Below are 288,358 nucleotides of genomic sequence, written 5' to 3'. Positions count from 1 at the left end.
CCCTCCTCCCCTGTCCCAGTAGTGCCTAGAGTTATGCATGAACATGAATCTTTGCAGTATTGAGTCCATGGGGGCTTACTCCTATTCCATTTGTAGTCCATGGTAGAACTTCCTTTAACTTCACGGACATAGGATTGGGCCTTTGATTTACTCCCATCACTGACAATTCACCTCATGAGACTTCAGAGAAAATGATAATCAGTTTAAATTTGCTCATCCTTCAAAGAAAACAAAACAAAAACAACTAGTTTATAATGTGCCTGGCTCTTAAAGAAGCATGGGGCTTTAGCCACATGGGAGTTTTTTAATCTAATACAGTCTAAATGTTTTGTACTCTGCAGCTAACAGCTGCTCATGTAATTTTAAACACTCTGCAACTATGGGAAACTAGCAAAAACCTCAAAAGCATCATGCACATGGGAGCAGATGGAGGGTGAAGGGGGAGACAGTTTAGAACAGGAAAGAACCCACACAGTAGGTTCCAAGTAAACAAGCTGTGTACTATCTATCTGTTACAATAACATTCATTTAAATAGCTGCTTACTCGGAATCACTAGTACACTGGTATTCAATTACTTTCCCTCTGAGCCACCACAGACATTTCACTGCAAGGTGATGGTGCCACAGGATTATTTATAGAACTAAACACGTGCAGTTTATTTCACTGATGGCTTAGGTGGTGTGGTGCCTCCTGAGGAATGTAAGTCTCACTACTTAGACTGCAAGTTTGTTAGAGCAGAAATTGCAGCTTTGCCTATGTTTTTACAGAACCTCACATTATGCAGCCCCGATCCTGATCAAAGCCTCTAAGCACCACAGCAATATAAATATTAAATAATGATGACTGCATACTTGAATCACATGGGCCTGGCACTTTCTGCTCTCATGAGAGGAAATGATACAGCACTTCTAGTTGACTGAGCTGTGGAATGGTGTGGCAATATAGACAAAAGGGTGCTGGTGATAGACGAGCTAACCTTCTCCTCCCCCCAGCCAGCTATGCTCACAGCTAGGGGTATTCTAGAACTTTCATCTCTTTTTTTTATAGTTTCTCTCCTATTTCTTGGGAAACCAATACCATGACATGATCATAACTTCTGCAGCTGCAGAACCATGACTGAGGTCTACATTGTGCTGCCAAAGGGAGTGCTATGAAGGAGGAATGATAAGAAAAGAGGAGGTAGGAGACTGGGAACAAAAACAAATTAAAAGCTGTGTGTATACCAGCCCAATAAGACAGTCTGTAAACCAAATAGCCGAACCCCGGCACCATGGGTACCAGATATTCAGCTGGATTAAATTGTGCACCTCTGTGAACACCAATGCAAAGCTGCACTGATTTACATAATCTGATATCCATCTTTTCATAGATCCTAAAACCAGAAAAGACCCCTCTAATCATTTAGTCTGACCTCCTGTGTAACACTTGCCACAGAACTTCCTCAAATTCATTCCTGCTGGGACATGTCTTTTAAAAAACATCCAATTTTGATTTCAAGATTGACAAAAGATGGTGGCTCCATCCTCACTTTTAAAACATGCTTACATTTGACAGATTACGCCAGAACAATCTCTTTTTAAAACTAAATACAGTGAGCTCCTTAGCTTCCTAATTTTTTGAGGAAAAGTGACTTTTGTGCAAGAGGGAGTTTTTGCACAAAAAGTAGCCATCTACACAGCTCCTTTTTGCACAAAAGCCTCTTGTGCAAAAGCAGCTGCTCATTAATTATGCAAATGAAGCGTGGCGATATTCCACGCTGAGCTTCATTTGCATACACTTTTCCGCAAGAAGGCTACAGTGTAGCCGTATCCCTTAAGTCTACCATTAAAACATGTTTTTTCATCCTTTAATCATTCTCATGGCTCTTCTCTGAAACCTCCCCAATTTATGAACATCTTTCTTGAATTGTAGACATGATATTCTATGGTCATGCTAGTGCCAAAGACAGAAGTCAAATAACCTCCTACTGCAGCTCAACATTTGTCTGTTTATGCATTCAAGGACCTTTTTGGCAACGGCTATGTCCCGGGAGTTCATGTTCAACTGATTAGCCACCATAACCCCCACAATTTTTTCCTCAGTCACTGCTTCCCAGGATGTTTCTCCATCCATAAGTATGGCCTGCATTCTTTGTTCCTAGAAAAGCACACTTCCATTTCACTGTATTAAAACTCATTGTTTGTTGGAGCCCAGCTTACCAAGTTATCCAAATTCTTGCTCTTTGTAGCCTCTCAATTCCTTTTCTTCACCCCAATTATTTCAGGGCCCTTATTAGGAACATGGGACGAATGTTTTGACATTTCTGAGTCAAATTCTTCTTATAGTTAAACCAGGTTAAATATGGACTATATCTGTTTATATGTATTCTTTATTTTATTTCAATGTAAATTGGAGCAGAAATTGCCTCTGTCTCTTCATGGTCAGGAACAAAATTATCTTTTGTTGAAAGCAGTTTATTCTCCACAGCTTTTTTTGGAGAAGTGGAGTTTGATACACCATCTGTCTTTTAACTTCTAAAACAGTTAAAACAGCATGAGGTTGTCATTTAAAAAATTCTTATATGCAATCTGCTATTTGTCTTGAATGTACAGAATATAAAACATACAATGTTGAGAAAGAGTAATAACATCTTACAGAAATGTCTCCATAGTATCAAGGGGCCTGTTTCCTCAAAAACAAAGTAAACAAGAGCTCCAAAACTCCAAGTGGGAAGGAAATTGATTGCAATAGCACTGTTTGAATACAGCTACCACTGTAGTTGGTCTTTGCCCACGAAAGCTTATGCTCCAACACTTCAGTCAGTCTATAAGGTGCCACAGGACTCCTCGCCGCAGCTACCACAAGATAGTTACTGAAGTCTGTGTTTTGGAAGTCAAACACACTTATGCTGCATTAGGTATTCTATCAAAGGGCAATTGAGAAAACCAGGAAAGGTGTATAGAAAACGAGCAGTGGGTGGGCTGTTTAGAAAAGGTTACATTCAGAAGTCTGGTACCATTAAATTACTGTTTCTTAACTGAAATCCTCCAGACCAAACCCTAGAGGTTTGCAAATCTGCTGCATGTAGGCATTGTTTCCAAGGTGATTTCAAGGTTATCATTTTGAGACCTTTTTTCTCCTTGAACAACCACCTTTACGGATTTCTTGGCACCTTGCTTCTGTGTTGCTTGGAGGTTACTCTCCAGAGACACACTTTCCTGAGTGCATTCCATAGTGCTTACCCTCTCCTGGCAGCATTTTGGATAGTTCTTAAAGCATTCAAAAGCATCATTGCACTTTTCACATGGGAAGTAAGAACATCCTTCCACAGTCTGCACTGAGTTACAGCTGGACTCATTTCTCCCTTTCAATGATTTCAGGCTGATTTCCAGAACTGACCTGTAACTGCAGCTCTGCAGGATCCTGAGGCAAAAACAAGTCCTGATGCACAATTGCTGGAGAACTCCAAAATCTTTGGCAAGGGTGTTCCGGAAATTGGGCTTCAGAAGAAGACAGGTTATAGGGTTGTAGAGTGTGGAGGACTTTGCAAAGACAGCTGGCACTGCAAAAGCTAGTGGAGGAATCTCTTCTATGGATCCAAAGGTTGCCCACATGGCTATGATGGCATATGGGCTCCAGGCAGCAAAAAATCCAATGCAGACAGCAATGCTCATCTTGCAATGAAAGAGGAAAGAAGTGGTATTAGTTGAGAGAGCATATGTTACATACTTCCAAACTAGGAGGGCCATAAGACATTATCATGATTGATGCATCTGCTGAAATGTCTCTCGGTGCCTTCCTCATTTCTCATCTTGTCTGCTCTGTACACTGCTATTCTGCACTTAAACAATTGTCTCAGATAAGCAGCATGCCGGGCTCCATTGTTTCTGGAGCTTTCTGAGGACAGCTATAGCATCTTAATCCTATCTGTTTCTCATGCCAGAGAAGGGCAAACATTGCTCTTGTAAACACCTGAAGGCAACCTAAGAAAAAATGCAAAATCAGAGGAAATTCTCTTTTGACAATCAACAATAGACTTTTCTATTTCCTAGTCTAATGACTTTACTGTGTGTAGCCTTCCTTTACAGGTAGAGTTAAAGGGAGAGACCTTAGACTAAAGCCCAATGCATCCATAAAACCTTATCTGTGGTGGCTTATCTCATCACCTGTATCTGGAATAAAGAAATCTATGGGAGTTGCACTCTGACAACTCATTGATTAGTCGGGCCACTGACTTGTAAACAGAGTTTTTAAAAATACATTTAATATTTTTAAAAGCGGACTTCATAAGAACTGTCGATTGATGAAGCTGCTTTTAAAACAATGAAAAACATAATTTTAAAATGAGTATACGTATAACGCAAAAATATGAAAATAAATACCAGGGTTGAAATACAAACCCTAGAAACCCCCACTATATCGTAAACTTTGATTCACACAGAGAGACGTAGTCTCCAATGAACCATTTTAAGCATCATTCAGAAAGAAGTGGTACCAGATATGTAAAAGATATAAACAGACAAAAATAGTGAGAGAAGTGTCCGACTTCTGAAGGAGCTGCATGAGCTTTGGATTTGCCAAGAGTTGCAATTTCACAATGAGAATGATGAAGACAATCCATTTCACCTAAGGCATTGTCAGGTCTAAGCAAGTCAAGGAGTAGCTTGGAAATGAAGGCAGCCATGTTTCCAAAAGCTTAATGCACCCTGTGCCGGTATTCCAGAACTAGAGAGAGCTGGTAACTCGCTCATCTGGCTTGAAAATTCAACCATTTCCCCAGGCAAGCTAAGGCTACAAACTCACATCTGCCAAAAGCATATTTACATTCACAAACACCATTGGTTTATATAAGGGTGACATTGAGAAAAGCCTTCTGCGCCCAGAATAAAACTGACTCAAAGACAAGCAGTGCCGTAATCTATTTTAAGACTTAATGGCTCTTTCCCATTATTTCAATTGATCTTGCCCTAAATTTGCAATTTTCAGGAACCTTTTATTTTACAAGAACTGTCTCATGCTTGCCAAGGAAGGATTTCACAGCTAGAGTCATTATGCCTGATGCTGTATCAGATAAACAATGAATTTTTCATGAGATGCAAGAGCACTTTAACAGTTTTGTCATTGTTTGTTAGTCTTGTGTCTGTCTGATGAGCATTTGTGTGCCTCTGGAGTGCAAAGCCAGATAATACTGCAGTAATGTTATTACAGCAATGTCCCAATCCCTCAACAGATCCGGTAACCAGTACTGATTTACTGTTGATAGTGTCCCACTACAATATATAGTTTAATTAAAGTTGAAGCTGATTTAGCAGAATAATGACACAACATTTTTTGGCACACTGAGGCTAGTTAAGATAAAATGAATGATATGGCTCTATTTGTTTAGCTGATGATCTGACCCTAAATTGGGAAAGTCTGGCTTTATGTAAATGACCTCTGAAATCTTGCAGTGTCCCCTGCAGATGTCCAAAACAAGGGAGGCTCAAAAATATGTCCCAGACATTTAGAACCACACTCAAAGTGCACAGGTAGAATTGGTGCATGAGATTATCACAACTACACTTGCAATCGCCATATAAACGTGGGCAGAAATTCTGAATATTTGGGCTTTTCAATTATTTCTGCAAAGAGATATTTAAAAGCTTAATTTTCATGGTGCCCTCAACTAGCTTCCAGACCTGATCCTACATGTTTTTCACATACAGTGTTTGAGCACACAAACCCTGTACAGACATAGATAGACATTTGTTAGTGTTTGTATTGTGGCTACCACTAGGAGTCCTAACTCTGTGGTGTTAGGCTCCACACAAGCTCCCAATAAGAGTTCACAAAACAAAAGAGGATACAACAAATAGATATGATAGTACTAGGTATCAATGAGGATCTGGCCCACGAAAGTTCATCATCTAATAAACCATCTTGTTAGTCTTTAAAGTGCTACATAGTCCTGTATTTTGTTTCAGCTACACCAGACTAACACGGCTACATTTCTATCACTATTCTACAATGGGACAAGGTTTTGAGAAACAATTTTATCTTCATCTGTATCCATAAGATGGTAATTTAGCATAAGAGATGAGTACACTTGTTTGTGTGTTCCTTCTACTCAAGAGATTCATATTTCTGGCTTAGTCATACTAGGCTTCAGAGGGTGCTATGGTTTATCACATTCCATTTAAGGTAAGGCTTACAATGCTAAAATGTAATTAGGACTAAGAGAAATTTTGAAGAGCAAACAGCCAAAGACCAAAAAAAAAAAAAAAAAAAAAAAGCAAGACATTATTTTAAGTATATCAGGGCCAGGGTTTATTGGGCACAATGAAGGAGAATAAGGACATTTCTTAGAAGCTAAATTATTTGATTGCATCAGTTCTTACAGCAGAGAATGCTGGAGACATTCCTGCCTCAGGACTATTCTTCTTGAGCAATAAACAGGATGTGCTGTCAAAAACTGAGGAGTCAAAAGAAGTGATCCTGCAGCAATTCATAAAATGTAGAGATTCATAAATCATATAGACAGAAGGAACAATTGTGATCTTCTAGTCTGACCTCCTGTATAATATAGACCATACAGCTTCTCCAAATAGCTAATCACAGAATTATAAAAGATGTAGATGAATATGGTTCATAGACAGATAGACTTCAAAGCCAAAGAGAGTATTAATAACCAAGTCTGACCTCCTGCATACTGTAGGCCAAATAACCTTGCCCTCCCACTCCTCTTATAGACCTGAGTTGCTGAAGTCCTCAAATGTAAAGACTTCAAGTTACAAAGAATCCACAAAATTATACTAGTTTAAACCCACAAGGGACCCATACTGCAATGGAAGGTGAAAATCCTCCAAAGTCTCTGCCAATCTGACCTACAGGAAAATTCCTTCTTGATCCCAAATACATCATTCAGTTAGACTCTGTTGTGGGCAAGACCCACTAGCCAGACACTTGCAAAGGAGTTCTCTCTTGTGACCCGGAGTCCTTCCCATCTTGTGTCCCAGAACTAGCAGTTGACAGTGATTGTTTGTAATGGAAAATCATACATCTACTAAAATTCTTTGGTCAAACAAATTGGGAAAGCAGGGTGTCAGGGATCTGTCCTTATCAAAGCACCCGCATTGGACACTACATGAAAAGTGCACACACACCAGTCCGATCCTTCCATCAAAACCATTCAATGTCAGCCTCACGATGACAGGCTCTCAGCTTGCCAGCCAAGGCTTTCTGACTATTTCTCCCCATTTCAGACTGCAATATGAAACAGACAAATCCAAAAATCAACCAAAGAGATTAAACAAAAGGTTGAAAGCTGAAGCCCATTCTATGCAAGATATAGACTCCTAGAACTGAAAGGGACCTCGAGAGGTCATCAAGTTCAATCCCCTGCCCTCATGGCAGGACCCAGCACAATTTAGATAATTTATTTCAGTGCTTAACCACCTTGACAGTTAGGAAGTTTTTCCTAATGTCCAAACTACACCTCGCTGCAGTTTAAGCCCATTGCTTCTTGTCATACCATTAGAGGTCTAGAAGAACAATTTTCTTCCTACTCCTTGTAACACCCTTTTAGATACTTAAACTGCTATTATGTCCCCTCAGTCTTCTCTTTTCCAAACTAAACAACCTCAATTCTTTTAGTCTTCCCTCACAAGTCATTTCTTCTAAACCCTTAATAATTTTTATGCTCCTCTCTGGACCCTCTCCAATTTTGCCACATCTTTATTGAAATGTGATGCCTAAAACCAGACACAATACTCCAAATGAAGCCTAATCAGCGGAGATATTTGGTCACTCGTTCTTCAGAGGGGCCCTGGATGGGTCACAGTCTACTCTGGTAGTATCTAACCAGTTCTGGAGCAGTAGCCACCATAGTGGTTACTGCTGTAGTAAACTAGCCACACTTAACTGGCCAAATAGCCACATGTAGCTAGTGGCTAGCATGCTGGACACCACGGCTATGCCTACACTACAAGGTTTTTGCAGCAGAGAGTATGCTAATGACGAATTCATGAGCATGAGTCGCGATGTCATTAGCAAATTTTCTGCCGCAAAAACCTTGTAGTGTAGACAAAGCCCACGGGTCTACTCCAAAGTTCTTAGAATCTCCCGCACAAGTTATAAGATACAGTCACTTCCCCCTTTTTAGAGGATCCATCTTCACTTCCGTGAGGGCAGAGTCTCTGCTAGTTTCCAGGCCTCTTCCTGCTGCTTTCCCAGGGCTCCCTTCAACAACCTGCTCTCTTTCCTGGACTGCCCAGTATTGAATGGAGTTTCCTCCTTTTAAACTCCTTTTCCATTCTTAACGTGGCATGCAGGTGTAGTAGAGTGGGGCTACTCCAGCCCAAAGTAGATGCTTCTCCCAGGGGTGGTGAACCTTTTTTGGGGTCAGGGGCCACTCAACCACAGAAAAATCAGTTGGGGGCTGCATACAAGTGATGTGGTCCCCAACTGAGAAGGAGAAAGACAATCTTCACATTCTCCTCCCACACCACAGCCTAAGGGGGCTCAGTCTTGTAGATTTTGTGTGCTTCAGCCTTCCGGTGGAGTAGTGTGGGGGCTGGAGCACCAGCGCAGGTTCGCCAATGCTGGGTCGGACCTGAGCCTTGAGGGCCACATCCAGCTCCTGGGCCTGAGGCTCTCCATCCCTGGTCTAGTCCATTCCATGTCGATGCAGGTTTTATACACTCCATCACAAAGGGGAATTGGATGCCATATGGACTTTTCAAAAAGACTTTGATAAAGACTATTGAAAAAAGGTCCTTGTGGTGGTAAGACTGGATTGTAATGGATTAGAAACTGGCAGAGACAACACAAAGAGCTGGAATAAATGATCAGTTTTTAACATGATAAAGGGTTAATAGTGAACTGACCGTATTTCCATACTAGAGCTGGTGATATTTAGAACATTCAGGAGTTATCCGGGAAAAAATGGATTAAACAATGAAGAGGCATGTACGTGGTACAAAATTAACTATGTTAATCAAGACTCAGCAGGATCCAAGTGAACTAGATGAATTGGCATCAAGGTAGCAGATATGAATTATTTTGCATGTGTAAAAATGACTTCTATTTGGAGAAATAATCTGATCTTTTCATACTTAAAAACCTAAACATTGCAGTGCTTATAATCAGCTGTAACCACTCAGAGGAAAGATCTAAATATCATGGAGTGACAGCTTCAATGTAACACACTGTTTGCACTGGTGCAAAATAGGTCTAGCATCCATGTGACCTGAGTAAATTGCAACAATGCAAGCTCCATCTAGCAGCTGCAGGTTTACCTGGTGTAGTTCCATTAGTGAAAATACACTCCCTTCACCTCAACTCACCCCTCACCATCACACTCAAGTAAGAGAGGGCAAAAAAGTTGATAGAAAAGGTTACAAAACCGTGGTGAAAAACAGTCATAAGATCAAATTGGGCAAGTGTTTCTTGAGTAGCAGCAGTTGATTTCACCACACTATAATGTATAAAGTAAGCCCCTTGATTATATCTGTTTTGTGCAGTAAATATATATATAGTCTCCCTAAAAGAATGAGTAGAGATGTTAAACTAAATGAAGCCATAATTAATCAAGTCTTCACGCATTTAATTTTTATTTAGAAGACTTTTGGATTCCAGGTGTTTAAGACACATTGACCACACGTAGAATTGTAGCAACAATTGGGACTAGTCTTCAAATTAATCCGTACAGTAGGGATGGCTACTTTCAGCTTTAAAGGCTTATTTTTTAAAGCCAGCTGTGCTCAACTGGTGAGTTTGTTAGTATTCACAATTGTATCAGATTCCCAATATTATATTCAGTGTATATATGTTTCTCAACCAAAACATTTTAAATGGGATACACAATTCTGGTCTTCTGCATCTGTGTTCCAAAGTAAAATGTTAGGTAGTGAAAGGACTGAGCATTTGTCCTTGTCTAGAAAGATAGCATTTGACCAGAACATGCTGGTTATTTAGAAGTCTATGTTTCTCTTTATCCAGAAATCATCATTCAAATTAAGTGATTTGTTAATATTTGTGCATATTTCATCTATTCCCGAGAAGTGACTGTAAGTGGGTGCAATTTTCACATCAATAGGAGGCGATCTGATGGACCAGCTAACTCATCCCCCGTCCCCTTATGTGATTGATATAATTATACTTCAACTATTTTTGAATATCGTCTAGTGAAGGTGATACCACCTCACTTGGCACACATTTATCCAATGAAAGCCAAGGCAGAACATAAAAATCAAGTAGGAACAGACTTTGTGACCTTCTGATCATCTAACTGTGGGCTTCAGGCCAACTGTTCCAAATGCTAAAATGAGGAAAGTAATGATTTCTCTAACTTTAGACTCGGGCTGTAATTCAGCATTGCTAAAACTGCAGGAGCAGCAACTTATGAGGACACTAATGGAGGTCACAAGAGAAATACAAGTCTGTATGAGGGACACTTTGAAGAGGTGATGCTGAAGAACATTAATAAGCCTAACATAAAAGATATAAATAATTTTAGATTGTTAATGTGTCCTTCCTAAGTAATGAAATCATTCCATAAGGCAACAAATAACTCCCTGTATATCAAGCACGTAAGGCCTTGATCCCATTCCCATCATGACTTCAAATCCATTGGAAAGATGACTTCTACTGACTCCAGTAGCCTATGGTTCAAACCTATGTTTGCTATGGGCCCACTACTGAAGAAAAAAAAGATTCAAATAAAACAACATTAGTAATGGTTCTCGTCCGATGACTGTGAGGATCTGTGAGAAAATGTTATTTTTATTAAATTAACACCTACCAAGTCAGTGTCCCATTCTGACAGTGTTGTACAGACATTGGAAAGAAAACCCCTGTCGTCAAAAGCTGAAAAGTAGTTGAAAACAAGACATGATAAACGGATGAAAGAAGCAAAATGTATATAGTGCAGAATTATTTTATTTTATGTATTTGTACTGAGGCAGTGACTGGAAGCCCTCACATGAATTGAGGCCTCAGTGTGCTAGGTACCATACACAGACACAATGTCAGTCCCTGCACCAAAGGCTTAACACTCTAAATAGTACAGTAGCTACCCACATATTTTTCTAAATGGGGGCATTTCCAAATACCTGGTGCTTGCCCAGATATGGCTAGTTATTCCTCAGTTTGTAAAATATATAATCACATGGCAGGTCATTAGGACTCAAAAGAATACAGATTTAAAGTAATAATGATTTGCTATGTATTGCTGGCAGAGTCAATGCACTGGGGAGGGCATACAAAGCCATGTGCCACCCTAGATTAACGCCTTGGCTTGTACTGAGAATGCTCAGATGGATGAGCATACTCAGTAACATCTGTTGAAGCTGTTGCCCTCATTCTGCCCTTACTTGTACCCTTTCTTCTGATAGGTCCTCTCTGAGTGCTGGAAAATATTCATCCTTGCCCTTCCTGTGAGTCTGGCCACCACTGTACAATAGGATCCGAACAATACAGCTTGGAGTGGAGGCTGATTTAAATTGACCTCTGTGCATAAACAAAATCAGGGGTACTTTGATACATGATCCCTTTTCTATCTCATCCCACAAATTATCTGCATTTGGATGTGTAAAAACAAGTAAGAACATATGAACATAAGAACGGCCGTACTGGGTCAGACCAACAGTCCATCTAGCCCAGTATCCTGTCTTGCTGACAATGGCCAATATCAGATGCCCCAGAAGAAGGGAACACAATAGGTAATCCTCACGTGATCCCTCCCCTGGCACCTACCTCCAGAGAAACAGAGGCTAGGGACACCATTTCTACCCATCCTGGCTAATAGATTCATGGAGGTTAGGTGTATCAATGGCTATCTAGCTCTTTTTTGAATCCTATTAAAGTCATAGCCTTCACCATATCCTCTGGCAAGGTGTTCTAGAGGTTGACTGTGCGCTGAGTGAAGAAAAACTTCCTTTTGTTTGTTTTAAACCTGATGCCTACTAATTTCATTTGGTGACCCCTCGTTCTATTATTGGGGGAATAAGTAAATAACTTTTCCTTATTCACTTTTTCTACACCAGCACTTTTTATAGACCTTTACCTTATCCCCCCCTTAGTCTCCTCTTTTCTAAGCTGAAAAGGCCAAGTCTTTTTAATCTCTCTTCATATGGGACCCATTCCAAACCCCTAATTATTATTGTTGACCTTTTCTGAACCTTTTCCAAAGCTAATATATCCTTTTTGGGATGAGGCAACCACATCTGGATGCAGTATTCAAGATGTGGGCGTACTATGGTTTTATACAGAGACATTAAGATATTTTCTGTCTTATTCTCTATCCCTTTTTTAATGATTGCTAACATTCTATTTGCTTTTTTGAATGTATAATTGGGATTATTTTTTCCAATGTGCATTACTTTACATTTGTCAACCTTAAATTTCATTTGCCATTTTGTTGCCCAATCACATAGTTTGATAAGATCTTTTTGAAGCTCTTCATAGTCTGCTTCAGTCTTATCTTGAGTATCATCTGCAAAGTTTGCCACCTCACTGTTTACCCCTTTTTTCTAGATCATTTATAAATAAGTTGAATAGGCTTGGTCCCAGGATAGACCCTAGCAAAGTTATATGAATGCAAATAGAGGCCATGTTGAGGTCCTGTACTTATGTTTTAGATAAATAATATCTACATACCATGCTGGTTAAACAAGTATGGAGGAGAGAACAGAGAACAGTAAGGGGAAGAAACAGATCATATAATATTTTTTGCACCCTATTCTTTGTTAGTTACTATTTTATTGTAGTAAGGCTTTTTTAAGGTCAGGCATCACAGTGGGAGTAATTAGTATTAGACCAGAGTTTACTGTCAGAAATCTAGCTAGAACAATGAATGAGTAAAAGAGAGGATCCAGGGACTAGCCTGATATCAATCAATTCTCAAATCAACAAAGAATTAGAACTAAAAATATAATTTATGTCTGTCAATATGGTTTCAGGGAAGGGAGCTCTTGTCAAACAAACCTGTTTTTTTTAAAAAAAAAATGAGAGGATAGGCCTGGTCAATGAAGCCAGTTATGTAGATATAATATCTATGGATTTCTCCAAGGCATTTGACTTAAAACCTATGATATCTTGATGGAAACATTTATGTTAGGTACACATTGGATGCATTAAAACTAGTCTCATCATTGACATATCTCAAAACGCAATTGTTAATGGGAAAAGCTCAACAAGTGGGGTTGTTTCTAGTGGGTTCTTTTGGGGATTGTTTCTTGGTCCAGTTCAAATTTTTTATCAGCCAGGTATGAAACTATGAATTGTTTGTTGTTTAGCATAGTTTGCAGATGAAACAAATATTGGTGGCTAATAAGCAGGAGAAGAGATTGTTGTTCCAGAGTGATCTGAATTGTCTTGTTAAATAGTTACTATGCAGTCCAACAAAATCCATCTGAAGACACCCAAAATACAAAGTAACGCATCTGGGAAGAGAAAACAAAGGCTATCCCTGCAGGATGGGAGATTGTCTTGGAAAGCAATGGCTCAGAAAATGACTTAAGGAGTCTCTGCCAGGGCCTTCCTCCATAGAGCCCCCCTTCTGGCTCAAAGGGCACTACTTACACAGTTGCATGATTTCCATTGATCGGTTGCTGCCTCTACTGTGTTTGCTGCAGTGCTTCAGCTCAGACACACTTGAGCAGGACTGCCAATGGTCAGTAAAATCCATAAAAGCATTTAGATAGCAGTAAAAGCCACCATGCTATGCAGCAGAGATGAGGAGTCCCTCCCCGTTGGCCCCAGGGTGAATTCCGTAGCATGGGGCAACTCCAGGGAGTATACAGTTCCCAGGGCAGGGGCGGAGAGTGGGATTCTCCTGGGAGTATACAGTTCCCAGGGCAGGGGCGGAGAGTGGGATTCTCCTGGTGGGGACTCCCTCCAACCTGCTGTTGGCTGGCGGAGGCTGTTCTTCTCTGTTTCTGGCTTTGAACTCTTCATAGGCATCACTAGCATCAGCACTGCAGCTCCTTTTGGTGGGTGGGCATGCAGCATGCACCCCTACTGTGCTCCCTGTGGCTGGGGGAGGGCAGGAGATAGAACACAGTGGCCTGAGCATAGCTGCCTCCCACAGCTCCCCACTGACAAGCCACAGAGGGGCAATCACTGGTGGCAGCCCCCACTCTCAGCCAGATGAGCGGCTTCCAGGGTGGAAGGAGGACCCAGAGAGGGATGTTTGGGATGGAGGTGGTCTCTAACAGGAATAGGATTGTGTCCGCATGCCTGGCCAACATACTGTGGGACCAGCTTACTGTGTTGTGGGCTCCTCCTTTCCTCCAGCTATCTGCCTGCTGCCCAGTTTGGTTTGTCAGCTGTCCTGGGGTTTCACAGGTGCCGCGATCCTCTGCTCAGTTAACAGGCAGGAGTGCTATGCTGTATGGCTTTTGATTCATCTTTACACTACAAAGAATGCATTCATATAAAAGTTTGGTTGTCTGTAATTTTTGCTATGCTGTCCATAAAGTCATTTTCAGTCGTTGGCAATCTCGCACATGAGTCCTACCCCTTCCAGGGTGCTGAAGTGCACAGATAAACGAATCGTAAAATTCGAAATAAGGTCAACCCAAGGACAGTTCTGCAGAGCCCTCATCCCCTCACATAGCCAGCCCTTCGATCAGTCTCCATGGGCTTAGTTCATCCATCCACCAGGCGGTTGGTTGAGGCAGCAAGCTGTCCCAAACTCTTGGCTGTAGCCAAGCTTCTCTCACCACAGAAGAAGTGGAATTCTGTCCTCTATCTTCATCAGCCCCAAACTGAGCTGGGCCTTCTCCGTAACCTCCCTCTCCACACCCAACATCAGTTGTCAGATGTCAAAATCAAGCGGTGGTAAACATTGCCACAACTAGGTCCCAAGGCCCTCACTAACCTCCTCCTCAGCAGAGTCATTGCAAATAACTGCCCAGACATGAGCTCAGTGAAATGCTGCAGCAAAAACTGACCAGCATGACCCTTGGTTAATTAAAAAAAGGGAATATTAAGCAAGTAAGCGGCCTTGCCTCTGTACAGAGCATTGGCAAGGCCACTCCTAGAATATTCATGTCCACTTCTGGTGTCCCCACTTTAAGATGAATGTGGAAATACTGGAGAGAACGCAAAGGAGGGGCTGGAAAAGAGCCTTATGATGTGAGGTTTAAGAAGTTCAGTCTATTCGGCTTATTTAAGGTGACACCCACACTATAGTCTCGATCAACCCTCTGAGATCAATCCATTGACCTTCGATTTAGAAAGTCTAGTTAAAACCTATCCAATTGACCGCAGATCACTCTCAAGTCAACTTTGTTATTCTACCCCAGACAAGAAGAGTAAGGGAAGCTGACAGGAGAATTTCTCCTATCGACTTCTCCCTCCCACCCCCCTGCAATGTAGACCCTGCAGTAACTCGATTTAAGATCTATTTACTCCAGCTGCATTATTCACATAGCTGAAGTTACATAGTTTAAGTCAACTTTCTGTAGTCTAAAATCAGGTCAAGAAGTGACTTGATCACTGTGTGTAGGAACTTACACATGGAAAAGATGGCTGAGGCTTTTCGGTCTTGCAGGCACAGGTGTAACAAAACCCAATGGCTGGAAGCTGAGGTTAGATAAATTCAGTCTTGACAAAATAATTTCCTAGCAGCGAGTGTTATTAAACACTGGAACAGCACATCGGGGGAAGTGATTGATTCACTATCACTTAGAATCTTTAAAAGAAGATTAGGCACCTATCTAAAGAATGTGACTTTAATTCAGCTTCTGGGGAAAATTCTACAACTTGCACAGACAGGAGATCAGACTAGATGGGGGTAGTGATCCCTTCCGGCCTTAGAGTCTACATGTCTGTGAATAAAAATTAAGTTTTGAAGAGGGAATTGAAGGAAAACTTTAACAGAATGCACTGAAAACTTGGAAGGAAAGAGTATGGACTGTAGGATTAAGCTGTTATATCTTTGGGAAGTGCAGAGTAAAGAAAATAAGAGACTTTTTCCAGTGGCACAATTACAGTTACCTGCACAGTGAAGCACAGACCCTCAGGTGTTATAAATCAATATAGTTCCACAGACCTCAAGAGAACTATATTTATTTACAACACATGAGGATCTGGTCCAGAATGGTTCAAACAATGAGCATATTCTGAGTATTTAGTGAACTTAATATGTTTGGTTTAGAGACACTTTTAAAAATTTAATGATGGCCCATTTATTTAATGTGAACACATCAGCATTTTAATTTGCCCATTCAATCAAGATATTCTGGGCTAGTGCATTTACAACAAAGGAAAGGAAATGTTACTGCACAGAGGGCCAAGTCAAGCTGTAGTAATCATTGCCACATGAGACCATAAAATCAGGTGGGGCATCTGGATAATTTTATGACTAATAACATTTGTACACTTTTAGGCTACATCTAGACTGCAGGCTTCTTGCACAAGAAGCTTTTATCAGAAGAGATCTTCCACAAAAACTTCTTGTGCAAGAGCGCGTCCATACTGCAAAGGTGCGTCAAAAAAGTCCAGACTGCATGGACACTCTCTTGAAAGTAAGCAGTGATTGGTATGCACAGAATGGCCAACAGGGCATCTGTGCTTTTTCCTCTTTCCTCTTTTTGTGAAAAACCCCCTGCCTTCCCTGTCCACACATGCCTTTTTGCGAAAGAATTCTTTTGCAAAAAGGCTTCTTCCTGGGATGAGGTTTACCTGGGTGGTCGACAAATACCTTTGATGTCGACACCCGCGTGTCCAGACTATCGCGCTGAGCCGACAAACAGCTGATCAGCTGTTTGTCGGCTCAGCGCGGCAGCCATGTAAATTTAAATGAAGCGGCGATTATTTAAATCGCCGCTTCATTTTACTATGTCGGGTAGCCTAATCTACATGCCTCTGGCGACAGAGGCATGAAGTCTAGATGTACCCTTAGGGTATGTCTACACTTGCACCCTAGTTCGAACTAGAGTTAGGAGGTGTGGGAGACCTCAGGAGGTACGGGGGGCTCCCTGGGGCAGGTCAGAGTGGTGGAGCAGTACAACTATACAGTCGGCAATATAGTTGTCCCCCACTTTTGCTGCTCCCTGAGGTGACTGTGCATTATCACATTCCTCCAATCAAGCTCTTACCTTTCCATGTTATGAAAAACAAACCATGAAATTCCAGGCACATCCCATTTTCCTTGCACAACCAAACCCTGACCTTGCATTAAAGTCAGGATAAAGTTAGTGGAAATGGGGTAAGTTTAGAAGTCAACATTTAAAAAGAACAAGTTAAAAATCACTTAGAAAAGTTAGATGTTTTCATGTCACCAGAGCCTGATGAAATACATCCTAGAATGCTCAAGGAGCTAATAGAGGAGCTATCTGAGCCCTTAGCTATCATCTTTGAAAAGTCATGGAAGTCAGGAGAGATTTCAGAGCACTTGAAAAGGGGAAATATAGTGCCCATCTATAAAAAAGGGAAATAAGAACAACCCAGAAAACTACAGACCAGTCAGTTTAACTTCTGTGCCAGGGAAGATAATGGAGCAAGTTAATTAAGGAATCAATCTGCAAACAATTGGAAGATAATAAGGTGATAGGTAACAGCCAGCACAAATTTGTAAAGAACAAATTACATCAAACCAATCTGATAGCTTTCTTTGATAAGATAACAAACTTGTGGATAAGGGAAAAGTGGTGGACATGGTATACCTAGACTTTAGTAAAGCATTTGATACAGTATGGTGTGACGGCGCGTTGGGGGTTCCCCGTCTCCTGCACCCCGAAATGGCACAAACAGACTGCACCAGCCAGTGGAATTGAGGGTGGTTTATTGCTCCTCCAGCACAGCGCAGCACAGATGTAATCTGGTTACAGGAACTGGGGCTAAGAGGCCTCAGTGCCCCCCCTTGAGATAGGGGAGTCCCAGCCCCCTCCCCAGCTCCTTATTCCCTGCCTTCCAGAAAGGAACTCACTAACCCTCTCCAAGCCCTGCCCCCCAGCCAGGGCAGCATCCACCTTCCTTTGTTCCTCTCCATGGGGGGTGTCTGGCCACTGGTTCAACAAGTTTGGCATTACCTCTGCCTAGTGAGGTTTTCCCTGCTGGGTCTTGCTCCAGACAGCAGGGGTCACCACAGCCCAGCAAGTACCCCCACTACGTCACATATGGCATGACCTATCAATAAACTAGGGAAATACAACCTAGATGGGGCTACTATAAAATGGGTGCATCACTGGCTGGATAACCATTCTCAGAGTATGTCTACACTACAAAGTTAATTCGAACTAACAGACGTTAGTTCGAATTAACTTTGATAGGTACTACACATGCAAACCGCTAGTTCGAACTTAATTCGAACTAGCGGTGCGCTTAATTCGAACTAGGTAAACCTCATTCCACGAGGACTAACGCCTAGTTCAAATTAACTAGTTCGAATTAAGGGCTGTGTAGCCACTTAATTCGAACTAGTGGGAGGCTAGCCCTCCCCAGCTTTCCCTGGTGGCCACTCTGGGCACCACCAGGGAAACTCTTCTGCCCCCTCCCAGCCCCGGAGCCCTTAAAGGGGCACGGTCTGGCTACGGTGCCTGTGCCAGGTGCAAGCCTGCCAGCACCCAGCCGGCAGACCCTGCACCTGGCACGGCTCGAGCCGGCCACCCGCTGCCACCCAGCCCTCTGCCTCTTCCCGGGACCTGGCTGGGGGCTCCCGGGAGCCTGCCCAGGTCTGCAAGAGGCGGGCGCCCGCCTGGTCTAATGCAGACATCGTGGACCTCATCCACAACCTCTGCACTAAGCACAGGAAAGTGGCCGTCTAGGGCAGGATAGCTGCCAGTCTGGCCACCCAGGAGCAGGTTGGCATGAAAATCAAGGTGGTCCACTGAGACCCCCGACCCTGAGCCCTGAGCTTAGAATGGCCGTACTGGGTCAGACCAAAGGTCCATCTAGCCCAGTAGCCTGTCTGCCGACAGCGACCAACACTAGGTACCCTGCAGGGGATGGACCAAAGACAATGACCAAGCCATTTGTCTCGTGCCATCCATCTCCAGCCTTCCACAAACAGAGGCCAGGGACACCATTCCTACCCCCTGGCTAATACCACTCCATGGACCCAACCTCCATGACTTTATCTCACTTCTCTTTACACTCTGTTCTAGTTCTAGCCTTCACAGCCTCCCGCAGCAAGGAGTTCCACAGGTTGACTCTTTGCTTTGTGAAGAACAACTTTCTGTTGTTAGTTTGAAGCCTGCTACCCATTCATTTCATTTGGTGTCCTTTAGTCCTTCTATTATGGGAACTAATGAAGAACTTTTCTTTATGAACCCTCTCCACCCCACTCATGCTTTTATAGACCTCTATCATATCCCCCCTCAGTCTCCTCTTTTCTAAGCTGAGAAGTCCCAGTCTCTTTAGCCTCTCTTCATATGGGACCTGTTCCAAACCCCTGATCATTTTAGTTGCCCTCCCCTCTCTCACCCTCTCTCTTCCCCTCTCCCACCTCCTTTTCCCAGTCTCCCCGAGTTTTGTTCAATAAAGAGAGTTTCTATTTTTGAACTCACGTGTCCTTTATTTTGTACATCAGGAAGGGGGGCTAGGGAGGGGTAAGTGGAAGGAGGTGAGGGAGGAATGGGGTATGAGCCCCCGATGGGGAAGACTGGGGTGGCTCTGCGGGCTCCTCGGGGTGGAAGCTCTCCTGCAGCCCCCCGATTGACAACCCCCCCCCCGGATGGCAGCCTGCGGCAAGTGCAGCCGGGCTGATGACCAACTGTTGTGATGTGCCGAGTGTGGGCACTCAGGGCACTCCAAGCCAGGACTGCTTTGCAAGTGGGGAACCCCTGAGAACTGTCTGCCTGGGGTGGGGGGGTCGGGTCTCTTTAAGCAGAGCCCTTGGCTAGCCTGAGACAGCAGCTCCACGCTCTAAGTCCTAATCTGATGCCCTGCCGGCACTGCTTCTGGCCATCCTTAACCCCGGTTCAGGATCCACTCAATGTGGACATGATAGTTCGAATTAGTAAAACGCTAATTCGAACTAGTTTTTAAGTCTAGATGTGCTAATTCGAATTAGCTTTGTTCGAATTAGTGCTGTAGTGTAGACATACCCTCAGAGACAGGTTATTAACGGTTCAAAGTCATGCTGGAAAGGAATAACAAGTGGGATTCCACAGGAGTCTGTTTTGGGACTGGTTCTGTTCAATATCTTCATCAATGATTTAGATGATGGCAGGCAGAAGTACAATTATTAAATTTCCACATGATACCAAGCTGGGAAGGGTGCAAATGCTTTGGAAGATAGGGTCACAATTCAAAATGGTCTAGACAAACTGGAGAAATAGTCTGAGGTAAATATGGGGAAGTTTAATAAGGACAAATACAAAATACTCCACTTAGGAAGGAATAATCAGTTTCACACATACAGAATGGGAAGTGATTGTCTAGGAAGGTGTACTGCAGAAAAAGATCTAAGGGTCATAGTAGACAAACTAACTATGAGTCAACAGTGTGACACTTGCAAAAAAACAAAAAAAGGTAACATGATCCTGGAATGAATTAACAGGAGTGTTGTGACGAAGGAGTCATTCTTCCATAATACTCTGTGCTGATTAGGCCTCAACTGGAGTATTGTGTCCAGTTCTGGGCACCACATTTCAAGAAAGATGTGGAGAAATTAGAGAAGTTTCAGAGACGATTGAAAACCTAGAAAACATGAGCTACGAGTGAAGACTGAAAGAATTGGCCATGTTTAGTTTAGAAAAGAGAAGACTGAGAGGGGACACGATAGCAATTTTCAAGTATCTAAAAGGATGTTACAAGGAGAGGGAGAAAAGTTGTTCTCCTTGGCCTCTGAGGATAGGACAAGAAGCAATGGGCTTAAACTGCAGCAAGGGAGGTTTAGGTTGGACATGAGGAAAAACTTCCTGTCAGGTTGGCTATACACTGGAATAAATTGCCTAGGAAAGTTGTGGAATCTCCATCACTGGAGATATTTAAGAGCAGGTTGGATAGACATCTATCAAGGATGATCCAGATGGTGTGTGGTGCTGCCGTGAGGGCAGGAGACTGGACTTGATGATCTCTCGAGGTCCCTTCCAGTTCTGGTACGCTATGCTATGCTATGATTCTATAAGACAAAACTGCATACCAAATTTGGTGGTCCTAGCTCTTACCATTTAGGAGGAATTATTGAACAAACAGACTCACAGATGGACTGACAGACAGACAGACACACAACCTTTAAAATATGTAGACGACTCAAATATATCAGTACGTTTTCAGTAAAACTCGTATATTTGGGGGAAAATTGCCCTTTTTTAAATGATGGAGATTTCAATAACAGAAGTGGTTATATATTGTATAATAGAAGAAATGGTGGCTGTCTGTTCCACAAGGATGCAAGGACAACTTGTGTCAAAATGTACGTGCTCTTAAAACAATTAAAGCAAAATCAAATATTTCTATATAAGCTTTCAGATCTTAATAACCTGTCTAATTCCAATACAACAGCAGGACATAAGTACTGACTTAGGTGAAGAATGTTTAAGTGCTCATGATATTTGCTATTGTGGATGATAGGGCACTAAGTGAGGACTCTCATCAAAACAAGCAGTTTTAAGAAATTTCAGCCAATTAAGTGATTAATTGGTTGTGAATTCCTTAGTGTTTGTAGGGGGGAAATTTCAGCAAAGTGTACGGGGGAGATTAGGAGAAATGGGCACAGGGAGAAGAAATTAGAATTGAGAAAAGTAGTTAGGTTCAATTCTTTTGGTCTAACAAAAGTGATCATATGACATCTTCAGGTACATGGGTGCAAATCCCACCTGCTTCTGTGGGAGTTGCATACACATACCAGAAAGCGAAACTGAGCCTAGGAAATCAAGATCTGAAAAAGAAGAAAGTGATTGGCAAAAAATGTGTACAACAGAGAGAAGGGAGTTTTTCTTTAAAGCTACCAGATACATTAAGGCTAAAATCTTCAATTCTCCGTATCTATGGTAGGCTCCAACATCTATATTTAGGCACTGTATTATAACTGGCCTGATTTTCAGAAGCACTGAGCACATGAAAATTTTGTTGAAGTCAATGGTAGCTGAAAGTGTTCAGCCCAGCTGAAAAACATTTAGTTAAGAGCCTAACTATTAAAGTAGAAGTAACTTTAGGCATCCAAGTGTGAAAAATTTACACTCCACATCTCAGAGGAGAGAATATATTTCCTTTTTAGAGCTCAATCCAACCTCTCACTATTTTTCTTTTTCCCTTTCACCCACACAGATTCTTGCTTCCCAACAGAAGTAGTATAAAGGTAAGAAGCATTCTGAGGGTTACGTATTATATTTGCTTTGACTGATTTTGGTGGGTTGCAGTGGTGCAAGTGGAATCCACTTCTTAATGGTATTTGAAGAGGAGAGGTTGGGGGTGGGGGGGATGTGACCTCCTCACATGATCTTCTGTGTGACTTCTCCACATCACAACCCTATCCTGGAGCCCTCATGTTCTCCCCATAATCCACCCCACTTACCTGTCTCTCTCCTCCTACCACTCTTCATTCAGAACCACAAAGGCAAAAGGAGCAGAACATGGAGCCACCAGTAGCTCTTCCAGCACATCTCTACCACCCCAGCCCTTCCACACAGGGTCCCGTCCCTCTGAAGGACAGAGCTGGTGGCGAGGAAGGGCTAGACGTGGGAAAAGAGCTGTGCCAGACGAGCTGCCAGTGTGCCACTGGGTGGCCCCACATTCTGTTCCTCCTGAGAACAGCAGTAGGGAAAGGAGGACGACGCCGACAGCTCCTCTGGTGCCTGTACTGAGCCCAGCCCCACCTCCACAAGCAGGGCTGCTGCCGGGAGCCCCCGCAGATGCAGCTCTGTGGAAGGGCAGGGGACACAGCTGGGAGTTCTGCTCCTTTTCCCACTGCAGTTCCCAGGAACCACAGCAAGGAAAGAAGCATAACATGGGGTCACTGGGTGGCCCCAAGTCTGCAGCTCCTCTAGTGTGACTGTACCGTGCCCAGCCCCACTCTTTCACCCTGTCCCCTGGCGGGGCTGGCTGCTGTACAGACAGAGGAGGCCCTCTGTGGAAGGACTGTGGGAAGTACAGCTACAACAGAGGAGTTGCCAGCATGGGACCACCCAGCAGCTCTACATTCTGCTGCCTCTCTTTCTGGTACGCTGTAACACCTATAAGTATCTTGCTGGTGTGGCGTTCTGTAAGGTACCACCACATCTGCACTGCTTGTGGGTGGGTTATTTTTCTAGTAATGCCCACACACACTAGTAGGTTTATTTGCAGCAGAACTGAGAAACGGTCTGTTTTTCTCTCTAGAGGAAATGCTTTTAACGGAGAGAAGCCAAACATGCAGGAAAGTAAGGACGTATAATACTTAGGCTTAGAAGGATGTGATATTTATTGGTAAATGTTGATAAATATCAAATTCACTATTCACACACAAGTAAACACAAATATTTGCAATGATAAGGATTGGAATACAGAAATCGGCAAAGACAGACAAATGCTACTTGGCAGCTTATTGTTGGATTTATGGATATTCACTTTGTGTATTTTGCCCCTATGTGATGTTGACAATTTGTGGTTATAAAGCTTTAATGTTTTGAATCTCAGTGTCTACTGTCATTAAATTATTGTCCGACTCTCCCCATTGTCCAAACCCCACAATTTTTCATGGCCATGAAAATTTAAATTAATAAAAATTAAAAAGGTTAAACATTTATATTATCAGTTGAAATTAAATTATATTAAAAATGTAATAACTCTATAACAACAGAGCACCTGAGAACATCCTGGTGGTCACTATGCTGCATACCTTATTATTCAAGGGACCAGACAGATAAGGTAGAGGGCTACTTGTACATTCTCTGTAGCATGCTGCATAATTGTTCAAGGAACAGAAATTCTGTTTAGAAATACATCAGGAACTAGACAAAAAGGATCCAATGGTGAAATAGCTCTTTTGAGTCAGTAGCTGAAACATGCTACCTCCTTGTCATTTTCCATTTTACAGGGCTGATCTCACAGTGGCCATTCTCTACTACCTATACCCTTGACTCATGCCTGCACTCCCTCCCACACTTCCCATCCCTAAGGGTACGTCTACACTACAGCGCTAGTTCGAACTAACTTAGTTCGAATTAGTTAATTCGAACTAAGCTAGTTCGAACTAACGCATCTAGAACTAAAAACTAGTTCGAACTAGCGTTTTGCTAGTTCGAACTAGTAAGTCCACATTGAGTGGACTCTGAACAGGGCTTAATGATGGCCGGAAGCAGTGCCGGCAGGGCATAAAAGGAGGACTTAGAGCATGGAGATACTGTCTCAGGCTAGCCGAGGGCTGCGCTTAAAGGGTCCCGACCCCCACCCCGGACACACAGTTCTAAGGGGTGCCCCGCTTGCAAAGAAGTTCTGGCTTGGAGTGCCCTGAGTGCCCACACTGGGCACATCACACCACTCGGCCATCAGCCCGGCTGCACTTGCCGCAGGCTGCCATCTGGGGAGAGGGAGTAATTGGGGGGCTGCAGGAGAGCTTCCACCCCCAGAAGCCCGCAGAGCCAGCCCAGTCCTCCCCATCGGGGGCTCGTACCCCATTCCTCCCTCACCTCCTTCCACTTACCCTTCCCTAGCCCCCCTTCTTATTGATGTACAAAATAAAGATAACGTTTCTTCCAACATTGACTCTGTCTTTATTGAAAAAAACTGGGGGAGACTGGGAAAAGGAGGTGGGAGAGGGGAAGAGAAAGGCTGGGAGAGGGGAGGGCAACTAACATGATCAGGGGTTGGGAACAGGTCCCAGATGAAGAGAGGCTACAGAGACTGGGACTGTTCAGCTTAGAAAAGAGGAGACGGAGGGGGGACAGGATAGAGGTCTCTAAAAGCAGGGGTTGGGTGGAGAGGGTGCATTCAGAAAAGTTCTTCATGAGTTCCCATAAAGAAGGACTAGAGGACACCAAAGGAAAGGAATGGGTATCAGGCTTGAAACTAGTAAGAGAAAGTTGTTGTTCTTGACAAAGCAAATAGTTAACCTGTGGAACTCCTTGCTGCAGGAGGCTGTGAAGGCTAGAACTAGAACAGAGTTTAAAGGGAAGTGAGATCAAGTCATGGAGGTTGGGTCCATGGAGTCCTATTAGCCAGAGGGTAGGAGTGGTGTCCCTGCCCAAAGTTTGTGGAAGGCTGGAGAGGGATGGCACGAGACAAATGGCTTGGTCATTGTCTTCGGTCCATCCCCTCCAGGGTCCCTAGGGTTGGCCGCTGTGGGCAGACAGGCTACTGGGCTAGATGGACCTTTGGTCTGACCCAGGACGGCCATTGTAAGCTCAGGGCTCAGTGTCGGGGGTCTCAGTGGACCCCCTTGATTTTCATGCACACCTGGTCCTGGGTGGCCAGGCTGGCAGCTCTCCTGCCCTAGACGGCCACTTTCCTGTGCCTAGTGCGGAGATCGTGGACGAGGTCCACGATGTCCGCACTAGCCCAGGAAGGTGCCCGCCTCTTGCGGTCCAGGGCAAGCTCCCGGGAGCCGCCAGCCTGGTCCCGGCAAGAGGGGGTGGGCTGGGGGGCATCGGGTGGGTGGCTCTGTGCCGTGCCAGGTGCAGGGTCTGCTAGCTGGGTGCTGGCAGGCTTGCACCTGGCACGGGCACCGTAGCCAGCCCGTGCCCCTTTAAGGGGTCCGGGGCCGGGAGGGGGGCATAGAGTTTCCCTGGTGTTGGCCAGAGTGGCCACCAGGGAAACCTGGGGAGGGCTAGCCTCCCACTAGTTCGAACTAAAGGGCTACACAGCCCTTAGTTCGAACTAGCTAGTTCGAACTAGGCGTTAGTCCTCGTAAAATGAGGTTTACCTAGTTCGAACTAAGCGCTCCGCTAGTTCGATTCAAATTCGAACTAGCGGAGCGCTAGTGTAGCGCATAGGAAAGTTAGTTCGAACTAACGTCCGTTAGTTCGAACTAACTTTCTAGTGTAGACATACCCTAAGTGCTTCTGGGGACCAGCTGAGGGAATAGTAGTCTCTGGGGTTGGAAGTGAAGGTTCCAAGCTTTCCCTGCCCCCCTCCTTTAGTCTCAGAAAGGATATTCCAAAACCAGCCTACAGAGCTGGCTGGAAATCCTTCTCCCTCCACAGACCTTACATGAAGGATCTGAATATTGGGTTGGGAAAACATGTCTAGACAGAGAGTGTGGTAGGGAGCTGGAAGCACAGATTGGGCGCGCCAGCTATTTCATTGCTGCTTTATAAGCTCCCTGAACATGGCAGAGTTCCATGATAGTAACAAGCAGGGCACAAGGTAGATGCAGTGATTGCTGGTTTACATGGGGTGCACCCGGCCCACTCCAGGCCCATGCTGTATGTGTGTCTATGAAAGTCAGAACTCAGCCACCTCTTGACTGGAATGTATTAATAATACAAGTTGAACTTCTCTAGTCCAGCACCTTTGGGACCTAACCGGTCCCAAACCAGAGAATTGTGCTGAATCACAAGAGGTCAATATTGTCTAGCAGCATTACCAACACTTCCACTGCTTACTGGGCTCTTAGAAGATATTTAGGGGCAAATTAGAGCTAAATAACAGCACAGAACACTGAGAACCAGGACTGGGGGCTTTAAACAAACTTTATGGGACCGGAGAAACCTTATCATGGATGTGGCCAAGTTAACTAAAATCATGCCGGACCACAGATGTTGCCAGACCAAAGAGTGCTGGACTAGAGAGGTTCAATCTGTGGTACATTGTAAGGCTAAAAGGCAGCTTTGGATAGAAAAATGAAAAATATTTTCTAATTTCTCCTTAATATTTTACAAGAGCTTCTGAGCAAAGACGTTAGCACCAGCCATAACCAGATGGAAGAATCAGACTGTGTCTGAAGTTTTAGTCTCATTAACATGTACGTCATGCTGTGCTTTACATAAATCACACAGCCCACTATTATTTCTCTGCAGCACAGTGCATTTCACTCTTTTTGGCAGTTGAATTAATTTGTGTCTGCAGAAAAACAGAGTATTTACAATGGGAATTGTAGTTTTCTCACTGTATTTCTATAGCACATTTATTCCTGCTGAGTTTAATGGGCCTCCAGATTCCTGGTAGGTGAATAAAAATACTTTTACGTTTTCTGATGTTAACACAGGTAGAGGTCTTAGAAAAAATAAGGCTATATTGGAGGCAATAAATTATATGTATGCTCCTTTTCTCTTTCATACAATTGCTGTTACCCCAAAACTTGTCTAGCATTTGCTGGGTACAGAAAGTACAAAAACAGTTCCCTCCTACAACTTGTCTAGTTCTATAACTGGCCCGACTGTTAAGTGCAACTACATTCAGCATCTAGGACATGTGGTCCAAAAGCATGAGAATAGAGACAAAAACAGTTTCATAGATTGTAAGGTCAGCATAGACTAGAAGGGTCCAGTCTTATCTCTTGCATAGCACAGAACAAAGAACCAATACATTGCTTAACTATAAAAAGAAACAGAACAAGGTGGTGAGCAAAAGAAATTAGCAACTTGCTTGGAAAATAAAAGCCATATATACCCCTCTGCCTTTCCCCCTCCCACAGCATAAAGCTCCAATGAGATACTACAGGGGCTCGTCTACACTGGCCCCTTTTCCGGAAGGGGCATGTAAATTTCACCAGTCGTCGTAGGGAAATCCGCGGGGGATTTAAATATCCCCCGCGGCATTTAAATAAAAATGTCCGCCGCTTTTTTCCGGCTTTTAAAAAAGCCGGAAAAGAGCATCTACACTGGCCCCGATCCTACTTTGAAGTAGGAATAAGACTCTCCGGAAAAGGGCACTTTTTCCGGAGGATCGGGGCCAGTGTAGACGCTCTTTTCCGGCTTTTTTAAAAGCCGGAAAAAAGCGGCAGACATTTTTATTTAAATGCCGCGGGGGATATTTAAATCCCCTGCGGATTTCCCTACAACGACTGGTGAAATTTACATGCCCCTTCCGGAAAAGGGGCCAGTGTAGACGTAGCCCAGGAGTTAAATGGTTCTGAAAATTGCCTTGTGATTTCAACAGCACTGATGAGTCACATTTGGGGTCTGAGCCAAAACTAATTGAAATTGAGTCTTTCCAATGGATTTCACCAGGCCTTGGATCAGGTCTTTGGAGCATCAAGACACTTTCAGATAGCTCAGTAGCATTTTGTTTACCATCTCCTCCATGAGAGGTTAGAGAGACATGTTAAACAGGATTCAAAGACTGGCCAAAAGCTTACTGCAGCTAAATTATGGAGAGAAAAAAAGAGGTAGTTCTGAAAATGCCATGTACTAAAAATATCTCAAAAGTGTTTTCATTAATCAAAGCCAACAGTTAGCAGTCATGTCTGTTTCGTTAATAGTCCATCAACTGAAGAACTATTTTGTTAAGTGGACCTATAATACAGCATACACTTTACCAAAATAATAATCTGTCTTCCATCCTGGCCTCCCTTTTTATAGAGGCACTTAAGCATATTGCCTATAACTCCAAATAGAAAGGGTGACATTGCATAGTACAGACGTTATCTTTGACCTGTACAAATTAGCTACAAATTTTTCTTAGTGCCAGCAGTCTCTGTTCCCAAATAATTGATGTGATACGCTCAGTGGCTAGTCATGCTAATAAGATCACTCTAGGCAGCCTGAAGTACATTTCAACACACACTTGAGCATATGGGTCTTCTTTTAGGGCTATTGCTTGCCTTATGTACCTTCAGGGGACCAGCATGAATGAGGAGGGTCTGAGTAATACCTGGTGACCGTAGGAAGAGGAATTCTAGCTGATGGAAGCGGGAAAAAAACTGGCAGGCAGCTTCTTCCACCTCTTCCTCTCCCCCAGCACCTTGTACAGGTCAGCAGCCCTGCCAATCAACTCCTCCTTCCTCCCAGCACTTCCCATCCACTGCAATCAGCTGTTCCACAGCATGCAGGAGGTGCTGGGGGCAGGGACAGAACTGGACAGGAAGACGTGGGACAGAGATGGAGCATGGTGGGGAAGAGGCAGAGCAGGAGTGAGGGTTCAGGTGGGGGCAGAGTGTAGGCAGACATGAGGGGTTGAATATCCCAGAATCCAGAGAAAGCCAGCGCCTGTGTCTCCAACAAACTCAAAATGGTCACCAGCCCTACATAGCCTGGTATGACCACTAGAGTGAGACGTCAGTAGCAAGGTGGACAGAGGGGCCAATAGACTTGCTGGGATCCTGGGCAAGGTGAATGGGCCAGCTCTACACTCACAAAAGGGGCAGGGCTAGGAGCAACCAGCCACATGGAGCATGCTGTGCTGTGGCCCTTCTCCCCAGCCAGCCCTCAAAGCCACCTGGAGCATGCTGTGTGGCACTCCAGCACTGATTTAAAGGGCCTGTCTCCTTTGCCCCTCCTGTTGGTGGGCTGAGGGTGGGTTGGAAGCAGCATCATGAAAATGTGCTTCATGGGCATATCCATAAAAGGTAGGGCTAGCTCTGCTTTAGTTAGTGTCATGATCAGGAGTGCTGACCACTACCTGGTGTCTAAGGGGTAAACTCAGGTACCTAGCAAAAGTGTCGGCTGGGGGAGGGGATTGGTTCGGGCAATCAGCCAGTAACAAGGCAGGTAGGAATTTCAAACTGGAAAAGAGGGGTTTTTCTTTCTCTCTCTTCTTTGTTTGAGTTCAGAGCAGTTTCTCCCAGGTATTGAGGGTGGGCTGTGTCCACGAAAGCTCATGATGCCATCTACATGTTTTGTTAGAGTATGTCTACACTGCCACCCTAGTTCGAACTAGGGTGGCTAATGTAGTCATTCTAACTTGCAAATGAAGCCCGGGATTAAAATATCCCGTGATTTATTTGTATGTTCCCAGGGGCCGCCATTTTTAAATGCCTGGTAGTTCGAATCCTCTGCCCGCAGATACACGCATCACGGGCTAGGTAGTTCGAATTAAAGCTCCTAATTCTAACTACCGTTACTCTTCCTGCAATGAGGAGTAACGGTAGTTCGAATTAGGAGCTCTCATTTGAACTACCTAGCCCGTGCCGTGTGTATCCGCGGGCAGGGGGTTCGAACTACCGGGCATTTAAAAATGGCGGCGTCCAGGAATATGCAAATAAAGCCCGGGATATTTTAATCCCGGGCTTCATTTGCAAGTTCGAATGACTACATTAGACATACCCTAAGGTGCTACTAGACTATTCATTGGTTTTTTAAGTTTTTCCTATTAGTTAGAGTTCTTTTAGCAGGTCTGATTCCTGATTAAGGGTTTGATCCTGCAATTATCACACACATCAGATTCACACTGACCTGAAGTCAAAGGGTATTTAGAATACAAAGTGAGTGCAGGACTGGACCCTTGAAAAAACACATGTTCATTTTCTGATGGAAGGTGCAATTCACAAGCAGTGGCGCTGACAGCCTGCTGGGCCCCTATGCAAAGTGTTGGGGACTGCTCTGCACTCCCAGAAGGGGTATGGGCATCAGGTGGAAGGGGTGGGGCTGGGGCTATGCAGCCCTCAGCACTGCCTGGAGAATGCCGTGCTGCCCAGAGCACACTACGCTTAAAACCACAACCAATCACAGCTTTCAAGCATGCTTCTATTAGTGCACATATACCTTTAGTTTCAGATACTGATCTTACTCCCATTAAAATCAGTGGCAAAATTTCACTGAATTCAAAGAAGATGAAAGAGAACCAGGCACTAAGCTTTGCGCCATTTAACTTAGATCCTATTTTAAGTGTTTAACTGTGGCTTGTGCTGGCTCTTTGTACATGGTTTAATTTTATGCTAAGAGGATCAGATTCTCAACACAATTAAAAATAAGATACATGCTATTCAGCCAGATACACCTTTATACATAAAGCCATACACTTTCAAGCTATCAAAAATGATAGCCAGACTAAAAACTGACATTACCATTTATTACATAAAAAAAAACCTGATAAAGATTCTTGTTTATTTCCACACCGATGCATGGACTAAGTTTTGTTCTGCTTCTAAAAGGGAAAGGATAGTATGTACATTGTAACTGAATTTAATTTTATCTCAATTAAAATGGACTCAAACAGATTTAAAGTGATTCTAGTCTTTTGCATCCATTTTTGTTCTGCTTCAATATACATGAATGCATTCACTGAATGTGTTAAAAACACATCCTGCAGAAAAAGGAATCCAATAGTCAGGGCCAAGTGCAAAAAAGGAAGTGTACACAAGTGACCAATCACTGCTAGAGTGAATGCGAATCACATCAGTGTGAACGCAAATTACTAGTTATTTGCGCATGCATGCACACGGTGGCAGTGGCAGTGCATCTGAGTGGGTACTTTTCTATACTATAAATACCCTCCAGGCTCCAATCCAGCAAAGCACTGAAGCATGTGCTTAATTTTAAGCACGTGGTCAAGCTTCATGTCTAGTTTTGTTCTCTAATGTACTCACATGACCTTCATTACTATAGTATCTGAGCACTTCGCAGCCTAACAATATACTTCCCTGTGACATATGGAAACACTTTTATACCCAGTTTTAAAATGTCATGGGGAGCTGAGACACAGAAAGTCTAAGTTACTTGCCCAAGATCATATGTGAAGCTTGTGGCAAAACAGGGAACTGAAGCTGGTCTCTTTAATCATGGACTAGCATGCTAACCACCAGACCATCCTGTCTTTCAATAGTTGGTAAAATAGAATAATAGAATACGAGAACTGAAAGAGACCTCGAGACGTCATCAAGTCCAGTCCCCTGCCCTCATGGCAGGACCAAGCACCATGTAGATCATCCCTGATGGATGTCTATCTAACCTGATCTTAAATATCTCCAGCGAGGAAGATTCCTCAATCTCCCTAGGCATATAATTCCAGTGTTTAACAACGCTGACAGGAAGTTTTTCCTCATGTCCAACCTAAATCTCCCTTGCTGCAGTTTAAGCCCATTGCTTCTTGTCCTACCCTCAGAGGCCAAGGAGAACAATTTTTCTCTCTCCTCCTTATAACACCCTTTCAGAAACTTGAAAACTGCTATCATGTCTCCTCTTAGTCTTCTCTTTTCTAAACTAAACAAACCCAATTCTTTCAGTCTTCCCTCATAGCTCATGTTTTGGGACTATAGATTCAGTGGATGTAGTTATTTAACTTCCATCAGGGCCGGCTCTAGGCACCAGCAAACCAAGCACATGCTTGGGGCAGCACATTGCCAGGGGCGGCATTCCGGCTGCCCCTGAGAGACACTGGCTAGAGAACTCCTGAACTCCTGACTGTTACCGACCAACGTGAGCCTGCCTGCGGCTGCACAAGACAATGGGCAAGGCGGTGGAATGCGCGATGGGCCAGCAGAGAGTCACCCTCTGCAGGTGGGGTGCACGGGGCAAGCCGCGTTCACAGCCCTGCAGTGATGGCTGAGGCGCCATGACATCACGGTTCTGGGGCTGCCTCGCTGCCTTCCCTCAGCACCAGGGAGAAAAGTGCGCCCTCTAGTTAGCGCAAGAGGGCATTCTGGCAAGGCAGCGTGGAACGGCCCCGATAGGAGCACTGGCCACGCGCTGCTCCAGTCGCCTTCCCGGCCCAGCTGCCACTGCCCAGCATCCAGCGGCTGCGGAGCAGGAAATGGCCGAGGGAGCCTCCCATGAAGCAGACTCCAGTGCCCGGGGATAGTTCGTGCTCCTCTGACTGGCACCAGCCAGCGAGGCCAGATGTGCGGGGGGGGGGCGGATGCACCATGGGCTTTGAGAACAGCAGTGGCGCCGGAGCGCTATGGCCCTGATGGGCGAGCCGCTCTCCCTGGGCTGTGTGGGGCAGGCTGCACAGAGTGATCTGGGGCCAGGCAAGGGGCAGCCCAGGTCACTGCAGCCAGGGACCACGCTGCGAGCCATGTGCCTGTAGTCATCTCTCCACCTGCCTTGCGCTTACTAGCAACCCCTCCGGCCAGAGCAGGCACCCTTGGCCAAGGAGTTTGCAGGAGTGTGGGGGGGAAGAAGCGAGGAGGGGGGAGTAGCGCACATTGGCAAATGGGGGCAACTCTCTCCCCCTTTTCTCTGCCTCAGTGCTGGTCGCGGAGGGAGGGGAGAGCTGCAGCCTTAGTGGGCCCGGGCAGAAGGAAGGCCCTGCCCAGGCTAGGATGATTCAAGCAGAGGTGCCTAGGCTGGGGGGAGGGGAGAGCTATTTTGCAGCCCCATCTGGTTGGTCTGGTGCTGAGGAGCCGCTGGAGGGGGCCTCACCTGCCCCTAGCTCAGAGATTTGGGGGAGGGAGAAAGAGGTGTCCCTGGCCTTGCCTGTTACGTTTCCCGGCTGTGTCCACGCGCATCCCCAGGAGGACGCATGTCCCTTTCACCCCTCCCCCAGAGCATTCCGAAGTTTCCGCGCATGCTGTGGGGAGGGGACACGAGGGTTTGGCAGAGAAAGGAAAAGGAGACGGAGTTCAGTCAGTGGGGGTAGGTGGGAGAGGGGAGCGGACTGGGTCCGTGGACGGAGGGGGTAGGGTGGAGATCGGGTTTGGCTAGGAGGGAAGAGAGGGCACAAGGTGGATTAGGTGGGGGGACAGAAGGGAGGGTAGACTGGGTTCGGTCACCGAGGGGTCGGGTTTGCCTGGGAGGGGAGAGAAGTTCATTCATGCTTAAATTCGACACTTTACATTCAAATTTGAATAAAGACGCTAATTATCTTACCCATTACAAAGATAGCTTCCCCAATTATCACCTCTAATATCATTAGCTCACAGACATTTACCTCCCCCCCCCCCGTTCTTCCTCCTCCATCCCCCTTCTGTTCTGAAATTTGATTTGTCCTTTTCATATTTGTTCATTTTTTTAATTGTATCCTTTGGTATATATGGTTGTGACAATTTTCTTCCACTATTTGATCTGAGGAAGTGGGTCTGGCCCACGAAAGCTCATCACCTATTAAACCATCTTGTTAGTCTTTAAAGTGCTACATAGTCCTGTTTTTTATTAAAATCAATGTGAGTTAGAAGCTTAAATCCCTTTCAGGATCTGGGTCTATAGGCCTGCTCCAACTCTCAGTGACATCAATGGGGACCTGATCAGGCTCCAGAGGCACATTTCAATGTTGAGTTTTGCCAGAGTACCAGAGAGTATGGCTTATGTCAGGGAGGGCCATGGGATGAAGTGACAGGAAAGAGGCAGGAGAAAGAATCTATACCAGGAAGGGGGCAGGAGATACTGTATTGGGAAGCTCTAACACGAACTAGCTAAACGGAGGAAGCGGCGAGTAGTAGTCACTGTTGCTATGGGGATCCAAAAGGAACAAAAGTACTTCTGGAGAGCTCCTGTGATTTATTGTTAGGTTTCAAAATTAACAGCCCATTGAGAGGAATGGATCGGGTCACATTTCTTGTTATTTCAAGAAGAAATAACACTCAGGTAACTTACACCTGCAGATTCATCTTCATTAATTAGAAGGACTATACTTATGTGTGGGGTGTGTGCATAATATATATATATATATATATAGAGAGAGAGAGAGAGAGAGAGAGAGAGAGAGAGAGAGAGAGAGAGAGAGAGAGAGAGATTTGCAAACAATAGCTTATTTTCTGTTTAAATTCACATACAAAATATGGTGGGAAGGAGCAAATTTCATGGGAATGAACTAAATGGAGCCCCATTTTAATATATGGAACAGTGAGATATGTGGGATAAAATATTTCACTTCAAAACCTTTTTCCACATATATAAAAGTTTATCCAGTTTGATCTGCATTTATTCTAATAAATGCAATAGCATCCAATATGCAAGAATCTTTCAAAATATATTTTAATAATATAAATGGATTTCTTAACCTTTTCTTCTCATAGGATATTGCAGGAGCATTAGCACTGATCAGCTCATTTATTTAGCCCTATTTATGCTCAGTAATTCTCTTCATCAACAGCCTGCAAGCGGGGGTGGGAGTGGAGGAAGATGAATGCAGCAACTGTCCCAGGGCTCAGCAATTCAAAAGAGCCCGGGGCTGCTGTAGCAATGCCAGCCAAAACTCAGAGGCTCTTTAATTTGCCCCTCAGAACTAAAGATGTTAAATATTGACTAAGTGACTAATCGAATCATTCTGTATCAACTATTCAATTAGTCGATAGGGCGCCTCCACCTTTGAAGTATCGCATGGAGCCCAGGATCAGCTGATCCCAGGCTCCACGCGGCACTGCTGCTTTGAAACGCCACATGCAGCCTGAGGACGCCCCAGCTGCCTCTTTGAAGTACCCTCTCCACTCCCCCCACGCCTTTACTGCCACTTTCTGATAGACGCAGCAAGGGGGGGAAGTGACAAGTCTACTAGCCTGTCCACTAGTCCTTCACATCCCTAACTAGAACCCCAAGAGGCACGCTCTAGTCAGCACTAAAAGGCCAGTGGAGTTGAGGTTAGCACCCAACCCAACTCCTTCTACACATGGCCCTGCCTCTTCTGGGAGCATGGCTGTTGCCTACTGCTTACCCCTATATCGCCACTGTCAAAAAGCAATTCTCTTCCTTTACTACCAATTCCTGAGCACTTAGCATAGGTCTCAATATTTAGCTATTTCTCATTTATTTAATGTGATCTAATTTTCTTCTGGATCTTCAACTGCCAGTCTGCAAACTCTGTCAGGCCACGCCTCCAACTGCTAATAAGCCCCGCCCACTGAGGGGGTTCCCCAAACAGCATCAGATGAGTGGCACAGCAAGCAGTCGGGTGTGCTGATGCTGTCCCTAGTGGGGCAGTTTCACCATGGCCCTGGTTCCAGCTCCAGTGGCTGCCACACAACCCAGCTGGCAGGGCCACGTGATCGGCGGCTGCAGCACTAGGCCAGGGCCAAGCGCTGTGTGGAGGGTGGCTGCCCCAACAGCCAGGGCCAAGCATAACATAGCAGAAAACTAAAAAGTGAAGGCAATATAAACACACTGGCTCATCTCTGTTAAAATGTGTGGGTTTGTAGGAAAAATATTTAAATGTTTGTTTCACTGCTTACACTTTTTGGTCTCCATTTTGATTCCTGGTGCTGAGAATGGGGTGAGGCCCGGGTAAGGGCGTGCAATCTGCCATTAGCGGATACATGTGGCTGCCCATGGCTGCCAATAAATTCCGTATGGGGTGATTCTGTGACAAGATGCTGACAAGGAATTGCTGAGCCAGCCCTCTGTCACTCCAGCTCCATTTAAGGAAGCAAGTGGGGGGTGAAACAGCTACCTCCTCTGATTAGGTTAGGGGCTATAGAATGGCTCAGAGGAAGGAAGGAGAGGGACAGTGATCACCTTCTGGCTTCAAGAAAGAGAAGCCCCCCTCAGGCTGGAAACCCTCAGAAATATCTGGTGGGTTTTTAATGTGTAAGTAAACTGCATCAGTAATTGCTGAGCCAGAAGATTTCTGAATGATTTTTGGAGCAGATCAGAGGCTAAATCAACAGAGGCTCTGCTGTGCCCTGTTACACCTTCCCATCCCTATATTAATAACAACAATGGGGCAGCCTCACCATAGCCCTGGTTCCAGCTCTGGAGCCGCGAAGGGCCACCGGAGCCAAGCGCCACGTGAAGGGTGACTGCCCTGGCGAGCACATTCTCCTCCCTCCCCACTCAGCGGGAGGCTCCTCCTAACACTGATTTATGCCAGCTGAGGATCTGCCCCAAGATTTTTAGGGAGAGTTTTTTAATAGCACAAAATGGAGTCAGGCCAACAATCTCCTAAATATTTTAGCTGGCATGTTATTGTTTGCTGAGTGGGATGCCTTTTTACTTCACAATATTATTATACTCCAAAAACCCTAGTGTAGACACAATTATACCAGCATAAAAGTATTTTTGCTGGTACAACTAATTTGGGTTGTGGAACTGGTATAAAATATATCAGAAATAGCCAGTATTTTTGGTCAGTAGAAGCTGCATCTTCAGTAGGTGAGTATGCAGGTACAGCTGTATTGGCAAACCTTCAGTGTAGATCTGTCCTTTGTCATTAATTTCCAATGGGAATTTCTCATTAATTTCCAATGGGTATCAGCTGCTTTTGCCTTTCTCAGCTGGCTTGGGGACCCCCTGGTGGCGTAGCTGGGGCTTACCTGGGGCTGCCACTACCCAGGCAGCTGGGGAGAGGTGAGGGGGCTGGAGATGTTCTGTGGGGGGCAACCTGCATGATTTTGATCTTCCATGCTGTATGATTTTATGCCTTTCGACTTCACATGATTTGGGGAAGGGATACTTCACTATTTGTTTGGCACAGCCTTCCTACTGTATAACCCTGTATTCACTGGTAAAAAACAGGAAAAATAAAAATGAAGCTAATATTGAGTATTCATAATGTAGTTTAGTTTTTAAGTGGATAGGAATCAGCACACAGGTTAAGGCCAATGAATGATATGCATTGTGTGCATACAGATGCAATGTAAAATAATACGTGGCCGCTTAAAATAAATTACCACAATGAATATGCAAATGTTTCTGTACCAGACCACCAAAAGTTTTAAAATGAGTTTGCCAATCTGTTGTATACAAAAGGTTGGGAACCACTGATCTAGATAATGCTATAGAAACACCTCAATGCAATGTTACTACACATACATCTGTACAAAACAGCCCACCTGGAACAACATCCATAAAATATCATACTAGGAATGTCAGGAATATCTTTTGAGTTTCAAACTTCCTGAAAGTAGAAAGGTAAGTGTGCCCCGGAATTCTGAAGGCAAACAGATGTGGGGGAGAAAGTGAAATTTGGGATCCTGAAAACAAGGAGAAAGGCAGATGGACCTAGTAGCCAAAAGAGAGATGACCCGAACACAGAAGATCAAAATGTAACTTTTTAAGACTTCCTTCCAAATAACTGGCAACTACGAGTTTAGGTACACAATTTTGCATGCTACAAGAAGTATACATTTCTATTACAAGTTTCAAAGTTGTATTGCATTCAGCATAAATTTTCCCTTAACAGTCCTGGTTTTCCAAAGAAATCCTACTCTTCCAAAATAGCTTATAAAATATCTAGAATGTTAAAGAAAAAATGCCTGATATTTTCACAAAACTCTACTAAAACTTCTACATTATCTTTGTTACCAGAGCCTGCAGAAACCTCAGAGCTATCACTTGAGGGATTTCGCAAAAATAATTCATTTGCATGTAGTGAATACACACATGGTAACACTACATGCTTGTTCCAGAAACAAATGGGGACTGATCTTCTTTCCTTTCTCATTCCTCTCTAGGGGTCCTTCAACCGCTCTAAATGGTGCTGCCAGTGTATGCACGATGTGGCTTGAGAACACAAATTTTCAAATACCTTGACTGTAATAGCCTGCACGTTGCTCATCCTGGTGGGACCTGAGACATGCTGTTCCACTGCTTTTCTGGATTCTTTGACAGTTATCAGAATGAGGGTATAGGACGTAACAATTATCCCACAGGGGAGGATAAAGCAGAAGACAAAGAGAGCCACGGTGTAAGACATTGCCACTGTGTTTGCATTTGAGAAATGCCAGTCAATGCAACATGCTGTCCCATAGGGTTCTGCTCCATATTCTCCCCAGTGAGCTAGAGGTGAGCAGGCAAAAATTGCTGCATAGGCCCAAGCGCAGGCTATCAAGATCCATCCATGTTGTCGTGTAAATCTGTTTCCTGGAAGACATGGAACAATCAGTGAAGAACTGCTCATAGTAGCAGTAGCGTAATGGATTCTAATTACACAAGCCAGAAAACAATACATAGGACCTTTTTTTATTGGGCACTCTGGATTACAACTCTTTACCCCCATGCTTGAGAGGAGTCCCCCAAAGCTATCCGATTGTCTTCCCTCCTATTAAATCCTCTCTCTGTTGTGATGCCTTAAGAGGTAAGCAGTGGATGAGCTTAGATCCCTGTCGATCATGCTGGTTAATATTAGCTCATTGTTGCCTTGTGCTCCCTGTATGTGTCTCTCTCCCTGTTTTTATGCGTCTTAAGTTTAGGCTGCAAATTCTTTGGGGAAGGATTGGTTTTCATTTTCTGTATAGCACTTACCACAATGGGATTCTAGTCCAATAATTCTAGGGCTTCTCTGTATTACCTCAATTTGAATAAATAATCATAAAGGCCCCTGCTTGATTTCAAACCAAAGACACCATGAAGTGAGTTTGTAATATTCTGAACACTAAATAATCACATGTTGGGTGGGCTGCAGAGACAAGATGTTTCAGGTCCCGCTTCATTCACCTAGATGTACGCTTCTGGCCAAAAGGAGGTTGAAGAGACAGCTTGAGAAAAAGCTGTGCCAGGAAATCATGATATAAATAAGAAATCTTCGCTGAAATTTAATTGACATTTTTTGTAGAAGCATAAAAAATTAAAGGAAATATTCAAGGAAACATTCAAGAAATCAACCTTGTCACCTTAAGATGAAAACAGGCTGCTTGGATTCACAGTGGGAAACAAATTAATACTGAACTGAGGAAGTGAGAGTCGATTGCAAAGGGGAGTTTCATGGTTGTCTTACACCCTTGTTCCTGCAACCAGTGCTGTGTGCTCCTCAGTCACAGCTAAAGATCTGGCTCCCTGCAGATTCAAAACGTGTTCCATCTTAGAATGGTTTGCAGTATAAGAACGGTCCATCTAGCCCAGTATTCTGTCTGCTGACAGTAGCCAATTCCAGATCCCCTAATGGGCATGAACAGAGCATGTACTTAAGTTATCATTCCCTGTCACTCATTCCCAGCTTGTGGCAAAGAGAGGCTAGGGACACCATCCATACCTATCTTTGCTAAGAACTATTAATAGGCCTATCCTCCATGCATTTATCTAGTTCTTTTTTTAAATATAATGTTAACACTAATGAATCTAAAGAATTACCACCCTGATTTCAAACTTAAAAAGGGCCTTCATCTAGAGAGATTCTACTAAATGTTTTGTCCCATACAAGTAGTGCGAAGTATTTGTAGGTCAGAGTTCATAATCCATGCTTTAAAATGTTTATAGCTGCCATTTTCCAGTTTAGATGATGGTAAGACTTTAAGAATATGCTTAACTGGGTGTTGCATTTTCAACATACTTTCACATTAATTATTGAACCCTCACAGTTATAATTTCTTTAAACAATCCTACACTGTGCACAGGCAAAAAACAAACAAAGATACTGTTAGTTGATGTGTGTCTTGATTCAAGAGAAAGCCATCTTTGAGCTGGAAAATGTATCTCGCTAAGAGTAAGTAGTTCTGTTGACACCATTTGCATGACTACACTTACTACAATCATATGCATTTTTCTTGCAATGCTACATCTTCAGGGATTTAAAAATCTTCTTCTAAGTTAAAAGTTACCAGGTAAGATTTTAGCACAAAAGCAAGAATATTTAAAAACCACAAGGACAGTTTGACCTCATGGTAAAATATGATTCACACATGATCTTTTCTGCCTAAAGTTCCAGTCTGCAACAAGATACCAGATTTTTAAAGTCATTCTTCGTATAGTAATAAAATGTGATGCTGCATTTTTCTTTTGACATTCCTCTTATCCTAAGAAGTGAGGTAATAAAGAAAGAACTTGAGCAGATGAACAAAAGAAGTTGAAAGAAAATATCTGACAAGGTCAAAAGTATATAGTATGCATCTCTACAATTTACAGCAAATTTAAAGTACTGAAATGCTGCTCACACCTGTCTCAAGTCAAAGATCATTGTATAAAATTATTCATAAAAACAATATTAACTTAATCCTACCTTGCTCCATTTAAAGAGTTACATCATGGTCCTTTTCTGAGTCTTTTACCTCAGCTTATGTGGGTTCAGATATAATAAACTAGATTTATAATCAAACAATTATTGTAACACACCTTTCTATATAAACATTCTCCAAGATACACATACTAGCCATTGGCAGTCTTAGCTCAAAAGACAAATATTGAACAGTCTGAGAGAGAATGAAGTTAACTTACCATAAGCTGGGAAACAAATTTTGAGGCAGCACACAGTGCTAAGTAATGTTAATGTTGTCAAACTGCAGATCCCAAAAAGTACACCACAAAATGCATAGAACAAGCAAACTTGTTTACCGTACAGCCACCTAAAAACAAAACAAAAACAAGAGTCAAGATTTAAAAGTCAGCATTCTTCTAATTTATAGGTAGATGGTAGAAAGTGACTTGTAGTGGTCATTATGAAAATGTTGACATTTACCATTTAAAACTAAAGCTTGGTCAGCAGTTAACTGAAGGAGGACATTCTTACAGAATATCTTAGTACCATTAAGAAAATTGTTGTCTGTTCCCATTTTTGAGGGAAGGGTAGAAGAAAAGAGAAGCTGTTCAATTCAGCCACTTTCTACCAAACTGTTTGCCCCTTTCTCTCTGGCACTAGCTGCTAAAAATTTAAGTCTCCTCATTCCTCTTCCTCTGCAACACTTTTAGGCTCAGTGTGTAAACAAGCGTGTGTGTGAACAAGGCCTTAGTGGAGAATGAGATGCAGCAGCTCCAAAGATGTATTTACATAACATACATTTTCTTCAATCTCTGTAATTAATCTTCCCTGTCCTTTCTACAAAAATGGCAGAATAATTCAGTCCTCTCTGCTGGCAGAGACCTCCAGTTTGTGCAGAGGATGTTAAATACCATGTACATATTGAACAAACCTGTGAGAAAGGCTGGATGTAACAGCTAGAGGGTACAAGGTCAGAGTCATACCAAGGTCACTGATGGCAAGGTTGATTATGAAGAATTCTGCTGGTTTTAGCAAATTCTTTTTCTTATAGGAAACATACAGAAGAATACTGTTTCCACACAAGGAGCAAACTCCTATAAGGGAATATAAAATAAAAAGAGAAATTCATTACTCTCATTTATTGGTTTTTCAATTGTAACAATCTTTGCAAGGAGTAATGTATTGCCAACCTATTCAGTGTTTATGTTTTCCTATGATGAAATTAATTCAACTAAAAAAGTTTTTAACACTTCATAGTCCTTATTTGGTACATCTTCCTAGGAATGCTTTATTTAAGACTCAGTTGCAATAATGATTAAGGATATAAAATATATAATGGAAAAATGAAATTAAATGATCTATTATCTCCAAATAAAAAGTTGATTTTATTAGGACTTCATATAGTTCTAGTAGATAATACACTATTTCTAACATTCCAACATGAGTATGGGGAAAGAATATTAATTTGCTCTCTAACTCTGAAAGTGTAGGATAAAGCCTAGTTCTTATAGATGTAAAGAAAAAGTATGACTCAACTAGTAGCATGCTGACTAGCTAGGTTAAAAAGCCATGTATTCAAATCCTAATACTAAAACCCAGTATTGACCTTTCAGCATAGCAGTAAAATGCTTTCCTTCACTTAATGTACCCTTTTGTTTACTCATCTAGTTAGATTTAATTTCCCCCCCTCCTTTCAGTATTTTTTCAAGTGTTCTCCACAAATTATCTTGCTTTCACTTGAAGGACTACACAGGCTATACTGCTATTTTGATTAACATGGAATTGTTGTAAGTACCAAACTTTTTAAAAGCATCCCAGGTGTCTGAGGATGGCAAATTTTTTGAAAAGAAAGAGAAGAGGGATTGAACTTTCTCAGATCTAGTCTAATTGAAGTAATGTTTAGCTGGTCAAAAGATTCTGTTCAAAACTATTTTTATGCAAAAGTGTTGTTGTTTTTCTAAATTGAAAACTTTTTTAAAACTGCTTTAAACATTTTGCTTATTTTTCACCATTATGTTGCATTGCCAATCTGCACCCACCCTGCTTTTTCCCCCCTCACTAAAAGCACTGAATGAACACTAATATGAGGGTATGTCTACACTACAGCACTAATTCGAACTAACTTAATTCGAAATAGTTAATTCGAACTAAGCTAATTCGAACTAGTGCATCTAAACCTAAAAACTAGTTCGATTTAGCGTTTTGCTAATTCGAACTAGCATGTCCACATTGAGCGGACCCTGAACCGGGGTTAAGGATGGCCGGAAGCAGTGCCGGCAGCGCATCAGATTAGGACTTAGAGCGTGGAGCTGCTGTCTCAGACTAGCCGAGGGCTGTGGTTAAAGAGACCCGACCCCCACCCCGGACAGACAGTTCTCAGGGGTTCCCCGCTCGCTTGTCTAACTCAATGAGGGACAGCAAAGCAGTCCTGGCTTGGAATGCCCTGAATGCCCACACTGGGCACATCACAGCACTCAGCCACCAGCCCGGCTGCACTTGCCGCAGGCTGCCATCCGGGGAGGGCGGCCATTCGGGGGGCTGCAGGTGAGCTTCCACCCCGAGGAGCCCGCAGAACCACCCCAGTCCTCCCCATCGGGGGCTCGTACCCCATTCCTCCCTCACTCCCTTCCACTTACCCCTCCCTAGCCCCCCTCCTGATGTACAAAATAAAGGACACGTGTGTTCAAAAACAGAAACTCTCTTTATTGAACAAAACTCGGGGAGACTGGGAAAAGGAGGTGGGAGAGAGGAAGAGAGAGAGAGTGGGAGAGGGGAGGGCAACTAAAATGATCAGGGGTTTGGAATAGGTCCCATATGAAGAGAGGCTAAAGAGATTGGGACTTCTCAGCTTAGAAAAAAGGAGACTGAGGGGGGATAGGATAGAGGTCTATAAAAGCATGAGTGGTGTGGAGAGGGTGCATAAAGAAAAGTTCTTCATTAGTTCCCATAACAGAAGGACTAGAGGACACCAAATGAAATGAATGGGTAGCAGGATTCAAACTAATATGCGAAAGTTCTTCTTCACAAAGCAAATAGTCAACCCGTGGAACTCCTTGCTGCAGGAGGTTGTGAAGGCTAGAACTAGAACAGAGTTTAAAGGGAAGTGAGATAAAGTCACGGAGGTTGGGTCCATGGAGTGGTATTAGCCAAGGGGTAGGAATGGTGTCCCTGGCCTCTGTTTGTGGAAGGCTGGAGATGGATGGCACGAGACAAATGGCTTGGTCATTGTTTCGGTCCACCCCCTCCAGGGTCCCTAGTGTTGGCCACTGTCGGCAAACAGGCTATTGGGCTAGATGGACCTTTGGTCTGACCCATTACGGCCAGTCTAAGCTCAGGGGTCAGGGTCGGGAGTCTCACTGGACCACTCTGATTTTCATGCACACCTGCTCCTGGGTTGCCAGGCTGGCAGCTATCCTGCCCTAGACGGCCACTTTCCTGTGCCTAGTGCGGAGGTCATGGATGAGGTCCACAATGTCCGCACTAGACCAGGCGGGCGCCCGCCTCTTGTGGACCCGGGCAGGCTCCCGGGAGCCGCCAGCCTGGTCCCAGGAAGAGGCGGAGGGCTGGGTGGCATTGGATGGCTGGCTCGAGCCGTGCCAGGTGCAGGGTCTGCTGGCTGGGTGCTGGCAGGCTTGCACTTGGCACGGGCACCGTAGCCAGCCCATGCCCCTTTAAGGGTTCCGGGGCCGGGAGGGAGGCAGAAGAGTTTCCCTGGTGGTGCCCAGAGTGGCCACCAGGGAAAGCGGGGCAGGGCTAGCCTCCCACTAGTTCGAATTAAATGGCTACACAGCCCTTAATTCGAACTAGGCGTTAGTCCTCGTGGAATGAGGTTTACCTAGTTCGAATTAAGCGCTCCACTAGTTCAAATTAAGTTCGAACTAGCGGTTTGTATGTGTAGCGCCTATCAAAGTTAATTCGAACTAACGTCTGTTAGTTCGAATTAACTTTGTAATGTAGACATACCCTGAGTCACTTAATACATACTGGCCTTTTTCATTTTAAATGAAATTCCTTTTGCCACTCTGCAGACTTTGAAGCATTCTTCAACTTTTAAAAACTTAGAGTGGAAGAAGGAAACACAAAAAAGAAGAGAAATGAAAAAATGAAGAAAAAACTGGGTATCATTCATTTAATGACTAAGCAGGAGGGAACTAAAATTAAAAATGTCAACATTTTAAAATATATTTTGCAACCAAGTTTGATTCAAATCTTACAGAATGGGAACACCTTTGAAATGGGGATGTAAAATCCCGTTTAATCAATGTAACATTTAACAAGGTTAATTTAACCGGTTAACTGATTAAGCAGGATTCCATGGGTGAAGGAGCCACTTTGGGCTGGAGCACCTTCCCCCCGCCCCCATCCATTGGTCCTAGGGGTCTGCTGACTGCCAGCTCCCAACCCAGCAAGGCTCCCAGCAATCAGCCTCACAGGGCTGCCAGTTTCCAGCCCCTGGCTCCATAGGGCTGCCGGTTAACTGGTTACCAGTAAGCGTTACCCAGTAAGGGTGATGCTTACCATGTAACCGGTTAACCGTTCACATCCCCACTTTGAAAGTATACACTTATTGTGAAATCATTTTTCCATATTTTCCACCAGTTCTACCAAATATTTGGTTGATTAGACATAATCTCTCTATAGGAGTCGTGATCTGAGAGTATGAAATCATATGAGGCCATTGAAGGCATGGGAATTTAAACATTAGAATTACTCTCACTTATCAACATGGATTGCAACTAGCACATGAAAATTCCATCCACGTTAGTAATACTTGAGTGTTCTCAGTAGCGGGTCTAATTAGTATGGTCAGCACTTGGCTCCATAACAACAACAACTCACCTTTTCTGTCTGCTTTCAAGGTCCCACGGCACCCAGCCCTGTTTGGATTACCAGCTCAAGCTCTGATATGATGTCCCAGCATGCACCATGTGGATATCACAACTGCTTTAGGACTCTGCTGGAGCAGGGAGCTAGCCTATGGTATTGGGGAAGGTCAGCTTTGTTGTTAGTTCTTTCATTATTAAATTGTGAAGGGAGGCAGGGACTTAATAAATTACAAAATTACATCTAACATAAAAGCTGCATTGTACTTCTTTTAACAATAACTTACCTGACACCTCCCTGCCCAATAGGCTGGTTCCTTTCTTTTACAATGTCCTGCAGCAGCTGTGACATTACGTGCTGACATAGTGCATGCTGGAAAGTCACCCTGAAGCCAGTGATCTGAGCAGGGTTGACTATCATGGGGTCTGAAAGGAAAAATAAAAAAGTTAGTAGGCAATACACCTTGCTGAATGCCTCTGTAGGTAAAGGTGGGAGATGGGGACACAATATATACTGCTGAAGTAGATGGAATTTTCACAGTTTCCATGTGCAGTTCACCTTCTTGTGAGAGCAAGTTTTCACCTTGCTTTGTTGATGATGATCTGTACGCAGAGCATCAGAAACAGAATGAAAGCATCGGCACACAATTCTAGTTTTCACCCTTGATAAGCAAACAGGAAGATCCATGTGTTGGTTGCTAATCAAAAAGTAGTTCCTGCAAAGCCAGGGGTATACACACTACAAAGAGTTTTCTTTCCAATTGCAGTTCGTTGGTCAGTCATGCCACACGTCTCCGCTCAAATTGCATACTATGTTGGTGTCGGGGGTCACCATCCAAACACTCTGCATCCCTCTTCCCCTTGATCACAACTCCCTCCCAAGCCCTGCACTCCCTCCTAAGCCATCTCAAGGTCAGAATCCTCTCCTGCACCCAGACCCCCTCCCTGGCCCTGTACCACAAACCTCTGCCCCAGGTCATAACCCCCTCCTTCACCCAAACTCCCTCTCAGAACCTTCACCTGCTCCTGCACCCCAATTCTCTACCCCAAGCTCTCTTCTGCACCCAACCTCTATCCTAGACTCCGTACTACTTCCATACAAAAGTGCCTCCCTACCACTTCTCAAAATCTTGAAATGGCCCCCTATCAATTTATTGCCCAGCCCTATTTTAAATCATACTAATCCCCAGCTATCAGTAGACCTCATAAATTAAAGCAACTGCCAGGTGGAATGGCCCGACAAACAAAAGGAGCAGTATCAAATACTGAAACAGTGATTTTAAGCCACTTTCTCTTCTATCTCCCTGCAATTTGTGCTATATGTAATTCAGCTACACTTAAGGATATGGCCTTTTCTAGCTCAAGTATGCATTTTGTTTCTTGTAAGGAATTCAATAGGCCATATTCACCAATGATATAACTGGGCTCAAGTCTAATGAAGTAAATGATCGAGATTTTAGATGCTGAGAAATCAGGAAATTCAATGTTACAGTTCTAGGAGTAACTTGGCTTCATTGCTCATGGTAGTAGGGCAGTCACCCTGCTTCAGGAAAATAAGGAATAAGTACAGCCCCGAGAGGAGGACAGCTAATCAGATGTGGGCTACAGTAGGCCAATCAGGGCTTGGCTAGGCCCTATAAGAAAGGCTCCTGGAGGAGGGGAGCACATATACTCCCTCCAGCTCTGGAGGGCGAAGGACCTAGCTGCCTGTCTGTGAGGTACCATGGATAGAACAGTGCTGAGAGAAAGCATGGTGAGCTCCAGTTTGAATAACCCCAGGTTGAGGCCCAGTGAAAGAGGCCTGAGGGGTACTAGGCTGCAGGAAAGCAGCCAGGGCTGGTGAAGGAAACAGGTCCTCACCCCTTTGCCTTTGATGAGTAACCATTTCAGACTGCAGTTTTCCCCTGAGGCAGTGGATAGATGATGACTGGCAGTTGGTCACTGAGGCAAGGTGGATATAGGGGGTTGGAGTTCCCTGAGGGAGAGAACCCCAGAGTGAGATATCACTTCTGGGGGGCAGAAGCCTGAGGGAAGGGCACTACTGCATTCTGGGAGGGATGCGGGTCCTTGATACAAGTCAGTGGAGAATGGACAAAGGGTGACGACAGCAGGTGAGACATTGTCTAGAACAGGGCGCTTTGGAAGTTAGCTTGAGCTAATTCCCAGAGTGACCAGCAGGAGGTGCTACAGCAGTGAATCATGATCCATTACACTCATGTAAGAGGCTCTAATCCTGCATCTGGATCTACTTAAATGGGATATGGTGCCCATGAGGAATGTCAATGACTTTGCTGTGATTCTTCATGTGTTCAGGGGTTTGCAATTGCTGGATTTAGATGCTGAAGTGGGATTTAAGAATTCAATATTAACAGCAGACCCAGAAATATAAAATGGTCCTGTCCAGAACCTCAGCTGGTAGAAGTTGATTCCACTCAGACCAATAGAGATATGCTGATTTGTAACAAGGATGTGTAAATGGATAGGCTCAAGGTCACAGTTATAGTAAGAATTGATTTTTGTCAATTTAAAATTTTCAACTGTAATATTGGTAACCAACCAAACAATATTTAATTACTTAATTACTTCCAAAGTTAACGTGGTTTTTATTGTCAAACTATTATAGTTGATTAAAATGGAATGGGTACTTTCTTTTTATGAAAAATTGTAATTAGATCAATTCTTCTGTTTTATTGTTATGAAAACGCTGAAGTAATTAGTGTCAGTAATAATCTCCATTTTCAAAAGCTCTCATCAAACATTAAAGCTCTTTAATTCTCATCAAACCTTTGGAACATAAAATCAGAATAATGAAACAATGCAGGGAGAGCTCTAAAACATACTTACCACCAAAACATACTTACCAAACACTGCGTAAAGCATTCCAACAATAATATCTGCCCCTTCTGTTATTTTGGATTGGAATGTTGCATTAACAAGATAGGAACCCATCTGAAAAACAAGAAAAGGGAATTCAATGCCAGAGAATCTCTCTGTTGGGTTTTTGAGAGACTAGCAATAAGCTGTCGGGGGGGGGGGAGCTGGTTTGATGTTTCTAGTGTTTAAATGACAGATTAGAAGATGAATGATATGGCATGGGGTAGTTCTGAGGAAGATCTGTTTATATCAACCTTCAGAGGTGTACCTTTGACTTAGAATATGAATACAACAAGATTTTTCAAAAAAGTGCTATGGGATTCCATACATCTCCATTTTAGAATACTCTTCTTAAGACACATTAAGAGGGCGCTGAATTTCAGAGAGTGGCTGTTCAGCACGTTCCAAAGATAGGGACACAAGTCCAAAAACCATGGAAGTAAATCTAAAATTAAATGGAAGTCAGAACAGACCCTAAGTGAGTCTAAAAATATATATATATAGAACTCTACAATGCATGTAATTTACACTTTTCCCCTACCTCTTCAACATGTATGATACATCAATATACACACTTAACTCTTAAGTTATTTATTACATGCTTTGATTCATCTGGGTTCACACCCACTTAGCAACATGTAAATAATGCTTTACATGTTTAAATAGACCATTGTTTAAAGACAAATATTGAGGTTCAAGAGAGAAAGCATTCGAACTATTAAACTACAAATTATCAATATCATGTCAAAATATATTAAGTAAATATCCTTAAACTGGGCTATAATAAATTCTCCAAAAGCAATGTTCTTTCTTTGCCTCTCTGTAAACTTCTATCATCAAAGGAAATATTGCTGACAAAAATTTAATCCTTACAAATCTATTTATAGCATGTGAGAACAGAAGCTCACAATGAAGAAGCCCTAGAAGGCCATGCTAGAGTTAGCAATCACAGAATAGTTCCAGGAGACCTGGGGAGATAGTCATCAAGGCCCACATCCTCAAAGGTATTTAAATTCTTAACTTCTATTGGTTTCAGAGCAGCTGGAGAAATTGCTGAGCCTTCCTTGGCCTTCAGTGGCAAGAAGAGTGGCTGAAGACTACAGGGCCTTGGAGCAAATGAGCTGCAGTTCATTCCATCTGAACCTCCAAGGGAACATGAGAGGATGCTTCACTACCAATCCGTTGGGAACTGAATTGTAGTGCACATCTCAAAGCAATGCTATATAAACCTACAAGAAATCCATTAGGAAGGTCTCAAGAAAGTAATGTCCCTTCTTATTTTCATGTCCTATGGAGGCTACTGCAACATGGATAATGGGACTGGTAAGACTCAGGTGGAGCTCTTCCTCAATAGAGGAGACAAATGACAGTTCCTATACAAACAGAATAGTGATAGAGATGTAGCCGTGTTAGTCTGGGGTAGTTGAAGCAAAATGCAGGACAATGTAGCACTTTAAAGACTAACAAGATGGTTTATTAGATGATGAGCTGGAAGTGGGTCTGGCCCACGAAAGCTCATCATCTAATAAACCATCTTGTTAGTCTTTAAAGTGCTACATTGGCCTGCATTTTGCTTTCCTATACAAACAGACTGGCAAAGGCAAAGCAACATCTCCTGAGCCTGGCCATGAGCCATTGCCATAGGAAATACTAGATATAACTGCTACTCGCAGCCTTTTCCCCTTCTCAAGTTTCTCTGACTGTGCCTAGTGATAAAAAATAAAGGTCCATTGTTCTTTCTCTTCTGTAACAGGCACATGATTAAGCACCTTAGTGGCAATTTCACATTCCCCCTCCCCCAATCCCTTAGCATAATAGCAGAAAGTGATGTAGTTCATGCAATTTTGCACACTGGGTTTTAGCACAGCATGTGAAATGTTAAAACAAAAAGAAGGTACAAAAAAGTCACCTTAGCAATGGCCCAATATTCTCAGTAGGGTCTGTATTTGACACACTATATTTGAGCTAATCACTGTATATGCGCATTTAGTAATGTCACAGCCTACTTCACTCCTGCAATATTGTAGGTAGAGATCATCTGAATTCATCTTTTCTTAACTGAATTTGAATTAAGTCTATTAAGTTTCATTCTTGCTATTCCATGGATTTTAAAACAAATTTTTACATCCTAAACTGGTATAAACAAGCTTCCGGGGGTAGCCAAGTTAGTCTGTACAGAAAAAAACAACAAATGGTCTGATAGTACTTTATAGACTAACAAAACACGTATAATCAATAGAGTTACACTAATTCAGACCATCTAAGTGCCAGATCTCTACTTGCAGTAGCAATCATGGCCCTTAATTATTTATTTTTCTTAGTTTTATCTTTTGGACCATGAAATTGGTAGGGCCTGTTTTGGTCAATTTCATGGCCATAATTTTTTTTTTTAATTGCAAATCTCATAATTTCAGATATTTAAATCTGACATTTCAGGGATTTAGATATTTCAGATATTTAAATCTGGCAACTCTACGGGTTGTGTTGCCACCAGCAGAAGTAAGGATAGCATGGTATGGTAGTGACACCCTTACTTCTGCTGCCTTCAGAGTTGGGACCTTGGCCAGCAGCTGCTACTTTCCAGTAGTCCAGCTCTTATGGGTACATCTAGACTACGTTCTTTTTCGAAAGGAGATATGGAAATTCAGCACTAATTTACGTATCTTCTTCCGACAGCTTTTTTGAAAGCTTTTTTTTTGAAAAAAAAAGCAGTTTAGACACGGTTCTTTAAAAAAAAACACCCTTTTTCGAAAGAACACTGCACATCTCATTTTTTGACGAAAAAGGATTCATTCGAAAAAGCGGGGTTTTTTTCCAAAAGAACTACATCTACACTGCTTTCTTTTTCAAAAAAACTGATTTTGAAAAAGCGATCAGAAGATATGCAAATTAGCACTGAATTTGCATATCTCCTTTCAAAAAAAGAATGTAGTCTAGATGTACCCAAAGGCAGCAACACAGAAGTAAGAGTGGAATAGTATGGTATTGCCACCCTTAAATCTGTTCTCTGGCCACCCAGTAGCGAAGGTAACACAGAAGTAAAGGCGGCAGTACTGTGACCCTCCTACAATCACCGTGCAATCCTCTTCCAATGCAATCCCTTTCTGAGTCAGAACCCCCAGTTTGAGAAACACTGCTCTCCCTGGTGAAATCTGTATAGTATAGGTTAAAAGTACACAAAAGACCAGATTAATGGGAGACCACAGATTTTACAGTCTGGGACACATTTTTCATGGCCATGAATGTGTCAGGGCCCTATTTATTAGGGAATGCAATTACTGGTAGGAATGTTCTCTGAAACAATATTAAATCAAGAGAATGTAACATTTGAATTTTATTAAGTTTATTTTTAATAAATCATTCATTAACCATCAGCTGTAGCACTGACTATTCACAGAAGAAGTTGGATTCTATTTACTAGTGTCCATTATATAGTATTTGAGCAGCCTCAAAAGAAAGGGAATGAAGTGGTCTAGGGTAATTATAGACCAGATAGCAAGCCTAACATTGGTACCTGAAAAGATACTGGCACAAATTACTAAATAATCAGTTTATAAGCATGTAGCGAATAACAGAGTTATAACAGTAGCAGATGAGATCTACCATCAATCAATGGTGGCTGCACCTCCTGAGCTGTCTGGGTGATCGATGGGGTATTATTCTAGGGTCAAGATAGACACGTGATTGGAAGAAAAGGGTATCATGTGACCTCTCTAAGAATCCTCCCATTACCCTCTACCAATTGGAATGGGAGGACAAAGGACCTCCCCAAGAGTGGATTTAATCAAAGGAGTCACATTCTGTGGTAGGGTGACCTGCCCAGAAGAGAGATGGAAAAACCACTGTATCAGCAACCTCTACCATCTCTGGAAGTCCAAGTACCACAGAGAAGAGGTCATCTCGTTCCAAGAATGCGTGTTTTAGAGATTGTGGAAATACTGAGAAAACATGGCCTCTTTCGCCACAACCGTGAGACCTTCAGAATTTGTTTTGTCTCTGAGGGCCTCCAACCTCCTGCAAAGAAAGTGCTATATCAAAGACCGTTCTGAAGAGGAAGCGTTGCAAACGCTTTTTTATGGCGTGCAGTCGAGTTCGGGCTGACCAGGAATGGCTTGTTCAGGCATTGTAGAGGTGCCTGTGGGAGCCGGAGGTGGTGGCATATGTGGCTTTGTAGGTGCCACTGCCTCATCAGCACTGACTGGTGCAGAGTGCTTACGTTCTGACTCAGCTCTCCTGGCTGGTGCAGACTTGGCTTCTGGAGACTGACAGCACCGGGGAACAGAAGGCTTGAGGCAGTGCTGGTAATAAGCATGCCGGGGGAGCCCACAAAACCTGTGAGCCTTTACAGGGTGGTGAGGCAGCCCTGTCAACGGGCTTTTGCTGTCCCCGGGTCTCCTCAGATTTGTCCGATGGAGATTGTAGGGACTTTTCCAAGAGAGGTTTTTGAGCACATTTCATGGTCTTTTCTGGCTCTGGCTGTCATATTCTGACAATGTGGGCACTTATGTGCTGCATGAGTCTCTCCCAGGCATTTAACGCAGGAGGCATGCCTACCAGAAATAGGCATCAAGTCCCAGCATGAGTTGCATCTTTTAAAGCCGGGGAAACCCGGCATGTTGATGGAAAAAAGCCGTGGCGGCGGGTTTTTTTCTTTTTTAAGTAAACGTTGAAAACTGTCGTTAACTGACTAAACTGAAGAATTTTGAGACTAACTATGGTATTCCTTTGTTTTTCCTGTCAGAAAGAAGAGCATTGCTCTGACTCCGTCTTCAGCTAAGGACGGTAGAAAAGGAACTGAGGGGATTCACGCCTCATGCGCACTCAGCAAGTGGCAGGAGCATGAGACACAGAGTGCGTAGGCGCGGCATGAGGGGCACTGCTCACTAAAAACCTCCCATCAGCAGCGCAAGGACACACCGAGACCTGAATGGAGCACCCACAGGGACACCCCTCGATGAAGAAAGTATGCTTACAAAATGTTCAGAGGACATCGAACTGGGGGTAGGGTTGCAAAAACTTGGAGGACAGGATTAGAATGTAAAACAACCTTAAATAAGAGAACTGATCTGAACAGTACAAGATATAATTCAATAAACAGAAGTGCAATGTACTTCACTTAGGACATAAAAATTAAATGCACACGACCACAGTGGGGAATAACTGGCTTTAAAGAATCTGGGGGCTTTAGTGGATCACAAATCGAATGAGTCAACAATATGAAGCAGCTGCAAAAAAAGGATACGTTTCTGGGATTTATTAACAGGAGTGTCATATGTAAGATACAGGAGGGCATTGTCCAGCGCAATTAAGTGCTGGGAAGGCCTCCACTGAAATTCTGTGTCTAGTTCTGAGCACCAGACTTTAGGAAAGATGCAGATAAAATAGAGAAAATCCAGAAGACAGCAACAAAAATGGTAAAATGTTCAGCAAACTCGACCTATGAGAAAAAGTTTAGAAAAATAGGCATGCTTTAGTCTTGAAAAAAGATGATCGAGAGGGGGACAAGGCAGAAGCCTTCAAATACATCAAGGATTGTTATAAAGAGGACAGTGATCAATGGTTCTCTCTGACCATTGGGCTTTATGAAGAGAAAGGGGGTGCTAAGTTAGATATTTGGAAAGACTTTCTAATTATATGGGTAATGAAACTCTGGAATAGGCTTCTAAAGGAAGTCATGGATTCCTTGTCACTGTAGGCCAGTGGTCTCCAACCTTTTTATACCCAAGATCACTTTTTAAATATCAGGGCAAGCCAGGATCTACCCCATCCCTTCCCTGAGACCCCACCCCTTTCTTGAGGCCCTGCCTTCTCCAAATCTTTCTCCAAACCTATCCGTTGCTAATGGAAACTCACTGTTCATTACATAATTACAACCAGGCCATTTTGCTAGTGTTGCAGCTGGGGAGAAGTGTTTAATTTAAATTATTTAAATAGATTAAGTGTTTTAACTGTCTCGTGTAGTTTACCAAACTTCATTTTAAATAAACTTAAACATTATGTCCATGTTTTCTTTATTTATGGCAGGAGTGGGGAACCTTTTTTGAGTTGGGAGCCACTGATCCACAGAAAAATCAGTTGGGGACTACACAGCTGAGAGGCAAGAAAATTCCATAATCCTCACTGATGTGGCCTCCAATTGAGACACCTCACTCCTCTGGTATTCCAGCCCCTACAGGGTGAGGCGAAGGAGCAGGGAGGACTGAGGTTCAGGGTTTCCTATAGGCCAGAATTACTTTTTTGGAGTTCCAGAGTTAGTGGATTTTTGGACCCCCTTAGGCTCTGGGGGGGAACAAAAATAAGGAGCTCAATGTGCAGGACTGGGCTGCCAGCGAGTGGGATAGGGATGCAGGATCTGCATGGGAGGTGGGGTGCAGGATGGGGTGAGGAGGCAGGTATGGAAGGGAGTTTAGCAGCAGGAGAGGGTGGGGGTATGAGAGGGAGTGGAGAGGCAGGAGAGGCAGTAACATAGAAAAGGTGAAAGGGTGAGAATACAGCCAAATAGCTAGCTGGGGAGGGGGGCAAAGAAGTGGGGAGTCAAGGAAAGTGCAGCTTCTGCAAAATAACATTGTATCCCCCCTCACATCTTCCCTCTGCTCCAACCTCGCTCCCCTCAGCCCTGTGATCCTCCCAACCTGATCCCCTGCATCGTCCCATTCCCCCTCAGTGCAACCCCGTTCCCTCCCATCCTGTCCCCGCATCCTCCTTCACCCCACTCCTACTCCCACATCCTTGTGTCTCCAGCGCACTTACCAGCAGGACAGCAGCACTGGGACTCGCAGCCTCTGGGGAGTAGCGCTGGGGAGAGGAAGAGGAGGGGGCAGAGTCTCTTCCCTGCCCGGCCCAGCCCTTTGCCTGCAGTCAGCAGCTCTGGGGCTAGGGCAGGCAGAGCCGAGGGTCACCCAGGCCTGGCTTCAGCCTGGCCAGGCACAGCAGGGCACTGGGGAAGGGGCTCCCTGATTACCGCCCCCCCACCCCCCCGCCTGCAGGGAACAGCTTGGTGTAGCCCCACATGTGCCAACCATGCAGCCCCCTCCCGGAGCAGGAGGCAAGAGCAGGGATGTACATGCACCTCTTCCCTCCTCTCAGCCGGCAAGCTAACCAAGAGGAGCAGCTATCCGGGTGGCTGCCCCTCTTTGATCCAGATTAGGTAGAGCACGGTGCAGCCTCAGCGGGCTGAATGCTGTGACCAGTGAGGCTGCGCCACAGTCCAGCTGAGCCACAGTCCAGCTGAGCCGGATCAAAGAGCGGCGGCCGACCAACCATCTGGCCACAGCAATCAACTCCTAGAAGCACCACAATCTACCGGAAGATCACAATCAACCAGTTGGTGACCACTGCTGTACATTTTTAAGAGTAGGTAGGACAAACAGCTGTCAGAGATGCTCTGGTTTAGTTGGTCCTGCCTCAGTGCTGAGGGCTCGACTTGCTGACTTCTCACAATCCTTTCCACATTTTTATGTCTCTTCATAGAATCAATAGACAAACAAACAACAGCGGTCCAATTTTATTTCATACTTCCTCTGATGCAGAACAGATAAAAATTCCTCTCTCTTGGCCTGTATGGAGATATCTGGCTTTGCTACTAGTGGCAGTCAGGGGCAATTCTCGTTTTCAGTGAAGCACAAATGCTGCGATTTTGATCATCCCTTTCATGAGAATGCAAACGAATGATGCTTCCTTCCCTGCACCTGAATTATGACCCTGCAATGAGTGTCATGGGTTAATCATTCAATCGAGGAACAAATTTCTCTAGAAGACAAATAAACTGTGACTGGATAAGATGTAAGTAGTGCTTGTCAGGCACTAGAACTAAGCAGCACTGATTCAAACAAAATTGCATGAAGGTGAGTTGCCTCTGCAATTGGAGCTTCAGTTAACATGCCGTGCAAACCTCCTGCCGGTGCTCCCAGGCCCAGCCTCAGGCCGAAGGAAGCTGGTCTGAGGGTGGCAGTGTGGGCCAGGTCAGGCTGGCCCAGGGGCAGGGGAGGCTGAGAAGGCTTCCTGCTGACACGCCCCTGGACCACACTGGAGCCAAGAGGTCTGCAGAGTTCTCCCATCAGTCCCCCTCTCAGACCCAAGCAACTGCTTCCTTCCTCCCAGTCCCAGAGGCAACAACCAAACCCTGACCTTACTTTAAAGTTAGGATAAGAGGAAGTTGCCTTCCAAATTTGTTGGTCCTAGCTGTTACTGTTTAGGAGGAGTTCTTGAATAAACCAACAGACAGATGCTTCTAAAATGTATACATTTTATAAATATATAAATTTATACTTAAAATGTATTTAGAATAGAAGACTTACCCAGCATTCCTCCAGGGAAGACTTCCTCAGCATTCCTCCCGGTTCTTCAGGGCACAGAACTTGTGGTGTGTGTGTGTCAGGAGAAAAGGGGATGCAGGAGGCTGGGGTGTGTGTGCAAGAATCAGGGATGGCGGGTGAGTATAGGCTCAGAGCAAGAGAGGGTGAGGGGCTCAGGGCAGGGGATGAGGTGGCTGCTTCCTGATCCCTAGGGCTGGTCCTGGGGAGGTAGGGGCCACATGACCCAGCCACCAACTGCTTCCCAGGGCTGGAAAGTGGCAGCTGCTAAATGGTGCATAGCAACAGTGCACCACAATTTGGCTCAAAAATAAACAAAGAATGCGGTATCCAATTGAAAACGTAGGCTAGTTTTATAGGAGTAAACTGTAACTACTAGCAATGGATAGTTATTAAAGCCAAGCAAACGAGGAGGTATTTTTTTCTGCAAGTGTTTGATTAAGAAAGTAGATTTTGTTTTAACTATATTAATGACTATGGTTAGGTACATTTTTTTAGTCTAAAACATTTTTTTCAACCAAAAAAAACCTGCAGTTTAGGATCAATAAGACCATTTCACAATTTTGTCAAATTAATTCAATTGAAAAAACAAAAACAAAAAATCAGAAGTGCCAAAATAAAACATGTTCGTGGGGAGAGGGCGGAGTGTAATTTCACAAGGGGGCTTAGGCACCATTAACAAAACCAAGGAAATGAGCCACTTATCCATCACAGCCCCAGGTTAGTGCATCATTTCAGATTTGGAAGCGCTGGGTTCAAGCTCCTACACCAGATCAGGCATCTTGAACCCAAGTATTCACCCCCTCATGTACTGCCCTAGTCAACATGACATTGGGTAATCGGAGGTGAATCTCTAGCAGTGTCTCCAATTAAAGCTGCTCCATTTTGTATTAGAACACCAGACTATAGACCACATGTGGGCAAGATACCTTTCATGGGCCGCATCCAGCCCGCCAAGCCACTGGATCCAGCCCACAGATCACCCTGCCAGGACCCTCAGGCACACGGCAGTCACTGTTTTAAGCACAGGGCTGTGCCATGACACGTTCTGCTCTGGAAAGAAGGAGAGGCTTTAGGAGATCTCCCCACCCCTGAGCCCAATCCTTCGCTCCTATTGTCTGGAAAGAACCAGCCAACTGGAGCTGAGAGATTGGCCTGGGGGCAGCACAAACCTCTCCCCTGCTCCCAGAACCTAAAGCCACATGGAGGGAGCAGCCTGCACTTTCAAGCGGTCTGGGGCTTCAGCAGGCAGGAAGCCCAGCCTGCCTTGAGGGTCCTGCCAAGCTGCTGGCCGGGAGATACTCAGGTAAGCGCCTCCCAGCCAGAGCCTGCCTCTGGCACCCCATCCTCTCCTACACCCCAACTCCTTCCCCCAGGTAACCATCCAAACCCTCTACATCTCCTTTCCCCAGGTCACAACACCCTTCCAGACTCTGTACCCCCTCCTACACTGCTCCCCCAGGCCAGAATCCTCTCCTACACCCTCATGACCCTACACCTCAATCCCCTGACCAAGGTCACAACCTCCTCCCTCACCCAAACTCCATCTCAGACCCCACACCCTCTCCTGCACCCCAGTCCCCTACACAGTGTGCCCTTCTGACTCAACCTCCATTCTACACCCCACACATCCTCCACAGAAAAATGCGGTCCTGAACCACTTTCCAATATCTTGGAGTCACCCCCCCAAAATATTATTGCCCACCCCTGCTATAGAATCATTCTCTCTCTCTCTCTCTCTCTGGCCCTATGATTGTTATTTATACAAATGTATTTATTACCTTTACAAAATTATTTTTACAAAGCTTGAATACTTTCATTTTTGGGCTTCCCTGTTTTTTTATTTTTTTGAGGGAGAACTGTGAATAACCTAAAAATATCTTTTATTGACACAGCTCTATTCATAATCCATTTGTCTTTGATATCTGGGAGCATTCTGCAGCTCGAGTCTCAGTGTGAACACAAACAAAAACCACTTTTTGCTTGCACACTCAAATCTCCACTAAAATTGTATTTCAAAATATACCTTTGGTTGCAAATTTGGCATTGTTAGTTGCGTATTTCGGATGATTTTGTTTCTCGATCATGAATGCATGACTTCTGCAATTAATCCACCAACACTGAGAAAACTAGAACTAAGTCAAATTTTGCTTTGTGCTACTGCCTAAGGACAGACCCTAGAGTTTATGAGAGTTGACAAGACCAGATGTGATGGCATAGCAACAGTCCAGAATAATGACAAACCCATGATAAATTACAGTAATAGCTTAATTTTTCCATCACACAACAGTTAATACAAGACAACATAATTTGCAGTGCTATCACGTATTCTATCAGTTGGACAATACAGAGAGTGCTGTTGGCTTCAAAGGGAATTGGCAACACTGAGGGAGAAATCAGTGTGATGGCACATATTCTTATCATCAGAGCCTCTAGAGTCTGAATAGTACCTAGATGTTGATAGCAGCTGTGGCCCATCAGTATTTGTTTTCATCCACACTTGGTCCTTTATTTCAGATATGGAAACTTGGCACAATGCTTTGTTTTGTCATATCAAAGTTATATGACTGTAGTGCATGGAGCTACTTCTGAAGATCATTTAGAAGATGAAACTAGTACAGAATGTGCCACCACTATATGGAACAACATACATACAGTGTCACTAAACTGTTTGGCTGGGCCAAACTGAGAGTCTTCCAGATCAGGCTTCCTAATTCTCTTCTGTAGATAACATCATGAATGGTTTTTGCAGTTTTCCCCCTAAACCACAACAACTATTTTCTACTTTTTTATTCTCCTCTTCTGTAATTTTTCCTTCTTCACCTCAGATTATAGTTTATTTTTGTAAAACAGAATGGGAAAATTATCTTGCCAGTAATTTTTATCAGTAATCAGTTTTAAACCTATTTTATAAGCCTAGCCTGGCTTGTCCAGTTTGGGACAAGGAAATGCAAAGTTAATTACTTAACCCTTGAAATCATCTGGGAGAACAGCTTAATCATTGGAGTGAGAAGTTTGGCTACCAGTGAAATATACAGACTTGTAACATCATATTGGATTAGCATTCAGGGCTTGTTCTGGAAACTGGTTGCAAAGAATTCCCCTCCACCTCTCTTACCACACTGAGGTCAGGGGGCTGCCAAATTTTCCCAGCAAGGTGAGAGTGGCAGCTACAGACTCCCAGAAAGGGTGGGGCCTCAGGTGGAAGGGAGGGGCTGGGATAGCCAGCCCTCAGTGCTACTGCTACTGCAGTGCTACTGCTCCCTTCACAGGCAGCCATCAAAACAGCCTGAAGCACACTGTGAGGTGCTCCAAGGTGCTCTGGTAGTGATTTAAAGGGCCCAGGGCCCAGTAATGGCAGTTCTGGCTGAGAGCGCCAGGCCCTTTTGAATCACCAGGCCCTGGGGCAGTTGCCCCTTTTGCTTCCTAACCCAGGCTATATCAACACTGCACACCTGGGTTGGCAACATATGGTGTACATGTAGCTAAACACCACTGAAAAGCAAACTATGTACATATTGTGGTGCGTAGCTACCACAGTCAGAGAAAGATTCTGGCTCACCACTGCTGGAACCCTTCACAACCTGGCAAAGCCTTTCCCCATAACCAGAATCTTTCCCTGTGGCAGGAAGAACTCCAGCAGTTGGAAGGCAGCAAGAGCCGACACTGCTAAGAATAGCTTGTGTAGATGGGAAAGCACAGCTTGGGCAAGCAGAGCCATACAAGTACATACCTGCAGCCATCAGGAGCAATTTTAGTCACTCTTAAACCATGTCTCATCAGTACACTATAGCAAAACAGGCATGAATGGCCGAGTAATTCTCTCTCTCTAGCCCAATGAATGCTGATTTATACAAATGTATTTATTATCTTTACAAAGTTATTTATACAAAGCTTCAATATTTTCAGTTTTGTCTTTTTGTTTTTTTATTTTTGGAACTGTGAGTAACCTAAAAATATCCTGCATGTTCAGAAGGTTCAGGGAGTAGCCGAGTTAGTCTGTTACAGAAAAGAACAACAATTGGTCTGGTAGCACTTTACGGACTAACAAAAAATGTAGATGGTATTCATGAGCTTTTGTGGGTATATCATCTACATGTTTTGTTAGTCTATAAAGTGCTACCAGACCAATTGTTTTTTTCTAAAAATATCCGTTATTGACACGGCTCTATTCATAACCCATTTGTCTTTGATATTTGGGAGCATTCTGCAGCTTGAGCCTCAGTGTGAATACAAGCAAAAACACTTCACTTGAACACTAAAATCTCCACTGAAATTGTATTTCAAAATATACCTTTAGTTGCAAATTTGGCATTGTTAGTTGCATATTTCAGGTGACTGTTTCTTGACCACGAATGCATGATTTCTGTAATTAATCCACCAACACCGAAAAAACTAGAACCGTGCTAATCTACAATTCAAATTTTGCTTTGTGCTACTGCCCAATGGCAGACCCTACAGGATTAGGGTTAAGGCTACGTGGACATGTACAAAAGAAGAGTGCAGTGTAGATGCACCCCACTTTAATGCAATTTTGTATGTGGTTTGGCAGCATATTGCACTGCATAGGGATGGAGCCAAGAACTTCCTCTGTCAACCTAGACCTTATGAATTCTGCTTGCACTATAAACAATTACAATAATTTCTGAGAGTCATCAAGTGAACTCAACCATCAGACTTTATCTGCAATTCTGAATTTTATTTGGTTTATGGCTTATCTATCCTAATTTTTCTATAGCTCTGCATCTAAAACATTAGGCTTCTAGATCAGTGGATCTCAATCTGTGGGTCAAGACCTCTTTTAATAGAGCCTCCAGGGCTGGCACTAGACTTCCTCAGGCCCAGGGCCAAAACCAAAGCCTGATCCCCAACTCCCACAGCCGAAGCCCTTAGGCTGACAAGGCTCAGGCTGCAACCGCAGCCCTAGGTGGCGGAATTCAAGCTTTAGCCTCCCTGTCTGGGGTGGCAGGACTTGGGCAGGCTCAGGCTTCGATCCCCCACTCCTGGGGTTGTGTAGTCATTTTTGTTGTTAGAGGAGAGCACCATAAAATTTGAGAACCCCATTCTAGATATATAATATAAAGGGGAAATGTGGGAAAACCGTTTAAGAGTGCTGGTTCCTCATGGAACACAATCAGCATTTCAAACCAAATGTGAAATAAAATGGTGATTAATCTTATTAACCACCATCGTGCAGATTGCAAATTTGTAAAACTACACAAACCAAGAATTATTCACTGAAGACGTTTACAATTTCAAATAATTAATCAGCATTATTTTGCAGTCTGTTCATTAACAGGAAAATAATTTTCAGACGATTTGCTCCTTTCTATTGCCAACAATTTTCCTCTGAATGTTCTTCGGTTTAGCAGAAGCTCTATTGTCCTGATTAGTCCCTTTATGTTTCTTAGAGACAGCAGAAAATTATGTTTGCGGTTGTTCAACTGAACATTGTAATTAATGTCAAAACAATTAATTTGACTCTGGGACCTTCAAAATCTGATTTAGTTTGGGGAAATTAGATTCTATTCATCACAAGGGGAAAGGGTAATAATATGAACATAGTTACAGTGTCACATAAATTACACTAATCTCTTTGTTGAACAAGAACATTCTAAAAGTAGTTTTGGTTCCAAATAGCAAGATGTTTTGCACTAATGACTGTATAATTAGCAGTATTTGCAAGTCAAACAAATATGTAGCTGCTTTGGTTGATCCGTGAAGCAACTCTACCTAAAGAATAGCAGTTCCCAGGAGTTTTATATGTACAGGCAGTCCCCGGGTTACGTACAAGATAGGGACTGTAGGTTTGTTCTTAAGTTGAATCTGTATGTAAGTCGGAACTGGCGTCCAGATTCAGCCGCTGCTGAAACTGACCAGCGGATGACTACAGGAAGCCCGAAGCAGAGTTGCTCTGCCCAGGGCTTCCTGGAATCAGCCTCTGATCAATTTCAACAAGCTGAATCTGGACGCCAGTTCCGACTTACATACAGATTCAACTTAAGAACCCCAGGCGTCCCCAAGTCAGCTGCTGCTGAAACTGACCAGCAGTGGCTGAATCAGGAGCCTGAGGCAGAGCAGCTGGGGTGCTGCCGGGTTGGTCCAGTAGCACCCAGAGAGGCGCTGCGGGACCAACCGGCAGCGCCCCAGCTGCTCTACCACAGGGATCCGGAGAAAAGCATGGTCTGCTGGGGGTGGGGGGCGTACTAGCTGTGCCCGCCCCCCCCCCCCCCCAGCAGACCAGGGAGATGGGGAGCAAAGCCTCTGAGGACGCCGGGCGCCCAGACACGCCGCAGCTTTTCCGCTGCCGGCGTCCTCAGAGGCTTTGCTCCCCGTCTCCCTGGTCTGCTGGTCTCCAGCAGACCAGAGAGATGCGGAGCAAACCCCATTCATAACTGCGGATCCGACTTAAGTCGGATAGGCGTAACTCGGGGACTGCCTGTACTAATCTCCATTCTAGATCAGACACAAGATTTGAAGTGCTAATGTGTGGAGGCAATGCCTGTTCTGAAAATATATTTTCTTTATCACCCTAACCATCTTCAAAAAGTAACACTAGAGTTCAAGCCAGGAATTTGGTTTTCTAAGAGCTTTAGTCTTAGAAAAAAGAATGTGTTTCAACTATGAAAAGACCATATGTACAGCTAATCCCAAAATTGATCCATCTTCAGTTTTAGGAGTGGGGGAGATGGAGATAAGAGAAACGTAAATAAAAATCTAGGCTCTAGGGGAGCTGGCATATAGCTGTGGCAGAGACATCTGTGACTGACTCACTGTGTCCTATATGCTGAGAAAAAGTTTACCCAGCAAAGATTCTTAAACCGCAAATGTGAAGTTACAATATTGATGGGATTTTAAACTTGTTAGAAAAATATCAAATTTTATATGCATTTTTTTCATTATGGCAGCACCATAGTGTTGTGCTGCAAGATATTAATGTCAGTCATCAATCACAGACTTGGTAAAAGTCAGGTGTACTACATTCAGGCTACATGAGGGAACAATTAAATGCCCCCTTTTTGGTGATAGCTGAAACAATAGAAGCCACCACCGAAGGCAGGGGAAATCTTGGCGAGGACCTGAGCATAACTTAAGACATAATACCTATAGGATTTTCCCAGAGACTGATTGCAAATACAGGGGCTGCTATGTAGATTCACATGCTCCTTCAACCAATCAGACAGAGAAAAAAAAACAGAACAGAAGGAAAAAGGCAGCAGATTTCTGATCAAGGAAATGTCCCCTCATTTGTTTCCATTGTCTTCTGAGAAATAGGATTGTGTGTACAGATTTTGTAAATAAACAGGCTTGCACTTAAAAACACCTGACTCATATCATCATTTTCTCCTCCAAATGGAGACAATCAGGCAGTGTTCCAAATATTGGCTAATTAATCCAGTCAAGGGGCACAAGTAGGTCAAGAATTAGACCACAAGAATGGAACATAATATAGGAGCTCCCTAAAGAAACAGATCATAAAAGCACAGGTCATAAAAGCACAGGAGTGATCTCAGGCTATGCCTACACTGCAGGCTGCTTTCAGAAGAAGCTTTTCCAGAAGAAATCTTCCAAAACAACTTCTTCTGAAAAAGAGTGTCTATACCGTCAAAGCGCATCGAAAAAGCTATCTGCTTTTTCAACAGATAGCGTCCACACTGAATGCGGACGCTATCTCTCATGTAAACTGTGATTACTATGGGCAAAGTGGCCACCGGAGACCTGTGCTTTTTCCTCTTTTCTCTTCTATCAAAAGAACTCCCTCTTCCCCATCCACAAACACCTTTTTCCAAAAGAGCTCTTTTGGAAAAAGTATTCTTCCTCGTAGAAAGAGGTTTACCAACGTCAGAAAAACAACTCTGTTCTTTCAATTTTTTTCCCAAAAGAATGCAATGGCAGTGTGGATGTGAGAGTTTTTTTTCAGAAAAATGGCCGTTTTTCCAAAAAAAAAAAAAAAACGGCGGTATAGACATACCCTCAGTGTCCTATGCCTGATCCAGCAATGCACTTAATTATGTGTTTAACTCTATGCATGTAAGTATTCTTATCAATTTCAGATGGGAGGGGTGTTTTGTTTTTGTTTGCGGGGGAAGATTTGTTTTGCTTGTTTTTGTTTTTGCTGGCTTGGAGCCAAAGCTACTAAATTCAAAGTGTAAATTGGTCTCAATATTGACCATGCCCAATTTGGACATTCTGAATATATTAAACAGTCTACTGAGAACACTTCATCTTTTAAGCATCTGAAATTCATGTCTTTCCATTCAAAATAGAATTTTCTCCAGATTTTCAATAAGTCTTTGATGTGAACTCTGTGTCAGAGTATAACATTTCCAGATGGGTATTATACCATACATAAAACCCAATTACTATCCATAAGGTATCTTCTACCAAACAGATCCAACAGACCAAATCCACAATTATAAACAGAGAGATTGGCAATTAAATGGAAAAAAATTAAAATATGTTATGCTACCAATAAAGTAGTCTCCTTTACACTTAATCTAAAGATGATAATGTAAATGTCAACATTATTAACAATCCCATTGCTCATTATTGTAGCACCGTGGTCACCAACCAGTAGATCGCGATCTACCGGTAGATCTCAGGGGCTCTAAGAGTAGCTCTTGAGCCCTCTCTGAACTGCGCACCTGCGCAGTATATTTACATTAGATTTCCTCATGTAATGTTGGCGGGGCTTCAAGGAAGGGGCGGGGCAGTAGATCTTCGCCTGTTCTGAGACTTAAAAAGTGATCTTGGGTGTAAAAAGGTTGGAGACCACTGTTGTAGCAAAATCTTGATGTTAATATGTTCAACCTGCAATCTGCAACTGCTTCACACTACTTTAGTGCAAAAAGCATTAATTACAGCCGCTCCCCGAGTTACAAACAAGTTACGGACCAACACTTGGTCCATAACTCGAAGTGTTCGTAACTCAGATCCCAAAGAGTTACATGGCGACCGTGCTGTTCATAAGCGCGGATCGCCGTTCATAACTCACATCCGCATTTACGACTGCTTTGGTCGTGAGTGCGGATGGTCGTAAGTCGAGGTGGTCGTAACCCGGGGAGCAGCTGTATTCCCTTTCCAGTTGTCTCAACCCCCACCTTCTTTATTCTAGTCAACCATCTTTTCCCATGTTAGAAATTGGAAAATGCGAATCAATTCAGTATAGAAAGAAGTCACACAGGGCCTACTGTATACTGGCATTCATGTTTAACTCATAAAAATCTCATTATTAAAACACAAATGTAAATGAAGCCGCTGCAGGATTTTTCAGTCTGCCATGCTGCAGAGGGCCCTAGAATTCAAGGACCTGGCAGGAGGCTTGTGTGCAGGGGCAGGCAAAGTATGTCCCATGGGCCAAAGATAGCTTGCCAAGCCACCAGATCCCACCTGCAGGAGCCTCCGCCAAGCTTCCTGCCTGCCCCGCCCCTGCAAGCTGCTCAGAGCAGCTCTTTGAATGCTGCACACTCAGGGGGAGGAGGCTTTGGGCACTGCCCATACCCTCTGCACAATCTTGCAGCTCCCATTGGCTGGAGACTACCCAATGGGAGCTGCCGGTTTGCAGGAAAGGCAGCACACAACGTACCCCTTCCCTCCAGGCTCGCGACATTCAGAACAGCACAAGGCCCACCTGCTGCTCTGAGCCGTGTGTAGGGTTATGGAAGGCATGGACCCTGGCTGAGGAACTGCTGAACTGCTGGCTGAGAGCCACAGGTAAGGACTCCTGGCCCTAACTACTTCTGGTACCCCAGCCCTCCCGCCTCTACACCCTCTGCTCCCCCTTCCCATGTAACCCAAACCCTCTGCACCCCTATTCCTGCACTGATACTCCCCCCTCGCCGCCCCCAACTCTGTACCTCCTACTACATTCCTCCTCCAGTCAGAATCCTCTCCTGCACCCATACCCCCACTCAGACACTGCACCGGGTCACAATTCCCTCCTTCACCCAAACACCCTTCCAGATCCCACACCCCCTTCTGCACCCCATTCCCTTACCCCAAGCTCCCTTCTGCACCCACCCTCAGTTCCAGACTAGGTATGTGAATGGTTAACAGAGAGATGCTTACTGGTTACAGTTAACTGGTGGGGGCTGAGGCAGCCCCCTACCCACTGTGGACTCCAGCCTGACAGGGCCCGCCCACAGTGGGGGAGCACTCCCTGTGCCCGCCGCTGTTTAAGTTGTTAACTGGTTAAAATAACATTTAACCAATTTACAGATTAACGTAAAATCTCGAGTATAATGCGCACTTTTTCCCCTGTTTTTTTAGCATCAAAGCTGGGGTGTGCATTATACATAAGAGATATTTTTTAAAGTTTTAAACTCTCTCTCCCCTCCGCACAGAAACTTTCCCACTGCAGCGCGGTGCTCAGCTGGGCAGGGGATCCCGCAGCAGGCGCGAGCCCCTTCCTTCCTATACATACCCTAAAATCTCGAGTATAACGAGGGTGCGCATTATAGATAAGAGTTTAGTTTATTCAAGAATTCTGACGTTTAAAAGGTAGGTGCACATTATACATAAGTGCACATTATACTTGAGATTTTACGGTATACCAGGTTTTACATCCCTATCCCAGACTCCGCACTTCCTCCATTAATATCATGGAAGAGTGCAAACTTGATCACTCTTCCAAATTCTTGGAGTGGCTCCTCATCAAAAGTTATTGTCCACCCCTGCTTTAGAGTCAGCTTTTTGCAAAGCACACAGGGCCTTTTTAGGACATACTAATTAGCTACAAAGTATGGTAACCAGGACTTTTGCCCAAAGTCAGACCATCAGGAAACTGAACTACACACCCATAACAGAAAACCAAAATTAATGTAATAAAAAAATCATAACTCTCCTGGAGAAAATTTGAGTTTTGCAGAAAACAAATTTTTCAAACAGGAAATTCACAGCCAGCTCTATTAAAATGTTGTGCTTCATTTTTAGACATAACATAAAACTCTGTGGATGAAGTATTCTCAAAGACAGGAATATAAGCTCAGGAGTAGAACTACATCAAAACATTTAAGAGTCACTGTGCAGAAGGCAGGGCGCTTCATTTATATTCATATACACAAATAATTCTTACTAAATGTATATGAATGCTTAACCATAATCCTTTAGAAGACGCAGAACGGCTCTTCAAAAGTTTTTGGAGGCTGATTGGGAAATCTCAAGATTTTCCCTGCCTTCTCCAAAGGTACCATGAATGGAACAGCACAAGGCACTTTAACGTAAGGCCGATCGGACAGTCAACAGTCCCTTTTTTCGCACATCTTCTACATTTACAGAGACAGTTAAAATTCACCTTTTCCCAACCTTATGGGATGCACTTCTATTCAACTAACTGTTCATCCTGTTATATTCTAGTACAGATGCCTTATCCTGAACACATTCTGACCCAGCATCTTTTCCTCTTTCCCCACCCCACCAACATGCCCCCACAAACATACACTATGTCCTAAATAACATTGGAAAGCACACTTGGGAACATCTTACATTTCAATTTGTATTGATAATGTTTCCACTGCCTCAGAAAGACTAGCGAGAGAATGACTCATTCCATCCATTTAACTGAGGTTGACAAAGCAGGAATCAATAGGAAAACCTTTTTCACTCACTCAGTTTGAGCTTGTTAATGGATTTCAGCCACATAAAACAGCACTAAATAAGAATTCCAGTGCAGTCTGTGGGCACCTAAATGCTCACTCTAGCAGTAATGAAAACTGATCTTCCCATACATTAATCACTAAACATTGTACTTTCTGAATGAACTCAGTTTGAAACACTATATATAAACCCACTATCAACAAAATGACTAACGATTACAGAAAAGAAACCATTAGGCTGTTGTGGACACCTGGGCTACGTCTGCACTGGCCCCAAATTCCGGAAAAGGCATGCAAAGCAGGTAAGTCAGAATAGGGAAATCCGCGGGGGATTTAAATATCCCCCGCGGATTTAAATAAACATGTCCGCCGCTTTTTTTCCGGAATTTGGGGCCAGTGTAGACGTAGCCCTGGAGAGACAGTCCATGCCCTTTGTCTGTAATCAGCTCTTTTGATTGCAAATCATGAGCTGGTGTGGGGCTTAAAGTATACTGTTCAACTGAGGAAGAAGACAGTATAAAGCCATTATAAAGGCACCCTGTCAAAATTCTAGGAATTCAATTGGCAAGCAATGCATTGGTGTGTTGATCATGAACAGAGTCATCAAGAATATCCACTGTAAACAAAAGTCATATGCTATTTGGACCAATTTGTAAAGAACAGGTGTAATCCAGTTTCCTGGTTTGAGCTAGAGACCTGGTTAGGACACTTTGGTTAGCATAAAATAGTGTTTCTTTAACTTTTTAAGATCAAGGAACACCAAATAATATTGTTTTTAATGAGCAACACCAAGGATTTTGTTGAGCAAAGGGAGGAAAAAAAAAAAAGGTCAGAGGAAGTTAGGAAAGTTATTGAGAAAAAAAAATTTCACCTGCCCCTTTAAGGGCGGGGCCATTTTGAATTCTGTTGTTCTCCACAGCACTCTTTGACTGCCTCACAGCACACCGATGTGCCACAGAACAGTTTAAGAAGTACCATAAAGGTACTTCTTTAAAAAGCCCTTTGTGCTCTTCAGAAAACTGAGTAGAACACCTCCTGCAAGGGCCTTGAATTCTAGGGCCCATGGTGGCATGGCATTCTGGAGAAGCTGCAGCAGCTTCATTTAAATTTGCATTTTAAAAATTCAATTTTTAAGAGTTAAATACGAATGACAGTGAGTACAGTAGGCCCTGTATGATTTCTCTGTATAGTAATTTGCCGCTTAACATGTGCCGGCATAACATGTTTTCGTGATAGCATGATTTTTTGGGGGGGAACATTTATTAAACAACACAACTGTCCCCGCAATAACACGATTTCCCCAACCGGCTGGTCAGTTGCCGGCAGTTGCGCGGGGCTTCCCCTGCATCCCTGCAAAGCGGCAGAGGTTCGCTGCTCGCCGTGCCATTCTCCGGCGACCCCCTCTGGCCACATGCCTCACGTCCAATGAGGCGAGGTCGCTGGGGAACGGCGTGGCGAGCGGCGAACCTCCACCGCTTTGTAAGGAGGCAGGGGAAGCCCCGTGCAGCTGCCGGTGACCGGGCAGCTGGGGAAATCCAGCCGCCAGCTGCAAGCCCCCTCCCCTGTCCTTCCCTTCCCTTCCCCAGAGCCAAACACCTTCCCTTACTGCTATAACCCAGTCCCCTTTCTCCCACAGCCTTATGTCCCGGTCCCAGCTGCTAACAAGTGCAGGCTGGAGCTGCGAGTGCACGTGCGCTTGAAACACAACCCCCCACCTTTTCCATTATTTTCAATGGGAAAATTGACTCCGCATAACACGTTTTCACTTAGCACGATCATTTTCTGAAACGTATCTACCGTATTAAATGAGGAATTACTGTATTCAGAATTCAATTCCATTTATGTTTTCCAATTTCTGACATAAAAAATCTTTAACCAGGCATATGAAGAAGCTGGGAGTTTAAGCAATCAGAGAGGGAATGATTAATGCCTTTTGCACTACAGAGGTGAGAGACAGTTGTGGATTGTGAGATGAAGACATTAATATCATGTTTTTGCTACAATTATTAGCAATGTCATTGTTAACAATGTTGACATTTATACAGCCATCTTTAGTTTCAGTATTAATTTCCTGCTGAGATTTCTGGTACATTACCAGACATATTTTCAGGTTATTTATAGCAGTGTTTCTCAACCTTTTTTTTTATATAAAATACCCCTTTTTCAAAAAAAAAAAATTACAAGTACCGCCAGTACCTACAGTTTTCAGACATACAAACATTTTTTCTACCATTGCAACTCATTTGTTTAAACAACTTAATAATAGCCAGGCAGGCGATTAAATGTTTGGGTGTAAAAATTACAAAAATAATAAAGCACTATAAAACTTAACACAAAAATTCAGTTTACCTCCAAATTTCAGTTGTGTTGACGTACCCCTCAGACTTCTTTCGAGTACCTCTAAAGGTACTCATACCATTGGTTGAGAAACACTAATCTTTAGACTCAGACAATATATGCTTGTATTTTTTCCTAAATCTGGAGGCTAGCATGCCCCCCCACCCTTTAGGGCCTACTGGAATCCACTTACCGAGGCACATACATCAAAAATATACTGTTGTCTTATGTTTAAAGGGAATCCTTACCTAATGTAGTCTATTGGTCCAAATTCCAGACTATATGGAAATATAAATGAATTTATTTATTTATTCATTTATTTAAATATTTTTACCACACCTCTCTAATTAAAATATTCAAGGTGGCTTACAAAAAATGTTAAACACAATATATATATAATAAATTTAAAATATGAGACCCCAGAAGAATATAAAACCTGCTAAAAAAATATCGAGAAAAGGAACATACACTTATTGACTCAAACATCAATAAAAGCACAGGTAAAAAGGGTGGTTTTAGCCTGACGCCGAAACAATGCTAGCATTGGTGCCATGCAAATATCCCGGGGAAGAGAATTCCACAGCATGGTAACAAAAGATAAGAAGGCCCTGCTCCATGCTGATGTTAATCTTATCTCGATAAGTGGAGGAACACTGAGCAGAGTCTCCCCAGCTAACCTAAATCCCCAGCAGGTACATATGGGAAAAGGCGGTCCTTTAGATACCCCGGACCCAACCCGTTTAGGGCTTTATAGGTCATAACCAAGAACTTAAATTGTGCCTGGAAACATACCAAAAGCCTGTGCAGCTGCCGGAGCACTGACATAATATGCTCCGTATAAGGGGTATTAGTCAAAACTCGAGCAGCCGCATTCTGGACCAGTTAGAGTTTCCAAAAGCTCTTTAGAGGCAGCCCCACATAAAGCACATTACAGTAATCCAGTTGGGATGTAACAAGAGCATGGATCCCTGTGGCCAAGTCATGCTTGTTCAGGAAGGGTCACAGCTGGTGGATCAGACAAATTTGCCCAAAAGCACTCCTGGCCACCAAAGAAATCTGGTACTCAAATGTTAAAAAAGGGTCCAGGAGGACTCCCAAGCTGCGTACCTGTTCTTTCAGGGGGAGAGTAACTTTCTGTTTTATGCATTATTATGGAACACAAGACAGAAAGCACATCCCAGGTTCCACTGTCTACTACATAATAAGAAAGTGCACAGAGCTCTGAGTGTGAGTGCTTGAGAGTAGAACTAGTTGCTGAAGCTGGCTCTAGGATATGGTACACAGTAGCCCAAATTGCAAGCACCACTGTTTACACTTAAAACTTTTCTGTATAATGTGCAGCCAAGGGAATCACACCTACATACTGTATGAGGCAAGCGGTCATAGATTAGAAGTCTACATTCAAGTATTCAATACATATGCAATGCTCACATGGGGGGAAAACCATAGGCGTAAATGGGGCAAGTCCACTAAAGACACCATGTAAGATTGCCTCACATCATTTGCATATGCTAATAGGCTCTCATGCTTAAAGTGCCATTCCTTTTCTGAAGAGTGACTCTAAACATAGCATTGGGGGGGTTCCATGTTTGTTGTCTTCATAGTATACCTATCAAGGTTGATTCTCCACTGCTTTGCATCTGGGAATATAATTTGCATCTGTGTTGAGAGAGAAGTGGGTATAGGTAAAATGCTACCAAATAAGCATGGGAGGATTTTATATCTACTTCATGTAACATCCACCAGACAGACTTGAACATGGGTCCTCTGGAACTTAGTATAGGAGCCTCTACAGCTTGAGCTATGCTGGCTCACCCAAGCTATAGAATTCTATTGTTCTTATCTCTGGGCTGTACTTGGTCTAAGCACCATTCCATGAGACATTGAACCACACTAGGTGTTACATTCACACAGGTGAAAAGGACCACAGAAGGTAGAGTGCCAGAGAGATTCAAGCCCCAAACTGGCAAACTGAAATGTGCAACAAAATTAACTTACTTCCTCTTAGCTATATTGATTTTGCAAAGCTGGCAGAAGTGTTTAAGAAGCAGCATGGTCTAGTGGACAAGGTCTCTGGAAGCCTGCGGTCTCTCTGCCTCATTGTTCTTCTGTCTCCCTTCCCATCCTGAGTCTGTCTTGTCAACTTAGACCGGAATGGGCAATAATTTTCACAGGGGGCCTCTTAATGAACTTTGCATGTGCTCACTGGCCTGCTCCACCACACCAAAAGGGGTGGAGCTTGGAGCAGAAGGGGTGGGACTGGGGAACTAGTCTACCCTCAAAGTTGTCTGGGGCTGCAGGCTTTGAATTTAAAAGTACAGCAAAGGGCTCACAGCTCCCAGGCCTGCCACTACCACATTGACTGGCAGCCTCCCGGGGTTGCTGCAGCTATTTAAAGGCTCACGGCTCCAGCTCCTGCCAAGGTAGCGCCATGACTGCGCTTTGGGAGCCATTTAAAATAGGATCCTGCTGCCTGAGCCATCGCCTGGAAATTTGGTGGTATGGGCTGCAGGATATAAATAGGAAGTGGTCAGATCAAAGTGTTAGGTGGGCCAGATTTGGCCCCTGGGCCTCATCTTGCCCAGCCCTGACTTAGACTGAGCTGTTTAGGCCAGGTACTGGTTCCATGTATGTTTTTAAATGCAGTGCTACTCAATGCATCCTGATCTCAACTGCAGTGTCTACGTGTGAACTGAATTCAAATCATATTGGCAAAAAGAAGTTATTTCAGCCATCCATGGCAGAACATGTGACTGACTACAAATGTGGAGCAAATCTGCAGGGTAAATTCCAGTTTCTGTATAGCCACTCTGCAGACCTAGAATCATATTTAATTGCTTGTAGCTGAAAATTAAACTGCCGTAACACATTACTGTGACTAAACCTTCTATTTTGTACACAGCATTGACTATGAAAGAGCCACTTCAGACACTTTTTTTTAAAAAAAAATTCTTTGATTGTTTTGTTATTTTGCCCTGAAGTCTAAAATCATGACTGCCACCAAGAGCTGTGTTACTTAAATAACAGGTGCACACAGAATCAGGAAGATGTTACAAACTGACCATATAACTTGGTATCTATTTCTCCCTGCCTGCACAACAGGAGAAATGCAGCCTAGGCAGCGGATCAAGATAGTCTTTCCTGCATCTAAAAATGTGTTAAGAAGAATGAGGAAAGGAAGAAAATAAAAGAAACACAGTCATGTCTGTAAGCCTGTAAAGAGACTTGTCCTTGCAGATGTAAGTGACAATTCCCTGGGTACTCCAGGGCTACAGCACCCATGGAAAAAGATGGGACTCAGCACCCCATGGCAGCACCCTTATCAGTGCCTCCTCCCAGCAGATTAGGTGTTCTACACCATGCAAGAGGCAGTCTTCAGGGGAAGGGCAGGAGCAAGGACAGGGTGGACTCAGCAGAGGGGGCAAAACAGGGTGGGAAGAATTGGAGTGGAACCTTGGGGGAAGGGATGGAGTGGAGGCAGAGCCTGGGACAGTATCTCCTCTCCCCCCCCCCCCCCCCCCCCCACACACAGATTAGAATTCCAGTGGCTATTGCTTGCAGAAATTTAGAATGCGGTAAAAACGATCAGCCCCATGAAACGCTGCTGCAGATTTATGCTTCTAGAATTATTTACCATGGAAGAACTCATACAGACAAATATGGAGTAAGGAAAGAATGGCAGCTGCACTTTTAAAATTAAAACTCCAAGATAATGAAGGCTTTCATGAGCAGTGCTGATAATGTTGACTATTATACAAATGTTAGAGATGGAGATTTTATCAATAACTCTTAACATCATAATCTAGTCAACAAAAGGTAAAAGTCTCAACGGTACCTTTATTTGGACTCTAAATTTTCACCAGAATAAAAAATATATTTGCATATTGTGACTACACAACTTCCTCCAAAGTTACATACTCACATTCCAAAGCAATCGCAGCAAGATTCAAATAGATTGCATACCATAACAAAAAAACAAAAAACAAAACCTACATTTAAAGAATCCCAAGGTAGCAAAAATCAAGCACTCCAAAGTTAGGAAATGCTAGAATTCAGATTGCCTGGGCTAACTTAATTCAGCCCCCTCATGGGTAGGCATTCTGATACAGCCTTTAATTATATGATCATGGTCATTGTATCCCTCTTCATTCAGTGTCACATCTCAGTTTCAGCACCGAGGAGTCAGAGTTTCTCAAAAATACAATTGTAAGCATAGGCAAAACAACATATTTGTTCCTAATTTTGTTCTCAGACATAGCTAACACACTTTTAGTTGAACCTGTCTCCCCCAAAAAATTAAACATGAAACTGAAGCCCTAGACTGGAAAATTTTAGACAAAATGGTTGTAAGCAACTGAAAAGAAGACTGGGGAGAGTCTGGCAGCCTTAACTGCAGGGATCACCTACCATATTCGCTGTAAGCTGTGTGTTCAGGAGAAATTCAAATGCCCCCCAGTTGATTAGCAGAGCACCCACGGCTAGATTTTGTTTCTCTATTGGTGATACATATTCACACATGCCTTGGTACACATAAAAATACTTATTCTGCACATGGATAGAAAAAATTCACAAATGGGTGGAAAAGATTAAGTTGTAGGCAATTCCTCTAAATTAGAAAATGTACTGTTCTCAATTCAGTGCAATCTGTGGGTGGTCAGTTTTTATTTCCTTCCCATCCCCCTTAAAAAAAATCAGGTCACTTAAGTATTGAAATATAGATTTAGGAGTATAACTTATGCTTCTATTTTTGAAAGTCTTGGCCCAGCTCTTCCCTGAATCAATTTAGGCCAGGGGTGGAGAACCTCATTCCAGTCAAGGGCTGCTGATGCACAGAAAAATCAGTCAGGTGCTGCGCACAATGAGAATCCAAAACAAAAAAGCCCTCACTGACATTAGCCCCCAACTGAAGAGAAAGACACTCCCTGCATTCCCCTTGCATACCAGAGCTTAGGGGGGACCAGTCTAGTAGATTTTGTGCTTCCAACCCAGTGATTGAGCAGCAGGGGAGCTGGAATGCCAGCACAGGCTACCCAATGCTAAGAGGGGCCCCTGAGCCTCAGGGGTTGCATCCAGGCAAGAAGGGGGCCACATCCAGCCCCCAGGCCTGAGGTTCCCCACTCCTGATTTAGGCCCTCATCCAATCAGGATGTTTTCTGATATTTCCAGAACATTTTAGATAATGATGTTAAATCACATGAAACGTCTACCTAATCTGTCTTCCTGGTTTGGTAATCATGTTCCTACCTTTGCAGAAAAGGCAGAAATGGATGTCAATAGATCGCTGCACCACAAACACATGAAATATATGCAAAGACACAACACATCTCTCTCTAAGCACTTTCTCTAAAAAGTTACAGCACTCTCCTGGTGCTGTCCAGAATCTCTGCAGAGCTGGGCACTATAGCTTTGCCTCTCAGACACCCTTCCCATCCATGCCCACAGGAAGCCCCTTTCATCAAGGTTTGTGAGGGTGTCCACAGAAGGCAATGTGATGGCTGTCTTACAGAGTGTCTGCAATGACATATCTTCCGGCTGGATATAGAACTTTTAGGGCCACTTTCCCCTGCATAAAAGAGCTGGAGGAGGAGGATCTCCTCCAAAAATGGTAGCTCAGAGAACTCGCTAACAAGAGCTCTAAAAAGTATAAACCTGACCTTCATTGTCTCAGCAAATAAGGAAATTATCTACTGAGCTAAGTAACTAGGATACATATAGGAGTACTCAAATTCAGTGGTTATGCTGTGCTTCCATTTCCCACTGTCACTGACAGAAAATCAGAGAAGACTACTGTGAAAAATTTGTCAGATTTTCGTATCTGGCCGAGTACCTTTTTTTTAATTTTTGGTGATAGGGTATGAAAGAAGTGTTGGGGGGATTACTGCCACTTTCAATTACAGCTCTGGTTTACAGTTCACTTGGCATTTTATTTATTAACTGTGTGATGAACAACAGGTCCTTGACTAAAAGGATAAAACTGTAAAATGCCATGGTACATTTTAGGTTTGCAAATACTTTTCAAGTTTATAACATCAGTCTTATTTGCAGGGAAACACAAATCATGCAATGTCCCCCAACCCATTCCCTCCATTTTTACTGGACACCAAAGGGTTATTATCATCAGAGGGTCCACGACACTACATACCTGCTTATTCAACAGGGATGTGGGTAGAAAACAAGGATATTCATAAAAGCTAACCAACCAGTTTAGGCTCAGGCAACAACATATTGAATGAACCTGGTCAAAAAACAGGGAATGTGTTTGCAATATAGCTACTGTTGCAATTGGTGCCCCAGCTACCCTTGTCAAGCAGTGCCTGTGCAGGATTGCTACCATGAGAACATCTGATATTTTCAGTGCGCACAAATCTATTTTCTCCAAAATGGTTTCTCTCTGCCCTGCATTTAAGGTTAATCAGCTCGTTTTTTTCACTAGCACTGTAATCTGTTTTCTCAACTCTCTCTAATATACTGCAATAGGCAAAAATATGTTTTCCTTCTCATCAGAATCATGCTGGGTAGTTTCTTGCTCCAGCTTTATTTCATTTACATTTTGTTGTGGCCAATACAGAGGAGAAAAAAGCCTGGATACGTTTCGTTATATAGCGAGAGATTGCATTTATGGTAGCACTGTAGAAAGCTGAACCTAATACATGCCATTGCTCCAAAAGAGGTTCTTTTTTCCTCTTTTTTATCATTTTGTTGCTTTTCTCTAGACTCTCTCCAATTTGTCCAGATCTTTTTTAAAAGCATAGTGCCAAAACTGGACACAGCACTCCCCAATAACAAACAGAGCAATTATGTCCTATGGCCTTACATCCGACATTCCTGTTAATACACCCCAGAAGGATACTAGTCTTTTTCGCAACTGCATCACATTGTTGGTTCATATTCAATTTGTGACCCACTATAATCCCAAGATCCTTTTCATCAGTATTACATCCCACATTTCATATTTATTCACAGATTTATTTTCTTCTGGAGTGTAGTACTTTGCCCTTGTTTGTACTGAATTTCATTTTGTTGATAAATTGGAGAATTAGTTGAATTCTAATCCTGTCCTCCAAACTGCTAGCAAGCCTTCCCAGCTTGATGTCATCCACAAATTTTATAAGCATACTCTCCACTGTATTATCCAAGTCATTAATGAAGATACTGAACAGTGCTGGACCCAAGACTGACTTCTGCAGGACTTCGTTAGGTACATCCCTCCAAACTGACACTATTATTAAATCTTGGAGCATGATTTTTCTACCAATTGTGCACCCTCTATACAATAATTTCATGCAGATCCCATTACTCTAATTGCTTACAAACACAATGGTGTTTCAGATTCCCTTTCCCTGATATGTTGGGTATTACAGTGTCTGCTATTGGGAGTTTTCCATTCAAGTGCTTTTGGAGGTTATAACAGATTTTCATAGGTATCAAATATAGAAAATAAAATCCTGACGTTTCAACCTTTATATTTCTGTTTCTCCTGTTATTTGGTTGTACCTAATGTTCTGAAATTAGAAATTTGTTAACCCTAATAACTTTGGGCTATGTTTTAGGGCACTATTGAACATATAAGTTGGACCACTGAAGTCAATGGGATTTCTCATGTGAGGAACTGATCACCAATTACAGAGGGAGATTCACTACCATCTAGCCCCTTAAACACCAGTGGCATGTTCTAAGAATCTTTACTTTCTAAATGTTTTAGAGTAAGATTCAAACAATTTTTCTCCACCCCTGTATAAACAGATTTTTAGCCAACACGTTGCACAAAGGATTGTATTGACCAGTCCAAAAATAAACTGATTAGTTGACTGGTCAAACACTGCCTAATTCTGAAACATTGCTGATTCAAATACTGCCTAATGCTGTAAAAAATGTTCAACTGTTTTAAAGTACAAATGTATTAGAACAGTAACAAAAGAGTAAAACATTATGGTCTCCAATAGGCTTAGCCTTAGACAAATATCTATGTCTAATTCAATAAAAACAAGTTATGGTACTGAGATATTTTAACTCAGAAAAATGCAAAAAACATTATAAAATATTGTTCTAAATATTAAGGAATAATTATTACCATTTATTTTAGCAATATTAGGTTAGCATTCAAATGTGAACATTATTGAAGATGAAAGTGTTACAAAAGAGAAATGTAACAGAAAAATAGAGCAAGTATAAAATTTAAAAGTCATTATTAAATGTACTCATGCTAGGTAAGCAGCAGGCCAACTCTTCAAGAACTTAACCTTTCATTATCTGTTGGGGGCAGTATATAAACTCTGTTGGCTGGGGATACAGGTGAGAGGAAGAACAGGAAAGGGATTTTGGTTGAGAGAGGAAGAGTGGGAATTTACACATGGACATTTAATGTGGGTTGTTTGCTTTGCTGAGGGTGGGGAAGGCACTGGGGCTTAATAGCTGTGATATTTTTGTGCTTAAGAGAGAGATCTACAACCTGTGCATCTCTGCTCTTTGTGTTGAGGGAGGAGGTTTAAGAAGTCCCTACTCTACTTCCTTCCATTCTTTATTACTGAGCCTGCCATTCTGCAGACTGCCCAACAGGATGTCACTTCTGGGCTTGACACATCAGTTACGAAAGTAAAAAAAATTGCTTCAACCCCCAGCACCCCTTTCATTCCAAATGAAGCACTGAACAGGATGCTCAGTCAGCACAGACACACAACACTGCCAGACTCTCTGCAGAACCTACCTACTATGATGCAATACTATACTATGTCAGGTTTACAAGCAAAGATTGGCAAAGTTTCTTACCTTGATCCCAAAGCCTGACTGAACTCCAGAGTACCACAACCAAGTCACTCTGTCTTCCAAAGGAAGAGGGGAATGCTGAGTCCACTGGTTTTCTTTGAAAAAAAAATGGATACCAAAGCTATCAGATTAAATGGGAAAAGTGACCCGTTTCATATAGAAACCAGATACTGAGAAATAAGAGAGGAGCAGCAGGGCCAATTCAAACAAATATGAGAGCCATTGAGCTTGGGCTCCTTTTGTACAGCTCAGAATTCAGCGTGTGTACCCCTGCTCCACCAACCTACCTCAAACAAATGAATCACAGCTAGAAAATTGAGATCCACAGGGTAGGAACCAGCTGACAACGTATCCAAAGTTATTTCCTCCACATGAGCAGGTTATCGCCACAGAACTCTCATTTACCACAGAAAACAGATTGTACCTTCCTCCAAGCGCCAAGTGCAAAATATCCCGCCTTCATTTCAGCCTCAGACTGGTAGAAAGAAGCCCCAATGACTTGTGTGTTCCCTGAAGCTACAAGGTTTGACAGCACTTTCTGAACTTGCCTTGGGTACAAGTCACAAATACATGACAACACTATGGACATGTCTACATTGCAAAAAAGCACCCTGGCTGGCCCACATCAGCGGATTCAGGGCTTGGGCCATATAACTGTGGTATAGACACCTAAGCTTGGTCTGGAGCCTGAGCTTTGGCACCTGGAACACACACAGAACCCCAGAGGTAACAGAGATATAGAGACATAAGTGGTACCCAAAGACATCCAGGATAATCAGTAGCTTAGGCTCTGATCCTGCAGACATTCAACCTTGTCTAAATCACAGAAAATATTTTCAAACGGCACCGAAGTGACTTTGGGGGTAAGGATCATACAGCTTGGATCTGTACTATACACAATTTACTCAAACATCGCTCTAGTAATCTCTTCAGCACTGTGTCGGCATTAGAGAAGTGAAATATTTGCTCAATAAACAAGTTGCCTGGTTTACCCTCCTCTTTTTGCTCATAGAGTAACCACGTGAGTAGATATAATCTTTCTGGAAATTGTTATTCACATTTATTTGGTGAATATCTTTTCAGTAACCTCTTTTATGAGCTGATCACAAATGGTCACAGTATGTTTTCTGCACCCCTCAAAGAACCTCACAGTATGTTACACATGAGCCAGCCCATTTGAAATAGCTTTCTGTTGTTACTAGGCATTCCCATCTATTCACATGCTTTGTGAACAGAAGCACTATACTTCAGTATGCCTGTCATCCTACAACATGGATATGGTCAGGATTAAGTCCCACTGGGGAATATTTAGATTTAATTTTTCATTGGACTTTTTAAAGACGTATTGTTAGAGCTCCATTATCTAACACTGATTCCCACTGTAGTGGGAAGGTTTGATGCCCAGCCAGCATAATAGTCAGCTCATGGTTATGGCTGCAATGTAGACATGTCCTTATGGTTTCTGCCTGTCTAGTCATCCCAGAGGGCCCCTGTCATGGCTCCTTCCCCACTCTAGCATGATAAATGCAGAAGTGGGGGCCAGCAAGTGTACCCCAAAGCCTTATCTACCAGGCTTTGGTATAAAACTTCCCCAAAAATCTTAAAAACCTAGATCTTGGGAATAAAACTTCCACTGCCACCACCCAACTGTTGATAAAGAAATCAGGGGAAAGATCATTTGGGAAATCTCACCCCTAAAATAAAAATCAGGGCACACAATTAACCACTGCCAGGTTAATAAAAAGAAAAGAAATAACTTTTATTATTACAACAATATTCCTGTTGCAAGCATAATGACTAGATAGGAAGGTAACAAAATATACTCATGGAGAAACTCCATGGGCCTAGAACTTAGTTACAAAGAAAAGCCAAAACATCTTTTAAACAGTGCCAGATCTCAGATCCCATACCCAACCCTTAAAACAATAAAGCCTAACGAAACTACCTAAACTTTACCCTACTTACAGAAAATGAGGAATGGTGCCTTGGAGAGAGAGAGAGACATGCTTGTCCCTCTCTGTAGCTGCAGAGAACACACCCAGAGACACAAAAGGGAGAAAGGAAAAAACCCAAATTCCTTTGTCCCAGTTTGAAAGTCCCACCTACATTCCTACTGGTCACTCCACCTGGCTAGGTGTAGTTAACCCCTTAATCCCCAGGCTGCTGGCTAACCCTCATAATCATGACATGCCCCCCAAATCACAGACGGTGCTGGACAGCCTCTGGCCACACCGGCTGTGATTTCTTCCTGGAGGTCTGAGATAAAACATAGTAAATACATTTATGCACTCTTGACTAGATTATTGAATACATGAAAAGTAAACAAAATGCTTCCATATCCATGGAGTACCATAACAGATATACAGAAAGTATACTAAGTAATAGAGTCCAAAAATGCCTCATTAACCAATCAAACTCTCAGTCTCAAAATCAAATTTAGAATAGCGTGGGGTCTTGATCTAAAGTTCAATTGACCAGGTTCTGTGCCTCTTGTAAAATATACCACTGTCATACACCAGGCCAGGTCTTGGCACCGCTGAGGGTGTCAGCTCAGGGCGAATTGCTTAAAACCAGGGCTACTTATCGCCCTCAACTGGGGTCCTTCCCCAGGCACCCCTCAAATTACACCGAGCACTTCAGCTGCCTCCCCGGTCAGCCGGAAGCCTCATCAGCAAAACCCCTTAGACAGTCCAGCTTCCCTGTGCCATCACCAGACTTAGGCCTCACACACAGGTGAGAGGTTATAAAACCCACACTCACCAACTCCAAACAGATCCTCCTGGTCCAAAGGACTCACCCACAGTTCCAGGCCAATTTTCACTTTAGATCTTACCCACAAGATCACGCTGGGCCAATCCTTTAGAATCTAAACTCTAAAGAGATATTAATACAAGAAATAAAATGTTGAGAGTAAGATTGTTAATGAGAACACTTGTCATACATCAGTCACCGAGTGCTTGATGCAGGCGGTTAGCGAAGATAGTACAACTTCTAGCTTAGCAGTCTTTAGTGTCAGCCCCAAAGGGCCCTTTGCTGTTTCTTGCATCTTCCAACTGGAGCTGGTCACAGGCAAGCAGTCCATTTCCATTGCTTCCTTCCAGACGGAAAAATTTTTAACATCCAAGAACAGAGTCCATTCCATAACTTCATATACAACACCATACATGTACACAAGTATCATATATAGCATCAGCAGAGGAGAAGCTTTCATTCGACACCTTACATGGGCCCCTTTGCTCAGCATTTGGACCCAACACCCAAATATTAAATTTACCCATGCCCACTTTGGCAATGGTCTGAAATCCAATTAACACCAGTACAATGTAGGTCTCCTTGTTCCCCATAACGTAGGCCTCTTGGCACTTAGCCATGAAAATAAAATGTAGTCGTGCCTCAGTTTCCCTTTTTACATAGCACACCAATTTTGGGATTCCCCTTCTCAGGTGAGAAGCTCCAACACTAATTACAAGTATTAACAGTGAAATACCAGTGTCACAAAGCTTTTGAACATACAGTGTGTCATTGGGTACATCTCTTAACAGTTTCCAGGGTTATGGTACAAAATCATGCACAATGGACATTGTTACCAGTCTTAGTAACAGCAGTACAGTGGTTATGCAAGTTAACATAAGCAGTAGGAACAAATCCACCCCAAGTGTACATTGACAATTCTGGCTTCTTAGATTTAAAAAGTTGCAACCTTCCTGGGCAACCACAAGTCTTGCCCCTCCCCCATGCCCTGTGGGTTTAGGTTGTGAACTCCCTCCCACACAGACATAGGCCTGCCTGGATGTTGCTCCCCTGCTCACAATAGCTATTGAATTCCTTTGCTCCTCACAGGATCCTTCTATCCCCAAGTCACTTTTACCCCCCTCAGGCACAGCAACCTGCTGGCCAACCTCACCATAAGGATCCTCTTCCTTATGACTTTCTGCAAGCGAAAGCTCATCTTCCCCTGGCCCAACAGAAGCCTCACCCTGCTGAGCCACCATCAACTCCTCCTGTGATCCCTCAATCCCCTGAACAGGCAGGTCTTCACACAACCCCCCCTTTAGGAAAACACACAGACTCCTCTGGGAGAAGATCAGAGACCTCCCCGTTCCCTTCCGGGCTTCAGCTGCCCCCAGAGCTAAATCTGGGCCCGCAGCACTCTCCCCAGCCAACCCAAGCTGACAGGCACCTCCTGTAGTTGCTGGCCCCCACTCAAATGTTGATAAAGAAATCAGGGGAAAGATCATTTGGGAAATCTCACCCCTAAAATAAAAATCAGGGCACACAATTAATCACTGCCAGGTTAATAAAAAGAAAAGAAAGAACTTTTATTATTACAACAATATTTCTGTTGCAAGCATAATGACTACATAGGAAGGTAATAAAATATACTCATAGAGAAACTCCATGGGCCTAGAACTTAGTTACAAAGAAAAGCCAAAACATCTTTTAAACAGTGCCAGATATCAGATCCCATACCCAACCCTTAAAACAATAAAGCCTAACGAAACTAACTAAACTTTACCCTACTTACAGAAAATGAGGAATGGTGTCTTGGAGAGAAAGAGAGAGAGAGATGCTTGTCCCTCTCTGTAGCTGCAGAGAACACACCCAGAGAAACAAAAGGGAGAAAGGAAAAAACCCAAATTCCTTTGTCTCAGTTTGAAAGTCCCACCTACATTCCTACTGGTCACCCCACCTGGCTAGGTGTAGTTAACCGCCTAATCCCCAGGCTGCTGGCTAATCCTCATAATCATGACAGCCCCTAATGATGACCTCAATCACCCTGTACTGTAGACCTGGCCTCAGTTGACTAGCCTGCTGTGTGCCATGGATAGAAGCAACGTAAGATTATTTTTTGGCTTTCAAAGATCAGTTTCACACAGACGACTATTGCTTTTGTGCTCATGAAACAAACACGGAGTGGTGGGATCATATCATTATTCTAGTCTGGGATGATGAACTATGGCTGCAGAACTATTAGATGTAGAAGCCACTTTCCAGGAAATTTGTGAGGAGCTTGTCCCAGTTTTGCCAAGTCTGGGCACCAAAACGCTTCTGTTGATGGAGAAGCATTTGACAATCGCATTGTGGACTCCTGACTTCAACCAGTGAGTCGTGAATCAGTTTGGAAAAGGAAAGTTGACCATTGAAACTGCATTAACAGCTGTTAATCTCACCCGGCTCCAGAAGACTGCGATTTGTGCATGGAATGGTGGATGGTTTTGTAGAAATCGGTTTCCCCAACTGTAGAGGGGCTAATAAATGGAAAGCATATTCCTACTCTGGCTCTGGACCACCTTGTAATGGAGCACATCAGCAGAAATGTCATTATGCCTTCATCCACGGAGGTTTTATGAAGTTATTTTTCTAGAGTGTAAATGGAGGTTTCTGTCTCTGCTGTTTTCATTTGTACCAAAGAAAAAAATATTAGAAAACAGAATATATATGGAAACATGATCATGCATAATTTATTACACTGTAATAATGAACTCAGAGACAATGGAAGGGTAAGATTTATTTTGCAAGATCATTTATATGGTAAGACTAATCAAATAGTAGTACATTAAAGAAATCATGCCAGATCTTATTTGTGCCAGATTCACTGAAAAGATGGTTTGAGAACCAATAATCATCACAAAGCAGCTTCAAGCAGTGATGAAAATGACAGTGTCTAAGTAAATAACCAATAAGCTAAATGACAGATGCTAAAACTGAGGACTCAGTTTTTCTTCGTATGAGGTAAATGGCAAAATTCCCTACAGCCTTCAGTGGGAGAAGGACCAGGACTAATAATTTTAATGTGCATATACGTACGTCCTTTTAAGTTTTTCCCCACAGATAGAATTTATTTTAAAAGTTCAATTCTACAGAAAGCATTTTTGTTATATTGCTTTATTTAAAAAATCATGAGAGTTCATTGCCAACCAATAGTCAGGTCCTAATAACTAGAACAAAACCACAATTGTCAGAAGAAATTTCACTAATCTTTGGAGTGACACTGAATGCCTACCTCAAGATGCCCAGCATCTGGGCATCTGCAGTTTCTCATTTTTAAGTGTATTTATGAAGCATCGACAATTGTGGACACTGAAATATTTTGTCCCCAATAATTATGTTCAAGAGGCCTTTCAAAAAAAACCTTCAGATAACCAAAACAAAAATGTGACTAAGCAATCATAAAAATGGTCTTGGAATTTCAACAGAAGTGTTAGAAAATAACTCAGGAATAAGAAAAACAACAAGGAAACAATGGATGAATGGGTGTGAGGGCCCAAATAATGATAATCACAAAAGTCTCCATGGCTAAAATATACCTAAAATGTAGAATTATTGAGAGAAAAAAATAAACTTATTCAGTAGCCCACAGCAATTCCCCTGGATACTGCTGGGCTGCCTCATAATGCCTTCTTGCACAATGCATTCCCAAACCAGCTAAAACAGCAAGATGGATGAGATACATACATCTCCGAAAGAATGTTGACAAGGGACTCTAGTGCACCATTTAAATTACAGTGAAAGATGCCTGTTGGGCTATACAGTCCATCCCATTCCCAACACAGCAGTCACATATATTTGAATGCTTTGTTCAGTCTAGTTTTAAATGAATTACATGAAAATGTGTTTGCCGCTGCCTTCCTGGGTGAGACTGTTCCACAATCTAGTGGCCATCATCACTGGGGAGATGTATACAGCTAAAAAAAAGTTATTTTACAATTGTTTTTGTTCCTCTTGATTATATAGCGTGGAGCACCATTTACATTTTCTCTCAGCCACCGCTGTTTCAACTTCACAGATATTTGAGGATGGTTATTCTTTTAACTTTGTATTGTCATTTTGCCAAAGTATTTGCATTTAGGGCAAAATCCTTCTCTTCTAACTTATCTCAGCAGCTCCATGAACTTCCAGAAATATATTCATGTGAACAACATGAGCAGGATTTCAGCCATTGTTTCTTTTGACCTTTCTTCAAAGCGAGAGATATTTTGTACAATTTCCTCTTCCTCTCTTACTGGAAATGGATGATTTATTATTCAAATGTTCTCTGTCTTTAGATCTTTAGATACTTCTTCTGTGACTTAGGCTTCCTGACCTTCCCTGTGGGAAACCAGAAGCCGAGTGGGATCAATTAACTCTAAAATAGTACAGATGGTAAAGGAGTAAGTAAGGGTATGTCTACACTACAGCACTAATTCAAACTAACTTAATTCGAATTAGTTAATTCGAACTAAGCTAATTCGAACTAGTGCATCTAGACCTAAAAACTAGTTTGAATTAGCGTTTTGCTAATTCGAACTAGCATGTCCACATTGAGTGGACCCTGAACCGGGGTTAAGGATGGCCGGAAGCAGTGCCGGCAGGGCATCAGATTAGGACTTAGAGCGTGGAGCTGCTGTCTCAGGCTAGCCGAGGGCTGTGCTTAAAGGGTCCCGACCCCCACCCCGGACAGACAGTTCTCAGGGGTTCCCCGCTCGCTTGTATAACTCGATGAGGGACAGCAAAGCAGTCCTGGCTTGGAGTGCCCTGAATGCCCACACTGGGCACATCACAGCACTCGGCCATCAGCCCGGCTGCACTTGCTGAAGGATGCCATCCGGGGGGGGGGGGGGCGGCCAATCGGGGGGCTGCAGGCGAGCTTCCACCCCGAGGAGCCCGCAGAGCCAGCCCAGTCCTCCCCATTGGGGGCTTGTACCCCATTCCTCCCTCACCTCCTTCCACTTACCCCTCCCTAGCCCCCCTTCCTGATGTACAAAATAAAGGACACGTGTGTTCAAAAATAGAAACTCTCTTTATTGAACAAAACTCGGGGAGACTGGGAAAAGGAGGTGGGAGAGGGGAAGAGAGAGGGTGGAAGAGGGGAGGGCAACTAAAATGATCAGGGGTTTGGAACAGGTCCCATATGAAGAGAGGCTAAAGAGACTGGGACTTCTCAGCTTAGAAAAGAGGAGACTGGATAGGATAGGCGTCTATAAAAGCATGAGTGGTGTGGAGAGGGTGCATAAAGAAAAGTTCTTCATTAGTTCCCATAATAGAAGGACTAGAGGATACCAAATGAAATGAATGGGTAGCAGGCTTCAAACTAATAACAGAAAGTTCTTCTTCACAAAGCAAAGAGTCAACCTGTGGAACTCCTTGCTGCAGGAGGCTGTGAAGGCTAGAACTAGAACAGAGTTTAAAGAGAAGTTAGATAAATTCATGGAGGCTGGGTCCATGGAGTGGTATTAGCCAGGGGGTAGGAGTGGTGTCCCTGGCCTCTGTTTTGGAAGGCTGGAGATGGATGGCACGAGACAAATGGCTTGGTCATTGTCTTCGGTCCATCCCCTCTGGGGTAGCTGGTGTTGGCCGCTGTCGGTAGACAGGCTACTGGGCTAGATGGACCTTTGGTCTGACCCAGTACGGCCGTTGTAAGCTCAGGGGTCAGGGTCGGGGTCTCAGTGGACCACGTTGATTTTCATGCACACCTGCTCCTGGGTGGCCAGGCTGGCAGCTATCCTGCCCTAGACGGCCACTTTCCTGTGCCTAGTGCGGCGGTCGTGGATGAGGTCCACGATCTCTGCACTAGACCAGGCAGGCGCCCGCCTCTTGCAGCCCCGGGCAGGCTCCTGGGAGCCGCCAGCCTGGTCCCGGGAAGAGGCAGAGGGCTGGGTAACAGCAGGTGGCTGGTTCATGCTGTGCCAGGTGCAGGGTCTGCTGGCTGGGTGCTGGCAGGCTTGCACCTGGCACGGGCATCGTAGCCAGACCGTGCCCCTTTATGGGATCCGGGGCCGGGAGGGGGGCAGAAGAGTTTCCCTGGTGGTGCCCAGAGTGGCCACCAGGGAAAGCTGGGGAGGGCTAGCCTCCCACTAGTTCGAATTAAGTGGCTACACAGCCCTTAATTCGAACTACTTAATTCGAACTAGGCGTTAGTCCTCGTAGAATGAGGTTTACCTAGTTGGAATTAAGCGCTCCACTAGTTCGAATTAAGTTCGAACTAGCGGTTTGTATGTGTAGCGCCTATGAAAGTTAATTCGAACTAACGTCTGTTAGTTCGAATTAACTTTGGAGTGTAGACATATCCTAACCTATCTGTGATTTCAGCAGCAGACGAGTAACTCCAAGATGCAAAATTTGGATATGGATCCAGATTTCAAACACTGCCAGAATGTGAGGACTTTGGAGCCTGGGATTTTAGTTTGGCCCATTACATAGGTACAATACAGCTGCAAAATTCCTGCCCTGATACTGGTTTGGCCTCTAGACACCATCAAAATTTAGTGATATTTGGCCCTAGCACATTGGTTTAGGGTTGCCTTTTAGCTGCAGTGGAAGAATAGGCAGATAAGGAATAGACTAGGGGCAGGCAAGATACGCCAGAACCCTCAGGCAAGCTGCTCCATGTTTGCCTCTGCACCACGTTCTGTGAAGAAGGGTCAAGACTTTGTGGACTGTCTCCCGTCCCTAGCAAAATAATCCCACCTCCCATTGGACTGAAACCAGGGTTTTTTTCTAGTGCCAGCTCTCTCGGCTCATGCAGATCAGCTATGTCTACACTACAGAGTTTTTCCAGAAAAACAACTGTTTTTCCGAAAAAAAACTCACGGAGTATCCACACTGCAAGCATGTTCTTTCGACAGTAAATTGAAAGAACAGAGGAGTTTTTGCACAATTGGTCTTCCTCATTCTATGGTTTGGCCTCTAGACACCATCAAATGAGGAAGAAGCCTTTTTGTGAAAGAGACCAGGTGCCCTGGTGGCCATTCCATGAATACCAATCACTGCTTACTTTCAAGAGAGAGTCCATGCAGTCTGGACGCTCTCTTTTGCAAAAACACATTGCTTTTTCGATGCACTTTTGCAGCGTGGACACTCTCTTGCACAAGAAGTTTTTGTGGAAGATCTCTTCCGCAAAAAACTTCTTGCACAAGAAGCCTGCAGTGGAGATGAAGCCTCACTTCAGCCATAGCAGCTGGAGGTTCTTTTATTGCTAATGGTAGTGAGGCACCTTGGCCTCTCTGACCCAAAAGGAGAAGGACTCTCTTTGACCCCCTGGTGGGCAGAGCCAGAGCAACCCAGCCCTACCCGCAGGAAGGCAGGCCCAGAAGTGTAAAAGCAGGAGCTAAGAACTCAGTTGGAGCCCAGCCACAGAGGAAGCCAGACACTCTGCCGAAACTCCCGAGAGAGAAGGAGAATTGTCCAAGGCTGAGAGAGGAAAATTGGCCAGGGCTGCTGCCGGGCCCAGAAGACTGGCCAGGGCCATCCAAACAGCTGATTGACCCCAACCCAGAGCTAATAGACATTCTGCCAATGCCGTCTTCCCCGGCGGACCCCTAGGAGTAGAGGCTAAGCCAGGTAGGCCCTAAGGGGGAACTTGGAAGCAGCCCAGAGGTAGTCGACCCAGCGCTGGTTGAGGAAATGGAAGTCAACTGCGTGGGGCATTGTGGTCAGGATCCCCGCTGACCTAAGTGACCTGGTTGGCATGTTGCAGTTAGAATCCATGCTGCCACTGTTAAGGTTCTGGGCTGGGATGCAGTGGAGTGGGTGGACCTGCATCCTCTCCCCCATCTCACTACCCACACCTTGGGTGGCAGGTTCCCCCTGTGGTGGGCAAAATCCCTGCGCCTGTTGGCTCTCTGCCAAAGCAAAGAGACCTGACCACTGCTTGGCCTGAGAAGGCCTGAACCTTTACTTTGTTTGTTGCCCCATCCTGAACAAGGGCTGGGCCTGTGAACTGCTGCTTGGCCAGAGCATTGGGATGAGCCCTAGGACTTGTGATTGCTTCGCCCTGAGCTAGAGCCATGGCACTAGGACTACTATTGGGCCAGAGCCCCCTAGATTCATGTGGGCCAGCTCTGAAGCAGGGCTCTACAGGACTAACTGGCCTAAACATCATGTAATGAGGCAGCTTGGCCTCCCTCCAAGCTGGTTAGTACACTAACCTTGAGGCAAGTTCCAGAAGCCTTGACTTAGCAGCAATCTGGAGAATAGGTGAAAGAAATCACATGTGTTTAGGTGGGGATCTAATAAGAAGGCAAAAAGAGCAGGTTTAGCAGTTAGGGCAGGATCTCTGGGTTTCATGAGATGCACCAGAGAGAGACGAACAGCTGTTTTGAAAGCAACTACTTCTCCATTTTCAACACAAGCTTCGCTTCTGAGGTGAGTTTGGAGAAGACTGTTGCAAACTGGATAAATATTTGAAATTGCCACTGAATATTCAGCAGACATGGCAGATGTAGCACACTTTAAAGTGGAAAGTACCAGTAAGAAATCCTCTATTAATTGCCAAAGCTCATCTTGCAGCTGACGCATTTGGGCATCACATTGTTTTCTTATAGCACTTTCTGAGAGCACACCTGTTATATCCCACCTTTGCTCTCTGAGTCTTTTGAACAAGCCATCTATCGAATTCCAGCAAGATTAAGATGACTGGATCAGAGTGTGTCGCTGAACCTAAAGCTGTGTTTGTTTTCTTTCTACTGCTTTTGCGGCCATGGTGCTGTGGTAGAAGTGTGCAACTAGTCTATTTGCAGTTGGAACAGCACAATCCACACAACTGGAAGAAGAGCCATCATTTAGGGCAAGCAGCAAGATATGGGCAAAAACCGGTTGTCAGATTCCCATACAACATACCTTGGTTTGTTGATGAGCAAAACATTGCTTACATTATTGTTTATGCACGCCAAGACACGACCTGCCACTTTCCACCTTTCTGTTGTAGTGTTTAATTTTTCAGCAGGGTTTTCTGCTGTGTGTTGTTCCGTCTTTACTTTCCATCTGTAGAACTGAGGATTGAAGCTCCTAATTTTCAATGTAATGGCAAATGACAGTCATGTAGCTTTTGGTAGTTAATGCAGTCCAGCAATGAGTGGTGAAAACTACTTCAACACCGTTTTCCAATTTTTCACACACTTCACACAAGGTTACAGTCTGTCTCACAGGCACACGTTATTCAGGTTATACAAAACTCATCAGTGCACGAAAACCTGAACCCTCAATGACACTTATGGGCAGCATATCCGTAGTGATCACCATGGGCAATAGGTCAGTTAGTTTTTCCTCGCTTTGTACACTGCATTATCTTGAATTGCCGTCAGTGTTGGATTTTTTTGCCTTCTTTTGTCACATGAAACTGATATTCTTTCCATACCTCAGCTCTGCATTATGCACTTGACATTTAACAGAGACTTCTGTTCTTTTTGTGAAATGATTCCAAGCAGTAGTCTTATTCAATCACTCCATCTTCACTACGGAACTTTTGATCAGTACTTTCCAAAAATCACAATAGCTTCCATGATGATGTCTGAACTTTGAAGAATGCTGCCAAAGTATGACAAGCAGAAGGGACACAGACAGTATTAACAGAATGCTGTAATGTGCCCGGGAACACAAGGACATATAGTAGAACCCTATTCTTGAGGAACGCTGTTGAAATGCTGACAGCAGAGCCCTCGGTGGGGGCCAGCAGCCAACATCCAGGATGCTGGGTGCCCAGGGATGTTGGTGGATAGCAGCAAAACCCCAGGTGCAGCAGCATCCGGGACATTGGACAAGCCGGAATGCTAAGTGGCAGCAGAGCTCAGTAGCATAATCAACAGCAGGGATTCCCGTGTGCAGGGCTGGCATCTGAGAGCCAGCATGCATGTCACAAAGATGCTGGGTGACAGCAAAGCACAGCCCCTTGTCTCCCCTCCCCCATGCAGGATGGCAGACAAGAATCCAGGATAACAGGTAGAGGCAAACAGCGAGGTCCCTGGAGGACTCCAGGAGGCACCAGAGTCTGACATGTGGGGCTAGCAGACACGGCCCCGTGCATGCTGGGATGCCTGCCAGTAGCGGAGCCCAAGGCATCAGACTAGTAACCAGGATCTCATATGCACTAGGATGCCTGTCAGGAGCCGAGTCTCAGGCATGGGTCTGGCAGCCAGGATCCCAGGACTGGGACTAATAGCTGGGTCCTTGCATGTGCCAGGATGCCTGCAGCAGCGGAGCCTGAGAGGAGGGGCCAGCAGCTGAGCTACAGGAACCTGCAACTTGGACCCCAGGTATCCTGGGAGCAGAGCCTCAGAAATGAGGCCAGTAATCAGGACTCTGCATGCACTGAGATTCCTGCCAACAGGGCCACTTATGGTGGGGCAAAAGAACAGTTGCCTTGGTGCCCTGAAATTTAAAAAGACTCAGGGCTCCAGGCTACCACTGCTACTGCAGCCCCAGCAGTGTCTGGAGCTCCAGGCCCTTTAAAGTGCCACTGGAGACTTACGCCACACACTCTGGACAGCTCTGAGGGTTGGTTGCTGGTAGGCACAGTCTAGGCAGCACTCAGAGCTCCCACATACACCCCATAAAATTCTCCACTCACTCAGATTCCTTTTGCCTCCAGTTCAAAATCTTCATCTCTAAAGCTCTAAGAGGCTGCTCCCTAGCCTGTTTCAGCTCATTTCCTCTTACACCTATTCTTGGGTTCTAAACTCTTCCCACTCCCCTCTCCCTAACACTGCCTTTTCCACCTCTTGCCCCACCCATCTGAAGAAGTGGACTGGGTCCACGAAAGCTCATGATACCCTCTCTCTATATATTTGTTCATTTCTAAGGGTATGTCTACACTACCACCCTAGTTCGAACTAGGGTGGTTAATGTAGGCAACCGAAGTTGCAAATGAAGCCCGGGATTTAAATATCCTGGGCTTCATTTGCATCTTGTCGGGCGCCGCCATTTTTAAATCCCCGGTAGTTCGGACTCCGTGCCCGTGGCTACACACGGCACGGAGTAGGTAGTTTGAATTAGGCTTTCCATGAGGAGTAACGGTAGTTCAGATTAGAGAGCCTAATCCGAACTACCTACTCCGTGCCGCATTTAGCCGCGGGCACGGAGTCCGAACTACCGGGGATTTAAAAATGGCGGCGCCCGGCAAGATGCAAATGAAGCCCGGGATATTTAAATCCCGGGCTTCATTTGCAACTTCGGTTGCCTACATTAACCACCCTAGTTCGAACTAGGGTGGTAGTGTAGACATACCCAAAGGTGCTACAGGACCACTCAAGTTTTCCTAAGTAACAGACTAACATAGCTACCCCTCTGAGACTTTTCCACCTTCTGCCAATCTGTACCCTGAGTCTTTTTAAACTTCAGGGCCACAAGACAACTGTTCTTTTGCCCCACCATCAGTGGCCCTGTTGGTAGGCATCTCTGTTATGCTTAAACTAAGCATACGAGATTTTTTTAGGGGGGAAAAAGGCAGTACGCCGCATTTATTGAGAATACAACAGTTGCATATGCTTTCCAATCACACACACACACACACACACACACACACACATATACACCCCCTACATGCATTCATCATCCAGCCAAATTATATCATAGTTACCAGTCCAGAGTCTGTTAATCTAGTGGCCAGCTAGATTGAACACAGGGGGGAGCGGGGCCTACTGTCGATCGCAATCCGATGCGCCTCTCGGGATGGTATCTTGGCAAGACGAAACTCAAAAGTTCCATAGCAAAGCACCCTTCTTTATATATTCCTTCTTCTCTGTTAAAATCCATGGATCCCGCTCTGTCAGCTTGTGACCAAAATATTATCTTTTTGATGTGAGTGTTCCCAAAACATCTCTTGAAGGTTCATCCTGTAATCAATCGTCCTTTTGGGGTGCTTGCTCTGCTTCAAGGCTCGTCAATCTGCCAATTATCCAATCTCCTTGTGAGTAGGGGTACGCATTGATGATTATAGATGACTCCTCTGTAGTCAGGTTGTCTTGTCCTCTGGCCTTTGCCCACACTCGCTCAACCCCCTCCTTTGACCATCTGGTTTTGAAGCCATATAACTTTGCATCTTATCTCAACACATTGACACGCCTTACATACACAAATCTCTGGGGTTACAGATCTGCATGGCAAAGCAAAATGTTGTAAATTAAACAATTAAGGCTTGGCCTTCAACATTAGCAGAATTCCTCTAATCTTATTAACACAGCCAAAATACCCAGAACTGTTTTTCTAAATCAAATCCTTCAACTGAAAGGACTTGATTTGTAAAATAGTAAATGTATGTTAACATATATATATATATATATATATATATATATATATATATATATATATACATATATATATATATATATATACATACACACACACGCCTTATCTTGCTATATTATTGCTACATTACTATACCTAAAATAAGAAATATAAATCCTAACATCTCGGTGCATGTGGAGTCCTGACTACTGGCCTCATGTCTGAGGCTCTGCTGCCTGTAGGCCTCCCAGCATACCTGAGGTCCCAGCTGCAGGCTCCTGGAGTACAGCTGCTGGCCCCGCATCTCAGGCTCTGCTGCTGCAGGCATCCTGGCAGGTGCAAGATCCCAGCTATTGGTCCCAGTCCTGGGATCCTGGCTGCCAGACCCATGCCTGAGGGATAGCTCAGACATGGTTTACACATTGGCCGGCTATACCCAGGACTGTGAGTTCAATCCTTGAGCGGTCCATCTGGGACAAATCTGTCAGGGATGGTATTTGGTGCTGCTCTGAAGGCAGGGGACTGGACTAAATGACCTTTCAAGGTCCTTTCCAGTTCTACGAGATAAGTATATCTCCATGTTTGCTTCCACCTGGAACACCCTCCCTGTGTTTGCACAGTCCAGGATAATGTTCCCTCCATCCTATCCTGCCCCTTATCTTCCCCCAAACCGCTCCCCCAAGTGACACAGTCCAGGGGACTAGCAGGGATCGAGTCCCCCTGCACACATCAGCAGAAGCGCTGACGGGGTGGGAGAAGAAAAGCAACAGGGCCCCAACTCACTCTGCTCTCCCAGCTTCCAGCCATGTCACTCTGCTTCCCCCCGTTGCTACCGGTGAGTATACGGGAGCCTGATTTCTGTTGCTGGCACCAGGCCCCTCTGCTAGTTCTCTGGGCTGATCAGAGGTTCTGACCCCTTCCCCTCTGTCCACGGCGTTCAGGGGTTACATGCCCCTTTGCTTCTCCCCATGCATTATCCCTGCACACTAAGACACTCCTTCTCCTTATCCATCCCCGAACTTGTTTGTCTTGGCTCTCTTTATCAATAATCTCTGCTCTAGCATCATCTGCTCCTTCTGTTGCTCTTGAAAATGTTAAGACTAAAATAAAAACAATTACTAAAACAAGTAGGTGATTTGGATTCTCTGTAGAAAATGAAGAAAAGCATTCATTTTCACCTGGTTTCCTTTTGTCATTTCTTGTTATCCATCCAACTTAAACTATGTATCATCGGTCAGGGATTGGATCTCAATTATGAATAATTAGTTTAAATTGCAATAGTCCCTGAGGGAATTCAATGCATAATAATGGCATATAAACTATAATTATGCAGTCAAGAAAATTGCACTATCTGTGAAATCTGCACAACCTACTTAGGCAATGACAGCACAGAAATCAAACATTCCAAAGAAAATCCTTTCTTGAAATTTATTATAATCCAAAAGAACTGAACACAAGCTTTGACGAGACAGTCACATTGCTTGTAGACCAATATATGCGATCTTTCCTTAGCCAAAGGAGTCACTCATGTCTCCTTACAGACCACCATTTCTCATTCCAACCACTATTTTTAGTACGACTACAGCTGTTATCTTCCATAGAGTTGAAAGAAATAATCTCGGCCTTTCCTAGTACTTCTGCTATTGGCCTAGCAAGTATGAAACCAAGGGTATATCTGGATTAGTTTTCACAGGTCATCTTACATCAACACACATATATGCAAATTCTAATCTAGGATATGTCTACACTAAAACATGAAGGTGTGATATTAGTTACAACTAGCTAACCTGCCCCAACACAGTGAAGACAAGGCTAGCTGTACTTTCACACTTACTAACTCAACCAGTTTAACACATGCTGAAATACAACTTGCCATGTCTTGAATAGAATTTTAGAAAGTGTTTAAGTCTATCTTTAAATACTTTGTCTAATCAAAGTCTCTGCTGCTAAGTCTCTCACTAGCTACCTATAGCAAAATGCAGGACAATGTAGCACTTTAAAGACTAACAAGATGGTTTATTAGATGATGAGCTTTCGTGGGCCAGACCCACTTCCTCAGATCAAATAGTGGAAGAAAGTAGTCACAACCATATATACCAAAGGATACAATTTAAAAAAATGAACAAATATGAAAAGGACAAATCACATTGCAGAACAGAAGGAGGATGCGGGGGGGTGGGAAGGGGGAGGAAGGAAGGTAAGTGTCTGTGAATTGCTGGTATTAAAGGTAGGGAGAGTGGGATGTTTGTGAGTTAATGGTATTACAGGTGATAATTGGGGAAACTGTCTTGATAATGGGTGAGAAAGTTCAAAGACTTGTTAAGTCCCTGGTGGTAAGTGTCGAATTTTAACATGAATGACAGTTCAGAGGATTCCCTTTCAAGTGCAGATGTAAAAGGTCTTTGTAGCAGAATGCAGGTGGCTAAGTCATTTAGAGAGTGTCCTTTCTGGTTAAAGTGGCAAGAAACTGTTTTCTCTTTGTGATCTTGTCTAATATCTGTTTTGTGGGCATTAATCCTTTGGCGAAGTGTCTGAGATGTTTGTCCAATGTACATAGCAGACGGACACTTTCGGCACATGATAGCGTAGATTATATTTCTGGATGCGCAGGAATATGTGTTCTTGATCTTATAACTCACTTGGTTAGGTCCAATAATGGTATCAGCAGAATGAATATGTGGACAAAGCTGGCAACGGGGTTTGTTGCAAGGGAAGGTACCAGGGTTGGTATTAGTGTGGTATGTCCTGTGGTGGTTGGTAAGAATCATCTTGAGGTTAGGTGGTTGTCTATAGGAGACTATGGGTCTGTCTCCCAGAGCCTCTTTGAGTATGGTATCCTGTTCCAATATAGGCTGTAGTTTCTTGATAATGTGTTGGACAGGTTTAAGTTGGGGGTTGTAGGTGATGACAAGTGGTGTTCTATTGTTGGTTTTCTTGGGTCTGTCTTGAAGTAGATGGTTTCTAGGTATTCGTCTGGCTCTTTCAATTTGCTTTTTTGTTTCTCTGGGTGGGTAGTTGAGATTTATAAATGCTTGGTAGAGATCCTGAAGCTTCTGGTCTCTGTCAGTGGGGTTAGAGCAGATGCGGTTGTATCGAAGGGCTTGGCTATAGACGATGGATCGTGTGGTGTGTTCTGGATGGGAGCTGGATGCATGTAGGTAACTGTATGAGTCAGTGGGTTTTCTGTAGAGAGTGGTGTCTAATTTTCCATTGTTGATTTGTACGGTGGTGTCCAGGAAGTGGATCTCTCGTGTAGAATGGTCCAGGCTGAGGTTGATGGTGGGGTGTAGGTTGTTGAAATCCCTGTGGAATATCTCCAGTGTTTCTTGGCCATGTGTCCAGATCATAAAGATGTCATCGATGTACCGTAGGTAGAGGAGGGGTGAAAGGGGACGGGAGTTGAGGAAACGTTGTTCTAGGTCAGCCATAAAGATGTTAGCATACTGTGGGGCCATGCGTGTACCCATGGCTGTGCCGCTGATCTGGAGGTATAAGTTGTTCTCAAACCGGAAATAATTGTGGGTGAGAACAAAGTTACATAGGTCTGCTATCAGGTTGGCAGTAGTGTCCTCTGGGATAGTGTTTCTAATTGCTTGTAATCCGTCTTCATGTGGGATGTTGGTATATAGAGCTTCTACATCCATGGTGGCAAGGATGGTATTATTGGGGAGGTTATCGATGTTTTGTAATTTCCTTAGGAAGTCAGTAGTGTCTCGGAGATAGCTGGGGGTATTGGTTACGAAGGGTTTGAGAAGAGTGTCTACATAGCTGGATAGACCAGTAGTGAGCGTGCCAATACCAGAGATGATGGGACGTCCGGGGTGCCCAGGTTTATGGATCTTGGGAAGTAGATAGAACAATCCTGGTCGGGGGTCAGAAGGTGATTCTGTGAGGATTTGTTCCCGAGTAGCTGTGGGGAGGCTTTTAAGGAGACAGTGTAGTTTCTTTTGGTAGTCCAAGGTGGGATCAGAGGGGAGAGGTTTGTAAAATGTGGTGTTCGAGAGTTGTCTGGTTGCCTCCTGGTTATAGTCGGCCTTATTCATAATGACCACAGCACCCCCTTTGTCAGCTGGTTTGATTACAATGTCCAGGTTGTTTTTGAGACTCTGGATGGCATGGTGTTCAGCGCGGCTAAGATTGTGTGTCGCTTGTTGTCGTTTGTGAATAATGTCAGTCTGTGCGTTGTTGCGGAAGCTGTGTATATAGAAATCCAGATTGTAATTCCGACCGTCAGGGGGAGTCCATATAGAATTATTTTTCCTTTGGTGTTGGTAGGGGGGATCTGGTAGATCAGATTGATGTTCAGTGGTGGTTTGGAAATATTCTCGGAGACGGAGGCGGCGAAAAAAAGCCTCAAGGTCACCACAAAATTGTATCCAGTTTGTGGGGGACGTGGGGCAGAAAGAGAGACCCCGGGACAAGACAGACTCTTCTGCTGGATTGAGTTTGTAGCTGGAGAGGTTAACAATATTATTCGGTGGGTTGAGGCAGTTGCTGTTGTAGCCAGTGGTATGGAGCAGGTTAGAAAATTTATTGTCTTTTCTTTGTTGTAGGGAATAGAAGTGTGTATAGTAGATTTCTTGTCTGGTGGAACAAAAGTCTTGCAAGGTGTCAGTCGGTGTGGATGTTTGTCTTGAGATGAGACGATCTAAGTTAGAAATGTCATTCTTGATGGTTTTCTGTTTCTTGTATAAAATACTTATCAGGTGGTTTCTTAATTTCTTGGATAGTGTGAGGCAGAGTCTTTCACTGTAGTCAGTGAAGTATGTTGATCTTAGTGGATTGTTCACTTTCAGTCCTTTGGGTACGATGTCCATTTTCTTGCACTTGGATAGAAAGATGATGTCTGTCTGTATCTGTGCGAGTTTCTTCATATGGTTGATGGATTTCCATTCCAAACGGCTAAATGTAGTGCCTTGCATGTAGAATAGTGATAGAAATGTAGCCGTGTTAGTCTGGGGTAGTTGAAGCAAAATGCAGGACAATGTAGCACTTTAAAGACTAACAAGATGGTTTATTAGATGATGAGCTTTCGTGGGCCAGACCCACTTCCTCAGATCAAATAGTGGAAGAAAGTAGTCACAACCATATATACCAAAGGATACAATTTAAAAAAATGAACAAATATGAAAAGGACAAATCACATTGCAGAACAGAAGGAGGATGCGGGGGGGTGGGAAGGGGGAGGAAGGAAGGTAAGTGTCTGTGAATTGCTGGTATTAAAGGTAGGGAGAGTGGGATGTTTGTGAGTTAATGGTATTACAGGTGATAATTGGGGAAACTGTCTTGATAATGGGTGAGAAAGTTCAAAGACTTGTTAAGTCCCTGGTGGTAAGTGTCGAATTTTAACATGAATGACAGTTCAGAGGATTCCCTTTCAAGTGCAGATGTAAAAGGTCTTTGTAGCAGAATGCAGGTGGCTAAGTCATTTAGAGAGTGTCCTGGACCATTCTACACGAGAGATCCACTTCCTGGACACCACCGTACAAATCAACAATGGAAAATTAGACACCACTCTCTACAGAAAACCCACTGACTCATACAGTTACCTACATGCATCCAGCTCCCATCCAGAACACACCACACGATCCATCGTCTATAGCCAAGCCCTTCGATACAACCGCATCTGCTCTAACCCCACTGACAGAGACCAGAAGCTTCAGGATCTCTACCAAGCATTTATAAATCTCAACTACCCACCCAGAGAAACAAAAAAGCAAATTGAAAGAGCCAGACGAATACCTAGAAACCATCTACTTCAAGACAGACCCAAGAAAACCAACAATAGAACACCACTTGTCATCACCTACAACCCCCAACTTAAACCTGTCCAACACATTATCAAGAAACTACAGCCTATATTGGAACAGGATACCATACTCAAAGAGGCTCTGGGAGACAGACCCATAGTCTCCTATAGACAACCACCTAACCTCAAGATGATTCTTACCAACCACCACAGGACATACCACACTAATACCAACCCTGGTACCTTCCCTTGCAACAAACCCCGTTGCCAGCTTTGTCCACATATTCATTCTGCTGATACCATTATTGGACCTAACCAAGTGAGTTATAAGATCAAGAACACATATTCCTGCGCATCCAGAAATATAATCTACGCTATCATGTGCCGAAAGTGTCCGTCTGCTATGTACATTGGACAAACATCTCAGACACTTCGCCAAAGGATTAATGCCCACAAAACAGATATTAGACAAGATCACAAAGAGAAAACAGTTTCTTGCCACTTTAACCAGAAAGGACACTCTCTAAATGACTTAGCCACCTGCATTCTGCTACAAAGACCTTTTACATCTGCACTTGAAAGGGAATCCTCTGAACTGTCATTCATGTTAAAATTCGACACTTACCACCAGGGACTTAACAAGTCTTTGAACTTTCTCACCCATTATCAAGACAGTTTCCCCAATTATCACCTGTAATACCATTAACTCACAAACATCCCACTCTCCCTACCTTTAATACCAGCAATTCACAGACACTTACCTTCCTTCCTCCCCCTTCCCACCCCCCCGCATCCTCCTTCTGTTCTGCAATGTGATTTGTCCTTTTCATATTTGTTCATTTTTTTAAATTGTATCCTTTGGTATATATGGTTGTGACTACTTTCTTCCACTATTTGATCTGAGGAAGTGGGTCTGGCCCACGAAAGCTCATCATCTAATAAACCATCTTGTTAGTCTTTAAAGTGCTACATTGTCCTGCATTTTGCTTCAACTACCCCAGACTAACACGGCTACATTTCTATCACTATTCTACATGCAAGGCACTACATTTAGCCGTTTGGAATGGAAATCCATCAACCATATGAAGAAACTCGCACAGATACAGACAGACATCATCTTTCTATCCAAGTGCAAGAAAATGGACATCGTACCCAAAGGACTGAAAGTGAACAATCCACTAAGATCAACATACTTCACTGACTACAGTGAAAGACTCTGCCTCACACTATCCAAGAAATTAAGAAACCACCTGATAAGTATTTTATACAAGAAACAGAAAACCATCAAGAATGACATTTCTAACTTAGATCGTCTCATCTCAAGACAAACATCCACACCGACTGACACCTTGCAAGACTTTTGTTCCACCAGACAAGAAATCTACTATACACACTTCTATTCCCTACAACAAAGAAAAGACAATAAATTTTCTAACCTGCTCCATACCACTGGCTACAACAGCAACTGCCTCAACCCACCGAATAATATTGTTAACCTCTCCAGCTACAAACTCAATCCAGCAGAAGAGTCTGTCTTGTCCCGGGGTCTCTCTTTCTGCCCCACGTCCCCCACAAACTGGATACAATTTTGTGGTGACCTTGAGGCTTTTTTTCGCCGCCTCCGTCTCCGAGAATATTTCCAAACCACCACTGAACATCAATCTGATCTACCAGATCCCCCCTACCAACACCAAAGGAAAAATAATTCTATATGGACTCCCCCTGACGGTCGGAATTACAATCTGGATTTCTATATACACAGCTTCCGCAACAACGCACAGACTGACATTATTCACAAACGACAACAAGCGACACACAATCTTAGCCGCGCTGAACACCATGCCATCCAGAGTCTCAAAAACAACCTGGACATTGTAATCAAACCAGCTGACAAAGGGGGTGCTGTGGTCATTATGAATAAGGCCGACTATAACCAGGAGGCAACCAGACAACTCTCGAACACCACATTTTACAAACCTCTCCCCTCTGATCCCACCTTGGACTACCAAAAGAAACTACACTGTCTCCTTAAAAGCCTCCCCACAGCTACTCGGGAACAAATCCTCACAGAATCACCTTCTGACCCCCGACCAGGATTGTTCTATCTACTTCCCAAGATCCATAAACCTGGGCACCCCGGACGTCCCATCATCTCTGGTATTGGCACGCTCACTACTGGTCTATCCAGCTATGTAGACACTCTTCTCAAACCCTTCGTAACCAATACCCCCAGCTATCTCCGAGACACTACTGACTTCCTAAGGAAATTACAAAACATCGATAACCTCCCCAATAATACCATCCTTGCCACCATGGATGTAGAAGCTCTATATACCAACATCCCACATGAAGACGGATTACAAGCAATTAGAAACACTATCCCAGAGGACACTACTGCCAACCTGATAGCAGACCTATGTAACTTTGTTCTCACCCACAATTATTTCCGGTTTGAGAACAACTTATACCTCCAGATCAGCGGCACAGCCATGGGTACACGCATGGCCCCACAGTATGCTAACATCTTTATGGCTGACCTAGAACAACGTTTCCTCAACTCCCGTCCCCTTTCACCCCTCCTCTACCTACGGTACATCGATGACATCTTTATGATCTGGACACATGGCCAAGAAACACTGGAGATATTCCACAGGGATTTCAACAACCTACACCCCACCATCAACCTCAGCCTGGACCATTCTACACGAGAGATCCACTTCCTGGACACCACCGTACAAATCAACAATGGAAAATTAGACACCACTCTCTACAGAAAACCCACTGACTCATACAGTTACCTACATGCATCCAGCTCCCATCCAGAACACACCACACGATCCATCGTCTATAGCCAAGCCCTTCGATACAACCGCATCTGCTCTAACCCCACTGACAGAGACCAGAAGCTTCAGGATCTCTACCAAGCATTTATAAATCTCAACTACCCACCCAGAGAAACAAAAAAGCAAATTGAAAGAGCCAGACGAATACCTAGAAACCATCTACTTCAAGACAGACCCAAGAAAACCAACAATAGAACACCACTTGTCATCACCTACAACCCCCAACTTAAACCTGTCCAACACATTATCAAGAAACTACAGCCTATATTGGAACAGGATACCATACTCAAAGAGGCTCTGGGAGACAGACCCATAGTCTCCTATAGACAACCACCTAACCTCAAGATGATTCTTACCAACCACCACAGGACATACCACACTAATACCAACCCTGGTACCTTCCCTTGCAACAAACCCCGTTGCCAGCTTTGTCCACATATTCATTCTGCTGATACCATTATTGGACCTAACCAAGTGAGTTATAAGATCAAGAACACATATTCCTGCGCATCCAGAAATATAATCTACGCTATCATGTGCCGAAAGTGTCCGTCTGCTATGTACATTGGACAAACATCTCAGACACTTCGCCAAAGGATTAATGCCCACAAAACAGATATTAGACAAGATCACAAAGAGAAAACAGTTTCTTGCCACTTTAACCAGAAAGGACACTCTCTAAATGACTTAGCCACCTGCATTCTGCTACAAAGACCTTTTACATCTGCACTTGAAAGGGAATCCTCTGAACTGTCATTCATGTTAAAATTCGACACTTACCACCAGGGACTTAACAAGTCTTTGAACTTTCTCACCCATTATCAAGACAGTTTCCCCAATTATCACCTGTAATACCATTAACTCACAAACATCCCACTCTCCCTACCTTTAATACCAGCAATTCACAGACACTTACCTTCCTTCCTCCCCCTTCCCACCCCCCCGCATCCTCCTTCTGTTCTGCAATGTGATTTGTCCTTTTCATATTTGTTCATTTTTTTAAATTGTATCCTTTGGTATATATGGTTGTGACTACTTTCTTCCACTATTTGATCTGAGGAAGTGGGTCTGGCCCACGAAAGCTCATCATCTAATAAACCATCTTGTTAGTCTTTAAAGTGCTACATTGTCCTGCATTTTGCTTCAACTACCCCAGACTAACACGGCTACATTTCTATCACTAGCTACCTATAATGATTACCAAACAAGAATGCTTATAGTAAAGAAACACTGAAACTCATTCCTAAAAGTACATTAAGACTTTTGTGGGTTCCCCACCACTGCCAATTTTGCTCTAAAGCTAAAGTTGAGATGCGTGACATCGTTGTTTGAAAACCTCCCACAAATCCTCATGCTGGTTTTCAGAATTGTTTTTTCATCGCAGAGAAGGTACAATTTGGTTGTGACAGTGAAATCTGGGAATTGAACTAACTCTGAATGAGACCATTTTATTTAAGGTATTCTTTCTTTTCCTCAAAGGTAAATAAAAGTGAAGGGCATTGGAAGTCTGTCAGTTTTGTAAATATGAAACTTACAAAGATTAATTGTAATGCAGCACACAACTCGGTAGGCTATTGACACCAATCTGTAAGCAAACTGGTATGTTTTCAAACATTTAGATATGCTACTCAGTAATACCATACGCAGTATATAAAATATACTGGCTCCTATATAAGCTAAATATAAGGGCTCCTATTCATGTTGCAGCATCCATCAGGACCTCAGGTCTATCGCATGTAGAGCAAGGAAACAGCTGTCTAATTTTATGCAATACTGTGAGGGCTGGGAGTGTTCAGTATTCCAGATTCCTCACAGCATAGGTTGGTCTACTCTAAACTAAGGTAAAAGTCTTCTTCTTTGTCCTTAGCTCCTATGGGAGCATAGGCTATTAACAATTTCTTTCCAAGCCTCTCTGTCGTGCCACCTTTTCTAATTCTCTCCAGCTTTTGCCCGTTTTCCTCACATTCACATCCAGGTCTCTTCTCCAAATATTCTTTGGCCTTCCTCTTCCCCTTTTTCCCTGTGGGTTCCAGGACGGGGATTGTCTGGTAATGCTAGTTGGTGGCTTCCTCAGTGTATGGCCAATCCATCGCCATCTTCTTCTCAATATCTCTTGCTCTGCTGGGCACTGCCCTGCTCTTTCCCATAAGCTAATGTTTGTAACCTTGTCAGACCACTTCAGGCCAATGATCTTACGCAAGCATTTATTAATAAAATGTTGCAATCTTTTGATGTTTGTCCTTGTTGTTCACCATGGTTCTGAGCCATATAGAAGTACTGATTTTACATTTGAGCTGAAGATCCTTATTTTGATCTGTAGCTTGATCCCTCTTGAATTCCATATGTTCCTCAAAATAATAAAAGAACCTCTTTCCTTCTGTATTCTGGTCTTAATATCTTCATCAGTACCTCCCACTGATTAATACAATACTACCTAAATAGGTGAAGGTATCAACTTCCTCCAGTGTAATTCCTCTCAGGACAATTGGGCTGCTGTTATTTGCTGCATTCACCTTCATGATCTTGGTCTTCCCCTCGTGGATCTTCAATCCCATCTGCTATGAAATCTTGTCCAGCTTCACTGTTTTATTTTGTATTTGAAGTTGATTATGTGACAGAAGAGCTAGGTGATCTGCAAAATCAAGGTCTTCTAGCTGTTTAAACAGGGTCCACTGGATTTCATTCCTCTCATTAGCTGTTGCTTCTCTCATGATCAAATCAACAGCCAAAAGAAAGAGGAAGGGGGACAGCAGACAAGCTTGCCGATCATCAGACTTTATTCTAAAGGGTTCTGTAAGCTGACCCTCATGCAAGACCCTACAGCTCATATCTTCAGGTCTTTATGAGATTTATGAGCTTCTGAGGGATACAGTAGTGCCATAATAATGTCCACGTTTCCCTATCCAAGTTGTCGAACATTTTTTCATAGTCCACAAAGTTGATATACAAAGAAACATTCCATTCTAAACATTGTTCAATAATTATGTGCAATGTGGCTATCTGATCTATACAAGATCTATTTTGACAAAAGCCTGCTTGTTCATCTCTTTGCTTGGAATCTATAGTTTTCTTGAGTCTTCTAGAATTACCCTGGTTAATACTTTGCCTGGCACTGACAAAAGCATGATTCCTCTATAATTCGTACATTCTTGTAGGTCACCTTTCTTTGGCAATTTTACTAAATATCCTTCCCTCCAGTCTCTCAGTAATTCTTCCTTTTCCCAAATGTTACCAATGAAACTGTGGAGAATTTCTGTTGATTTATCTATGTCCACCTTTATACCTTCTGCTGGTATTTCATCAGGACCTGAAGCTTTTCCCTCTTCTTAGAAGTCAAATTGCTCTTCTTTACTTGGCTTGCTACAATCAACCAAGAGATCTTCTGTAGCTGGCTGGATTTCTGGGGGATCTTCTAGAACTGGTCTGTTTAGAAGTTCGCTAAAATGTTCTACCCATCTTTCCATCTGGTGTTCTATGATTGTAATCTTTCTCCCCATTGTATCCTTGATGGGTCAGTTATGTTGTAAATATTTTCCTGAGAGTTTCTTGGTTGAATCATACAGGACCTTTCATATTTCCTGTAACTGCTGCTTCCTCAGCTTCTTTTGCCAAGTTGTCAATATAATTTTTCTTATCTGCTCTAATACTCTTCTTACCCCCTTTGTTTGCATTTGTATAGTTCTCTTGGGCTATAATTTTGGCAGCTCTGGTTTTACTATTATATAAGAATACTTTCTTCTCTCTCCTCTCTTTGATCCTCCTAGGTGTTTCCACTGATATCCACTCTCTGTGCTGACGTTCCTTTTTGCCTAAGACTTCTTCACAAGTACTGGTCCAGGCATTTTTTATTTGTTGCCACTGGCTGTTAATGCTTAAATTTTTATCTAGATGTTCCAGCACTTGATATTTATTGCTAAGCGTGATACAGAACTTTTCTTTCTTTACCTGGTCTTTTAAAATTCCTACATTATAACATGGTCTATAGTTTTGTATAGTCCTGTTCGTTCGTAATTTTAGCTTCAATTTGGTCATCAGTAGATAGTGATCTGAGGCTACATCAGCTCCTCTGTATACTTTAACATCCTGTAAGGATTGTCTAAATTGTTGATTAATGCAGAAGTGGTCGATCTGAATCTGTGTTTGATGATCGGGGGATATCCATGTTGCTTTATAGATGTTCTTATGTGGAAAAACACTTCCTCCTATGATAAGTTGGTTAACTGCACAAAAGTTAGCAAACATTTCTCCATTTTCATTCATAACTCCTAACCCATACTTCCCCCTGGTCTCTTCATATCCTGTGTTGTCATCTCCTATGTTGGCATTAAAATCGCCCATGACTACGATGACATCTTTTGGTTTTGTCTTGTCAAGCACATGCTGTAGTCTGTTATAAAATTCTTCTTTTATTGATTCCTCTTTATCATTTGTCGGTGCATAACACTGGATGACGTGCATATTAATTTTCCTGTTTATGGTCCTGAATTTTGCAAGGATACTTCTTGGCCCTGCAGATTCCCATGCTATAAGAGCTTCACGTGCCTCTGGTGGTGCATTTTCCTCTTCATGGCCCGAGTAGCGCACTGTTTCCCCTGATGAAACTTGTACCTTACCTGACTGTACCCATCTTGTCTCACTAATTCCCATGATGTTTAGCTTGTATTTGTTCATTTCTCTTACTACCTGGACTGTCTTACCTACCCTCCCACATTGTTCGCACATTCCAGGTGCCTATTCTGGAAATTGTTCTTGCTGAAAGAAGGAGAATCAGCAGTTCAGTATTCTTTTGGGTATGGCTGTCCCGCATCATCTTTGAGGGCCTTTTTTAGTCAAGGAAGGCTGGCTTGCTATTCAAATTGAAATTGTTGATGTTTTTGTAGCATATGTTTATTTTTACAGGATGGGGTTGCTAGCCCCATGCCCAGCCCTCCTCAGTCACCTCTTACAACATGCTTGGAAGGGTACAGAGGTCCTATTCTTACTTCCCCATAGGACCCCGAGAACCTCACGGGGTAAGATAAAAGTATGTTTATAAAATGTATTATCTAACTTGTTGAAGAGCTCTAGCCAAAGCAAGTTGTCTCTCAACATGTATTAGCTATAGACAAGCCCACCAATGGGGAGGGAGGCCAAAAGGGCAGTTGTCCGGGGGAGCTCAGGTTACCTGCCACTACTGCTGTTACTGCAGCAATGGAAGTGGCCTGAGCTCCCAGGCCTTTACATTGCCAGCTGAGCACTGCGCTGTGCACTCCACACAGCTCAGGGGGGTGATTTGGTGGTGATGGGGGACTTCAACTATCCAGATATATGTTGGGAAAATAACACCGTGGGGCACAGACTATTCAATAAGTTCTTGGACTGCATTGGAGACAACTTTTTATTTCAGAAGGTTGAAAAAGCTACCAGGGGGAAGCTGTTTTAGATTTGATCCTAACAAATAGGGAGGAACTGGTTGAGAATTTGAAAGTGGAAGGCAGCTTGGGTAAAAGTGATCATGAAATCACAGAGTTCACAATTCTAAGGAAGGGTAGAAGGGAGAACAGAAAAATAGAGACACTGGATTTTGCGAAGGTGGATTTTGGTAAGCTCAGAAAGCTAATAGGTAAGATCCCATGGGAAACACGACTGAGGGGAAAAACAACTGAGGAGAGCTGGCAGTTTTTCAAAGGGACATTGGTAAGGACCCAAAAGCAAGCTATTCCACTGCATCAGAAAGATAGAAAATATGGCAAAAGAACGCCTTGGCTTAACCACGAGATCTTGCATGATCTAAAAATAAAAAAGGAGTCATAAAAAAATGGAAAGTAGGACAAATTACAAAGGATGAATATAGGTAACCAACACAGGAATACAGGGGCAAGTCTAGAAAGACAAAGGCACAATATGAGCTCAAACTAGCTATGGGAATAAAGGGAAACAAGAAGCATTATAAGCAAGAGGAAGACCAAGGACAGGGTAGGCCCACTGGTCAGTGAGGAGGGAGAAATAGTAACAGGAAACTTGGAAATGGCAGAGATGCTTAATGACCTCTTTGTTTTGGTCTTCACTGAGAAGCCTGAAGGAATGCCTAACATAGGGAATGCTAGTGGGAGGGGGTAGGTTTAGAAGGTAAAATAAAAAAAGAACAAGTTAAAAATCACCTAGAAAAGTTAGATGCCTGCAAGTCACCAGGGCCTGACGAAATGCATCCTAGAATACTCAAGGAGCTGATAGAGGAGGTATCTGAGCCTCTAGCTATCATCTTTGGAAAATCATGAGAGACAGGAGAGATTCCAGAAGACTGGAAAAGGGCAAATATAGTGCCCATTTATAAAAAGGGAAATAAGAACAAGCCAGGGAACTACAGACCATTAGTTTAACTCTGTGCCAGGGAAGATAATAGAGCAGGTAATTAAGGAAATCATCTGTAAACACTTGGAAGGTGGCAAGGTGATAGGGAACAGCCAGCATGGATTTGTAAAGAACAGATCATGTCAAACCAATCTGATAGCTTTCTTTGATAGGATAACGAGTCTTGTGGATAATGGAGAAGCGGTGGATGTGGTATACCTAGACTTTAGTAAGGTGTGTGATACGGTCTCGCACGATAGTCTTATCAATAAACTAAGCAAATACAACTTAAATGGGGCGATTATAAGGTGGGTGCATAACTGGCTGGATAACCGTACTCAGAGAGTAGTTATTAATGGTTCACAATCCTGCTGGAAAGGTGTAACAAGTGGGGTTTCACAAGGGTCTGTTTTGGGACTGGCTCTCTTCAATATTTTCATCAACGATTTAGATATTGGTATAGAAAGTACGCTTATTAAGTTTGCAGATGACACCAAGCTGGGAGGGGTTGTGACTGCTCTGGAGGATAGGGTCATAATTCAAAATGATCTGGACAAATTGGAGAAATGGTCTGAGGTAAACAGGATGAAGTTTAATAAAGACAAATGTAAAGTGCTCCACTTAGGAAGGAACAAGCAGTTTCACACATACAGAATGGGAAGTGACTGTCTAGGAAGGAGTACGGCAGAAAGGGATCTAGGGGTTATAGTGGACCACAAGCTGAATATGAGTCAGCAGTGTGATGCTGTTGCAAAAAAAACAAACAAGATTCTGGGATGCATTAACAGGTGTGTTGTGAGCAAGACACGAGAAGTCATTCTTCCGCACTACTCTGCGCTGGTTAGGCCTCAGTTGGAATATTGTATCCAGTTCTAGCCACCACATTTCAAGAAAGCTGTGGAGAAATTGGAGAGGGTCCAGAGAAGAGCAACAAGAATGATTAAAGGTCTAGAGAACATGACTTATGAAGGAAGGCTGAAAGAATTGGGTTTGTTTAGTTTAGAAAAAAGAAGATTGAGGGGGGACGATAGCAGTTTTCAGATATCTAAAAGGGTGTCATAAGGAGGAGGGAGAAAACTTGTTCATCTTGGCCTCTGAGGATAGAACAAGAAGCAATGGGCTTAAACTGCAGCAAGAGAGGTTTAGGTTGAACATTAGGAAAAAGTTTCTAACTGTCAGGGTAGTTAAACACTGGAATAAATTGCCCAGGGAGGTTGTGGAATCCCCATCTCTGGAGATATTTAAGAGTAGGTTAGATAAATGTCTATCCAGGATGGTCTAGACAGTATTTGGTCCTGCCATGGAGGCAGGGGACTGGACTCGATGACCTCTCGAGGTCCCTTCCAGTCCTAGTATTCTATGATTCTATGATAAGTGGATTGGGTATAGTAAGGGAAATGCTATTACCAGATATATACACAAATGTGTTGTAAATGAGAGAGGTAGGTTTGAGTTATTTTGCAAATTATGTTCCCAATAGCAAAAGCCAATAAGAATTTCTTCTAATTTGGAGTAAGATAGTTTACAGACACTTCTGTTCTTCTTAAAAGCTATTGCTGATTCACAGTCTAAGGATATGCCATCTTTGGTTTGTGCCACAAAGCCAGTAGTTCTATAAGAGAGACAACTGACCTGTTTAGCTCTTACCAGGCTTATTCTTCTACAGTGTTTTTTTCACCTCATTCTAGATTAAACAGAACGCATTCATAGCCAGATATTCAAGAATACTCAATTCCCATTTAAGCACCCATTTAAGTGGTGATATTTCTAAGTTCTCTTCAGTGCCTATTGGTCTTCTAACATAGCCATAGGTGAGCTGGAAAAAATCAAGTACCTTTGATTACACAGTGTCTCACTCCTTGTTTGGTACTGTTGGTTTTTTTCCCCTTCAGGTATGTCTACAGATGCACCCTCTTTTGAGAGAGGGACGCAAATGAAGACATTTGAAATTGCAAATGAAGCCGGGATTTAAATATCCCTCACTTCATTTGCATATTCGCGTTATGGCGCTGTTTCAAAATAGTGCTATTTCAAAATAACAGATGCTGTTAAGACATGGCTATTTCGAGAGAAAAACTCTCTCTCAAAATAACTGGTAAACATTTTATGAAGAATAAAGGTCATTTTGAGAGAAAGGTTTTCTCTCAAAATAACTGCGTCTACACAGCGTCTGTTATTTCGAAACAGCGCCATAACGCGAATATGCAAATGAAGCGTGGGATATTTAAATCCCGGCTTCATTTGCAATTTTGAATGTCTTCATTTGCATCCCTCTCTCAAAATAGGAATGCAGGGGAGACATACCCTTCTACAGTCAGTTATATGCCACAAATGTGGATCAAAACGGGTTTCACAGAAACACAAACTAGTTCTTCAGGACTGCTTATGGCTTTGCATAATGAAAAATTGCCTTCCTCAAGACCAAATATCATTGAACCCAAATGTACTCTTAACTAGTTAGCCACAGTTCTCAGTGGCTTACCCAAGAGATGCAAGCATATATCAGAGAGCAGAATTTGGAGCTACAGTAACATGTGGTAAACATTTAGGCTATGTCTACACTCGCGGCTTCTTGCGCAACTAATATGCAAATGAGGCTAAGCGTGAAATATCACTGAGCCTCATGTGCATACCTAACGAGCCACCATTTTTTTCAGAAGAGGCTCTTGCACAAGAAGGAGCATCTACACTGCCCCTTCTTGCGCAAGAAAAACCCTCTTGCGCAACGCCGTTCTTCCTGAAAAGTAATAGGTGTAACGGCGTTGCCAATACTGACCATTCAGCCACTACACCCACTGACACCTCTTTGTTTCCCTTCAATTCCTACTAGTAATCCTATGCAGGGGTGGCCCGTGACTATAGGCGGATTCGGCCTACGGCGCCGCCACCCGGGGCGCCTGATGATGACGTCAGTCCACTGATGGCCCTGCAGGTGAGGGCGCCGATTGCACTTTCCGCCTGGGGCGCCAGCTGCCGCAGCCAGCGGAAATACATCCCGTATACATCCCCTCTACCTGATTTTGATCAATTCAGTGTATTTTTGCTGCATGCCAAATAAAGGAACCACTTTCCGCATGAATCAACAGATCTTCCTGGTTTTTCTTCTGATTAGAAGTACAGGAGTGCAGCTACACCTGCGGTGGAGTACCCCATAGGAACACTACTCAAAGAACTGCCATACTTTCACTATAAATACAGCATTATCCATACCTATATCACAGAGATGTATTACTAACATACAGATCATATGCTGTCTACAAGTAAAGTAACATAACTATAATAACCCCCAAGGGAGCAACTCCTTCTCCTGTATGTTTTAGTCTTATTCCTTCTATTAATCAAAAATATTCAAACAGTTTGCCTTGTAAATTAAGGCATCATTAAGGCATTAAAACATTCTCCGCACACATCCATCATGTACTCCAGGTTCTGGTGCTGTCTACAAGCCGTCCTTTAACCAAACGATCATTTGCATTGTGAGTGTTTTCCCACAACCCTGAATGGGTTGTCCATTTTGTTCTTTCTAACTAATCAATTGGTTGCAGATTACACAATGCTATTGCAGCTCCCTGGCATCTTTAGAAGCCAGATGCCCTGATAAATCAATGTTTAGTGTACTTTGTAGGGCCAAATGGATTCCGTCAATAGCTGTTTATAGATTGCTTCATTTTACACCTTATAATAAACCAGCCCCTTAAAGCACCATTTAAACTCCTCCACACTGGCAGTGCTGTTCATTTCCTTAATCCCAGTCACATTCAGAAATTGTTTAATTTCCTTTTTGGATTCTGTTTTCAAAACAGTGGGAATGCTCTACAGTCACCAATGGCTTTGGGAATATATATTTTTGTAGAGTTCCTACACTTTTGACAATGTTTTGTCTGAGTTTAATAGACGCTATTAATTTACACAGCAGATTGTACTGAATTCAGTACCTATTATACTCTGGAAAGCCACCGCCTGTTTCATTAGCGATAAGATTAGCAATTAATATATTGTTTGATAAAGACGTGTGAGCTATCAAAAAAACCAATTTTCCCTAAACTGGGCATTTTAACCTTTATCTTTTCTATGAATTAGCACTAAACTCACAGTCCCAGTGCTGGTAGCTTCCCTTGCAGTTTTACTAGTGCTCTACAGCCAGTAATTGTATTCTTGAAGTTAAATCTCATCTTTTTAGCCAATTGTTGCTTCTTTTTGCTCCTTATACAAACTAAATGTAAAGGAACCACATGGACATGGTGGGGTCCAATAGCTGTGCTAACTAGATACAACAAGTAATGGCTTAGCTCTCCCGCTGCTCAGGATGGGTTCCGAAATGTAGAAAATCACAAATATCCCTGCAGGACTCAAACTATTGAGACTGCCCAATTCCAATAGACCATAGCTTGAACCACTGAAAAATACTACCGAACCTCCTAAAAGATACACTTCAGGGGAAAATCCTACAGCAAGAGGGACATGAACTATATTTCTACCATCTTCAGCAGCAAGCAACCTAAAACCATCAAATCACTCCATCACCCACAATTCTTCACAGCTATAAAGGATTGTGGGACTCGGGTCACAGAAAGAAGAAAGAATTTACCAGTGAGTACCTTTGACAGTGCTGTAGTGGAATGTGGACTGGAGTAGGAGCAGCAGAAGCACAAGATAAGGTGAATGTTACAAGCCGCTCCTCTCTTCATCTAGTTCTCACTGAGTTCTAGTGACCATGGAGTATTTTCCAAACTCAGTGAGCAAAAAATAAGCCACCATGGCCACTTCACGGCCCAGTGACTGGGAAGATGAGCGGATCTGACTTCTCCAGCTTTTACTCTGTTTCTAGCATACCTTGCAGAGGGGCTTTATTAAATATGTTTTGTAGCAGAAATCTCTACTTAGTCTGGCTTCAGAAGCCCAGTCACTGCCTTAATTCCCTTCTCAACCCATCTCCTCAGTTACCCTGTCACCAACAGATAACAGCCAGCATCCAGTGCTTTAGGTGGCTCAGGAAACTCAATCCTGTGACCTAATTCAAGAGTCCATCCCTTCTGGGGTTTAAACCAGAGAGTCGAAAAGACACATCCTCTACCCTGGTCTCACAAGACACAGTCCTTCCTCCCCAGGACTCCATCTTCTCCAACAGAGATGTATTTCCAGCACTGCTTTCTTTCTGGGCGCTAGTCAATTCCTTCATCCTCCCTTCGCAGAGATCATTGCATCACCTCGTGGAGACGGTACTACAAATAGATTCCCCATTCTCCCTCCAAAAGCAAAGATATATGCATCACCTGGTTAGCTGGCTATATAGTGGGAACCAACCCGCACCCACTACTATGGATTCTTGGTCCTAGGAACCCCAAATACTGGGCTGTACACTCAGACATGATGCCTCCCACTCTTGATGGCACACTGACTCCCAGGTCTCACTTCTTCTTCCTGTGCTCTCATCCCCCAGCAAGTTTGATTACATGGCCGTTGGCCTGTGACTTCAGCACTCATTTCCTTCACAAGTGAGCCCCAACACACCAACGCATGCTGTGACAGCACGCTTACAAATAATTCTAAGCACACAATAGCTATTTTTCTCTTCCTCTTAAGTTTTCCACAAGATCCAATGATAAAACTATTAGCTTGCAGGAGCCAAGAGTTTTAAATTTTCTATGGTTTAAAAGCCAGTATTTACAATTCCCCCTAACACAGGGGTGGGCAAAATCAGGCCCAGGTGCTGGATCCAGCCTGCCAAGAATTTCTCTCTGCCAATCAGCTAGGAAGGCCAGGGTGTGCATACTTACACCCAGCATGTGTTCAGCTGCCTCTCCACCGCATCTTGCTCTGTCCTGCAGCAGAGCTGCTCCCAGGGTCCTCCTGCTAGCTGTGCAGAGTAAGGGAATGGGGGTGGAAGGGAAAGGGGAGTACTTTAGTCAGGGCACCCCTTGCCCCTGCACCCCATCTCTGCAGAGTGGGGGAGGGGAGAGAACAGGCCAGCTTTCTCTGTTTTAAAGAGACAGCACATGGCTTCTCTCAGGAACATACCCAGTAGCAGCCAGCACACTAAGTGTCACTGTCACACACAGCCTCCCGCAGTCTCTGAGCCACACACACTCAATCTGTGTCAAGGTGTCTCTCATACACAGAGTGTCTTTCACACTCACACATTCTCTCTCTCTGTAGCCCCCCCACTCCCACCTCTGCCTTCCAAGGCCCCACTCCTTCTGGAGGGCCTGGAGGCAGCCCATTACCACATGCCAAAATTCATGAAGTGGCCCCCCTGCAAAAATTATTACCCACCTCGGCCCTAGCACAATTGAGCACTATACGTATCGAAATACTGCTGCTGCTGTTGTTTTTTTAAAAACAGGCCATTATGCTAGATTTTGGTACTATTAAGATTCTCTCAGCAGATGCGCAATGTGCCCAGCCATTTGATAACATCGTCTTCAGCCAGATGGAGAGCAGGTTGTCCACGGCTGAAATATGTCAGGAGGCATTTGTGAAAAATAAGTGACACAGTGTGAAGCTGATGGCAGCTGCATCACGGGTCATTAGGAAAAAAAAACATTTAAAGAGACTGACTATACCATTGCCCTTTCCTGTTCAAAACTGGTTTTGGAGGGGACCATAGGTAGCTTGGCAGATCAAAACCTAGTGGACAGACGACTGGGTGAGTAACAAGAATGACTAATCACAGATGTCACTGACCACTTGTTACACCAAGCAGATTCCACAGTCACGTCCTTCGGTGGCCTAAGTCACCATCAAAGGCATCTAGAAGACAAGTGAGCTGGAACATGGTTGACAACTACAAAGGCAGGTCACTTCTTATGGATCTTGATCAGCAGCATGACAGAGCCTCTGACAGTGAATAGAAGGCAATGCTACGTTACTAAGCACTGATAGCCATGGCAACAGAATTTCCCAGCAACAAAAAAATTAAGCTTCTGATTTCACTATACAAAAACAGAACATAAGGAAATTCACGGAAAGGGGTATTCTGTAACATCTACTGATATTAACTCAGGTTCAAATCCAACCACCACCATAAAAAGCTTAGTGTTCAAAAATCCAGATCCTGCTACTTCAAACCAGAGGCAGATTTACAATGAAACATACTGTGCTCTGGCATGTCCCCTCCCCAACAACATGGGGCCCCCCAGGGTCAGGCACTCCAGCGCTGGGGCCAGCAAGCCCTGCGCAGGAGGCAGCCGCTCTGGGGGAGGATGGCAGTCTCTCTGCACAGGGGGCTGAGTGGGAGGGAGTAAGAGAGCAGGGAGGAACATTTGACAAGTTCAGCAATTGACAATTGAAAATTCCTCACTACAAAATATTACTTTTGTAACCCTTCTGCCAGGTAACACCAGCAATGCCAGAGCTGGGTTCAATATTAAGGGGTTCCTCTCCATCCATCCAACACAGAACTGGCTCGAGCCCCCACCGAGTAATCTGGGAAATTCATACAGCATCCCAGGGCGCCTCCGGGAGGCAACACTTCCCTACTCACAAGCACAGAGTCTGAGTGTAGAGAAAAAACCTTTAGGAGAGGAAAGTAACATGGCATTAATGTGGGAAAACATCACAGAGTTCATAACCAAAACCATGAGTGACAGTCCCATCCCACATAGGTTGAGCAATGTTCTTCCCTCACATTCTTAAGTCCAGCAACGTAAATGTCCCCTTCATATGCCCAACCCTTCTCTGCACCCTACTCACAATTGCTGCCCTTGGTCAGGGCAGACCCAGAGTTCAGAGGTACAGCTGCAGAGTTCACCTCCCAGCCTGAGTGGGGGGAGGTAATCTTACTCACTCCACTGGTTGCTCACCATCCACCTGCTCACTGCTCTTGATGGCCATTCATCTCACCTCACTGCCACCGTTCTATTGGTCATTCATTTTACCTCCCTGCTCATCATGCTGCTGCAGCTCTGCTGGCCATACATCTTCTGCTGGCTTGTAGTGGATTTGACTCTGGGCCAAATCTAGTGATTTCAGCTCTCACTGATTTCAGCTCTTGGCCCCAAGCACAGGCCAGCCTCAAGAAATTCCAGCATCCACTGGAGTAAATTTAAAAATAATAAAAAGTCTCCTTATGGAGTCCGCTCTAGTTCTATCATTAGAAAGGTGAAAAAAGAAACCAGCTGAACCAGTCTTACAATTCATGCCTGGAGAGCATGCGGCCTGCTGATTCAGAGTCCTGCTCTTCCCCAGCTAACTTAATAGAGTTTTGGCAGAGGAAACCTTGTCCATCCGGGGTTCTTTACACTGACAGTTTCTCTCCTTTGAACTGAGTTAAACAGAATCTGACTTTTCTGCATTCCCCCATAACTGCAAGCATTGGTGATCATCTCACACAATTCCTGCATTTAATATTAACACAGTTTGTGACCCCACCGAAGCCAAACTGGTTACAATGGGCAAAACACCATTCTAATAGTTGACTATCTAGCAGGCCTAAGCAAACTGAGTGAACTGTATTTACATAAACACACCCAGGATTTCTTTCCCATTCCAGCTGGCTGTAATGGAAGCGTTGATTCAGACCTTGTTTACACTTATGATGACTTAATTGACAATTTTGTAAAGAAAAAGTATAGAAAGAAAGCGAGCTGATTTTTTCAAATTGAGTAAGTTTCTTCGGAGGAAGTTAACTTTTGTTTTTCCAATTTTTTTATTTTCTCTCTGTGCTATTTATTTGAAAACTGGACCCCTTAAACTCCATTCATCTGAAGAAGTGGGTTGTGCCCACGAAAGCTCATGATACCATGTACATTTTTGTTAGTCTAAGGTGCTGCAAGACTATTCATTGTTTTTTAAAGATTTTCCAGTTACAGACCAACACGGCTACCCATCTAAAACTTTTATTTTTCCTTTCATGCATCATCTATTCATTTTAATTTTACACATTTTTCATGTTGGCTCAATGAAAATACAAGCTTTCATCTAGACCTGAAGTACTCAAACTGTACTCCAAGAACACCCTTCAGGTAGACTCAGAAAAGGTTATGATGATATTTTTTATAAAGTGCTCTTATCCAAAGCATTTTATAATAATTAGCTAATGGTACAAACAATATTTGGAAAAATCATTAAGTGGCCCACCAAGACCCTCAGCAATTCTCAATTGGTCTGTAAAAAAAAGTTAAGACTATAAAAACAATCAAGATACCTCACTTTATTTTCATTTACCTCTTATTACTTGAAGGAGGAGGAGGAAGAAAAAAGAATGAAAAATGGGAAGGGCAGGAAGAGTGAATGTTCTTTTTCTTGGCTGAGCACAGGGCCCCACTAGCTCTAAATCCACCACTGCTTCAGACTATTTGGTAGATAGCTGAACAATTGTGGGTAATGAAAATGCTAGAACTTTAGATATTCCATTTTCTTTATGTTCACTAGATGGCATAGTATTCATTAACAGCCTGTTATTTGAAACAGTAGTCTGTTTCTTTGAATGTTTTAGCATCAAACATTTTAACACAAGGAAAATACCTAGCAAATAAAAACCAACCCAAAATATTCCCCAACCTTCTTTTTTATTTTTGATGAGGCAAACACGGAAAAAAAGTTAACATTTCACAGAAAGTGATGCATTTAACAAATATCTGATGATCTTGGATACTTAGGGTATGTCTACACTGCACGCTTATTTCAGAATAAGCAATTTTGGAAGAAATATTCCAAAATAGCTTATTTCGAAATAGCACATCTACACAGCAAAAGCTCATCCCAATAGCATTTAGCTCTTTTGAAATAGAGCATCCACACTGAGTGGACGCTGAATCGCCTTTAAGGCTACCCGGAACCACTTCAGCCAGGGAGGGCATCAGGACAGCAGTTATTTCCTGGAGCTGCTTCCTGAGGCTACAGCCTTCCCCTCTACAGCCTCCCCCTCTACAGCCATTCTTAGGTTCTTCACCTTTGCCTACCTCACTAAGGAACAGCAAAGCCTTTGCTCTGACTTCTGTGGTAGCCCTTGCAGACACCTCAGCACTCCAGCTATAGAGCGGGAGCTGCCTCTGGACAGTCAACCAGTTTCTGCAGGCTGCCTTCCTGGCCATGCAGGAACACAACTGCTAACTGATCTGCTAACCTTACCATCTCTCTGGGAATGCAGCTCTTCCAGCTGCACCCTGCCGTGCACCACTGCTTCTGGTGGCCGGACATCAGCCCTGACTGGTGAGACTGGCTCATCATGGAGTGGTGGGACGACCTGCAGTCACTCCAGAATTTCCACATGCAGTAGGAAACCTTTCTGGGGCTGTATGCCTGGCTCATCCCTGCCTTCCCACGACAGGACACACACAAGACCTGTCACTCACCTGGAGAAGCGGGTCACCATCACTTTGTGGAAGCTCTCCATGCGGGACATTTACCAGTCCATCAGGAACCAATTTGGCATGGGGAAGTCAACTGTCAGGGCCCTCATCATGCAGGTATGGCACTCTCGAACTAAAGTCCTAGGAGGGGGGTGAACTGCTGGAATGGGGTACCCTAAGGAAAGGGAGGATTGAGGGTGGGAAAAGCCCCCTTCCCCAGGCAGTTTTTCAGTCTCACCCTCTCACAGCCCTGCTAGGGTCTGGGCTACGTAGGGAGTTGCTCCTGGTGTGTGGGGGAGAGAAAGGGAAGTGGGCTCAGGGACCTCCCAAGGCCTCTGGCACCCCTGTGATTGTCTGTCTCTTTCTACAGGTGGTGAGGGCCATCAACAGCATCCTGCTGCGCAGAGTCATCCACCTTGGTGATGTGGACCCCATAGTTGCTGACTTTGCTATTTTCCCCCCTTCCCCTCCCCCACCTTCTGCTTTCCAGTTTGCGGGGCTGGAGTCTGTGGAGCCGCTCCAGCTGCTGGCCCAGAGCCGGGTGGAAGGTCTCCAAGAGACACATGAGACCATAGTAACCACAGAGCTCAAAGCCCCAACGCTCTGGGCGGGACCCGCACACAGAAGCGCCGGAAGCCACATTTATCCTCCGGGCTCAACATTCCACCTGCCTGGTAAATGTAGCTCCCCAGAGCAAGCCGCCCAGGGCCAAACTGGTGATTCCTGTGTGTCAGGGGCCATTGATCCCTAAGAAACCCACAGATCTGGGCTGCCCTGAGGTGAGAAAGCCATGTTAATCCCAAGTCTCTGCTATGGCTGGGAGATGTGGGTGACCTATAGAAAACACCAGCATTTTTTTTTTTTTTTGGAAAATCCACAACAAAACTTGAGGGGGGGGGGGGGGATCTATCACCTCAGTAATGCTAACTCCTTTAGAACTGAGGCTCTGATTGCCCAGCACCAGCTGAGGTAGAGCAGGCACCGTGTGCACATGTCTGACATATTTTTACCAAAACTCCTGCCTGCCTAAAGGTTTCTCATCCTTTTGGGTATGTCTACACTACCCCGCTAGTTCGAACTAGCGGGGTAATGTATGCATACCGCACTTGCTAATGAAGCCCGGGATTTGAATTTCCCGGGCTTCATTAGCATAAGCGGGGAGCCGCCATTTTTAAATCCCCGCTGCTTCGAACCCCGTGTAGCGCGGCTACACGGGGCTCGAACTAGGTAGTTCGGACTAGGGTCCTATTCCGAACTACCGGTACTCCTCGTGAAACGAGGTGTACCGGTAGTTCGGAATAGGCACCCTAGTCCGAACTACCTAGTTCGAGCCCCGTGTAGCCGCGCTACACGGGGTTCGAAGCAGCGGGGATTTAAAAATGGCGGCTCCCCGCTTATGCTAATGAAGCCCGGGAAATTCAAATCCCGGGCTTCATTAGCAAGTGCGGTATGCATACATTACCCTCCTAGTTCGAACTAGGAGGGTAGTGTAGACATACCCTTTGTTATAAGCTTCAGAGGGGGTAGCCGAGTTAGTCTGGAACAGGAAAAACTTAAATAACAAATAGTCTAGTAGCACTTCAAAGACCAACAGAACGTGTAGATGGCATCATGAGCATTCATGGGCAGAAGTGGGTTTTGTCCAGGAAAGCTCGCGATACCGTCTACATGTTCTGCTAGTCTTCAAAGTGCCACTAGACTATTTGTTGATTTTTAAGTTTTTCCTTTTTTATAAAGTACCTTTTTTAAAAAAAAAAATTGTAAGTACCCCCAATGCACACACCCCTCCCCTAGAGCCAGGCACCCCAACCCACCGCTCTATCCCAATGCCTCACCACTCCCCCAGAGCCAGGTACCCTCATTCCTGCTCCCCCCCCATCCCAAAGCACCCACCCCTCCCACAAAGGGTACAGGATTTCCCCATCACACCCCTCCTTCTCCAGCAGATGCCAGCCGGCCTTTTTGAAACATTAGGGTGTGCCTGGTCACACCCAGTACACCCCATGCGCACGCCTATGGGCGCGGGGCCTATTGAAGCGCGGGGCCCGGGGCAGCCGCCCCGCTTGCTCTTCCCTATGTCCATCGCTGCCTCCCCCCATTCCTGGAAGCCTCCTGCTTTCTGTGTAGGACAGGGGAGGAAAAGATGGGGCACTGATGTCAAGGTGCCTCCTCTCCCATCCTGTATTCTATCTCCACAGAGCAGAGTGGGGGGCACAAAAGGTCTTAGAATGGAGGGAGTTTGCTTTAGCCCCACTGAACCACCACCCAGGAGTCACCTGAGGTAAGCAGTGCCCAGTCGGAGCCCATATCCTGAAACCCTACCCCTGTCATGAACTCCTTCCTACACCCCAGGCCCCTGCCCTAGCCCCGAGCACCCCTGCATCCAAACACCCTCGCAGAGCCTGCATCTAGAACCACCTCCAACATCCCAATTGCCTGCCCCAAGCTCAGCTAAGAGTCCCTCCCAAATCTCTTAAACCAAGACCAGAGCCTGCATCCCAATCTGCTGCCCCAGCTTGGTGAAAGTGGGGGAGGGAGGGAGGATGGAGTGAGTGGAGGCGGGGTCTCAAAGAAAGGGCACAAGGGAGGTAGGGCAAGGGTATTTGGGTTTGAGGTAGATCTTAGATTGCACTTAAAACTCAAAAAAGTGATCTTGTGCTTTAAAAGGTTTGAGACCACTGCTCTAGGATGTCCACAACACATTACATTGGTATTTTGTTACTGCCATAGATTTATGACCACAACTGCCATTCTCCATTGGAAAGACACCTCCTTAATACAAACCACCGGGTAGAAAAGCTGTTTGGATGGAAGCTCAGCACAAAATATACTTTGGGAAAGAAATGTGAATCTACAGCTGCTAATGCTGCTTGAACTCCAGTCCTGTTTGGTAGGAATGCAGATCAGAAAACCCCATCAATATTAATTATGCATCACACAGGGAAGCAGATGAAACAAAGTCTCATGGAAACAGCGCAAGCAATGAACAGTCAGATTGGGAACCAGACTGAATTTTCATCTACTAGCATAACCTGTTGATGGTGGTGTTATTTAAGTACAGAGCTCTGCAAACACCTTAGGATTTAAACCGCACAGTGGAAAATTCACACAAGTCTAGTGAGGAAAGCCAGTGAGTTAATAGAAAAGGAAAACAGAGGTTTTTTGTGGGGTTTTTTAAGGCAAGTTAAAAGCATGAAAAACTATACAAACAGCTCTTTCTGGTTTTGTATGCAGCTGCACCTTATGGCTACTCTAAAAATCTAATTTTAAAATACTATTATCAGTAAACTATTATCTCTAAATGATTTCGGAAAGCAATTCCTGCATCTCAAGTGGTATCTTTTTGATAGTTCCTAATCTCCACAAGACACTAAGTGGCTTTAAGTCTGCCTATCATCAATAGCAACTGTTAGTATTCTAAACACATCGGCTGTGTCTACACTGGCCCCTTCTTCAGAATAGCCATGCTAATTTAGAACTTTGGAATAGGGAAATGTGCGGGGGATTTAAATATCCCCCGCGGGATTTAAATAAACATGGCCGCCGCTTTTTTTCCGGCTTGGGGAAAAGCCGGAAAAGAGCGTCCAGACTGGCGCGATCCTCTGGAATAAAGCCCTATTCCGGAGGATCTCTTATTCCTACTTGAAGTCCTACTTGAAGTAGGAATAAGAGATCCTCCGGAATAGGGCTTTATTCCGGAGGATCGCGCCAGTCTGGACGCTCTTTTCCGGCTTTTCCCCAAGCCGGAAAAAAAGCGGCGGCCATGTTTATTTAAATCCCGCGGGGGATATTTAAACCCCCTGCGCATTTCCCTATTCCAAAGTTCTAAATTAGCATGGCTATTCCGAAAAAGGGGCCAGTGTAGACGTAGCCATCATGTATTGATCCTAAACAGGAGGCTATAAGTAGCTAAAGTACAGGTCTGTACTAACTAACATCATCTTATACAAACACTTTCAGCTAAACCCTAATAAAAGTCACTACCCTAGTTTTCTACACATTGCCCTGAAAATTTACCCTATGCTGCCAAAAAATCTTCATTGTACTAAACCAAGTATTTCACCACCACACCATAAAGTGGATGAAATTGCATCAATCTTTGCACACCAAGCAGCCCACTAAATACTGATTCCTCAATTACAAAAACACCAATGCATAAACCTACCCGATGGAGATGCAATTTAGGGGACTGATTTTTTTAAAGTCATTCCATAATAGTATTGACAACCTGTTGAATGAAAACCTGTGGCCCAGTGAAGTCAATAGGCATTTTGTCATTGGCTTCAATGGAGCCAGGATTTTACCCTTTGTTTTTTTTCCACACCAAGGTTCCCCCCAAGGCCTACACTTCTCTAGACTTTTCCTGATTTTCCTTCCTTTTGTCTTGATTTGTTCATTTCATTTTGTCCATTTACTTTTCCTGAAGCCTGATTAATTTCTACTGATATCCAGATTCTGTTGTCTTGATTTCTAATCAAATTATTTTTATGTTCTTCTGTTGCTTTCTATATTTGTGTTCAGACTGCTCAACTTTCTATTGATATTCTGGAAAAGGCTAGATTCCGTTCCTGTAACAGGAAGAAATTCTATAGTCTTCATTTTCCAGGAGGTCAGAATAAATCTTATGACTGGGGCTGTCAATTAGTCACAGTTAACGTGTGTGAATGATTTTCGAGTTAATCATGATTAATTGCAGTTTTTAATCACACTGTTAAACAATGGAAGAATACTAATTGAAATGTTATTACTATTTTGTATGTTTTTCAAGTATATTGATTTTAATTACAATGTAATGCAGGTAAGCGGAACTGAACCTGGGACCTCTACTTAGTGCATGAATCTATCACTGGAGCTAAAAGCTAGCTGGCTCTCAGCTAAGGCTGTAGATCGCATTCATTCGCCCCTCCCCTAGGCAGCCAGGAGTGAGAGGAACACAACAGGCTCTGCAGTGTCTCCTTGCTCCCTAGTCATAAGAAGCAGGAAAAACAATATTGACCTGGTATGTGCAGCTGCACCACCACCCTCATCCCCTGAAATGGCACCCTTTTCCTCATCCCCCCTGAATCCTGCATGCCCTATATCTCCCCTGCCCTGAGCCCCCGGTACACTCCCAGCTCCCTGACCTGAACCCCTCCTCATACCCTGATGCCCTGACTCCTACACCCCCCAGCCTCCTGCCTTGAGCCCACATGTACCCCAATCCTGAGTCCTGCACCTCCCCTGTTTTGTGGGGTGAGTTGCGATACAATTGTATCTGTAAGAAATTTAAGTTATTTTCACCCTGACCTAGACTGACCTCTTGGGGAGGGAGAAAATTGTATGTCTCCTTCTCTGTGTTTTATCCTCATTCTGCCAGTCTTGGATGATGACCCAGCACTTGTTTGATTTAAAAACACTTTCACAGCAGATTTGACAAAATGCAAAGGTGGTTCCAATGTGAGATTTCTAAAAACAGTTACAGCACTTGACCCAAGGTTTAAGAATCTGAAGAGCCCTCCAAAATCTCAGAGGGACGAGGAGTGGAGCATGTTTTCAGCAGATTTAGACTTCAGGAGCAACACTCCTGTGTAGAAACTACAAAACCCAAACAACCAAAAAAAAAAACACCCCCCAAAACTCAACCTTCTGTTGGTGGCCATGAGGTTAATGAAAATGAATGTGCATCAGCCCTCACTACTTTGCATCATTATTGAGCGGAACCCAACATCAGCATGGAAGCATATCCTCTGGAATAGTGGCCGAAGCATGAAGGGTTTCAAGTGTTTAGCATATCTGGCATGTAAAAACCTTGAAAGGCTAGCTATGACTATTTATAATGTTACCTGAAAGTGAGAATAATGTTGCTCACTTCTTATTTCCCATAAATGTAAATAAACTCATTCATCCTAGCTACTGGTTATACAAGAAGTAGGACTAAATGGATTTGTAGGCACTAAATTTTACATTTGTTTTTAATGCAGTTCTGTACACAAAAACAAAAAAAAAATCTACATTTGTAAGTTGCACTTCCAGGAGAAAAATATTGCACTAGAAAACTTGTATGAGTTTAACTGAAAAAGTTTAGCCTCTTTATAGTGCAAATATTTGTAATAAAAATATGGAATACACTATGCACCTTGTATTCTCTTTTGTAATTCAAGTCAATATATTTGAAAAATGTTAAAATATCCAATATTTATTATTATAAGTGTCAATTTATTACTGTTTAACAGTGCGATTAAAATTGCAATCTTTAAACTCACAATTATCATGATTCATTTTTTAATCATTTGACAGCCCTACTTTTCACTTAAAAAAAATCTATTAAGACAATGTGCATGGGAAAACAGAAGAAGAATCCCCAAATCACAGCTAGTTTTTGCTTTTGCAGGGTTATGTAATAGGTGACAGAAAAGCGCAATGGCATTTTCTGACCAACACCATCTCTCACAATGCGGGTCTGAGGGGATATTTTCCCCCTTCTTGATACATCCTGTTGAAAAAGATTATTCATACATTTCTATAGTTAAAGTCAATAAAATACTTTCAAATGGGCTTCCTCGGTCCAGCATAAATCTGAATTCTTACCTAATGGTTCATAAGGTAGTTCTTGTAAATACATACATACATTTGAGTTGAGACCTTGGCTGCCATCTCTTACGCAGTCTAGTCTCAATTAAAAGGCCTTGAGACCAAATTTCATCTCTAGAACAGTAACTCTCAACCAGAGTTACAAGTATCCTAGGGGTACACGGAGGTCTTCCAGGGATATATCAACTCATCGAGATAACTGCCCTGTGTTACAACAGGCTACAGAAAAAACACTAGTCAGTACAAACTAAAATTTAATACAGACAGTGGTGACTTGTTTATGTTGCTCTGTATTATAGACTGAAACGCAAACATAATATTTATACTCCAAAGTTATTTTATTATATGGTGAAAATAAGCATTTTTTCAGTAATAGCATGCTATGATACGTTTGTATTTTTATGCCCGATTTTGTAAGCAAGTAGTTTCCAGGTGAGGTAAAACTTGGGGATATGCAAGACAAATCAATCTCTAAAAAGGACACAGTCACCTGGAAAGACTGAGAATCATTGCTGTAGAAGTTCCACACTATGCCCCACACAAGGCCTGTTTTAAGAATGTAAGAGGCATAGTGATGTCTCTGTGCAGGACTGAATTCAAGGGTATGTGTGTGGGCTCTGATCCTTTATTAGGGTAGCCAGGTGTCTGGTTTTCACTCAGACAGTTCGGTATTTGGGTCCCATGACCAGTAAAAAACAAAAAACAAAGAAAACCAGAAAATTCCTGTTCCCCTAAGACAATTTTCCCCTGCTGCATCTGGCGGAGGCAGGGAAGTGAGGAGTGCGGGGAAACCCAGCAGGTACAATTTTCCCCTGCCACGTTTGGCAGGGAAGTGGGGCCATTTAAAGGCATAGGCCCCCCCTTTTTTTTTTTTTGCTTTTGCTTTTGCTTTACTTTGGTCTCCTCTACCCCCCCCCACCCGAGAATTTTTTCCCGTGTTTTTTTTTGGGGGGAGGGGGTATTTTTGGTTAAACCATCTGGCAACCCTATCCTTTATGGATATTTTAAAAAGTGTAGTTGAGCATTGTTAATACAGGACTTGGAAGACAAAAAAAACCCTCCCATATTCTAATCCTAGTACTGACTTCTTGGTTCATCATTTGGCAAACTACTCAAGCCACAATTAGATATATATAGTAGTCTGGAGGAAAGTCACTGGGTAGCACTCTAGATCTGTAAAAGAAAAATAAACACAACATATTCATTCAAAAAAAAATGAAGCCCCCACCACCTACACAGCTTTTGTAATTTCAGTGGGAGAGGAATTAAGGCCATCAGTAGGAAAGCTGAGCTTGGGCCACAAGGATGCGCTGGCTGATGCTTCCCGCACTCCCATTGGCCAGGAACAGCAAACCGTGGCCACTGGGCACTGCAGGCAGCCATTCCTGTGGACGCTTAAAGACACAGTTCTGATGAGTAGGGGTGGTCTCAAGAGTTTTGGACTTCGTGTGACCCAGGGCTTGTGCAAGCCAGGTTTCCTTTTTGGACACTAATTTTAACAGAATTCAAATTTTAAAACACACAGACATATATAATACAACTTAAACCACTGGGCCACTTGCCTTTCAGGATATATTGCTCCTGGTGCAAACATTGATTTCACTGTCTTATAGAACTGCAGTGGTAGAACATGAGGTTCCCACAAGGAACTTAATCAAAACAAGCATGCATACAAGTCTGCAGAAAAGCACACTCCAGGATGTGATGCAACAAGACAAACAAAACTTGTAAACTTCTCGATCTTTCTCTTCACCCAATGCTACTTGCCCTACTTTCCCACCATCTCTTCCTCCCCTCTTGCTTTTGTCTGAGCTTCTACCTACCTCACCTTGCATACTTCTATAATGGATTACCCACACTTAACTTTCCTCTCACTTTCTGCTCTCTTTGTAATAGAGAGGTAGCCGTGTTAGTTTTTCCTTTTGTTTTAGCAAGATCAGACTATGTAGCACTGTAAAGACTAACAAGATGGTTTAATAGGTGATGAGCTTACCTGGGCCAGACCCACTTCCTCAGATCAGATTCTGGAAGAGAATTGCCATGACCATATATACCAAAGGAATACAAAGAAAAAAGTGAACACATTATTAAACTGACAAATCAGATTTAGTACAGAAGGTGGGGAGCTCATCAGGGTAAGAATAGTCCCTTACATATTTAGAGTTATGCACAATATATATTTTCTATTATATACTTATATATATATTTTCCTATAATTCACCCGCTCTGGCCCACCATAAGAAAAAGATTGAGTAATTTGGCCCAGACAGACGAAAAAGTTTGGAGACGCCTGTTCTGAAGTGCATTGAAGTACAAGCTGCATTGCAACCAAACTAGCTGGAAGTGGCACAACAATATTGTCATGAGTAAAGCTATTTTCAGATTTCCACAGTATGGTGTGCTCCTGTGCTGCTTAGAGAGTCTTTTTCTGAGCCATTTCACATGGAGAATACATCCTTCCATAGGAAGCTGCAGAAAGTGCACATGGCTACAATGTCACAGCCAGCCAATTTTGTTTGGTGGGCTGTGGAGGAGTTATACAGCTATCTGCCACTGGAGTCTGTTATGCTCAGTTAAAACTTAAACGAACTCTTCCGGGACGGGGAAAACACCATGCAGAAAGGGACTGGAGATGAAATACACCTACTCTCTGCCTAGTTCTGTCTCCTTTTGGTAAACAACACTGTAGATTTCACTGCAGTGCACATGCAAGAGTAATGTCTCTGCAAGCCTACTAGTACATATGGAATAACTTCTACTCCACAAAACCCAGAACTTCCCGCACTTAAAGTGGTCCATTGTACCCATAGATAGAGGCTACACAGCCACACTGACTACATGCCCCAGAATTACATTGGGCTGCAAAAATGAACAAATACTAAGTTCATTTCCACGGTATTTGTGCCCCTCTGATCCTTTTCCTCGAGTACAATTATCTGAGCAATTTTGTTTGTAGCACTATTCACAAAAGAGCAAGTTTGGGGCTTGTAACGATTTACATAATCACTGAAGGAAATTGTTTCTTAGGAAAAGTTACATTTAGGTCACAGCAAAAGCAGTTTATTAAAAGGTTTGGACATTCAACAGAGGAACAAACAACATTTTACTTTCCCAATCAATCCACAAGTCAAATAATCCAAGGAAATGTCAGAGCAAACCTTTTTGTTTGTTTGTCAGACTGAAATGTCTTTGAAAAAGAGAGTACAAATAATTGCTAAGAAAACAAATCAGTATACATCATACTTTTGCCAACCACAAACATACAAAAAATCCTCCTAAAATTAATAAGATTGACTTAAGACGTGCAATTCTAAAATAATGAATTCTGGGTTCTTTTTCTTGCCTTGATTTTTGAGATAGTTTTGGTGAAAAGCTTGAAAACATTACCACAACTATGAGGGCTAGAATGTATTGCTTTTTTTTGTTAAATGAGAACTCAAAAATCTCATGGAGTAATCTGAATTAAAGAGATGGATCATAAAGTAAAATGCCAAATATTGTGAGACTCATGGGAACCGGCAATGCTGAGCATATTCACAAGCACTCCACAAATAGAAAAAACCCCCACAGTTGAATGTTTATTAATAAACTTTCTGTTGCATTTTTTTAATCTGGTTCTATTATTTCTTTTAGTTTCCCCATTTGTAAAATTGAGATTTAGTCTCAGGGCTGTCTCGAAAATTAAAGTGCTAAAAATATGAAACGTGTGCCAATATTATTACCTGAAAAATGTGAGAGTAGGGCTATGTCTACATTCCCTAGTGAGTATGCAAATGAGATACAGATTAGCATATCACTGCATGTCATTTGCATAATTTATGCAAGCTCTTTTTGTGCAGAGGGTTTCTGCAGGGAAAAAAAAAAAAAAAAAGGAGTGTGGACGTTTTGTTTTTGCGCAAAAACCCCGTTTTCCCACAAGATCCTAATGCCTCTCCCGGAGGGGATGACGAAACTCTGTGTGCAGACCGGAGCCAGCAGGAAGTCTCACTGACTCCAGGCTGCACGCAGGTGTGCCAGCTTTGAAATATACAAGAGTCCCCAAACTCTGAGTCTCCTGCTGACCCTGTGCTCCATGCTGTGCTGCTGCTTCAAAATACCACGCAGAGCCCAGGGTCAGCTGGGGACTCCCCAGCTGACCCTGGGCTCCATGTGGTATTCTGAAGTGGCACTGGGCTCTGCACGGTTTGAAATGCCATGCTGGAACCCAGGATCAGCTTGGAAGTCATGGCCTGTGCCCAGCTGTGTGGCACTGTTGCTTTGAAACACCAAGGCAGCATTTCAAAGGGGCAGCACCACACAGCTGTGCCAGGGATCAGCTGTGCGGTGCTGCCCCTTTGAAACAGCACCTCAGGGGACAGCTCTCTGCAGCATTGAGGCAGCATTTCAAAGGGGCAGCACCCTACAGAGCTCGGTTTGGGCTCCATGTGGTCCTGCCACTTTGAAGTACCCCTCTTCTTTTCGTCTCCCCCCCCCCTTTGCTGCCTCTATCAGATAGAGGCAGCAAGGTGAGAGGAATCAACTATCTCATAAGTTTTTCTTATTGGATAGCTGTCTAGCCCTTAACATCCTTAGTACAGGGATGACAATGTTTAGTCAGTAAACATTGGTGACAGTTTATGAATGAGAAAACTCATGGAAATTACAGCCATGTAGGTCAACATTGGCATCTGTCACTGTGTAATCAATGTTTTGCAATACTACATATGCATTCTACTATATATTTTGAGAGAGTTTGTGCATCTGTCTTTGAATTAATTTGTTCAAGAACTCCTCCTAAACCAAGAAAATTGGGGGCCACTCCAAGATTTTGTAAGTCATCAAAAGCCGCATTTTTCAGGGTCTGGGATAGAGGTTGGGTGCAGAAGAGAGCCTGTGGTCAGGGCCGGCCCGAGGTATTCTGGCGCCCCAGGCACGGGCGTGCAGTGCCGCCCCTAGGCGCACGCACATGCGCGGGCCCGCCCCCGGGGAGCAAGGCGCATGCACGGCCCACCTATGGCCGCTGGCGCACTGTGCGAGGCCCGCCCGCTGGGGTGCATGGCGCAGGTGCGGCGCAGTCCAACCCAGCCGTCGCTGCTGGCGCGGGCACTGGGCCATGTAGATCCCCGTGGCCATGGGGGAAAGGGCGTTGCTGGCCGGCACCGTGGAGACGCGGGCGGGCTGGCACTGCGGGAGCCGGGCGCACGGTGCCTGATGGCAGCTATAAGGGATGCTGCGCGTCCCTTACAGCTGCCAGGCACCCCCCATCGGTTGGCACCCTGGGCAGCTGCCCGGCTCGCCCATGCCTCCATCCGGCCCTGCCTGTGGAAGGGGACTGGGGTGCAGGAGAAGGTGTGTGGTCTGACTAGGAGTTTGGCAGGAGGAAGTTGTGATCTGGGGGAAGGGCTTGGGATGCTTGGCCTGGGAAAGGGGTACAGGTTCTAGGAGGAAATTGTGAGCTCGGGGAGGGAGGGTGAAGAAGATATGGATGGAGCTGGAGAAGGCAGTGACCTGGGACAGGGAGTTCGGAGAAGGGAGGTACTGGGGTGCTAGACACTGTTCCCAGCCAGCAGCCCTGCAGGATCCCAAGGTTGCTCAAAATGGCTGGCTGTTCCCTAAGGCTCTCTGCTCTGGGCACCTGGGTGAGGGGAGGCTGCCCGCACCCCCAGCAAAATCTCTCAACTCCCATTAGCTGGTTTCTGCAAAGCCTCCCCCTGGCACCTGGAGCAGAGAGCCACAGGGAGCAGCCAGCTATTTAAAGTGGTGTGGGGTTGCTCAAAGAATATGGCTTGTTCTGTGCCTGAAGGTCCCAGTGAGGGAGAGGGGAGCCATGGGCTGGATCCAGCCCACCTCATCCTAAAGAGCAATGACCACCCAATTTGGTATGCAGCTGCCTCTTAGCATACCTTAAAGCAAGGTAAGAGTTGGTGTGTGCCAGGATAATGGGATGTGCTGGAATGTGTCTTTTTTCAAACCCAAAGGAAGGCCTGATATAGCAGGAACAGTTGTATTCCCAAATGACCACAGGAGGGCAGCAAGTAGCTCAGCTGTAGGCAACAGCCCCACCACTCTGGGCAGCAGCTGGCAGCCCTTTGAGCCCCCCTCCACCTCCCAAGCCCCTGCTCTGACTTCTCCATCCCCTATCCCCCCACCCACACGCACACCTCCAGCCCCCTGCCCAGAAGGACCCAAGCAAGGCCGGGTAAATCCAGTTATTCAAATAAGGCTGTAGCCTTGATGGAGCTTATAGACTAACTGCAGGACCCTAGCAACACTTAACACTCCTCCTGCGAGTAGTTCACACAGGCACGTTTACCACATGGAGCCCCAAGTTGGGGATGGCAGCGGAGACTGGAGAGTGTGGGGGGCAACAGCAAAAGACCCGATAAACACCCACAGCTCCCCTTGCAAACGTAACCCAAGAAGTACTGAGTGAAGTATCAGAGAAGGATCGAGTCTGCATCTCTCGCGATCTCCCTGCTCTCTCAGGCTGGTCTCTGCCCCCCAGTGCGGGGGGTGGGAAGCGGCAGACAGAAATCCGACAAGCCAGACCAGGTGTGACCCAGGCCAGGCGGCGCGGGCCTTTGCTCCCGCTCTGTAACCCAACAGCAGCGTCGGAAGGAAGAAACACCCTCCCCCAGCCAAACCCTCGCGCGCTACAAAGCAGGCGCGAGCCACCGCCCAGCCCGAGGGTGCAGACCCGGAGCGCGCGCCACAGGCGCTGGGGGGGGGAGGGGGGAAGAGAGACGGGGCGCAAGGCGCCTTGCGTAGCCCGCAGCCTGTGGGCGCCCTGCACAGGCTGCCAGCTGCTCTCCGGCTCCCAGCGCCCGTCCCGCCGGTGCGGCCAGGGCATAGGGCAACCCTGGCTCGCCAAGCTGCCGCGAGGAGAAGCGTGTCTGGCCGGGCAGGGCTGCTCGGACCCTGCCCCACCGGCCACGCTCCCCGCCACAAGGCTCCGGGCAGCAGCTCTTGGCTGCCCCGCTCCAGTCGGTGCCCTACCTCATAGCCCGGCCAAGGCGGAAGCCGAGCTCTCCTTCCCGCCAGCGAGGCTGTACTGGGTGTCCCGCAGCCCGCTCCCAGGCGCGCTGCAGCTGCTGAAGAGCTACGCGGCCGGAGCGGGGGGGGGGGGGGGGCGGTAAGGGGCTAGCGGAGCCACGTCCCCGCTCCAGCCCCTGATCAGAGCGGGCTTGGGTCCGGGGCAGGCTGATGCTGCCTGCCAAGAGGCTGGTCCTAGCCCTACCCTGGGCGCCCAGCGACGGAGCTAACGCAGCGGCTGCCTCGCAGGGGCACCGACGGCTGCAGCTGGCAGAGCCATCTAAGGGCTGCCCGCCTCTTCTCCCCCTTCCCCGGCGCCGGGACCCAGCGGAATGGCCACGGCAGCAGCAAGCCAAGCAAGTGCCGTGCCCGCTAGGGGGTTCCTCTTATAGCGACTGGGGAAGTTTTCCGGTTTGCCCCCCCCAGACACCGGGCTGACCCAGCAGGGCCCCCGAAGCTTGCAAAGCGCAGCGGACGGTGCCCGCGCTCCGTGGCCGGAGGCGAGTGCTGCATTCACCTGGGTGCGCCCACAGATCCTGCAGATCCCGAAGGGTGACCGTCAAAATATCAGGCTACGTCCAGCGCCGCTTGCCCTGCGCCCAAAGCGATGCGGAGCCCTGCCAGACCAGGAGCGAGCGCGAGCCCCCAGCCCCGGCACCTGCCACCTGAGACTCCCAAAGGCACATCTTACAATCTCAATAGGAAACGCGTGGGGCCGCTCTTCTTGAGCTGAAAAGTATCCGGCCCCCCGTGATGCATCCTGCTACCACCGTAACTCTGAAGGCACACACACCCCTTAGATCCTGCCCACTATCAAGCCTTATTCTACAAGGTGTGTTGGACTAATTGTGGTGTGGAGCGAATGGAGCTGCGCCTACTGGACAAAAATAAAAACCCAAACTCTTTCGAAACTGGACTAAAGTTTCACAATTCCACAAAAACATCAGCTCTGCCTTTGGATTCAGTTTGAGTGGTTTGTTGTTTTGTTTTAATGTAAACCCAAATAGCCTACCAACTAAACAGAAAAGAAATGCAGCTGCTCGGATTCCAAATCTGGAGACAAATCAGTAAGATTGCCGACACTGGAGTCTGCTGAGTTTTGGCCCGGAGACTTCATATTTTACCAAAATGGATAACACCTGTTGCTGCTCCTATTCGAACACAAAAATCCAAGCTCCAATATTGGCGTATGAACACATTTCTAGCACCTGGTTCTTGCTGGATCCAGTCAAAAGTAGGTGCACTTAGTTATACACATCCTATCCCCCAATCAATCGTGACACGAGCACTAGGTGTTAATTTAAAGGAAGCGATGTACCTAACTACTCTAGACTGATTTAAAAAAATCTCCGATCAAGCGCTTTTTAGCTAAACCACATAAAATGACCGTCCTTATCAGCACATTACTTTCACTGCCAAAAACTAAAATTTTTGGTCTGAAACATGCCAGGGTCTAGAAAGATCTAATGCCTTACCTGGCTTACTGTGACTTCGTAGAAATGCCATGCATTGATGTATTTCATACAGAGGTGGCCACACCTGTTGTCTAGCTAGTTAGGTTTGGTTGAATTTCTATTTACGTCGCCCAACTTGGAGCTTGCAGCAAAAATGCCCAAGATCCGGGAGCTCGATCCAGATGCTGGAACTGGGCTTTGTGGCTCTAATGCTGTGATGTACCGGAATCTGGGCTAATGGGGTAGCTACACCTGCTCTCGATGATGGACTTTGGAGCAGAAGGACCAAAGTGCTGGATCTATGCGTCAGATGGAGGTTCGCAGCTCACGGCAGGGCTTTATTTTAAGCCCTTTGTTCTCCAACGTGTGCATCTGTTTCTATTGACAAAACTGGATTTGGTCTAGGTGTCAGATCCAAGTTTTGGTAGCGCTCCTGCTCGGGGAAGCCCCACGCTCTGGACTTGTTTAGCGCTGCCCGACTTGCAGTCTGATGAAACGGCTTGGGCAACAGGGGCCAACAAATAGACAGGATCCGAGCCAGGCCGTCCCAGTTTACGCCTTGTCACTGTTTTGCTGGCAGTGCTACCCTCCCGGCTGAACTGTCTCCGCCATGCCCGGGTTGCGCGCCACGGACAGGACTATTGCAACAAGGGATTTCAACCCCCGGGGGCTACCTAGCCCTGCCGGAACTTTATTACTGCAAGAGCAAGAAGAGAGGCGGGCGCCAGGGGGCCGCTGCAGTTAGGATACCGGGGAACGCTCCTTTCCTTGCCTGCGGTTTGTGGCCACAACCCAGGATTCTCCAGGTAGAGGGGGAAGAGCCAGGCGGGTTGCGGGGGGTAGCGCAGGAGGAATCCCGCAAGGAGACGGTGCAAAAACCAGAGTCAGGCGCACGAGGGATGTTCGCACGCCGGTGCACGCCGCTCCCCTGGGTTTTGTCACTGCGGGTCCCCGGGGGGGTCTGCCGGGCGCTGGGTTGCGAGTGAAGCACGGGAAGGGGAGGGAAGCACATGACGTGTTAGCGAGCCTGGCCCGACTCTGCCACGTGGGAAGCCGCACTGCTCCCGAGCCGCCGCCCGGGATCACCCGCAGCCCCAGGAGCGCTCCACGTGCCCCGCGCTCCGCGAGCAGGGGCCGGGTACAGCGCAGCATAAGGCTGCAACGTGCTGGCTCGCTGCCTGCCACTCAGTCCGCCCTAGTCTAGCGGTCCCCGTGCTGTGCCCCAACAAATAGAGCCCCTGCGCTCCTCAACCACCTGGCCTGCTGCTACAGACAAGGGGGAGAGCTTCTCTTGGACCAGCTTCTGTTGGTGAGAGACATGCACAGGCAGGCCCCCAGAGAATGACAGAGGCCCAGGCCACTTTGAGTGTAGAGGCCCCATTCTCTCCCCCCCCCCCACACACATATCTAACTTCTCATCCACAGCATCATACTAAAACCAAAATAATATATGAAAACAAACACTTGAGACATTATTTATTAATAATTAAGTCATTATAGCAAACAGCAATAGCATGTATATTAAAAATGTAACTTTAACTGTGAGTTTCCACTGCAAGCAAAGCTCTTCATTTTAGGAGTGCTTTTCTGGCTTTGTTGCGAATCTAATTGATGTGCAACATCACTGTTAATGTTAAGCATTGAGAGCCCATTCAAATGCTCTTGTCCCACTGTAGATGATGATCGTTCTTGTTTTAACACGTTGAATGAGCATACACCTGAAGCCACGGATGCAGGGAGACTGACAAAAATACGTAATTCAATTGTTATATTAGGAAATACACATGACAGGCTAAGAGAGAATATTTATTGAAGCAGTTCTTTTGGCTTGTAGTCCAATTTAAAGTTGGTGGAATGTATAAGTTTCAGGAAGACAATCTCATCACAGAGATCTCTTTAAGTTTTGTTGTACCTTTGTTGAAACTGTTCAGCCGCTGAATATAGATCTTCACTTAGTTCTCTGAACTACCAGAGGAATCCAAAAAGGGTACAAATTTGTGACTCAGATTGATCTGTAAGACCAGATTTGATGGAGTTGATAACAACAAAAATGGACTTAATAGTGCCTTTCTGCATCAGATTGAAATGTTAGGCTGCAATTGGTGGAAAATGAAGATGAAATGTCAATACCCTGTGCTACTGATTTAGACTCAGAAAGGATTGTGCCCTACTGATCACGAATCTTTTGAATATCTTTAAGAAGTTGTTCAATGTTATCCTTCCCAACATCTAATGTAGCATTGCATGCTTCAATTACAAGATTCATTTTGTGGATCATTTTTATCAGCTTCATCCATATGGAATAAGAGATTCAAGCTCACAGCCTCTCTTATAGAGTCCAGATGTTGTGGAACTGGTTTAAAACCATCAATTTGTGCAGACCATCTCTTCGATATGCTATGAAGGAAAACAGGCAGATGCTGGTTCAGAATTTGCCACTTTTGAGGACCGCTACTGAAGAGGTCGTACAATTGCTGGATTGTTCCAAAGTATGTGATTGTTTCCTTGCATGATTCAGTGCAATCAATGCCAACAAGATCTGGTGTGTGGTTGCCACAAATGGAGAAAATACATTTTGGTTTTGCTGAAGAAGGACTGCTTGTACTCCATTGTACTTCCCTACCATATTGGAGCCATTGTCATAGGTTTGGCCCACGCAGACTTGAAAATTTAATTTGAAGACTTCCAAAATTTCTAATACACAAGCGGTGATTTCTTTTCCAGTTTTTTCATGAAATTATCCAACAAAATGAATTGTTCTTCAATTGAAACCTTTGAACTTCCTGCAATATCGAACAACCAAGGCCATCTGTTCTTTAGGAGAACAGTCTGGAGTTGCATCAATAATAATTGAAAAATACTTTGCCTGTTGTATCTCCTCAAGAATTGTTGTTTTCACAAACGCCCAAAACAACTCAAACTTATTTTGTATTCTGGTAGACTTATGTTGTATGCATTTTCTGCTCTCTTGTGATTCATGAATATGCTTAGTAAGGCCTGATAAAGGTTGGTCATACTTGCTAAGAAGCTCAGATATACCAAGAAAGTTTCCATTTGTAGGGTCACCAATACAGTGACTGGAACAAAACAAAGCCAATCCCTGTTCAAAAATAAAAATAATGACATTCAATATTTGCTCCAGGAGTTTTTTCTAGTTATCAATTTCTGTGTATATTTCACTCAGAGTAAGTTTTCAGTTGAACTGTCAGCTAGTGCTGTTCTACTAGCTGATTGCCATGTAATAGTTATCTTTATGCGATACTGAAGTTTCATGTGCAGGTATTCGGTCTTTCAACTTCCTTTAACCTCTACTGATGCTCCAACCTGGATGGATCAGACAGTACTGATCCATTTGAAGTATTACTGTTAAAAATAAAACAGGCAACAGTACAGAGCCTGCTTTTCCATACTCCAGCAGAACCAGTCTGTTGTGTTGATCTCTCCATTTGGAAGAGCTTTTGTCCCCAGGTGAGTGGGAAAAGCATGATTTTCAACATCTTTCGTAAGTTACTTGGAATCTTAAAACAACTAATTTTGAGAAACGACCGCATTTGAGGAACACTGTTCTTATCAAGAAGTCCAATATCAGGTTCTGATGCCACTGTTGTTACACTGTTTCCTGTGCTAGTCATAAGTTCTTGCTCCTGCTGTGCAGCATCTCAGAAGTCCTCATTTTCTGCCTGCACAGTTTCTAAATCAAGTGTAGATTCTGCAGCTATCACTACTGTTGGGATTTCTATATCTTAATTAATGACCTCCTCATTTTGAGGCAGTGGCATTGAAATGTCATTTCTGGGTACAAAGTTTTCATCAGAACTGGAAGTGTCACTGTCAGTATGGTCACCATCTAATCTCTGAGGCATGTTTTCTACAAGAAATGATGGTTTTGGCTTACCTCTTAACTGCTGCTTCACTCTGTTGCTTTCGCCATCTCTTACTTGCACCATTTTCAAATCTTCACTTCATTTTTGTAAGGGGTTTCTTTAAAAAAACACAGTAACACACAATAAATTAATTCACTAAAGGCTATTCGTTATACAGAATTTTAATTGTATATACTTGGCAATTAATAATATATAACAACAGTTTGGGGTTGTTATTTACTACGGTCTTTATAGCCTTATTTCAAAGTCTCAGAATTTTGTCTTCTCATATGTTCCTGTTATTAAATTCCTCTAATAACTACTGCGTTATTATGAATATGAACATGGGCCGATTGCCAGATAAGATATAAATTTTTTAAACAATGAGAATTAAAAATTTAGCACCACAAAAAAGCCTTTAATGGTGAATCTAAAACTGGATGAAGAGGTAGCTTACAACTGAGCCTGATATAGTTTTTGTATATGGAGACACATGAGAAAAAACAGGAATATGAAAATCACCTTTGTAAATAAACATTAATTTAAAGGTTAAACTCATCCTCAGACCAAGCAAAATCACTTTACAGTAACAGAATTAATTAAGACTTTCAAAACCTCTAAACTATGCAAAGACTGTAAACAGTGTTTCATAATGTAGAATCACTAATCACAGAAGCTACTCCAATCTCCAGTCAGGCAGATGAAAATTCAGATGTGACCAAAAATTGGCGAAGGCCCAAGGTCCCACAATGATTTCAATCATTTTTGCAGGTATATATAGCTTCTTTTGTTGTCTCTGTTATAACTGCAAGGTGTATAATAAATGGAAATGACTTAGTAGAAAAATGTCAACATTTGAGGCCTTTTGTCTCCTGAGCCCTGGGCTACATGTCCCCCTCCTTCTCCCCTCCCTCTGATAGGACCTGCACACATGTTTTCCAGCCACACAGCTCTTCTGCAGGGCTGGGAAACTCCCTGCGCTGCTGAATACAAGGGGAAAGAGCACAGCATAAATCATTAACACAGTTCAATAGAGGATTCAAGGTGCAGTGGCCTATTAACACCCCTCCAGACTTAGGGAAGAATAGAAGGAGAAGCAGGGGGGGCTAGCAGGTTATAGATTGTTGCTGTAACTTATCTATCACCATTGGTCCAGCTATTAATACCTGAGGTCTGGTTCCAGTAAAGGCATGCTTTCATTCAGGGCTTTTGTGCAAGTGATGGATAACCTTATGTTTCTCCCAGCCTTTAGCATTCCCCTCCCAGAGCAGCAATTCTGGCACTTAACCACAACTACACAAGGGCTTAAGAAGTCAGCCAGTGTGTGGCTCCAGTGTGTTCCAATGCGGACTCAGCCATGGGCTTATGTAAACATGAAAACTAACTGTTCATGTTTCATATCAAAGCCATGAAGAATATTTTCTTCTGACCTTCACTAAATTATTCACTTGGCATAAAGCATCAAGAGGAATTTACTGGCTTCCAAGGGCTTACTCTGGTCTCATTTGCATTTTGAAAGGATGCCAAAAGGTAGTATTTAAAAGAAAAATACAACACCCTAAAATAAAGTCAGTCAGCAGTAAAATTACTTTTAATCATTTGTTTTAAGTCTCTAGGGAAACATAAAATAAAAATTACACTCAACAAATCACTTGTTGTGTTCATCTTTAAGGTGCTGCTAGACCATGTTGTTGTTTTAAGTTTTCCCAACAAATCATTGCTGCATTGCTCTTTATTATTTTTATGGTGAAAGGGAGAAGTGTAAACAGAAAAGAAAAATATTTTGTTAGTCTTTGAAGTGCTACCAGACTATTTGTTATTTTTTAAGTTTTTCCTGTTACAGACTAACTCAGCTATCCCTCTAAAGAAAAAAAAATGTGGGCCCTATCTTTCAGCATGAAGTTAGTCACTTTCAAAAGGACAAATAGAAAGAAATAAAAGTAACACAAAACAAATTCATAGTAACACTTTCTTATGTGCATTTATGTTGGAATGAAAATTAATGTTTAGATCGGAACCATTTTTAAACTGGTTCAGATGTTAAAACAAAACAACTGAACAAATACTATGTCTTACACACACACACACACGGGCTGTGTCTACATTGGCACCCCTTTCCGGAAAAGGGATGCTAATGAGACCAGTCGGAATTGCAAATGCCACGGGGGATTTAAATAACCCCCGCAGCATTTGCATGAACATGGCTGCCGCTTTTTTCTGGCTGGGGGTTTTGCCGGAGAAAAGCACCAGTCTAGATGGGATCTTGAGGAAAATAAGCCCTTTTCCGGAAGATCCCTTATTCCTACTTGAAAGATTCTTGAAAGTAGGAATAAGGGATCTTCCGGAAAAGGGCTTATTTTCCGCAAGATCCCGTCTAGACTGGCGCTTTTCTCCAGCAAAACCCCAAGCCGGAAAAAAGCGGCAGCCATGTTCATGCAAATGCCGCGGGGGATATTTAAATCCCCGCGGCATTTGCAATTCCGACTGGTCTCATTAGCATCCCTTTTCCGGAAAGGGGTGCCAATGTAGACACAGCCACAGAGTGTGGAAGTGTATTAAGGGAAAACAGCCCATCCATTAATGAAATTGCCGCCAGATACCACCATTCATTCAAGCACAAGATAATAAAGGGAATGGTCTTGTGAACAGAAATGCTTAACTTTATATATGAGAAACAGTGGAACTGCTCAGCAGGTGTATTAAGTTAAATCTCTTTAGTATAATGAGGTGGGAAAGGGAGCGATTTCCGGGGCCCCGTGACTCCGAGGAGCCTGGGTTACTGCCACTGATGCTATAGCAGCAGGAGCAGCTAGACTACTAGGCCCTTTAACTCCTTGTCAGAGCCCTAGGTGGCATGCTCCAGACAGTGCTGTGGGGGAGGGGAGAGTCCAGGTGGCCCTTCCATCCAAGACCCTACTCCTTCCAGGAGCATGGAGCTGGTACCCACTTGTCCTCATACACCTTCCCCAGAGGCCCAAGAAAATCTGTCAACTCACCTGGGTCTACAAATCCCATATTGAACATGAGGGGGGAGGAAAAGGAGAATCTCCTCTGTTTGGAAGCAAGCAACTTTATTGCAGTCCTATACAGCTGCCAGTCATGGAAGCAGACATCCACAGTAGCACCCAATGAAGGAAGCAAGGACTGCCATAAAGGGGAAAGTGCAAAGAAGGACAGGGAGGCAGAAAGGTCTGCAATAGCAAGGTGGTGACAACCGAGTACCAGACTGCCTCCAAGACAGGCTCTGACTCCAACGCTGGAGCACCCATGGAAAATAAGTAGCCAGCTCCCTCCTCCCACCCCAGTGCTTTCTGTTCACTGTAGCCAGCAGTTTTGTGGTACCCAGGATGGTCTGGAAGGAGGAAGAGGAGGAGCAGGGATGGGGAGCACTCAGAGGAGGGGCAGGAAGAAGTGGGGCAGGAGGTGTAACCTGGGGCAAAGCAGGGGGTTGAGTACCCCGAGGCTTAAAAGAAGCAGACATCTGTGATCCAAGAATAACCACCAAAGACTTCAAGCCCAAAAAGCAAAGGACTTAATTGAAGATGAGGGTGCAGAAACTGATCTGACTGAGTGCAAACTAAGGAGGATCAGTTAGGAGAAGCTGAACCCCCACCCCCCAAGAGGCAATGACAGTGAACAAAGGCTATAATGATCAGAGCTATAATTGGTAAGTCCAACCCTCAGCTCAACCAATTAGCCCTCATTAAACAATCAGCTATATGCCTCCAACAAGCCTGCTCTATTCTTAAAGAGTCACTAAATATATGATTTTGTTTATGCAGGTTAGTTTTTGCATTAAAAATGGCTCTTTGATGAGAGGAAATGGGTTTTGCCCATGAAAGCTCATGATACTATCTATTCTATATATATGTGTTAGTCTCTAAGGGTATGCCTACACTGCAACACTATTTCAAAATTACTAGTGCTATTCTGAAATAACTTAGTCCACATCTATACAGAAGGCTGTTATTTCGAAATAGTGTCAAAATACTGTCAAGCTGGAGGACTTCTTACTCTGACTCCTGTAACCCTCATTATATGAGGAATAATGGAAGTCATAGGAAGAGCGTTCTGTTTCAAAATAAGTGTTGTGTAGATGCTCCCCATATCTTATTTCGAAATAAGATAAGCAATTGTCGTAGCTCAATTTGTGTAGCTTATTTCGAGTGAAGCCTTGCAGTGTAGACGCACCCTAAGGTGCTATAGGACTATTTGTTTTTTAAAGTTACAGACTATGACAGCTATCCTTCTGAGACCTATAAATCAGTTGTCAAGCTTGTTCCTGTTCTCATTTAATTCAGGGATGACAAAAAAAACCCTTTTATTTCAGTGAAAAAAATATCAATTCAGTAGTTGACATTTATCACAAACCTGTAACAAGTAAGGTGGTAAGCAAGGGGCTCCCTCCACCTATTGTGTAGATGTTATTGGTGTTATTTTAATGTTTTCCTAAAAATGGTGTGTGTGTTCACATAATTAGTTCATTCTGGCATTGGTGGTTTATTAGGCATATGGGATGTTTTCTTTATGAACATAAAAGACAGGCCATAATATAAGTCTCTAATTAAAGAGAATACATAACCTCACAGAGGGAGGTCCATCTGCAAGAGCATTCTTCTAGACAAACCAAAGGAGAGGAGGAATATTTATATTGTGTCAACCAGGAAATAGGCTTTCATGTTTTAAGTATAATTACACAGATATTTTCAGAAAACCATCATGTAGAGCAGCCAGTGTTTTTGGCATCACTGTATAAACTGTTATGCCCTTTCCTTATTCCAGCCAGAGCTCTTCATTCTACAAAAATTTCCCTCCCTAGTATAATTCTTGATCCTGCCAGTCATGTGTTCCTTTTTTCTGCTTGGAACTAGGCTTAACGCCAATGCCTCTTCACATTCCAGTGCTTGACTTGTTCTCTTCAGCCCAGATAACTGACATAAGAGGATGTGAACTGATACTAAGACGACTTTAAGCAGGCAACACCTAAGCATTGGCTACACTGGAAAGATACAGTGCAGAAAATCAGCTCCCAGAACTGTAATTCTCGAGGTGCCCACATTGGCAAGGCACTTAGCGTGCCCTAACTCCACCGTTGCTATGCCGTAGGTAAACTACCTTTACAAAAAAGCAAAAAGCTTTCTGCTCAGTGGCTACAGCACTGGTGTGCCAGTATAAAAACTTCCAGGCTGTGTCTACATTGGCATCCCTTTCCGGAAAAGGGATGCTAATGAGACACTTCGGAATTGCAAATCCACGGGGGATTTAAATATCCCCCGCGGCATTTGCATTTACATGGCTGCCGCTTTTTTCCGGCTCTGGGTTTTTGCTGGAGAAAAGTGCCAGTGTAGATGCGATTCTCCGGAAAATAAGCCCTTTTCCGGAAGATCCCTTATTCCTACTTTCAAGACGGAGCCATGTAGATTAGGATTGTAGGCAAAGGGAAATGAAGCGTCGATTTAAATAATTGCCACTTCATTTAAATTTAAATGGCTGCCGCGCTGAGCCGACATCGTGGGATGAGGTTTACCGGGGAGGTCGACAAAGGGCTTTGATGTCGACCGCGAAGCGTCCAGACTAGCGCGCTGAGCCGACAAATAGCTGATCAGCTGTTTGTCGGCTCAGCGCGGCAGCCATTTAAATTTAAATGAAGTGGTGATTATTTAAATTGCCACTTCATTTCCCTTTGCCTAATAAACAAATCTACATGGCTCTGTCGACGGAGCCATGTAGTCTAGACATACCCTAGGTGTGTACATATGAGAGACAGTGCTTAATTTGTAATGAAAGAGGTGACCAGGCTCAAGCAATTTTTCACATTCACAACTGATACCACAAGCCCTGTGTCTCATTGTTTCTATTGTTAAACCTGCTGGTGTTATTCTCCCTTACATTTCCCGATGCCCCATGAAGGCATTCAGGGGCACATCCTTCAGCCACACTAACAGAGCTATGACAGTTTACATTAGCTTTTCCTCTTTGTCTCATGCAGTGGATCTGTCCAGGAACGATAAGACTTCTGGTATTTGCACAGTCATTATTTCAATTACATCTGTGTGAGCTGGAAAGTGCCAAGCAATTCCATTACTCAAGATCAAGCAACATAGTTAGCATATACTTTTCCCTTTGAAGCATTAGCTGATTCTGAAGTCACAGGCCAGTGCAGTAGCATTTCATCTTTTTCATTCCTTCCTTTCCTTGGCCCAGCAGCAGTGAATCTCCCTAAGGCAAGTAGTCTGAACCACCCAGTTGGTCAGCAATAGTCAGTTGAAATGCAAGGAAGCAAAAGCCTGGTTCAGTCAGAGATAAAGATCTACCTCCATGTTCACAGTGAAAATAAGAATCAAACTAATCCCTAAATATAGTTGTCTATTAAGTCCCGTAAAAATAATAAAGAAGATACTGCTTGGATTTTTTCTGTAATAAAAAAGAGTGTTCATTTAATACAGTATATCCATTTTTATACCATACTTTATGGTTAAAGCCATTGCCTCCAGTACATTGCTCCTTTTTCAAGTCCTTTCTTTACCAATATGTAAAACTATTACAATGCAGGCCTGAATATGCCCAGGAGAGTCTTGAATTTAAAAGCAGCCATCAAGTAGGTCTTGAATATAAAGCTACACAAAGGATATGTTTGCAGCAGTGTGCTCTAAGCACTCTCTAATCAGACCATAAAGGAAAGAGCAATCAACTGTCCTTATGTATTGATAGCTGGAAACAGTAGAATCTGCCTGCTACAGCAGTGGGATACAGGGCATGGTCTAGTCAGAAGCTAAGCTGTGAGGACAGAGGGGATTAGCTGGGACTGGTGGCAAACAGAAGTTAGGGGTTTATTTGCCAAGCTATGTGTGACAAAGAAAAAGCTAACAAAGTGAGGGTATGTCTAGTCTGCAAGCTTTTTTGGAAGAGATCTTCCAAAAAACTTCTTTTGAAAGAGTGCATCCACACAGCACAAGCGCATCGAAAAAGCGACCTGCTTTTTCAAAAGAGTGTCCACACAGATTGGATGCTCTCTCGCAGAAAAGGCCACCTGGAACCACTTCAGCCAGGGCATTAGGTCAGCAGTTGCGTCCAGGTGCTGTAGCCTAAGGCTACCTGAAACGTGTGCCTAAGGCTACCTGAAACGTGTGTCCTGCAGAGGACCCCCTGGACAGCCGTTTCTCAGGTTCTGCTGCGTGCTTGCCTACCTCTACAAGGGACAGCAAAGCTTTAGCAGTGCATGCTCTTGTTGCCCAGCTTTGTTGGACACCACAGCATTCTTTTTATTTTTTTGTTTTGCTATGGAGCTGGAGCTGCCTGGGCTTACGATGGCCCCACACAGCCATGCTGCAGGTTCTGCAGCAGTTCCAGCAGACTGTCTTGATGATCCTGCCCCAGCTCGACTCAGAGCTCATCTGTGAGACCCACTGCCTGAATGCAGGAGCAATGCCCTTGCCCCCGCTCCACACAGTCAAGAGACAATTCTGGAGGCTGGACACCAGTTCTGAGTGGTTGGCGATGGAGCTGTGTGCCTAGCTCGCCCCTGCCCTTCAGAGATGTGATACCCACCTGCGGTCTGCCATCCCCCTGGAGAAGTGGGTCACCATTGCCATCTGGAAGCTCACCACCCCCGACAGCTACCGGTTGGTGGGCCACCAGTTTGGCATGGGGAAGTCCACCATCGAGGTCCTCTTCATTGAGGTAAGGCACTCTTGGGCTGCAGTCCCTGCAGGGGGGAGGGGTTCTGGAAAAGGGGGACCCTAGGGAAAGAGGTGTGGGGGGAAGGCCCGTCCCCAGGGCTGTTGTGCTATCCCACCCTCACACAGCCCTGCTGCTGGATGGGCAGCCTCATAGGGGGTGGCTCCTGCGGTGTTTGAGGGGGATGGGCACCTCCCAAGGGCTCAGGCACTCCCTCTCATTCTACATTGTATGTGTTTCTTCGTCTCCTTCTGCAGGTGGTAAGGGCCATCAACTCCGTCCTGCCGCACAGGGTCATCTGCCTGGGACACATGGACCCGATCATGACTGGATTTGCTGCCCTGGGCTTCCCGAACTGCGGAGGAGCGATCGATGGGACCACATTCTGATCTGCGCACCACAGCATTGAGCCACCCAGTCCATAAACATGAAGGGCTATTTCTCCATAGTGCTGCAGGCCCTGGTCGACCACTGTGGAGAGTTTCTGGACATTTTTGTTGGGTGGTTGGGCCGGACACACAATGCCCGCATATTCAGGCACTCTAGCCTCCACCACAAGCTGGAGGCTATCACATTCTTCCCCCAGCGGGACTTTTACATGGGGGATGCCACTGCTCTTCTCCCTGAGGCCATGCCCTCCTCTGTGAGCAGGAGCAATTTGTCCTTGGAGCAGGGAACAGTGCTGTCCCAAGAGAAAGGCCATGTGTGGGCTCCACAGTAGGCCCTGCCCCACAGGGGACCCGAGGTGCCCACTCCCCCCCCCCCACCCATGGACAAGCAGGCAAGGGAAGTGTCCAGCTAGAGTGGGCTCCCACGTGTGGGAGAAGGGCCTGGAGCGGCCTGGCCCTCCCTTGGTCCCACACACACACCTGCACCTGGCAGCACAGGCCACAGGAGCGGGTAGTGCCTCGCGTGTGCAGGCCTGGCCACGTGCTATGTGCGGCACTCCTCGGTCTGTGTGGGGTCCTGTGTGCACCTTTGTGCCCAGCCTGCTTCAGGCATTGGCTGGCTGGGGGGAGGACGTCCCTTCCAGGGGTCGGTCGTGTGTGGGGTCTTCTCACAGCCTGTGAGCAGCAGCCCTGTGTGCTCCGGGGCTGGCCTTGGAGATCACGTGGTGTACGCTGCCACTGCACGTGCTTGAACGTGCACAGACAGCAGCATGCTGTCCAGGCTGAGCATGCCGAGTGACGATCGCACCCCATCCCCTCTGAGCCCACCTCCCACGCCCTGTGTGTGTGACAAAATGAGAGCACTCACCTGATGATTCCCCCTGGTGTCAGATGATGCCTGGAAAATCCCCAGGGCCTGGAGTACTAGCTCCAGGCTGAGGGGGACAATGCTGCCAGTGTCGTTCACCTCCTGCAGCTGTTGTTCCTCGGCTTTGTCCTCCTCCGCCTCCTCCTCAAGGAGCTCCAGGTGGGTGAGCACTGGTGTCTCCACGCCCAAGTCCACCAGTACAGATGGGGAGAGACTTCCCCACCCCCCAGGATCTGTTCTCCTCTATCCTTCTTGCTTTTTAAAGATGTGTGTCACAAATTTAAGCTTGACTGTCCATGTTCTGCAAGACTCAGTTAACTAGGATACTGGCTGTAATTATAGCGATGCGATGCTGCCAGTGAGTGTACTGAGATTTTGTGTTTTGTTTCTTGAAACAACTTCAATTGTGTTTTTCCATCACAAGGCTAGAAATAAAAAGCTGATTTAACACAAAAAAATTTTTTTCCCCCTGCCTACCCATTTTGCCAGCTTTGCAAACAAAATGTGAAATTAGGTCTTAGATCTACCAGATCCACAGATAAATACCATAGTTCCACAAGCGCTTGCTAGGAATATTTTCATTACCATCATGATCAATAATTCACATTGTATTGGTATACTCTTTGATATGCAGTGCTATATACAGATATTATTACTTTGGGTCACAGAATGCAATTTTGTTCTGTAGTGGAAAGATAGCTAGATGACTTAAATCTGCCTGGTCCACCTAGACACTAAATAACCCTTGAATCATAGCAGCATTTTAAAATTTGAAGTAGGTTAACATATTTGGGACAGATTCTGCATTCAGATAAGTCACTTAGTATTTGTTTAGTTTCTCTGTTGAAATGGAAATGGGAGAAGCTGATAAAATATGTAGTTAAGAAACCTTGGGATTCTTTCATCCTCTGAACAGTGATGTAGGGAAAGATTTTCAAAGGTATGTGCCTAAAGATGTGAATAGAATTTTCAAAGCATTCTAGAAAGTTAGGCACTTAGCTCCTTATTTGAGTTAGGGACCTCCCTAATTCTCCAGTTATGTGCATGAACAAAGTCTGTAACTGGCCATAAAACAAAACTCTTTGGCTACCTCTACACTACGAGTTTTCTCAGCAAAAAATATGCTAATGAGAGACTCATTTGCATGAATATTAGAATACTAGGACTGGAAGGGACCTCGAGAGGTCATCAAGTCCAGTCCCCTGCCCCCATGGCAGGACCAAATACTGCCTAGACCATCCCTGATAGACATTTATCTAACCTACTCTTAAATATCTCCAGAGATGGGGATTCCACAACCTCCCTGGGCAATTTATTCCAGTGTTTAACTACCCTAACAGTTAGAAACTTTTTCCTAATGTCCAACCTAAACCTCCATTGCTGCAGTTTAAGCCCATTGCTTCTTGTTCCATCCTCAGAGGCCAAGATGAACAAGTTTTTCCCCCCTCCTTATGACACCCTTTTAGATACCTGAAAACTGCTATCATGTCCCCCCTCAATCTTCTCTTTTCTAAACTAAACAAACTCAATTCTTTCAGCCTTCCTTCATTGGCCATGTTCTCTAAACCTTTAATCATTCTTGCTGCTCTTCTCTGGACCCTCTCCAATTTCTCCACATCCTTCTTGAAATGCGGTGCCCAGAACTAGACACAATACTCTAACTGAGGCCTAACTAGTGCAGAGTAGAGCGGAAGAACGACTTCTCGTGTCTTGCTCACAACACACCTGTTAATGCATCCCAGAATCATGTTTGCTTTTTTTGCAACAGCATCACACTGCTGACTCATATTCAGCTTGTGGTCCACTATAACCCCTAGATCCCTTTCTGCCGTACTCCTTCCTAGATAGTCACTTCCCATTCTGTATGTGTGGAACTGATTGTTCCTTCCTAAGTGGAGCACTTTACATTTGTCTTTATTAAACTTCGTCCTGTTTACCGCAGACCATTTCTCCAATTTGTCCAGATCATTTTGAATTATGACCCTATTCTCCAGAGCAGTTACAACCCCTCCCAGCTTGGTATCATCTGCAAACTTAATAAGCGTACTTTCTATACCAATATCTAATGATCTATGAATGACTTGCCAAAAGAAAAAAAGAAATCCAACAGTATTTTTGGCTGCCTTGTAAGTAAAAGTGATTTTGTTTTTTAAAACACATTTTGTATCTTTAGGTTGCTTTTGGTAAAACTGATAGACCTGACGGCACAATGCCAAAAATTCAAAAGAGTGGTGCCAATACTTTTCTTCTGAGTAGTTCTGCTGATATCAGGAAACAAACACAAGTTTTGTCTAAAAATTATATCCTATCATTTTTTGCCAGTCTGTAGAAATAATACATTAGTGGCATTGGGGTAATACTAAAGTCACTAGAAATGTTCTAATAAAGATAGTTGATACAAAGAATATTTTAAGGGAGATTTCAAAAGGTATTCAGAATACTTGCAGAGTCAATAACTGGGACTCAAACCAAGTAAGGTATCAGAGGGGTAGCCGTGTTAGTCTGAATCTGCAAAAGTGACGAGGAGTCCTGTGGCACCATATAGACTAACTGAAGTGTAGGAGCATAAGCTTTCGTGGGCAAAGACCCACTTCGTCAGATGCATGCATCTGACGAAGTGGGTCTTTGCCCACGAAAGCTTATGCTCCTACACTTCAGTTAGTCTATAAGGTGCCACAGGACTCCTCGTCACTTTTGCAAACCAAGTAAGAGACTTCCATTAATGAAAGCTTCTTCCTCTTCCATAGATTCCAGGCTACCTAATTCTTTTTTATGAATAAATGTTAAGACATTTTTCCATAATGTCAGTTTTTTGATGAACAGCAATATTATTCGTCAAAAAAAAAAAACCCACACCCTGCTAAGCACATTGTATTTGTAACTGGCTTTCATTCATCTTCTCACATCAATCTCTCTTATTTTTCATCAGTTAGGTTTCCTTTGTACCAGACCCAAGATTGTGATGAAATTAGCCCCAGTCTGAATTTTAATGAATTAGATATAGATTGATTGGCCTCCTCACAGAACAGAAACAGCAACAGGAGGTTGTCGTTCTAAGGATTTTAAAAGAAAAAAATACCGCAGATACCAAAAGAAAATGATAAAGAGGGATGGATAGGGAAATCTACCCTCAAACATATACAAGAAAAGAAGATTATGAATGCACAATTAGCAATTAACAATCAGAAAAGATAAATAACTGTCAACTGTTTTAAAAGCATTGGTTAAGCTAATGAGAGTATCAGAGAGCAACTATATCTGTCATATCTATATAATATTTCTAGATAACCTTTCCCTTTCTCATCCAGACATCAGTGATATACAGAAAATATTATGTATAATTAGACATACCAGCTGTTCCAAACAAGTATTAGTCCATGGGCAGAATAATCTGCTGTTTACCTACTACCTGTAGTTTTTATAGTTACCACTGTCAAACATCATGATGCGCCATCCTGAAGTAAGGTACTAGCATAAGAAGTGGTAATTGTCTGGTTCTGGGGTGTCATCAGGGCCAGATTAAGACCTTTAGAGGCCCTAAGCACTGAAAAGATTATGCTCCCCCCTCCCCCATATGTAATTCAAAATAAAAACAATACTATGCCGTAAAATAAAATTTTATTTTTCGAAATGACACGAAACTTACATGTATACTGAAATTAAAATAGCTTCTTTCTGGATTTTCTGATTGCAAAATTCTGGATAAGTTCATCGAAGCTGACTCGACGAAGCATGTCCACTTCCATACACAATAGGGAAAGTGAATCAAGTCTGTCCTGACACGTTGTTCTCTGAGGGTTTTTTATTTTTTTCAGCTAAGAAAAAGAGCATTCTGTGGAGTTCTGATTTTTCCCATGATGACGACTTCGATGCTTTTTTTGAAATATCAAATATCAAATTTTTTCAAAAACAAAAATCTCATTTGTTTTCATGCCCCTGCTTTGCTGGTGCCCAAAGCACATGTTTAGTCTACCTATTGGGTAATCTAGCCCTGGGTGTCATGTTTGTAAGGCAATGCTCCCATTAAAAGATGCCACACTTTGTTGGATACAGGACTGTTTCGGAAGTGGGGGTAGGAGGGTGAGAAGGAAAGCACAGCAGGTTTTTCTAGTCATCACAGAAGTTTCTGTCGGCCTGAGTCCACTGAAGTCAGTTGTGTTACATCCACAGCGAATCTGTTCACACATCTTTAATTAGAGTGACCTTTTCTCCCCATTCTAACTGATGCTAAATATACCATTTGGCATGAGAAATCTCAATTTGCCTGGCACTGGACTATGTCTAAATGGGATGCCATAGAACACTATATAAATGCATAGAGATTGAAGGTTGCACAAGTGTCACAGGGTTCAGTACTCACTACTGTGGTGGTTCCTTAGGGCCAATTCAGCGGGATTAATTCATGCATTCTGACACCCTCTTCTTTAAAGTTTCTCGCTCCCAGGGTGTGGGTGAGGTGTGTGTGTGTCTCTCTCTCTGGAAAGAATTTACTCCCACTTATAGCTCAGCCCTCTGCTCATGTCACTACAGGGCTCCCCGAAGTATCAAACTCCTACTGGACAAGCTATCTGGGGTAGTCTTATGCTCCACTGCCCCTATGTTGCATCCCCAGGGGCTGGTAGGGCAACTTAGGCCAACCCATAACTGACTTCCAGCCCAGGGACCCTATGCCCTACAACCATCTGCTCAACCTCTGACCCCATTGCAGTTTCCCTGGGCTGTTTCCTACCTTGTCTTCCTATCTTCTATCCCCTTTCTGGGCTTCTTTTGCCTCTGCTTCTTCTCTGTGGCTATTTCACTTCCTCATGGGTTCTTGCCACAGTTTTTATTCCAAGGCAAAATCTCAGGGTTTACACAACAGCTCTCATTGGTCTGTGCCCAACACCCCTTTTCTCTTGAGAAGTGAATGCAGAACTCCTTCTTTCCGGGTTCCCTTACCAATTTCCTCTCTATGACTAGCCTGGTTCCTCTGCCCAGTTGGGCTTCATCAGCCAATAGACCTTATCAGCCTCGACTCTCCTGTAGGTGCAACCTGTCTCACAGTTCACTGTCCCTTTTTACTTACTAAGGCCTTGTGTGGGATAGATGCCCTATCACAACAAGTAATTTACAGATTAAAAGCAAAATGATAAATTATTTTGGATTTAGGGACAGGGGAAGATGCAACAAATAGATTAGCTCAGGGACATGTCTTAGAGTAGTAATTTCAATTTCTCATGTTAGTTTATCATATCACAAGGGACTTTATAGTCACAGACTCTGACTTTTATTGAGAGCTCCACTCCAAGGCAATGTACCTGCTCTGTCTTGAAGCCACTTTATCCCTTCCTGTGGGGCCCTGCTCTCTTTACACTCCCATCTGCAACCTCCCCACAAACACCTCCCGCCAGCTGCCAAACACCCGTTTGTTTCCATGGGTGCTCTAGCCCCGGAGCGCACATACAGCAGTGCCTGTGTTTATAGTGCAAAATGTAAAACAGCAGTCCTGCTCATAACATGATTAGGATGAAAGAATTCCTCAGACCTCAGGCAGAGCAGTCAAAACAGAGCCACTAAGGAGGCCTTATATTGTGCTAATGCACACTGAAAACAAGTAACTGAAGAGCTTTCACTGGCCAAGTAATATGCTCTGTGAAATTAGTGCTCATGTATAGATCAATGCTTGGGCTTTGCATGGTTTTTCCACTAGTTAACTTACCACAGAGTCCTTGATGTAATAACCTCTGTGCATAAAAGCCAGCGTGAGAAAATTATAATTAAATGTATTACAAGAACTATCACAAGCTGGGTTTAATTTAGGAAGCATTCCTTGACTATTCCTGGCTGTATTCTGGTATTATCATACTTATTACAGTTATTACTTGATGAGCATGAACTCTATCTTCTTTTTTCTATTGTATTTTTAAAACAGTAAAGAGAAGCAGGGATGATAACATAGAGAGCAGTGTTTCTCAAGTTGGGGAACCGAAAGGGGGTTGCAAGAATATCTGGGGGGGAGGAGAGGGAAAATGTGCAAGTGGCAGCTGCTGGCTGGGCAGCCCTGCCACCACCAGCAGTGCAGTAGTAAGGGTTTTATGGTCAGTATGGAGCAGGGTCATCATAGCCTGAAATATTTTCTAAAAGATGTCCCAGAAAAATGTGACAATTATGGATATAAATTCAAGTTATTTTGTGTTTTTATGTAGGCTTGGCAGAATTTGATTTTTTGTATAACTTCAATTTTTATTCACATTTTTTCAATGTTTAACCTTTCAAATTTTTACAGTTCAAAATGATAAGGTTTAAGCTTTTTTCAATTTTTATTTTAATTTTCACAGTTGCACGACATTATGGGGATAGCAGACAACAGAGGAAGTCAGACAATATTTATTTGATGATTGTAGATACAGTCAAAAGTTTAAATTTTAATAATAGTTAAAAACACAATTTGTCCCCATCGTGTCAAAAAATACAAAGTAAAAGTTCTTAAATCCAGTGCCAATAAGTTCTCAAATGGTGTTTTTATTTTGACTTTCCAAACTTTCAGTTATCAATGAAAATATTTTTTCTTCATGTGGTATGTGTGTATGGTGAAATTGATGTTTACCAATAAAAATCTAATCCTTCCAAGCATGCATACATGTTATGTTCATTTTAATATCAAGAGGTTCTTACCACAGACCTGCACAACTGATTACCGCATTTCTTCAAAACCTAACATTTTTCTTTTTTTACATTCTCATATTTATAACTTTGTGACTCCAAGCAGATTATGAAACAAAGAAACATTCACATCACACACTGACTTTTTAAGGATTACACTACATTTATCTCAACCACCTTCCTCCTCAGCATATGTTTTGTTCTTTGGATAAGACAATGAATGTGCTTTTTGCACATTTCTTTTATTATTAAAGATTGAAACTAGAGGTGTTATTGGTATTACTGAATTATTTTGAGGCACTGACTCGCATAACTGCCATAATAGAAAAATTATGTAAAAGGAAATGAAGAGATGTTAGGGGATGAAGAAATATGCAAAGGATGGAGGGAGGAAAGCCACGTCTCCTTTCATCGTGCCAAATCCTGGAGCCCTTACTCACTTTTTACTCAGGCAAAACTCCCATTGACATTGAGCTTTACTTGAATGGAGATAAAATAAAATGGTGGAGAAATTCAGAATGTGTCTCACTATTCAATTAAAAAAAGACATAGGCATCTGTGACAGGTATGACAATTCCCTGCAATATTATTGAAAAAACTTATTGTATTAAATGCAAAGGTGATGTATTGTTTTGGGTCAGGATTCTAGGTGATCCCTCCAGGGGGAAATTGTGATGTGATCCTTGGGAATAGTGCTCCCCATAAGGTGGGCCCTTGGGCAACCGCCCAGGAAAGATTCAGGTGCCACTCTGCTGATTAGCAGAGCTCCCACCGCCAACAGTGTATGTTTCTATTGGTGGTGCACATCTGCACATGCTTTTGCAAACATAACATTTATTCCACTCATGGATGAAAAAGTTAGATGGAACATTGCCTGGGAGCTCAGAGGGCTATATTGAAATGCCAGACAATAAAGGACTTTTGAGACAATAAGTGAGAAGTGGATTTCATGGGGAACTGCTACAGAGAGGTTAATGCAAATTCCCCACCTCCAGTTATGCAAAAACCCAGTGGCAGGTTGTGACAGACTGACATATCAGAGCCCAAAATGGGCGGTCGGGGGTGACCACCGGTAAGCTTTTTAACATGTAATAGGTTCTTTATTGTTTTTAATGATTTCAAAGAGTACAAATACTCTAAAGAATGATGTGGTGACTTATAACTGCAGGCAATACACCGGTCAGAGCCCAGAAGAAAAGTAAAGTGCAGGCACCAGCCTTTTATGTGGTCAGCTTGCTAGGCAATATCACAGAGCACATCAGGATGCTGTGCATCCTTAACACTCAGGTAGGCTCACTGATGGGATGGAGGGGTGGGAGGAAGAGGGCAGTTGCTTCCAGGCCCAACAATTTAAAGGAACCCTGGGCTTCCTGCTGCCAATGCTGATACTGTGGCAGCAGCCTGGAGCCTTTACATTGCCACCAGAGAGCTGAACAGCACACTATGGGCAGCTATTTGGGCTGCCTTGGAAGGGTGGGGGAATGCTGGAGCTGAGGGGTGGCTGCCCTGGCCCTGCCCCTTACAGGGCACAGAGATAACTTCCCCCTACACCTTGCCAGGGACCCATGGAGCACATCAGCACTCTTGCACCCAGCTCAGGAAGGAGACACGGTTTGGGGCAGTCAACCCACACCCTGTGCTGTGGGGAACTGTGGCAGCTGCCTCAACCATCCATGTAGGCAATGTAATTGTCATAATGTTAAACAAAAAAAAATCATCTAGAAACGTAGGATCTGATGCAACAATGCACATTTATATCAGCTGAAAACATGGCCCAGTCTAGTTTTCAATGTCATTATATAGGTGCTTCGCTCCCTTTCTACAAGTGCATATGGTTTCTTAAAGAAAACTAATTTCTTTAAATACATTAAATACAGCTATAGAGACTTGCTGGAAATTATAATATGGCATTTGTTTCAGTAAGGAGTGTTATAAGGATACCAATGACTCTCTGAGTATTTACAGTCACACAGATTTATTCAGCTCTGTGTTGCTATTCACAGGTGTTTGCAAGGTTGTCAACACCATATTTAAAGCATTTATCTAGTTTAGATCATTCAGCAAATGAAAACCTACAGCTCAGTTTTATGAATCAGTATAATAAAGATGAAAGGTGAACTCTCTCACTTTGTCAGGCATGCAATATGCTGAAAGGATCTAGGTAGTATATCAGAGTGGAAGGATAATACTCTATTCTAGTGTGAAAAACTAAAGTCCATTGCATACTGTTATACAGTAAAACGCCAATTGTCCAGCATCCAGTGGTCCGGCACTCCTGATAGTCCAGCACCAACTAGAACCCGGAAGTGCTCCATCCTGCCGGACAGTTGGAGTTCCTGTGAGCCCCATGCACACTCATGGGCTGGGAAAGGGAAGGGGAGGGGAGGAGAGGGGAAGTGGATTATACCCCTCTGACAGATCTGCTAGGACCGCACTGCGTCTGGCCGTGGGGGTGGGGAACGGCGCTGCGAGGGCCGGAGTATCAGGAGGTACTCCAGCAGGGGCAGCTGCTGGGGTCCCGCAGCGCCGCTCGGTTGGTCCCGCAGCGCCGCTCAGGTGAGGGGCGGTGCTAAGGGACCAACCCGGCAGCACCCCAAGTGCTCTGCCAGCCACTTCCCCAAGTCTGCTGCTGTTGCTTGCAGCCCCAGCTGGCCTGTCGCTGGCGGCTGTACGGGGCTTTCCCTGCCTCCCTGCAAAACGGCAGAGGGTTCGTCCCTCACCGCACCGTTCCCCACCAACACCTCCCCCCCACCGCCAGTCGCAGTGCGGGTCCCAGCAGACCCGTCACAGCCGCCCCTGCTGGAGTACCTCCTGATACTCCGGCGTATCCAACAATCCAGCACCCCTTGGGTCCTAAAGGTGCCGGATTATTGGAAGTCTACTGTACAATCAAACGTCAATTGAATTTAGATAAAACATTTCAATAGTTTATAATCTGCCTCTGTCATAGTAGAGTTGTTTAACTGAGGTATCAACTAATACTTAATCAAATGAGGGGAGCTCAATACTTAAGACAGGTTTTAGAAATTAATGAGTTTTTTCTTGTAAAGTTGTATAAACGCATTACAATTAAATGTGTTTCACCAAGAAATCAATTTTGGTATAATTTCTGATAGGTCTCTCATCACAACTTCATGGTGAAAAAAATTTAGAAAACAATACTGGGATTTTTTTCCCTGCTCTTGTATCCTCGTTTATATCTCCCTGAAATACTGCTGTCCACAAGAATAATTTGATACCAGAAGTAGTGAGAAGCTGGAATAGAATATATATTGAGATTTCCAATGGAAATTAATGCATAGTATAGGTTTAACTGTAGCTAGCATTCCAATGAATGTGGCAATGTACATATGAGAAATGATTGAAGTTTTTATTAAATTTCCAAAATGATTTTTATGGCAGACATTTCTGGTTTTTAAAATATTCAGAAATAATCTGAGGTAGCAACAGTAAGTCAGAGTTTTAGGTAAAACCCAGGCCCACTGAAGTCTTTGTGTTTGGCAAGTCTCAAACTTGTTTTGTACTCCCTTTAATATTCTCAGAGAGAGAGAGACTGAAAAGAATGAAAATGCAAAGAATAATTTCAGTGAAGCAAAATCATATCCCAACTTTCACCAGAAAGCCCATAAAACCTGTAATTTCAGGGTTTAATTAATATCACACAGTGAAAGTTCATGGTTCATGTTTTTATTTGTTCCTGAGCTCCTACAATGCAGATATATGTTTTAAAACAAAAATAAGCTAACATATGAAAACCATAAGAAAGCAACAGTGATATGAATAAATAATAGTGAATAATAATCTTGCCAGAAAGCACATTGCAGAGAGTAAGGGCTGTTTTCACTCTATTTTGTGTACCAGGACAGTGTGTGGCTGTTTCAATCAGATGGTTACATGTCTTGCCCTTGGAAATGACAGCTGGGTGACTAGTTTTCTGATAGCCAATGTAACCCATTCACAGTGGACGACAGAGATCTCCAAAACCACAGAGACACTGAAAATTTTTAAGAGTAAAAACTGTTGCATCAGAACCAGAGACCAAACACCTGTATGAATGATCTTCTGGAATAGTATTCTTTCAGTGCACTTCTCTATAAACAGAATCTGCAGTGGCAGGTACCTGCCAAGTACTGGAACATTGGGAAAAGTGCTCTTTTTCCCACTTTTAACTTTAGCTATTAAACTTTTCTCTCTCTTTATAGAGCCAAAAATAATATAACCGAACAGCATCTGTGAGGGTTTTAGTTCAGAAGACTTTTGTTGTGAGGAAAAATGAATATTTCTGACTACGTCTAGACTGCAGGCTTCTTTCGGAAGAAGCTTTTCTGGAACAGATCTTCCGAAAAAACTTCTCCTGAAAGAGACCGTCCACAAAGCCAAAGCTCATTGAAAAAGCAATCTGCTTTTTCGAAAGAGAGCGTCCACACTGAATGAATGCTATCTTGCACTTAAGCTGTGATTACTATGGACAGAGTGGCCACCAGGGCACCTGTGCTTTTTCCTTTTTCCTCTTCTTCTGAAAGAACTCCCTCTTCCCTGTCCACACACACCTTTTTCTGAAAGAGCTCTTTTGGAAAAAGGCTCCTTCCTAGTAGTAAGAGGTTTACCAATGCTAGAAAAACCCGTCCGTTCTTTCCATTTTCTTTTGGAAGAACGAGGTTGCAGTGTGGACATAATTGACATTTTTTCAGAAAAAAATTCTGTTTTTCCAAAACAACACTCTGTAGTGTAGATATACCCTCTGAGAGAACTCCTAAACCATGCTTCACAGGAAGACAAAGCTAAGTTCAAAGTATTTAGTATATGTTGTATTAAAATTTGTAATTCAGGGATGCATAATTGAGGGCACTCGAAGATGCCATTCACTGAGAGCTTTCTCCTCGAAAAAGTCTTAATCATTTTCAAAATTTAAGCCAAATCAGGGTTTGTTTTTGTTCTTAAGTCTCAATTTCTTAAAGCCAATGTCACCCACTTGTCTTCAGAGAAATAAAAGTGGGGAAGGAAGATGACTTTGCAGCCTCTTTGAGGGCTTAGTTTTTAAAGAATTTGTCCTCAAGGGAAAACTGCTCAGATGGTCAGTGCATCACTCTAGAACTACAGATGCTTTTATCCACTTCCCATTTTTCCTTATACATTTCCATCAACAGAAGAAAGAGTATGATATTCCTATACTGTGAAGCCAGGTGAACAGAGACTTTGGGAGCTGAGTGGGCACTAGCTGACAGCAATATTCAAGAACAATGAATTGGCTTAACTGGAACAAGCAACTGAGAGAACAGCCATGTCTGTTCATTAGTGCAGAAATACCATTTTTAAAACTCGATGGCAGGAGTGGAGCCCTCAGGCCTGCGGGCTGAACCTGGCCTCTAAGACTCAGCATTGGAGAGTCCATGCTGTCCCGCCAGCCCCCCACTCACCCACCCGTTGAGCTGAAGCACACAAAATCTACGAGCCTGGTGCCTGGAGGCTCTGGTGTTCAAAGGGCATGTGGGGGGTGTCTTTTCCCTTCTGTCAGAGGCTTCTCACTTATGCATGGCCCCCGGCTGATTTTTCTGTGGATCAGCAGCCCCTGACTCAAAAAAGCTTCCATCGTTCTGCACTAAGGGATGCATTCACAAAAGGAATTAGCACATCATTTTTGGTCATCGTTCCTTCTCTACATCTCTAAACTATGGTTGTCAGGAAAGGGAAGCAGTGAACAAACTACTGATGACCAGTTTTCCCTGGAAGCTGGGTGCTTGTGCAGCTGTTCAGAAGAAATTCAAATGCTGAGCAGCTGGTTGGCAGAGTGCCCACAGCTAGGTTTTTTGCTTCATACATATGCTTTGTGCACAAACAAATTTATTCTGCACATAGATGGAAAAGATTAGAGCATATTGCTGATGACCCCCAATCTTTTATATGATCCACAAACTTATTGCAAGCTAGCAGAATTACCATCACTGCTATAACCCTGACCTACAGACTCTCAAATCAACTGTAATGTGTGATTCCTTTAACCAATTAATAGCTCTTTTTATCATTAAATAATCTCTAGTTTAGTTTTACTGAAGGAGTGACTGTAGTGTACTAAGAGCTGAATTATAGAATCATAACACTGAAAGAAACCTCAACCGGTCATCTAATCTGGTTCTCTGCACTCGTGGTAGGACTAAATATTCGTGGTAGGACTAAATATTCTAGACCAGTGTTTCTTAAACTTTTTAAGACCAAGGAACACCAAACAATTTTTTAATGAGGAACACCAATGATTTTTTGTTGAGCCAAAAAAAGGTTGGAGGGGAAAAAGGGTCACAGGGAACGTTATTGAGGGGGAAAAAGGTTGCCTGCCCCTTTAAGGGCAACCATGTTAAATTCTGTTGTTCTCTGCAGCACACCTGACTTCTTCGCAGCACACCAGTGTGCCACAGAACAGAGTTTAAGAAACACTGATCTAGACCATCCCTGACAGGTGTAGGATTAACCTGCTCTTGACAATCAGCAATGATACAGATTCCAACCCATCTATATAGATTGGCCTAGGGTGTGTAGCTGATTCTTTGGAACTGGAAAAAAAATCTCATATGTAGTGGTTATAGTTTTAATACACTTATATAACAAAAGTCCAGGTGTTTGGGTAGTGAGATGGGGTGGCTTGCCTATAGGGGATTGTTTTGGCTCCTTTTTACTAAAAGTGATAGAGGATTCACTTTTGTTACTGGTTTGGTGACTTCTAATGGTAGAATAAAGTCAGTGGTCCCCAACGCAGTGCCCGTGGGCACCATGGTGCCTCCTGGGCCATTTCTGTGCACCTGCTGAGTGATTGGGGCCGCCCCCGCCCCCGGGCATGTGGGCAGTGCCGGCTCCAGGTGCACGGCCTATGGGCATCCCCGCCCCTGGGCATCTGACCCAGGGGCGGCGCTGCCCCGGGCGCACAGCACATGGGCGGACCTGCCCCCCGGCCATGTGGTGCATGGGCTGTTCCGGCCCCAAGCACGTGGCATATGGACAGTCCCACCCCTGGGCTCGCAGCACAGGAGCAGCACCGGCCCCAAGAGTGCAGTGCATGGGTGGCTCTGCCCCTGGGCGTGGGCGCGGCTCCACCCCCAGGTGCCCGGTGTGTGAGTGGCCCCACCCCCTGGTGCCCGGCAGCCCCAAAAGGTTGGGGACCACTGGAATAAACCATCAATTTTGGGGGTATCTGCCATATTTCCTATAGTCTGTTCTGAACTTGGCACTCTCAGCTATGACCCAAATCAGGCAGTGACAAAGCAATTATAGACGCACTCTTGAGATAACTGCAGTGCTACTAGCCTCTGGGTCAGGGGTGGGCAATAAGTTTTTATGGGAGGACGACTCCAAGAATTTGGAACATCACTCTTCTATATTATTACTGGAGGAGGTGCAGGGTCTGGGGTGTAGAATGGGTGCAGAAGGGAGTTTGGGGTAAGGGAGGGAGTTTGGGTAAAGGAGGCAATTGTGACCTGGGGTTGGAACTGGGGTACAGGAGAGGGTGTAGTGATTTGGGTTGTGAGCTAGGGCAGTAGGGGACTGATCTGGGCAGGGGGTTGGGGTGCTAGATCGGGGGGGAATATAGGTATGGGGGAGCAGGTATTGAGTATGTGGAGTAGGAGGCAGAGGGTTGGGGAAGGGAGTGACTGGAGTGCCAGAGGTAGGCTCTACCAAGAGACTTACCTGCCAGCAGTGGTTCCTGAATCAGCCTCCCTGCCTGTCCCACTCTCACACAGGCTGCAGCCATGTGCTCTAGAGCCCCTGTGCTTCATGGCTGCTTGTTACTGAAACAAGCAGCTCCCATTGGCCTATTTCTGGCCAGAAACTGACCAATGGGAGTGTGCTTGGGGTAACAGCAGCTCCTAAAGCTTCCCACTCCCCTCTGGACTCTCAGATTTTAAAGAAAAACTGCCCCACAGCTGTGTGTGTGAGCAGCATGAGAGCGGGATGAGAAGCAGGGAGCCTGCCTGGGGCTCCCCGCAGTGCCAGCAGGCCAGAGCCAGTGGCTCACGCCTGCTCTAGGTAGTCAGAGGTTGTTGTCCCTTGCGGAGGAGAGAGACTCAAACTACTGATTGGAGCCATTGTCCATAGCTGCAATGGATTGTATGGTCAGGAGCACCAGTGGCAAGTAGAGATCCTTTAGAAAATTAGCATTAGGCACAACTGACTGTAAGGGCTATTGCCCATTGGGGTAAATCAAGTATGAGGTAAATCTATCCATCAGGGCCATTGTCAGCAGTACAGTATCAGTTACAAACTGGGGAGTGTCTGACATTTTACACATGACAGAGACTATACTGGAAACACTCAGAACAGCTCCCACCCATAGCCCAGCCCAGCCCAGCCAACTGCCTCTCGGAACTTCCTTCTAACATTTTACAGCAGGAAGTGAGACAAGCCAGGAGCCATTTTGAGCTGGTGTCGATAAGGAGCGTGAGGCGTCAACCTCCTGACTAAGTTGGTAGAAGAGGATGGTTCTGATAAGAGCACTACTAATGCCCTGCTCCTGGCCAATCTCACTAGCTAAACTCTGGCTATGGCTGTGGCTTGCAAGGGGAAGCATTGATTCCTGGTCATGCAATGAGGAGAGGTTACTGTACTCAGGTCTGTCCTTCAGTACCCAGGACAAGGGGTCAGGCACTGTCCTGAATTTCAGCCACCCTGAACCTTTCCTTCTACAGTACCCATGTAATGAGGATGACCCCTGGGGACATCCCAGTCCAGCCTTGTACCTGGGAGAGAAGATTTTCCTCAGCACAAATGGGTTTCGGACTAGCATCCCACCACTGACCATCCCTAATGAGCTAGAGCCCTCCAGCGCCTTAGTCAGTGCTGCTGCCTTTGTGAAGAGGACGAAGTTAGCAATGGTGATAAATGGACGGGTCTATTCCTACTACTTTAAGGCTGGGGAAGAAGAATGGATCCTAGCGCAGGGGATCGATTCCTTGGTCACTGAGCTATCAAACACCCACTGCTGTTACCCAGGGCAGGACCTAGCCTGTAAAGACATCAGTATGAAGATTTTCGCCTATGAGATTGGGCATTCACCCTCCAAAAGCCACATCTTCCTGTCAGAGAATGGGGGCTATTCGTTCACCCCTGTGAAGCTGAGTCCAGAACTTCCAGGGGTACTGCTTGGTGTCTACAATTTTGTTTCCCTCTCCCAGACTGGGGTGCTCATCCGCCACAGCGATGGAGAAAGGAAAGGAGGAGAGGCCTATTTCATATACACCAATGGCAACCTGAGCCAGACATCCAGTCACATCTCAATGGGCTTTCACTTGAAGTTCACACGGGGCCATGATATCCATCGTATCCAGCATCCTCACCTGTGGGGCTTCACCATCCTCTGGAACAATGACACGCTGCTGGTCTCCTCCAATAACGGCTTGCTTGTGGAGCCAGTAACTGTATTGGAGTTTTCCAGGAACTCCCATCCTTTCCCTGGCAATGGCCTTTGCCACGTGGCCATTAGCAAAACCGAGATTGCAGCCCTCACCCGGGACCATCAGCTTTTCTATGGAAGCCTAGATATGGTCTCCACATCTATGGTGCAAAATGGAAAGAGAAACACCAGCCAAAAGGGCATATGCAATGCTGTGCTGATGTTTAACAAAGTAGGGATGCTAACCCTATTGAGCCTTGTGCCCAGCAATGGCACTCAGGCTTATACCTTTTGGAAATGCATCTTCAAAGTGCAGTCGATGCTCACGGAGCTATGGCCATACCTGCAAAAGTGCCCAGTGGAGATCCTCAGGGGCCAGTTTCACAACAAGATCTATTACATTGATATGCACCAGAAGCTGAACCTTAATGTCACATTTGTGCCAAAGCCAGGTACTGGTGCCTTTCCAATAGTGACTGTGAGCAACCCCCATGTGCTAGGTTTCCAGGCAAAGATCACAGAGGATGGATACACATATGACGGGCACACTAAGTACAGCTTGTACATCCAGCTGCTGCAGCAGTACTTCTCTGGCATGGCAGACCCTCATTTCAGTGGCTCCTTCCTCTCTGGTGGGATGGCTACTCTTACCGTGGATGTCCTCAACAAAGGCGTCTGCTGCATTGACATACATCCTTTGTCTGCACTTGTCAACATAGGTTGCCCGCCTACTAAATACATTAAATTTTTTAAAAACACAACAGCATGCAGCAAAGGCCTCTTTGAACAAGGCACGCTGCAAAATAGCTTCACTTATACAATTGACCACGATATATATGACCCCCATTTTCTTGCCACACCGCAGCTAGATCAAAGTGATCTTAAAGTTCCATATGACTATTATAAACTAGAGTGTCCCCTTCTGCAGTATTATGATACTCCGTGGCTGCCAGTCCTTGAACTGTGGGAAAACAATGCATTTGTGGAATATGTTTCCGCTGACTTTGTTATGTTTGAAGTCAATGGCATGTATAATTATGATTATCTCTTGACCGCTGCAGAAGCCAATTGTGTATCTCAACCTCAGAATTGGATGGCTATGATGCAAAAGCAAGATTCTCCAAATCCTCATACTGCATGGAACAGAATGAACTATGTAAGCTGTAAGAATCACGACGGCCCTAAACTAGTATCACCCTCAGCCAAATATCAAATTCTTGGTCAAAATAAAAACAAGATAATCTTTTCACACTATAATGGCTTTTATGTATTTAAAGCTATTGTTGTGGACCCATTATATAGTTACTGTGAACTGTCTGCAATTGTCAGTGTGTGTGTCACTGGTGCCCTCCCAAAGTCTAACATACATGCTTGGACAACACTGACAGCTTTTCTGATTATCATTCTGCTTGCAGTATTCATGGGCTACATCTTACATAAGCTATCACAAAAGAAAAAAATCTCCCAAAGGTAAAGTATTTTGAGCTTAGTCATTTAGAAACCTCGTATGGTGATCAGACAAATGGGAGTAGTATTAAGAATTCTCAGACTGGTTTTATAGTTCAAGAAAGTAAAATATTTTAATTGTGAAAAGCCTGATTGAGGCATGCTCTCTAAAATAAGATTGGCCTACTAATGAAAGAGAAATTGATTAAAGGGACTATTATATCTATTTTCTAATTTTATAGATGTTGGAGGGATGATGTTCTTACTCTAAGCTATTAGATCTTTAAAAGGATAGATGTTCCTTTGCATCTATTTTAACATACCTATTTATATTCCCTGTTTGTCATCTTTTATGCAGTAATCTTCCATCTTTTGGCTTTTGTGAACAATCCATATAGCCAGCTTTTTTACTGCTAATGTATTGCTTTTAAGTGGGTCACCATTTGTTGACGCAATTATATTAACCTATTCAAGGGCTGGATCTTTTAATCCAACTGACCCTTGCCTCAAAAAAAAAAGGAAAGATGCGCTTGGAAGATGACAGGTGTGTGTTTCATGAACAATATGCCAATGGAACTCTCAGAGGTTCCTGTTTCCTCTATTTTGAATACCTGTTGTGATTAGGATGTATATTTTCCTTCTCTCAGATAATTTGAAACATTAATTTTAATTTATATCCCATTCCATTTTATTTCCCAGGTAGTAGAATACTGATACTTCTACTGGGTCTTAAAGAATTCTCCATCAAAACAGTGAAATGCAATTTTCCAATGTGAGAGAATTGAAGGAATTCTGAACACATTGAGAACCCATTACTCATTGAACCCAAAACTCATTGAAACTTTGCTTGAATGGGTTTGCTAGCCTGAGCAAATACCAATCAACATAAATAAAGGTTACAGAATGTGGCCCCTTGTTAGTTAATTAAGTAAGGATTTTCAATTAATAGACCAATGATTTCCTGTTTGACAATATGGTTAGCCAAGTATTACCTATGTACCATGAAATTTCACTATGGTCCATTGTCATAATCAATTCCTATTGTTTATTGCTGAGACACTCATTCTCACCACTTAAAAGAGTATTTCACATCTGTATTAGTAGATTTGCTAAAACCTTACTGATAGTAACGATGTATAGTCCCCCAACATGACAGTGGTACAGCAACAGAAAAAGCAAAACAGAGGACATTCATCATTTAAGAAACTAACTGGTATTTTGTGTATACATTTCATATTGTCTTGTTAACATAAATATGTAAATGTTAATTAACATTATATAGAAAACTTTAGTTAACTATGTTTACAGCTTTGTAGTAAAACTGTTCATTTTCATTTGTTGCTGAGGGCTCATTTGTGGATTTGTCATTTATTAGATGTAGAGCAAGTGAAAATATAGTTTATTTAAATAAGATGCTTTAACTATGTTATGTTTCTTAGGAGAGAACTTTTGTTTTTATTATACCTTCATATTGTATGGATGTTATTTAAATTTAAAAATAAAAAAACTTGTAATCTTAAAAAAGCCTATGTTTTAATTGTTGTTCTATCCTATGTAAGATTAAACAGTTAAAGTGAGTTCCCTCATTACCCCTTCTGTAAAATCCATTCCTGTGTCATGGAGTTGGAAATGTAGTTCAGAAAAAAAAACCCACATGAAAAAGGACTCCAGGGAGTACAAGCAGCAGCAAAATTATGTTGTAGAACTAAATCAATAGGGTGCAGTAATTGTAGGAATTAAGGCAGCAGCCTCCCCTCCTAGAAGCTGAACATGGTATTGAAAGCACAAGAACACAGCCTTACTCTCTTTGGATGTATAAGAACATGTTGCTATATCTTGTGAGGTATACCTTTAAATAAACTGGCAGAGTCAAATTAATTGCATAAGATTCACTGGTCGCATAAACAGTTTATCCTACTTACAAGTCCAAGATTTCATCTCTTCTAGTCAACAATAACCAATTAATAGCTATAGTGAAATGAGGCAATTATGCATCAGTTAGTGGATAAGATCTAAATGGATGATATTCTGACAATTTACTGATTATAATTCTGTTCTTGCCCTGAGCACTCATGCACTCTTCCCACTTTACCTCTCATTCAGGCTACGACTAGACTGCATCCCTTTTTCGTAAAAGGGATGCAAATTAGACGTACCGCAATTGCTAATGAAGCGGGGATTTAAATCTCCCTTGCTTCATTAGCATAAAAATGGCTGCCACTTTTTTTCGGCACGGAGCTTTGCCGGAAAAAAGCACCAGTCTAGATGTGGATCTTTCAGAAAATAAAGCCTTTTCCAAAAGATCCCTTATCCCTCTTAAGGGAGATAAAAAAAAATGGAGATTGCCTTTTTAAAAAAAAGCATCTTCTCCAGGATCTAAAATCAGTTTCAAAGACATTTGAAGCTATCTAAATAACTAAATCAAAAACAAACTACTAGCAACTACTATTTCTAACTCAATGACAAACCATTTTAACCATTCCTACTGTGAAACAGAATTCTAATATGAATCCAGTTCTCCAGTGAGGAAATCTAGAGAGACAAGATAGGTTTTCAACAGTATACAATTCAATTACTATCATATCATCATTCAATTGCCTCATATCATAATAAGGGCAATAGCAAAAGCATAGACTCGGTTGTGTTCTGGTGTCAGGTTTATAAAAGCAACAACTTTATACCTAGTATAAGGTGGCATTAAGGTAAAAAAAAATAATATAAACACTCACACAAGAACAAAATGTTTGAGAAATGCATTAAGGACTCTATTGTAAAGCATGTTCACAGAATAAAGTTAAACTTAGTCATGCAGCTATAACTTCGTCATTTCTGGACTTAAGAGCTTAATTGTGCAAACAACATTCTCATCAGTGTTTGGCATGGAATTTTCAGTGTGTTTGGTTTTTTCCTTTTTGGTTGTTTCTAGGGTTTTTTTGGGGAGGATGGGGGAGATGATTTTTAAGAGAAAATAAAAAAAAACTTTACAAATTCAGCTTAAGGGTTAATTTAAATGGAATTTAGATACATTAAGATATGGAAACACACAGTAAAGGCACCCAAACAATCTTAACTCTGTCTGGTAGAGACACCATACTCTAGTATTACAAGAACAAGATTGTTTATACCTAATCTACAAAGGAAGAGGTACTTTTCCCCCACTTAAAATATTACTACAGATATGGTTGTTTAGATGCCTTGTGATTTTCAATACGTATTTGGATTTAAATTTAAACTTAATTTTCCTGGGTTTGTAATACTTATATTGGAATTATTCAGAGTTCTTAAGGTTTTTATCTTTGAGTTTATCTATATGCATTCAACCTTAACTGCAGCTTATCAGTGCTTTTTGGGATTTGTTTCTCTGTCTCAGAAATTATTACATAGGCATTTCTAGTCTGAAAGACAAAATAATGAACCAATTGTAGAGACAAAAACGTGCGCTAAGATATATGGAAACAATTTTGGGTTGTGAAATCACTATTAATAGTAACCCACTCTCCTTGTGGCTCTGCATACTTAGGACTCATCGATGTAGAAGGAATTGACCCATGTGTGACTTCTCTTGAAATAACTTAATGTTGCATCTAAAATAAAAGGGGTGTGGGAGCAACTTCCTTAAGTACTTTACACAGACAACAATTGTTTGGTAACAGGATAAGCAAGTTTTGATTACTCTCGAGAGAAAACCTGTTAGTTCCCTTGTTACAACTGGTTTAAGGCTAAAAGTTCCTCGATTCTCTACTTATTTTCCCTTTGCTTTTAAAATTCCCCATTGATTTTTAATTAAACTTTCAAATTTGGTACACTTGTTGAACTAAAACCTTACTTGCTTCACTTGGGTCTTTAGTTAGGTTTTCTAAGTCCTGGGAACACCTAATACGGATGTTTTTCCCTCTTACACGTATACACACAAATACTCACACTATATATACACACTATTCCAAGAGACAAAGAAACATCTTGATTCTGACTGGATATCCAAATGCCCTGTTGAACATGGTATTAGTCATTTCAGTAAAAACAGTGCCAGGAAAAATAAGAGGATTGAAGGCGCAGTATAACAAGGCCAGGATGCCAACAGCTGCCTCTTTGGCATGGAGGAAACTACTCCTTTTAACATGAACTGGAGCATATTCTTGGCTTTTTCCCAGCCACAGAACCGTGGATGCTATAGGATTGTATCCAACTGGCAAATTACAAGGAGAACAATGACATCTAGTATAGTCCAGTTAGAGATGATGTATGAAATAGAGGATCAGAAATGTTGGACACTATGTAACAGTCTTTTTAGCCCAGGAAACAAGCACGAATACAGGTTTTGGTGAAGGTAGAAAACACTGGGTTTAAAAAAAATACTAATTAGGGTGGAACTACATGTATGGGGTTGGATGAAGAGCCTTCTACATTCACATGGGCATTTGCATTATTCTAAGACAAGTGAATGTAATCTCACATGAGGACAGAAGTGCTGACTTTCCCTACCTCCTTAACATCCTCTCCTTTCCAACTCTGTTTCCACAGATGGCAGCTTCTTCCTTGCACATTTGGTGGCGCTTTCCATAAACCCCTGTGTTACCTGCATTCCAAACAAGGACAGAAACCTCAAGTACATGATAGCTAGTTGAGCTTTGCCATCCCGATGAAGAGAGTTGTGCTAAAAACAGCAGCATAATGGTGTCACAAGATGGCTGATCCTGGGAAGCATCCAGCATGTCTAGTTCACTGCCACTGAAAGTTAAAGTTAGTCAAATTCAGACTCAAAAGAAGGCATGCATTTTTAATGGTGAGCGTAATTAAATTTAGGAACAATTTACCAAGGGCCACAGTGGATTCTCCATCAGTGACCACTTTTAAATCAAGACTGGATGTTTTTCTAAAAGAGATGCCCAAGAAATTATTTTGGGGGAGTCTATGGCCCGTGTAATATAGAAAGTCAGACCAGATCACAATGGTCTCTTTTGGCCTTACAATCTATAAGCATATGCTTCCAGCTTGCCAACTGAGGTGCTGATGGAACACATGGGGGCTATAAAAAAAATGAGGGAAAATCTGAAGAGGTCTGATTAGACCAGGCTGCCTGAAACTACAGACTGGAGGAGAAAGAAAAACTGGTGAGAGCCCACTCAGAGAGAATCTGCTAAGTGCAGAAAGCTTTGCAAGCCCTCCCTGGAGCCTGGACTAGGGAGTTAAATTTTGATTGACTAATTGAATAGTCACTGCAATTTTCATCAAGTATTTGATTAGTAGGTAAGAGCAGCCTCCATGAAAGTGCTGCGGGGAGCATAGGGCCAGTGGGCAGTTCCTCACTGGCCCTATGCCCCCTGCAGCATTTCAAAACGGCAGCACCACATGGAGGCCAGGGTCAGCTGGGGATTTCCCCTCTGACTCCAGGCTCTATGCAGCGCTACCGCTTTGAAATGCCACATGCAGCCTAAGGACTCTCCAGCTGGCCTTGGGCTGCAAGCGGTGCTGCCACTTTGAAGCACCCCTTTTTCTCCCCGCAAGAACAAACGGGGGAGAACGACTAGTCAACTAGTGTGTTGACTATCCTATAGTCAACTACATATTCACATCCCTAGCTTGGGCTTAGCCAAGAGACTCATAGGGAAGCTGAGAAGGGCTAAGGGCTAGTAGCCTGAAGAGGGCCTAGCCTGCAGACCTTTGTGAACCAGAGTCAATACCACAAGGCTGGTGAGGGAAATGAGCTGTTGGACTGTGTCTGAATAGATGAGCCATGCGACTGGATACTCACAGGGGAAAGGCCTGGGGAGTAGGACCCTAGAACAAAAGCATAAGGTAGGAGCCTCTGAATGATGTACCTGGAGGGAGGGACAGAAGATTTCTACGCACCAACACATTTACTGTAGGTTTGCTGATAATGGATTTATTACATGGATTTTAGGTAAATATATTTTGCCCAGAGATGAGCACTTGTATTAAACATTGAGACTGATCCTTTCATTGTAAAACAGAAGAGGAACCAAATGCAGGTGCAGGTTTGTATTACGGATGTCACCGTGTTGACAACTACATGATTAATCCAGAAGCCTGGGCTTACTGGCTAATCTTATCTAAATGTATCCCCCCCGCCACCACTCTCTCAGTATCAGAGGCAGCAAGTGGGTGGGAGAGCAGGAGCTGGTGCCTGTGGGTAGCTGGCTGATAAGAGGGGCAGCAGTGCGGAGGGTGAGAGGGGCAGGCTGGAACCAATATGTATAGGGAGCTGACTTTCAAGAAGCAGCACCTTAGGGGCTGAGAGGTTGCCGCGGCAGCAGCCCCTGTCCACAGGGGGTCCGAACTCCCTGCAGAGGCTGCTCCACATCCCATGGAGCAGCCTCTGTCTGTGGTGAGCTTGGGCCTGCTGCATATAGAGGCTGCTCAGAGGCAGCAGCCTTTGTCTGTTGGAAGCATAGACCCTCTGTGGACGGGTGCTGCTACCACCCCGCATTGGTGCCTCTGCATCAGAGGCAGCAACGCAAAGCTGGCAGGCAGCCAGTCTGTGTGGGGAGCTGGTTTTTAAACTGGCTCCCCTCATGGACCACCTCCTGCCTGCCTCCCCACACTGCTGGCCCTGCCTCCAGGGACTATTGAATAATTGTGTATTCGCTAAGATTTCTTGCAGTTACACGACTATTCAATTACAGGCAGTCCCCGGGTTACGTACAAGATAGGGACTGTAGGTTTGTTCTTAAGTTGAATCTGTATGTAAGTCGGAACTGGCGTCCAGATTCAGCCGCTGCTGAAACTGACCGCCAGTTCTGACTTACATACAGATTCAACTTAAGAACCCCAAGTCAGCTGCTGCTGAAACTGATCAGCGGCTGATTCCAGGAAGCCCGGGGCAGGGGCTTCCTGTAGTCAGCCACTGGTCAGTTTCAGCAGCGGCTGACTTGGGGATGCCTGGAGCAGAGCAGCTGGGGTGCTGCTGGGTTGGTCCAGTAGCGCCGCCGCTCCTCGGCGCTACTGGACCAACCCAGCAGCACCCCAGCTGCTCTGCCCCAGGCGTCCTGATTCAGCCGCTACCGAAACTGACCAGCTACGGGACCAACCAGCAGCGCCCCAGCTGCTGTGCCCCAGCTGCTGTACCACAGCTGCTGTCCTGCTGCCCTTGGGCTCCGCGGCTTTGCTCTGCTTTGCAAAGCAGACCAGGGGGACGGGGAGCAAAGCGGCGGAACACGCGGGCAGCGGACAGCCCAGAAGCGTCTGGGCTGTCCGCTGCCCGTCTGCTCCACCGCTTTGCTTCCTCTCCCTGGTCTGTTGGAGACCAGGGAGATGGGCCCCGTTCGTAACTGCGGATCCGACATAAGTCGGATCCGCGTAACTCGGGGACTGCCTGTATACAGTATCTAACATCCCTAGTTTGTATTGTGGCCTGTAGCAAGAGAACACTCCAAAAGGGGCTTCCTTCTGACAAACAGCAACTGTAACTTTGACTAAAATGCTATGTATGTATATGGGCTGGACTTGCCCCTAATCAGCATGGCTAGTGTGGCTGCATTGCACCAATGATATTTACACTGGCATGCAGTTTCTAATTAAGACATTCTTTGTTGACAGGCTTCTGCTGTAGAGAAGATGTGAGGAAAAAATATTCAACAGAAGTTTATACAGTGAATATGGTGTATGTTTTATTCTATTTACAGTACATTTGTTATAAATATAATACATTTCTTGAAAAGTTTAATTAACTTGAGTAGATTTTTTTTAAAACAGATCAACTCAGTTGTTATAGGTACATAATAAAGTGAATGAATTTAAATGACAATCTCATGGTTGTGGAATAGTGCATTCTGTACTGAGATGAATGAGAAAATACTCAAACTGATTTCAAAATTATTTTCAGAACATCTTCAGTGGATTTGCGTGTAACCCATAAGGATCCGAATTTGAAGACACAATAACAAAGCCCCAAATTAATTTTAAAAACTGAAAAGAAACCCCCCCCCCCCAGTATAAATTGCATTTAACAACTTAGCAAACTTCACAGTAAGACTGGAATTTCTGACAAATAATGGCTTAAGTCAGGGAAAAAGACAACAAGGGCTGTCTTCTGAACGGTCTTTAAATATAGCCACAAAATATATTTAAAAACACCATGCTGGAAGCTGTAACAGCAGTCAAGCTGCTTTTTTATTACTACTATTATTTGGACAGGGCTTGGGATACACAAGTAAATTCAAACGGTTCTATAAGGAATATTTTAGTTCAGCATTATGAGTATTAATTATCAGAGATGCAAGAGACGTTAAAAAGGATATATGCATTTTCTGTCCAACGTGCTTTGCATTAAGAAACAAAATGGCAAATAGTCTGAGTATTTTGCTATTGTTTCCTATACAATCCTTTGTAACAAGTTAGATGTTGGGGTAACACATTCCATAACTGGAATAAATGTCAATCCAAAGAATAAGAAAAATCAGATTCTTTTGTTTTTTAGCATGGTCTTTCAGTAAGTGGTCAAATATTGTTGATGATGATCAGTGCCGGCATGGAGTTCTGCTGACTTGTTTCAAACAAAGTAACTTGATCTGCTAACTTAGCAAATACTCTGGGAGTTCCAAGATTATAGACTCCTGTACGCACAAAACAAGCTTTCAATTGCAAGCTATAGACCTCCTGACTTTTAAGCTGAAGTTTGTACTGTGTTTGCCCAAGCCATGTAAAAGAACCATGGATTTCTAGTGCTTCTGGACTGAAAGAGAAAAAAAACACACCCAGATATTACTTACTTTCTTATGCTTAAATGTCTATCAAATATGCAGATTCAAAATAACAGTCCTATGAAAAATGTTACTTCACTATGTAATATATTTCCAGTATTAACTAATATTAAATATACTATCTTCACTGTTTTAAGTCAAGTTTCATGAGGATGAGAGGCAGTTTGTCATATTTTATGTCCCAGAATATGGATTTCTACCCAGCAATTCTAACAACAACAGTAGCAGTAATCTACACATTTAAAAAAAATAATGCACTCTTATTAGATAAGAGAATTTTAGATGAAAGTAGCTATATTTTAGTTGTGTCAAAGAAAATTAACCATTTTTAATGAAAGCAACATCTACAGTGATGTTCCTCTCAATTCTGATAGCCTTATGCAGGACACATTCCATTATTTCCCCAAAACAAGGGATTTAAACAATAAAATATTGTTGTCCTGCCTTTGTTTTTTAATCTAGCCACTACTCCCACCCTTCGTTGAAAGTATAATCAATTTCTGTTTTACTTCCAAATGAATATGGTTTTTTGAAAAACACTCATATTGACTTAATTATGCTCCCATTGAGATTGAGGTCAGTGGGAGTTTTCTATGGGAGCACATTGAGGATGAAAATCCTATCCTAGATATTTGATACATTTAGCACACACTTGATAAAGTGTTAAAAAAATCAGATTAAGAGATCTCAGTAGCACAATAAATACCAAAATGGTTGTAATTTAACATTCAAATGTTACTACCTTGTCGTTTTATGCCGCAAATCAATTATTACATCAACATCAGCCTGAGAACAATTGGAAAGTAGAAGAGTGACAGGTACTAAACAAAGGCTGCAAGAGAAAAATTGTTTTATGATGCAAGATTTATACTTATTCCTGATCAGTAACAACATCTATTTAAATATACATAGCATCACATATCTATTTAAAAAGAATTATTCAATAATGTAAAAATTAAAATACATAGACCGTAATAATGTCATACAAAATACTGCTGATATCAGCTGCTTCATGCTGTCACACAATCATTTTTACCCTGAAGAAGGAAATTCACTTAAAGTTTAATTATGAATGTGGCCTTGGAGAAAAAAAATAAGTCAGTGTTGAAACCTAATGAGACCTAGTAATGCAACAGTTCATAGTGTAGCTTGATTTTTGCAAGCCTTCTATAAAAAAATATCATGTATAACAAGGTGCAATAACAAACTTTAGAATGTGAAAGAACATTTGGCCCAATATGCTAACCTAAATTTTGACTTGCTGCAATAACATCTTTATGTTTTCTCTCTCCATATACATCTATCCTCTTCTGCATACTGTTGACTAATAGACTATTTAAACTATTTGCTACAGTGGCCTCAAGAAATACAGGCTTTTTAGCCAGGGCAGATGCACAATGCCCATCTCAAGGTGGAGCACTATGGACACCGGTAGGGTTGCCAGATGGTTGAAACAAAAATACTGAACACCTGTCTTCCTCCCCCCCCGCCCCCCCCCCCCAAAAAAAAAACATCGGGAAAAAATTCTGTTGAAAGAAAAAAAGGGGCGGGGGGGGGGGACCAAAGTTGTTGAGCAAATAAATAAATAAAACAGCATGTCCCCTTTAATAGTGAGTGCAGGGATAGGAACAGGGAAGTGGTTGAGCACTAAGACCCAGGGGAGTCACTGCTTCCCCTTGGTCTTTTTGCCAGCAGCCATTTTGTGCCAGCAGCCTTGCAGAACCAGGTAAGCATGGGGGCTGGGGATGTGTGTGGGGGCGGAGGGGGAGAGGAGGCTGGGAGCTGAGTGTGAGTGTTTGTAGGGTTGCCAGGTGATCGGCATATTCGCCTCCTGGCCGGCCGGGGGGGGGGAATCAAAATACCGGATCTCTTAGGTGACCGGTATTTTCTGAATTTTTTTTTTTTAAACCAGACAGGAGGTGAAAATACTGGACTGTCTGGTGAATACCGAACACCTGGCAACCCTAGACCCCGGAATCCAATATACTGCATTTTTTTACATTTAGGTATTGCTTTATATTTCATATTCCAAAGAATTCTAATTGAATACACTTATTAACATTAGAACTTTTATACACAACACTCCTTCCAGAACGACCCCAGACTATTACACACACACTTTTCAGGGTCAGGCTGCCCTTCACTCCTGTCCACTCCTTCACCCCACCTCCGAAGCTGTAGCATGCCTCATGGAGAGAGGGAGGATTCAGACAGAGATAAGGAGGCTGAGGCGGGGTCAAGAATAGAGCTGGGACCAGGAGAAGAACCATAGGTGGGCTACATGTAGAACCGCAGCCAGATCACAATAAAGGGCTGGGCTGGGCTGGGCCTGGGAATGGGGCCCGAAGTGGAGTTACAGTTGGGCTACATGTGGAGTCGCAGCCAGGCCATAGTGAGGAGCGGAGCTGGAACCATGACTGGGGACTGGACTGAAGCACAGCTGGGGGAAAGGCTCCCTTCTCCTCACCCCTTCTTGGGACTGGCCCGGGTTCTACCTTGCCCCAATCTGGAACGTTCTTCTGTGCCCTCCTAGGGCAGTGTGCCCCACAGTTTGGAGACCAATGAATTAAAGGTATCTGCTCCCTACTGAAATGCACCATTGAGATTAATTATTTACTGCACTAAGTCTTTCATTTTCACCCATGTTAAGATAAATGTGGATACACTACAGCCATCCTTACTATATATTAAAGAAAAGTTTTCCTGCAGGACGATAGTGACATCATGCATCACTCTGCATCCTGCAGCCCCTCCACTCTGCCCTCCTCTCCTCCTTCCACCATGCTCAGGGGAGCTGTGAGCATGCCACCTCTCCCCTCCCCCTTGGAGGGGGGAGAGGAGAAAAGCAAGAAGGGGGGCCCAGGCTTGCAAGTGTGGGGGAAAAGGGGGCCTGGGCTGGTGCAGCAGGGAGTGGGTGGAGGGAGAAGAGGGACACGTCCTGGCAGGGTGGAGAGGGAAAAGGGGCCCAGGCTGGTACAGACACAGCCCTGCTCTCCCTGGTTGCCAGGGGGAGGAGGGAGTGGAGTTGCCTCCTCCCCTCCCCCCCGAAACGGGGGTTGGTGAGTACAGTGAGCAGGGGGCACAGCCCCTTAGTAGTAACTAAAAATGATTATCTAGAGTAAAGATTATTTTATCTGTTTATTCAAATATTGTCATTTTGCAACATTATACTCTTAATTTTCAAACCATTTAATGCCTGTTTATGTTGTGATTTTCTCCAGTTGTGCAGATGTAGTCCCCCCCCCCCAGTTACTTTCATTAACTACTTAAGTCATCTAACTTAAGATTCCTATTCACTTTTAAAGCAAAACACTATAATAAGGATAGAGATGTAGCCGTGTTAGTCTGGTGTAGTTGAAACAAAATACAGGACTATGTAGCACTTTAAAGACTAACAAGATGGTTTATTAGATGATGAGCTTTCGTGGGCCAGACCCACTTCCTCAGATCAAATAATGGAAGAAAATAGTCACAACCATATATACCAAAGGATACAATTTAAAAAAAATGAACACACATGAAAAGGACAAATCACATTACAGAACAGAAGGAGGATGGGGGGGACGGGACGGAAGGTGAATGCCAGAGAGTTAATGATATTAGAGGTGGGGAAGGGGAAATGTCTGTGAGTTAATAGTATTAGAGGTGATAATTGGGGAAGCTATCTTTTTAATGTGTTAGATAGCTGGGGTCTTTGTTAAGTCCCGTGCGGAGAGTGTCGAATTTTAGCATGAATGCCAGTTCAAAGGATTCCCTTTCAAGAGCAGATTTGAATGTCTTCTGAAGTAGGATGCAGGTTAGCAGATCATTCAGACAGTGTCCTTTCTGGTTGAAATGACAAGCAACTGTTTTTTCTTTGTGATCCTGTCTAATGTCTGTATCCTTTGGTATATATGGTTGTGACTATTTTCTTCCATTATTTGATCTGAGGAAGTGGGTCTGGCCCACGAAAGCTCATCATCTAATAAACCATCTTGTTAGTCTTTAAAGTGCTACATAGTCCTGTATTTTGTTTCAACTATAATAAGGGTAATCAATAGGCAGACCATGGGCCAAAATAGACTGCCCAGATGCTTTTGAACAGAACCCAAAACCTTTACTTATGATTTCTTTTATTATTTTGTCTGAAATCTGGGCCTTGACTATACTCTGATCAAGAAATGTATACCCTGACAAAAGTTAATTGACTACCCCATTCAATAGTACTTCATTATTATTTCTTTTGCCCAATCTTCAATGGCTAGAAAATGAATGTTACTGTGTTGTAATTTTATACAAACATTCACCAAAAGATTTTTTTTGCTTTATAGCCTGTGGTTGTGTTGAATTTTCCCTTGTTCATGGTTATTTTGTCACTTTATTTCATCCTTCCACCAAGTACTAACTAATGAAGATTTTTAACAACGAAACAAATAGTTTCCTAAAGGAATCTTGACATTTTAACAAGGTAACATCGATCAAACCTTTTTTGATGAAATGAGTGATTGAAGGACTCTGGATAATGAAGAGTAGTCTTGATAAGGTTAGAAAGCTGCTCTGGTGTTGGTCTTGTGGGTACTGAAGTGTTTTCTGGCCGGAAAAACTTTAAGAGAAACATTTCTGGTGATTCCTGGAACACAAAAAAATCCATACTTAATTTAAAATACTCTTATGAATACACTGACACAACACACTACTATACAATAAGAGATTAACCAGAAAGATGTTAGCACGAAGGTATTATTTTCTCCTAAGAATGTTAGCTTCCAAGATTACACTATTATGGTCTCAATGTTTACAGGAGCCAAATCAGGATATTACGGTGTCTCACTGTTTCAGATGAGGAAGTGGTATAATTCTTATGATGTGGGTGCTATAATCGCAGCACATTGTTAAATCTTTTTCTCCCAAAACTGGTTTTTTGAAGCAATGACTACTAAGAGTTCTGCAAATATGTATTACTGGTAAGATGAAAATGGAACATGTTTAGATAGCACACCAAGTTCATCTTGGGTTTTCACAAAAACACCCAAGTACCTACAGTGAAAAGTATCATGGGGAGGTTGCCACAAAGGAATCCCGGATAGGCAGGAACGCCCGCAAAGTGGGTGGCACTGGTTGGGAAGGGAACATGTGAATACAACAAAACTCTAAAGCTGAAACCTAGGAAGCTCCTCCAAAAATGAAAGCTACCTGGGCCCTCATAGTACAACATCCAAGGGAAGGCAAGTGGTAGAATACTCTCTCCCTTTGGGGATATCAACCTCCAAAACAGAGAGGATTAGACAATGTAGGAAAGTGTAACTTCATTGCATCACCCTGGCTACATCTGGTCCAGAAACTAACACAACACAATGTTCTGTGAAACAGTTCACAGTATTACTAGCTTATTGCTATGCTTATGTCAGCAATTTATATGCCCTTTAAACCAAAACTAATTCGCCGTGTTCAGACCAACAGCCTAAATGTTCAAGAACCAAGAATACTATTCTGTATTAACTATGGAATACGGTTGAAAACTATCTTTTTAATTCAATTGGCATTTCTGGTTCTGCTGTAATTGCATCCATCTTGCTGAAAGTTGACACTATGTATAAACTAGCTGTATTTAGAGAGCATACAACTGCACTGAGGATGCGGGAGGGAAGGTTAGAAGATATCTAATTGAAGAATATTCAATATTATTTTTGATAGCATATGTCAACACTCTAAAAATTGCTCTTCCCCCTAATGTCAATTACCTGTTCCAAGTCCTCCCAATCAGAATTCCCGAGTATTTTTTTAAAACCCTACAAAAAACAGATATTAAAATTTATCTGAACACAAGCAAAATCAGTAAGATAGGTTACAAAACGCAACTGATATTACAAAAATCTGGCATCATTACATTTTCATTATTTAATTAATTTAACATGTTTGAAACCCTTAGTTCACATTACCTTGGTACTGAAGGACTGGCAACAGATTTGAATTGGACAATTTAACACTCCAGATTTTAGTCTTTTGGTTCCTAAATAAGATATCCCTTCAACAATAATCTTTGTACCCAGAGGATGAAATATTGGTTATGATGAACTCATAGGAAAACTCGCAAGAACTTCAATAAGGCCAGAATTCCAGAATAGTTTTTTTGGTGGTGGTGGTGATGGTGATGGGGGGGAGGGGTGGTTTCAAAACACAAACACTCAGAGCGCTGCTCTTGACTAACAGCATCTCACTGAGTTTCCTTTTTAAGTAACCTGGAGAGTTTAAGAAATCTAGACAATCAGACACACAGTGGGCAGGGATGTAAAATCCCAATTAGTTAGTTAACTGGTTTAACTTTATGTTTAACCAGTTAACCAATTACACAAGGGCAGGTGAGGGGGGACTGTCAGGGTTGGGAAAGGGCTCCTCAAGTTGAGCTGGAGCGCCTCTGCCCACGGCACATCCAAGTTGGGCCCGGTGCTCGAGTTGGGCTGGAGTAACCCCCTGCCTAAAGGTGAGGCTTAAATGATTAATCTGTTAACTGTTCACATCCCTAATAGTGGGTGAGGTCAGTTTCTTGTTAGACTAACTGAAACTGGTCTTGTAAAATATATTAGCTCACCCACCTTGTCTTTCTAATATTCTGGGACAAACAAGACACAACAACACTGCATAAACCAAAGAAAAGTGATCTGTGGTCTCAGGAACAAGTTTCAATAGAATTCTGCTAATATCAATAATTCTGTGAAAACAATTAAAACCTTTATGTAAAAACAAAACATTCTTCAAAACAAAATACCACCACAGGTTGAACCTCTACCATGGCACCTTCAGTACTTGAACGGGGCCGAATCAGAGAATTTCTGGAACCAGGAGAGGTCAGTGCAGAGCGCCAGTGGATCGCCACAGGTGTGGGAAGTAGAAGTGCACAGGGTGCTACAGCACACCTGGGCTTTGCGTCCAGCATGGCCCCATGCATGCTGGTCCCTCTTTTGCCAGCTGGGTTCCTGGCCCTCTGGCCCCTCTGCTGCTGTCCAGGATCCTGGGCTGCTGGCCTCTCTGCTGCCACCTAGGGTCCCAGGCAGCAGCTATAGGTCCCAATCATGGGTCCTTGTGGACTGGAGCCCTTGGCTGTGGGGCTTCAGTCCTGGCCCTACTTGGTATTCAGGAGCTACCCCCTGCTGAGGTCTCAGCCGGGAGCTAGTGAGGGGCATGGACAGGGGTCAGTGGCTGGGACCCTAGGCACCAGAGGGGTCAGTGGCTAGGACCCTGAGAGGCAGCAGAAGGGTTGGTAGCTGGGCCCCCAGGTTGCAGTGGGGCCCCACAATGGGGAGAAAGAAGGCACAGGGGGTAGCTTGACATTGATGGGTGCTCAGCACCCACTATTTTTCCCTGTGAGTGCTCCAGTCCTGGAGCAGCCATAGAGTTGCCAGAGTACAGACATCGCCAGACCTACAAAATTCCAGATTAGAGAGGTTCAACCTGTATGGCTAATATATATACTCCAGTGCTAATGGCACTAATTTTCCTCATATAATCCCATTCATGTCAATTTGATAAAATGGATTCATACTAAGATTAAATAAATTCTGGCTATTGATCAAAAAATCTTAAATATTTTGATCCATACATATTGTAACTATCCACTCCAGAACTAGTGCACAGGCATCTTCGGAAGAGGCAGACAGAATGGGTTTTAACCATAACTGATATGGATGATGGAGTCCAAAGTGATGCGGACAATCAGGATAATCTGACTTGTTCTAAATCACAGTTTTTAAAAATCAGTTGTTCAATACTACAAATCAGCAATAAAGGAACCAATTATGCTGCCTCCCACAATTACCCTCTGAAAAACCATTAGGAACATACAAATAAAAATGACTATTATTCTTCCTATCAATTGTAATAGTAAATATTGCATCAGAACGATGAAATTAAGAAACCCCTTTGTTAGGCAAATGAATCTCAAAAATTGGGCAATCCCTTCCATGAATATTAGCTGTAAAAGGCATTCATATAATTAACATTGGAAACATTACCATTCAATTTCAGGTTAACTAAATTAGTTAAACACTAATTTTAACTAGACTAAGAAACAGCAAAAGCCTTTACAAAATACAAGCAGCAGAGATCTGGTATTTCAAATTAGTTTACCTTCACTTCTACTACTAATGATCATGAGTAGTCCCGTGGCACCTTAGAGACCAACAAAAATGTAGAATCATAAGCTTTTGTGGATAAAACTCACTTCATCAGATGAATTGGAGTGGAAGTAACAGAAACCAAGATATATTTAAGGGAGATGCATATAAAAAGCCCATGATTCTATACAGTTCTGTTAGTCTCTAAAGTGCCACTGGACTACTCATTGTTTTTAAAGTTTCAGACGAACACGGCTACCCCTCTGAGATTTACTAATGGTCATGTATGTTATGTTGGATTTAATGTGGTTTTAGATTTTGTTTTTTTAAAGAAACCACACTAGAAACCCCATCCTGCATTAACATTGGTTTATTCGAAGTCTAGGAGCTACTGCATTCAAACTAACTTTAAATTGTTAAGCCAGCATTTAAAAAGACTTGGGACACCTGTAAAAGTCAAAAGGCACTGCATTTCAACAAGATGGGTGCCAAATGGAAGCAGAGGCTTTTTAAGAAACACGTTCACCTTCAACTATTTTAAATCAGTCTGAAGTTTCTATGCAATGAACAGGATCTCAAGAGATGTTGGGCACCTTCAAGTCCATAGATTTCAATGGCAATTCCTCCCCATCACTTGGCAGTATCTATTTCCTATTTGCTCCTTTTCCAAAGAATGTTAAATATACTTGTTTTTTAAATTAACTGATGTATTCCACAAAAAATAATACACAATATAATTTCATATAAGTCTCATAGTTCGAAGGAGATAAATAAATGCTCCTAGCTGAGTTTGAAAGATAATAGTAAGGCTGCGAGAGCTGCAAAATGAAGACTCTTGAACCAAATGAGCAATGCTGAATGGCAGAATAGAGAGGGGAAAAAACCCCATACAAGAAGTGGAATGACATGCCAGTAAGAACAAAAATACATAGGCAGTAGCACTGGGCTGCAGTTGGCTTCCCAGGAGCCGGTGCATGCTGGGAGTCAGCAGTTGAGTGAGACACTACCTACACATTTAACAGTATGGCAGAGGCCTGAAAGACTAAACCTTTGGATCATTATTATGCAGAAGCAGTCATCAGTATGGAAGCCTATCTTATGGAATGGTGACATAAGCATGAAAGGACACGAATGTTTAGCATATGTAGCATGTAAATACCATGCAATGCCAGCTACAAAAGTGCCATAAAATGCCTGTTCTCATTTTCAGGTGACATTGTAAATAAGAAGCAGGCAGCTCCTGTAAATGTAAATGAATTTACTTGTCTTAGCAATAGGCTAAACAAGAAGTAGTGGACTCAAGTTCTACACTGTTTTGTTTTGAGTGCAGATATATAACAAACCTACATTTGTAAGCTGCACTTTCACAAAAGAGATCGTACTACAGGTTGGACCTCCCTGGTCTGTCACCCTCAGGACTTGACTGGTTCCTGATGAGTGTTTGTCAGGCCAGGGGAGGTCATTTTTGGACCTTGGCCTTCCAGCCAGCTCCCCACCTCTTGCAGGTGGCACTGCCCTCCTGGGATTTCCTAGACTGCCCAGCACCACACCGGCATTCCCAGCCCCACTGGGCAGCCACATGCCAAGTCTTCCATCCTCACTTGGCAGCCCTCCTGGCAAGTGTTTGACAGCCCCACCATCAGCTCCCTGCTGACAGCTCACTGCCCTGCTGGCCCCACAGGGACCCTTACTGCTGGCCCTCCACTGGGGGACTCTGGTCCTGCAACATCCATGGTCCTGTACAGTTCTTGCATGAGGTGGCCAAAAAAAAAAAAAAAAAAAAAAAAAAAAAACTATTTCTTATCTTTTCTACTGTTATTATTATTATTACAAAAAATTAAGTGAACACTGTACACTTTGTACATAATTTGTTGGGCAAAAGTCAACATGGTTTCTGTAAAAGGAAATCATGTCTTACTAATCAATTAGAGTTCTTTGTAGGGGTCAACAAACATATGAACAAGGAGGATCCAGAAGATACAGTATACAGGCAGTCCCCGGGTTACATGAATCCGACTTACATCGGATCCCTACTTACAAACGGGGTGAGGCAACCCCGCACTAGCTGCTTCCCCCCAGCAGACCAGGGAGATGTGAAGCTAGTTCCCCCCCCCAGCAGACCAGGGAGACGCGGAGTGGCTTTTCTCAGCAGACACCTCAGCTTGAGAATAAAGGACTGAGGGAAGTGAGGTGTGGGAGAATAAAACTGAGCTCTGGAGAAATGTTTGGCTAGAGTTTCCCCTACAATATGTACCAGTTCCGACTTACATACAAATTCAACTTAAGAACAAACCTACAGTCCCTATCTTGTACGTAACCCGGGGACTCCCTGTACTTAGATTTCCAGAAAGTCTTCGGCAAGGTCCCTCACTAAAGGCTCTTACTTTATCTAAGTTGTCATGGGATAAGAGGGAAGATCCTTTCATGGATTGAGAACTGGTTAAAAGACAGGAAACAAAAGTTAAGAATAAATGGTAAATTTTCAAAACGGAGAGGGGGTCCCCAAAGGTCAGCCCTCGGACCAATCTTACTCAACTTTTTTATAAATGATCTGGAGAAAGTGGTAAACAAGTGAGGTGGCAAAGTTTGCAGACTATTCTAAACTACTCTAGATAATCTGCTTTGATCTTAACTGCGAAGAACCTCAAAAAGATCTCAGCAAATTAAGTGATTAGGAAACAAAATGTCAAATGAAACTTAATGTGGATAAATGTAAAGTAATGCACACTGGAAAAAATAACCCAACTGTACATACAATATGATGGGGGCTAATTTAGCTACAACTAATCAGGAGAGAGATCTTGGGAGTCACCGGGGATAGTTCTCTGAAGACATCCACGCAGTGTGCGGCGGCAGTCAGAAAAAAGCAAACAGGAGGTTAGGAATCATTAAAAAAGGGATAGGGAAGAAGACAGAGAATATCTTATTGCCCTTATATAAATCCATGGCATGCCCACATCTTGAATACTGCACACAGATGTGGTCTCATCTCAAGAGAGATATACTGGCATTAGAAAAAGTTCAGAAAAAGGCAACTAAAATGATTAGGGGTTTGGAATGGGTCCCATATGAAGAGAGATTAAAGAGACTGGGACTTTTCAGTTTGAAAAGAGGAGACTAAGGGGGGATATAATAGAGGTATATAAAGTCATGAGTGGTGTGGAGAAAGTGATTAAGGAAAAGTTATTTACTTGTTCCCAGAATATAAAAACTAGGGGCCACCAAATGAAATTAATGGGCAGCAGGTTTAAAACAAACAAAAGGAAGTTTTTCTTCACACAGCGCACAGTCAACCTGCGGAACTCCTTGCCTGAGGAAGTTGTGAAGGATAGGACTATTACAGGGTTTAAAAAAGAGCTAGATAACCTCCATGAATTTAAGTCCATTAATGGCTATTTGCCAGGATTGGTAAGGAATAGTGTCCCTACCTTCTGTTTGTCAGAGGTTGGAGAAGGATGGCAGAAGAGAGATTACTTGATCATTACCTGTTTGATCATTACCTCTGAGGCACCTGGCATTGGCCACTGTTGGCAGACAGGATACTGGGCTGGATGGACCGTTGGTCTGATCCTTTATGGCCATTCTTATGTTGTAACAAACCAATATATAAAAAATGTGGACTAAAATTCAAAAATATTTATAAATTTAAATTGATTAAAACTGTTACACTAATAGCATTTCAAACTAAAAATCTCAATCATAATCTAGTCAATATTTTTTGAATGATTTAGCTGTGATGGACTGCCCTTTTAATTAAAATTTCAACATTGTCCAGCCCAATCTCTCTCCAATCTGCAATTTGGGATTCCCTTACCTTGAACTCCATGTGATCAATAGAAATATGCTCAGACAAAGTCTAAAAAATGTTAGAATATTGAGGAGTGGCTGAAATTGAATGTGGAAAATTAAAAAGTAAAGGATTTCAGGTTAGTGGAGGTTGGTAAAGGAAAAGGGAGGAGGATGAAAGTTGAAAACTGAAGCGAGCCAAGATAATTATAGCTTGGGAGTTATAATTTGAGCTTTGTTTATTGAAAAGATACTGGTCACTGCAGATGAAGGGAAGACAGGTAAGACTCCAACTGCTAACAAGAACTTCACTATGGCAGTGTTAAAAGTAGTGGCAAGGATGGTTACTACAAATACCTAATTTCTACTGAACTGCAATAATTCCTATCCTATAATGAGTATCTTCAGAGATGTACATTTGTCCACTCATTTTATATATTAGTGGGCATAGCTGGTTCAATCCTAGACTAAGTTGGGTTGGGCAATAAAAAAAAAAAAAATGGCCACGCACCAGGGTTAGTTCCTAGCGGGCCGCAACCAATATATTTATCTGCAGTTCTACAGGTACAGGCAATCACAGCCAATCTGAGTGGCGGAAAGCAGCACAGCCTGGGACACCACTTCCTGTCGCTCCCATTAGCTGCGTATGGTGATCTACAGTAAATGAGCACTGGGATCAGCCAATACCTGTAGAGGCACAGGTGAAATATGGAGCTGGGAGCTCACCAAGGACTATTCCTGCAGACTGGATCTGGTCTGCATGCCAGAATTTACCCATACCCGCTCTAAGCCAACACCAGAGTATGCACACACAGCTGTATGTACGCACATGCATGCTAAAGCTTGTAGTTTTGTAAGTCAGACAGTTTTTACCATAACATCTTCATTCACATGCTAAGCTGTATTACAGATTGAACTTCCCTGATCTGGCACCGTCAGGCCCTGAGCAATCCTGAATGAGGGGATTTGCAAGACTAGAAGAGTTCCCTTCCCTGATGGCCCCCAGGTAGGGCCCCTGCCTGGCCTGCTGTTGCCCAGCCATCCAGGGCTCCCCGGGGCCAGAGCTGCACAGCTGGGGCTGTCTCTCCCACCCTGCCACTGTGGCCAGAATACCCTGCTGCACTGCCTGGTCTCCCTTCCCCAACATGAGGCTCCCAGCTAAGTGGCTGGCCCCCTGCTGTGCTCCTGCCCCACAGTCTGACTTCTCTTCACTTTGGCTCTCCGGTCCAGGAACATCAGGGAAGTACAACATGTAGTAGTTTGCTTGAACTGATTCCATTTTATAAATAAAATCCTCATCCTCAGTTTATATTTGTAAGTTCTGACTTCCAATTTCTGCCTCATATTAGCACTAGAGACTGTATTGTGCCACTTGTTTATTAGTACTAGAGACTAAAGAACTAAGTCACATAATGCCCATTTTCCCTTTTTGCTCTTCCCTTTTTGGCTACTCAAAGGAAATAAGCTACATTTGACATTCATTAGTCTAATCTTTCTCTCAATTTTTGTTAGTCTCTAAGGTGCTGCAGACCATTCTTAGTCTGCAACTGGAAAAACTTAAACAAACATGGCTACCCTTCTGAGACTTACCTCAAAAGCAGTTTGTCATGTGTAGAGTTGGAGGAGGGGAAGCAAAGGGCATAATCAGATTCAAAACTGTTCATTAAAGACTCCTACACTACTACTGCATGTGAAACAAGTTTTTAAAAAGCAATGCTGCTTAGCAACATGAGATGCGTCACATGGATATAGCAGCCCTGGAGTTACAATTTCTATTTATAAAACTTACTAGACAAAATATTAAGACTAAGATGTGCCAAAACAGATAGCTGATCCCTTTATTCCAATATTCTGTATCCATCAGCAACAAAAACGTAATGCATAATATGAAAGTGAAAACCCTGTCTCCTCATAATGCATATATAGGCAGTTGTGTAATACTGTACGTGCAAGGGAAAAAAAATCTTGTTGACTTTCAAAAGGAACAAGCTATGCTCTGAAGTGCACGATTTTTATTACTCTTATCCTAGCTAGGATAGCAAAGAGTGATTTAGAATTCCTAATTCCTAGTTTAGGGAAGGAAATGTATCTATGATGTATTTCAATTTAATCAGTCAGATAATATGCAATTTTTCACACTGGAATGTGATTAGGGCCAAGATAATATTACATTTTAAAGAGTTCCGCCAGAATTATTATGAACGCCATGTTGTCAGCATCTTGTTTTTACAGTCTCCTTGCAAATTACTATGGTTCAGTCAACTGTGGATGATAATCTCCTCCTGGCAACTACTGGAAAGGCAATTTCTATTTTCCTCAGTTTAATATCATTTGGTAACTGAAAATATCACCAAAAACATGAATAAAACAGCTCTATGTACAGTTTCAGTACATACGATTCAGCCATTTTTAAAAAACAAAGCTATTTTCAGTATGTCAGAGGATTTAATTAGTACAGGTTGAACCTCTTGGCTGTGTCTAGACTGGCAAGTTTTTCTGCAAAATCATCTGCTTTTGCGGAAAAACTTGCCAGCTGTCTACACTGGCCGCTTGAATTTCCGCAAAAGCACTGACGATCTCATGTAAGATTGTCAGTGCTTTTGAGGAAATACTATGCTGCTCCCGTTCGGGTAAAAGTCTTTTTCCGAAAAACTTTTGTGCAAAAGGGCCAGTGTAGACAGCAGAGAGTTGTTTTCCGCAAAAAAGCCCCGATCATGAAAATGGCGATCGGGGCTTTTTTGCGGAAAAGCGCGTCTAGATTGGCCACAGACACTTTTCCGCAAAAAGTGCTTTTGCAGAAAAGCGTCCTGCCAATCTAGACGCTCTTTTCTGAAAATGCTTTTAACAGAAAACTTTTCCGTTAAAAGCATTTCCAGATAATCATGCCAGTGTAGACGTAGTCCTCTAGTTCAGCACTTTTAGGACCTCAGCAGTGTTGAATAGAGATGTCAACATGTAGTCGACTACATGATTAACCAATAAGCCTGGACTTATCGGTTAATTTTGTTGACCACATGCACTACCCTCTTGCTGCCTCTATATCAGAGACAGCAAAGAGGTGGGGGGAGCAAGAGCTGACACCCGTGAGGAGCTGGCTTTAAGCAAGCTCCCCACCAGCACCAGATCTGCCTGCCCCTCCACCTCCATGCTGCTGCCTCTGATAGAGGTGCAGTGGCACAGAGCGGAAGGAGGGCAGACTGGAGCCAATGCGCGCAGGGAGCCGGCTTTCAAGCAGGCTCCTTATATGTGCTGGTTCCGCAGACCCTCTCCTCTCTTGCTGCTGGGGCAGGCAAGAGCCAGTTTAAAAGCTGGTTCCCTGCTCTTCCCCCACCCCACATCAGTTCTGCAGTGTATCAGAGGCAGCAGCATGAGGTGGCAGACAGCCAGTCTGCATAGGGAGCTGGTTTTTAAGCTGACTCCCTGGCTCCTGCCTCTAATAGAGGCAGTAGCGCAGGATGGCAGGGGGCTCCCTGGGTGTGGGGCCGGGAGCGCATTGGCTGCCAGCACTACCCCCAGGGACTATGTAATAGTTGGTAAATGCTAAGATTTCATGCAGTTACATGACTATCTAATTACACGCTAACATCCCTAGTGCAGAACCAGGTAAATTAGGGGTAAATTAGAGCTAAATAACAGCAGAGAACACTAAGAGCTAGGACTGGTGGCTGTAAACAAACTATGGCACTGCAGGAAACTTGGATGTCCACTTATCATGGATGTGGCTATTTAATTAAAATCATGTCAGAGCACAGATGTTGCAAGCCTAGAGTGCCAGATTAGAGAGGATCAACCTGTATTCACCAAATTCACGTTACAAGTCAGTTTTGAGGTATGAGGCTTAAACAAGAACTAAAGACTTTATTATTATTGTGTACAATTTAAAATAAAATATTGAAATATCTACACAATAGCATTTTTATTGTACTAACAGGTTACAAAATACCAACAACAAAAATGAAACTATTTCACATCAAAATCCTTAAGACCTAGGAAGCTTACTCTTCAAGCATAAATGGAATTTTGATGCTGCAGAGGAAGTAGTTGAGATCCTGGAAAGGAACCCCAGGAAAACCTACTACAGGTTGAACCTCACTGATCCAGCACCCTTGGGACCTGATTGGCTCCAAACGAGGGGATTTGCTGGACCAGGAGAAGTCTCTCCTCTCCTAGTCCATGCTAAACCACTGCCTCTGCCCTCCCACTCCAGGCTTGGGCTCCAGCCCAGCCATCACTCCCTGGGCTGGAGCTCTCCAGGTCCCACTGACCCCACTGCTGCTGGGGCCAGAGCTGCACAGCCTAGGCTGTAGCTTCTTGGCTGCCACTGGGCTGGAGTTATATGGCCAGTGCCAGCTCCCTGCTACTGCCCGGTTACTGGGGCCAGGTCTCCCAGCTGCACCACCTGCCCCCACCCCCACAGGGCTTCCAGCTGAGTCACTGGCCCCCCACCACAGTTCTCCCTTGTGGCCAGACCTCCCTTTACCTGGACCAGAGAGTCCCAATTAAGGGTACATCTACTACAGATTTTCTATGAGACAAAGCAATCCACTTACTCTGTCTCATTTTCCCATCTATAAAACTGGAGTTAATTCATCCCATAGAGAAGCTGTGAGGACAAATTCATTACATCTTCAGATTCTGTACTAACAGGAGTTATGTATGTATATAACCATATTTGCCTTTAGATGCAATTAGAAAAAAGAGTTCTTGTTCTGGTAAGCTAACAGAATAAATACAGTCAACTCTGCTATAAATTTCTACTGAAGAGCTCACCGGAAATACATAAAATACTGATTTAAGGGAAAACAGAACTAAGATAACTAATGAAAAGAAAATGGGCAAAATAGTGTTACTTAACTTTTCGTTACTAAGCCTTGCCTACCTTTACTTTACACATTACTTGTAAATGTGAAGAATTTAAAACAATACTTTGAACTATTCATGTGTTCAGTATTACACAAATTAACTCTCAAACTAACCAATTTTGAGTTGACAGTTTTAGACATTACTAATTCTTAGGACAGACAGTGCTGCGCGCGCACACATATATTTAGGTATTGACAGGTTTGTTGCACACCCTAATTATTCTTCTATAACTATTTGTTACATCACAGAACAGATATTCTAAAATGTAATTACAATGGTAGGAATATTTGTATTGATCTCTCCCAGTTAAGTTTACCAGTTTTTACAGTTTTGCCATTTAACAGACTTAAAAGTATGCTTCCAAAATTAGCAGATTCCTTTTAATTTACAAGATGTATATTTACAAGAGCTTTACAAAATAAACACCAAAAAAACCTTTACAAGGTAACTTCATTAACTTATTTACTCTCACATTTTGGAAGCAAACCAAACACTTCGGAAACACTTTTGTGAAGCAAGAGGTTTTTAATACCAAAAAGGATTTTGTTTACCTGCTTTTGAGGAAAAGAAAAAGCCTCCTTCCCTAGCGTGTGGAGAACAACATGATGCTGTCCTTCTAAAATAAGCTGCTTGTTGTCTTCCACAACATACGCCTAAATATAAAGTTGACAAACATACAGTATTTCTTAAGTTTCTTGCAAACCTCAAAAGCTATCAAACAACACTTCTATTTTATAATATAAACTCTAGAAGTGACAATGACCTTGCGTTCATACTACCTTTTAATATTTTCCAGATTCAGAAAAGTATGAATAAAGGAATCACTTCACCTTCCAATTAAGTGTATTTACTTTGCAGTAGAAAGCTAAGGAGCTAATTAATAAATCTCATAGAATAGTCCTCTGTGATGCCTTAATTTTTCTAATTCAAGGGACTGTAAAGAGTTGGGTATGCAGTGTTTCACAAAAATAATTAACAATAAAATTCACTAAAAAATCTCAAGTGAACTATGTAAAAAAAATCTCAGGATATTCTGTAGATAGTTTTATTTAAATCAGTTTTGCTCCACTGTGACATTGTGGTATATTTTCGAATTATTTCCGTAATAATAAAAGATTACCAAGTGAAGTAGTGCATAGTTGACATTGCAGCATAAATTCCTGGTTTAACTATACAATTCAATGCAGCTCTGCTGCACGAGTCACAGGACTGCTCAGCAGTTCGTTTCACAAAGCCATTTAATGCATGATACTTCAAATCACACCTACCAAAGCCTTACAACTTTGTTATATTAAATATTTTTAGAGAGATTTCTGCAAGTATCTAGCAGCATCTAAACTGCTATTAGGGTAGTTTTCCAATATTAGATTTTGCTGTCTTGGAGCGCAAGACTCCCACTGAAGTCAGATCTTAGATGAACACATTGGAAACTTTAGGAGGAAGACAGTTATTTCATTTCAAATAAAAGGAATTTTGAATCAGACTTCTTTTGTCATTCTCTTAGTTTGGAACACCATTGCGTATCAGCTGTTACAAGAGTCAACATTTTGAAAATGGGAAAAATGTGCAAACTCAAAAGTGTTGCCACCTCCCTCTAGCCAGACACTTCATAAACATAATTGACGACTCAAAAGAGCTGGAAACAGACCTCAGGACTCAAATACAATGAAGACAATTTCAACTACTTTGTCTTTCAAAAACACTCCAAAAGTGCCTTGTTACACACTAACAGCAAGTGGGCTCTGTGTTACCTTGTAATGGCTGGACCACATACAGTATTTTATGGCTCTGCTACTGCCTCTGTAGTAAGAGGTCATGTTTTTGTACCCCAAATGATAGAGGTGGGTGTTTCTATGTCCAAAAGCGTCAAGCTGAGTTCCTACAGAATCGCACATGGGGGCATTGTAACATTTAGTATCCTGTTTGTTACCACAATCTGTCCCCAGAGCCAGGAAGAGACACTCTAAACCAGGAATCGAGCTGTGTTCTCCTACTGTCTATACATGTCTCGCAAGTATGGGCTAGTCCACAGCAGAAAACAGCAGGCTTTTACCCTCAGCAGTTTCTCCCATAACTGAAGTAAGAAACGTATGGTGCTTTGCAGAGTGGAAACGTACAGAAACTAGTGTACAGGCTCCCGAATAAATGTGGGAATTTTATACTGCCAAACAGAATATAGATTTACTGCTATGTGGACATATTTTTCATGTTTATGCTTGGAAGCTGCAGCCACCCCTTTAAAAAGAGTGGGGCATTCCTTCAAAGAAATCCTCTAATGTGAGCAAAGTGTAGGAGACTCTCCTTGTGTGCTCAGAGTTAAAGGTTCTGCCTGGGTAAAGGCTCAAAGAGATCAGGATTTAATTTACTATTTTTGCAAAAAGCAAGCCTCATGAGGCCTGAGGTCATCATGAGAAAACAGGCATATACGGAGGGGACAGGATCTCTCAATTATAAAGCTAATCACAACATTTAGACATAATAAAAAGATTCCTGATTATTCACTGTTCTAGTAGTAACTTTCACTACTGTCCCAAAGGTGGTTTCAATTAATTTCTTGTTTCCAGCCAAACTAAACTTTAATGAAAACAAAATGTAATATTTGTCTGGAAAATTAGCTATACATCTAAAGAACACTACATTAGTCCTAAACATCTTATCTGCTTTTGTTTTCTACTAATCATGTTTCATAATCAACTATTTTATGGATGAGTAAAACAGACCATACATACCTTCCAGAGAACAACAATATTTAAATCCACCTCACTACACTTTTGTATCAATCTGACTGCCTTGTCAAAAGACAGTTTTGCAGCTCCTTGAGACATATTAGATTGTGTGTGCGTTCTTTTTAATTCACAGGATAAGCTTCTGAAAAAAAAGTCTGCACATGGACTAGCTGAACTGATTATCTGTAAGAAAATAACACATTTTGCTTTCAGAACATGCAACAAGCGGATTCAAGTTTGTTCTATGAAGCTATTAAGAAAAAAAGTAATGGAGATGGTCCAGTTCTCTCTCATGACCAAGGAGGGATGGAAGGGTTATTCCCACTATTCCAAATGATAGCCTGTTCTGTGAGTCTATTATTGTTTGGGACACCAACTGGCTTGAACAGTAACATCTGTCAGCTAAATATATTTAAAAGCCATTAAACTGATTTTTTAAATATTTCTATTACAGCAACATCTTGAGGGCTCAATAGACTAGGATTTCCTATCCTAGGCACTCAACTGCTTACAACCTACATAGTAAAAAACACGGAGGGAAGGGAAAGAAGTGAATTGCTCAGTTCCACAAAACAAAAGCAGGGTCAGAAACAGAATCTAAGTCTCCAGATTTTCCACTATCCTATCTATTGGATCGTGCTGCCTCCCATATTGTCTATGTTCACATGTTTATTACATCTATGTACAATGAGGAAGCAAGGAGAAAAAACTAAGGTACAAAAATTTGTGTTTTTAAAATAGTAACAGATATGAAGTGTCAAGATAACTGTCACATATGGAGAGGTATTTCTTGGTCAAGAAAGGCTTTGACTGGGTCACATGCATAAGATAAGTATTTAACACTGAAAGAATACTGCAAAAGTGCATTAAGTTGTACCACTACACATACCTGCTCATCTCCAAACACAATGTCTGCAAATGTATAATTCTCTAAAGGACAAAGAAAAAAGGTATCACTTCATCTGTATGAAAAGTCAGAACAGGAGCACTTAAGTGTCATGGAAGTCACAAACTTTTGAAAATCCAACCCAAAACTAAATGTCCAATAAAATTAAGTGAACCTACCTCCAGAATTTTTGCATCTTACTGCTTTAAAGCATAACTTTCCTCTCTCTCTGTTGGCAAGTTTATAATCTGAAAGAAAGATGTTGCAATAATGTCTCTTCCATTGATCTAGATACCTATATGGTCTCAACTACCACAGCACCTCCCAAATCCAGTCTTTGCAATCTGTAAAAGCCTGATGCACATAGGAGACTGAGTATTTAGAAACTGCTTTATAAATCAATATTGTTCAAGTTACTTGATTCAACTATTGACTATAATAGAATTTACTTAACTTGGATTCTATTTCATATTTGCTAGCAGATACAGAGAATCTATCCTGCTACAATTATCTGGTATGCTGATGACCTTAGTCAGTGAATGAAAGACTTCCATTTGCAGACTACCACCAATTATTTCTAACTTGGAGTAAGAAGAACAGGTATTGGAAAGGAAACAATTACATTTCATGAGAGGTACATTACATTATATGAAGCGTCTGACTGGTCTCACCAGCAATTCTAGTGCAACAAGAAGCCCAGGTGTCTGGACTCATGTTCAAATATGTCCATGTACAGATATGGATAGAGCAAATTTGTATAAACTAAAGGAGATTAAATTAACAATACATAAATAGATAACTGATTAAGTGCCATTCTACCACTATGGAGAAATAGATTAATGATAAATAGAAATAATATAACAGACAGCAAAGCAGATGGAAGACTGAAAGAACCTGCAAAGTAAACTTCACTAGTCAACCAATCCAAACAGGCAGGTTGAACTCCCAGTGGAAAGATGGATTTTTAGTTTGTTGGTCATGCAAAAGTGTCTTTATTACAGTGACAAATTACAATTTCTGAAATGATAAAAAACAAAAGAATGTTTTTAAGGAGAAAACGTAAGTAGATTTAAATAGTGTAATCGGATGCCTTCTCTCCTAAAATGTAAGTGTTCTTTGCCAAAGAGAACAATGACCTCATAAACATACAAACCTTTGTTTTCAGAGACATTTACAGCTTTCTGTAACATCCAGTGCTTGCTATTACTTGATACTTGTACTATATGAAATTCTTTAACACCAGCTTCACTCTAAATAAGAAAGAGAAAGTTAAATGTGACTATCAATTTTTTATTCTAAAAATGAAGAGCCCCTTTCAAAATCTATGAGATTTGGCAGCTTCAGCATCTTGGGGCAGCAGGCCTTACTCCATATCTAGGTATACCTATATTACAAAGAACCCACAACAGATTGGAATGCCGTTGTGCTAGACATTGCACAAAGACAAGTAAGCCCCTGCCCTGCAGAGCCTTCAAAGTAAATAATCAGTTAAGAGAAAGGATGGAAAAGAAATAGGCATGGAGAGGTGAAGTGAGCAGTCCAAGGTCACAAAGCAGAACAGCAGCAGAATTTGTAACTGAATCCAGGCCTTCAGACTCAGTCCGTTTTTCTATTCACTGGGGCTGCGTCTTGACTGGCAAGTTTTTCCGCAAAAGCAGCCGCTTTTGTGGAAAAACTTGCCAGCTGTCTACACTGGCCACTTGAATTTGCGCAAGAACAGTGACGATCTAATGTAAGGTTGTCAGTGTTCTTGCGCAAATACTATGCCGCTCCCGTTTGGGAAAAAGCCCTCTTGCGCAAAGGGCCAGTGTAGACAGCTAAAAACTGTTTTTCGCAAAAAAGCCCCGATGGCAAAAATGTCCATTGGGGCTTTTTTGCGCAAAACCGCGTCTAAATTGGCACGGACGCTTTTCTGCAAAAAGTGCTTTTGTGCAAAAGCGTCCGTGCCAATCTAGATGCTCTTTTCCGCAAATGCTTTTAACGGAAAAACTTTTCAGTTTGAAGCATTTGCGGAAAATCATGCCAGTCTAGACGCAGCCTAGGATACTAACTGTAGACATCATGATATGGATAAAAGTCACATGGACCAGAAGCCCACAACCAATGTTTTTAATCAACTTTCAGACTTAATTCTGCCTAATAACTTATGTTTTTCTTAACACTTCCCAGAATAAAAACATTCTGTTCAAATCAATGTCATCTACAGAATTAATTTAACAAGTTTTATATGATGCTGTGGAAGCCTTCTGAGGTCAGAATTTCCACCTCATATGCTGCTTTATTGATAACTGCTCCACTAATGTTAACTTTAGAAGCCAGCCAAAAGAACACCAACAAACGTGCTTGAGCATATAAAATATTTACATAGTTCGGCAATTCAACTATCACCCAACTGTTTAAAAATTCATCAGTAAGGATTCTATTATTTTATTTAACCTGAGGTGGTGGGGCTTGGGCTTCATCCCCAGGTCCCAGCAAGTCTTGGCAACTCCATTTAAAAGGGGGTCTCAACCCATTTTGGGGTCCCAACCCATAGTTTGCAAATGGCTGCTGTAGATTATTAGTTACAACAGTTTATATGTTGGTCATAGAACATCTTTAAAAATTGAAGCAAAAGAGGCACTTACTGACTCCTACCCGAAAGATCAGGTTTCAAATGAGCAGAATGTAAACCACAATTGGTTCATATCCTGGGTTGTGCTCAGCCAGGGGAGTAAAGCAGCAAAATACTGCAAGCACTAAGACCTAGTAAGGGTACAGAGCAAAAGAGCAGCTCTCCCAGATTCCTTTCACCTGCTGCCACCCTCCCCCCTTCACAATGAATACTAGCACAGCCTCAGAAGCAGTGATACTGTGAACAAGAGTTAAATGCTATGTGATCAGCACACTTACAAGTGTCCATATACCAGATGTACAACAGAGCCACCCAAAAAAACCCATTCAGCAGTTTCTTATCCTGACCCAAACTCTAAATGTTGGCTTGTAACAATAAAGTAGATTTTGGGTTATTTAATATCGTGTGGAAAGACTACGAACATAGCTACAGATCATGCCAAGCTACTGAAGCAACTTCAATTGGGGAGGACCTACCAGTTTGAGAATTTGGCTATTAGGTATAAGCAAGTATCAGACTCAGAATCCAAGTTTATAATGTGGAACTGAATATTTTTTTATTTAAAGCTAGCAACAAAGTTTGTATGATAGAATGAAGGCTTAGATATGCCATTCAGAGCTAGTTATCCATGCTTTGCCTCAAGAATGTATGTACTGTATTTTACAGTACACAGACTTTTAAGCCAAATAAAAATTGACATCTATAACATTTCTTAAAGAATATGGGAGAGGGTGGGGTGGGGGGGGGGGAGAAGAGAGGAATCACAATGGAACTTATCTACAATGAACTTTGATTTAGTGAAATTCAGCTTGTATTTGAAGAGTCTTAAAAAATTCCAATGGATTTTATTGAGCAAGTTTCACTTAGAACTTTTATAATAAAGCTGTATGCAATTTTTTAAAATTTAACTAGACAAATTTCACATTAAGCCTTGGTCTACAATAACTCCCCTTATTAGAAATAACTCTCCTTATTTTGAAACAACAAGCAGAGCATCCACATTACCAAGCTCATAATAATGAAATAATGGAGTTATTATTACAGTTATTTCAAAATAAGTTTTCAAAATAATTTCCTAATGTAGACATGCCATAACATGCTATCAGTAGACCTAGCATATGCTTACAGAAACATATCAAGACATGCAGTAAGCGAGCAAACTTTGATAAGAGTATACAGGCAAAATAAAATCCTCTTTTCTAAACAGACTTACAGTATTGATATTTTCCACATCCACAAATACTAGCATATTGTCCCCTTTGCCTTCATCTTCAAAGGAATTACTTCTGCAGACAGTAGCTTGAACATTCAAAGATCGGCTGGTACAAATAACTGCAGTGTGTCTTAATACTCTATGACTAGAAAGAAAGTCACATTCTAAGTTGCAATCAGAGTTATCAGAAAAATTCTTAACAATTATGCTTTTATATTTAAAGACAGATGCAATCGGGCAATTAATTTGTTTCCAGCTCCCCCTGAGAAAACATTCTTTGATATATAGTTGTAGTTCTTGTATTTACATTCTACAGAACACTGAAACAGGTTGAGATCCAGACAGATGGAGAAAGAAAAAAAAAAACAAAACAACTTTATAGCTGCTAGTCCTAAATTTTAAAAGCATTACTTTAGCACTAAAACAACTCAGCACTGATGAACAAAACATGTTAATTATTTTGGTGCCCTAAATTTCCTTATAACCAGTGTTCCCTCTAAGATTTTCCATCCATGAGCAGAGTGACTTTTCTCTTGTGCCCTAATATGAGGTCATATGCGCTTGTTCGGATGTGTGCTACTGTGGCACCTAAGTTATAACCCTCCTCCTTCTCCCCCTCTGCTGCCATGTCTCTAATCCTCCCCTTGCCCTATCTACGCCCCTGGTGCCTGCTACTGCCTCCCCACCCCCCACTCACTTCCCTCAGCCCTCCTGGTACCTGCCCTTCTCACTCCCCTCCTGGGACTTGCCACACTTCCCCCTCCTCTGACCCCTGCACTGGCCCTTCCCCGCTGTGCCCACTCCTCCTCTAGCTCCCTCCTCATCCCCTCTCCTGACACCTACCTCTACCCACCTGCCCTGCCTCTCTTCTCTGCCTTCTAGTGCCTGTCCCTCCCTAACGTCTGCCCTTCTGCTCACCCCCACAATTCCCCTGATGCCTCCCCTTTCCCTCACTGCCCCTGCTCCCCTTGCCCTTTTCCTCTCCGGTGCCCACCCGCTTACCACCCTCTGCCCCAGTTCTCCTCATGCTCCTCTGGGCCCTCACACAACTTGCTCCAAACCCTACCTTCCTCATACCCATCCCTCCTTTCAATCCCTCTTCTGGCACCCACTCATCCCTCTTGTCCCATTGCCCCTCTCCCAGCATCACACTGTCCCCTCCCCTCTCCACTGAAACCTTCCCATCTTTTCCCCTGCCACTGCTCTTCCTGCCCTTTCTCCTCTTGGCTCTCCAGCATTTGTCTCTCCTCCACCCTGCACCTTGCTTCTCCTGCCCTAGCCCCCTCCACTCCCCTCAGCACAAGTCCCTTTCTCTCTTCACCCCCAGCTTCCCTATAGTTATTGCTTGCCCCTTACCTTACCTTCTGCCATCCTGACACTTGCACCTGCCAGGCAGGGCAGCATGGTGGGTGGTTGCTCTGTGGGCCAGGGCTGGAGCCAGGGCCATGGTGCTATTTTTAATAGAGCAGCCCTGGCCTAGGGAGCAGCTGCACAGTTGCCCGAGCTCCAGCCCCAGCACATGGGGCAGCACACCCCATGTGCCAGGACTTGAGCTGGGGCAACTGTGCAATTTTTAGCACTGTGGTCCCAGCCCCAGCAGCTGCCACGCAGCCGGTGCTCCAGCTACTCCCAGGGAATGGGCCATGCAGCAGGAGGCTGCCCCATATTCTGGGAATGGAGTTGGGCCACGGTATTATTTTCAGTACCACAGCCCAGGCTCCAGTTCTGGCAGCCACGACTCAGGTGGTGAGAGAAGCAGCTTTGGAGAGCCACAAAGCTGCTCTTCTGTTAGATTTGGCAGGTCAACAGAACAGTGCTAGAGACTTTCTATGCTCTACATCTATAATACACGAGTAGTTCAGACTAAGGATGTTAAATAACAGTTAATTGACTAGTCGGTGCAATTTCCATTGACTACTCAACTAGTCGATAGGTACTGCTGCATTCCTCCTTTTAAATGTACAAGAGCCTCTTCTGGGACTTGTACATTTCAAAGAAGGAATACAGAACTCCATGTGCAGCCCAGGGCTAGCAGGAAGTCCTGCTGACTCCGGGCTGTACGCAGCCTGCCAGCTTTGAAATGTACAAGAGAGGCTCTTATGCATTTCAAAGTGACAGCGCAGCACAGAGCCCGGAGTCAGCAGGGGACTCCCCAGCTGATCCTGGGTTCCGCAGAAATACCGTGCTGGAGCCTGGGATCAGCTGGTGACTCCCTAGCTGATCCCAGGACCAGCTGTGTGGCACTGCCGTTTTGAAGCGTCCAAGTGGCATTTCAAAGGGGCAGCACCACACAGCTGAGCCGGGGATCAGCTATTCAGTACTGCCCCTTTGAATGCCGCCTCGGCATTTCAAAGCAGCAGCGCTGCACAGCTGATCCCAGGCTCAGCTGTGCGGCACTGCCACTCTGAAGTAGCCCCTCCTCCCCCCGCTGCCTCTATATCAGATAGAGGCAGCATGGAGGCTTGGGGGGAATTGGCTAGTCAACTAACTATCCAATAACCATTTGCTTATTGGATAGTCTACTAGTCCTTAACATCCCTAGTTCAGATTCATTAATTCATCCTCAACGTCTATTTGAGGTAATGAAGTATTCTCACTTTTCAGATAGAGGCTGAGAAAGTGCATCAAGCCAAGAATACCAACAACATCTCTATACTGATTTGAAACTTCAAAAGGCAGCCAGGACATAAAAATTATGAAGGAGAAATACAGACAGAAAGGATTGGAAACACTGAATTCTCCTCTTTGATCTATGAGGAATAGCAGATGGGAATTATAGTTAGGTGAATGTACTGTTCACTAGAGACTCCTGAAGGCTCACTCCTACATTGTCTGAGAACAACTGAGGCATGATCAACTGATAGTGTGGTTCTTTAGAGCTTGTTCACAAAACACAGAACTCCCATTTCCTGCTACTCCTAAACAGTATTAGCCAGGACAGGGCTAAACCTGAGACACTGTGTAAGTCTCTCTGCAAAGCCTGAGGGGCAAGTTGAGGGGATAAGCTAATGCACTCTGAAAACCTGGGAGTGAACAATGGATGCAAATATGGTTTACCTCTATTTATAAGGAATAAAAAGGAATAAGGAATCTGGAGGGGTAATGGAGTAGAGGAGGCAGCCAAGCATTTTGTTGGTGGCTCCTTGTGGCAGATGTTCAATGCAGGAACTCTATGTGGCAGGGATACGTTTATCAAGTAATATGCACTGGAAATGTTTGCAAGGAAAATACACCTTATGGGAACTACAGAAGTAGGGGCATCCAACCTCCATCTTAAGCACCAGGAGCTCATCTTCTCCTCTCTGTACCATACAATTTGTTTCCAGATACTCCCAGGTATTAAAAAGACAATAAATGTGCAGCTTCATTAACCCACATCCAGGGCCTTGTTATTCTTCCACTGCAGACAACCTCTTTAAATAAATTTAAATTAATGGAGATTGCCTATCTCCTAGAACTGGAAGGGACCTTGAAAGGTCATCAAGTCCAGTCCCCTGCCTTCACAGCAGGACCAAGTACCATCCCTGACAATTTTTTTTGCCCCAAATCCCTAAATGGCCTCTGCAAGGACTGAACACACAACCCTGGGTTTAGCAGGCCAATGCTCAAACCACCCAGTCATCCCTCCCCCCTTCTTGCCTATATCAACCTCATTAGCTGCTATTTTTTAATTGGAAAGGAAGAAGAAAGTGAAAAGGCAGTGTGCGGGGGGGGGGGGGGGCGCTATTTGTTTTTTAATAGTAGTTGAAAAAATTAGCAAGTTGGAACTGTTGGCCAAGTTCTGAACTGAAAGCAAAACTTGCTTTAGGGTCTGATGTGAACAGAGCTTTCCTTTTATCCAATAGCAACCATTCCACCTACTCTCCTCCTATGACATCAAGAAACCCACAAACAAGAAGTAAATATGCTTCCATGGCAAACATCCATCTTCAAATACACTGTGCTTTACTAAGAATTCATAGAGGTTTATTTCATTTGTGAGCACAGTACTTTGCAATTTGTCTACTCAGTTTGACACTTTAAGTCAGAAAGTTAATCTAGCAAGCAATAAGCTCAGTGTGATAGCCACTATTGTTCATGCTTTATTTCATTACTGCAAAGTTAGACACCACTTCCCTTTTTATGAAACTTAGGTTAAATACCTCTGGACATATCTAAATACAATAGTGTCAAACAGTTTACTGGGTAAGACCTAATTTAGTTTGAAAAAGTTAGTTAAAAAAAAAAAAACTTACCACATTTTTGAGTGTTTTTTAATACTTTCATAGTAAAACAAAAAGTTTATTTCATGAACCCCTTCTTCATCTGGTCCATGTAACCACATTGGCAGCTGAACTGAAGCCCCAGGGAGGAGGACAGAGTCAGGAAGTGGGACATGTATCACTTCTGCCTGATTTCCAGTGCCAACCCCAAAGTCTATAGAAGAAGCTGATGATATCAGTGCTGTACATGCAGAGGTAGAATCTGTCACAACAGTCTTGTAAGCACTACAGTTTTCAGAGGCCGAGGGACTTAGTGGTGTTAGAAGAGCAGTATTTCCACCAAAAGTAAAAAATTCTGGATGTTTTGATACAACCTTCAATGCAGTAAGAGGACACTTGCTCACATTCACAAATTCTACATATGCTTTCCTGATTTCTCCACAGAGCAGTCCCGTAGGAAAATTTATAAAGAATACCTGCATTGGGGGGAGAGGGGGAAAAAAGGTTGATAATTTAATAGTAACAGATTTGTGAAAGTAACTTGAAGACACCATTATATTTATAATCTAATTTGTTAATGTTAAATTTAACAGTAAAGAGAGACGTGCTGCACTCTAGTAAATGAAGGAGTTTTTCTGTTTCATTTTTGCTTTCACCGATCCCCCTTTATACTCAGGAAATAAGGCCAAACTTTGGGAAAATTGGATTTGCATCTGGAGAACCAAAATGCTAAGTTACCAGATGTATTTTTTTCCCTGCTGTTTTTACTAATAAAGTTGACTTTAAACTCTTCCACCAGAATTTGAGTTAACTTCAACATGGGTACAAATGTGAGAAACCACGTAACTGAAGTTTCATCTAAATTAGATACAAACTTGATAATTTGAAAACCTAGCCAGCTGTAAAAGAATGACTTACATACTACACTACATTACTGCCCCTTTAAAAGGGTGCCAAAAGACTAATGCTATCAGTGAAGTCAAAACGAAAGTAAAAAATATTACTATTTTATAGAACAACAGTTCAACATTTGACTATGTGCTCAAATTATTAGCAGTGGGGAATATAAAATACCTCCAGCAAGGGCATTTCCTCTGTTATAATAGGATCTAAACGTCGATCTGGTCCATATGTAATGGAGGTTTTTTCTTCTTTTGTATTATTAAGTCGAGGGCCCTGGATTTCTAAGTCTTGTCGTCCTCGTACAGACATCCCATTACAGACAAATTTTCCTGAAACAACAGCCAGCAGCTTGAAACCATCAAGTTACATAAGCAAAATAGTTTATTTTTTCTACCCTCAAACCCTTTCAATGTCATGGCTTTCTCTAAACAAGATTAACCATTTATTTTTCATTTTAAGTGTGAACATAATGCCTATTAAAGATTAATTGGCATCTGTAGAGAGTAGTATTCATGGAACAGGAACTGCGCTGGTAATAGAAGTGCAATCTGCACCTCCAAAAAATCCATGCCTCAACTGTTTTGGAAGGACCAAAGCTAGATGGTCCTTCACATTTTCAAAGCAATACTAGCAAAGAAAGCTGATGATTATAAATAGGAGGATTGGATGAAAATCCAAATGGCACCAAGACAGTAGAAGACAGCTAGAAAACAAGTAAATAGAGTGACTCTCGAAAAGAAAAAAGTTGCAAAGGCTAAAGAAGGCAAAAACACAGCAAGTGTGAATTTGTTTTGATGTCGATTTTTTCCCCCCTAATGATTCCCCCCCTTAAAACCAGGATACAAACACTGAAGGAAAAGTAGTTTTAGCAACAGTGAACCCCTACTTCCCTTCCTCCTTTTCTCTAGGTGCTGCTTCAGTCTACTACTTGTGTCCACCTACTTCATCAATCTCTCCCTCATTCTTTAGACATGCCCCTTTTACCATCTACTGCCACTGTTTACCTAGCAGACTTTAGTTCTGTTCTGTGATGCAATCTAAGATTCTCTGCCATTTCTCAGAGGAATTCTATATCCTTACCTGCTTGCAATCCAATAGAGGGATCGATCCCATCTAACATCATTGTACCTTGACTAGTGCCAAGATTGTAAACGACTCCCAGAATATGTAGCTCCCCTGTTTGATGGGGAAAGAGCTTTAGTCTTGCCTGTGGAGATATGTTAAATTTTGTTGTTGTTGCTACTAAGAAAAAAAAAAGCACTTATTTTTACATTCAATGTCACATTTTTACAAAAATTAATAACCACATTATTATTATTTCCGATGTAACTATTTTACACAAATTAAAGCAGAAAAATGTTATAATATCTGTAAAGGGTTTTTTTTTTTTAAACTTTTTTATATAATATGTCATTTGCAGATCAGAAGAGAAATTATCAAGAACATAAGAAAAAAGAAATCTCTTCAAAACAATTTCCAGTCTGTAACCAAGCTTAAAAGCACTGCAGTAAAAGGAAATTATTGCAAATGGAACTACCTTCGGTCTGAAAGTATGTAAATATGTCTTTCATTTCCAATAAAAAAATGAATTTGAATATACACATTGGAAAATGTGCTTTCACAACGTAAATATAAACATTTACCTACTTACCATTTTTGTCTCTTCACTATTAATTAAGAACTCAGCTATTACTTCAGCTCCTATCATGTCATTTCCACATGCCTAGGAGGAAGGGGGGGAAAAAGGCAATTGACTGAATAGTTTCTCTTATTTCTTTATTAACGATATTCCTCTAAATTAAACTGCTACAAATACAGTTCTTCCAACAATATGTTATTTTTAGGACACTTAAAACAAGCAAAAGCATGTATATTTTGAAACTAAGCAAAGATCTATAGAAATGTGACCAGCCCCAGCAGAATCTCTTTATTGCCACCTTTAATGTAGACAGATAGTCTACGTCTAGACTGGCATGATTTTCCACAAATGCTTTTAACGGAAAAGTTTTCCCGTTAAAAGCATTTGCAGAAAAGAGCGTCTAGATTGGCACAGACGCTTTTGCGCAAAAGCACTTTTTCCAGAAAAGCGTCCGTGCCAATCTAGATGCGCTTTTGTGCAAGAAAGCCCCAATCGCCATTTTCACCATCGGGGCTTTTTTGCGCAAAACAGTTTTTAGCTGTCTACACTGGCCCTCTTGCACAAAAGCATTTGCACAAGAGGCCTTTTTCCCCCGAACGGGAGCAGCATAGTATTTGCGCAAGAACACTGACAATCTTACATTAGAACAGTAGGGTTCTTGAGCAAATTCAAGTGGCCAGTGTAGACAGCTGGCAAGTTTTTCCGCAAAAGTGGCTGCTTTTGCAGAAAAACTTGCCAGTCTAGACGTAGCCATAATGTTTAAGCACTGATCAACCTTCCAGGTCTAATGAGCCATTTCACTGATGAAGAGAGTTCCAAAGACCAATTATGATGTTTACATCATGATGGTGCATCTCAGATTCATTATATGTTGTGAGAACCTCTGAACTATGGATTTTATTGAGAATTACAGGTTATTATATAGGTCTGAGTCCCTCGAATAGCAAATAAAAGGGTGTTTTCAGAAGATAGTTTGCCAAACCATGAAGTTGCCTTTTTCTATGGCTGGCTAGACATAAATTAATGCAAAAGGGAATCCTATACTACGTAAAACATAGCAGCCAGTTGAGATTAAAGTACTTTCTTAAACACCACCTTTCCATAGAACATCAACTTGATAAGAAAAAAATGCAGCAAACATTTCAAGATAACTAAAACTTTATGACAGACCTCTTGGAATAACAAGGGTCATTTTAAAAGGAAATTCTGCCAGCAGAAATATTATCTAAAGTGTCATGATAAATTTAGATTATTTAAATATCAAGGTGTTGATTACGAAGCTACTGAAATGAAATTATCAGAAAGGTTCTACGTTATGTAAAAGACTACATGAAACAATTTGTTAAAAAAGCCAATGAGAACTGAAAACCAAGGCAAATCAACTAAAAGTAACCTAAGGAATCAACCACCCAGAATTACATTACTTGATTATAAACATTTCCGATATTGATTAAAAGTATGAAGATTTGCATACAATTTCATCCTGCTGCTGTTATACCAAGCTTCAATTATCTGAGAACAGAGGACTCAAGAAACTTTAATGGATGTGGAATTTAAATACTTATTAAAATAAGAGATTAGAAATACTTTACACTGTGTACTTTCCACTTTTACACTAGTTACCATTAAAAGACCAAGCATTTGCCAGCTTTGAACAGTCTACCCAGAAAAACATTGGCAGAAAATTACTGTAGCAGCACATATGGTATTTGTTGAAAAGTGTTAACTTTAATAAAAGCGATCTCAATATTATGTCACAGAAGGGTAAATTTAAGAATAAAAAATATTAAAATTGTAAAAAAGAGTTTGACAATAGTTAAAACATTTGTAATTACTCACCAACTCTTTTGTTTCTCCATTATGCTTTGCACTGAAATCCTTAGGTTGGAATTTCCAAAGCAATGATAAATCAGTCAACAAAAGTGGAACCTTCAATGGGTTTCTAAAGGCTACTTCCACGGTTACTGGTTCTATTAAAAAAAAGCTATTATGTATGCTACGTAGGACTATGTATTTCAACAAGTGATTACAAGCTATATATTCCTATTATGAATTATTCTCAAACAAATATAAAAACCCACAGCTTGGTTAGTTCCACAATAGCAAGAGATAATCTACAGTAAGTTAGGTTTAAAGATTCCCGATTTTTACAGAATCCAGATGCTATAATTTTACCTTCTACTACAGCAAGTGGAAATTTGGAGTTATCTGAATAGCTATTCAAACAATACTGTGTTGGCTGAAAGTTTGTTGGTAATATTCCTTTGTTAACCATGGTCACAACCTGTTCTTCAAGCTCCTTCCATTGTTGTGAAGATTCAGAATCATATTCCTGATCAAGACTTATGTGTGTGGCTGCCTGCTTTTCACCTAAGAAAAAAACCCAAAATTACGTGGTACAAGAGTGGTGCACAACAATCAAAACAAAGGAGCTGAAGTTGGCAGCTTGACAGAGGTCCAAAATGCATAATCCATTTTTATATCAAATTCATTTGATAACTTTCCAGATGGGTCATGAAATACTGTAATCACATGTATTTGTGAAGTACAATTTACTTGCAAAATATATTCACATTTTCTCAAGCCATTTGATTTTAAAGTGCAGATGCAGATAATTGTGAAGAGTTTCAATCAACCTTTTTTAAATACTCAAACTGTAGTTTGCAAGTGGAATAAAACTAAACTAATTGAAGACAGCAAGCGTTCAAATTTATAGTCTAAACATATAGCTCTACATGAAAATACAGAAAAAGATACATTTATTTTCACTCAGCTTTTTATCTGAGAATCTCAAAACACTCCAGATATTTTACCTGAGGCAGCAGGTAAAGTAGGACGACTATTTGGCATACAAACAGAACCAGCAGAAGATTATGATGCGTTTCTCAAAGCATATAAATCTCTCAACTGTTCAGAGTCTTCACTAGGGATAAAAAAAATACAGGACTATGTAGCACTTTAAAGACTAACAAGATGGTTAATTAGGTGATGAGCTTTTGTGGGCCAGACCCACTTCCTCAAATTTGAGGAAGTGGGTCTGGCCCACAAAAGCTCATCATCTAATTAACCATCTTGTTAGTCTTTAAAGTGCTACATAGTCCTGTATTTTGTTTCAGCTACACCAGACTAACACGGCTACATTTCTATCACTATTTCACTAGGGATGTGAAGGACAAGTCCATTAGTTACTTCCCCCATTTCTGCTGCCTCTATCAGAAAGAGGCCACAAGGGGATGAAGAGGGGGTGATTCAAAGTGGAAGCATGGAGCCCAGGGCCAGACTCCAGGCTCCACACAGTGCTGCTGCTTTGAAACACTGCATGGAGCACAGGGTCAGCTGGGAGTCTGTTCCATGCAGCGCTGCCACTTTGAAAAGCTGTGGGGAGCTTAAGGCCAGCAGGGACTGCTTGAGTCCCCTGCTGGTCCCGTGCTCTCCGCAGCACTTTTGCCTTTGAAGTGAAGCAACAGCCTGTTGCTTCACTTCAAAGGTAGAGGCACCCTTAACGACTAGTCAATGTATTTGATTAGCCAATTAATCAAAATTTTACATCCCTAGTCTTCACTTATTTTTAAAAAGTAAAACTTTACAGTTTTAAAGATAATCTTCAAGAGGTGAAACATGTAATGGTTGCATGGGCCTGAATTAAGAGCTCATTTAATGGGAGCTAACTCAAATGCCAATGACAGTAAATGCTGATATTTAAGAATTCAACATTGCTCAATAAAACATGCAAGCAACAAGATGAAGTATTTTATAAAGATCTACATTAATGTTTACCAAAGTTGGCTTAGTGATGACCTAACATGGGGGGGGGGGAGGCATGGAAGATTTATACATTAAGGTGTAGGCTTTTCAACCACAAATAGCAGAGGGTGTAAAAAAATGCTTTCAGAACATTTGGAAGACACTGCAATAGCAGATCTGGAAATCATCATCCTCCAACCCACACCTCTTCAAAATATAATACTAATTGGTTTTAATGAAACACTCAACGCTCATCTAGACCAGCATGTACTCCTTGTTACATACTTCTAAATATGGGCTTGTAATAAAATCTTAATCCAAAAAAGATTCCCTGGTTATAAAGTTTTGTAGAACTGAACATAGTTTAATGGTTTAAAAGTTCAGAATGCTACATAACACCTGATCTAGCAAATGATAACCCTGTTAAAAATAATTTTATCATTGCTATTTAAATGTCATATATAGATATTTTTATCCTTGTTCAGTAACCTAGTATAGATCATTCAATTATTCATGAAAATCAGGCTCACCAGGGACGTGAATAGTTAAGTTGTTTACTGGTTATGACTAACTGGTGAGGACTGACATGCCCACTGCAGGTAGGGGCTGAAGCAGCAGCAGCACTGTGGGGCCAGCCACAAGTGGAGGGGGGGGGGGGGAAGGGAGAGAAGGGAGAGGATACTCAGGGCGGGGCTGCTGCAGCCAGCCTGGTTTAATCAGGTAACCAGTTAAATATAAAATTTTACCAGTTAACTAAAACAGAATTTTACATTGTCTTACATTTCATGTTAATTCAGTCTTTAACATTACCAGTGTTTTACCTGAACACCACTGCAGAACATATATAAAAGCACCAAGACAGTTTCTTTTACACATTTCCTTACTTAGCTGCTTTCATTAGGATTTTGATATGGCTCCAAGCCATTCAAGAACTAACAATTACACCCATCTTTTTCACTGTCTCTGTGTTCCCTTTTTTTCTAGACTACTTAAAGTATTTCCTCCACAAATAACAATGTCATTACTACTCTCCTATAAATACATCTCATTTTATTGCGACACAATCAATACATAAAGTATGTTTCACTTATTTACAAAAAAGAATTAAGTAAAATGATTTATACTACTGTGTAAATGATTAGCATCTCTTTTCTCCTGAAATTTATATGCCAATAAGTTAATTCTGAAAGAAAATGCCCTAGAACTAGTTAAACAGAGGTTTCATAACACTTAAACTTTCCTCGAGTGACAGAAAATATGTTCTCCCATAATATATGTACATAAAAAAAGTGAAAAATACTCAGATGAGATACATTTCTCTTTCAAACTTTTTGCATTTTTTGGTGTAATGGTTGGCAAAATTTTCAGTAATGGCACTTGTAATTGCCAAATCACTCCTCATGCTTGTTGACCATGTCTAGATCATAATTTAAAGTGTCATGTTAGCATTGTTAGTTAATACGTAAGTAATGTTTTAAAAGTCTAGTATAGACAAGGCATCTAGAACTGTGCTCAACTAGTTAAAAGGCTAGTGTTTCAATGGGACTTGTACTGTCATTCAGATGCTTCGAAAATTTTACCCATTAAGAGCTAAGTTTTATACTCAACATGTACAAAAAATACAGTACAGAACTTTTGTATGTATGCTTGCTTTCCTTCAGTAAATTCTGCACACGAAGTCAGCAAATATTTCTGAAACTTTCACATCTATTCTTGCCTAATGAATGACTGCCCTTTACAATTCCAGCTCCTCTGAAATTTCTCACACTCAAAAGCCTCGTCAACAGTTCCTGAGATGACAAAGAATGGAAGAGAGAAGACAACTGACCAGGCTGAAGAAACACTGACGTTTCTTATAGGCTGCCTCATTCATGCATCTCTTTTGAATCAGAATCACTGAGAATTCACTAACCTTCTGCTGGTCGCCGATCATGTCCAAAGAATACTCGTGTTGCAGAACTATTAATATATGGTAAAGGAAGTTGCGGTAAAGGGCCATCAGGTGACAGCTGTGTTACATTCTGGAATAAGATGACGACATTTTTTTCTTAAACATACTGCCCCTACATAAATATGGTCAAAAACTGAAGAAACCAACTTACAAGCTAAACTGCTATACATTGGTAAAAAAGAAAAAAAAAATCTACTGCATCTAAGCTATGCTTTTTCCATTTCTTTGCACAAACAACCAAAATAGTTTAAAATAGGGAGATATATCCTTTCATTTCACAATCTGAGGTTTTTAAAAGGAGTGGGGAGTTTATGAAAAGATTTTTAAATTAAAAAAAAAACCATATAGTTCACTATTCTAACCTTAATTTTTCAACAGGCTTCTGATAAACACACGTTACATTGTCAAACCTTTGTTTCAGTATTTAGTCAAAAAGTAGGTTAATTCTGTATTACTGTGTAATTTTAACGATATCCTTCTTTACACTGTGCTCTGATTCTGAAATGTAAGGTCACATACCCAGTTATTGCTAACTAAAATTAAAAAACTATTATACCTTCCCTTTTTTATATTTATATTTTAAATTAAGAATATTTCTCAAATTAATCTTTACCAAATCCTAGTTAAAGTGAAACCATTAAGTCTCCAATTAAATTTATGATTTTGGATCTTGTAAACTAGCTGCTGGATTATGAATCTATAGAAATCTGGAAATTCAGATGCAATTATAAGCAAAACACGTGGACATCAGCTCTCTACTTTTTAGGAGGACTTTAGATTAACTGTTGCAAAGATTTCATGATTTCAAGATTCTGAGAAAGGGAGATATTAGTTTTAAAATATGTTAGGTATAAAGTGTTCATTTCTCTTAAGAATGTGAATTAGTTTACCAGTTAAGGTTAACCAGTGGGGACTGGAGTAGCTCCCCACTTGCCACAGGCAGAAGGCTGCTCCAGCTCTGGTGGGTTTGGGGGGGGGGCAGGGGGGAGATGGACAGTAGCTGCTCCAGCCAGGCTTTGATAAATAAGCTTTTCAAGTTAACCTTTAATTTGTGTGCAGAAAGTGGTAATGTGTACTGTGCATTCTATGATCTACTCGCTATCCGCGCTCGCATGGGGTTCCATCTCTCCCTTTGAAATGCAGCAAGCTCTTGCTACATTTCAAAGGAAGAGACACAGCAGTAAGACCAGTGCAAGCAGGGACTCCCTGCTCACATCATTTCCCCACTGCACCTCTACTTCCCCTGCTCCTTCCTCCCACCACCTCACCATGAAGCTGGTGCTAGAGGGAATTGGTTTTTAAGATGGCTCTCCCCAGGACTGGCTCCCCCCCCCAATAGAGGCAGCAAGCGGGTAGGAGGGGACTCAGAGGGACTACTCGAGTCACTATTTGACTACTCGGCAAGCATATGCTTATCAGGAAGTTGACTAGCTGCTTATATCCCTATCCCATAACATAAGAACTAGGGATTACCAAATGAAAGATAGCAGGTTTAAAACAAACAAAAGGAAGTTTTTCTTCACATAGCGCACAGTCGGCTTGTGAAAGTCCTTACCAGAGTAGTGAAGACCAGTACTTTTAACAGGATTCAAGAAAGAACTAGATTAATTAATGGAGGCTAGGTCCATCAATGGCTATTAGCCAGGATGGGTAGGAATGGTGTCAGAGGCTAGAAGTGGGTTACAGGAGAGGGATTGCTTGATGATTCCTTGTTCCGTTCACTCCTTCTGAGGCATCTGGCATTAGCCACTGTCGGAAAACTGGATATTGGGCTAGATGGATCTTTGGTCTGACCAAGTGTGGCTGTTCTTAAGAGCCTTCAGTGAACTTGGCAGCTGCTGGGTATGGGAAGGAGAAATATGGAACAGATGTGGGGAAGGAAGTTGGAAGGGGATTGCTAGGAAGTTAAGGAGGCTCCCCCATACAGACCCTGGCTGACTCCAAGTCTCTGCCATTTAGTCAGGTGCCTCCGCACTTTTCCCCTCCCACAAGTCAGGCACAAGATTTTGCATCTCTGTGCATCAGTTACCATAAATACAAAGCATGATATTACTGCGGCACCCTTCTGCCAAAGAACTCCAAGTATTTTACAAACAGTTATGTCTGTGCTAAGCTAAGACCCTTTGAAAAGTCATATTAATATGGAGTTCAGTACTGAAATAGACCCATCTGACTTCTGACCTTATTTAATCTTCAGATGGACAATTGTGGAGAACACAGTTTATCCATATATAATACATGAGATCAATGCAGTGAAAGTAAATATGGTATTTTAATTGTCCTAATTCATAGTAAAATTCAGTTTGGAGCCTGAAGAATAACATTATCTTTTTGGTTCTAATGTATGTTGTGAAAGTAACTGAAATGTGTTTTTATGTCAAATGATTATTACTTAACAGAATTTTAAGCTAATCTTTAAGAATCAAAAATGTACCTCTTACCTTGTAAACATAAAGGTATTCTCTGAGGAAGGCCCCTTGTTGAGCAGCAGGTTGTTTGCTGTCATTGATCAAAATATGCCTGAAGGCAGACACAGCATTATCAAGCTGACGAAGCGTAAAAGATTGGCGACCAATAGTGAAGTTAATATGATCTTCTGCAAGAGACCAACCTTTCCCTTTGTAAACTTGCATGGCTTGACAATAACAACGCAAGGCATGTTTCTTCTGCAAGAAAATGAAATTGAAACCATTGCTTACCCAGTATTCCTGTGTGATTTAATCAATTCAATGTTAATATTAGCAAACTAAGTCAAATAAAGAAATCATTTACACCAATGTATATTCTGGGTTCAACAATTATTTTTAATTGTTATTGAAGGTGGGAGAGAAATGTAAGCAAGGAGGTACAACACAACATTCAGTTAGTAGTAACCCAAAGATGAATGAAAAGATTGTTGCTGTAGCAGTACTGTTGTGACAACTGGGCCTACAAATTATCCCAAGTTGCAGGTTAACTGTAAAATGTGAATGTAAATTCTCAAAGTATCACTATAATATAAAACAAACGTGAACTGGAAAAAGGTCAAGAAAACCAGACAGAAAAATTAGATTAGTCTAAACCAAAAAGGCCATATCAATATAGTACAAGGACTGCTGAAATTACATTATAGATTATGTGAAGCCAGAAGTTACCAATTTTAAATTGGTATTTTGGATATTAGGCCTATTTGTTGGGGAAAATATAATTCCACCCATCACTCCCTTTATTAATTCTAAAAAAAGTTGATGGAAGGAGCCCTCGAAGGACCAAAAGAGAACAGAAAAGAGCAGATGGAGATTATTGGAGCAAATGTCATCATGGTGGATGCCGTCTCTACTATTTCCTGGGACCCCAGAGTTCCATCATCCTGATCCTGAGATGTGTCCTGACTAGACTTAGACCAGGTCAGAGAGAGGGAGCCAAATGACATCACCATTCCTATCAGCTCCCACTAAATCCATAACATCATCTGGGATAGAAGGACTTCAACAGCAACTCAAGCTCATGTCAACTAATTTTTTTTTAAAACCCCAAAAGGAGTTATTGAAATGTTTAGTAGCGCACAGACTATCAAACAAGAGGAGTTTTCCTTTAAAAATCTTGTCCAGCAAAAAGGAAAGAACAAGGGATGTTGTTAAAATGAAAGCCTTATTTAATAATTTACATTTCAAATGCTTTAATTGATTTTCATTTAATATAAAATCATTAACAAAATCTATAAACATTTTATTGATGTATTTCCCATAGTACTTAGACTGAGGTTTCTCTGTACCAAACCCTAAACCTTGTTTAACAATGTTTAATATTGGACAACTGGCTTATAGTAATGTTTTTGGCCTTTTTCCATCTACCGTATTTTCCGGCGTATAAGGCGACTGGGCGTATAAGACGACCCCCTAATTTTCCAGTTAAAACATAGGTTTTGGCCTATACTCACCATATAAGACTACCCCCCCTTCCGAGGCAACACCATTTAATAACAGATTTGATTTAAATCATTTTAATTAAAATGGTTTTGACTTACTGGTACTTAAAATCCTTCAAAATCCTCATCATGTTCATACAAAGCCTGCTCGGATTGGCAAAGGTTGTAATAGCCCGCCTCTCTGACTCAGCCAATCCGAGCGGGCTTTGTATGCATTAATAGATGACACCGCTTGCCGTGATTGGCTCAGCGCGGTACATACAGTATCAGCACAGGGACGTTCTGTATGTAGCCGAAGCTACAGTACTGTATTAGGGCACATCCAGCGGGCTAAAAGGTAATAATAGGGACGTTCTGTATGTAGTTGAAGCTACAGTATGTTTATACCCGGCGTATAAGACGACCCCCGATTTTTGGGGGATGTTTTTAGTATAAAAAGTGGTCTTATATGCTGGAAAATACGGTAACTTAATATAGCACACTCTGGATTAAATCTAAATTCTACTGCAGTAAATTCTAAAATATTTAGTAACAGCTCTTGTCTTGAAGCACACATGCACTCAAAAGTGCTAAAATACGGAAACATGTTTCCCAGGAGTTGTACATGTGTCTAAAGATCAAGTAAATGTTTCCATCCCTAAATGCCTCACAACTCAAGTATTTATCCTCACAATAACCTGTGATGTATTATGTCCATTTTACAGATGGGACACGGAAGCTCAGGGCCTAAAGGATTTGGCAGTGTGAAATACACCTCGCAAAGCTATGCTGGCAAATCCCTAGTGGAAGCACAGTTTATATATCAAACCAAATAAGCTAAAATGACCAAAGGATATTTTTGCTGGTATAACTGCATCTACACAGCAGCTTTTGCTAGATGTGTGATTTTTTCCACACCTCTAACAGACTTAGTTATACCAGTAATGCTACTTTTTAATGCAGACAAGTTTCCAGTAACTTGCTCAGTCACAAAAAGTCTAGGACAGAACAGAAGTTCAACCCAGGTCTCCTAGGCTTTCCCACTGGAATTCTTCAGTATCCAAGATATTTTAGGGAACTTGGAAAATTACACACCTTTCTTTCACATCTCAGCCTTGAAGATAAACTGCACATGTAGACTAAATTGTATACTGAGGAGAACTAAGTTGTAACATCCTTAAACAACAAGGCTATCAGTGAAATTCAGCACTACAATAAGATAATCAACTTCTTGTGTTACCTAGAAGTGTCAATGAAAAAACTATAAAACATTGATATTGTAAGCCTTGAATTTCAGTCACCATACAACAGTCTTCCAGTTTCTACCTGGATTGCAAATCTAAGAAGTCAGGAAATCCCACAATACTAAGGACCTATTTAGGATTAATTCAACAGCCAAATAAGATTCAGAGTAGGTTAACAAAAAATGATTGAACGGTATTTCTATTTATCTCATGTTATGAGCACGTCTTTAAATCAGTAATTATCAATTTGTGGTCACTGCTTGGGTGTATCAAAACCTTGCATTTTACCTAAGCAGCCAATACCACAAATAGGATTTTTAAACTGAACTGTTTTTTCATGTTTTACTTTATAGACAAGAAAGTTGTGATACTTCCATGAGGTTCAGAGTTCCTCTGACAGCCACAACAAAACATGGTGCTACTCTCAACACTAGGAGCCTGGTTCTTATTGCACACTTGCTATGAGTACAGTGGAGTAACTTCAGATTTATGCCAGTGTGAATTTTCAGTAGCCTTACTTTTATTCTATGTTAATATCACTGCAGCCACTACAACTCATTACTTAATTGCATTGGTTTAGCTGTCCTTTGCTATTTTTCATAAATTCTGAACTCAAGAAATGACAGTTTTATTAAATTTGTTTCACAGATATGGAGAGTTCTTATTAATTCATGCTTATCTGCAGTCCAAGAATCTGACAACTTCCTGTAAAGCTTATTACAATAAGTACATTTTGCTGGCTATTGTAAATTATATGGAAGTCCAAATGATGCAGTTTCATTAGCACATACAGCAATTAGTCAAATAAATGTTTCAGGTTGGGCTGCTTTCCATTACATTGCCAATTAATTTAGGTTAAGTATAATACTTCAAATATGTAAAAAACTTGAAATACCATTACATGTCATCGCACAAATTTAGACTTGCAGCTCCATCTACAGACTAACTGAAAAATATAACCTCACTATGGTGAAAAACCTGAACAACCATGTGCTTGTTGATCCTAGGGATGTAAAATCCCGTTTAGAAGATAGTCAACTGGTTAAGCGTTATATTTAACAAGTTAATCCAACCTGCACCGTGGGCTGCTCCAGCTTGGCCAGCTGCAGCATGCCAAGGGCAAAGGGCTGCTCCAGCCCAGCCATGCCTGCTATGCTGCAGGCTGCTATAGCTGGTTTGCCACACTGTGCTGTGGTGTGGACTGCTCCGGCTGTGCACCAGTAAACCAATTACCCTGGTAAAGTATGCCAGTAAGATGCATGCTTACCAGGTAGCCAGTTAACTCTTTACATCCCTAACTGAGCCCCAAATTCTGCCACCTTCTTACAGTAGAGCTGTGGGGACTGATCCCTAGCACATAAAAGATGAACAGAGTTTTTCCACTGCAAGACCACGCTGCTTTACCAATCTGGCAGCTCCTTAGGTAACAATCTGTGCTGGAGGGGCTCCTTTGAAGCCCCACTCAAAATGAATTCTAGTTTTCCATAACAGATGCCCCGAAAGAGGGTAATGTTACTGTTCAGAGGATAAAAACAGAGTGCATCAATATTTTAAGCTTATTCCAAGGGACAAGGTCAGCTCAATTTTGTAATACAAATCGGTTTAAAATAAATCAAGTCTGATAGCGCATCTTTAAATAGTATGCCTTGGAACGGATAATATTTAAGTAGAGTTTTTCTATTTCCCCTATTGAAGTTTTTTTTCCCCCAATGCCAGAGAAGTACAAGAGGAAGCTCAAAAGCAAATTACTAATACATGATTCTGAAAACTGAACAGCAACCAAAATGTTGAACTGGTGATAAACAAAGTTGAAAAGAAAAAAGTATTTTTCCATTTTAGTTATAGTTATCCTCAAATAAATGTTATTTTTCAAGCTGGTATCTTCAAAAATGTAGATTTAATTAAAATAAACTTTGAGCCGATATACTAAAAACTCTTGCATAGAACAAGTATGATTGCACAAAGCCATGAAAAAACTACACTAATAACCTCATTTACATGATAGTACTGATTTGTTAATATATTTAGGAAAGGAAAATTGTACTGGTGTATGGAGGAATCCTAGCAAAATGGACAATGGCATGGATCATGTAGAAGCACAGTACTTGTCATACGGTGCATACTGGAGGGCCTATCTGTTCTCTCTTCAGAAGTTTATGCATCAATCTGTGCAATCCATTAGCAAAAAACCCTGCCATTAGGTGAGATGCAGCAAATCACTATTGGGGAGAAAGATACCGAACATGTAAAGTCCAAGCAAACTGGAATCATGTTGACTAGAAAAAAAAAAAAAAAACAGAAAACCCCCAGAAAAGCTGAAGGGTTTCACTAAGCTCACACAAAAACCACAAAGAATCACGTAGGAGGCCGCATAAAGAGCATTTTAGGTGTAGAACTATTGAGTTTTTTTAAGGAAGACAAAAACCACTATTGCAGTAATAGCTCTGGCCCTCAGTCTAAACAAAGAGTGGAAAAATCTACAATAGAAAGAGAACCTGACTGAGAGAAAGAAAGGTTCTGAGAATCGCTCAAAACCCACACTCAAAAATATAAAATGTAGGTTTGAAATACTACAAATGGGGAGAGCAGTCAAGACTGTTTTCCTTCACATTTTTCAGTTAAGTAGAGCCAAGAACAAGTTAGATATCACAGAAAGGGGAAAGAGAAGGTTACTTATAAGGTAACAGTAACTGATGTTCTTCCAGATGCATGTCCCTGTGGGTGCTACACTTGAGGTGACTTTGCATCCTGGTGCTGTTGACTGAAGATCTTCGGTAATAGTGACTGGTTGGGACACTCATGCTGAGCTGTGGTCTCACAGAAGCATTAGGGTCTATTTACATACACGCATCCCAACTTCCTCAGTTCCTTCTCTACCATAAGGTCTTCTGAGTAATATTCCATAGTATAGTGGAGAAGGAGGGTAATGGAGAATCTATTGGGACACATCTCAAAGAGTGCCAGTCACAGCACACAGTGAGTAACCTTTTTATTCTTCAAATGATGCTCCATTCCAGGTAGGTGTGAAGCAGAACCCATCATGGTAGGTGGGACTTTGGAGTTCTGTCTTTGCTGAAAGTAGATAGTACTGTGCATTCTATTATGGGGTCCAACCTAGCATCTTGAGTGATGGCTTAGCATTTGGCAAAGGCATGGTCTTATACAAAGTGACTATGTGAGTGTATATTAATAAAAGTTATATTATGAAGGATGTTGACACAGGCCAAGTAGAGTGTGTTCTGATGCCCACAGTGAGTTCAATAGTCTAGATCTAGTAGCATGACTTGACACATGAAGTTATCTACTTGGCAGCCGCTGTTTTAAAATCACATTCAGCAATGGACACAAATAGTCTAGAGGGATCTGAAAAACTCCTTAGTTCTGTACAAATAAAAGGCAATAGCCCTTCTGACATCAAGAGTATGGAGTGCTGCTTCCCATCAGTCCTTGTGAGGTTTGGGGTAAAAAGTAGGTAGGAGTATCAGTTGACCGAGATGAAAAATGGATGCCATTTAGACAAGATGTACTCTGATGAAGCTGAGCAATAATCGGTCATACTTAAGTCATAAAATTAATCTAGGACAATCAGGGAAAGGTGCAGTGCAGTGTGGAAAGTTTTTGCACAAGTACCACATGGAGAAGAGTTTTCATTTTTGCAGATAAGTCTTAGAGGTGGAGTCTTGTCTACCATGTAAGAGGAAGAGTTTGATCTGCTTCAAATAAGCTACTCATATGTTTGAGCCATACCTTCAGATGGAGCTTCTCCAGTTGTGGATGAAGGATGTGACTGTTAATCCGGGAAAGAAGATCCAGTCTCATTGAGAGAGTTCTTTGAGGGCAGCTCAACATACGGAGCACAGAAAGATACTAGTTCTGCCTGAGCCATGCTATAGCATGGAGGGAACCACAGCATCTTCATGGTTTATCTGAACTGGAAATGGTTGGAGCAGGAGAAACTACAAAAAGGTTTTTTTTTCCCTAAACTACCGAACAATAGTTCACACCTCCACATCAGCTGCTAGAAATGGGACACATCCTCCCTGACTGAATTGTCCTCGTTATCTCTGGCTTTCCTCTTGATTGGTACTCCTTTCTTTTCATATGCCTGTATATTTATACCTGCCTCTGGAATTTCCACTACATGCATCTGATGAAGTGGGTCTCTGCCCATGAAAGCTTATGCTCCAATACATCAGTTAGTCTGAACCTGCATAAACAATGATAAGTCCTGTGGCCCTTATAGACTAAAATGGCTACCCCACTGATATCGAACAATAATATCTGAAAAATATCTGCTCAGTGATGTGGGAATGCACCATCACCTGTAGTGAAGCACCCACAGGGACAGCCACTGAAGAACAGTTCCATTTTATAACTATTATACTTACATATACCAAGTACAGAAACAGCTGTGGCTCTTCTTAATGTTGTATTGAGACTAACTTTCCCTCCTCCTTTAATATGACTCCACCACTATTAAGTATGTTGTACATTTTCTTTATTTAAAAAAAACCAAAATGAGCAGATTTTTAAAAGAAACCCTAAGAAATACTAAGTTCAGGGCTCAATTTTCCATTCAATAGTTCACTATAATAACAAAAAACAAGAGTTACCCTTCTAGACTCTTAATGTTCAACAATTACTGTAATCAGTAACTACATGAAGTAGAAGAACCCCAAATTCTAATTTTGGGAAACAAAGGAGGAATTCGTCTTTAAACTTTAAATGCATTTTTCAATACAGTTTTAAGGCTGCCATGTTGTATACTATGTATTGACTGGTGACCAGAATTTTGTGTATATGTTTTTTAAAAACTGTTTGTTTACCTTTAAAGCCCTAGCCCTATAACTGACCGCATACAAGGCAGAGCTAGAGCCTGCATTAAGCCTCACTGACTTCAGTGAGGCTCCATGTTTAACCACCGGAACACAGCCAGTTGCAGTACTGGGGTCTCTGAAATAATGTCTTAAGTTTAGGAAGTCAAATTTATTATGTTAACTTAAGCTTTAGGTAAATACAATTACACTATAAATTAACACAAGAAGCTGAAATTGAAAAAAATGCATGTTAAAGTGCAAATAATATAAAATTGCACCTGAATTTAACTAACTGGCAATTAGTTCAACAGATTTAAAAGGGAAATATTATCTAGTGGTTAAAACGGTGGTAAAAAAGGTAGGATAAGTTAATCTGATAGTCAAAAAGGGCAAAGAGATCAATATTATATGATCTGACAGAATAATATCCACAATGGATATTTTTACCCAAGTTATTTTATCCAAAAAGCATGACATGAAACTCGCTACTTTTAATACAGTTTAGATTAAATACAACCTACTTTCCATATTTTTTCAGACTATGAAATACCACTTACCTGTCCTGCTTTGCTAAACCTATGGCCAGCCAATATCATATGAAAGGCAAACTTTCTAACCATAGGACCTTTCATGTTTATAAAACAATGTGCAGCTTGCTCCAACAGAAGTGCACTGCGAAGGTCAGAATCCTATTTAAGGAGAAAAAATCATTAATCTCTCATATGAAATATACCAATGAAACTTGCGTAGTAAAAAAAGTGTAGCTATACTCACTAACACAAACTCTCACAAGCTCAGCTGAAGATGACTTAAATAGTAAAAAAGATCACATTACTGTTCTGTGGAAGACACAGAGGCAATGTGTTCTGGTCTGACTATCCATTTGCACTTTGATCTCTTCTGCGGGCATTTAATATGTGATCGGGTTCCCTGCCTTACACATCTACTTACACACAGTTTTGAAGGTAGACCATTATAAAAAAAGGTATACCCAATAATTGTTTTCTGTATCTTACTTGCAGAATGGGAGTATGCAAGCCAGAGCCATGAATACTTTAATCTATTTGTTTTTTGAATGACAATCAAATATTCTTTAAGAGAACCACTGGCACCTAATTTCTCAATCCCACTTTGCAAGTAAAGCAAAACCATTTATTATAATTCAAATCAGCAAACATATCTCTATTAGTACTGTGCTTGTTTCCAGAGCCAAGGAATAACTGTATACAACAGTGGACATGGCCTCATAATAAATGCTTATGAAAGGGATCAAAATGAAACTGGATTAACTGCTGCCTATAAGAAGAAAGTTGAAAAGCCTTCCATATACAGATATAATGAAGTTATTTTCATCTGTATATGTGTTACAGATATTATACATGTTAAAATATTTAAGCTATATACTAGTAAAATAGTAAAATTGTTCTCTTCATCTGAGCCTTATGGTTACAAAGTTATTTTAGTGTGAGTACAGCTAAGCTTTAGAATCCTTCTTTACAACTACATCAATATGCTAGCATATGTAAATTCTATCATATATATCCTGTACTTTATCCTGATCTGGAAAATACTGAAACAGATAGATACACAAAGGATGACAGACCATCTTCATTTCTACACTCCCTAAGCCTCCAGCTACTCAGGCAGAAATGTCTAACACTTACCATTCCCATCCAAGTGAGCTGCTGCCATTTTTCCCCCAGAAAAATTAAAAACAAGAATGTCAGCTTTAATACATTTTATTTTAACATAAGAACAAGTATAGGAACACAAGAGGGTGCTATTGTGGCACTGAATTTATCTGAAAAAGTTGGCATAAATTTTCCAACCTATTTGATAGGTCATTAGTTCCATTTCATTTTGATATCAAAGTTGTCATTTTTAATGCTGGCCAAAATATCAGATATCTGATAAACAGCATCCATTGCCTATTGTGGGTACAGTTATAAATCATATACCCAAGATGGCACAGTTACATTACAGGTTGCATCTCTATGAACTGAGATTTTTCTGTCCGTGGTCTGGCCATCCCATGGATATTCGAGGATCAGAGGATCAGAGAGCCCCAGTGTGCTGCAGGGGGTGGGGTGCCAAGGATCCTGGCCCACTGTGGGGGGAGAAGAGCCCGGTGTGCGGCCCAACTGGGAGCAGGGGGGGGTGGGAGGGTAGCAAGTTTGGCATGCAACCCAGCTGGGCTGCGAGGGGAGCTGGGAAGGGCAGGGGCTGGGTCCAGCAGCAGGGAGGTCAGAAATAACTTCCCTTAGTCCAGCAAAATCCCTCATCTGGGATTAATCAGGTCCCAAGGTGTTGGGCCAGGGAGGTCCAAGCTATAACTGTATTTCACCTAACTGGCTATGTGAAATGGAGTTAAAATAGACAGTGTGTGGCAAAAGCAACCAATCCCAGAAAGACTAAAGTTTATAAAAGTATAAAATGATTCTGACCATCAGATACATTAAAATTAATGAGGCTATTACTAAATGGAGGAATAGTTCTCTACCTTGTTATTTTAATAGTAATAGAAATGTAGCCGTGTTAGTCTGGTGTAGCTGAAGCAAAATACAGGACTATGTAGCACTTTAAAGACTAACAAGATGGTTTATTAGATGATGAGCTTTCGTGGGCCAGACCCACTTCCTCAGATCAAGTAGTGGAAGAAAATAGTCACAAGGTATATATGGTTGTGACTATTTTCTTCCACTACTTGATCTGAGGAAGTGGGTCTGGCTCATGAAAGCTCATCATCTAATAAACCATCTTGTTAGTCTTTAAAGTGCTACATAGTCCTGTATTTTGTTATTTTAAAGTACCCATGGAAATGTCCCTAATACAAAATGGAAACAACAGGCTATTTAAAAAAATTCTGGGCTATATCTAGCTTTTGACATAACTAGAGTGACATGGATTGGGGAGATCTTGTACAACTGAAGACATCCAAAGCTATCATTCATGATATGAAAGAAAGCATAGCACTGTCAGCAGCACTATTTCCTTTATTCAAATGTCAATGTCTACTTGTCATATCTTCCCCATTATTTGAGCTAGGATAGTAAAAATTAAGAGCTAATAGAATTGTTTCTTCATATCTTTTAAGAAAATACAGAATTACCAACAAAATTTGTTGTTAAAATACTAATGACAAATTAGAGAAATTTGGCCAGCATGCTCATGCCAAACCTCCACCCTGTTGTCAAAACTAGATTAGCGAGCACGGCAAGATGCTGCTACAACCCTTTTGGGGTCATTAGCTGCCAATAATTTTTTTTAAACTTACAACTAAGAATCAGAGCAGGAAAGAATGCAAGCACTCTGGTGAACTGTACACCTTTTGTCCTTTATCTTGAGTGTGTCATGTGCACACAGTAAGGTAAACTATTTTCCATCTTACAGTTTATCAATCATCTACAGCTAAGAGAAAGGCTATCAGAACTGAAACTGACACAGATTAATTAGTTAAGGTAACCCTAATCAGTAATTAGAAGAAAATCCAATTGAAACAGAACTTTATTTCTTTAAGTTCAGCAGACTTTACTGATACCTTATCAGTCACCCACAACATAATGATGGATTGTGAATAACATGCTAACTAGGGAGGTTAAAATGCATTTAACCAGCCATGAAATTCTTAGTGGTTACACATAGGGTGGCAGTCTGCTCCCCACAATGACCGGCAGCCTGCATGTAACCATGAATGTCAATCAATGAGCCCAGTTAATCATGTACACAGTTTCACTTTCACATTGCTAATGCTGGCTTTCAAAAATAGTGCTTTTTAAACTTTTTGAAGTCTAATCCCTCTCAAGGGACAAAGAGCTCAAGCATAAGGAATATAAGTTAGGAAGACAGGCACCAATAAATGTATGTTTCAGGCAGGTGGGTTTTTTTGTTTATTTTTTTAATAAAAAGTAATGTACATCACTCCAAGTGAAGGAGGACCATAGAACATGGGATAAATTAAATAAGTTGCATAGAGGCATGTAAAAATGACATTTCTTGGTTTACAGGAGCAAGCTAAGCTATAGCCCAACACTCAAACTTCATTCCAGTCAGCTTCTGCCCCTGGGCAGCTCCACTAGGAATGTAATAGCATAGCCACTTAAACAATTAACCAATAAGCAGGTGCTTATTGGTTAACGCTGTCAGCTACACGCAATCACCCGCACCCTCACCACGGCTCTGTATTTCAAGTATTTGGGACGGCATGCAAGCACCGTCAGTACCCCCACTGTGGCTCTGCATTTAAAGAGCTTGAAAGCAGGCACACAAATACACTGGCTCAGTCCCAAAAGTACCCTGGCTGCAGCTCTGCAGCAGGGCATACCATCAGACCTGGCACAAGCCAGGACTGAGTCAGCATGCTCATGCACCGGCTCTCAAGCTCTTCAAAAGAAGAGCTGCTTATCAGTTAATCACGCAGCTGACAAAATTTGTTGGCTACACAATTACCGAATTACATGCTTCCTAACATCTCTAATCTCTAAATTTGCGAAGAACCTATGTACAAGAAGTTATTTGGTTTAAAAAATTAGCATTACTATTTAAAGCCATTGACTATGGGGAAAACAAAACTTAAGTTCTCGCTACCTCACTGGTTAACCGTATCAGAAGGGCAGCAGCGTCTGAATATTTGCTCTGGCTTTTTAAAATTTCAGCACTAAGCAGCACACATCTCTCAGCCAGTATCATGTTCCTAAAAGGACAAAAAATTAATTACATACATTATAACAAAGGGTTTTTTTTAGAGTAAGCTGTAGAAAACCTTTAAATCTGACAAGAGCAGGCAAATTCTAGCTATGTAATGCCTGATTTAGTATATATTATTTTGTTATAGGTATGAATGATGCATACATCTGTTTTTACACTATTTTAATATGATAAAATAAATCCTTGTGACAAAAAAGTGTTAATCTAGATAATATTGATAAACATATTCCTGGATGAGAACTTCAGATGCATTTAAACCAAAGCTGTTACAATACTTTTTCCTTAGGAAACATCCCTGTAAAGGTCTTAAAATGAACTTTTGCAAAACAACTAAGTGGTCTTATGAACAGAATACAAGTTCAAGAACTAAGGAAACTAGATTTAGTTACGGCTCTGCCAATAATTTGTACTCTGCCAAGAACAAAGTGTTCACCTCAAAAAAGATATTTTGGCCTTGGAAAGGGTTCAGAAAAGGGCAACTAAAATCATCAGGGGTTTGAAACAGGCCCCATATGAGGATAGGCTAAAGCGACTGGGACTTTTCAGTTTGGAAAAGAGGAGACTGAAGAGGGATATGATAGAAGTATATAAAATCATGAGTGGTGGAGAGGGTGAATAAAGAAAAGTTATTAATTAGTTCCCATAATATAAGGACTAGAGGACACCAAATGAAATTAACAGGTAGCAGATTTAAAACTAATAAGTGAAAGTTCTTCTTCACACAGTGCATAGTCAACCTGTGGAACTCATTGCCAGAGGAGGCTGTGAAGGCTAGAACTGTAACAGAGTTTAAAGAGAAGCTAGATAAATTCATGGAGGTTAGGTCCATAAGAGGCTATTAGCCAGGGGGTAGGAATGGTGTCCCTGGCCTCTGTTTGTCAGAGGCTGGAGATGGACAGCATGAGAAATCGCTTGATCATTGTCTTCAGTCCACCTCCTTCGGGGCACCTGGCGCTGGCCACTGTCAGCAGACCGGCTACTGGGCTAGATGGACCTTTGGTCTGACCAAGTACGGCTATTCTTATGTACCAAGTCCACAACTATACTGGCACATAAGTTAACTGAAGTCTGAATAAATTCTAACTTAGAACACATTTGACTTCCTTGGTGCACTTGTAATAGGACTCCCAAAACAGGTTAGGCAAGTGATATTAAATTTGCACTACCTGTGCAGTAAAAGAAAGTTTAGACCATAGTATTAAATATGATCATTCACTAGAGGCAATGGAAGGTAAGCCACCACCTACTTGCAGATATCCCTATATGTTTGAATTGCTGTATCCATATAATGAGCAGGATATGGTCTAGGAGCCCCAGGCTGAAGAAAAGCTGATACTGCTGCCATTTCCTGCAGGACAAAATAAAAGTGTAATTTAATTCTGCGAAAAAAATGTTAACAGCCATAAAAAAATCTTTACCTGAACTAGCACATGGGTTCTGGAAGATTGGATGTTTAAACATCAGCACGCTATTTTAATGTAAGGTGACAATGAACTTGCTAGTATATTTGTCCAGATCACCAAGTATTTTGTCAACATCAAATCTTATAATTAAAGTAGAAAATACTATAATACTTAAAACTCTGTTAACCATTTTAAAGTGATTGAAAGAACTGTGCATATTAGCATAATTGTTTAAATGTAATGTATAGCAAAAGGAGGTTCTTCCTCAATATTAAGCTTTTTCCTAAATATTTATGTAACGAAAGTAATTATTCTCTACACAGAACTACTGCATATATTAAGGAATGTGATGTAACTGTCAGATATTGGTATCTACAAAAAATAGTTTCAAATATGAAAATATAGTCTAAAGGGTTGGGTTGGTTTTTTTTAATTTCAGGGCATTTTGTTTTGCTGTATATTATGTACAAGTGTTATGTCAAAAAGGTTACTATAACCAATGCACAGAATGGTTATATTATTGTAATATACCAACCAAGGCTCCAGCTGCATAAAGCATTGCTTGATCATTCAAAAAGTCTTTCTTTGCTGTATGATAGCAGCTATATGCCAATTCATAGTGTTGGACCAAGAAACACAAGTCAGCCATTTTCCTTATTTGAAGCTCTGGTGCTTCTGGGGGATACCTATAAATACACAAACAATTCATAATAAAAATACTGTTTACATTTTAAACACCAATATGCAGAACACACGCAAGATAGATGCCAACATAAAAAAGAAAAACTGAAACAAAGAGAAAAGACATTTCCTCCCACTCACCCTCAGCCTATTAGGAATCAGTCAGCTAGATGTTTTTCTTACTTCCATGTTTGCTCATTTTAGTACACAAAAGCCAATAACCTTATGGTTGTGGACTATATGAGATGTCCTTCAAATCTATTCCTTTACCAGCAGAACGGGATGGTCTACACCTAAAACTTAGGTCAATTTACTTACACCACTCAGGACTGTAAAATAAAAGTTGCACCCTATCTCAAAGTTAGGTCAACCTAAGCCCTACTTGTAGCTGCAGCTAGGTTGACAGAAGCATCCTACTGTTAAACTGACTACTGCCTCTCAAGGGAACAACCCTTTCTGTTGTTGTAGCAAGTTATATGTTGCAGATGTGCTGCTGTAGAACTTGTAGAGCAGATACAGCCTACGTCAACATCCAGGTCAAGGAAGTTTCTTTTATTCTATGAAGTTTATCCGAACAATTCAAAATGTTAAATACCTGTAACTACAGTTAATCACCAAGCTACAACAGAACTGTAATACCAAATGCCTTTATTCTGGCCTGGCAACAGAGACAGTAGAAGGAATGGCAGCTACCATCAATTCCCCATTGTTCAGCTATTGTAAGGTTGCACACCAGAGACTCCATAGCCTTTCATCCCCTACACCTGTCCTAACTACAGGCTACCACAGGGGTCGGCAACCCCTGACCCGCGGAGCCAATTTTCACTAGCACACAGTGGAAGCTCAGGCCCACTTCTCCTTCCCAAAAGCAGCAAGGAGCCCATTCTGCCACAGGAGCAGGTTTGCTGTGATTGGAGAAGGCAGCACTGGGGAGGAGGTGGCTGGGGCTGAGGTTCCTAAGCGGTGCAACCCCCTGTGAGCCGTCACAGCCACAGCTGGGCCCCCTGAAGTGCCTCTGATCTAGAAGACTCTCACTGGCCTGTACCCCCTTTACTCCTGCCTGGGTCACATGGCAGGGGCAGTGGCGATGGTCCAGGCGTGGCTGGAGCAAGCAGCAGTGCTGGCTCGGGTAAGTCTGGATCATGTCACCCACCACGTCAGCATACTAGGAGGGGCCACGTCACGCTGCGTGTCTTGGCCGACTCCAGGTGGCTCAGGTCCCTGAGCCCCACTCCACCCCTTAGCGGCCATGCCCCTGTCCTGGGCTTGCCTCCCCTCCCCGCCTGCAGACCTGGGGTCTGGGTATTGCCTGCAGGCAGCCGCTGCCCAGCTAGGGTTGCAGCACCGCTGGGCTGAAGGGGACTCAATCATGTAGCCCTGAGGGGCCAAGCCTCCTCCTCCCTGCCTGGACAGTGGACTCAGTGCGCAAGTGGCGCTGGTGCCTCTTCCTCACAGTGCACCCTTCACAAGAGGGCTGCCTTCCTGGAAGAGGCGGAGGGGGAGGAAATCAGAAAAGTGTAGGGCAGCAGGAACCCCAAAACCACGGAGTGTCAGGCTGGACACCTTGCTACAGGTCCTGAGAAGCACCAACCCCTGAAGGACATTTGGCAACATCCCAGCTCTAGTTCCAGCTTTCCCCTGTCTAAGTTCCACCTGCTGCTGCTCTCATGCAAAGTTTCTCAGCACCTGAGATCTCTGAATACTTTTCTGATTTCTCTCAGATCATATGACTGCAGCAGCAGCTCCTCCAGGGCTGGCCTGTGACCTCGTGGCCATGGCAGTTGCTGAAAGGGGGCGTGAAGCAGGTAAACATCCCCCCTTATACCCAGACCCCCATGCCCTAATTCCATCACTCACTCCCCTCCCTCTGCCAAGACTCCAAGCCTCCAGCTTGCTTCGACACCCTCCCTTGCTCTTACCCCCTCCCTCCTTGCCACACACTGCACCCTCCCCTTGCCCCTGTTCGTTCCACCTGGCTAGACACCCTACTCCCAAGCCTGCTTCTGCATCCTACCTCTCACCCAGACCTCTCAACCTCTCTCCTTCTGCACCCTACCTCCCTCTCACATCTTGCACCCCATCCCTATCCAACTCACTGGCAGCCCTGTCTCACACTGAACCCCGCATTTTTGTCCCTACCCCAGAGCCCAAGGGGGTCCATAAAATCCACTAAGTCCAGCACCCCAGAAAAGTAATTCTGGCCTATGGGGAAACCCTGAACCTTAGCTCTCCATGTCCCTTCCCCTCACCCCATGAGGCTGGAGCACCAAAGGAGTGAAGGTGTCGTTTGGGGCCCACATCAGTGAGAGCTGGGGGTTTTTGGAGAAGTTATTTTTTACTTTTCATTTGTGAGATCCCCAACTGATTTTTCTGTGGGTCAATGTCCCATGACCCCAAAAAGGTTCCCCACTCCTGCCATAAAGACAACACTGAAACCTTTTAAAACAAAAGGAAAAACTATGTAGCACTTTGAAGACTTACAAGATGGTTTATTAGGTGACGAGCTTTCATGGGCCAGACCCACTTCCTCAGATCATGACACTTTATGAATGGGCCTTAACAAAGATGCTAATTACCTTACCCATTACAAAGTTGGCTTCCCCATTTCATCACCCCGATTAGCCATTCATTGACTCAAATAGCTATTCCCTCCCTTCCTCTCCCTCACCCTACCTTCTGTACTAAATCTGATTTGTCAGTTTAATAATGTGTTCACGTTTTTCATTGTATTCCTTTGGCATTTATGGTCATGCCAAATCTCTTCCAGAATATGATCTGAGGAAGTGGGTTTGGCCCATGATAGCTCATCACCTATTAAACCATCTTGTTAGTCTTCAAAGTGCTACATAGTTTTTCCTTTTGTTTTAGCAAGATCAGACTAACACGGCTACCTCTCTATTACTATTGAAAACTTTGGTGTTGGGTATACATTAACATTTTACTTTATATAAAATGAAGTTGGATAAACTAACATGAGAAAGTTAAAATGCTTAATCTGTTTAATAATTTAAATTAAACTGTTCTCCCTAGTTGCAGCTGGTTCAGAAAATATGGTCATTATGCCCAGCCTGCTCCTGCACCCCCGCACGCACCCTTCGGTCACACAGATCCGTGAATAAGCTGACCCCTACGCTTTCATGAAAATCAAGTAAGTCTACCTCTTCAATTTTTGGCCAAAACTCAAAGAGGTGACATCATCAGGAAGTCCAGTCTCTTCTGCACCGTGTCTAATGCCATTCCCAGTCTTCTCAGTTTAAATATTGGCTTATTCTAGGTTTAGCTTTCATCCATATGCTTATAGGCATAAGCTAAACAATAACCAGTTTGAAAAAAAATGCATATGGCCATGCCAGTTTTTAAACCAATGCAAATTCTACTAAGGATAGAGGGATATGAAAGAGGTGTTCTGAGCAGCATCCACACACTGCCTGGCAGTAAAAATTCTAGTATACTCAAAGCTCCTTTCCCAATTTCAGGTCACAGACATTACTGGACAGCAAGGCTTTACACCACTCGTAACTGTCTGTGGCTAGTATGTTTGATCCTCTGGTAAAACTTACCAGCCCCAATATGAGTGTTAGAGGCAAATATATTTTGGGAGCGAGAATTAAGAGAAAATCTGGGAGAACCCAATGTGGCACAGGATTATCTTGGCAACAACATCAAGCTCTGTGGCTAAGGGCAATGCTTGTCCTTACATAATAGGCAGATTTCTTATTCTAGTGCTCAAAAGTTACTCTGGCTTACCTTATATATATTTTAAATCCAAAAACAAGGTGTATCAACATTCATGTTAGTCAAAGCCAGGCTTATGTCAGTTTAGTTTCCATGCTTATTAGGAACAAGTTTAAGATAAAATGGAATAAGATGTTTCCACTAAAACAACTACATGCACCAATGGATTCGAACCACTTTAACTAAATCAGCCTTTAAACTGTTTTAAGTTAAATCAGTGCAATTTTTTGATATGGCCATGGATAATCTAATTTCTCTTAAGACATGTTCCTCCCTCCTTGTGGCATGGAAATTTTTTGTAAAAACATTTTAATTAAAAAAAAAACAAAGTTTACATTAGTAAAACTAATTTGTTCTACAGCAAAACTAGACTTTAAAACTTCTCACACGCTCTTTTAATTCAGGTTAGGAAAAACATTTAAGACCAAATAAAATTCTGCTATGCTTTGTATTTACTAAAAATATATGAACTTGAGAAAAATCATCACAAACATTCATGTTACCAACATTTTGCTCAAGTCAGACTCAAACTTAGATCGTTCTAATTAGATAGCTCCTGAAATCATAAGTTACTCAAAACACAGTTTCGTATTTTCATTGAAACTTGAAAATGAAAGAAGAATTGTTTTACTTACAACAATCCAGATGTATTTTTCAGCTCATTTATACTTTTTTCTGGAACTTTACTGCCACTAAACCATTTTTTTGTTGCAGAAAATAGCGATCGACTCAAACCTTTCCTGGATATTAACTGGAAAAGAAAATTATAACAAGCCAATGATGTAACTGAATTAACTGCAACAAAGTACCGTATTTTCCGGCGTATAGGGCAACTGGGCGTATAAGACGACCCCCTATTTTTTTAATTAAAAGATAGGGTTTCATCTTATACCCCAGCGCCCCTCCGCCTCCTTTGCTCCCGGTGTCCCTGGTCTGCTGGAGATGGTCCCCAGCAGACCAGAGGCACCGGGAGCAAAGCCGCAGCAGCTTTGAAAGCCTCGGGGGAAGCCGGCAGCGAGGCATCCCAGGCGCGCCTGGGCTGCCCCCCCCGCCGGAGCTCCTCCGCGGCTTTGAAAGCCTCGGGGGAAGCCCCGGCGGCGGGGCAGCCCAGGCGCGCCTGGGATGTATACCCGGTGTACAAGACGACCCCCGATTTTTGGGGGATGTTTTTTAACATCAGAGGTCGTCTTGTACGCCGGAATATACGGTATGGATTCCTTTTGAATAGAAATAATAAAAATTGTCAGTACAGCCAGATACATCCAGAATATCAAAGCTGTATTGAGGTGAGGGTACATTGTTTTTAAACCTGTACAAAAACTGATATAGTGAAAGCAGTACAACCCTTCACATAGATGTACTTATACCAATATAAAAGGAAGTTACAACAGTACAGATTATTTTGTAAGACTAATTAAATTTTAGAAAACTTGTACCAATTTAATTATTTACCATCTTTTCTTGATTACTATATATTGGTTCCTTTATTGTGTTTAGTCCCCAACACAAGTTGAGAGGACACTTTCATATCTGGGTTAGGTTTGATTCCAGATTAGGTCTTAACTACATTAGGCTCTCAGGTAAAGTTTTTCCATCACTGTACAGTATGTAAAATGCTCTCGCAACTACTAGTGATTCTATATGCCATGTTCATTGATCAGCCCTGCTTTGAGCAAGGTTTTATGTTGCTGACTGCGGCTGCCTTTTCCAGACTAGTACACCCTCCTGTTGAGCTGTACCAGTGGGAAATATTTTTAAAACTTTTGAGAACTGGGGAGAAAGAGTTAGTTTGCTTGTTTGTTTTAAATGAAGTGAAGAGTGTTAGAGGCAAATATATTTAAATGAAGTAAACTTTTAACAGCCCTAAAAAGTTTGTTAATGTTGTTTTACAAATAAAATACACTTTTTAAATGCATGCCTTTGTCTGGTGATGCTAGGAAAAGGCCTGGAGACCACCAGATGTGACCTACTTAGGCTGCAACTGTATTGCTAAATGTCTGGGAGTACCTGGCAGATAAAATAGTACAGCTCAGGCAATTCCATAGTCATTTACATATATACATAGGCAGGGCCTGATGAACCGTGGCGAAAGCTGCTCGCCAGCCCCGCACTGAGCAAGAGCCGCATTGCGCATGTGCACGCCCTGGTAAACGGGGCACCAGGCTGAACCGGGAGAGGCATAAAGATCTTGCACAAAAAGGGTTTTTTGCACAAAAAGGAAACGTCCACACTGCTTGTTTTTGCGCAAAAACAGCTCAAATAGATTATGCAAATGAAGCATGACAATAAGCTAATCAGCATTTCATTTGCATACTCTCTGCTGGCAAAAGCCAGCAGTGTAGACATAGCCTAAGAGTTGAAACCTACATCCAGAGCAAAGCAAACAGGAAGGGGCACAATACTGTAGCCAGTCACAGATGAAAGTAAATGGTTTTGATCATCATTGCTAGTGAACATTCTTTTGCACTGAGAAGTCAAATATCTCAAGGCTGTGGAAAAAAAAAATCTCTGTGCTCTAAGAACATAAGAACGGCCGTACTGGGTCAGACCAATGGTCCACCTAGCCCAGTATCCTGTCTACTGACAGTGGCCAGCACCAGGTGCCCCAGAGAGGGTGGACCGAAGACAATGATCAAGCGATTTGTCTCCTGCCATCCCTCTCTAGCCTCTGACAAACAGAGGCCAAGGACACCATTTTATCCCCTGGCTAATAGCCTTTTATGGACCTAACCTCCATGAATTTATCCAGCTTCTCTTTAAACTCTATTATAGTCCTAGCCTTCACAGCCTCCTCTGGCAAGGAGTTCCACAGGTTGACAACACGCTGTGTGAAGAAGAACTTCCTTTTATTAGTTTTAAACCTGCTACCCATTAATTTAATTTGGTGTCCTCTAGTTCTTCTATTATGGGAACTAATAAATAACTTTTCTTTATCAGCCCTCTCCACACCACTCATGATTTTATAGACCTCTATCATATCCCCCTTCAGTCTCCTCTTTTCTAAACTGAAAAGTCCCAGTCTCTTTAGCCTCTCCTCATATGGGACCCGTTCCAAACCCCTAATCATTTTAGTTGCCCTTTTCTGAACCCTTTCCAAGGCCAAAATATATTTTTTGAGGTGAGGAGACCACATCTGTATACAGTATTCAAGATGTGGGCGTACCATAGTTTTATACAGGGGCAGTAAGATATTCTGGGTCTTATTTTCTATCCCTTTCCTAATAATTCCTAGCATCCTATTTGCCTTTTTGACCGCCGCTGCACTCTGAGTGGAATTTTTCAGAGAACTGTCCACGATAACTCCAAGATCTTTCCTGATTTGTTGTAGCCAAATTAGCCCCCATCATACTGTACATATAGTTGGGGTTATTTTTCCCAATGTGCATTACTTTACACTTATCCACATTAAATTTCATTTGCCATTTTGTTGCCCAATCACTCAGTTTGGTGAGATCTTCTTGAAGTCCCTCACAGTCTGCTTCTGTCTTGAATATCCTAAACAGTCTGGTATCATCTGCAAACTTTACTCACTGCTTACCCCTTTCTCCAGATCATTTATGAATGTTGAAAAGGATTGGTCCCAGGACTGACCCTTGGGGGACACCACTAGCTACCCCTCTCCAATCTGAAAATTTACCATTTATTCCTACCCTTTGTTTCCTGTCTTTTAACCAGTTCTCAATCCAAGAAAGGACCTTCCCTCTTATCCCATGGCCATGTAATTTACACAAGAGCCTTTGGTGAGGGACCTTGTCAAAGGCTTTCTGAAAATCCAAGTATACTATATCTACTGGATCCCCCTTGTCCGCATGTTTGTTAACCCCTTCAAAGAACTCTAACAGATTAGTAAGACAGGATTTCCCTTTACAGAAACCATGCTGACTTTTGTCCAACAAATTATGTTCTTCTACATGCTTCACAATTTTATTCTTTACTATTGTTTCGACTAATTTGCCCGGTACTGAAGTTAGACTTACCGGTCTGTAATTGCCAGGATCGCCTCTAAGAGCCCTTTTTAAATATTGGTGTCACGTTGGCTACCTTCCAGTCATTAGGTACGGAAGCAGATTTAAAGGATAGGTTACAAACCACAGATAATAGCTCAGCAATTTCCCATTTAAGTTCTTTTAGAACCCCTGGATGAATGCCATCCGGTCCCGGAGATTTGTTAACATTAAGTTTTTCTATTTGTTCCAAAACCTCCTCTAATGACACTTAAATCCGGGACAGTTCCTCAGATTCATCACCCACAAAGCACGGTGCAGATTCAGGAATCTCCCCAACGTCCTCAGCCGTGAAGACTGAAGCAAAGAAATCATTTAGTTTCTCCGCAATGGCTTTATCGTCCTTGATTGCTCCTTTTATAGCTCGATCATCTAGGGGACCCACAGGCTTTTTAGCAGGCTTCCTGCTTCTAATGTACTTAAACATTTTGTTATTTCTTTTTGAGTTTTTGGCTAGCTGTTCCTCAAAGTCTTTTTTTGCTTTTCTTATTACATGTTTACACTTGATGTGACAGTGTTTATGTTCCTTTCTATTTATCTCACTAGGACTGGACTTCCACTTCTTAAAAGATACCTTTTTGTCCCTCACTGCTTCTTTTACATGGTGGTTAAGCCACGGTGACTCTTTTTTAGGTCTCTTGCTATGTTTTTTAATTTGGGGTATACATTTAAGTTGGGCCTCTATTATGGTATCTTTAAAAAGTTTCCATGCAGCTTTCAGGGATTTGGCTCTAGTCACTGTGCCTTTTAATTTCTGTTTAACTAACCTCCTCATTTTTGCGTAATTCCCCTTTTTGAAATTTAATGCCAGGGTACTGGACTGCTGAGGTGTTCTTCCCACCACAGGAATGTTGAATGTTATTATATTATGGTCACTATTCCCAAGCGGTCCTGTAACGGTTATATCCTGGACCTGATCCTGCACTCCACCCAGGACTAAATCGAGAATTGCCTCTCCCCTTGTAGGTTCCTGCACTAGCTGCTCCAAGAAGCAGTCATTTAAGCCATTGAGAAATTTTATCTCCACTTCTCTTCCTGAGGTGACATGTATCCAGTCAATATGGGGGTAATTAAAATCCCCCATTATTATAGAGTTCTCTATTTTGGTAGCCTCTCTAATCTCCCTCAGCATTTCTATGTCAGTATCGCTGTCCTGGTCAGGTGGTCGGTAATATATCCCTACTGCTAATTTCTTATTATTGGAGCATGGAATTTCTATCCATAGCGATTCTATGGAACATGTTGATTCACTTAATATTTTTATTTCATTTGATTCTACATTCTCTCACATACAGTGCCACTCCGCCACCCACCCGGCCTGCTCTATCCTTTCTATATATTTTATATCCCGGTATGATCGTGCCCCACAGATTTTCCTCATTCCACCAGGTTTCCGTGATGCCTATTATGTCTATCTCCTCATTTAATACGAGGTACTCTAGTTCACCCAGCTTATTAGTCAGACTCCTAGCATTTGTGTACAAGCACTTTAAAAATTTGCCACTGGTTATTTGTCTGCCCTTCCCTGATGCATTGGATTCCTTTGTATGCAGTTGTTTGTCAGCTCTGGCCAATGGTTTGCCCTCTCCCCTCCTCTCTTTCTGACTACAGCTTAGAGATTCTCTATCAACGGATTCTCCTCTAAGAGAAGTCTCTCTCCGATTTACGTGCATCTCCGCACCAATCGGCTTTCCCCCATCTCTTAGTTTAAAAACTGCTCTACGGCCTTATTAATGTTTAGTGCATCTGAAGTACTTCAACACGCATTATACCCTTGAAAGTGGAAAAGAAGTTACTGGCTTCGCTAAATTAACTACATTATGTTACATCTATGATATCACCAAAATGCTGGTGTACAAATAGATGTGTTAACATGATGTTACAAGTTTTTGTGATTTAGTTTTGGGTAATGTTAGATGAGCAAACTAGTATGTTTCCAAAAATTAGATGAAGTGTTTTTAACCTAAAGAGCTGAACTATTGGAAGTTATAGGTTAAAGATTAAAATGCCTACTTTTATTACTGTATATTTGAAAAAGTATCAAACACTAAAATTACCATAAAACATAAAAGTGATGATTTTTCATATCCATGCATTAATTATACATACCAGCCAATGAAAAATCAAATTTGATGCGGACATAAGACTGAGTAATCAAAATATTTGACAATAATTAATAGATATGGAAGGACGTAAACCTATTTTAGATTAAAAGTCTTTTGGATGATCAGATCCATGCTACAACTGATTCCGCTCGCCACATTAAATAGACAAAAATTTCAACGACTTACCTGATCATTAAGCTGTCGAATTGTTTTCTCTATATGTGGCAAAAGACCCCTAAATGTGAACTCCTGTATAAATTGTCTAATTCGATCATGATCTGTGAGTGTTAAACATGTACCATGAGGAGTCCCAGAACTTGTCTTCTTTAACTCATGCAGTGATGCCGTATTCTTTATGTAATCAGTGCCATCAAAACTGCTACTAGTATCACTGAGATGATCCAGTTGGAGGGGGTGAGCCTTAAAGTTATTTGATAAACCATCTACTGAAAAATAAAAGGTTCTATTTCACTAGTTGTACATTCAGTTATTTCCTGAAAACAAAAATTTAGATTTTAAGTCATCTTTACAAGCTTATGTTCTAGCCTGTCACACATATGATCACTAACTTCCCTTACCCAAATCTTCATTAAATGCATGTGTATGGTAAGTTATTCAAGTAATCTATTAGTTGTGCCAAACTGTAAAATGGAAGCTTCTCTCCTAAACCTGGACTGACCAGACTGTCAATAGAGCACATAGCACCAAGACCTAGAATCCTCTTGAAAGCTCTGACCATGATGGGAGAGGCACAGAGGGAGAAGCAAAGTGATTTAAGAACACACAAATGTCCTCACTGAGTCAAGGCCATCTAGCCCAGTGCCCTGTCTTTTGACAGTGGCCAATGTCAGATGCTTCAGAAGAAGCAAACAGAACAATCAGGCTACATCTACATTGCAGGCTTTTTGCACAAGAACAGCCATTCTTGTGAAAAAACTTGCAGAGCATCTACACTGCACGCGTGTTCTTGTGCAAGTTCATTTACAGTACAGAATCGGAAAACAGGGCTTCTTCCGGAAGAGTTATTCCTCTCCCCACGAGGAATAAGCCCTCTTCCGCAAGAGCTCTTCCAGAAGAAGGCAGTGTAGACAGGCAACATGAATTTCTTGTGCAAGAAATCCCTATGGCTAAAATGGCCATTAGAGCTTTCTTGCGCAAGAGAGCATCCACACTGCCATGGACGCCCTTGTGCAAAAGCACATCTCTTGCACAAAAGCAAATGGCAGTGTGGACGCGCTCTTGTGGAAGGTCTTTTGCACAAGAACTCTTGTGCAAAACAGTTCTTGTCCAAGAAGCCTGCACTGTAGACGTAGCCTTATTGAATGATCCAGCTTTAAAGCCAGTTCCCCCCCAAACACCAGCTCCCATGGAAACACTTGTGCTCCTTCCCCCACCGCCCCCACCCCGACCCCCCCTGCTGCTTCCCACAGAGGCAGCAGCGTGGGGAGAGGGGAGCTGGTGCTAGGGGAGAGCCACCTTAAGGCTCACCACGAGCAGCAGCTCCTACCTCCCTCCCCCCACACACACACGTAAACATATAATCACTACAAATCCAATGGTTACACATTTATACAAATATGCATTAGTTAACATCTCATGACACCATAATGTCAGACCTTGTCATAATGTAATCTTCCAGGTGTTACTTTGTATTTAAACATTACAATGCAATAAATTTTCCAAGAAAGAATTCCAATTTTAGTTTGTGGATTGCCAAAATTGTGTCATACTCCTAGAATAAACTTAATTACATGCTTACAATAATTTTTGTTCAAAATGTTAGTGTTAAAAGTTACAAAAATACCTCTGATGTCATTATCTAAGCCATCTGATATTAAGTGGTCAGCATTCTTATTCGCAATTACTGTACATGGACCATCTTCATAAGATTCCTACCAGGAAAAACAAAGAATATTAGCAGAGTTAGTTTTTAAAAAGCCGATTTCAAATCATTAGTATTTCCTGCCAATTCTCCCCTTGGAAGTTTGATTATTCAGCTACTACATTTTAGGAAGCGGTATCAAATCATATTTTAAAATCAATGTTCCTCTAAGTAGTTAGCTTTCAACCACTAACTCATAGCTTTGAAAAATTGCCTTGAAGTATGAAAAAAGTCAGAGAATCCGAGACAGATGAGAAGTTCAGAAAAGGTTCAAGTTCATGACAGCTGGATCACTTGAAGTTAGTTCATTAGAAAAAAAGCAGCACATTTTACAGACTTCTACATCAAATAGAGGAAGTAGGAACAACTTCAGCCTTCAGTGACAGAACCAGAGTAGCTTTAACAACAATTCTATTACATTTCAGGTGACACCGTATATTTAGCAGAAATGGGGGAGGGACTCCCCAAATAGACGAGTGAAATACTTTCTATCAGTGAAGATTCAGCTGGGGAAAAAAAAAGGTGAGTTAATCCCCAAATGAGAGAACAGTACAGGGACACTTCTGCATTAGAGGTTCTCTGGCTGTCAGATCTGTATTTCAGGTGTCTGAGGAAGAGAATGTTAAATACCTCAGAGACCGACATGCACCACTATTAAAAGTCCAGACATCAAAAGCAGATAGATACTATCAAACTGGCTGCAAGACTTCAGCACTTAAGAAGCACTTTGTTTCCTCTTGGTCTTTTTGTTCACTCTTTTCCTACACTTCCAAAAATCTTAACTGAGGGGAAGAAAACTACCCTGAAGAAACTTCCAGAAAATAATAATGAAGAAAATGCTTGTGCTGTTAACTACTTGGAGGGCAAAATAACTGGAGAAACTTACAAAAGTGTACAGATGATTTCTCTTGGTGTTCAAGGATTCTACCACTCCAATAATCAATTTTACATATTTAAATGGCATGTAAGCATAAGTCCTATGAATGAAGAGCTCTCAGAAACAAAATTAGTTGGAAAATCAATCTTATTCTATTTTCAAGTTTGGGAATACTCTGGTGAATGATTAATCATGGCACTATTATAGACTATGAATAGACAGCCGTGATAAAATTGCAGAAATAAAAAAGTTAGCCAACGTGATTACAATAGTTATTGCAGTGTAGGTTTCAAATATCTGTTAACACATACCGGATTTTGGATACTGTTTTTCTGGAGATATTGACTCCAAGGATCTGGTATCTGTTCATCTGCTCCTCTGTTAGATCCTCGAGAATTTATTTTAAGTAAATAGCAACCCTGAGTTCCATATCTCTGCTTCATTTCTTCATATACTGAGTCAGCTCTGAAACGAAATAACAAATAAAGTCAGGTTGTCTCAAACTGGAATTAGCTTTCTTGCAGAACTTTAAAAATAGTTTTCATGGACTTCCTGCCAGACAAAAGTTGTGGAGCAAGACTAATTTACAAATTTTCTACTGTATTTCTGCCACAGATTGCTTGCAAATCTCACACCAACATCTACAAAATTCCTCCTATCAGCTATGTCTTCTATTACCACTCTAGGTACACTTTATATAAACTCCAGTGCAGAAACTGTTTACCCCAGGTGGTGTGCAAAGAGAAACTGACTAGTTGTAACTGCTACTATTTGCTTACTTAGTTTCTATATTCTATAGAATAAGCAGTATAAGAATAAGGTGGGAAAAAGGAAGGCAACAAGAAAAGGTAGAAGCTAGAGAGGAGATCAGACAACAACAGATTAAAAGAAACAAGCAGGGATACTGTTATCTCAGTCCTATTACTTGCACTCCTATTGACCTGTGGACAAATGTAGTAGCAAACTACCAAATGCATTATGGTAGCCCATTAGATTACAATACAAAACCATTCGTTTATGATAAAGCATTTAATGAGGAATAGCTGCAAAACAAAGACAGAGGTGGGGCTCATATCACCTTAACAATGGAAACATCTCCTTTTTCCATAGTACCACTCTAACCAACACCTTTAATCTCTCAAAATTAGAGACACTAACTAATTAGGCTTTTTTTCCTTCGAAAACATGCTGGTCTACAATATAGCAAAAGGCAGTCAAGTTAAATAAAAAAGGTAACAGGTTTCAATACAAGATGCAGACAATTAAGACAATTCATTTTAGAAATTGAAGATGCTAGATAATGCCTACTTTGTAACACCAGAATTGGGTATTTTAGTATGTGCATATTAAATACACAATGAAGTTTGAGAGAAAATATTAACTAAGTAAATATGCCTAGACATCAGTCTCAGTACTGGTTAATCATATTAATACAGGCAACTGAATATTCTGTGCACATGCACACAGATTAATGTATAGTCAGCATTTCAGCAAAAAAAGCATTTTTTGAATATTCAATAAATTCATAAGGTAAAAGATAAAATCTAACCTTTGTTCCTCTCCTGCACTTACATCATGCAGCAATACATAATATTTGAGTGTGTTTGGTGTAAACCATTTTGGATATGCATATTCACTGCTGTGCTGAATTCTGTGCTGTTCTTGTGATAGCTTCAGAAATTGCTCCACAGGTTCAGTTTCACCAGAAGAAACTACAAGCATACCTGAATTCACGTTGAGGATATGATCGTATCACAAATGCAAAGAACAATCAATTCACGATGATAAAGCCAACTTGCTTTACTACATTTAAAGTTGCATCTATATATACTAAAAACTTCGTTAGCAGGGGTTCCAGTCAGTCAAATATTCTAGTTAACTAAGAGTTCTGAGTGAGGAGCTGCAGGGATGGGACCAATTGGCTGAAGTTCTCAGACAACAGCCAGAGTCAGTACTAAGGATGTTAAGAAGCGGGTAACTGACTAATTGTGTAGCCCACACAATTTGCATTAACTACATGATTAGCCAATAAGGGGAGGTGGGTTCCAGGAGCTTACCTCCAGGTGGCTCCTACTACATTTAAAAAGGCAGAGAGGCAGTGGGTGTAGGTCCACCCCCCCGCGCCTCTACCTCTCCTGCTCAGAACACTGCGGAGAGTGCGCTGGGGGGAGCCAGCTTTTAAGCCAGGCCTGCACAACTAGGAAAGCAGCAAGGGCCATATTACTCCAAAGGAAACAGCTGCAGGCCACAAGGGTAGGTTTGGAGGGGAAGGGTGATACTTTATTAAGAATGTTTCAATTAAAACAGGCCTGCACAACATATGACTCCCAATGCCCTTACCCTTTCCTCTCCCAGCAGCACCTTGTCCCCCCTTCCACTGACACCTCCCCTCCTGCCCTTTTCCTCATTGTCTCCACTTGGCCTCCTGGCATTTCTCTCTCCTGCACCCAGCCCCTTGGTGCCTTCCCCTTTCTCCTCACCTGCCTCCCTCTCCTCAGCACAAGCCCCTTCCCCTCCCCTACCTGGCTTCTGCCTTCCAGTTTGTGGGGCTGCTGGAGCCTTTTTGAATCCAGCAGTTGCCAGCCATGATGTCACGATGCACGCAGGCAGCCCAGCGGTGATAATCGCTGAACTTCCCCCTCCCCGGCGGTGCTCTGCTCCTCCGCCCAGTCGGCGGATCAGATGGGGCCACGCCGCCCGTAGTCGTCATGGGCCGCACAGTGAGCCCCTGCAGGCCGCATGTTGTGCAGACCTGTTTTAAGCCATCTTCCCCCCCAGCACTGGTTCTTGCTCCCTCTCACCCTGCTGCCTCTGATACAGAGGATGGGGGAGCAAGTAGCGATTTGACTACTCAACTAGTCATTTACTAGTCACTTACCTTCCTAGTCAGAGCATGGAGCCCTCGTGGCTGTTCCTACACCCAGCAGCAGAGATACGTTATAGATTCTGGGGAGTCATGCAGAGCCAGGCAGGGAGGCTGCTATTCCCACACCAACCAAACTATCAATCAAACTTTCAATGAAGATCAGAAACGCCAGTTTACAGAGCTTTCCAGTTGTCACAGGGCTTTCAGCTTTTATTGTGAATGGTCGTGTAATTGCCCATTTTGATGCTGCAAAAAAGTATTTGCAACAAATTTTGCCAAGTAACTTAAACAAGTACATACAGGCAGTCCCCGGGTTACATGGATCCGACTTACATCGGATTTACAAACGGGGTGAGGCAACCCCGCACTAGCTGCTTCCTCCCAGCAGACCAGGGAGACGCAAAGCTAGCGCTCCCCCCAGCAGACCAGGGAGACGCGGAGCGGCTTTTCTCACCAGACACCTCAGCTTGAGAATAAAGGACTGAGGGAAGTGAGGTGTGGGAGAATAAAACTGAGCTCTGGAGAAATGTTTGGCTAGAGTTTCCCCTACAATATGTACCAGTTCCGACTTACATACAAATTCAACTTAAGAACAAACCTACAGTCCCTATCTTGTACGTAACTCGGGGACTGCCTGTATTTATAAATGTTAAGATGTCAGCTACACATCACTGGTAAATTATAATGCTAGACTTAAGATTTTAATTAGTGTAGAATTTATTCTTTAATATCTGTATAAAAAAATTGGCAGGAGCTTAAATCTGTCTAACGTATGAGTTTTTGAAATAGCATCCAGATGCCACTTATTAATTTAAATATGTAAAGAAAATAACCTAATCACTAGTATTTTGAAGAAACAATCAGTTCACAAGTAAAGACATCAAGAGATTAAAGTAAACATTTGTTTGTCCATATGCATGGCATAGTAACTGAACTATATTCCAAAGGAACATGTGCGTTTTACAAGGATAAGAATGAGAAAGGAAGGGGAAAAAAAAAGCTTGCTTAAAAAAATTGCCTCGTGTCCCAATGCCAGTCTTACTAAACATACCACGGAATCCTAAACAATTTTTTTTTTTGCAGGAACCCTAAAGTTGTATCTAAACATAGTGTCTGATTTTCAGAAGTGTTATATTTTAAGAGCTTAATTTTCTACCTTAATTTTGAAAATATTTGCTTCTGTTTCCTATACTATTGATCCAGCTTTAAGCTGACAACTTGAAAGAGTATCTGGAACTTTCAAATTTTAATAAGGGCTATATAAACCATAAAGATGAAGTTACGGTGTCCCACTATTTTCAATACTAATGCCTTTTATGTGGGGCTATTTTGGGGGTGGGGAGAAAACAAGATTTTGTGATTTTTTTTTTTTTTAACAGAATCATGCAACACTTCTACAGTTTTGAACTTCTTGCCTTTTGCCAAAGAAAGAATAAATTCTACACTAATTAAAATCTCTTTGCTGGCATAAGTACATGTAAAAAATGGTTTCCAAGCCACTTACAGACATTTAAAAAGTGATGTCAGAAATCACCATAGAATTCTCAATGCCTATCCTGTTTGGTTTTGTATTAGTTTTGGTTTGAATGGGAATTAAGATAAACATAGATTTTGGACTTTATCCCATGAAGTCTGAATTTGTTTAATAGTGCAGCATAAAATCAAATTGGACAGTGAATATATCCCAATCTTTTGTAACATCTCAGTTTCATAAAGGTATACTGGCAATAAGTAGGGATGTAAAAGTCATTTAAAAAGGTAACTGTGTAACTGCTAAAAGTCTTAGCCTAGCTTTATACTGCAGAGCCCCGCTCCTGAGGACAGCACTTGACTGCATGCTCTGTAGCCAGCACCCTGGGAGTGGGACAGCAACCCCTGCCAACCCCACTCCCCAGAAGTCACAGAATGTAACCTGTGGCAGGGGACTAGGCCAGGCCAGGCCCATTATAGTCAGGAGAAGCCTCTATGGGTCCCACAGGGCTGAAGCAGTCCCCTGCCCAGGGCTGGCAGGTTGCTTTGAACTTACCCAACACCCTCCCCCCCCAAACACCTTATGTACCAGGTTCCTGCAATCATTTCAGCTGTAACATTCTACCTCATTTACTTTTAGAGCGCCATAGCCTATATTTAAGACTTGAAGGATACATGCTACATAGTGGTTTAGGAATTCATGATCTGATGCAGGCATGGACTGAAGAAAGCTCTCTCTGTAAGACTCAAACCATGGCGTAGTAGCTGCAAGATACAAAATGTATTTAAAGTCTTAATGAAAATATAAAGGAAGAAAGAAATTGCGAAGTTATGTTATTTCAGACAATAAATAGAGTAATAGATTAACACATCTGTCCTCTTCTATTTCTAAACCATATTTAACTTGAGGCAAGTATTTTTTAACATCAACATAATTCGTATTTTCAGATTTTGTTGACTCAATCAAGACTCCAATAACCTCTCTTCAGCATGAGTTATAGTCAAGACTTGGATTCACTCAGCACAAGTACTCACAGAGATGCCTAAATCAGAATTAGGAAAACTACTATAGCCATCTTCCATAGAATTCAAAGCCAAACTGATTTTAGATTATATAGAGGGGAACTAAGATTACTGAATCCTTTTCTGAAGTTTTTCCAAACATTGTGACTTAAGTTTAAGTATCCCTGAAAACTTTCACACATACCACCTAGGTGTCAGATCATGGACCTGGAAGCCAAGAATTTTTGAGTTCTAAACCTAGCTCAACCATTGACTCACTGAGCATGTAAATTAATACCTTCGCCATTATTATGCTCCACATTTTCAGCCCTTGAAATATTTACTGACCTTTCCTGGGAGACAAGCAAGGATTATTCTTGCAGTAAAGAGGAGAAGTTGAACCAATCTATTTCTGGACATAATTATGCAGTACAATAAATTCTAAATTAGAGCACAGAGCAAAGAAAAACTGCCATTTCTAAATCAGAAAAAAAACCACTGTCCTAGGAGTAAGGAAATACACGGACAGTAGGGGGAAAAAAATCATGAAAATAAGAAAACTGTTACATTTTAATTACGTTGGCTAGAATGGAGAAAAATTCATTTCCAGCTGCAGCTTCAAGAGTATGGTTGCAGTAATTTATAAAGTTTTGAAATACTCACAATTTCAAATACTTGGTAGCCTTTATACAGGGATAATGACGAAGTGAACTCTTTCAGTGTTTCTCAAACTTTTCAACCTCTGAACACAAGAAAATAGGAACTTTCCCCACTCCTATTTAGGCATAGATGAAGGGATAATTACCACCTCCCTGGACTTGTTCACAAGCCCTGGGTTGAGAACTCATGCTGTATGCACAGCAAGAACAAATTTATTTCTATGGAGATAGAATTTAAAAAAGGATAATAATCAAATACCTACAAGTATTAAAAAGGAATTTCTTAAATTCTGTAAATGGAGTTAAAAGAATCTAAAGTCTTATTCAATCAGATAATGTCAGAATACCACAGCAATTTTCAGCAGTTACAAAAGCCCAAAGAAATTACTTTACTTGAGAACACTTTAGAGAAAGTGACTTCAATAAGTCAAATATGAAAAAAGCAGTTGGAAACAAATCATACTGGTTGGACCTCTCTGATCCAGCACCCTCAGGACCTGACCATCCCCAGAAAAAGGAGTTTGCCAGACCAGGTGAGGTGAGGAAGAGGGGGGGGCGCCAGCCTCCCTGCTGAGCTCCTCTGCTCCTCCACCAGGCTCCACTGCACCAGGCCTCACCAGCTCCAGCAGCCCTGCCAGCTCCACTGGGCTTTGCTACCCCCATCAGCTGTGAGCTCCAGAGGCCTCTGCAGGCCCTGCGGCCGGCTCTGCTCCCAGCCACTCATAACCTCTATCACTGGGCTCTCTGGTCCTGCAGACCAGACTGTCCCAGACGACAGAAGTTCAACCTGTATTTAAATATTCTAGTGAAAAATGATTTTAAAAATCGTATAAATACATTTTTCTCGTTGCCATGGGATGTTGTGATTGCTTAAAGTATAACTGGGTTCAAAAAAGACATAAAAGTTCAGAAGACAAATACATCAATGATTATTAGCCAAGATGGTCAGAAATGTAATGCCATGCATGGGGCAACCTAAACTTCTGACTGCCAGAAGGGAACAACAGAGTGGATCATTCCAGTGTCCTGTTCTATACAATTCCTCTGAATCTCTGGTACTGGCCACCAGCAGAGAAAAGAATTCTAGCCTAAATGGACCTGTCATATGGCTAATTTTTTGTTTGTTTGGGTTTTTTTTTTTTTTTTTTTTTTGCAAATATTTACTGGTATTTTATAGATAACGTTATATTTACCATAGAACTGCCCACTTCCAATAGGTGTATGCAGATGTCATTAGCTTTTCCAGTGATATCACTATAACTGAAGTTCTACCACATTATGTTATGCTATGCAACAGGATATAAAAGGGTTAGGGTTAGGGTTAAAAGAAACTGGTAGCATATAGGTAGGAGCTAATGAAGAACAGTGAAATGTCAAGAGTCTCATTTAAATACAACATATGATGCAACATTCTAATATTGAGAAGAGGTACAAGGGTTTATAGAGTAATGCCAGAAGACTAAAAACTAAGACAGGTGAACTAACTAGTTTAGCAATTAAATGAGGAGACTGATAGAAGCAGCATTGTGGACAGTTGATGTAATGAGGGAAATCCACAGACTGCAGTAATACCAAGGTACACAATACAGAGGAATGACAGCAGGTCTTTCTGGTGGAAGAGTGGCACCATTTGCAAAGGAAATCAGAGTTAAGTAAAATGAAACACTTGAGAATCACACTGTACCATAAGGTGCCACAGGACTCCTCGCTGCTTTTGCAAACTGTACCATAGACTCACTACAAATAGAAATTCCATACTTAAACAATGTAAGTAGAGCACTAGGAATGTACTACCCATCTGCTGACCAGGAGGGTGACAGTTACTGTGAAAAGTTTAGGGAGACTACAAAGGCTATACAGACAAAGAAAGCTATTATAATGGGGGATTTCAACTACCCTCATTGGACTGTGTATATCTCAGCTCTGGAAGGAATACAGACAAACTTTCTAGATAGAAAGTTTTTAGATAGAACTGTCTAACTATCCAAGGCTCTCCTACAAGTCAGTGTGTGAACTGAAGGTTTTCAACTCTGAAAAATAGATTACTAGCAGGTGAGATCCAACGTTGACTGGACAAAGTCATTTTGCATAGACCAATGTTTCTCAACCAGCAATACGAGTACCCTTAGGGGTACATCAACACAACTGAAATTTGGAGAAAACTGAATTTTTTGTTTAAATTTTACAGCACTTATTATTGTACTTTACACACCCAAAAATTTCATTGCCCACCCGGCTACGATTAAGTTGTTTAAACAAATGTTGCAATGGTAGAAAAAACATTATGTCTGAAAACTGTAGGTACTGAGGGGTACTTATACTTTTTTTTTAAAAAGGGATACTTTATAAAAAAAAAGTTGAGAAACAATGGCAGAGACTTCCCTTATAGGAAAGTTCAAGAAATATATTTTGTACTAAAGTGCTTTAAAAAGAGAAGTAAAAGAACAGTTTTAAATTTGAGGGATTTCAACTTCAAACATTATTAATTTTATTTAATAATTACCATACATAGTAAATTTTAATCAGAAACGCTAAAGCTTCCATTACTCTTTCCATGACTAATTTGAATTTTGTGATTTAACAATAAACATTTTCTTTGCACTAAAATGACAGTTGAATAGGTAACTTGATTTTAATTGTTAGAAAATATTTTTATGAATTCTAATCACAATAGTCGTGATGTTTTTCCAATGAAAAACAAAAATTATTTAAACCTTTCACCCGGCATATTCTGGTGTTAAAATAGTGCATTCAGCTAATTTAAGTGGCAGGATTGTTTATGCAAAATTTGGTATCTGTAGGTAATCCCAAAGTATGACTTTTGCACAAACAAATCCATAAACTAACTCTTCAGAATATGTAACATTACTTAACTAATTAAAAGAATTAGGAAGTTTTAATAAGGTTGCAGCACTGTCCCACAACTTAAATACAGCTCAACTATGCGGATTTTTCAATCACCAGGGATCAAAGACAACAATGTAATTAAGTACAATACGTTCACTCTTCCCAGAATTTCTCCTGTACTCTCAAATGGCAGTGCTGTGAAGAACAACTCTTTCAACATTCTCCAGTTCCCCAAAAAATAACCTGTGTAATGTTAGTGACAACACTGCCATATTCTGCCTCCACCTCTCTTCAATGCACTCAACCCTCCCTCCTTGGGGCATGGTAAGAAAAGTGATAAGAAACTATATAGAAAAGAACAGTCTGTAAAGCATTTTATCAACCTTTCAAATTAACATTATATTCACATATATTTATGTCAGCTCAATCAAGGTAGCTTTATTTTTAATTACAAAAATATATAGCTATATACATTCATTTCTAGCTACTACATTTAGCCTAAAGTCTAATATATATTACACCAACTTGCTGTACATATTTAAAAATCAGGAACATTCAAGTTATAACACAATGCTGAAAAACATATGCATGTAAATTTAAGTATCCATCTGTAATGCACAGATTACTTATTAAAATCTTAACCTTTTGCCCAGAGTTTATGGTGCAAGGAAAAGTTGGGATATGAACATTCTAAAATGTACAATATTGTCTTACCTCAAATTAAACATAGCTTGTTATTAAAAGAAAGGATGTGGAAATTATTGTTATTTCATGATCCATTTCCTTTCCATAGTCTGCATATAACATCATGCAGAGAGATATAGTCCACTATTCTAATATAGTTGTGTGGTATACAAACCAACTCAGGTGTAAAGAGACTTAAAGGACAAGAATCTGTGGGTGAAATACAAAGTGCTTTCATTTCTCTAGTACAGGTAGCAGGTGCTGGTGTCATAAGCATAATGGAAAGGGAAAACACTTGACAGTGTCCCACATTAGAACACTGTCACTCATAACAAGTTCCCTCACATTGTCCCAGGAAGGAACAGACAAAGCAAGGGTACGTCAGCCCTTTATCACAATATACTGTATGCATTAATAAGTATTTAAAATGCAGCACCATCCTCTCTATTGCTCACTACAATGTATGACGTTTTAGAGTATCCGCACCAAGCACACCTGAAAATTTAATTACATTAGTAAATATCGATCAACAAGCAAACATTTTCCATATGAAAATAAACTAGTTACTTTTAGCCAAAGAAATGAGAGTTCTGATTTATCCATTTTGCTCATACAGTAAAAGGAAAATGCATATATCAGAAAGTATGTACAGGCAGTCCCCGGGTTACATGGATCCGACTTACATCGGATCCCTACTTACAAACGGGGTGAGGCAACCCCGCACTAGCTGCTTCCCCCCAGCAGACCAGGGAGACGCGGAGCGGCTTTTCTCAGCAGACACCTCAGCTTGAGAATAAAGGACTGAGGGAAGTGAGGTGTGGGAGAATAAAACTGAGCTCTGGAGAAATGTTTGGCTAGAGTTTCCCCTACAATATGTACCAGTTCCGACTTACATACAAATTCAACTTAAGAACAAACCTACAGTCCCTATCTTGTACGTAACCCGGGGACTGCCTGTATATCCAATCTTCTACCACATTCAGAAGGCAGCATTTAGCACCCTCCTAAAAGGAAACTTCAACACCAAATCTGTTTTTTTTTAATGCAGGTGTAACTACAAAGCGTACTGTCTTGAAGTTAAATTATTTAAAATCACAGTTCTAGTTATTTGTATGTTATAAATTAGAAAATTAAGAATAAGAGCTACCTCATTTCTTTGCTACAATTACCTAAGACAGAAGAACTCTTATGAAGTTCTGTACTCTTGAGAATTAATAAAATCCACACAGAAAATGTCACTAGCATAAAGGAACTTCTACTGTATATTAATATTAGTATGAATGTTTTTAAATGAGTAACACTACTATTGTGTAGAATAATAGAGACAAAATAAGAGAGGGAAGTATATTCATTTGAAATTCTAGAGCAGTCTGACAGTGTACAATTCCATGTGATCAAACAAGGGGAAAGTGTTATATCAGAAATCCATCTGTTTGTTCTGCACTTAGTTTGACCCTATTGAATGACCACAAATATTTTGTTAATTAGCAGCAAGAGAAGAAATATGGATAATAGAAAAATTACACAACCATCACCAACAATTTTTATTTTTGGAAAAAAAAATTAGGAATATATACATCTATACCAAAGAAGTGCTGAACAGAGTTACAGCAGGATGGTAAGGAAAGGTGGACAAAGCACATGGAAAAGGAACACAAAGGGCAATTTGGCAAACCCGCACCAATCACAAAAAAATACCTGAATAAAACGTGGATGTATTCAGTTCCATCAGTGTGTCTTTCCAATTATTGTACCAAGGAACACTAGCTTTAACTGAGCGATCTGATAGAGAAAACATGGTATTATTAAGCTAAGCATTATCAGATGCACATATACCATCTGCTCTGAGGTTTTGGTAATGTGAAATAGTCAAGGACTGTACCACATCCGCCATCAGGGACTGAAACAATTTGTCTCCTGAGAACTAAGTATTTCATACTACAAATTACACAGTTCAACATATGCTATCATAGAGATCATCCTTCATTCTTTTCTACCCCCAGTCCCATGGATTTAAATGAACACTGGGATTTGCAAGTGAAGAATCAGAAACAAATTAAAAAGAATGAAACATTTCTATTTTCATAAGTTTTCCAGTGAAAGAAGACTATATTCTTAACCAGCTAATCCTGTGCCAAATTTCTCAGATTATGAAGATAACTACTAAAATCCTTTTCTGTTATAGCAGTCAACAGAACTATTTATGGCCTTCCTACAAGAAAGCTAAATTGTATGAAGCATCACAGTTCTCTAGGAAAAGTTTTTAAAAATCAGCTGCAATACAACTTAAAAATTATTATTAACAAAGAACAAGGAAATGACAAAGATTTTCAAAACCTGTTGAACGTCTGAATTTCTTACTGATACTTTATGGCATCAGTATGAAATTCTTCTCCATACTGATACCTGGTGATAAACTGATAAAGAACAGTTTCATCTATTACAAATAATAACAGTGACTTAGAAAAGAGATTAAGGTACTTTTACAGTTATATTAAAAATACGTACTATGGCCATGAGAAAACATTTCATGCTCTCATAGGATTGCAATTAAACTCTCAGCAGTGTTTAAAAAAAACCATTATTGTCACTTGCTGAGGGACAAGGCTGTGGAGCGCCACTGAGTAGTTTGCTTAATAGCTCTCAGCACAGAGACCAGGGAGTTTGTCCATCTTGTGTTAGAACATGATTTACATTGGTCAACAAGAACAGATGCATGCTGGCAGTGTACTGCTCGTTCCCTATAGTGCCCTAAAACAGAATGGTGTGAAAGCACAGAAAACTAATAAAATTCAATTTAAAGATAGTATTCTAGGGGAGGCAGAGTTTTACATCCATAATATATGGCTCTCCCCATATATTGTTAGGAAAACCCCTTGATAAGGATGATTAGACACAGAAAACAAAGTTGACTGAAAGAATGGAGGTAGCAACAATCTGTGACAGCTAACGTGTCTCTCTTGAATACCTGTTTCATAACTGAAAAATAGTAGATAACTGGACCCAGATTTTCCAGCAATATAGGAAAAATAGATATTCCAATGCTGCAATCAAATATAATCAACATGAGAAAAATGTTGTTTGGAAAAATATTATGGAAACTTCCTCATGAATAATGCACTCTGGTACATAGAAGATGGAGATTTCATATGCATCTAAAGAGGCTCGCCATACTTCTGCAGATCATAGAATCATAGAGCTGAAAGAGACCTCAGAAAGTCATCAAGTCCAGCCCTGCTTTAAGCAGGACCAATCCCAACTAAATCAACCCAGACAGGGCTTTGTCAAGCCAAGATTTAAAAATCTGCATTAAGTAAAGAAGACATTAGCAACGTTTTTCATAGGCAGCTAGAAAAATAAGCTGTGAAAGCAGCTCTAGAAACTAATTGTTTCTACAAGACATTACACCCTCAACACTGAAATTTAAGAAATTAATCACCATCATTTCATATTATGTTACTTTGTTTAGTTCTTTAAAACTGAAAGACACCCTACAATATAAATTATGATTTTCAGATATTCTAAAGAAATACTACAAAAAAGCTACTAATGCTCAGAGCAACAAGCTAATAACATCTGATGTCATTATTGACTTATGGTGCTAATTATGGATGTAAGCGAGTAGTCAACTAATTGACTACTCATATTCCTCTCCCCCCCCCCCCTTGTTACCTCTGTATCAAAGGCAGCACAGAGGGAAAGGGAAAGCAGGAGCGGGTACTGGAGAGAACCAGCTTTTAAGCTGGCTCCCTGCAACATTGTCTCTACAGTGCCACCTGCCCACCCGCCACACTGCTGCCTCTATCAGAGGCAGAAGTGTGGAGGGGGAGCAGGAATGTGAAGCAGCCGCTGACCCCCGCAGGCCCAGGCTCACCATAGGCAGAGACTGCTCGGCATCCTGCACTGGCTGCGAACAGAGGCTGCTGCCAGAGCAGCCTATCTGAGCTGAGGGGTCCTGGGTCCCAGCTCGGGTGGGCACGCATGCAGACTGGGGCTGCTGGACCCAACAACACGAGCCCAGACTGAGCAGCTCTGCATTTTGAATGTAGTGAAGGCAGTGTAGGCAGGCAGCCCAACTCTTACTACATTTAAAGTGTAGAGCCACAGTGAGGGTAGCTCCCAGACCTGGCATGAGCCGGGACTGAGCATTTTATCAACTAATCCTGTAGTCGATAAAAATTTTATCAGCTACATGATTAGTCAAATACCCACTTCTTAACATCTCTAGGGCTAATCCATCAAAGCACTCCAATGTGTGCTGAACTTCCTAAGCACTTAGGCAATTCAACAGGACATACTAACATGTTTGCAATTAAATGCTTTCCTGAATTAGGGCCCTAGCTTGGAGGAGTTCAATATTGCCAATTGCATCTCATGATATTTTCCTTAATACTTCAGTTCCTGAAGGTTTGCAAAGATATGAAAAGTTTAACATTCATTTAACACTATTTCTAACCATCAAAGCTCCAAAGAAGAATCTACACGTCAGTTTTAAAGACAAAAAACAAGGCGGCAAACAAAGTCTCCCCCCCCCCCCCTCCAAGTTTATTTTAAAAAATAATGATTTTTAAGATGTTGGGAGTTAGCAAACAATGGAAGTTGCCAATAGAGTGATAAGTATAGAAAATAAAATAAACAGAAAACTAGGTTTAACTTGTAGTAGGACAGTACAATAGTGGGTAGTGATATAAACTTGTTTTCACGGACTTGCATGCCCCAGATAAACTTAAATTTACAACAGTGTGTAATGCCTTAAATATTTAGTTTTGCAATGAAGTTGGCAGCTTTATAATCTTGAAAGATGGTAATAAAATCTGTTGGAAGAGTATTTGCCCAAAATAATTGGAGATTTTTTTATACAGATAAAAACAATTACCCTGTCACAATTAACAATCCACAATGGATTTAATAGTAAATTTGATTTACACATTAACATTTGGAATCAAGGTACATCTGTTGAAAGAAATTATCGAATAAAAGTTCTAATGTGTACTTCCAAAATATTTTAAATAAGCATCACAATATTAATAATTTAATAGTGGTACTCAATCTTCAGGGAAACTGCATTAAGTAAACATTAGCTATTACCTGAAAAATGTATCTTAAGTTGGAGTTTTCTACAGTAAAAAAAAAATTTAAAAGCACACAATAAATCTTGTTACATACCACTAATGTTGAGATCATAATCTCCTGCAGTAATCACATTAGCTACTAATCCTTCAGCTGGTTGACTGACAGATACAACATCATTTAGAAGCTTCCGAATGGCTCCTGGCTGAGGTGGATGGGTAATAATATTGTTGACAGCAATTTTCAAGTTTTTAATTACATGAAGCTGGTTGTTAGGATCTCTCATGTGAACTAAAAAAGAGAAAAATTATTTTGTTAAACTGAGTATTTTATTGCAGCAACTGTACTTTAGCTTTTGAAGTATCAATATTTCTTTGACAAAATATATTTAAACATTTAAAGAGAACTTCCACAACTTTAAAGAGACCGCCATTTAACCTAAAAACAATTTTTGTCATGCCACACAAGAAAGAGAGTCTTTAATGTTGTATAAGAGAGTCTTTAATACCAAAATATTAAATAAAATGTATTAGATGCTAGAACCCCAATCCCCAAATGGATGTTGCTAACTAAAGAGTCAGACATGGGCTTAAGTCCACCATTTAGGCACCACTGAGATTTATAGACTCACCGCTCTGCTGCTATTTAAACTCACAGGTGCTTAAATCCCCACCAGTAGGTATATGCAAAGTCTGGTGTCAACCTGTACTTAATTAACCAACGCTCTGTTGGCCCCAAAATAGAATTCTCAAACTAAACTCAGGAACAATCACCTCACCAGAGGACCTAGTCTCTGGGTGGGTTCTAAATATGCCTAAAACTATTGCCTACCAACCCCGCGTCATGAAGGCCAGATGCAGGAAGAAGGAAGAACAGCGGAGAACCTGCATAAAAGACACAAGGCAGGGTGGGCGGGGGGGAAGTGGTGCACAGAAAAACGTAGGGCAAAGACAAGAGGGGACTCAAGCGTGAGCAGGAGACACATGGTTTCATCTGCAAGGGTGTGGGGTACTGGATAAGCTGATCTGGCTTTATGGGAGAGGGTTCAGAGTTAAAGATCCCAAATGGAAGAAGTGGATTTTATGGAAAAAGTTTCCTGTCTGAGGCCCATCAACCAGGTGCACCAAGTCAGCTGCTCCTTAGCATTACTTCTGGCTAGCTCAAGGAGCTCCCCCAATTCAACAGTCTAGCTTCTAAAAATCCCTTAATCAGGCACCAAGTTCTCCCAAGGCATTATATGGAAAAGGTAGGCACCTAGCTTGCAGCTAAAAATTTCATAACGAAACAGGCCACGTGGGGGTTAGGTGCTGTAACGGTGAGTAAAGGAAAAACCAAGTACATTTAAGGACCTCGATCCTGCAACCTCAATTCATTTTATTCCCATAACTCAAAGAAAACATTGTCCAGGGACAGTTCTAATGAGTGAGCACAATAGCTACACAGAAGCCAATCGTCAATAACCCAAGTTACTAAAGAACCCACAATAAAATCATACAAACAGGTTCCCAAAGACTTCTGGATGTCACAGAATTATTTCAATTGAAGCTCTAATAGCAAGCTAGCAAAGGTGACCATCTAGAGAGTTCTTTCCCAAAACTAATATTTTTACAAACAGGAACAAAATAGTTCAGAGTCAAAACTATTACACTTTTGCTATTATGCCTACAAACTGTCACAACCTCTAATTACTGTCTCCTGTTACATAGTGTACATGTTGCAATATCTTGGAGCAGAACAGGATATACAATATAGAATAAACAGGGAGTTGGCAACTTTTCAGAAGTGGCATGACAAAATTTAATTTATTCACTTCTATTTACAGATTTGTGCACCGGGGGAGGGGAAGAGGGGAGAGGAGCAGGGGCAAGCTAGGTATAGAGACTGTATTTTCTGAACCAGTTACACTTAGGGAGAATGGTTTAATTTAAGTTATCAAACAGATTAAGCTCTTTAACTTTCTCATGTTAGTTTAATCAAACTTAATTTTAATGAAAGTAAAATATTAATTTATTTCCACCACAAAAAGTTTCAATGTTTTCTTTATTTACGGCAGTGGACAGCAACCTTTTTTGGATTTGGACGCACAGAAAAATTAGTTGGGAACCACACAAGTGAGAAGCAAAAAAAAAAAAAAAAAAAAAAACTTCTCCATAAACCCCCAACCCTCAATGAAGCGGTTCACAACCAAGATACCTCATTCCTCTGGTGCTCCAGCCTCATGGGGTGAAAAGAAGGGACAGGAAGGACTGAGGTTCAGGGTTTCCTATAGGCCAGATTTATTTTTGGGGGGTACTGAACTTAATGGATTTTATGGACCCCTTCCCATTGGGCTCTGGGATAGGAACAAAAATGAGGGGTTCAGTATGTGAGACAGGGCTGCCAGTGAGTAGGGTAGGGATGGGGCACGGGATCTGGAAGGGAAGTGGGGTGCAGAAAGGGGAGAGGTTGCAAGGTCTGGATGGGAAGTAGGGTGCAGAAAAAGGCTGGTAGTAGGGTGCCTGGCCAGGTGGAGGGAGCAAGAGCAAGGGAGGGTGCAGTGTGTGGCCCAGGAGAGAAGGTATAGGAACAATAGTGGATGCAGGAGTAAGGTTGGAGTAGGTGTCTGGCTGGGGTGGAGGGTGCAGCAGAAGAATGGAGGTAAGGTGTGTGGCCAGGAGGGAGTGTCTGGCCAGGAAGAAGTGTGCAGAAGCAAGAGAGGATATTGGAGCAAGATGGGGCAGTGGGGTCTTGGCAAGGGGAGAGGAATGAGGGGGACTAGAATGTGGGGGTCTGGGTATGAGGGGGGATGCTTACCTGGCTTCGTGCCCCCTTGCAGTGGGGAAAGCCTCACACGTTACTGTGCTGGGAGAGAGAGAGATGAAGAAAGCCCCAACCTTCCTTACCAGACCCGGCTCACAGCAGAGAGCGGCTGAGCAAGCAGCTCTATGTGCTACCGCTTCCCCAGCGGGGTGGGAAGGAGAGCATGGTAACACCTGCCAAGCCTGAGCGCACCACGTCTTGCAGTGCTCCAGCCGGACTCTGCGTGGCCCCTCCTGGGAGGCACTGAAGACTGGGCACAGCTCAGTTGGGTTTTGCCCGGCTCTTCTCCGCAATGCCCAGCAGCAGCTGTGGCTGCTATAACAAGTGGCTACCTGGAGATGGAGGAGGCGGCTGTAAAGCTGGACCGGGACCCCGTGTGGCAGAGGCAGTCCCGCGGAGGAAGGAAGGGGCAGCCGCAGTGGGTGGCAGGGGTTAACCGGGACTTAAAAAAACTCCAGGCTCTGGAAACTGCATGACACTGGAAGCTCCCCCAGGTGCCTGCTGGCAAATCACCAAGAGCACCTAAATTCTTTGTGGAAGGTGAAGGGCGAGGGAGTGAAGCCGATGCCACTGAGCCACATTAGCATGAGCCTGTCCCAGCCAGGAAAAGGGAAAATGCAATGCGCGGAGCCAGGGGGAGCTAGTGTTCCCCGCGTGACAGATTGAGTGGGGAGGCTCGCATGCCAGTGAAAGTCACCTTGCATGCCATAGGTTGCCAACCCCTGGGATAGACAATTAGTTAATTTTCAGCCACTGAGGTAAGTTATGACAAAGGTAATGTTAATTTTGAATGTCTTTATGAACTAATTAGATGTTATTTAACCAAAGCCCACGCATTAGCTAGATTTTAAAATGAGATGAGCATAGCTAAAGGCCAGGAAGTTTCACTCACTGTGTCAAAAATACGAATATGACAAACTGCCAGTGTCAAAAATATGCAGTCATTTTTAATCATGTACATTGATAAAGTCAGTTTTTTCCTCAAATGATTCTTGACAGGAACAGATTTCTTGTATATGTCGTGGTTTGTCACAAGATTTACATCAGTAACACATTAATTTATTTAAAACCACTATCCATTATTTAACCATGATTAAATTTTGATCATTAGGACTGCAACAGGAAAAATATATTAACATTAGATATTTTGTATTGCTCCTTATATACAAGTTAGTTAAATATCAGGTTTTAATTTCAACTCCCTATGCAGCTTTAACAAATGCATAGGCTATGGTTCTGAATCTAACAATTTTAATTTCTCAAATAACACAAAACCTACTCCCTAAAAATTGTTTCCCTGAAAATTTTTACATAGGTGAAAAAGAGTAGTTTTCAGGGTTTTTTTTCATTTCCAAAAATCAAAATGTGTAAAAGATTTGTAAACAGTCAGTCAAAACCAATGGCTAAATGTCTTAAATAAAACCTCTCTGTGGAAGAATCTACTGTAACTAAATTTCTTACAATTAAGGAAATCTGGGGTTGCTATGTGCTACCTTAATCCCATAAAAAAAATGGGATTTAAAAAAAAAATGGGTTACTTGTGATTTTCAAAAACAAATTTACAATGTATTTTTTAAAGTGACCGTATAGTTGGTAAAGATTTCATATCCGAGTAGTTAATCCTTGGCAATTGGTTAACTGAGATTCAAGAGTCCAAAATATAGTACTCTATTAGTACAATAGAAAGTAAAACTAACTAAATGTGTCACTTCTTTGTATAAAAGTTATTTATATTGAAGTAGCACTATGAAAGAACTTTATATATATATACACAAAGAGACAGACCTTGTGCCAAAACACCAGAAACTGAAAAATAATGGAACAACACTTCAGATTCCCCTTTAGATCTCCATCTCCTATTATAATTTGGAAGTTTATACTATCAAACATGTAAGACCTATTCTACTTGTATCTTATAAATGAAGCCATATTAGCAGAGTTGTTTACTCGAGTCCCACAACTTGAACTCAAGTCCGACTTAAGTCGCCTAGGTGACTCAACTTGAGACTCGACTCAGGTTCATTGTTTGTGACTTGAGACTTGCTAATTTTGTTAAATCGACTTGGTGAAAAAACTGTCCGAAAATGTCGATATTGATGGCTTGTACAAACAAAAGTGACTTGACATTTTTAAAATTAAGACTTAAGACTCGACTTGGGACTTGACTTGAAAGTGATTTAGGGACTCGAGAATTGAACTGTAGTGACTTGAGACTCGACTTGGACTGGAGAGTGACGACTTGAAGACAACACTGCATATTAGTAGTAGTAATATCATGGTAGTACCTAGACATCCTAGCTATGGATCAGGGTCCCACTGTGCTAGATACAGTACAAACAGATAACATGAGGATAACTGCCTGCTCCAAAGAGTTTACTATCTAAGACATCACTATTACAGGTGACTTTTTGATTATCAGTCTATAATAGGTCAATTAAAAATTCTGTTCAGAATGTAGCAGTAGTCAAAATCCCACAAACTGAGATGCATGTGGCATGAAATATCTAATAACTTTCATATTAATCCCTGAAATACTATATATTCAGCTTTGTTTTTTCTTGCTCAGAAAAGATAAGGCAAAAATCAAGGATCCAGAGACAGACACCAGCAGCAATCTGAGGCATGAAAAAAAAACTTCCTAATGAAGACTGAATAAACTGTAAATGTTCAGTTAGGAAATAATCTGAGGAGATATGACAGATATATTTTGTTGTACAGCATTTTATAATTGGAGGACTCCTATACTTATTCTTTTCCATGTTAAAATGGAATATCTGATTAAATTCAAAGGTGACAAACTTGATTAAAGGAAAGCATTTGTAAAGACAATTAATACTTTTTTTTTTCATAAGTTCCACAAATTTATCTTGGAAATCAACAGCTTAGCAAGACTGAAGAGAGGAACTGACTTGTTCCTATATATAAACAAGAGCATAAATTACATAGGATATAAATGCTGCCTCTGAGAAGTGTTAATCAGATGGGCACAAGGAAGAAACTGTCTCTATAGTAAAATTGTTCCCTTGCTGTCCACTACAAGTTTTTCTGCAACTTTCTCAAGCACCTAATATAGGCTAATTTCAAAAACAGAATATGGCACTAGAACTGATCCCGTCCAGTAGGGCAATTCATATCTTTCTATTAGATAAGGGCTTGTGCACAGGGGTAAAACTATTAAAACAAACGAACACACCCAACACCTATTCCATATTAATTCCCCAAACTGACACTCATATTCCATACTAAGATGCCTTGTGCAGTTATAAACTAAACCACACAAAGGCACTCTTAGTTCAGAATAAGAATATACACAAAGGAAGCTTTTGAGAAATAACTCTTATAGGCTATTTCCCCATCTAGACAAGCCCTCGTAAAGTAGGAATACACTTTTTCAATAAATAAATTAACCTTAAAGCAATCTAGCTGCAAATTCGCTGCACCAATTTAACTGTCAGTAAGAATGCAACTGGGAACAATGCTCCCAGAACCGGCAGACAGCATGCTAAAAAAAGTAGCATGGACACTGAGGCAATGTCTCAGGATAATCACTTGAGCTAAGACCAAGAGGGATGGCAGAGCTATGCCACAGCACAGTTAGCTATAGCCATATGGAAAGTTCTAAGTGCATAATACCAGATTTTCTGCTCCCAGCTTTACAGCGACTTATGTGCAGCTCTACTTGCTCTAAAGCTTTCCACAAAAAGAGGAAGTTAACTATAGTGTTTACTCCATGCAACTAAAGCAGGAATCAAAACTGACTATGCGGTCTGCTGAAAGATACAGTAGCCAAAGCCCAAAGAGTCAAACCATTGTGTTACCTACCAACTTTGTGTTCTTGGGAAATTAGGGCATAGTAACTAGGCTGGCTGTCTCATGAAAGTTACCCCTTTTCCCCCCACTACCTCTGCTTGAACCAAAGCTGATCAGAAGAAAGGCTTACCCAAAAAACCCACCACAACAATGAAAAGGCAGGGGAAGAAAGACCTAAACCCTTCCAGAAACTCCCACTAGCCTCATTTACATCAAAGATGGGACAGAAAGGCATCTCCATTAGCATAAAGAATGGAGAACAGCAATTCCAAGTCAAGAACTGCACTGAACTCTGGGACAGAGAAAACAGGGGAGCATTGCCTATTGGGAAATCTCTTCTCCAGATACTAATGAATCCATGCCTGCCAGCATGCAGATCAGTGATCAGGCCAATTTCAGTATTGGTCAAATACTTTATTGGTATCCAAAATACTGAAGCTGCTTAATTCCACTATAAACTCCTTCCAAGGAACATCATCCATAGCAAGGAATGATTGGTTCCTACTGTCAAGCCTAAACAAAACAATTTTGGAGTATTCTCTTGAATCATCAATTTTCCCATTATCAAATCTAGTGTTACCCCTTGAACCACTGTTCTCTCTATTTAATATATAAGAAAACAACCTTTTCCTGTGGGACAACAGCCTGACATGTCACTCTACATCCCACAGACCCTCCCTCTGCCCATAGCCACCTACCTCCTCCTCCTCTCCTGGTACCCCCAGGCTAGAGCTGCTCTTGTTCTCATACACACACTCCCCTTTTCATCCTCAAGGGTGTTTGCTGGCTTCATCATTCTCTCTGAAACAATGCTCCTTGTACCTAAGCTAAGAATCCCTGTAATGCCCCAAAAAATCTTTGGGGTTTGCTCATCAAGTGGGTTACTAGCAGAATGGTTGTGGCTTGAAAGTGGGAATAGGGATGTGCTGAACCTGGGGGCATAGGAGAATGACAGCTTAAAGTGCTGTCTAACCCAGCCTACTGAGTCCAGGAACATAAAAGGAGTCAGCTTATGAGGGATGATTAACAGGTCTTCTCAGACATGTGCTGCTTGTGCATGTATTCATCTGATTCAGGGTGCGGGGACACAGCCCAGGGAACCTAGATCTTGCAGGATAGCTCTTTTGGGAGTAAACTGGGAGAAGGAAAAAGTAAAACCCCATATGAGAACACAAGCAACCCTCTTCCCCCTTACAAAAGAATAACCCAAATAAATAAGCATCTTCCAAAATAATGAACCTTGGACAATGAAGCCAAGGTGCCTGGAGAAAACAACAGAAAAATTCATCCTCAAAATTCATTAACTATGAGCCATAGTTGTTCGTATTTTGATGGAGGATTGATATTTCACAGGGGTAAAATGAATTAACATTACTTTGGAACTGATCCCACAATGCCATGAAGTAAATAGGGTTCTTTATACAGACATCAACAAAAGTAGGAGAAAGTGACTGAAGTCACAAACAGCATTTTTACATCACTGACTACAGAATAAGTTAAGAGCTGTAATTTAGAAAAACATCTAACACTTACAGGTGGTACAAAAGGGAACTAAACATATCAAACCCCACACTATTCTTTCTTTGACTAGACTCCTGGATGGGGGAAGCAGCAGAGGAGATATATTTTCATTTTAGCAAGCCTTTTGATCACAGCACCCAAAGCTAGGTTTTGTGTTTCTACTGACGGTGCACATTCACACATGCCTCAGTGTGCATAAGATGTATACTGCACATGGATGGAAAAAGATTAGAGGGAACATTGCTTTTCAGACAGGCCTACATGACAGTCTCATAAGCAAATTAGAGAAATGTGATCTAGATTAAGTTATAATAAAGTAAATGCATAATGGGTTGAAAGACTGTTCTAACACAGTAGCAAATGACAAGAGTATGTAAGCCTTGGAGTAGTCTGTCTTGGGTCCTCGATTATTCAAAAGTTTTATCAATGACTTGAATGATAGTCTGGAGAGTATACTCATAAAATCTGAAGAGGATACCAAGTTGGGAAGAGTTATAAGCACTTGATGACAGACTAGAACTCAAAGTAACTAACAAATTGGAAAACGGGTCTAAAAATCTGCAAGATGAAATTCAATAAAGGCAAGTATAAAGTAATGCAATTAAAAAGAAAAAATGGGGAATAGTTGGAGAGACAGGATAGTACTGCTGGAAAAGAGCTGGAAGTTAGAGGGCACTACAAACTGAATATGAGCCAACAATTTGATGCCACTATCAAAAAGGCTAATATCTTGGGGTGTATTAAGAGGATGTAAAGAGTTAAGAAATTAAATCTTTCTACTAGGAATGTTAGCGACTAGCAGGAGCTTGGTTAGCACTATCAACTAATCACATCCCCCCAGCTGCTGCTCTGTATTGTACAGCACAGGGAAGCCAGCACACGAAGACACTGGCTCTGTCTCCACTTGCCCACCTGTAGCAGCATCTCAGCTCCCTTCAGAATTTCTGTTGCCAGTCATCCATAGCCTCCTGGCTGTTGGTGGTACCTGGGGGGTTTGTGTTATTCCCTGCCATTAATTTCCTTTATGCCTGTCTTGGCATCAGCATTCTTGATGTGGACTGCCGGCCCCTACCTGGACTTTGCTTTGTCAACATTAACCTTATCTTCCACAAGCATTCCCCTTCAATCACGCTAGAGTGTCCTCCTGATCTCTCCTACCACATGTCTTTGTTTCACTCTGTTAAGTAATCCTCCCTCCCAGACCCCTGGCTGGTGTCCTTTCAGTTGCCTCATACCACTTGTATTTGTTGACATCCCCTTCCCCTCGAAAGTCTTCCACCACTCTCACATTTTGGTAGCCATCTCCAAGCAGCTACCACCTGTCCTTGTTTTCCTGGGCAAAATAAAGCAAAAATATGGTTGAAGTTCCACCTGTTTGTGACACTTTGCTGGCTTCACAGTTCAAACAGTATTAAAGGTTTTGTTTTATTTTACTGATGGTGACAGCTACTGGATAGTTAAGACAGCGATAAAAAAGGAGTGCCACCTGGAATTATTTCACACAACCAAGTGCAGACACTGTGTAGGGATAACATATTAATGTATTGAAAATTATTCCCCCAAATGGAAGTGACTCCCCATAATTTGTTCCCCACAACTTAGTGTTTAGATTTATTATTAATTCTTCTTATTATTATTGTTAAGATTGTTAAATGTTTACATTTATTATTATTGTCCCTTTAGAATATAATGTATTAGGTCATGTAACTTAGAACTGTTAAGAATATAATCCTATGTAGCCAGAAACAGCCTCCCCCCTCCCCCGCCCCCGCTCCAGGGCATGCTCAAGCTTGTGCAAGGAGCTGCTTGAAATTGACATTGCAGAGAAACATTGTAACAATGCATTCTCAAGCCACTAACTCTGCTATGGGAGCCAAGCCCTGTAATTGACTAAGGGCATTGTTACTTAATTGACGCCTGTTCTCTTTAAAACATTGTAACTTTACTCAGCACTCAGAGAATGTTTAAAGCAATACCACCCAGAAACTTTTGTAACTACAACTTTTATATTATACAAAATACTGTACGAATGTATGAGAGAGTGCTTGGATGATGAATGAATGGTTCTGAGAGGTGCCAGCCTGAGAATAAAGCAACAAAGGGCTGAAGAAGGCATCAGGTGCCAGTGCAACCAAAAGGTGTCAAGTGGAGAAAACCAAGTACTGGAGGTCCACCCGATGAGATCACTGACGAGCACCTGGCAGCCACCCTGGAGACATCAGCATGATGCAGCAATTTCCATAGACTGGCATAGGAAGAAATTCCTATAAGAACTGGACTAAAAAACTATGGAATCAGAGTCCAAGGTTCTGCTGCCAGCCCACCAGGAGCTTCAGATGCGCATCTGATCAGGACTTCGCTCCCCACTACTATCACTTGTGTACAGAGTACCTGGCCAGTATTCTGTCACAAGCAACTTCCAGGCTGGTAACTATACACAGAACTTGAATGAATGGATGTATGAATGAATGGTTTATATATATATATATATATATATATATATATATATATATATATATATATAAATAAAAGTGTATAAGGGTTAAGTAGTGTTAGGAATAAGTAGTTAAACAACGTTGTTTGCTTCTATCTTTTATTTTTTTATTATCTTTACAATAAATGTGGCTTTTTGCCTTATCCCCCTCAAAAGATCCTGCTTGCTTTTATTTGGTATAACAACTGTTAAACAGAAACTGCATTCTGTAGAGCTAAAGTATGCAAGGAGTGCCAGAGTCATGTGCAATCATTTGAGGCTGAAACATCTAACTGTTTCATGTCAGCCAGAAAGCACACAGCAAACAACACTGACCACATTTGTTTCTGGCAGTTCAAGACGACGCAATACACAACATGAGAGAACTGACAGAACTGTTACGCACCATGATCGCTTCAGATATGCTTCCCATAAGTTTCATTGAGGGTGTCTGTTTCTGTGCGCTAATGAGTACCTGAATACCATATGCATACAAGATAGATGATGACTTTGCAATTAGAATACTGCTATGAAACCTGTGTGAAGTCTCTGCGAAAAATTGGACAAAGCTGTGACAGCACCTTTAACCACTGACTGCTGGACTGCAGAAACTACTGGAAGCTACATAACTGTCATTTGCCATTACATCAAAAATTGGGTGCCGTGATCTGCAGTTCTACAAACTGACAGTCTCCCAATCAAACATACAGCAGAAAACCTTGCTGAAAAATTGCATGCTGTAGTTGAAAGGTGGAGACTGGTAGGCTGTGTCCTGGTGTGCCTGCATGATAATGCAAGCAATATTGTGTGCACCAACTCACCGAGGTTAGTTACATGGGAATCCATCAACCGCTTTGCCCATACCTTGCAGCTAACCATAAATGATGGCTTCTCTGGGAAACAAATTCAGAAAACAATTGCTGCCGTGAGTCAACTAGTTGGGCACTTCCACCACAGCACTGTGGCCATCAAACCACTGGAAAGAAATCAAACTCAGCTTCAAGTTCAGAAACACCGTCTGATCCATCATGTAAAACTCCCTGGAATTCAGTCTGTGACATGTTTGAAACACTCTAAACCAGGCATGTCCAAAGTCCAGCCCGCGGGCCAATTGCGGCCCATGTTCTGGTTTAATACGGCCCCACAGGTAATTTGGCAATATCTATCTTTTATAGCCCCCAATGAATCCCCGAGTGCTGCTCAGGACTAAGGATGAGCTCGGGCGTGTTCGCAGCTCCACGTACCCAAGCCCGCCGGGAAGCTGACAGCGTGCAGCGCTAATCACGGGTACTGAGACATTTTCCCGGTTCTCAGCTGCAGAGATCGGGAAATGTCTCAGTACCTGTGATTGGCGCTGCGCGCTGTCAGCTTCCTGGAGGGCTCGGGTACGTGGAGCTGCGAACACGCCCGAGCTCATCCTTAGACTCTTCACCACGCACAGCCACAAAGGCAAGAGAATTCTTGTTGGGCAGTGTATTAGTGCTCGGACGAACACACTTAGACCAAAACCTCTGGCACTGCGCTCACATGATCCCTTCCCCTTCTGGTCAATTTCAAAAATGGCGACTGTAAATAAGAGAAGGAAAGTTGACAGTGAGGGCCGCCGCTTCCAGGACAGGTGGAAAGTGGAATATTTCTTCACTGAAATACGGAATCACTGTGTTTGTCTGATATGCCAAGAGACTGTGGCTGTTTATAAGGAATTTAATGTCAAGAGACACTACCAGTCGAGACATAGCACATACGACAAGCTACCAGGGCGCAACCGCAGTGAAAAGTTGAAGCATCTTGAAGCTGTTTTAATGTCACAACAGCGATTTTTCACAAGAGCCCGTGAATCAAATGAAAATGCCACAAGGGCGAGCTATGAGGTGGCAACATTAATTGCTAAAAATTGCAAATCTTTTGCTGAGGGTGACTTTATCAAAGAATGCGTTATGAAAATGGTTGAGAACATCTGTCCCGAGAAGAAGCAAGAGTTTGCCAACATTTGCCTAGCTCGTAACACTGTAGCACGGAGAATTGAAGAGATTTAATCAGATATTAAGAGACAGTTGACGTCCAAAGGAGTGGATTTTGACTTCTTTTCAATAGCCTGTGATGAAAGCACGGACCTATCTGACACAGCTCAGTTGCTGATTTTTATGAGAGGGGTGGACGATGAAATGAATGTGACTGAAGAGCTACTTGACCTCCAGAGCCTTACGGACCAAACAAGAGGAAAAGATTTATTTGTTTCTGTTAGTTCCGCCATAGATGACATGAAACTGCCTTGGAACAAAATTACTGGGATTATTACTGATGGGGCACCTGCCATGGCTGGTGAACGAAGTGGATTATCAACCCTAATCTGTAACAAGGTGATCGAAGAAGGAGGCAAAGCTATTAAACTCCACTGTATCATTCATCAACAAGTTCTCTGTGCTAAACATCTCAAATATGATCATGTTATGAAACCGGTGCTAAAGATTATTAATTTTATTTGCTCTAAAGCCCTGTGCCACCACCAGTTTAAACAGTTTCTACTGGACATGCAGGCTGAATACGAAGATATTTTATATCACAACGATGTAAGATGGCTCAGTCGGGGGTCTGCACTGCAGCGTTTCTACTCTCTCAGAAAGGAAATCGGAGAATTCTTGGAAACAATGGGACAACCAATGCGAGAACTATCTGATCCTATTTGGCTGGCTGATTTGGGGTTTCTAGTTGACATAACAAAGCATCTGAATGTACTGAACACAAGTCTTCAGGGGAAAGATGCAGCGGTGAACCAGGTTTATTCACACCTCAAAGCCTTTGGAACAAAGCTCCAACTTTTCATAAGGCAGTTGTCACAATCGCAGCCCAATACCATACATTTTTCAGTGTTGCAGGAAATAATGAACAGTTTTCCACAGGACAATATCAGTGCGCAAACGAGCAGGTATGCAGCAGACATCGCATCTCTGGCTGGGGAGTTTAAACGGCGCTTTCAGGATTTTGCAGCTATTGAAAAGGAGATCAGCCTTTTCTCCTCTCCATTCTCTGTTGACCCCGATGATGCTCCAGATCAGCTGCAGCTCGAGCTCATTGAGCTGCATTGTGATAGCGAGTTACGCAGTCATCACCAACAGCTCTCTCTTGTGAACTTTTACCGCCAACTGGATAAGAGCCGGTTTCAAGAGATTCGAACATTGTCTAAGAAAATGCTGAGCTTGTTTGGCTCAACATATATGTGTGAGAAGACATTCTCTGCTATGAACTTTAACAAGAACCACAAGAGGACAAGACTAAGTGACTCTCACCTGCGTGACATTTTGCGCATCAAAACCACTGCCTTTGAACCAGACCTAGCCTATGTGCTGCAGTCCAGATCTCAGTTTCACCCTTCACATTAGTGCAGGCATGTTTTTTTTTCAATTGAGATGAATACATTGTAAAATCTCAGTTAATGTCAGTTGGTCTAAATCAGTTATAAATATATTTGGACACAACATGTATACTTGGTGTTATGTTCCTGTTCATATTTTTTTAACTTAAAAGTTGACAGACAACCTTTATTACCAATAATATGTAATGTACTTTACAATGTTCCTGACATATATATCAGCTTTCTGGATTTTTTTTTTCATCTGGCCTTCAGATATGAAAGGCAGAGTGATTTAACACCTGTTTAGATTTGTAATCCATGTGACGAAATGAAAAGTATGCCGTTTACAATAAACTTTGCATAAAATAGTTAATTTGCATTTAATTTTAATGGTTCAAAGAATGTCATGCAAAATGGTCGTCCCTCACGCATGTTCACTTCATCAAATCTGGCCCTCTTTGAAAAAAGTTTGGACACCCCTGCTCTAAACAAAGATAGGCTGCTGTGCTCTGATAGCACTGAAACAAGACAAAATGATGCATGCACCCTTCAGCTGTGTGATGGAACTTAATATACCATTGCTTTCCACTTTAAAGTGTGCTACAACTGTCACATCTGCTGCTAAGACAAGAAAAGAGTTAATTTTGAATATTTAACCAATTTGCAACAGTCTTCTCCCCACACACTTTAAAAGTGAAGCTTCTGCTGAGAATAAAATTGTCAATTCTTTCAAAAATTATGTTAGTTCCTCTGGAGCATCGCATGATACCCGGTGACCCTGACATAACTACCAAACGGGCACTTATTTCCCCCTTGTTAGATCCATGCCATAAGCACATGCAGTTTCTTTCATCTGCTATCCAGGATGCTTCTTGAAGGAAAAGCTTCTTGAACTTGCATCAGCACTAGAAACAAAAGAATCTACAAGTGCTGGGGCTGAACTAATAGCTGCTGAGCCAGACCAGCCAATAGAGCCAGCACTGAAGAAAAAGACAAATGGCACGGTAATGCTTCTAGGTGAAGGTTACACCAAAAAGGATACTGAGGAGAATACTGTGGAAAATTAAATGAATAATTACTTCAGGGAGCTTTGCCCTTCATTGGAATGCAGTCCTCTGGAGTGGTGAAAAAAATCAATGCTCAGCATTTTCCAAGGGTTGGAAAATTGGCGAAGAGTTACCAGTGCATTCCAGGGGCCTCAGTGCCTTCAGAACCTGTGTTTTCTAGCACTGGCTTTACTGTTAATTGGCTTCACTGAAGGCTGAGGCCAAACAATGTAACCATGTTAATTTTTCTTAAAAAGAAAAAGTAGAATTGCAAGTGTAACCTGATGCTCTGTTGTTTTCGGTTTGGACAGCGCTCAGGGTTACTAAGCACAAAGTTTAAAAGTTAGTTTAATTTTTGCACATAAGACTAGGCTGGTTTTGTTGTTAATAAAAGCATTTGAAAAATAATACATAGATGTGCATGATTCACTGTGAGACATAGGCACTGGAAAATCTGTAGTGGGGACCCCGGGCGCAGGGTTCAGGCAGGGCCAAAATGCCCAGATGCCCAGCATCCCTTCCTAGGGTATCAACAGAGCCCCAAGCAGGGCACAAGCAGAGTCCCAGATACAGGTATGGAAGCTGTGACCATAGTTCCTGGTGGGGTGTATACTTGTGTGCCTGCACAGGAAGAAATGAAGGGCTGCACATCTAATTAGTGGCAGGCATGGCTGTGACTCCACTAACTGGGTGCTTCCGAGACTCCTGCACCTTTAGCCTGAAGACAACATGGTGGCAGGTGAGCTAGGGAGAAAGGGGCAAAAGAGGGGTGGATAATGATCAGTGGCTCAGGTGGAGTTAGGGAGGTGGTAAAGTTTGAGACGTCCATCCCACTCCCAGCCACGCTGCCTATGACAGCCAAGAGAAAGCCCCGCTTCAGTGGCACCTGCCGGGCAGAGGGGCATTCCATTCCATGCAGCCCCAGATGGGCTACGGGGGAGGAGGAGGTTGAGAGAGACTGGAAGTGTGACCTACAGCTGTGCTAAAACAGCAGGTAGAGGACAGTAGTCCACCACCATTTCAGCCCACCTGGCAGGGGGAGAAGGGGAAGGGAGAGGAGGTTCTGGATGAGACTGAAAATCTGATCTCTAGCTGCACTGGGCAGCAGGGAGAAAAGAGTGGGATTCCCTGTGAGCCACAGAGGGTGGGGTTGGCAGTGGGAGAAAAGAGAAGTTCTGGCTGGAAAAGAATTCCAGTTACCAGAATGTCTTTGTGAAAAAGAATCCAAGTATTTATAACCTGTCATGTCTGGCTCTGAGCCCCAGCTCAGGAGCTGTAGTGAAACTATGGCTAGGAGAGATAGCTGTTCTCAAACAATTTCTAAACCTCCATGGAAACCACTTGGGGTCCAGAAAACAGACTGCTATACAATTTGTTTGGGGACAGGTACTGAAAACCATTAAGGGAAGATGCCAGATCTCTGTTTTCTAATGTAGTTTTTTGGCTCTTCAGAGTACCTCAGTGACTCAAAAGTAACGAGCACTACCAGGGTTAGCATTTGCAGAATGAAGATGTTATTTACACTACAAGGTCTTTCAAGCATGGAAGCAAACTCCACAGCAATGTGTCCAAGCGCTCTGTTTCCTACTGGGGAAGGAAAAGAGGGTGGAGTATTATGCTGAATGATAAAAGACCCACAGACTGATCCGGCATCTTTGCACACCAACTTCCATGTACTTTACAATGCGGTTACGCTATGAACTGGTGCAAGCCAGCCTAAGCACTGTAACTGTCTGCCCTTATCAATAATCAACTACTCAATTAGGAAAGTAACCACATTTTAACCTCTCTACTTTCTACCTCTATTACATGCAAACTACATGGATATGGCAAAGAAACTTCCCTTATAGCAAAGTTAATCCCTAGTTGTCCACTACAAATCTTCCTGTCATATGTAAAACAGGAGGTAACTATCCCACTTGGGCACAGGTGAAGCTGGAGTAATGTGTCTGGTTTTGTGCACATCACTTTAAGAAGATTAGGTAAACCAGACAGAGTACAAAAGATAGCAATGAAAAATTATAAAAAAGTTTAGAAAAAACGATCTATGAGGAAAGGATAAAAAGATGGGCATGTTTCATCTAGAGAAAAAGCACTCAAGGAAAATCTGATAATCTTCAACTAGTACTCCATTCTCCTCTCAGGGCCTGGGGTGTGATTTTCAGATCAACTACACAGTAAGTTAGCCCTCATCCACATAACATACTAAAAACAGTGTCATCACTACAGAATGAGAAGACATGAGCAGCAACATGGACTAGCCACCCTGAGTACAAATCCATCCGGAGCTCTGCATACAAATTCAGGGCAGCTTGCCCTCACTTCTGCTTTCTACTGCCTAGGATGATTCTACTACACTACTGCTTTTGGCTAGAGATGTAAGCGACTATCGAGTAGTCAACTACCCAATAAGAATAGGCTTATCAGGTAACTGAATTACCACTTAAATTCGTTTCCAGCCCCCTCCCCCCACTGCCTACAGAGGCAGCAAGGGGGAGAAGCAGGAGCTGGTTCCCTCCAGCACTCTCCGCAGTGCACCTGGGGGGAGAGTAGGGGAGGGGGACAGGTGAGGCATCGCCACAGTGGTGGACCCGGCACAAGCTGGGACTCAGCAGTCCCAGTTCACACCAGGTTCCCTACTGAGGCTCTGCCTTTTAAATGTAGCATGAGCCAGGCAGACCTACATTTAAAAAGAGGAGCTACAGAAGTTCAGAACCCAGCGCAAGATGAGACTACTGAATCCGGGCTCGTGCCAGGTCCCAAACTTACTACATTTAAACTGCAGAACCACCGCAGGGGTAAGAGCCAGGCCGCCTGCAGGCCCAGCTCCTATTACATTTTAACTGCAGTGCCACAGCTTATCAGCTAATTGTGTTAAGTACACAACTAGTCAACTACCGCTTAATAACCTTACTTTTAGCAAGATAGCTCAATAAGAACTAGCAAAAGCATGCTTACCTGAGCTAAGACTCATACTTCAGCTCCAAGTGTAGTAGTAGCCTATGTTAAGGGCTATTACAAAGAAAAAAATGATCAGTTGTGCTCCATGTCAACTGAAGATAGGAAAAGAAAAGTTGGCCTAATCCGCAGCAAGGGAGGTATAGAAAGTTCTTCCTCCTATTTTAGCTAACCATGAGGACTGTTAAATATTGGAATATGGTTCCAAGGGAGTTTGTGAAATTCCCACCTTAACAGATTTTAAAAACAGGAATGGTCTAAGTTTACTTGGGTTTGCCTCATCCTGAGGGGTACTCTAAGTAGGTGATCTTTTGGAATCCCTTCCAGATTTACACTTCCATGATTAATACGCAACCTCACAGGTTGCTTAAACAGGGTTGGAAGCTAATCCTTGACTACTCTACTTCTTTTGGCGTTCTTAAGTTAGGGATGTTAAATATTGGTTAACTGAATAGTTGATTAACCTCATAAATTCTTATCAGTTACTTGACTATTCTATAGTCTACAGGGGTGGGGCCAACAGTCAGTGCACAGCCCCACTGCTGAGGAGCCCCCTGCCATGCCATCCCTGCTGCCTCTGTATCAGAAGCAGCATCCCAGGGTGCCAAGCAGGAGCTGTTCCGCAACGGGAGCCAATTTAAAAAACAGCTCCAGTCATGGACCAGCTCTGCCTGTCACCCCATGCTACTGCCTCTGATATAGAGGCTCAGCAGCCCCTGTCCGGAGGGGGGTGCAGGAGGAGGGGAAGGGGGAGGGCCGGGTCTGAGATCCTGGACCTGGTGTAAGCCAGAACTGAGCTTAGGTGCTCATCTGGCTTCTAATACACATTAAAATCAGAGCTGCAGCAGGGATAGGTCCCAGACCCAGCATAAGCCAGAACTAAGCTAGGTCAGCCTGCTTAAAAAGTTACCAGGGGTAGGAGGGGAAGAGAAGAGAATGCATGTAGTCTATAGCATTAACCTATAAGCTTTTGCTGATCAGTTAATCAAATACACTATTGCCTCCCTAATGTCAGTATTAAATTATACTGGGAAAGCGCGTACGGTTTTGTTTTTAATGAAAGGTTGCAAGAATTTTATCTAAAATAAAAGTGTTAACACTGGGATATACAGTTTTGAAGTATGCAGCAATAAATGTTAGTAAATTAGGTGATAAGTATCAGTTGTCATTATGTGTCCTTTAAAAAGGCAAGTTAATAAAGTTATGTCCACTAAATATGCAGAATACACCAGGATGGCTCAAAATATAATTTAATTTATAAAGATTAAACATCAACTTTAATTGAACTTATTGCATAAGTTTCACTTTTGAATTTTACCTATTGGCAACTGTAAGAATTCAAAGGATAGTGGTGGGTTTGGAGGGAGCCTACATCTGAGGCCATTATTTTAAATGCTGCTTCTCTAATTAAGAAAGGACTCACTTTTTAACCAATTATTCTTACACCACCTAAGAAGGCTACAATTAAAGGACAGTAGAGGAAAAAAATATTTGGTATATAACAAAGAAAATGCACATAGTTTTCCAATAAACCAGATTCCTTTATACTATCAGAGTGTTTTCATGTTGCAACAACAAAGGGGAGAAATATTTCTGAAAGCAGAAAAATATGATTGCAAACAAAGATTAGCAGGTATAGGCCATAGAATTGCATTTAACATTTTAAATTGCTTAGATTTTAAGTGAGCAGAATCCACTGAAACTATTTTATAAAGTAAATCAGATGCAATTCAAGAGCAATTTTGACAAATTTGCCATGAATTTCTTTAATTCTTTCCACCATAAGAAACTGGCATAAAACTCAGTTCAGTTGATATGAACTTAGAAAACAAACTAATATTAAATGCTGCAAAGTTACCTGTAATTCTCCTCATGAGCTGACCTTTAAAAAGATCTTCAATTTGAAGTTACTACAAGAATTTAATTTAGAAGTTTTATAACAACTAGAATTATAAATTAAACACAAGAAAAAACATGTTTTCTCTGTTTCTTCATGCATGATTAATTTATGTATTTGACAGTATTTGTGTAATGCTAGTTTCACTGTATAGCTTGCATAGACAGTCCATTTCTCCTCTTCTCTATCTGGACCTTCCATATAACAGAGAAAGCATATATAACGGAAAGACAGAACCTATGCAAAGTGACAGTGGGACTCAGAAACAAGTTAAGAACCTGAAAGTATTTTAACTTTCTGAATGCCATATTGTGGATTGACACAGTTCCTGTTTTACAACGGGCTGTGCCAGAAAACTGAAGGCATGTACTGCGATAAGTGGGATGTCAAAAGTTCTGGGGACAAGCCTGACCAAGCGAGATTTCACCACGCTAGCATTTAAAACAAACAAAAAAAATCCCCACTTCATGGGGAAACACGTCCCTCTCCAGAGCAGAGTGTCACTTCTAAGCTGTGTGTATTGTTGCGCCTGCCTCCCCGCCCAGGCGGGTCTTACAAGACCTGATCAGGAATCGTCCCTTAAAAGCGAGTCTCCGCTTCCCCGGGCGAGACACCTGCCCCGTTCTGCATCTGTCCCCGGCCAAGGAGTGCGAGGAGCTCCCATCTTCTTCCCCGGCCCGAGGGCAGCGCGGCGGGGCGGCGAGCAGGGCCAGCACCACTCAGGCCGGCCCTTCGCACCACGCTGGGGTGGGGGCAAGACGCCCCCCGCTCTCCCCGTCCGCCAGCCCTAGGGCGGGTGCAAGTGACAGCTCCTCTGCCCCGCCCCGGCGGCTGCCATGTAAACAAGCCCCGTCCCGCCCGCACAGACCTTCCGAGGTGAGGCGGCAGAAGGGCTTGACCAGCTCGGAGAAGCCCAGGTTGTTCTTGCGGGTGAGTCTCTCCGCCTCCTCGCTGCACAGCGCGGCCACCAAGGGCACGAACGAGTCCTGGATGAACTCCTGCACCGACTGCACGCACTGGGCCATCTCCCCGCCGCCGCTCGCTGCCTCGACCGCTGCCGCCGCCGCCCTCAGCCCCGAGCCGCCTCCCGCGCTCCGGCCGGCCCCGAGCGCCACCAAATCTACCCCTCCGGCCCCTCAGCGCTCGCCCGCAGCCGCCATATTGAGCCTAAGCCGAGGCTACAGCCCGATCCCGGCAGCCTCCGCGGCCGCTCACGTGATTGGGTGAAAGGGAGGGGCAGGGCGGGGCCCTCAGCTGAGCGCAACGCCGGGGTCGGAAGTGGACTAGGGGGACGGGCCCGCGCGCCACCGGAGAATGCTCGTGGCTCTGGAGCCGCGCGTCATAGTCAAGCGGCCGCGCGCCTTCGTGCCCGGGGTGCCTTGGGCGTGGCTGTGTGCTGGTGCGCGCGCTCCTCGGGCGCGTTCCCTCGCTGTATAGCGCCGGGACCCCAGCCTGCCTGGAACCGTGTCAAGCCAAGGGCCTGGGCAAGGAGACTCAGGCTCAGCCAAGTACCTGTCCTCAACGCCGTGCCCTGCCGTGTAGCGCTTCTAACCTGCCAGGGGGCTCCATGTAGCCCCCCGCCTGCGCGGGGGAAGGGAGTGACATCCAGCCAAAATCACAGCCCTCAAATATCTGGGGGGGCCTCTATGCCCAGCCAAATGCAGGACTCCCCAACTGCCGGGCTTCACGCAAACCCCAGTTGTGTTCAGTTCCCGTGCCAAGGAATAGAATTCCCAAGACCCATAAAACCCCAACGTGATTCATGCCACCTAGCGTCTAAGGGATAGCACACATGGCAAACCAGGAAATCCCAGAGCATGTGGCTTTAAGAAGACACTGTACTTACCTGAACATAAAGCATCACAAAGATGATTGTCTTCAGAGGGCATAATGCAGAACTAAACAATGACTCACAATTCAGACCGCTAACTGAAATTTTTCAGCTGATTCTTTTTGGCAAATAATGTCCATTTGGTAACATTAAAAATTGTTGAGATTTTTGTTGATTTGTTAACTGGTTTTGGTTAGAAAACCCCCAAGAAAATTAAATATTTTCATGTTTTGTTTCAAAACAACTTTTTGTTTCAAAATTTCCTTTGATTTTGTTCTTAAAAAATCAAAAATGTTTTTAAATGGTCAATATCAAAACAAAACATTTCAGTTTTATCAAAGCAAACTTTTCAGTCAACCCAAAACATGTTTAGCTTTTCAATTTGGGAAAGGGAGCGGGGGGGGGGGGGGCTAAGAAAACCACTTTTGTCTTTGACCTGAATTGCCAGAGAACCAAAATTTATGTTACCCACCTAACTTTATTAAGAGTCTCAAAAACAAAGAGTCATAGGGAAAGGATACAGCCAGAGTGTGCAGAGTGTGATGGGCCTGATGTCCTTGCTGGCAATACAGGTATTTATGTGCCAGATATGCTAAATGATATGTCCCTTCATGCTTTGGCCAGCATTACAGAGGATATGCTTCCATGCTGATGATGCTCATTAAAAATAATGCCTTAATTATATGTGTGACTGAACTGCTTGGAAGGAGAATTTTATGTCTCCTCTTCTGTTTTACCCACATTGTACCATATATTTCATGTTATGGCAGTCTTGGATGATGACCCAGTACATGCTTGTTTGAAATTTCTAAAAGTAGCTATAATCACCCAGGCTACGTCTACACTGGCCCCTTTTCCGGAAGGGGCATGTAAATTTCACCAGTCGTCGTAGGGAAATCCGCGGGGGATTTAAATATCCCCCGCGGCATTTAAATAAAAATGTCCGCCGCTTTTTTCCGGCTTTTAAAAAAGCCGGAAAAGAGCGTCTACACTGGCCCCGATCCTCCGGAAAAAGTGCCCTTTTCCGGAGGGTCTTATTCCTACTTCAAAGGAATAAGACCCTCCGGAAAAGGGCACTTTTTCCGGAGGATCGGGGCCAGTGTAGACGCTCTTTTCCGGCTTTTTTAAAAGCCGGAAAAAAGTGGCGGACATTTTTATTTAAATGCCGCGGGGGATATTTAAATCCCCCGCGGATTTCCCTACGACGACTGGTGAAATTTACATGCCCCTTCCGGAAAAGGGGCCAGTGTAGACGTAGCCCCAAGGTTTAAGAATTTGAAGCACCGCCCAGAATCTGAGCGGGATGAGCTATGGAGCATGCTTTCAGAAGTTGTAAAAGAGCAACACTACAGAACCCAAACCACCAGAAAAGAAAATCAACCTTATGCTGGGGTCAACTAACTCAGATGATGAAAATGAGCATGCATTGATTAACTCTGCTTTGGATTCTTGTTGAGCAGAATCCATCATCAGCATGGGTGCATGTCCTCTTGAATGGTGGATAAAGCATGCGGGGAGGAGGGCACATGAATCTTTAGCACAGCTGACATATCTTGCAAGCACTGGGATATGCAATTGAACCCAATATGTTCATTTGTAATTCTCCATTCATTTATACACATGAACATTAGTGGTTACACCACGTGCTAGGAAATTTACACCATAGATTCCCTATTGTCTGGGATCCCAAAAGCCAAAGATGAGTTCAATTCAGGCTCCTGGAAGTGCGCAATTAGAGGGGTTATCTTGACTAGGAAAAGTGGTTACATTTAAATAAATTCTATTTCATATAGTACAAAACCAGTTAGCAAACAAATGTTGTCACCTTCATGCAGCTAGTCCTGGAAGTAGCTAGAGAGCACTTGAGATCACATAGCTTATGGTTTTGTTTTAAACTCCTAGGGGAGCAATCCTAGCCCCACTGAAGTCAAATGGCAAACTTCCATTGATTTTATCCCTGATACTATTGAATGCTGATTACTGTTTCTACAGTAGATGGTGCTATTGACTGTTGACATCTGGATCACCAACAGCTCTAATTCCCGAAAACACACACAATGTGAAGCTGATTGTTTAAAAATCTCAATCAGTTTAAAAATAATAAATGATAATCTTTGCACCATGTACAAAACGATAGGATATAAGAGGTGGCTGGCACAAACAAGCAGATGAGAGAAGGACCAGGATAAAATGTAATAGGATTTTTAGCAGAATAGCTGTGTAAAAATCTTAAAAAACAAGGGATAATCTAGTAGCACCTTAAAGACTAACAAAACATGTAGATGGTATCATGAGTTTTCGTGGGCAAAACCCACTTCTTCAAATGATTGCAGTATTAAAAGTCCAGATCCAAGAATAAATAAGGGAAGTGGGGGAGGGGGGAGAAAAATGACAGCGAATAGATTGTTTAAGTTACAAGAGGCTGATAAGAACAATTAGCATCTCCATTGTTTGGTTGGTTAAGTCATTAGGATGTAGAAGGTAGCATGTTAGCTAGCTGATATCTCTGTTCATTCCAAACTGATAAGAATTAAACTTGTAAATGAAGTTAAGTTCCAACCCTTGTCTGTGTATTTGGTTGTGGAATTGGCCTGAAACAACATGGAGATTTGGAGATCCATTAATGAGTGCCTGGGCAGGAAGTGCTCTCCAACAGGTTTCTGTGTGTTGCCTTTTCAGATATCTGATTTGTGTCCATTAATTCTTTCCCGTAGAGACTGTGACGGATCGGGCCAGGTCTGGGCACAGCTGAGGGCGTCCGCTCAGGGCGAATTGCTCAAATCCGGGGCTCCTTATAGCCCCCAGACTGGTGACCTCTCCAAACAGGCCACAAACCAGTCCCACAGAGCGCTCCAGCAGCCTGCCTGAAGCCTCACGAGCAAAACCCCTCCGACACCCCAGCAATATCCGTGCCCCAGATGGCCCCGGGCCTCATACACAGGTGGGGGGTCCTAGCACCCAATCCCACCTACCCCAAACAAGTCCTGTCCGGTTCCAAGAAACCAGCCACAGATCCCTGGTCAATTTACCCTTTGGACCTTACCCACAAATCACGCTGGGCCAATCCTTTAGCATCTAACAACTAAAGGTTTATTATTACAATAAAGAAAAGCATGAGAGTAAGGTTGTTAAAGGAATAGTACGTTACATGCACCGAATCTCCCAGTTCTCGATGCAGGCTCTAGCAGCGATGTCACAGCTGCTGGTTTAAAAGTTCTTGTTGCACATCCTAGGATCAGGATGGGTTCACAGGTCTTCCAGGCTCTTCGATCCCTGCAATGCTGCCTCTGGGATGAAGTGCTGACCTGAGAACAAAATGGAGTCCCCCCACATGGCCTCTTTATACATCCTTCCTGGCCTCTCCTTGGCCGCAGCCGGTCACCTGGCCGTCAGCCTCTCTCTGCTGCAGCTCTTAGGCCTCCGCCCTCATGCTTTAGGTGTGTCCTTGGCCCATCGAGTGTCATTGTCCCACAGGGCCTCACTAATTAGCATGTCCATAGGCCAGGCTCTGCCCAATGCTCAACCACATTCAGAGAAATATTCAGTTTCCACACAGATTACAGATTCCTACCTACACACACAGACATTATACACTCACATAAATAGCGTACACAGGATCAGCAGACAGTAACCTTCTATTCAATACATCACATGGCCCTCTTCTATACCATTCTTGGGGCCAACACCCCCACCTATGGGTGCATCAGTGATCTGGCTGCTCCCCTCAAGATCCAGTAACGTGACAGAGACTGTTCAGTTTGGCCAATATACATGGCAGTAGGGCATTGCTGGCATTTGATGGCATAGATCACATTAGTGGATGTGCAGTTAAATGAGCCCCTGATGTAGTGGCTGATGTTGTTGGGTCCAGTGATCATAGAATACTAGGACTGGAAGGGACCTCAAATCCAGTCCCCTGGCCCCATGGCAGGACCAAATACTGTCTAAACCATCCTGGATAGACATTTATCTAACCTACTCTTAAATATCTCCAGAGATGGGGAGTCTACAACCTCCCTGGGCAATTTATTCCAGTGTTTAACTACTCTGACAGTTAGGAACTTTTTCCTAATGTCCAACCTAAACCTCCCTTGCTGCAGTTTAAGCCCATTGCTTTTTGTTCTATCCTCAGAGGCCAAGGTGAACAAGTTTTCTCCCTCCTCCTTATGACACCCTTTTAGATACCTGAAAATGGCTATCATGTCCCCCCTCAGTCTTCTCTTTTCTAAACTAAACAAACCCAGTTCTTTCAGCCTTCCTTCATAGGTCATGTTCTCTAGACCTTTTATCATTCTTGTTGCTCTTCTCTGGACCCTCTCCAATTTCTCCACATCTTTCTTGAAATGTGGTGCCCAGAACTGGACACAATATTCCAACTAAGGCCTAACCAGTGCAGAGTAGAGCGGAAGAATGACTTCTTGAGTCTTGCTCACAACACTCCTGTTAATGCATCCCAGAATCATGTTTGCTTTTTATGCAACAGCATCACACTGCTGACTCATACTCAGCTTGTGGTCCACTGTAACTCCTAGATCCCTTTCTGCCATACTCCTTCCTAGACAGTCGCTTCCCATTCTGTATGTGTGAAACTGATTGTTCCTTCCTAAGTGGAGCACTTTGCATTTGTCTTTATTAAACTTCATCCTGTTTACCTCAGACCATTTCTCCAATTTGTCCAGATCATTTTGAATTATGACCCTATTCTCCAGAGCAGTCGCAACCCCTCACAGCTTGGTATCATCTGCAAACTTAACAAGCGTGCTTTCTATACCAATATCTAAATTGTTGATGAAGATATTGAACAGAGCCGGTCCCAAAACAGACCCCTGCGGAAATCCCTTGAGTAGAAATGTGTGGGCAGAGTTGGCACTGGAGCTGATTGCAGGGGTGGGTTCCTGGATGATTATGATGGAAGTGCGTTACGTGGTTACTAGAATTTGTTTGAGGATAGGGAGTTGTCTGTAGGTGAGGATTGGCCTTTCCCCCAAGGCCTGTGAGAGTGAGGAGTCCTTTTCCAGGATAGGTTGTAGATTATTGATAATGCGTTGGAGGGGTTTGAGTTGTGGGCTGTAAGTGATGACAAGTGGAATTCTGTTGTACAATTCTTAGTCAACCAACTTGCCTAGCTTGTTATCAAGTGGCAGTTTTCTGTAACCATTATGGCAGGGGTGAGTTTTAAAAACAATATTGTAGGAGGAACACAAAAACGTAGGAAGTAGAGAGTATAGGCATGTAAAATCCTGATGATCAGTTCCAGCCTAGCACTCGAAAACCAAGTTATGGACATGGCAATCTACTTGGTACGGACAGACAATAGAGGAAAAGTGAGAAGAAATCAATTGCTCAAGTTGCAAAAATGTTAATCAGAACTATAAGAGTTAAATTTATTATTTAAAATCATATTATGCCGCTTTTATAGCACTTAAGTTTTTATTCCCTGAGTCAGTGGAAAAACTAAAAGATTCTGACAAAACTTCTGTTATCCATGCTAGCCATATTTTTAAATCCCCTGAAATATTGACTGTATAAGTATTTGCTATAAGGATTTAAACAAGTAGTCGACTACACAACTATTCACTTTGTATTAGACACAGCAATGGGAGGGAAGGAAGCAGGAGTCAGTGCTGGGGGGAGCTGGCTTAAAAGCCAGTTCCCTCCAGCATCGTCTCCACAGTGCTGCCTGCCCCGCTCTGCGCTGCTGCCTTTATCAGATAGAGGCAACAGCACGGGGAGAGGAGGCAGGGGAGCCCCAGCCACCATGAATGGAGGCTTCTCTGGCAGCAGCCGCTATCTGCAGGAGGTCCTGGTTCCCTGCAGGACCCCCCCAGTGGACAGGGGCTGATGGACTGAGCAAGCCAGGCTCAGTCTCAGCTCATGCCGGGTCCAGGAACTATCCCTGCTGTGAGTCTGCAGTTTAAATGTAGTAAGATTGCTCAGTCCTGGCTCACGCCAAGTCCAGGACCTACCCCACATTGTGCCTCTGTAGTTTAAATGTAGTAGGAGCCTGGATACCTGCACACCCTGCTCTTACTACATTTAAGCTGCACCCAGAGTAGCTCCTAGACCTGGTGCGAGCGGGGACTGAGGAAGCCTTCCTTTACTGACTATCGTGTAATTAATAAAAATTTTATCAACTACACAATTAGTGGATTATCCGCCTCTTAACATCCTTAATTTGCTATTAAGTTATTATTTTAATAATATTGTAGGGTTAAATGACAATGCGCTAGAATACTTGTTTAAAGCAACTTTTAAATGTATTTTAATAGTAAATGTGATATTTTCTTTTCTTATCTTAAGAAAAGGGTTAACATTATTGGATAAGACAGAGGGGACATGATGACCATTTTTGTTAAAAGGAGAAGGGAAAAGAATTATTCTTCTTCACCTCTGATGATAGGATAAGAAGCAATGGGCTTAAATTGCAGCATGGGAGGTTTAGGTTGGACATTAGGAAAAACTTCCTAACTGTTAGGATGTTTAAGCACTAGAATAAATTACCCAGAATTTCCAGTCCCTTAGGCAAGGTTTGTGCAGCGGCCCCAAGCCTTTGAAAGAGCAGGGCCTCTGGTGGAAGAGAAAGGGCTGGGGCTAGCCTCCCCCAGCCAGCTCGTCAGGGCTGCCCAAAGTGTACTGCCCAAGACTCCGGCGGTGATTTCAAAGCAACTGTACCCCTTTACCTCCCCCCATTAGTGGCCGTGGTCAGGGATGGTCTAGGTCAGGGATCTCAGAATGATTGTGCAATCCAGCCTGGAACTCCCAGCAGGCTGAGGGGGAGCATCTGTCCATTACTGGCCTTCATACTCCGCCCCTTCCCATCATTGCACTGCCCGCTTACCCCCCACAGTACCCCGTCCCCTGAGCATGCAGCTTTGGGGATCACTCGGGGTAGGAGGCCTGGTGCTGCGTAGCAGCAGCAATCATGTTCCCATGCACTCCCCACAGCAGCAGGAGCCTCAGGGGAAGTGAAGTGCATTGGACAGCCACACACATTCCACTTCACTTAGCTTCCCTGCAGCTTGTGTTGCCGTGGGGAGTGTGGCAGGGAAGTGACTGGTGCCACTGCAGAGTATCAGGACACCCTCACACCCCCATGATCCCCGAAGTTGCGTGCTTGGGGGACGAGGTGCCATGGGGGAGATGGTGGGGCAATGGCAGAAAGAGGTGGATTTAGGGGCCGGTAACAAACAGGACCCCAGTCCTGGCCCATAGGGAGTCTTGGGCCAGATTGCGCAATCAGGATGGCCCGCGAACCGTGAGTTTGAAACCCCTGGTCTATATAATACTTAGTCCTGCCATGAGTACAGGGAACTAGATGATCTCTCACGGTCTCTTCCACCTCTATGATTCTATGTTTCCAGATGTTGCTACTGCAGGTGGTATTGCTAGTTCTGTTTATCAGAACATATAAGCAATGTACTTTTAGAAAAATACACAGCAGATGCACTTCTCTTTATTAACAGGATGATAATAGGGCCCCCTAGTGGTGGGGGCAGATTCCAACCAAAACAAGTGGTGCTGGTTGCAGAGAAAATCAGACTTGGCCCTGCCACCTCTCCATTATGGCTGGGCCAAATCTGAATGTGCTGCAACCTGGTGCACGAGGTCACAGACTGCTACTCAGATATGATGTTGTGAGCCTGTGCACCAGGTCCAACAAGCGAAATAGAGAGCTGGGCCCAGCCTCGCAGGATAAGAGCTGCAGGGGGAATTTGTGGTGGGCTTCTTATCCAACCTTCACGCCCCTTGGTTTCTCTCTTTTGTGGTTTTGCACTGTTGGAGTTTGGAGGAGGGGAGGGGTTGTTTGTTTGTTTTGAAGAGTGATAGACCTCAGATTCAGATTCTATTCCAGGCTTCCAAAAATCTCTGTGAGGTGATGAATAAGAGTAGTCTACCTAAATCGCCCTATCTCAATAGGATTTTTTTTCTTAATCTCACAAGCAAAACATTACAACTATTATTTTCAGGGTATTAATATTATAAATGTCTTGAAAAGACAGAATCTGAGTTCTTTATTACTAAAGGGAGTAAAGTTAATATGGAATTTCCTGTCTTTTACGCAATTAAAACCTCAGTTTTAACATTGCAATGACATACCTTTCTTTTCTTTTTTTTAAATCACATTCAAATAATTCAAAAAAAGGCTGAACAGAATTTTACTCAGCATTTTAAGAAATTCATTCCTTGGCTCAAAAGTGAGAAATTTCATTGCAAAAGGTTTTTTAGTACATCAGAAGTGTAGTGGGATCACCAATGTAGTAGGCCAAGATTTACTGTCATGGTGTCCTGACAGCCATTCTGCTCCGTTGATGATGACAACCAGAAGGCTGCCTGCATATGTGCTTAATGATGTGTGAGTGTTGACTTGCACAGTTAGTCAACCCAGCAGATTCTCAGAGAGCCCCCAAAGACCACAAATCAGATAAGGATCGCAGGCTCCCAGCCAGGTTTATTGTTAAGCGAAGCACAGTAATAGTTGTCAGTAGACTCCATTGAACCACTATGCCTATAACACCAAATAGTCTGGTAGCACTTTAAAGACCAGCACGTGTAGATGGTGTCATGAGCTTTTGTGGGCACAGAAGTGGGCTGTGCCCATGAAAGCTCATGATACCATCTACATGTTTTGTTAGTCTTTAAAGTGTTACCAGACTATTTGTTGTTTTTTAAATTTATCCTGTACAGATTAACTCGGCTACCTCCTGAAGCATTAGCACTATGCATATGTACCTCATAACAATGGGAACAGCTCAATCAGTGGGAGACCCCACTGCCCCCTGACTGGACCCAGACAGTTTCCCCCAAGACACCACTTTATATACAGGTACAAACAAGATATACGTCACCCTCTGATGTTGTCAGGTTACCATCCTCTGATGCTACTTAGATACCACCCAATACCCTGTACCTCAGGGTTTGATTAGATCTATCCATCATGCTGTCTTTTTAGAACTTCCTGAACCTGTGTCAGTATCTGTAGGGAATGTGGGAACCAAGATCTTTTTTAATGAGCTGGTGTTGCCATCTTTGGGAATGTGCTTTCAACTTATGACCAGTGCCAATTACAGTTTTGCAGTCGGTACCTCGTACCAATTACTTTTCCACACCTGGGCCTGTTACCAATTAGTGTTTTGCACTCTCATCCCTGTGCCAAGTTCTGTGAGCAGGGGCCTGCCTCTTGCTCACAGCTTAGCTTTGCTTTATATTAGCCAAGTATTGTCCATTGTTAGCTAGGTCTCAGGCCTCAAACCAGGCCTGTGCTACATGAGCTTTTGTTTTAGGCCCTCATCTTACTATAAGAAGCAACTGAAACAGGGAAGCTGACAAACTTTGCTGGGCTGGGGCAGGGCACGGCTTGGCTTCAGGTCCCTGGAAGGGGCAGGGCTGCAGGTAGAAGGGGCTAGGGCTGACCTCCCCCACCAGCCCTTTGGTGCCATTGGTACAAGCTACCTAACACTCTAGCAGCAATTTAAAGGACCTGGAGGTCTGTCCACTGCAATAGCCACTGAAGCAGTGGTGGCAGCTAGCAGTTGTGGGCCCTTTTAAATCACCAGGTCCCGTGGCAGCTACCCCTTTGCCCTCCCTCCCCGATCAGCAGGCCTGGACTGACAACAGGCATCAAAAATGCCATTTTAAACTTTATTATAGCATAACAGTAGCAATAGTGTAATAGACTGCATACAACTACTATACCATATGCCAAACTAAAAAATTAAAAGAACAAAAAACAAAATACAAACTAGGAAGCTGTTTATATTGTACTCTTAACAGATTAAAAAAGTTACAGTATGATCTTACCATTTTTGCCACTCAGATTTTAATTATGTGAATTTGCAGTACTGCTGGAAAAATGACATTTAAACTCACAATGTACCATAAATATATCTGGATCAGCACAAAAACAGTATTCAAGAAATGCTTTTTCCTACTAATGTCATGATTCAACATTCCCTTTAAAAAACAATTCACAACAATCAGTAATACTGAACAAGAATCATAAAATAATTGCCAAAGAGGAAACCAATTAACTTTGCCAATATACAAATATTTCTGAATCATAATTGAATTACTAGCCCTTGAAATGCCCATCTGTGCCTGTATAATGAGCACTTCTGTAGAACTATAAAAACACTTCAAATCCACAGTGTTCAAATAGAGTGTCAGCTTGTTGCTGTGGAACATGTAAAATGGCTTAATGGCATTTTCAGTATAACACACACACCTTTTTATTGGGGACTGACCACAGGATCCATTAAAGGTTGGACACTGAAGTTGGAAGGGGACAGAAAGTACTTTGACTTCTGAAGGGCTTGGTGAAAACTGGAACAGACCTAAGAGCCTTTTTAAAGGTTAGAGAATTAATAGTCCTCTTCTCCCTAATACTTCCTAAAAGAAAAGAAAGAAAAGCTTGCCAGTGGAGTTTCCACAAATTATCTCTGTAGACAGCCAGAAGATGTCCACTCCTAGGTGATCAGAAGATTGTAAATCAGCTACTGAGACACTATAAAGGAGGTTACATCTTTGTTTTACAAGATCTATTACATTTTCCTTATTCTATTTATTCTTTCACCTGTAGATAAAAAGTGTTTTTAAAATTCTGTAATATATTTCCCTCCTGATTTTCCACTTGTTTTGTTCAGCTCCTGGTGCAAAATGTTGATCCCTTTACACCAGAAATGAATTATCTGAATATACAATTCCTGGATACTTGCTACTATTGTACTGAAGTTATATGGATACAGTCCATAGCTAGAGGAGGGAAGTGGGGTGTGAATGAAAAGGAGCATGGCCAGAGCATTCCAGGCTCCATCCCCTTCCAGCCAGTATAAATACCTTGGGGAGTGGGAGAGTATTACCAGTGGTAGAAATTACAGCAGTTCAAATAATTCAGTCTTGTACTAGAGGATCAAACCAAGTCTTGGCAGTCATAGAATCATAGGGTTGGAAGAGACTCAGAAGGTCATCAAGTCCAACCCCCCTGCCCAAAGCTGAACCAATCCCAACTAAATCATCCAAGCCAGGGCTTTGTCAAGCTGGGACTTTAAAAACCTTTAGGGATAGAGATTCCACAACCTCCCTAGGCAACCCATTTCAGTGTTTCACCACCCTCCTAGTGAAATAGTTTTTCCCAATATCCAACCTCCCCCAGTGCAACTTGAGACCATTGATCCTTGTTCTGTCATCTGTAATCACTGAGAACAACCTCTTTCCATCCTCGGCAAGGGCACCATTTCAGGATAGTGGGGTTGGGGGAAGGGGAGACAGCAGCCATGCGTACCGGGATGCAGCTTGTTTTTCTTCCCATTCCCCTGACTATCAGGGAGCAAGAGGGAAATACTTGGATTCTATGCATGCCTCTTACTCCTGGCTGGTGAAGGGAGGGGGCAGAAAGTAAATCACAGAATCCAAGTTCTTTTCCCTCACTCCCTGATAGCGAGAGAATGGGGAAAAAATGCATGGCTGCTTTCCCCTACTCTCCCAAAATGACACCCTTGCTCTTTGGAACTCCCCTTCAGGTAGCTGAAAGCTGCCATCATATCCCCCTCACTCTTCTCTTCTGCAGACTAAATAAATCCCTCAGCCTCTCCTCATAAATCATGGGTTTCAGCCCCCTAATCATTGGTTTTGCCCTCCGCTGGACTCTCTCCAATGCGTCCACATCCCTTCTGTAATGGGGGGAAGGGGAAATTGGATGCAATACTGTATATGTGGCCTTACGAGTCCTGTTTTCCAAATCAAAGAAGCAAAAATGTGGCATATGAGGGCTTCTCCCCGCACTCCTTGTGTCATATGCCAGCTGCAGTGTGGTCAAACCTATCAAGGCCAATGTGAAGTATTTACCTAATATTTTAAATTATTTTTTAAAGTATGCACCTACCTGGATTGGGTCAGAAATTTTCTAACATAACATTTTTGTATGAGAAAATTATTTGTCAAAAATCAAAGTATTCTTCAGCAATATGCCAATTTTGATCAAATTTAGTTTTAAAAATGGTAAACTATTTCAGAAGGGAATATTTTCATTTTATGTTTTGAAATGATTTTTGTTTTGTAGCCAGGAATCCCCAGCTAGCAACTAGCTTCCCCTTTTCAAGGGAAATTACCTGTTGTGAAGTGCACTGGAGAGAAAATGTACTGCAGCCTCATGCATGCATTCTCACATAGAAACAGAGGCAAAATTAATTAAATGAATCAGTTAAAATAATTTGCTCAGCTCTACTTCAAAATGAATTCAGGATAACCAGGGAATTAGGACAACACCAGATGCTGCTGATTGCACAATAGCGAGTATGAACAGAAAGTCCAGGAGCCTAAGCCAAGGAACATGGAATTACTGACTCACAGAGAGGATGTGGATGGAATAATGGCGGAAGCTGGCTGAAGCTAATCTTTGAAGGGTGTTGACATGTGGAGTGAGAGTTGGACTAGAGTTATTATAGCTAGGACAATCAGGAGAAACTCGTGATTTCAGATTAAGCTAAAAACGAGAGGAATGAATGGCATATCTGGTTGATGTTAGAAATGAGAAAAGTGATTCAACCTGGAGTAACAGTATCATTTGAGGTAGTAGTTCAACTATAAAGAGAATCAGAGATACAGCTAGCTGTCTTGTAAAAAACCGGACAGAAATGAAAGTACAGAATGAAGGTTTTGCTATTATTTGTCTGCAAAATAACTACTTTCGTGTATTTTGATAACCAGAATTATTAATCTTCTAGT

At 42.6% G+C, this 288,358-nt stretch overlaps 3 protein-coding genes and 3 pseudogenes across 13 annotated transcripts in view; 2 read left to right on the top strand and 4 right to left on the bottom strand.

Annotated features, from left to right (window-relative positions):
- LOC102453472 (opsin-5-like) overlaps positions 1–81,896 on the bottom strand; it is an 85,119-nt gene extending 3,223 nt beyond the window's left edge. Inside the window, exons 1-8 of one of the 3 annotated variants that reach the window (XM_089776280.1) lie at positions 81,155–81,896; positions 79,193–79,284; positions 48,171–48,258; positions 45,597–45,735; positions 41,418–41,580; positions 40,726–40,853; positions 38,105–38,439; positions 1–3,654 (exon numbers count right to left, since the gene is read on the bottom strand). The exon at positions 1–3,654 is cut by the window's left edge and continues 880 nt beyond it. In XM_089776280.1, coding sequence (XP_089632406.1) covers positions 3,040–3,654; positions 38,105–38,439; positions 40,726–40,853; positions 41,418–41,467 — 1,128 coding nt within the window. In that variant the 5' untranslated portion in view covers positions 41,468–41,580; positions 45,597–45,735; positions 48,171–48,258; positions 79,193–79,284; positions 81,155–81,896 and the 3' untranslated portion in view covers positions 1–3,039. The remainder of the gene's footprint in view (positions 3,655–38,104; positions 38,440–40,725; positions 40,854–41,417; positions 41,581–45,596; positions 45,736–48,170; positions 48,259–79,192; positions 79,285–81,154) is intronic. The other 2 variants (XM_089776281.1, XM_089776279.1) reach the window with 2 other exon arrangements.
- Positions 81,897–82,124: 228 nt separating this feature from the next.
- Positions 82,125–91,396, bottom strand: LOC149525294 (E3 SUMO-protein ligase ZBED1-like; annotated as a pseudogene).
- A 12,553-nt stretch (positions 91,397–103,949) lies between these two features.
- Positions 103,950–108,012, bottom strand: LOC149525293 (uncharacterized; annotated as a pseudogene).
- A 54,330-nt stretch (positions 108,013–162,342) lies between these two features.
- CATSPERD (catsper channel auxiliary subunit delta) lies at positions 162,343–164,706 on the top strand. The gene has a single exon (XM_075919822.2). It carries the CDS (start codon positions 162,343–162,345, stop codon positions 164,704–164,706), a length of 2,364 nt encoding a protein of 787 aa, XP_075775937.2.
- A 7,574-nt stretch (positions 164,707–172,280) lies between these two features.
- TRAPPC8 (trafficking protein particle complex subunit 8) lies at positions 172,281–275,057 on the bottom strand. 9 transcript variants are annotated; one of them, XM_014568782.3, is made up of 31 exons: positions 274,676–275,056; positions 254,048–254,242; positions 250,580–250,663; positions 244,365–244,454; positions 240,903–241,077; positions 239,665–239,818; positions 238,399–238,486; positions 236,781–237,040; positions 231,121–231,236; positions 226,605–226,755; positions 225,914–226,014; positions 224,547–224,652; positions 220,520–220,651; positions 212,457–212,681; positions 209,977–210,085; positions 206,496–206,690; positions 206,160–206,290; positions 204,333–204,404; positions 203,762–203,888; positions 202,853–203,010; positions 201,812–202,254; positions 197,577–197,721; positions 194,903–194,999; positions 193,929–193,997; positions 193,753–193,793; positions 192,867–193,046; positions 190,689–190,790; positions 179,119–179,166; positions 177,862–178,007; positions 174,141–174,230; positions 172,281–173,370 (listed from the first exon to the last, which is right to left on the bottom strand). In XM_014568782.3, the coding sequence occupies exons 1-31, from the start codon at positions 274,830–274,832 to the stop codon at positions 173,136–173,138; spliced, it is 4,422 nt and encodes a 1,473-aa protein (XP_014424268.3). In that variant the 5' UTR covers positions 274,833–275,056; the 3' UTR covers positions 172,281–173,135. The 9 variants fall into 9 exon arrangements, with proteins under 9 accessions (XP_014424268.3, XP_075776882.2, XP_089632404.1 ...); XM_075920767.2 differs by having other exon boundaries at positions 236,781–237,037; XM_089776278.1 differs by lacking the exon at positions 274,676–275,056 and adding an exon at positions 262,994–263,694.
- Positions 256,583–269,164, top strand: LOC149525292 (zinc finger BED domain-containing protein 4-like; annotated as a pseudogene).
- Positions 275,058–288,358: the final 13,301 nt, after the last annotated feature.

The sequence above is a fragment of the Pelodiscus sinensis genome, chromosome 2 (genome assembly GCF_052426305.1).
Source record: "Pelodiscus sinensis isolate ZL-2025 chromosome 2, ASM5242630v1, whole genome shotgun sequence".
Lineage (NCBI taxonomy): Eukaryota > Metazoa > Chordata > Testudines > Trionychidae > Pelodiscus > Pelodiscus sinensis.
This window is presented reverse-complemented; position numbering and strand designations above follow the sequence as displayed.

Bases quoted from the DNA above. Each gene is read 5' to 3' on its own strand.
- CATSPERD (XM_075919822.2), top strand. From the start codon at position 162,343: ATGCCCTGCTCCTGGCCAATCTCACTAGCTAAACTCTGGCTATGGCTG.
- TRAPPC8 (XM_014568782.3), bottom strand. From the start codon at position 274,832: ATGGCCCAGTGCGTGCAGTCGGTGCAGGAGTTCATCCAGGACTCGTTC. The intron at 241,078-244,364 runs GTATCCTTCAAG...ACGTGAATTCAG, and splicing joins CCTAAACCACTATGTAGCAT to GTATGCTTGTAGTTTCTTCT. The intron at 174,231-177,861 runs GTTTGATCGATG...TTTCTCTTGCAG, and splicing joins CACTCATTTCATCAAAAAAG to CCTTTGTTTAGTACCTGTCA.